At 44.8% G+C, this 288,358-nt stretch overlaps 2 protein-coding genes and 1 long non-coding RNA gene across 6 annotated transcripts; 1 reads left to right on the top strand and 2 right to left on the bottom strand.

Annotated features, from left to right (window-relative positions):
• Positions 1-60,190: 60,190 nt before the first annotated feature.
• On the bottom strand, positions 60,191-210,559 carry HDAC10 (histone deacetylase 10). 4 transcript variants are annotated; one of them, XM_073573436.1, is made up of 21 exons: positions 210,382-210,559; positions 187,194-187,260; positions 186,889-187,023; positions 178,429-178,525; positions 176,499-176,596; positions 175,941-176,045; positions 165,953-166,021; positions 154,423-154,549; positions 136,554-136,619; positions 136,319-136,378; positions 136,138-136,227; positions 134,448-134,554; positions 133,942-134,009; positions 131,929-132,163; positions 123,313-123,385; positions 106,978-107,063; positions 104,198-104,254; positions 101,752-101,836; positions 90,720-90,908; positions 90,081-90,240; positions 60,191-60,618 (listed from the first exon to the last, which is right to left on the bottom strand). In XM_073573436.1, exons 1-21 carry the CDS (start codon positions 210,557-210,559, stop codon positions 60,611-60,613), a joined length of 2,160 nt encoding a protein of 719 aa, XP_073429537.1. In that variant the 3' UTR covers positions 60,191-60,610. The 4 variants fall into 4 exon arrangements, with proteins under 4 accessions (XP_073429537.1, XP_073429538.1, XP_073429539.1 ...); XM_073573437.1 differs by having other exon boundaries at positions 210,378-210,513; XM_073573438.1 differs by lacking the exon at positions 90,720-90,908.
• Positions 210,482-278,005, top strand: LOC141087711 (uncharacterized). Its single transcript, XR_012231714.1, has 3 exons — positions 210,482-210,607; positions 274,212-274,265; positions 277,849-278,005. It is a non-coding gene; the product is annotated as an uncharacterized lncRNA (long non-coding RNA).
• LOC141087710 (secreted frizzled-related protein 5-like) lies at positions 274,253-277,001 on the bottom strand. The gene is made up of 4 exons (XM_073573440.1): positions 276,497-277,001; positions 275,768-275,937; positions 275,526-275,618; positions 274,253-274,787 (listed from the first exon to the last, which is right to left on the bottom strand). Exons 1-4 carry the CDS (start codon positions 276,778-276,780, stop codon positions 274,480-274,482), a joined length of 855 nt encoding a protein of 284 aa, XP_073429541.1. The 5' UTR covers positions 276,781-277,001; the 3' UTR covers positions 274,253-274,479.
• Positions 278,006-288,358: the final 10,353 nt, after the last annotated feature.

Below are 288,358 nucleotides of genomic sequence, written 5' to 3'. Positions count from 1 at the left end.
AAACTGCACAGACCCAGTCAGTCCCACCATTCAACATCAGAGACGCTCTCACAAATCACTTAACCATCTGCTCACTCTTTCTATCCTCCTTCTCCTAGTCGCAGGAGACATTGCTTCCAACCCTGGTCCCCCATGTTATAGAAAGTCAAACCCCCCCACTGCTACACTCAGAAACCCCTCTAATCTTATTAATATTCCCTGCATGCCATCTGTCTCTCTTAATTGTGCACTTTGGAATTCTCGCTCAGTGTGTAACAAAGTCTCCTTCATTCATGACTTTTTCCTTTCTAATTCTCTTAACCTCCTGGCTCTTACTGAAACCTGGATCCAGCAGTCAGACACTACCGCTGCTGCTGCTCTTTCATACGGGGGGCTTCACTTCTCTCATACCCCAAAATCAGACAATAGAGCTGGTGGAGGCGTTGGTCTGCTCCTATCACCAAAATGTACCTTTCAGGTTATCCCTCAAGTACCCTCACTTGTCTTCCCTTCTTTTGAGGTCCATGCCGTCAGACTCTACACCCCCTTCTCCATGTGAGTGGCGGTGGTGTATCGTCCTCCCGGCCCCTCCCATCAGTTCCTGGATCATTTTGCCACTTGGCTTCCACATTTTCTCTCCTGTGACATCCCTACCCTCATCATGGGTGATTTCAACATCCCCATTGCTCTTCCCCTCTCACCATCTGCTACTCACCTTTTATCTCTAACCTCCTCATTTGGCCTTTTGCAGCTTACTAATTCTCCAACGCATGAAGACGGAAACTCCCTCGACTTGGTCTTCTCTCGGCTTTGTGCAGTGGATGATTTTGCAAACTCCCCTCTCCCGCTCTCTGACCACAATCTTCTTTCATTCTCTATCAAGAACTGCCAGGCTGCTCAGGTCACCCCCACTGTCCATACTTATAGAAACATACAGGCCATTAACACCCAGAAACTTATGAAGAACTTGCAGTCTTCATTGGCCCCTATCTCCTCCCTCTCCTGTCCTGATTCTGCATTGAAGCATTACAATGAAACACTTCAAAGTGCCCTGGATGAATTTGCACCCCCTATAAATAGAACACCACAACGCAGACGGCGACAACCCTGGCACACGGTGCAAACACGTTTCCTGCAGCGGTGCTCCAGGTGCGCCGAACGTCTGTGGAGAAAATCCAATCTACCCGAAGATTTCATCCATTTTAAGTTTATGCTTAGAACATACAACACTGCCCTTCACCTCTCCAAACAAACCTATTTCAACACCCTCATCACCTCACTGTCCAATAACCCGAAACGTCTCTTTGACACTTTTCATTCTCTACTCAATCCAAGAGTACAGGCCCCAACCACGGAGCTCCGAGCTGACGATCTGGCCAATTACTTCAAAGAAAAAATTGACCAGATCCGACAGGAAATTATCTCCCAATCATCTCATACCATGCACTGTCCTCCCTCCCCCACTGCATCGAACTCACTCTCTGATTTTGAACCAGTCACAGAAGAAGAAGTAAGCAGGCTCCTTGCATCTCCTCGCCCAACTACTTGCACCAGTGACCCATTTCCGTCACAGCTCCTTCAGTCCCTTTCCCCTGCTGTCACCCCTCACCTAACTAAAATATTTAACCTCTCTCTCTCTTCTGGTATTTTTCCCTTCTCATTTAAGCATGCCATCATACATCCACTACTTAAAAAACCATTCCTCGACCAAAACTGTGCCGCTAACTATAGACCTGTCTCTAATCTTCCCTTCATTTCTAAACTCCTGGAATGCCTGGTCCACTCCCGTCTTATCCGCTATCTCTCAGAAAACTCCCTTCTCGACCCTCTCCAATCCGGTTTCCGCTCTTTACACTCCACTGAAACTGCCCTCACTAAAGTCTCTAATGATCTGCTAACAGCTAAATCAAATGGTCACTACTCCATGCTAATTCTCTTGGATCTCTCTGCAGCATTCGACACTGTGGATCATCAGCTCCTCCTCACTATGCTCCGTTCCATTGGCCTCAAGGATACCGTTCTCTCCTGGTTCTCCTCCTATCTCTCCGACCGCTCCTTTACTGTATCTTTTGCCAGTTCCTCCTCCTCTCATCTTCCCCTTACTGTTGGGGTCCCCCAAGGATCGGTTCTAGGTCCCCTCCTCTTCTCCTTGTACACTGCCCCTATTGGTCAAACAATCAGTAGATTTGATTTCCAGTACCATCTCTATGCTGATGACACCCAATTATACGCTTCTTCTCCTGACATCACGCCAGCCTTTCTAGAAAACACTGGCGATTGTCTAAACGCTGTGTCTAATATCATGTCCTCACTATATCTGAAACTGAACCTGTCAAAGACTGAACTCCTGGTGTTTCCTCCCTCTACTAATGTACCTATACCCGACATTGCCATTTCTGTGTGTGGTTCCACTATTACTCCCCAGCAACAGGCCCGCTGTCTTGGGGTCATACTTGATTCCGAGCTTTCCTTTGCCCCCCACATTCGATCACTGGCTCGCTCTTGTCATCTGCACCTCAAAAACATTTCTAGAATTCGACCTTTTCTTACCTTTGACTCTGCAAAAACTCTTACTGTTTCTCTTATTCATTCTCGTCTCGACTATGGTAACTCTCTTCTAATCGGTCTCCCTCTTACCAAACTCTCCCCCCTCCAATCTGTCTTGAATGCTGCAGCCAGGATCATATTCCTCACCAATCGTTACACCGATGCCTCTACCTTGTGCCAGTCATTACACTGGCTACCCATCCACTCCAGAATTCAGTATAAACTTATTACCCTCACTCACAAAGCCCTCCATGGCTCAGCACCACCCTACATCTCCTCCCTTGTTTCAGTATACCACCCTACCCGCGCCCTCCGTTCTGCTGATGACCTGAGATTAGCATCCTCAATAGTCAGAACCTCCCACTCCCGTCTCCAAGACTTTACACGTGCCGCGCCAATTCTTTGGAATGCACTTCCCAGGTCAATACGATTAGTCCCCAATCCCCACAATTTTAAGCGTGTCCTGAAAACGCATTTATTCAGACTGGCCTACCACCCCAACACATTAACCTAATCTATCCCTGTGTGGCAGAGCCAAAAGTTTTACCATAACCAGGTTCCCAGCATCATGTTCCCACATGCTTTATGCCTCCATTAGCCCTCTGTGTCTGTACTGTTACACACTTAACATTATGACTGGTCCATACAATCAGGGCAACTGTTACCACCCACCTTTCGTGTCTCCCTCTTTCCTCATAGACTGTAAGCTTGCGAGCAGGGCCCTCTTTCCTCTTGGTATTTGTTATAATCTACTGTATGTGATTATTGTTATGCTGTAATGTCTATTGTCTGTACAAATCCCCTCTGAAATGTAAAGTGCTGCGGAATATGTCGGCGCTATAAAAATAAAATTTATTATTATTATTATTATTATTATAAATAAATGGTACCACAAAGCAAGCTTTCAAGACTTTTTAGGTCTCTTCCTTAGGCATGGTATGTTAAAGTTTCTGAAGAAACACAAATATATACACTAAAAGAGCAAAGACAATGCATAATAAATGGACATCTAAAAAAACAAAGAAACTGAGCTCAGAGAGTGAATCTTTAATTAATTAGATTTGTGGTCTGACATTTTCTATAGTCCCAATATCCATGTAAGATCAGAGACCTGGTGCCCTTACTGTGTCTGGAGCAGATTCATCAGATTTTGTATGGAGTCATAAATGCTCTTGACAAATTTAGTCCTGTCTGGAAAGAATCAAAGACTCTAATAAGCTTGTATTTCCAGAACCTTCAATGTTTTTGTGATTTGAAGTTGCCTTTTAACCCCTTAGTGACCGAGCCAATTTTGACCTTAACCCCTTCACCCCCAAGGGTGGTTTGCATGTTCATGACCGGGCCAATTTTTACAATTCTGACCACTGTACCTTTATGAGGTCATAACTCTGGAACGCTTCCATGGATCCCGGTGATTCTGACATTGTTTTCTCGTGACATATTGTACTTCATGTTAGTGGTAAAATTTCATTCAAATAACTTGCGTTTATTTGTGAGAAAAACGTAAATTTGGCGAACATTTTGAAAATTTCGCAATTTTCCAACTTTGAATTTTTATGCCCTTAAATCACAGAGATACGGCACACAAAAAACTTGATATCTAATATTTCCCACATGTTTACTTTACATCAGCACAATTTTGGAACCAAAATTTTTTTTTGTTAGGAAGTTATAAGGGTTAAAAGTTGACCAGCGATTTCTCATTTTTACAACACCATTTTATTTTTAGGACCACATCACATTTGAAGCCACTTTGAGGGGTCTATATGATAGAAAATACCCAAAAGTGACACCATTCTAAAAACTGCACCCCTTAAAGTGCTCAAAACCACATTCAAGAAGTTTATTAACCCTTTAGGTGCATCACAGGAATTCTTTTGAATATTTAAAAAAAAATGAACATCTAACTTTTTTTCATAAAAAAAATACTTCAGGTTCAATTTTTTTTATTTTACCAAGGGTAACAGGAGAAATTGGACTGCAAAAGTTATTGTGCAATTTGTCCTGAGTACGCAGATACCTGATATGTGGGGGGGAACCACTGTTTCGGTGCATGGCAGAGCTCAGAATGGAAGGAGCGCCGTTTGACTTTTTCAATGTAAAATTGTCTGGAATTCAGATTGGACGCCATGTCACGTTTGGAGAGTCCCTGATGTACCTAAACAGTGGAAACCCCCTACAAGTGACCCCATTTTGGAAACTAGACCCCCCAAGGAACTTATCTAGATATGTGGTGAGAACTTTGAACCCACAAGGGCTTTACAGAAGTTTATAACGTACAGCGGTACAATTAAAAAATCATATTTTTTCCACAAAAATGATCTTTTCACTACAATTTTTATTTTCCCAAGGGTAACAGGACCCTAAAAGTTATTGTGCAATTTGTCCTGAGTACGCTGATACCCCACATGTGGGGGTAAACCACTATTTGGGCGCATGGCAGCGCTCGGAAGGGAAGCAGCGCCATTTGACGTTTTGGGCTGGAATTGAGATCGGACACCATGTCGCGTTTGGAAAACTCCTGATGTACCAAAACAGTGGAAACCCCTCACAAATGACACCATTTTGGAAACTAGACCCCCTAAGGAACTTATCTAGATGTGTGGTGAGAACTTTGAACCCCCAAGTGCTTCACAGAAGTTTATAATGCCCGGGCGTGAAAATAAATAATTCATATTTTTTCCACAAACATGATCTTTTAGTCACCATTTTTTTATTTTCCCAAGGGTAACAGGAGAAATTGGACCCCAAAAGTTGTTGTCCAATTTGTCCTGAGTATGCTGATACCCCATATGTGGGAGAAAACTACTGTATGTGGACACGTCGGGGCTCGGAAGGGAAGTAGTGACGTTTTGGAATGCAGACTTTGATGGAATGGTCTGCGGGTGTCATGTTGCCTTTGGAGAGCCCCTAATGTACCTAAACAGTGGAAACCCCCCACAAATGACACCATTTTGTAAACTAGACCCCCCAAGGAACTTATCTAGATGTGTGGTGAGCACTTTGAACCCCCCAGTGCTTCACAGAAGTTTATAACGCCCGGGCGTGAAAATAAAAAATTCGTATTTTTTCCACAAACATGATCTTTTAGTCACCATTTTTTTATTTTCCCAAGGGTACCAGGAGAAATTGGACCCCAAAATTTGTTGTCCAATTTGTCCTGAGTACGCTGACACCCCATATGTGGGAGAAAACTACTGTATGGACACACGTCGGGGCTCGGAAGGGAAGCAGTGACGTTTTGGAATGCAGACTTTGATGGAATGGTCTGCGGGTGTCATGTGCATTTGGAGAGCCCCTGATGTACCTAAACTATTGAAACTCCCCACAAGTGACCCCATTTTGGACACTAGACCCCCCACGGAACTTATCTAGATGTGTGGTGAGCACTTTGAACCCCCAAGTGCTTCACAGAAGTTTATAACACTCGGACGTGAAAATAAAAAAATCATTTTTTTCCACAAAAATGATATTTTTGCCCCCAATTTTTTATTTTCCTAAGGGTAACAGGAGAAATTGGACCCCAAAAATTGTTTTGCAATTTGTCCTGAGTAGGCTGATACCCTACATGTGGGGGTAAAACACTGTTTGGGCGCATGGCAGAGCTTGGAAGGGAAGGAGCACCATTTGACTTTTTCAACTCAGAATTGGCTGAAATTGAGATCAGACGCCATGTTGCATTTGGAGAGCCCCTGATGTGCCCAAACAGTGGAAACCCCCAATTATAACTCCAACCCTAACCCCAACACACCCCTAACCCTAATCTGAGCCCTAACCCTAGCCCTAACCCTAGCCCTAACCCTAGCCCTAGCCCTAGCCCTAACCCTAAGGCTGTGTGCACACGCTGCGGATTTTGCTGCGGTTCCGCAGCGGTTTTGGCTGCTGCGGACCCGCAGCAGTTTCTGCTGCGGTGTACAGTACCATGATTCCCTATGGGAATCAAAAACCGGAGTGCAGATGGTGCGGAATCATCCGCGTGGATTATCTGCGGTTTTCAATCCGCAGAAAGAATTGACATGTCAATTCTTTCTGCGGATTCTCCTGCGGTTTGCCATCTCCTCTATTGAGGAGATGAAAAACCGCAGGACAAAACCGCAGAGCAATCCGCAGGTAAAACCGCAGGTCTTTTGACCTGCGGTTTCACCTGCGGATTTGACAAAATCCGTGCGGATGAATCCGCACATAATCCGCAGCGTGTGCACACAGCCTTACCCTAACGGGAAAATGGAGATAAATACTTTTTTTTTAATTTTATTATTTTTCCCTACCTAAGGGGGTGATATCGGGGGGTTTGATTTACTATTTATGGCGGTTTTTATATTTGGGAGCTGTCATACGCTAAAAGACGCTTTTTATTGTAAAATAGTTTTTGCATCACCACATTTTGAGAGCTATAATTTTTCCGTATTTTGACCCACTGAGTCATGTGAGGTCTTATTTTTTGCGGGACGAGTTAACGTTTTTATTGGTACCATTTTCGGGCACGTGACATTTTTTGATCGCTTTTTATTCCTATTTTTGGGACGCAGAATGAACAAAAACCAGCGTTTCATGAATTTCTTTTGGGGGGTGCGATTACACCAATCCGCATGCGGTAAAATTAATAAAGCGGTTTTATTCTTCGGGTCAGTACGGTTACAGCGATACCTCATTCAGGTCTTTTTTTATGTTTTGTCGGTTTTATGCAATGAAAACTATTTTATATAAAAAATAATTATTTTTGCATCGCTTTATTCTGTGAGCTATAACTTTTTTATTTTTTCGCTGATGATGCTGTGTGGTGGCTCGTTTTTTGCGGGACAAGATGACGTTCTCAGCGGTACCATGTATATTTATATGCGTCTTTTTGATCGCACGTTATTACACTTTTTGTTTGGCGGTATGATAATAAATCATTATTTTTTGCTTGGTTTTTTATTTTTATTTTTTAAGGGGTTCGATAAAGAGGTTAACTAATGGGTCAGTTTTATAGGGCGGGTCATTACGGACGCGGCGATACCTAATATGTGTACTTTTATTGTTTGTTTTTTTTATTATTTCCAAAAAATGGATTTATTGGGGGAATATTTTTTTTTTTTTCTAATTTATTTGGCGATTTTTTTTTTAATTATTTTAACACTTTTTTTTATTTTTTTTTTTTTACTTTATTAAATAGTCCCAGGTGGGACATCACTGTCCTGTGACAGATCGCTGATCTGTCACATCACAGATCACTGTGACAGATCAGCGATCTGACACAGGCACTGCAAAAGGCTTCCTCATGCCTGCGCTTTGCAGGCACTGAGGAAGCCAGCTTCCTCAGGCCCCCGTCGCCATCTTGGATTCGGGGGCCTGGAGGAAAGGAGCCCCCCGCAGCAGCGCTGCACATTACGCTGCCGTGGGGGGCTCAGGGAAGCACGGAGGGAGCCCCCTCCCTGCCGATGCTTCCTTTTAACCCCGGTACACCGCGATCATGTTTGTTCGCGGTGTGCAAGGGGTTAACGTGTCGGGGGCGGTCCGTGACCGCCCCTGACACATTGTGCCGGGTGTCAGCTGTGATAATCAGCTGACACCCGGCCGCGATCAGCGGCGCTCACCACGTGGGCGCCGCTGATAGCGGTAGACGTACTATCCCGTCCACGGTCATACGGGCCCGGGTACCGTGGACGGGATAGTACGTCGGATGTCAGGAAGGGGTTAATGACCAAGCCAATTTTTACAATTCTGACCACTGTCACTTTATGACGCTACAGCTCTGGAACGCTTCAATGGAACCCACTGATTCTGAGAATTTTTATTGTGATATATCGTACTTCATGTTAGTGGTAAAATTTCTTCAATATGACTTGCATTTATTTATGAAAAAAAAACAGAAATTTAGCAAAAATGTAGAAAACTTTGCAATTTTCAAACTTTGAATTTTTGTGCCCTTAAATCAGAGAGTTATGTCACACAAAATAGTTAATAAATAGCATTTCCCATATTTCTACTTTACATCAGCACAATTTTGGAAACATACATTTTTATTAGGAAGTTATAAGGGTAAATTTCACCAGCAATTTCTCATATTTCCACCAAAATTTACAAAACCATATTTTTAGGTACCGCATCACATTTGAAGTGACTTTGAGGGGTAGCTGAGACCCTGGAGATTTTTCGGGGCTGGGGGGCGTTATAACCTTATTTCTCAGCGCCGTCAAAAAGCAGCGCTGAGGTATAAGTACCCTTAACTGCCACCGTTAAAAGACGTATCAGCGGTCATTAAGTGGTTAATATGACAACTTTCTTATTGATTATGTTGTGTCCTGGACCACAGAAATGTTTGGCCACCGGTAAATGTTTTTTTGTCTGTAAACATGAGACATCATCCTGGCTCTCGGTTTCTGTCTTGTTTCTCCAACATAGAGACCACCAATAGGACCTATAGTGCACAGAATTAAATACACCACATTGCATACTGCGATATTATTACACGTAGACCATCAGTTCATGTGTAAAAATGTTCACGTTAACAACCTCATAGACTTGAATTGTTCCTTGTGCTGTCTGTATGCTATTGATTTTGCATACGGGCATTTAATATGTTTTTCTGAATGAGCCCCAAGGCTAAGTTCACACAAGAGAATAAAAAAAATATAATCCTATTTTCTTCCAGAAAAACTGATGCTTTTTATCTCAATTTTCATCCGTATGGCATCTATTTTTATACTTCAGCAGTTATGAAAATTTTCAAGACCAAATACAATTTCCTATGTTAAAGAATTATTCATATCCATAAAAGTCTTACGCTATATGGATGATCCGCATGATCCCTCTGGGATCCAATGTTTTTGCACCGCCATAGACTTGAATAGGTGCATCTCATTCGACCTATGGTAGAAACTAATGCATGCTGAGATGTTTTTCAACCAAAGAAACAAAAAATCAACAAAATGAATCACATTGGTCCTCGTGCTGTTTGTGCAATGTCAGTTTTTTCTTGGACACCACTCAGACGGAAAATAAAATTGTGTGAACTTGGCCTTATGCTCAGAGGCGGTGCCTGTGTTGTCAGAGTGTTCTGCTATTTTGCTGTGAAAATGGTAGAAACTATGCAGATCTGAACAAATCCTTAATATCAGTAAGAAAAGTGGAATTTTTCCAAATCCCACCACAATTGATGAGGAATTTGGTCCAGATATGTAATAACACATAAACTGCAGTGGGGGCAAATACAAAGAGAGGATTATCCGATTTTGCTATTAATAAAAATGTTTGTAACAGAAACCACACGAGTTGAGTTCTATTAGACCTGTTATGAGAAAACAGATAAATTACTAATAATGTTTTTTTTTCTCATTGGAACAGTTGAGATACTATGGATTGTGGATCACCGAATACTACGTAAGCGATATGAGCAGATTATATCATTGAAGTATATTCCAACTGTACGGCAGAGATATAAGTGCATGGGGAAAATGTATCAAAATTAGTGGTTTATACACCGGTCGTGACCCAATGCTGGAGTAAGATGTACCAAATTCATCTTTCAGCTGCCTATGTGTTAGAGTAAGAAATATACTGCGGTGAAGTTGGAACATTTCGGTACAGCTATGCATTGTGCAAAATTGTGACTTTTCTACCCCAGTTTTCTGATAAATAGTGCTTAGTGAATTGGCCCCATAATATCATCTGTCACTTATAAGGATCCATTGTAAAAACAGTACATCATGTTGTATACATTTATTGCAGGATGTCTTTGTATACAATGTAATAGGATAAGCTCCTGTGTATAATAAAAAAAGTATGAAAGAGCTACTTCCCAAAAATGTGCCGCATGGACAGAAGCGCTGCAGGCTTTCCTGGCTCATGTGCCGCAAGGGCAATGCGGATAACATCCTTACACAGACAGATATTTATCTGATGAACAGGAATGAGTGACTTTACATCTGTTCTATGTACGACCAAGAAAAAGAATAAATTACCACAATCACTTTATATTTTGCAGATATTTACGCTCAAACCTCAAACCTTTAAAAGCCCCTGTATACATATGACTAAAATCAGACAAATCTGCCAATATTGTTCCTGTGTATATGGGGCGTCCAACTCTCTCCTGATAGATGAGGTTGGAGGATAGAAGAATCTGGCCTGTTGGATTTCCAACCACCAATCCTTCTATTGCTTGGGAGATAAGCTGTCACCACAGAAGTTTTGGTACATGAAGCATAAAACAACTGCATCAAAACTAGAATATAAAATAACATGAATACACAGAGAAACACACCAATAATATCATGGTGCAGATCTGAGAGCGCCCAAACATTTCCCCAATACAATTTCTATTTTTCCTCTTTTCTTCTATAAGGATCAGGATGCGGACGGCTGTGATGAAGATGACGGGGTAAGAGCTTCATTGGCACCATAGTCTATATAAGTGCTCCCTTACCTACGGCCCTGCCGGCATCACTAAATTACAACTCCTAGTATGCAATAATATAAGTCATTAATAAAATAACTGAAATTAAAAGGGTTGTTCAGCCCTGGTGTAATTTTCGGCAGAATGTAGAATGTGAACAGTATCCAACGCTCTACTGAGCTGATCACTTGTATGCAAATCACTGACTTTTGGTCACATGACAACTGCTGGACCCAGAACATGCAGCTGAATCCTGACAGTGTGTTAGGATACAACGACTTATGAAAATCCCACCGAGGCGACTCCGCCATTTTATAGAATTAAAAAAACAGATACAAACTAAATCTTACCTGTTGTATTGCAGCCAATCTACATGAAGTTGGATGACGGCGTTAGGATCCCAGAGGAGGACGTAAGTGATGATCCATCGTGTATCTTCATACTGAACTGACAGGACATGATTTACATTAGCATCATGTAGAGAAAAAAGTGGAAATGTCTTTCTGTTTGGTTCTAGTAGTTCTATACAGATCCCCATCACTACGCAGCATTTCTACCTACACACAGTTATGTGTCAGTATCACCCCATCTCTCAGCTGATGCTTCTGAGCCTCTCGCATTATTACACAAAGGGATTGGCTCCAGGTCACTGGGCCTGATTCATCACTGCTTTTGCAACTTTTTTGTCTAGTTTTCTGTGTTTAGCGCCTTTTCTGTTTGCAAATAATTCATTATTTAATGTGTGCCAAAAGTCACAAAAAACAGTTCAAGGCAGAGGGAATGCCCATTTTTTTTAACTTTATGCCAAATTTGTGAATCTCCTGCGCCATTTTGATGCATGCGGCACCAAAAAAAGCAAATAATACCACAAGACAAAACATGAAAGTGACATAACAAAAATCCATATGATGAATCCGAGTCACAATATTTAATTTTACTTCATTGCATCTATAGGAACCAGAGACAGAGAATAGTCCAGAAGAAGACATCATTACTATAGTGGAGGAAGAAGCTGTCTCGGAAGAAGGCAGCGCAAGCACAGAGGAGGAGGAGGAAACCACCTGCTGCGCCTGGACCTGCATTCCCGCAAGATGGATGATGAGAAGAGCGAGAGCCAGGATTGCCTCCTTCATACATACTCTGTTCAGATAAGTATAGGTAATAAAGGAAAAGTATAGGTAGGAAAGGATAAGTATAGGTAAAAAGGATAAGAATAGGTAACAAAAGAATAAATATAGATAGGAAATTATGAGTATTTATGAATATAGGTAGAGGAGTGTAAGTAGTGGTAAAAATGATAAATGTATTTGACGTATAATTTAAAAAAAAGGCTAATCATAGGCAAGTAAGGATAACTATAGTTAATAAGGATAAACATAGGTAGGAGTAGATAAGTATAGGTAAGTATAGGTAAGAAAGGAAAAGTATATTTAAAATTCAATAAAAAAATAAGTATAGGTCAGTAAGGAAAGTGTAAGGAAAAGTATAGGTCAGAAAGGATAGATATAGGTAAGTATTGGTGAGAAAAAATAAATATAAGTAAATATAGGTAAGAAAGGCTAAGGATGGGTAGCAAAAGGATAAATATAGATGGGAAATTATGAGTATATGTAAGAGTGTAAGTAGTGGTAAAAAAGGATAAATATATTTAACATACAATTAAAAAAAGGCTAAGCATAGGTAAGTAAGGATAACTATAGTTAAAAAAGGATAAGCATAGGTAGGAATGGATAAGTATAGGTAAATATAGGTAAGAAAGGAAAATTATATTTAAGATTAAAAAATGAATAAAAAGGATAAGTGTACGTAAATATAGGTAAGAAAGGAAAAGTATATTTAAAATTCAATACAATTTAAAAAAAAAATAAGTATAGGTCATTAAGGAAAAAGTAAGGAAAGTACAGGTCAGAAAGGATAGATATAGGTTAATATAAGTGAGAAAAAAAAGTATAGGTAAATATAGGTAAGAAAGGATAAGGATAGGTAAGTAACGATAAGTAGATATATATCATCCAAAAAATACATTATTCAGAAAATAGCCATCAAGCAACTGCAGATAAACTGCTCAAAGCAACTTCAAAGACATATCAGCAACAGAGAGAACACACGGAGTTAATGCTTAATTTGAAAACGTTATTCAGTACTATAGATCAAACAAGTGAGAAGTGTAAAAAACTATTTAAAAACAGCGGAAAGGTAGTATAGAGAGGTAGATCATGTCCACTGGCAAATGAGCAATCATATATATGTATATGGTTACAAAGGTCAATCCAAGTATATATATACACTCACTGGCCACTTTATTAGGTACACCTGTCCAACTGTGTGTTAAGACTTAATTTCTAATCAGCCAATCACATGGCGGCAACTCAGTGCATTTAGGCATGTAGACATGGTCAAGACAATCTCCTGCAGTTCAAACCGAGCATCAGTATGGGGAAGAAAGGTGATTTGAGTGCCTTTGAACGTGGCATGATTGTTGGTGCCAGAAGGGCTGGTCTGAGAATTTCAGAAACTGCTGATCTACTGGGATTTTCACGCACAACCATCTCTAGGGTTTACAAAGAATGGTCCGAAAAAGAAAAAAAATCCAGTGAGCGGCAGTTCTGTGGCCGGAAATGCCATGTTGATGCCAGAGGTCAGAGGAGAATGGGCAGACTGGTTCGAGCTGATAGAAAGGCAACAGTGACTCAAATTGCCACCCGTTACAACCAAGGTAGGCAGAAGAGCATCTCTGAACGCACAGTGCGTCGAACTTTGAGGCAGATGGGCTACAGCAGCAGAAGACCACACTGGGTACCACTCCTCTCAGCTAAGAACAGGAAACTGAGGCTACAATTTGCACAAGCTCATCGAAATTGGACAGTAGAAGATTGGAAAAACGTTGCCTGGTCTGATGAGTCTCGATTTCTGCTGCGACATTCGGATGGTAGGGTCAGAATTTGGCGTAAACAACATGAAAGCATGGATCCATCCTGCCTTGTATCAACGGTTCAGGCTGGTGGTGGTGGTGTCATGGTGTGGGGAATTTTTTCTGGGCACTCTTTGGGCCCCTTGGTACCAATTGAGCATCGTTGCAACGCCACAGCCTACCTGAGTATTGTTGCTGACCATGTCCATCCCTTTATGACCACAATGTACCCAACATCTGATGGCTACTTTCAGCAGGATAATGCGCCATGTCATAAAGCTCGAATCATCTCAGATTGGTTTCTTGAACATGACAATGAGTTCACTGTACTCAAATGGCCTCCTCAGTCACCAGATCTCAATCCAATAGAGCATCTTTGGGATGTGGTGGAACGGGAGATTCGCATCAGGGATGTGCAGCCGACAAATCTGCGCCAACTGTGTGATGCCATCATGTCAATATGGTCCAAAATCTCTGAGGAAGGCTTCCAGCACCTTGTTGAATCTCTGCCACGAAGAATTGAGGCAGTTCTGAAGGCAAAAGGGGGTCCAACCCCTTACTAGCATGGTGTACCTAATAAAGTGGCCAGTGAGTGTATATATATATATCTCAATACTGCAATAGGCAAGCACCAATATGGTGTGTTCTCTTCTAAACAACATACATAACTTCTATAGAAATGCTATTTAAATTGCCATTAGTGCTTCAGCTACTAAGGAAAGACCAGCTTATATACCATAGGTTCATACCCATAGTGTTAGCTCATATGAATGCCAGTGGTCAGATCCACCACAAAGACATCCCAAACACGCGTTTTACAATCTTTCAGGTATGATGCTTCATCAGAGGGAGGTCCAGTGTCTCTCAACCCAAACTATCCATTTATATGCCTAATATTAACAAAAATCCCATGTAGAATGCTGAAGTGCCTATGGATGATACCAAAACAATTTGTTCACCCTAGGAACAAGCCACATCTGCTCCTGTAATCAATTGGTACACCGGAGAAGAAAGGGAGCAAAACGATGATTGCAAAAATATCAATAATTTTTATTAAATATTATATAAAAAGTGCACAAAGTCATGATGAAGTGCCAATATAAAGCAGATGAACACACACCCGACCAGCCCCTCGTCCATCCAAGATGGAAATAGTATCCTCATATATATACTCTAAGCATCATGCCTGTGAAGTGGAAGCTCAAAATATAATGCTACCCTACCAAAAATCAATGGCCATATGGCCCAAATTGCTCCAGGTAAACTCCCCAAGCTTAGCTCAAAGTAAGGGAGAAAGACTATAGTGTCAAGGAGATAAAGCGGCCTTTCTGCGCCACAAAACGCACGTCGGGGGTCACTGCCAGACGCTCCCCCTCCTCCTCCTGTACCCTCTGTTAAGATTTTGAACTGATATTGAATTTTGCTTTTTATTGGTGGACGCCCTTGTTTGCGCTTAGATCTATTGCACCCTAAGGACACTATATGTCTTTCTCCCTTACTTTGAGCTAAGCTCGGGGAGTTTTCCTGGAGCAATTTGGGCCATATAGCCATTGATTTTTGGTAGGGTAGCATTATATTTTGGGCTTCCACTTCACAGGCATGATGCTTAAAGTATATATGAGGATACTATTTCCATCTTGGATGGACGAGGGGCTGGTCGGGTGTGTGTTCATCTGCTTTATATTGGCACTTCATCATGACTTTGTGCACTTTTTGAATAATATTTAATAAAAATTATTGATATTTTTGCAATCATCGTTTTGCTCCCTTCTCCGGTGTTCCCATTTATATACCTTCAGCATTCCTCACATAATTGGCGTTCAGCCAATGGAGCCGAACAGCGCATGTACACTCAAACCCACCTGCCCCTCTCAGCACCATGCATGGTGTCATAGAAACACCACGCGGGAGTGAGGACACGTCACCATGGCTCCCACGCATACACAGACACTACAGATGACGCTTGACGACACCAGGGGGCAGAGAGCAGAGCGCACACGCGTGTGCATCAGGTACAATGGCCGTCACTTATAGCATACCACAGCAGGAATCCAGAATGGAATATTGCAGATCATTTAGAGGCACAGAACATTAATAATAATTTTTATCCAATATGATATAATCCAAATATACATATAATGTTCTCATATAATATAGATGTCTGTTCCCAAATCATTCATTGCATTTTGTCTGAAGAATATCCCAGACAAAGGGGAAAGGCTGTAATCACTGGTTTATTAACACAGTGCAAATATAAAAAAACAGAGACATTTACCCTGAGGCCATGCTAGAAAATATTCAGCAATGAGGAGAGAGACTGGTTAAAGATATAAAACTATATGAAGAAAAATATAAAAACAATTAAAAAATAATTGTAAATATACAAAGAAAAAGAACAGAGAATTGTTAGAGGACTACCCACAGAAAGGATGAGAAGCTGAGTGTCTTGCTTACCCCAATGGGGCCATAGTGCCTAGGGTAATGATCCTAGCCTCAGACTGAGCCAACAATTTTTTAATGCTGCTACCTCTAATTCCCCCTGGATGACATCAATTCCCCTCATTTTTAATGACCTGGGGTCACATCCGTGATGTTCTTTAAAGTGACGTGGCAACATTTTCAAAAGTTAATTCACTTTTGAAAAGTTTGCCACATCGCTTTAATGAACACCTCAGTGTGAGGCTAGGTGGATCGTTACCCTAGGCACTATGGCCCCAATGGGGTAAACGAGACACTCAGCTTCTCTTCCTTTCTGTAGGCAGTCCACTCAGAATTCTCTGTTGTTTTCCTTTGTAGATTTACAATTATTTTTTAATTGTTTTTCTGTTTTTCTTTATATGGTTTTGAATCTTTAACCAGTCTGCCCTCATTGCTGAATATTTTTTAACATGGCCTCCGCGTAAATGTCTCTATTTTTCATATTTGCACAGTGTTAAATCAGCAGTGATTACATTTCCCCTTCATATGGGATATTCTTCAAACAACATGCAATGAATGAATTTGGAACAGACATTTATATTATATCAGATCACAATATGGATATTTGGATTATATTATATTGGATAGAGATTACTATTATAATTACTGTTCTTTAAATAATCTACAATATTACATTCTGGCTTCCTGTTGTGGCATGCTGTAAGTGACTGTCATTGTAACTGTTGCACAACTTCTGTCTAGTTGATATAATTGTAATAGCCGAGCTGCATGTGTGTGCTCTACTCTCCGTATCATGATGTCGTCAGGCATCATCTGAGGTATCTACGCCTGCGCGGCAGCCTTGATGATGCGTCCCCGCTCCCACGTGGTGTTACCCTGACACTATATATGACGCTGAGAGGGGCGGATAGGTTCGAGTGCGCATGTGCTACTCCGCTCAGCTCCATTGGCTGAGCGCGAATTATGTGAGTAATGCTGAAGGTATATAAATGGATAGTTTGAGTTGGGGGACACTGCACCTCCCTCTGATGAAGAATCATACCTGAAAGATGGCGAAACGCGTGTTGGGGATGTCTTTGTGGTGGCCACTGGCATTTATATGAGCTAGCACTATGGGTATGAACCTATGATGAAGCACTAATGGCAATTTAAATAACACTTTCTATAGAAGTTATGTATGTTGTTTAGAATAAAAGACCACACCATTTTGGTGCTTGCCTATTGCAGTACTGAGATTGTGATATATATATTGTTGGATTGACCTTTGTAGCTTTATACATGCACATGATTGTTCATTTGCCAGTGGAGATGATCTACCTCTCTATATACCTTTCTGCTGTTTTTAAATTGTTTTTTTTTTAATTTTTCACTTGGTTAATCTATAATACTGAATAGAGTTTTCAAATTAATAATTTCACTTTGATGGTAACCCAGGATTCTAACAGAGACCAGGTGCCACACAATGGTACATCTAAATTACAATTTTATTAAATACACACAATGACACATGATTAAAAAGAAGGTACCAGACCAATTAAAGGGACCCAAAATTATGGAAACACAACACTGAGGGTATCTTGCAAAAAGCATTTCAATATGGTACATACATGAGAAGTAACCGATGTAAAAATAGGGAAAAATTGCCTGCTGTTAAATAATAGATTACCACAAAGCATATACAATGGAAGGGCTATCTAGCCCATTGTCCTAGTGGCATTCCCTCCCCTATGATGTCAATATTCCCATGAAAAAAGGAACAAAAATTAACCAAAATGGTTAAATTGGGTGAGAAAGTGAGGGTGGGGCAATCACCAGTAAATAAAACTGTCCTCAGACATACTAATAAGCACGGTGACCCCACTACCCAATAAATATTCCCTACCAATGTCCTTAGTCACGTATGAAAAATGCTGGCAAGAACATAATTGTTGCTAAAATGACATACCGCAAAGTCAATGGTGCTTCCCTGGCGTCTCCTATCCCCCGACGCGTGTTTCGCACTGCTTCATCATTGAGGCTTGTCAGAGTAGGGGGATGGGCCCTTTTTGTATAAGAAGCCCCCATACATGATTGGCTGATAATGCGATGTAACACCCGATTAAAATAACATTCACCCTGTGTCTGATTGTTGCGCTTGCATATAATATGTCGCTCACATCAAAATATCCCACGGCGCATGTCAAGAGTCATCCCCATCTTCTTCCTGCGCCTGCATTGTAAAGGTCCTGTGCCATCAGAACAAAACTTACATCGGCGCATGCCAGAGTCACATGATCTCAGCCAGCCAATGGGAGGAGTAAACCGCGGTCACGTGGTCCCGGTAATGCCAGGTCCTACAGGACACCGGGATAACGTGGAAACACTACAGACCGCTAAATACTCCTCAAGGCGATTCAAAATCCTGGCATGCGCACTGTTTCTAAATGGCATCTGAGTAAAATTCAGAAAATGGAGGGGATATTTGGGAATCCAATCTGAGAATTATATAACAATATAGCTGCTGGAGCAACCACTGACATGTTACATCATAAATATATTAAACATTTTACTTGGACAAATAGCCCTATATAGTTCCAATAAATATGAATAAATAAATAACATATTTAAACAGTTATACTATCCCCAGTTTTAAATCATATAGAATGACTCATCCGTGGGAGAAGAACCACCCCTATTGAGAACATTATATAATAGAAACTCCCCACATGTAGAATAAACATGAAACAATGCTTATCAAAATAGCATATTCAATGACATCACACCAAAAACAGAATTAACAAAAGATGTGAAAAAAGGGAGAAAAAATTCCAAAGTTAGAATTCTTGCCCTCCTATCAACCATCTTCACACCACCACCAAAAACGGGGGGGGAGAGGAGGAGGAGGGAGAAAAAACGACACGTGTTGCAATGGTTCTAGGCGGGAGCAGATCTTCATCCAAAACGATCCAACCAGATCAGAATGAGTCCTTCAGTAGAGGTAGACAAATAGATCCAAAACAACCAGTCACAGGTTGATAATGAACTGAAATAAAAAAAACAATTAAAACCAAAATACCAAAAACCAGTAACTAAAACAAAAATAACATAAAAATAACATAAATACCCCCAAATTTGAATTTCCTGGCTAATTAAAGATATGCGCTAAATCCGAAACTCTCATTTAGATCCTGTGGTGCCAATGTCCCCAATCGAAAAATCCATTGACATTCCTTTTTGGAAAGTCTATTAAACAGATCCCCCCCCTCTAGGCCCCAAATGCACTAAATCAATTCCTTTCACAATTAACTGGCTAGAGTTACAATTGTGGTATTTCTTGAAGTGCCTCGGAAGTGTTTTCAAAGAGGTTTCATCTGTTGTGGTCTTTGCTTTGTCAATGTTCAAACGGTGTTCCCGCACCCTTACTTTGAGTTTGCGGGTTGTCATACCTATGTAGATCTTACCACAGGAACATTCTGCATGGTATATGACTCCCCTGGATGCACAGGTAATATGTGCCGTTCTATCAAATTTCCTTGAATGATCAAAATTAAAAAAGGAAAATCCTTTTTTCATGTTGGCACAACCTTTGCAAAGACCACATGGAAAGAATTCTTCACGTTTGAAATTCCTTTTTGATCTCTCCCTCCCCTTTGGATCATACGCACTATGGACCAAAATATCTCTCAAATTTGGAGCCCTCTTGGCCACTAGAGATGGAGATACTGGCAAACATTTTCTAAGGATGGGGTCCGTGAAGAGAATTTCCCAATGCCTCTCAATGATTTTCCTGAGATCAGCCCATCTATTATAATTCGTGATAAATCTTACCTGATTATCCATCCCATTCTGAATTTCAATGGGCAAATTTTTATGTAGCAGCTGGTCTCTTGTCATATTTTTGGCTCTTTTATACCCTCTCTGTATGGCTCGATGGCCATAACCACGGTCTCGAAATCGCTCTTTTAAACTGTTCGATTGTTCCTCAAACTGAAATTCTTCCGAACAAATCCGTTTGGCACGCAAAAACTGGCCAATAGGTATTCCGGATATTGTCGATTTGGGATGGGCCGATGAGGCATGCAGAAAGGAATTAGTTGATGTGGGCTTCCGATAAATGGTAATGGATATGTGGCCACTTGGGAGTACTGAAATTGACAAATCAAGAAAATTTATTTTGCACCCAAAATTATAGGTAAATTTAATGTTCTGGTCATTAGTATTGAGCCTGCTCATAAATAATTCCAAATCCCCAAATGACCCCTCACAAATGAAGAGGATGTCATCGATGTAGCGGATCCAGTTGTGGACCCGATCTACACCGACAACAACCTCCCCCTGGAAAATGGACCACTCCCACGCTCCCATAAAGAGGGTAGAGTAAGAGGGGGCACAGGAAGCCCCCATCGCGGTGCCCCTCGGTTGCAAGAATATCTTGCCATCAAAGGTAAAAACATTATGGGTCAAAATAAACCTCAAGAGTGTCAAAATGAATGATGCCATTTCCACATCAATATTACTTTGCCCCAAATATTTCTTAACGGCATTTAGCCCATTGATGTGTTCAATGGAAGAATACAAGGCTTCCACATCTGCTGTAACTAGTATCATTTCTTCAGTCAATTGGAGATTTTCAAGATGTCCTAATGCAGCAGTTGTGTCCTTAATAAAGGACGGTAGTTGTGTAACCAACGGTTTTAAAAAGTATTCAACCATGTCACAAATCATCTCACACAAGCCTTCATTGGCCGAAATTATTGGCCTGCCAGAAGGGTTCTGTGGATCCTTGTGCACCTTCGGGATGAGATAAAAAAAATGCCAATCATGGTGTGAATTTTTCGTATATCTCTAGAAGTTTTTTTGGGATGATGCCATCTTCAAAATGGCTGACAAAGGCGGGAATATAGTAGTCTGGCCGAATACTATGTACAAAGCTCAAGCATACAAACTTCTCAATAATTCCGCTGAGTACAAACTGCTTACATTTAACCCCTTAGTAAATTCAAAGGGGAGTTGATAGAGATTCTAAGAAAAGCCTATGAAGATGGCATCATCCCAAAAAAACATCTAGAGATATACGGAAAATTCACATCAAGATTGGCATCTTTTTATCTCATCCCGAAGGTGCACAAGGATCCACAGAACCCTCCTGGTAGGCCAATAATTTCGGCCAATGAAGGCTTGTGTGAGATGATCATGTGACTCTGGCATGCGCCGATGTAAGTTTTGTTCTGATGGCACAGGACCTTTACAATGCAGGCACAGGAGGAAGATGGGGATGACTCTTGACATGCGCCGTGGGATATTTTGATGTGAGCGACATATTATACGCAAGCGCAACAATCAGACACAGGGTGGATGTTATTTTAATCAGGTGTTACATTGCATTATCGGCGAATCATGTATGCGGGCTTCATATACAAAAAGGGCCCAGCCCCCTTCTCTGACAAGCCTCCATGATGAAGCAGTGCGAAACACGCGTTGGGGGATAGGAGATGCCAGGGAAGCACCACTGACTTTGCGGTATATCATTTTAGCAACAATTATATTCTTGCCAGCATTTTTCATATGTGACTATGGACATTGGTAGGGTATATTTATTGGGTAGTGGGGTCACCGTGCTTATTAGTATGTCTGAGGACAGTTTTATTTACTGGTGATTGCCCCCCCCCCTCACTTTCTCACCCAATATAACCATTTTGGTTAATTTTTGTTCCTTTTTTCATGGGAATATTGACATCATAGGGGAGGGAATGCCACTAGGACAATGGGCTAGATAGCCCTTCCATTGTATATGCATTGTGGCGATCTATTATTTAACAGCAGGCAATTTTTCCCTATTTTTACATCGGTTACTTCTCATGTATGTACCATATTGAAATGCTTTTTGCAAGATACCCTCAGTGTTGTGTTTCCATAATTTTGGGTCCCTTTAATTGGTCTGGTACCTTCTTTTTAATCGTGTCATTGTGCGTATTTAATAAAATTGTAATTTAGATGTACCATTGTGTGGCACCTGGTCTCTGTTAGAATCCTGGGTTACCATCAAAGTGAAATTATTATTGTTCTATGGTGCATCATCCTCCTGAGGGGGATTAATGCTAAGTGGGCATTTCTTGTGAGGTTCAGTTTTCAAATTAAGCATTAACTATGTATGTTCTCACTGTTATTAAAGTAACGATGTGTAGGTAAGAGAGGATAAGTATAGGTAAGTAAGGATAAGAGTAGGTAAGTGGATAAGTACAGGAAAAAATGATAGGTATAGGTAAAAAAGCATATGCATAGGTAAGAAAGAAAAAGTATAGATAAATAAAGATAAGTCAAGGTAAAAAGGATAAGTATATGTAAATATAGTTAAGATTGGACAAGTCTATTTCAAACTCAATAAAAATAAGAAAAAAAGATAAGTATAGGTAGGAAAGAATAAATGTAGGTAAATATAGCTAACAAAAGGATAAGTATAGGTAAGAAAGGATATATATATTTAAAATACATTAAAAATCCTTAATAGTCTAGATATAAAGATAGAAATATATGTATAAATGTATAAAATATCTCATGTAAAGGTGTGACAGGGCCAATCCAGAGCCGACACTGCAGTGACCCAGGGATTAGCCGATCGCCAGCACTTGGGGTCAGGAAGGAATTTTTCCCCACACATGGGGTTGTTTCGCCTTCCTCTGGGTCACATCCTTTTTATGCAGTAAATCCTATAAATTGCACTGGATGATTAAATTATACTAAATTTGCTAGGAGATAAGAATAAAAATGAATAAACCCTATTCATTGTGTCTGTGTCTTCTTTATATTCTGTTCATGCTGCTGGGACTATTATTTTAATATTGGTCTGCAGTAGTGAATGTTACAAATGGCAAGGAATTAAAGGGAACCTGTCACCCTTTTGAGCTTTTTGAGTTATGAATATGGGCATACAGGTTGTGAAATTAGTCGTACCTGTATGAACCCTGGATATGGCCTTGTTACGGTAAATAAAAATCATCTTTTATACCTTCGATCTTCCAGCCTATGGGGCCTGGGCTGCCTGGAAGATAATATTGCCTCTGGGCTTCATTATACAAGTTTTCTCCTCCCCATCTCTTCAGACGTCCCTTTCACGTAATGTGCACGGCTGGAAATCTGCGCATGCGTATTCTGCCTGCCATCTCTCCTCTGTAATGGGAATTCACCTTCACTTTTTGCTGGAGATCACTGGGACTGGAATTTACAGTGACTCTCTGGCACCTGCGCATATCAAAATTTAAGACAATGCCCATAGAAGGGCAGGAGAGTGCAGAGGAGCGATGGCAGGCAGAATGCACATGATCTTCGGCCGCGCACATGACATGAAAGGGACGTATGATGAGAAGGGGAGGAGAAAACTTGTATAATGAAGACTGAAGGCAGTCTTATCTTCTGGGCAGCCTACACCCCATAGCTTGGAAGATTGAATGTATAAAAGATGATTATCCACATCAAAGAGGCATACAGGTATGACTTATTTCACCTGTATACAACCTGTATGCCCATATTCATAACTCAAAAAGCTCAAAAGGGTGACAGATTCCCAAAGAGTTAATCCTATTTTTTCTTTTGCCAGGAGTTGGGTCAAATGGTCCTGATGCCAATTCTTTCTCATCGTGACAATGATGTTATGGCTATTTGTCATATGGCTTTCCCAGACTAATGTCACTGCCCCAATATTCACCACATCATTACTCACATGTAGTACATGGGATAGGACCGACACCATCAGCGACTGCTCTGTACCCCAAGTGTAGTCTCCTCCACTAAAGTCTTTGCACATCACAAATCATGTAGTGGACATCATATTCCATAGTCACCAGGGACGGACTGGGACTGAAATTCAGCCCTGGTATTTTAAATTGCACAGGCTCATGCTGTCCTCGTTCCCGAGCACGAAATGGAGATATATTACTAATTTCACCCTGCCTGGAGGAAACCAAGATTTATTACAAGACCAATATTTGTAATAATACCAATAATACCGCTATATAAGATGAAATAATTATAAGATCAACATGACAACATTGCAATATGACAGAGAAATACCAACAAACCATAGCCAAATATTACCAGCATACACAGCTATAATAATACCACCATGCTGATCGATAACAGGGTTGAGGTTAAAGTGCATGTAACTTCAGACTTCTGAATCCTCATAGCGCACATTGTGAGGATTCTCCAGTGCCTCAGCATTGGGAGCGATCATCACGTGAGCACAAGTACACAATTTACACACCTCCCATTACATTCCGACTAATTGTACTGGGCTTGACTAGTTTCACTTGTATTGAGACGTGCAAGTCTAGTTAGCAGGTGATCGCATTTATGCAAATTGTATACTTGCACTCACATGATCAGGGGCATAATTTCTGTAGGTGCAAGGGTTGCAATCGCATCAGTGGTCTGGAGCCTAGGGGGCCCCAAAGTCCCTTTGGCCTTTATGAAAATACCAATGCTATTAAAGACTAGCAATAATTGGGGTCCATGCTGTTCAAGTTACACCACTGCATATCATCGCCAACTACCAGCGCCAGCACTGTAGAATCACAGCGAGCGAGATCTGTGAGGATTCAGAAGTATTTGGTTGGGCTAATTAGATAGGTGGGACTAGAGTTCTTAATTGTTTTGTCACTTGGATTTGACTAATCGATGCAGGTACACCTTGTATTTTTTATATGCTGTTTGTCTCTTTTGTGTTATACATTTGATCTTTTATCTTTGGTCTATTTAAAGTTATAAATTAAGCACCCCACCACTTGCTTTATCATACAATATCAGAGAGTCAAATGAATAAATAATCACTGGAGTTATCTAAAGCTCATCACACACAGCAGATTTCTTCCCTACAGAGTTGAGATCTTTCTGTAGATTCTCACTTGACCTTCGTCCTACACAGAGATATGATATTAATATACGTAAAATATGTTATTTTCCAGGTTACGTTCGGGTGCTGATATGTTTAATATGCTTGGTTCTCTGTTCTATTGTGACAAAACAAGCGAATTGCAGCACACAGTATTTCCCGAATACATAATGTTTGTATGAATTACAGGAAGTCAGTAAAACTGTGCATGAGATCTTGGCAGACATTTGGGAAATGGAAAGTTCATGGTCCTTTTACTAAGTCATTAATTCAAGAAAGGCTCAATTACAAAAAATACAAACAAAATTACGAAACCTTCCCACCCTAAGGCCTGTTTCACACATCAGTTTTCACAATCAGTCAAGATTTGTGAAAAAAACGGATCCGCCAATTTTCCTTAAGGATCCGTTTTTTTCCCCATTGACTTTCATTATCGGCAGATATTGACTCATGACTGTCCGTTGCATCCGTATTTCTGCGGATCCACCAAAATTTTGGCGTCCGCAGAGATCACCGAACGGACCATGCAACATTTTTTTGCAGTCCGGATCCACATTTTTGCCTTTTAACCCTGAATCAAGTGTCGCTGCTGGTTGAAAATTCTCTCTCTCTCTCCTTACCCGCAACCTCCATTCCTCGCGCGCAATCTCCAGCCCCACATCTCTCATCGCGCGATCTTCCACATCTCTCATCGTGCGATCTCCAGGCCCATCCCTCGAGATGACCGGTATTAATTTTTTTATTTTTTTTTATATTTTACTGCCGCGGTTCCTTTAAATTTTTACCATCGGCTGATCCGTACTTCTGCCGATCCGCTGTCCCTCGTTTCTGTCAGTCCGCCTGCAGATCCGTTTTCCGCTATATTGGCGGATTTAGACTGACAGAAAAAACTGAAGTGTGAAACAGGCCTAAGCCCTATAAATATGTTTTATTCTATGATTTTATTATTTTTATTATAGCACTAATTCTTAAAACATTCAGTATATTGTGTGAAAAAGAATAAATGATGCAAATATTCTCCCAAACAGGTACAAAATTACACCAGATTCACTTTCTAAAATAATGAAGCATTGTACTTCTGAGTGCAAATGGATTTTTTTTATTAGTGGTTTCTCTAGCAGGTCATTCCTACTTTAATTGATTAAAGAACGTGTCCGGCCTTAGGCTGCAAGTCTGCAATCACTCTATGTCACTGAAGACTTGTGAATCCTCACATTGTGCACGTTGGGCGCTGTGAGGATTTTCCTCTGCCGGGAGCATCAGGCGTGTGACAGCAAGTATGCAATTTGCAGGCATGTGGTTATGTGCCAACTACGCATACGCAGTCTCACTCAATGCAAGTGCATTGAGCAATTGCATTGAGCGAAGTCGGACATGTCTAGTTGGAATGTTGCAGGAAGTATGCAAATCGCATACCTGTGGTCATATAACGGCCCACTTCCAGAGAATCCTCACTGCGTTGAATGTGTGCTCTGTGAGGTTTCAAAAGTCTGAAGTCAAATAGAGTGTGTAAGGCTGGTGGATGTGGACCCACTGCACCACAGGCCAAGCATAACTAAGAGACTACCTGGTATTCATTACAGCCTCTGATAGTGAATATGGGCTTGGCCGCAGGTTGTCACTAGGTACCACTCCAGTGCAGTTCCTGGGTCTGCAGCAGCTGACTAGAAGGTCGGATATACCAGCACGATGTACAACAGGACGAAGATGTAGTCAGACAATCTGGGGTCAGGGCACGCTACACATGATAAGAGTATAAAGCTGAGGTCGGGAGCAAAGAGGTCAGACAGGACAGGTATACAAGCCGGGTCGATAACAGAAGAGACAGAACAAACGTGCACCCATAGGAGCCTAAGACAAGCAACTGGGAAACAACAGTCGGGCAAGTAGAGGTGAGAAAAGCTGCCTAATAAACCCACTGCTGCCTAGGGATAGACTGGGGAAGGCAAACACTGTAGGACACAGCAGAGTTAAATTCTTGCAGGATCTGGCAGCGCATCCCTATAGACAGGTGAAGCCTGTACTGCGCCAGGTCCAGAACTGTCGAGGCTGCATCCCAGGTTGTCCAGGGGAAAGTTAGGACACCGGACAGACCTTGTCACCCGGAAGCAGGGGGCATGGCAAATGGAAAAAGTGCATGCAGCAACAGGCAGTTTCCCGCCGGCGGTGACTGAGCAGAAGTGTGCGCCGAGTGCTCTGTTGGTTGTGCAGCAGTCCCACAACTTGCTGCGGTCGGCTCTACTCGAGCATGCCTCTGAGCCCAGCAGCAGAGGAAGAGCCGTGGGCTCCATTAAGTCCAGTGCCGTGCGCGAGCATAGGAACGGGGTCCGTGTTCAGAACTGTTCATGGTGGCCCTCTTTGCCGCACAGCACACCGCAGACCTCCCTTGCAAATACTCATCCTACATATAAACAGAAGACTTTGCCACATATACTAAAGAATCAATTTTATTGAGAACAAATTCTTTAAAAAAACTTTCAAAAGATAAGCAGGTCATATTATCTGCCCTACACCATTTCTGCAGAATACCCAACCTTTCCGCCCACTCACACCCAAGCAAGGTGGAGGCTAAATAAGAAACCAAAGAGGCGGCATTACCTGGCTCTCACTCAGGCTGCTGACTGCTATGTAATATCTCTCTGCTATGGTAAAAACGTCAACCTTTACATGCAGTGCATTTGTCATGAGTCTTCCATAAAGTAAAATGCAATTTAAGTGAATGAATTTGTACAAAACCAGCGTCTCAAAGGTGAGACAACACTTCTGAAAATTTTAGGATTTTTCAAATTAGATATTTATATCCTTATATCTAAGATCCCCCATACCACTTCTCAGTTTGCTTTTCTCCTTGTTCCTTTATCAAATAAAAAGGAAACCATCATTTTATTTTATTGTTTTCATAAATCAATAGTACACATGAAAATATCTTATTAATGAAATCATCTTCTAACTCCTCTTGGACTGATCTTTCTTTGCCAGAATTCTCAATATGCTCATTAAAATCTGTCTTCAGTGAATGCAGACTTTCTCAATACTGAGATAGGAGACATCAGTTGTTATTCAGAAATTTCTATGGAGACCTGTCATTCCAGAAGGACTTGCAGTAGAATGTCTGTGACTTCCTCTCTCTTCTCCCATCTCCATAGAATTTTAGAAGCACCAACAGTCACCATCTACATGAGTAATTTGAACATTTGTGTTCACTGAATACAGATTTTAACCATTAAAACAGAATTAGAATCAGATTTCTCTGATTACATACAGTATATTATAAATTACTGATTTTCATATGTATTACTGATTTATTATATAAAAAATTAAAATGACGATTATTCTTTAACCCCTTCATGACATGGCCATTTTCTGCTTTTTTGTGTGTTTTTTTTTGCCATTTTTGTTTTTTCCTCCTGTTCTTCCAAGGGTCATAACTTTTTTTTCCATAAATATAGCTGTTTGAGGGCTTGTTTTTTGCAAGACGAGTTATACTTCTGAATGACACCATTCCACAAAAAAATTGCAATTTCACAACTGTTTTATTGCTTTTTTAAATTTACCATGTTCATTATATGGTAAAACTGATCTGGTAACAATTCAACGAGTTCACACATACCAAAGAAGTATATATATATTTTTTTTAAGTAGTGAAAAAAAAAGGAAATTTGTAAAAAAAAAAAAAAAAAAGTGTTTGCTTCTGTCTCCATATTCTGAGACCCATAAAGTTTTCATTTTTCGGGATACCGCTCTAAGTGAGGGCTTTTTTCTTGTGCACTGAGCTCATGTTTTCACTGATACCATTTTGGGATAGATACGATGTTTTGATGTTGCAGTTTAATGAGGCAAAACGGGGTGATTTGAACTTTTATGTGATCATCCAATTGCTTGTGCTATACAGTGGGGAAAATAAGTATTTCATACACTGCCAATTTTGCAAGTTTTGCCACCTACAAAGAATGGAGAGGTCTGTAATTTTCATCAGAGGTGCACTTCAACTGTGAGAACCAAAAATTTTGTTCATGAAAATGCTGCCTTAACCTCAAATATTTCAGTTTCACAAGGGGTAACAGGAGAGCATAAACCCTATAATTTGTTGTACCCTTTCTCCTACACTCACTGGCCACTTTATTAGGTACACCATGCTAGTAACGGGTTGGACCCCCTTTTGCCTTCAGAACTGCCTCAATTCTTCGTGGCAGAGATTCAACAAGGTGCTGGAAGCATTCCTCAGAGATGTTGGACCATATTGACATGATGGCATCACACAGTTGGCGCAGATTTGTCGGCTGCACATCCCTGATGCGAATCTCCCGTTCCACCACATCCCAAAGATGCTCTATTGGATTGAGATCTGGTGACTGAGGAGGCCATTTGAGTACAGTGAACTCATTGTCATGTTCAAGAAACCAATCTGAGATGATTCGAGCTTTATGACATGGCGCATTATCCTGCTGAAAGTAGCCATCAGATGTTGGGTACATTGTGGTCATAAAGGGATGGACATGGTCAGCAACAATACTCAGGTAGGCTGTGGCGTTGCAACGATGCTCAATTGGTACCAAGGGGCCCAAAGAGTGCCAAGAAAAAATTCCCCACACCATGACACCACCACCACCAGCCTGAACCGTTGATACAAGGCAGGATGGATCCATGCTTTCATGTTGTTTACGCCAAATTCTGACCCTACCATCCGAATGTCGCAGCAGAAATCGAGACTCATCAGACCAGGCAACGTTTTTCCAATCTTCTACTGTCCAATTTCGATGAGCTTGTGCAAATTGTAGCCTCAGTTTCCTGTTCTTAGCTGAGAGGAGTGGTACCCGGTGTGGTCTTCTGCTGCTGTAGCCCATCTGCCTCAAAGTTCGACGCACTGTGCGTTCAGAGATGCTCTTCTGCCTACCTTGGTTGTAACGGGTGGCAATTTGAGTCACTGTTGCCTTTCTATCAGCTCGAACCAGTCTGCCCATTCTCCTCTGACCTCTGGCATCAACAAGGCATTTCCGGCCACAGAACTGCCGCTCACTGGATTTTTTTTCTTTTTCGGACCATTCTCTGTAAACCCTAGAGATGGTTGTGCGTGAAAATCCCAGTAGATCAGCAGTTTCTGAAATACTCAGACCAGCCCTTCTGGCACCAACAATCATGCCACGTTCAAAGGCACTCAAATCACCTTTCTTCCCCATACTGATGCTCGGTTTGAACTGCAGGAGATTGTCTTGACCATGTCTACATGCCTAAATGCACTGAGTTGCCGCCATGTGATTGGCAGATTAGAAATTAAGTCTTAACACACAGTTGGACAGGTGTACCTAATAAAGTGGCCAGTGAGTGTATATGTGGCAATACCTCAAATGTTATAAAAAAAACCCTACTGTTTGGAAAGAGAAAGCGCGCTATTTTTGCTTTGGAAGTACAAATTTGTCTGGAATAGATTGTGCATGCCATGTTCCATTTACAGAGCCTCAAGAAGCGATAACCTTTTGGACTTCCAGCTGTTTCACAAATGTTTATAACGTTTGGACGTGAACATGAAAAATTACATTTTTTACATGAAATTGATGGTTTAGCCTCAATTTTTTTCAAAGGATAATATAAGAAAATGTAATCTACGATTTGTAATGCAATTCTTTTAGAAAGTGCCAATATCCCATATGTGGTCAAAAACTATTGTGGCAGGGCTTAGAAGGGAAAGCTGTTTGGTTTTTGGAGCGTAAATTTGACTAGAATAGTTTGCAGGTGCTACCTGCAGAGGCCTCAAGGAATCACAACAGCAGAAAACCACCCCAATGACCTCCTGTTGGAAACTACACCCCTCAGGGAATTCAACACTTAGAGCGTAAGGACGAGGTCATACTTGCAACTGCAATGCGAGAAACTGGCTCTCGCATCAACACCCGCAATACCCGACACTGCCGCCGACACTCAAGACCGGAGCGTTCAGCTGCATAGAAATATATGCAGCTGTGGCGACCCTGAGGGTTCAGTCGCCACAGAGGTACTGCACCTCCTCCTGAGGCGTGGTACCCCACCATCCAGGTAAGGTGGAGACGACCTGACCACGCTCCAACACCTGCACCCCACACCACAAAGTAGTGTAGCAAAGCACCTTCGGTGGCTCCCTGCTTGGAGTATAGCATAGCACCCCTTGGTGGCTCCCTGCTTGGAACACGAAACCTGCTGGGAGGTGGGTGGAGTTTAGTTCACCTAAAAGAGCGGGAAGAGTTGAGTTCAGTCAGTCCTTGCACTCAGTCAGAGAGTGAGGATGTAGACGGACGGAGTGTGAGAAAGAGAAGATCCCCGGGAGAGGGATGGAAGGAGGAAGTGCTGCAGCAGGCCACAGCGATCTGGGTCTGCCGGCACAGGAAAGAGACAGAGAAAGGAAGCTTGATTCTCCATTGGAAAGAAGGATTAGCACGGAATGTGAGGAGAATAAGAGAACAAGGACCAGGGTTAGAGGAGAACCCTTTTCAAGTTCTAAGCACAAGGCCGGGGTCCGGTCCCCGAGGTTGTACAGATAGTAATGGTCCTGCAGCAGACACCGGAGGAATAGAAGTAGTGACCACTTTATTCCCACACAAGACTTGGGGGCACAACAGCAACATATTAGTGAGCCGGGACTTAGTAGCAAGGAGTCCCCGAAGCAGGCTACAGCTGTCTGCCGTACAAGTAGAGTTCATAGGAACATCTGACAGTGTCTAAGTAGTTCATTCTTAGGCGCTATAAGGGTATGTGCACACGTTGCAGAAAATTTCTGCACAAAAACCTGAATCCCTTCCCAGAAACCGCACCTATTTTTCTGCGGCGGTTTTTGTGCGTTTTTTGCTTGGTTTTGATGCGTTTTTTACCGCAGTGGTTTCTAAAAGCATGGGAGAAGCCTAAACCGCGGAAAAAAACGCAAAATTAATGTGCATGCTGCGGTTTTTACCGCGATGCGGTTTTTTCGCGGTAAAAAAACGCATCAATGTGCACACAAAGTGCAAAATGCATAGAAATGACTGTGCAGCTTATTTTTAGCGGTTTTATAGCGGTTTTATAGTGAAAACCGCGGTAAAAACCGCTAAAAAAACGCTGTGTGTGAAGACAGCCTAAGAGGAGACGTTCAGAAAAGGCACATATGTTGGCGGAGTGTTGGAAAGGAGTACTTCATCTTGCCTGGAAGTTGGCTGAGCTCTTGACCTGGAGGACACTGCACGGATACGGGCACCTGTACCTGCAACAGACTGTGAGTAAAGCTTTGGAACTACATGCCCTGGTGTCCTCCGCTTATTCCGGCGACAACCTGCCCAGCACAGCTACATCCCTTGCGCCTGACACTACACCATCTAAGTGTTACTTCACCTACACTGCCCTGGTACTACAGCCCTTCCTGTGGAGGGCTATAACATCACTGCTGCACCACACCATCTGTCCCAGAGGATCTGTCTGCAGCGTCGGCTTACATCTCTATTGCCGAACATCACAGGTGGCATCACGAACCACTTATAAACTTTCACCACCATCAGCACACTGAAACAACAACCCCCTTTGCAATGGAACCCCAGGGCCACAGACCGGGTCAATGTTGTCGTGACGACTCCCCGTTGAGAAGATCAACCGGCCCGGTACCGAGTACCCCATGGCCCTGGTGAGTGAGGGGCTCTCCACAGCCACACACTCTGGTCATGCTGGCCAGTGGCAGTGCCGGGTATTGAGGCACGAGTTTCTCGCATTGCAGTTGCAAGTGTGACTCCGGCCTACTGTTGTTTTAATTATTTTCATAAATCAATAGCACACATGAAAATAAGAAACTTTGTAATATATCTTGTTGGAGAGTTCTGATCCTTGCAACTCCTGGACTGATCATTCCTGCTCAAAAATCTGAATTCACTGGTAAAACTTTCCCATAACTGAGATAGAAGATGACAGCTGCTACTGTTTCACACTTCCGTTTTTGACCATCGTTTTTGAGGATCCGTTTTTTTCCCCATTGACTTACATTACCGGCGGATCTTGACGGATGGCCATCCGTTGGATCCGTTTTTTTGCGGATCCATCAATTTTTTTGCGTCCCTCGAGATGCCTGGACGGACCATGTAACGTTTTTTGTGCTGCAGGATCCGCATTTTTATAGAGCGCATGCCTGGAGGAATGAAGTCAGGAGGAAATTTAACCCTGAAATCATTTCTGGCGGACACAGGAAAAAAAAAAATTCTCTCTCTCTCTCCCCCCCCCTTCCCGTGCAGCGGTTCCTTTAACCCCGTTCTGCCATTAGACGTACTATCCCGTCTATGTGCCCTGGGACTTAATTCCCAGGGATGGGATAGTACGTCTAATGCGATCAGCGGCGCCCACATGGTGAGTGCCGCTGATCGCGGCCGGGTGTCAGCTGATTATCACAGCTGACACCCGGCACAATGTGTCAGGGGCGGTCACGGATCACCCCCAACACGTTAACCCCTTGTACACCGCGATCAAACACGATCGCGGTGTACCGGGAGTTAAAGGGAAGCATCGGCAGGGAGGGGGCTCCCTCCATGCTTCCCTGAGCCCCCCACAGCAGCGCAATGTGCAGCGCTGCTGCGGGGGGCTCTTTCCCTACAGGCCCCCGGATCCAAGATGGCGACGGGGGCCTTCAGGGGCCTGTAGGGAGCTGACTTCCTCACTGCCTGCAAAGCGCAGGCATGAGGAAGTCTGCAGAACTGCCTGTGACAGATTGCTGATCTGTCACAGTGATCTGTGATGTGACAGATCAGCGATCTGTCACAGGACAGTGATGTCCCACCTGGAACTATGTAATAAAGTGAAAAAAAAAAAAAAAGTGTAAAAATAATTTTAAAAAAATCGCTAAATAAATTAGTAAAAAAAAAAAAAATATTCCCCAATAAATTCATTTTTTGAAAATAAAAAAAAAACAAAACAATAAAAGTACACATATTTGGTATCGCCGCGTCCGTAGCGACCCACCCTATAAAACTGTCCCATTAGTTAACCCCTTTAGTGAACCCCTTAAAAAATAAAAATAAAAAACTAAGCAAAAAATAATTTATTATCATAGCACCGAACAAAAAGTGCAATAACACGCGATCAAAAAGACGCATATAAATATCCATGGTACAGCTGAAAACATCATCTTGTCCCGCAAAAAACGAGCCACCATGCAGCATCATCTGCAAAAAAATAAAAAAGTTATAGCTCGCAGAATAAAGCGATGCAAAAATAATGATTTTTTATATAAAATTGTTTTCATTGCAAAAAACCGACAAAACATAAAAAAAACCTAAATGAGGTATCGATGTAACCGTACCGACGCGAAGAATAAAACCGCTTTATCAATTTTACCGCACGCGGAACGGTGTAAACGCACCCCCCCAAAAGAAATTCATGAAACGCTGGTTTTTGTTCATTCTGCGTCCCAAAAATCGGAATAAAAAGCGATCAAAAAATGTCACGTGCCCAAAAATGGTACCGATAAAAACGTCAACTCGTCCCGCAAAAAATAAGACCTCACATGACTAGGTGGGTCAAAATACGGAAAAATTATAGCTCTCAATATGTGGTGATGCAAAAACTATTTTTACAATAAAAAGCGTCTTTTAGCGTGCGACAGCCGCCAAACATAAAAACCGCCATAAATAGTAAATCAAACCCCCCGTTATCACCCTCTTAGTTAGGGAAAAATAATAAAATAAAAAAAAAGTATTTATTTCCATTTTCCCATTAGGGTTAGGGTTAGGGCTAGGGTTAGGGTTAGGGCTAGGGTTAGTGCTAGGGTTAGGGCTAGGGTTAGGGCTCGGGTTAGGGGTGTCTTGTGGTTAGGGTTGAGGTATAATTGGGGGGTTTCCACTGTTTGGGCACATCAGGGGCTCTCCAAATGCAACATGGTGTCTGATCTCAATTCCAGCCAATTCTGCGTTGAAAAAGTCAAATGGTGCTCCTTCCCTTCCAAGCTCTGCCATGCGCCCAAACAGTGTTTTACCCCCACATATAGGGTATCAGCATACTCAGGACAAATTGCAAAACAACTTTTGGTGTCCAATTTCTCCGGTTACCCTTAGGAAAATAAAAAATTGGGGGCAAAAATATCATTTTTGTGGAAAAAAATGATTTTTTTATTTTCACGCCCAGGCGTTATAAACTTCTGTGAAGCACTTGGGGGTTCAAAGTGCTCACCACACATCTAGATAAGTTCCGTGGGGGGGTCTAGTTTCCAAAATGGGGTCACTTGTGGGGAGTTTCAATAGTTTAGGTACATCAGGGGCTCTCCAAACGCACATGACACCCGCAGACCAATCCATCAAAGTCTGCATTCCAAAACGTCACTACTTCCCTTCCGAGCCCCGACATGTGCCCATACAGTAGTTTTCTCCCACATATGAGGTATCAGCATACTCAGGACAAATTGGACAACAACTTTTGGGGTCCAATTTCTCCTGTTACCCTTGGGAAAATAAAAAAATTGGAGACTAAAAGATCATGTTTGTGGAAAAAATACGATTTTTGTATTTTCATGCCTGGGCATTATATACTTCTGTGAAGCCCTTGGGGGTTCAAAGTTCTCACCACACATCTAGTTAAGTTCCTTAGGGGGTCCAGTTTCCAAAATGGGGTCATTTGTGGGGGGTTTCCACTGTTTAGGTACATTAGGGGCTCTCCAAAGGCAACATGACACCCGCAGACCATTCCATCAAAGTCTGCATTCCAAAACGTCACTACTTCCCTTCCGAGCCCCGACGTGTGTCCATACAGTAGTTTTCTCCCACATATGAGGTATCAGCGTACTCAGGACAAATTGGACAACAACTTTTGGAGTCCAATTTCTCCTTGTACCCTTGGGAAAATGAAAAAATTGGTGACTAAAAGATCATGTTTGTGGAAAAAATACGATTTTTGTATTTTCACGCACGGGCGTTATAAACTTCTGTGAAGCACTGGGGGGTTCAAAGTGCTCACCACACATCTAGATAAGTTCCTTGGGGGGTCTAGTTTCCAAAATGGTGTCATTTATGGGGGGTTTCTACTGTTTTGTTACATCAGGGGCTTTCCAAACGCGACATGGTGTCCGATCTCAATTCCAGCCAAAAACGTCAAATGGCGCTGCTTTTCTTCCAAGCTCTGCCATGTGCCCAAATAGTGGTTTACCCCCACATGAGGGGTATCAGCGCACTCAGGACAAATTGCACATTATCTTTTAGGGTCCTGTTACCCTTGGAAAAATAAGAATTGAGGGTGAAAAGATCATTTTTGTGGAAAAAATATGATTTTTAAATTGTACGGCTGTATGTTATAAACTTCTGTGAAGCCCTTGTGGGTTCAAAGTTCTCACCACACATCTAGATAAGTTCCTTGTGGGGTCTAGTTTCCAAAATGGTGTCATTTGTGGGGGGTTTCTACTGTTTTGGTACATCAGGGGATTTCCAAACGCGACATGGTGTCCGATCTCAATTCCAGCCAAAAACGTCAAATGGCGCTGCTTCCCTTCCGAGTTCTTCCATGTGCCCAAATAGTCATTTACATCCACATATGGGGTATCAGTGTACTCAGGACAAATTGCACAATAACTTTTAGGGACCTATTACCCTTGGAAAAACAAAAATTGGGGGTGAAAAGATCATTTTTTGGAAAAAATATGATTTTTTAATTGTACCGCTGTACATTATAAACTTCTGTGAAGTCACAGAAGTTTGGGGGGGTTTCCACTGTTTAGGTACATCAGGGGCTCTCCAAACACGACATGACGTCCGATCTGAATTCCAGCCAATTTTGCATTGAAAAAGTCAAATGGCGCTCTTTCCCTGCTGAGGTCTGCAATGCGCCGAAACAGTGGTTCCCCCCCACTTATCAGGTATCGGCGTACTCAGGACAAATTGCACAATAACTTTTGCAGTCCAATTTCTCCTGTTACCCTTGGTAATTTAAAAAAAATTGAACCTGAAGTATTTTTTTTGTGAAAAAGTTAAATGTTCATTTTTTTTAAATATTCAAAAATTTCCTGTGACGCACCGAAAGGGTTAATAAACTTCTTGAATGTGGTTTTGAGCACCTTAAGGGGTGCAGTTTTTAGAATGGTGTCACTTTTGGGTATTTTCTATCATATAGACCCCTCAAAGTGGCTTCAAATGTGATGTGGTCTGTAAAAATAAAATGGTGTTGCAAAAATGAGAAATCGCTGGTCAACTTTTAACCCTTATAACTGCCTAACAAAAAAAAATTTTGGTTTCAAAATTGTGCTGATGTAAAGTAAACATGTGGGAAATGTTACTTATTCAGTTTTTTGTGTGCTATATCTCTGTGATTTAAGGGCATAAAAATTCAAAGTTGGAAAATTGCGAAATTTTCAAAATTTTTGCCAAATTTCCGTTTTTTTCACAAATAAACGCAAGTTATTTGAATGAAATTTTACCACTAACATGAAGTACAATATGTCACGAGAAAACAATGTCAGAATCACCGGGATCCATGAAAGCGTTTCAGAGTTATTACCTCATAAAGGGTCAGTGGTCAGAATTGTAAAAATTGGCCTGGTCATTAACGTGCAAACCACCCTTGGGGCTTAAGGGGTTAAAATTCTTCATTCGGCGGATCCGTCAAAAAAACGGATCCGGTGGCATCCGTTCACATCATTTAGGAATGGATCCGTTTTCCGCCATTTTGGCGGATTTTAACTGACACAAAAAAGTGAAATGTGAAACAGGCCTAAGATTGTAGGCCTCTCCCCTACCCCCAAACATATAGTTATTGATAGTAACTGTCATCTCCTATATCAGTAATGTAACATCTGCATTCACCAAATATAGAGTTTATCTATGAATTGAGTATGCAAATTGTCTCTTCAGAGAGGAAGAGGACAGTTTATTCCCATGAATTGAGAATTTTGAGAATAAATGATCAGTCCAGGAGAAAGAAGCAGATATCTCAGATAAGAGATATTACAAAGTTGCTTACTTTCATGTGTACTATTAATTTATGAAATAAAAAATTAAAATTACTGTTATTTGGGTTATCAATAGGATAGTTTTATAGCACAGTTTGTTCCAGTCGCGGAAATAACAATGTGCACGTTTTATTTTCTTTTGTTTCACATGAAAATAGTTTTTCCATATTTTGTTTTATATTTTTTATTATATTTTTAGAATGCTATTAGGACTTTTTTTCTTTGTTTTTGTCATGCCGTTCTGTTTGTATTTGGTTGTCGGCGTGACAATGCATGTTTTCTGCTTTAACCCCTTACTCCTTTCCCCCTAATTGAGCTGGGATACTGCTGGCTTTTACCTGTATGGAGCCTGCTCAGTTCCCTGTTCTGCTGCGTTGCTGCACATGTGGTGTTAGGTCTTTGCTCTGCTGCTGGACCATTCACATGTGCGGTCTCTGGTCGCTGCTGTGGAAGCTGTCCGCGGGTTGTGAGGTCATTTGCAGCTGGTGCATGACTTTTCACGTGTGTCTTGGCTGGCAGCCATGGCCAGGTGCTCTAAGCTGCAGTTCCTGGACTGATTGTGCTGCAGTGGTTTCTGTGTGTGCTTAGGGCATGCGCAGCCACACCTCCCCTGCTTTTATCAGGGTTAGTGTGTGTACTTGAAATGCTGTCCTGAGCCAATGGCTGAGGGGCAGCTCCTTTATAAACTGACTCTGCCCTATGGGCGGGCCCAGAGCTACTCACAAAGCTCCTGGACTTTGCTATGTGTGTGTCGTGTCTGTGGACCTCATCTGTCTCTGTTATGGTACCAAATTCCCTGCCTTGATTCCTGCTTTGTCCCGTTCCCTCGCCCTGCCCCGAAGGCGGTATGTCTGGGCCTGACTCCCTGATCCTGTACCTGTCCTGTACCTGACCCTGTTTAAATTCGCCCTGGCCTAGAGGTGGTGTATCCAGGCTTGAATCCTTGATCCTGTACCTCCCCTGTACCTGACTATGTCTGAACTGTCTGCTATGTTGTGTTCCTGGAATCCATCTGTGTTTGGAGCCCTGGACCCAGTGAGTCTGAGACTCTGGTAACCGATGTTCCTGCTGAGCATCTACTATGCTGTGCTCTGACTACCATGCAGTGCTAGCTCCATGCAGGCCCAGCAATCCTGCAGTGTTAGTACCATCACGCTTGATTTCCTTCCTAGGTCCGATGCCCAGAGCCTGACGACAGCAGTCTGGAACCTGATGACCGCTGCCTGGAGCCGGATGACTGCAGTGGTGCCTGTAGGTCGTGTTGGATGTCCGGAACGAAACGACTCCCGTCTGATGTCTGCCGGTGACTCTGATGTCCTGTGGGTGACCCTGATGTCCTGATGACCTTGTGTGTCCTGATGTCCTGATGACCTTGTGTGTCCTGGTTTTGTCTATGTACTGTGACGTTACTTAAGTAAACTTTACTTGATTTATACCTGAAGTTGTGTGGTGTCATCAAGTCCTACGTGTCCTTGTCCACATGCTCAGCTGCCACAGAATCCTTGTCGCTGCCCTTCCCTAGTTCGGGTAGGCCCGGGTCCCCCTCTGTGGTATAGAGGGTCCATATTGCGCCCCCGGGGGATGCCCGCCGATCGCCATCGGCGTGGAGGCGCCTGCTGGGCCGCGTCTGCGGCTGCAGTCGTGACAGTTTTATCACTTAGGCCAGACAAGTGAAAGTTGAAGTCCCGTACTGTGACTTACATCCTGCAATACATATTTTTTTTAGTAAAAATCAAAGAGACAAACAATATTTGAATATCATGCAGTAAATAAATAGCATAGTGCATGAAAATAATATACGGTACTTAGGCTAGTTTCACGTTTGCGCTTTATAGCGCAGCGACGGCCTGTGCACAGCCTCTGCTAAGCCCCGCCACCTGCCGGCTCCCTGCCTGCCCCTTCCGGTCATCGTTGCCTTCTAGCGCACATGGGCGCTTGCGATCTGCGCACCCTATCTTTAGCATAGGGTGCACAGATCGTGCGCTGGCCGTGCGCTAGCAGGATTTTGCCGTGCGCTGTGTACTTTTGAAGGTGCGCCCGTGTGCGCTGAATGCAGCATGTTGCATTTCGGCGCGCGCGGCGCACGACAAAATCCTGCTAGCGCACGGCCAGCGCACGATCTGCGCACCCTATGCTAAAGATAGGGTGCGCAGATCGCAAGCTCCCGTGTGCGCTAGAAGGTGGCGATGACCGGAAGAGGCGGGCAGGGAGTCGGCAGGGGGCGGGGCTTAGCGGCGGCCATGCGCAGGCCGTCGCTGCGCTATAAAGCGAAAATGTGAAACTAGCCTTAGCTAGCTTGTTTTTTGATAAAAAAAATACAAAAGCCATCCCACCACTTCACAGTGACCATAATTGAGACAGTCCTAACTCTAATATTAAAAAGCTTACCGTTTGTCCAGTGACATGCATGTGGAGACCACATCAATATAATGCCCAGTTCAAAGCAAAGGCAGGCCATACCTTTATATTGATTGCAGGGTACTAGACCTGTAAGATAGAGACTGACAGGAGGCGAAATAGAGCTTGCTTATGCCAGGAATAAAAGTCCACCTTGGTTTGCTTAACCCGAGGCCATTACTTCGCAACCACAGAGTTCCAATGGGGTCAATGAGGGGCCCCCTCCCTCAAATAACCAACCAGATGGAGGTAGTATTGACAGCGACATCTAAGGGATTAAACAAGCGCGACTGGTGCTAGGACTGATCGCAGCAGCTACAGTAGGGTGTCAAATATATTATACACCTGGCGCCAGGTGATGATGAAGTTGAATCTGCTTAATATCATCACACCGCACAAATATGGCAGTTTGCGGGTATGCAGTGCCCGCTGTGTCATACATGCACATTGGGTGTTAGGAATGGGTTAAATAGCTACTGTCAAATGGTAAATGGTCATGAACGGCAAATGCTAAAATCTTCATGGAGTTTGTCTGCTTTCTATTTGCTTGCATGTGTTACTTCTGGGTACTATGGTTTCCTCCAACACTCAAAAGAAATATTTAAGTAACTTAGACTGTGGGTGTTGACAATGTCTGTGAAGCGAATATCTTGGCGCTATATGGTGCAACATAAATAAATAAGTACTTGACTTTCACAAGTAGAAATCATTTTCTCCTAAAATGAAGTTTTTAGGCTGAATCACTCTGAAATGCCGACCACGTCTTGCCGAATCTGTGTCAAGATGGATTTGACAAGAGTACAGCCAGCAGATAGCAAGTTGGGATCAAGTGAAGTCCCTAGTGGCAAGTGAGAAGCCAGGAAACTTGTATGTTAGACACAACACGTCTTTCTATACTGTATCTACAGTAATAAATACATAGGCCTTGGTTTATCAAGATTGGTAATTTTCTCACCGGGAGGAGACATGGTGAACTCAGATGTCCCTGATTCATGAAAAAGAACACTCCTCTTCATGAATCAGAAGCGTCTGATAAATGGTGTGCACCTCCGTGCCCAATGTCAGAAATCTTACACCAGTCGCAAACAAGAGTAAGATATCTGGGGTAGGGAACGCCACAGCTCATCATGAATTAGAGAAACTATGCCCCAGTCCTGCTCCTGCTCAATTTGGCAAATGCCAAAAGATGCAACATTTTCTAGAAACCTGAATTTGCATCAGAATGTTACGACATTTCAAAGCAATTTACATCAGAATTCTGGCAGAATTGCTTTGATAAATTTGGACCATAAAGTTTCCTACTAATGGCTTAGCAATTTTTGAGGCAATTTTATTTTCAATTGTGTGTTTGAATTGAAAAGCTCAAAAAGATTTTTAAAAAATCCCAGTTTAGCCCCTCTCCCTCTGGTAGAAAATAAAATCGCTTAAAGGGGTTGTCCAGTACATTTGTATAGATGACCTGTCCTTAGGATAGGTCATTTATATAAGAATAGGAGCTGTTCTGTGCCAGGCAGCAAATTCGGAACAGTTGTGTATAGCTCCATACATTGTTTACAGCCAGCCACTTTCACAGCTGAATGGAGAAGATTAGGAGGTGCCAGCCACTGCTGATTTTATATTGATAAGCTTCCCTGACCGTTGGTCAAACAAAAGTTTAAAAAAAATGCAAAATTCCACTGACATAGAAATAAATTGAAAAAGAAGGCATAAAGTACATAAACACATATGTCATAAACTTTACATTATATCCATACCAGGGCCATTTTCCTTGAGACTTCTTCATCTAGACTTTCCCCACTAGCCATCAAATTTAGGAAATAATCTGAGTAAGGCCAGGATCACATAAGCGAGAAACACGGCTGAATCTCGCATGTTAATACCCGACACTGCCATCGGTACTCGGGAGCAGAGCGTACGGCTCCATGTATTGCTATGCGGCCGCACACTCCGATCCAAGTGCCAGCGGCAGTGCCTGGTATTAACATGCGAGACTCAGCCATGTTTCTCACATGTGTGATCCCGGCCTAATACAACCCTACTTGCTGAATGCAACTTCCTTACTTACTTCCTTACTTGCTTTGGTTAGCTTTCTGGAAGCCATTCCCAAGGTGTGAAAACATAGCCCTAATAATTTTCTAACTTTGCACTCATTCCACATTTCAAATATGACAGGCAGATGTTAATAAAGATGCTTATTTGTGCCTTTCTCAGAGTATTTTTTTTACAAAACCTGGGAACTCAGAAACTCTTAGCTAATACAAATAAATGGAAATGAAAAGGAAGCTGTATTAGATTGTGTGCAGAATGGTTAGTACTTCATTTTACATCGGTGAACCTAGACAGGAGAGGACCCCTGGTGAGAATAGTATATGGGGGGCCTTTGCAGTCCAGTACGTTATCATAATACATCCGTGTATGTGTCTGTGACAGAAGGTGCTGGAGGTGAAAGTGCCCCCTAACCTCTTGGATCCCTGTGCGGCTTCACATGTAGGTAGCACCAATGGTATGCCCACCCATGATTATACATATCTATATGGGTGTTAAGTAAAATAATAACTTGTATTTCTCTGTTTAAACTCATTTCATTAAGAGCCTGCTTTTCACTAATATTCCTGGAAGGTTTGTGCATTGGATATATTCTTCACATAGGAGATCAATAAAAATTCTATCTCTTCATATAGGACACTTTGATTTCAGCATTTGGTTGCAAGACCACTACATTGAATGAAATTTTATAAGCATTATCAGTGTTTAAGTCAGTGAAACCTAACTCACTGCAAAGTATCAAGCCTCGCTTGTCCTCTCTACAACCTCTAATTCTTCTTGTCTCCGCCATGACTTTTTTCTTTCAATTCCAGAAATATTTAATCAGTTAATCAGGACTATCAGCTGTGTCTCCACCAGACTTCTGCACAACACAACTGATGGTCCCAACCCCATTTATAAGGCAAGAAATCCCACTTATTAAACCTGACAGGGCACACCTGTGAAGTGAAAACCATTTCCGGTGACTACCTCTTGAAGCTCATCAAGAGAATGCCAAGAGTGTGCAAAGCGGTAATCAAAGCAAAAGGTGGCTACTTTGAAGAACCTAGAATATAAGACATACTGTATTTTCAGTTGTTTCACACTTTTTTGTTAATTATATAATTCCACATGTGTTAATTCATAGTTTTGATGCCTTCAGAGTGAATCTACAATTTTCATAGTCATGAAAATAAAGAAAACTCTTTGAATGAGAAGGTGTGTCCAAACTTTTGATCTGTACTGTATATAATATTATTATTATATATTATTATTATTCTGTTGTTTGATACTCTGCACTCTAACTATACGGTAATACTTGTCGTTATTGACTATTTTTTTCTGTACATACAATCACATTTTTTCATATTTGATTGCTGGTATTTTGATCATGTTGATATTTTGTTTTTTTGCATGATATACCCTCTGTATATTAAGAATCCCTTTTACTCATATTGGATATATCTTGGGAGTACTACTATATTAAACACCACTTATTTACTTGATTGGCGGGACATCTCATTTGAGATCTCATTTGTATATACCTGTATACACAATAATAAATATTGGGACTATTATGTCTTCCCCTGCTTATTGTCACCTTGTCTTTGTTTTTTTTTAATTGTTTTAAATCATTCAGCACTTTGGTTTCAATAAAGACATTTCTATTGCCTTCATGTTTGGGTGTGCACCATTATTCTGTGTAGCTGCTTCTCTTACTATTTGACTATTTCCCTTGTGCAGTCAGTTGTAGCACCCCTTATCTTTATTGTTTCATATACATCTTTTGTGGTGCCCATTATTTTCCATGTAATGACACACAAAAGGTTGATACATAAAATGAGAACAATGGGGATAGGGGAAAATATGTGTAGGTGGGTTAAGAGCTGGCTCAGGGATAGGAAACAAAGGGTGGTTATTAATGGAGCACACTCGGACTGGGTCACGGTTAGCAGTGGGGTACCACAGGGGTCAGTTTTGGGTCCGCTTCTTTTTAACATATTTATTAATGACCTTGTAGGGGGCATAGAGAGTAGAATTTCAATATTTGCAGATGACACTATACTCTTCAGGGTAATCAATACAGAGGAGGACAATTTTATATTACAGGAGGATTTATGTAAACTAGAAGCTTGGGCTGATAAACGGCAAATGCGCTTTAATGGGGATAAATGTAAGGTCATGCACTTGGGTATAGAATCATAGAATCGTAGAGTTGGAAGGGACTTCCTGGGCCATCTGGTCCAACCCCCTGCTCAAAGCAGGATTCGCTAAATCATCCCAGTCAGTTGTCTGTCCAGCCTCTGTTTGAAGACTTCCATTGAAGGAGAACTCACCACTTCTCGTGGCAGCTTGTTCCACTCATTGATCACTCTAACTGTGAAAAAGTTTTTTCTAATATCTAATCTGTGTCTCCTCCCATTCAGTTTCATCCCATTGCTTCTAGTCTTTCCTTGTGCAAATGAGAATAAAGTTGATCCTTCTACAATGTGACAGCCCTTTAGATATTTGTAGACAGCTATTAAGTCTCCTCTCAGTCTTCTCTTTTGCAAACTAAACATTCCCAAATCCTGCAACCTTTCCTCATAAGACAGGGTTTGCAGACTGGTCACTCTTTTCTGAACTTGCTCCAGTTTGTTGATGTCTTTTTTAAAATGTGGTGCCCAAAACTGGACACAATATTCCAGATGAGGTCTGACCAAAGAGGAGTAGAGGGAAATAATGACTTCACGTGATCTAGACTGTATGCTTCTATTAATACATCCTAGAATTGCATTTGCCTTTTTTGCTGCTGCATCACACTGTTGACTCATATTCAGTCTGTGATCTATTAGTATACCCAAGTCTTTTTCATATGTGCTGTTGCTTAGCCCTATTCCTCACATTCTGTATATGCTTTTTTCATTTTTATTGCCCAGATGTAGTACTTTGCATTTTTCCCTGTTAAAAACCATTCTGTTAGTTGCTGCCCAGTTCTCCAGTTTATTTATATCTTTTTTGAATCCTCTCTCTCTCTTCTCTAGTATTAGCTATCCCTCCTAGCTTTGTGTCATCAGGAAATTTAATCAGTTTACCCTCAATTCCTTCATCTAAATCATTGATAAAGATGTTGAACAATACAAGGCCCAGGACAGAGCCCTGTAGTACCCCACTTGAGACATTCTTCCAACTGGATGTGCAGCCATTTACGACCACTCTTTGGGTCCGATCACTAAGCCAGTTATGAATCCACCTAACAGTTGCCTTGTCCATTCCATACTTAGTCATTTTTTTCAATAAGGATTGTATGAGATACTTTGTCAAATGCTTTGCTGAAGTCAAGATATACTATATCTACAGCATTTCCTTGATCCACCCAATCAGTGATTCCGTCATAGAAGGAAATTAAGTTAGTCTGACATGACTTATTAGTTACAAACCCATGCTGACTCTGTTTAATCACTTCATTCTTATCCAGGTACTGACATACATGTTGTTTAATAATTTGTTCAAAGATCTTTCCTGGTATAGAAGTCAGACTCACCGGCCTATAGTTGCCTGGGTCCACCTTCTTCCCCTTTTTGAAGATAGGAACAACATTTGCTCTTCTTCAGTCTTCTGGGACTTCTCCTGTTCTCCAAGAATTTTCAAAGATTATGGAGAGGGGTTCAAAAATTTCTTCTGCTATCGCCTTCAGTACTCTGGGGTGTAATTCATCTGGACCTGGAGACTTGAGTTAATTTAGGTTAGCTAAGTGTTTCCTCACTATCTTTCTGTTTATAGATATCCTAGATTCTTCTATTCCCTTAATAGGACAGTGAAGAACAGTTGATGTTACATTTCCTTTCTGAGAGAAAACAGATGCAAAATAGGAATTTAAAAGTTTGTCCTTCTCAACATCCTGTCTTACCAATTCATCATTTTCATCCTGTAAAAATCCTATAGCATCTTTGACTTTTCTTTTACTTTTGACATATCCCCAAAATCCTTTATTATTGCTTTTGACATCTCTTGCAAGCCTCAATTCATTGTCAGCTTTACTAATCTGATTTGTGCCCTGCAGGTTCTGCAGACAGCATTATATTCTTCTTTAGATATGCCTCCCTCTTTCCATTTTATAAACATTTTTTTCTTCCTTTTTAGCATGTGCTTAAGTTCTGTGTTCATCCATCCTGGCTTCCTTAAATGCTTCCTATTCTTCCCTCTTTTCGGAATTGTTAACAACTGTGCTTTGAGAATTTCATTTTTCAAGATTTCCCATCCTTCCTGGACATTTTTGTCTTTAAGGATATCCAGCCATTGGATCCCTCCAATTCTCTTTCTGAATCCCTTAAAATCTGCCTTTCTGAAATCTAACCTTGACGTCTGAGTCTTCACAGGTCTTCCGCCTCTAGTTATCCAAAATTCTAAAATAGCATGGTCGCTACCTCCTAGGGTCCCAGCCACTTTTACCTCCTCAACCATTTCCTCCCTGTTTATAAGGATTAGATCCAAGGTAGCAGTTCCCCTTGTTTTCTCCCCTACCTTTTGGAAGATAAAGTTGTCTGCAAGAGAGGATAAGAATTTCCTTGACCTGTTAGTTTTGCCTGAGATTCCCAACAAATTTCTGGATAGTTGAAATCTCCCATGACAACTATGTCATATTTTTTGGAGAACTTGGCTATTTGATGCATAAAGAGTTCATCCATATCTTCAGCTTGCACAGGCGGCCTGTAGTAAATGCCTACAATGGTGTCCTTTCCATTGTTGTGTCATGTATTCTTACCCAAACAATTTCCACAGGACTCCTAGTTTCTGAAGCTTCAATCTCTGTGCAGATATAGGCATTTCTAACATACAATGCGACACCTCCTCCTCGTTTATCAAGTCTGTGTCTTGCAAATAAGTTGTATCATTCCAGTCTTGTATTCCAATCATGTGTATTGTCCCACCAAGTTTCAGTGATTCCAATGACATCATATTTCTTTTCCTGTGTTAGTAGTTCCAATTCTCCTTGTTTGTTGCCCATACTTTGTGCATTAGTATAGAAACATTTTAGTTTGATTGGTTTCTCTTTCTCCAATATTTTTATTAATTAGATTCTTTTGTCTTTGTTCTTCCTTTCCACTTCTAATAGCAGAGTTCTCAATAGCATTTGTCAGGTGTATGGCTTTTTCTGGTCTTTTGCTTCCCTTCCCATGTTGTTCTAGTTTAAAGCTCTCCTTACAAGTGTAGCAAGGCGACTTCCAAATACATGTTTTCCAGTCTTCGTAAGGTGCACCCCATCTCTAGCAAGTAGTCCATCGTAAAGGTAATTCACTCCGTGATCCATAAATCCAAATCGTTGCTGACGACACCATCGACGTAGCCAGTTGTTCACCTGCAGAATCTTATTCCACCTCCTTGTTCCATGGCCATCCACTGGGAGGATGGAAGAGAAGACCACCTGCGCTCCCAATTCTTTCACTTTCTTGCCTAAGTCTTCAAAGTCTCTGCAGATGGTTTCCAGGTCGTTTCTTGTGGTGTCATTTGTCCCCACATGTAGTAGCAGGAATGGGTAGTCATCTGTAGGTCTGAAGAGTCCTGATATCCTGTCAGACACATCTTTAATTTTTGCACCTGGAAGACAGCACATTTCTCTTGAAGTTATATCCGGTCTGCAGATAGCGGCCTCTGTATCTCTCAACAGGGAATCCCCCATGACCACCACTCTCCGTTTCTTCTTCACAACATTTTTCTTTCTCCATCCAGGAGGACTCTGAGGGCGTACAAGGTTGCTGTTTGTGGGCAAAGTCTTATCCTGATGTATTTCCTCATCGTTTTCCTGCATGAGAGCCTGGTACTGGTTCCTGAGAAGTATGGGTGCTGACTGCCTCCTGCTTCTCTGGGTCACATGTCTCCATTCCTCTGTTTCTTCAGGTGCACTTCGAATTTCTTCTTTCTGTAACATGAAGAGATAATTCTGCTCTGTCTAAGAACTCTTCACCTTCCTTAATGATCTTCAACGTAGCTAACCTCTCTTCGAGATTTTGCAACTTTTCCTCCAACAGGGACACAAGCTTGCATTTGTGGCATGTGAAGTTTGGCTTTTCCACTGGTAAGTCTGTGAACATGTAGCAAGAAATGCAGCTCACCAAATGGCTCCTGGCCTCTTCCATATTGAGATTTCTTAAAAACGATGAAAGATGAGCCAAAATTCGGCACGCGGTTTTCCGATTTCCCCTTTTCAGCTGCAACGGCCAAAACCCAGTGATTGTTGAGCTCGCGGAGACTCTTCACTTATCCCAGAAGGCACTGGGAATATGCAAATGATCTCCTCAAGACTCTTCCCCTGGTTTTCCGATTTCCTCTTTTCAGCTGCAACGGCCAAAACCCAGTGATTGTTGAGCTCGCGGAGACTCTTCACTTATCCCAGAAGGCACTGGGAATATGCAAATTATCTCCTCAAGACTCTTCCCCTGGTAGAACGAACAAGATGTATAATTATGTGCTTAATTGTAAAACACTGGGCAAAACTGTCACTGAAAAAGACCTGGGTGTGTTTAGTGGCCAGTGTCAGGCAGCTGCTGCGAAGGCAAATAAAATAATGGGATGCATTAAAAGAGGCATAGATGCTCATGAGGAGAACATAATTTTACCTCTATATAAGTCACTAGTGCGACCACACTTAGAATACTGTGTACAGTTCTCGTCTCCAGTGTATAAGAAAGACATAGCTGAACTGGAGCGGGTGCAGAGAAGAGCGACCAAGGTTATTAGGGAACTAGGGGGTCGGCAATACCAAGACAGGTTATTACACCTGGGGTTATTTAGTTTGGAAAAACGAAGGCTAGGGGTGATCTTATTACAATGTATAAATATATGCGGGGACAATACAAAGACCTTTCTAATGATCTTTTTACTCTTAGACCTGTGACGTGGACAAGGGGGCATCCTCTACGTCTGGAGGAAAGAAGGTTTAAGCATACTCACAGACGCGGATTCTTTACTGTAAGAGCAGTGAGACTATGGAACTCTCTGCCATATGATGTTGTAATGAGTGATTCCCTGCTAAAATTTAAGAAGGGACTGGATGCCTTTCTTGAAAAGTATAATATTACAGGGTATATACACTAGTTTCCTTAATATTGCGTTGATCCAGGGAGCTTGTCTGATTGCCGTATGTGGAGTCGGGAAGGAATTTTTTTCCTCAATGTGAAGCTTACTGTTTGCCACATAGGTTTTTTTTGCCTTCCTCTGGATCAACATGTTAGGGCAAGTTAGGATAGGATATGGGTTGAACTAGATGGACTTAAAGTCTTCCTTCAACCTTAATAACTATGTTACTATGTTCCATAGCGCATTTGTCTTCCTCTTGCATTTGTGGTGTCAGTAATTGCCAACAATGAGATCTGAGTAAACTGGTTAGACACATCAGTCTTACCATAGCACACAGAGAAAACTGGTGCTGACCTTCTCTGTGCCTGTTGTCGTTTTTGTTTTTTCCCCTGCATAACGCCTTCTGCTTTTGATTGGGTAACTTCATACACTGGGAAAAGTAAGCACCAAGGAGAAGAATCTCTGCTAACACCACCTTGGCTGAAGAAAAATTGTCATAGAAATTTGACAAGCTAATATCTCAGCAATGAAGATCCGAATTAAATAATTTTTTTTAATTCAGATCTTCAACTTTATCATGCTGTTTCCAACTTTTGCCCGTACAAAGTGGGGAAAGTTGCAGCTTAACATCTAGTTTCTCCTTAAATTCAGCAAAATTGGGAAATTAACCCCTTTAAGAAATGTATCCAAATTGGTTTTGATACATAAAAATAAAAAGTTTGTGATATACTGTACAACTGTGGCATGTAAAAATTTGGACACCCTTTGTCAAAATTACTGTTATTGTGAACAATAAAGCAAGTTGAAGATGAAATAATCTCTAAAAGGCCTTAAGTTAAAGATTACACATTTCCTTTGTATTGTAGGCAAAAAAATGTATTTATTGTTTAAATTTTAAAAATTCTGAAAAGGAAAGTGGTTTGATTCAAAAGTTTGGACACCCAGCAGAGATAGTATCTAGTAGCACCCCCTTTTGAAAGTATCGTAGCTTGTAAATGCTTTTTGCAGCCAAGAGTCTTTCAATTGTTGTTTGAATGATTTCCCTCCATTCTTCCTTGAAAAATTCTTCCACTTGTCTGAGATTTCTGGGTCGCCTTTCATGCACTGCTATTTTGAGTTCTAGCCACAGATTTTCAATGATGATCAGATCAGGGGACTGTGAGGGCCATTCTAAACCCTTCAGCTTGTGCCTTTTTGAGGTAGTCTATTGTGGATTTTGACGTGTGTTTAAGATCATTATCCATTTGTAGAAACCATCCTCTTTTCAACTTCAGCTTTTTTTTTTACAGATGGTGTTATGTTTGTAGGAATTTCTTTGAACCCATTCTTACCTCTACAAGTGAAATGTTCCCTGTGCCATTGGCTGCAACACAACCCCAAAGCATGATTGATCCTCCCCATGTTTAATGGTTGGCGAGATGTTCTTTTCCTGAAATTGTGTGCACTTTTTTCTCCACCCATAGCTTTGATCATTGTGGTCAAAGAGTTCTATTTTGACCTAATTGGTTCACAAGACTTGTTTTCAAATTTCATGAGGCTTGTTTAGATTTCTTTTTTTTGCATACTTCTGATGCTAAATTTTATGGTGAGGACGCAGGAGATGTTTTCTTCTGATGAAGGCCATTTTTGTGCAGGTGTCTCTGGACAGTAGAACAATGTACCACAAATCTAGAATCTGCTAATTCTTTCTGAAGGTCTTTTGCAGTCAAGCTTGGGTTCTGATTTGCCTCTCTAGCAATCCTATGAGCAGATCTCACTGAAATTTTTCTTGGTCTTCCAGACCTTCTCTTGACCTCCACTGTTCATGTTATCTGCCATTTATAAATTACATTTCAAACTGAGGAAAGGGTAACTTGAAAATGATTTGATATCTTCTTACAGCTTTCTTCTGCTTTGTAAGCCTCCACCATTTTTCATGTTTAGAGTGCTAGGCAGCTATTTAGAAGAACCCATGGCTGCTGTTTTTTGGCACAATGTTAAAGGAGGCAGGGTTTTTATAAAGCGGCAAAATTTGCATCACCTGGCTTTTCCTAATGATGATGATGAGCAAGCCATAACCCTAACAGGCTAATTAAGGTCTGAAACCTTGGTCAAAGATCTGAGCACACAAATCTCCAAGGGTGCCTAAACTTTTGCATTAACCCCTTTTTTCTGATGTTGCCTAAAATACAAAGTATATGTGTCATCTTTAATTTCAAGCCTTTTAGAGATCATTTCACCTTCAACTTACCTGTTCACAGTAACAGTAATCTTAACCAGGGGTGCCCAATCTTTTACATGCCACTGTATATAGAGTATATAGGATCTTCTGTATACTGTGCTGAGGTTTCACTTTTTCTTTTTCTCTCTTGCAGATGTTCGCAGTTAATTAGTCCTTGAGCCATATTCAAAAAACATAACTCTTCTTACTATGGAGCCAGTAAAAAGAAGGGGATAGCAATGTTTGGCAGTCCTGAGAGAGCAGCAGGTGGTGCATTTATGCTGGGCTGTCCAGTTACTGAAAAAGAAGGTAATGACACTTCATTTTGTGGAGTCTTTCACTAAAACATATGCAGTCAGGTTTCCAGTGTGTGTAGCAGTCTTTGGTGGACGTGGACTGCAGTGTATTGGCTTATTTATTTAATTGGTCTGTAAATGCTTTGTTTCAAATGATTACTAATTGGCTGAAGGAGCTGAGAAGAGTTACTATTCCCACCAATAGAGTTGTACAAGTCAATTCGTAGGACCCAGTCTAATGACCAGCTCAGTGTTCTCTGGACAGGAGTCCTGGGAAATGCCTATATCAGTGGTCTCCAACCTTTCTCACCTTGAGAGCCACATCCAGCTCTGAGAGAGGGTCACGAGCCATGTTCAGCTTTGAGATGATGTCTACCAATAGCTACACTTAATAATTGGTTTGTCTAGGAGGATGAGGAGCTTGTGGCCTAAACCCAAATTATGGCTGTGTGAATCCACGTGTCACATGCAAATCTAATGGCATCATGAGGAAAAAAGTACAAGCACAGGAAGGGGGGGTGCTGATTCTATATTCCTTTTTTGTTGTGCGCTAAGGTTACTCATGTTTTGGCTTGTACTTACGAATTTTATGCTGCTCCTCACGTGGCCGATCACCAAAGTCATGGTACATCTGGCGACAGATGCGCCTCCATGACGCCTCCTTTCTTGCCCGGTTGGAATAATGGGCATCACGTTGGTCCCAGAGTTCGGGACGCTCCTGCACCAGGACTATTAACATTTTCACATTAATGTAAGTGGACGCCATGATGCTGCTGTACTCTGTGGAGGCGTACTTCCTGGATGTCTGGAGCGCTTTTTGTGCTCATTTGCATGTCTAGGCTTCCTGATGATGGATTGGCCCATTTCCTGTCACCAGCCAAAAGACCTGAGTATTGCTCTCAGGTCACACGTCTGGTCCGTGTGTAATCTGTATTTTTTGCGCACCCATAGACTTGCATTGGCATACTACGGCCGTAGTACGCTGACAATCGCAGCATGCTGCGATTGGCACGGACCGTCAGAAATATACGGCTGGTGCGAGGGACCCCATAGAGAATCATTGGTCCGTGTCTAATGCGTGCTTTTTGCGCCTCTCACTCAGCCGTATTCCTCGCCAGTGTGACACCGGCCTAAGAGTCTGACTTGGATGTGGATCAGACTTCTGGGACGCTGGACATGGTAGGTAACCTTATTTCGGCTATTGTTCAAACCCTTGAAATAAAAGAGGAGCATGCGGCTGCTCAGGATGTCTGTTTCATTCAGATGGGTGAAATGTACCTCCAGCATTTTTTCCCCAAAGCGTTTGAGGCTACCACCTCTAGACACTGGGAATATCCCAGCAAACGCTTCCTGGGAAGAAAAGGTCTGGTCATTGTATACCCTTTTAGTTCAGACCTTGTCAGCATGTGGTCCGATTCCCCGAAGGTGGATCCGCCTTTTTTCATGCTTCGCCTCTCAAACAGTTCTGTCCAGTCCTGATGCGGCATCTCTCAAGGACGCTACGGACAGATTGTGGCTTTAACTGTATCGGCCTTAGAGGCGTCATGCACTTCTCTCTGACCTAATTTCACCTCCACTTGAGTGCTGAAAGCCATATCGGCCTTGGCCAAGATACTTTGCCAGGGCATTATGGCGGCGGCTCCTACAGAGGAGCTAGCAGATCTAGCACTGGCTTGCAGTTCCAGGAATCCAGGCTCTTTGGGACCAAGCTGGTCCAGATGACTTCCGACGCCACCAGAGGTAAAAGCACCTCTTTGCCTTTACTCTGGCAGTTCCTTCCAGCAGGACCGTTCTTCTGCACAAGGGGAAAGGAAACCTTCCTTCAAGCTATTCCATGGGAATCTTTCCAGGGTGGAAGGCAGGTTTCTTTTCACGGAGACTTGGTTGTCGGCGATCGACGACGCCTGGGTCAGGGAGATCGTTACACCCGGCTACAAGATGGAATTTTCTTTGCCCCCAGGAAGACTTTTCTCCCTCCCGCCAATTCAACCCTCTCATGGGTTCTCCAAGCCGTCTCTTCCCTGCCTAAGCTCAGGTGTCATTTTACCCGTTCCTTGGCACGAACGGTTTTCTGGGTTCTACTCGAACCTCTTCGTACTCCCCCAAAAAAAAGACGTTTCTCCCCGCCCGATCTTAGACCTCGAGTAGTTGAATTGCCACCTTCGGATTCGCCTCTTCAGAACGGAGTTCTTGCGCTCAGTGATCCCCTTCATGGAGCAGGGGGATTAACTTTGCTCTGTGGACATTCAAGATGCTTACCTGCACGTTTCTGTTTGTGTACAACATCGGAGGTTCCCTCGGTTTGCGATACAGTAGCACCATTACCAGTTCATGGCACTCCAGTTCGGCCTGGCGTCCGCAACCAGGGTCTTCACGAAGGTCATGGCGGCGGTCATGGAAGCTGTGCCTTATGCCCAGTTTCACACCCGCCCTCCGGTCTACCTGGGACAGAACTGTTTCCCTGGATCGGCTTTTACCCCTCAATGTGAAGCAGGCCCTCTCGGTGGACACTATCTGCCCTGCGCTGGAGGTCATTTCTCCCACTCCGTTGGCAGATAATCAACATCAATGCCAGTCTTCAGGGTTGGGGAGCCGTCTTCCTCATTCTCACAGCACAGGGTCGCTGGAACTTTTAGGAGACCCTCCTCCCCATCAGTCTCTTGGAGATCAGGGCAATTCTTTTTGCCCTTCTCTGCTGGCAGTCTCTCCTCGCAGGCAAACCAGTCCGCATTCAGTCACACTGTTACAGCTGTGGCTTGCATAAACCACCAAGGTGGGACTCAACATACAGATCAGGGTAGAGGTAGCAAAGATCCTGCATTGGGCGGAAGGCCATGTCCCCGCCATATCAGCCGTCCACATTCCAGGGGTACACAACTGGGAAGCCGATTTTTATTTTTTTTTTGAATCGTCGGGGGTTCGCGTCAGGCGAGTAGTCTCTTAACACCGCCGTCTTCGGCAAAATTTGTCGGAGGTGGGGCATTCCAGATGCCCACATAATGACTTCTCAAACTAACCAAAAGGTTCCCCAGTACGTTACCAGGTTCCAGGATCCGATGGCTGTCTGTTGCGATGCACTTGTGATTCCATGGTCCCAGTTTCAGATGCCTTTTCTGTCCCCGCCTCTTTCCTTTTAATCACAAGAGTCAAAAAAAAAAAATCAGTCAGAAGGGTTTCCAATAGTCCTAACAACTACAAGCTGATAAATCAGACATGGTACCCGGAGCTGGCGTACATACTCATGGACGCCTCCTGGAGCTTTCCAGACCGTCCGGATATTCTTCCGCAAGGCCCCTCTTCCGCCACAGTTCAGTCGTTTAAGTTTAACGCCATGGCCATTGAGGCCTACTTCTGAGAGGGCCTGGGTTTTTTCCCATCAGGTCATTCTAACCATGCTTTGGGTGAGAAAAACCTGCATCAAGTTTCTACGACAGTTACTGGGAGATCTTATTCCGGTGGTGCAAGTACAACTATTTGGTTCCGTTAGCCTTATTGGCTACCAAGAAGAGAAATCGGGGGAGTTCTGAGTTGGCAGCATTATCCTATCGTCCTCCGTTCCTTTTTCATTCCACATTATTGCAGACGTTGTCCCTTCTTCTCTAGGTCCCTCTTTCCCCTCTCCAGTCCATACTCTGGATAACTCCTGGGTAGTTCCTCGCTAGGCCTCGGCTTTACAGGTTGCAGGGCCGCGATCTAGTCATCTTCGCACATTCTTGCAAAGTTTTACGAAGTTCATACTTACGTCTTGTCTGACGCAGGCTTAGGAAGGAAAGGTGCTGCAGGCGGCGGTTACGCACCGGCCGGCCTCAGTCCTTTTTTCTCTGCATTCCTTCTGTTCTCACCCTTGGGGACTGCTTTAGGACATCCCATGGTTACCTGTGTCCCCCACTGAAGCAATAAAGGATTTTTGGTACTCACCGTAAAATCTTTCTTGGAGCCTTCATTGGGAGACACAGCACCATCCCTATTTGTTTGTACTGGTTTTGGCCCTACATGCCTTGGATATTGAGCCAGTACATATGTGGAGTTTGTTGGTTGCTTCTCCTACTGCTTTAACACTTAACTGAGGTACTTCATGCCTGTCAGTGGGTGTATGCTACAGCGGAGCCAGTTTTGCTTTATTTGCATAGTGTCAGCCTCCTAGCAACAGCAGCATACACCCATGGTTACCTGTGTCCCCCAATGAAGGCTCCAAGAAAGAGATTTTATGGTGAGTACCAAAAATCCTTCTTTTAGCTTCCCAAGTCTGGTATTAAACCACTCTAAGGGACCCGGTCCTTTAACTCACTGGAATTTAGATTTTCACAGTGAGCAGACTAAAACCAAGTGGCCAGAGGGACCTGGTTCTTCTGCCCACTTGGAAATAGCCGGTTCACACTGAGAAAGCTAAATCCAAGTGGTTTAAAGGACCAGGTCCCCTGGAGTTATTTAATACCAGACTTAGTGGGCAAAAGGACCAGGTCCTTCTGCCCACTTGGATTTAGCTTGCTCACTGTTGTGGGCCGGCTATTTACAAGTGGGCAGAAGGACCAGGTCCGACTGGCCATTTGGATTTAGCTACAACCCTATAGTGACAGTTGTCACCTGGTCACTCGCCCTTGATCGCTAATAATCCAGCTGGATGACTCTAGAATCATACTACACGCTGACATTTCAGCCATGCGTCCATTTCCATACATGGATGGAGTCGTAACAAGGGGCTTACATAGAAATCATAGAGCCCCATAGCAGAAGTAACTGCACCCTCCTCCCACACACCCCAAAAAAAATATATTTGCCAGAGCGTATCTCACAACTAGTGATGAGCGAGCATGCTCGTGTGTTATCGCAGTATCTTGGGCGAGCTGGGATATTACGTTCGAGGCCCTGCGGCTGCATGTTTTGTGGCTGTTAAGCAATCTCCGCATGTGTTCAGCCTAATAGCTGCAAATCATGCAACTGCAAGGACTCAAACATATACGCCAAAGATACTCGGATAACACCAGAGCGTATTCGCTTATCGCTACTCCCAACCTTCCAGCCCTTATAAAGTAGTTTTCCTCCTATTAAAGCCCCTTCTCATGCATGAGGATACCACTTTCATGCCCCCCCAAAACCAAAAAAAATTATACCAACGAAAATATCCCCCAAACAGTATACCACCACAGTGAATTCCTCCACAGGCACAGTATGATGAACCCTACATTACCCTCACCCCATAAAGTAGGATACCCCCACAGGGACCCCAACACCGTATGATAGCCCCAACACAGCCCATCACATAGTATAGTGACACGCACACAGTATAATAGACCCCACAAGCCCTACCAACAGTATAATGGCCCCCAAATAGTCCTTAAAATAGTATAATTGTTCCCACAAAATGGCCTATAAACAGTATAATGTTCTACACAGGGTCAGGACAAGGGGTAGGCACCTGCCTAGTGTACTACCTCCTGCTTCACCAAGGGGGCGCACTTTGGGGAAAAACATTGAGATTGCTGAATGTCTGCAGCCACCCGACACTTTCCTCCGGACATAGTTTTTCAGCATGATGGCCGGGACGCAGGCAGTGTCAGTCACTGATACCGCTCACCCCTATCTCTCCTGCGCCCCCACTGTTGCTCCCTCTGTGCACCCAATTGCATTTGCATCATCATGCGTAATGACAGTTGCTGTGAGCCGCACCGCCAGCAGAGGAAGTGTAATCAGCTCCGACGGTAACTCCAGCAGAACGTAGGCCAATTCTGGCCTGTGGACGGAATGAGATGGTGCACACAGGAGACATCAGATGGCGCGATGCAGTGAAGTCATTGCGTTGAGCGCCCACTGCTGTGCCGAAAAGAAACGGAGGCCTTGCCGGATGAGGAGTCGGGATTAGGTGAGTGTAATTTTTTATCACTTTTTTCTTGTATTATTTTCTTAATGAATGTAGGCTATGAAAAAAGGGGAGGGGGGACATCATATTAATACTAATGGGGGTTGTGAGGGAAAGTATATTACGAAAAAAAAATTGACTATTATAAAAAATTGATACAGTATATCTACACAATATTATAAGGAGAACAGGAGTCAGACTGGATAAGTCTGAAGGCTATATGGAGAAAAATAAAGTGTGTAAACCAGATATTACTACAAGGTACAGTGGGGGAAAAAAGTATTTAGTCACCACCAATTGTGCAAGTTTCCCCACTTAACCCCTTTTCCCCCAAGGGTGGTTTGCACGTTATGACCAGGCCAATTTTTACAATTCTGACCACTGTCCCTTTTATGAGATAATGACTCTGGAACGCTTCCATGGATCCCGGTGATTCTGACATTTTCTCGTGACATATTGTACTTCATGTTAGTGGTAAGATTTCATTCATATAACTTGCGTTTATTTGTGAAAAAAACGGAAATTTGGCGAAAAGCTTAAATTTCGCAATTTTCCAATTTTTGAAAATCACAGAGATATGGCACACAAAAAAACTTAACATGTTTACTTTACATCAGCACAATTTTGGAACCAAAATTTTTTTTTATTAGGAAGTTATAAGCAGGGCTGTGGAGTCGGTAAGCCAAACCTGCGACTCCGACTCCTCAATTTCCCTTAGACCAACTCCACGACTCCAACTCCCACATATATTGCTTATATTTAAGTGAAAAATTTATTGTAGTACAATGTGAACATCGGACATTTAATAATTTTTATGATACAATATTCAAGATCTTTAGAACATAATATTTATTGGAATACAACTTTAGAACACAAAAAACTAATAAATTGTAAATATGTAATACACTATGTAATATCGATTACATATATATATCACGATGTAATATACTATGTAAGTGGCAAAAACCAGTTTTCAAGAAAAACATACTAAACATTTGTGCAGTCTAGGAATTTGGTCTAAGAAATAGAATTGCCTCCATCAGATCCTCCTTCATAGATGACCTCAAATCTGACCTAATAATTTTAAGGCTAGAGAACAACCTCCAACTTGGGTTGGAGGCAAAGCCGTAACCACATGGGCAACATCTCTAACAATTTCCGGGTATAAAGGAATTGCTTCATGCAGTCAGTTTTGATGAATGGTTGAATTTTTCTATTTCTTTGAGAGCAAGTGAAACATTTTGCTGAAATATGGTCAAACTGCTTGCTATAGGAGATGGAGTGAAATCTTTTTTCCTTGCAGCACCGCTTTGCCTGCTCCATGTCATCCAAATACTTGTCAAACTCCTCATCTGATGAGGATAAAGATATGGCAGCAGTAGCACTGTAAGGACCCAAGCCCACTTGCGCCTGGTGGCAATTCTCCTGTAGGCCACTCATCCTAACTGCTACCTCAGTCAGAGCTTTTCCTTTAGTAAGCTGTTGATCCTCAAGCAGTATACGATGACTTGGGTCCACATAAACAGCTGCCAGAAAAATTTTATTTTCCAATAGCTGTGTCTCTCTCCGTTTCATTGAAGCAGAAATGCCATCTGCGATTAAACCTCCTCTTTGGGACAGGCAAAATAGCAAGTTCTTCCACTCCCTTATGAAAATGCCAGGAGTTAAATCCTCAGCTTGTAATTTTTTAGTCAGGGTAAATGGGTGATTAAGTAATTCCTTCAATTCAGCCACCTGTGTCCATTGACCTTCATTTATCTATAAGAAACTCTTTTAGTTCAAGCAATCGCTCAATTATTAAATAAGTGCAGCCCCACCGAGTGGCTTGTTCGACAATTGCCCCTTTCCCAGCACGTCCAGGAGCAGTTTGGAAAGAGTGGTCTCAAATTCCAGTTAAGAAGTGTAAGAAGCTTGTTGGTGGTTATAGGAAGCGATTGATTGCAGTTATTTATTCCAAAGGGTGTGCAAACAAATATTAATTTGAGGGTGCCAACAGTTTTGTCAGGCCCATTTTTGGAGTTTTGTGTGAAATTATGTCTTTATTATGAAAAAACTTGCCTTTTTTGTTTTTTTTTTCTGTTGTTCCAATACACACAAAGGAAATAAATGTGAGTAACAAACCATGTGTAATTGCAATAATTTTATGGGAGAATTGCTTCATTTTCTGGATCAATTTAAAGGGTACCAACACTTTTGGCCATAACAGTATAACAGGTGAGTAAAGCTTAATTTATATTATCTTGGAAAACACTTTTAAAAGGTTCTATACTAATAACAGGTTGAGTTAGTGAATGTAAGCAACTGTAAGCAGAAGTTAAAATTAAAAATCACTAAAACAAGTTTTTACAGTCCTTTAATGATTGTTTTGATGTGGTCCAAACCTCAGGAGCCTAGCCAATTCTCAGAATGAAGAGGTCAGGGCACTGCACCAAGAGCTACATCCCACTTGGCAGCACCCAATGTTATAAGAAAATTGATGACCAGATAAATCTTTAATATTTCATTTCTGAATACAAGACATGGAGTCTGCAGTATTAATTTAGGGTTATGGTTATTACATTGGCATGAAACAGTAAAATTACTATATTTCAAAACTCTTTATACCATTTCATCTGAAGTATTTGCATAGTTGCTTTTTTTATTTAAAATTATTGCATATTAATTTTGTATCCATTTCCACATAGCTGTAGGCAAATGTCTTCACTAGAACATCTTAATAGTTGTCTTCTGTGAGTCTTGGCTCATTTGTTCCTCTTCTACTTTGCTATTAAATAAGAAAAAAAATGTCATAATGTACTCTTTACTTCCTTGTGCTACAAGCTATTAATAAATCAGCAATATATAGTTTTAATTATTAGAGCTTTGTAGGCCGAAAGAAATCTGAAGTAAACAAAAACAATTGTATTATCTTCCTTCTGCAAAATATCATCCCTTTCAGTAAAAGTTGAAAGTCAAAATCCAGTCCAAATGATGTCAGAGATACATGTGAGGAGCACTACTGATCTCCAGGGAACTCAACACTGCTCTTCTACTAGAAATCTTTTCCAGTGTTCTAAGGGTTTGCTCACATCATGCTTATGGCCGCGAGCGAAAAAACAAGTACATAAAAACTCAGAATTTATACATTAAGGCTCATTCAAACGATAGTTTTCATGTACATGTTTTATCACTAATTTTCAAGCATAGAACTGCTATTAGTCATTGGGCTTGTTCACAGGTTTGTATCTTTGTAGACCAGAGTCTACACGAAATTACAGAGACATTTTTAATTTTGATCCGTGTCTTGAATCAATCTCACCAATGCAAGTCTATGAGTCTGAAAACATCAGCACAAAGATGGCATTCAAGTGCTGTCTGAAGTCTAAGGGGTAAGGTTTCTCCTTGTGGAGCGTGACATGCCAGGTCTAGCTTGTCAAGGTAAGGAGGCTTATTCGCCGGGCAATGCTCCTCTGGGAAAATAATATGCAAATTGCCTCTTCAGAGAAAAAGAGGACTTGAACTCTATAGCGCCACCTGCTGGTAGCAGCGATCCTACAAGTCACAATCAACCCTTTAACGAGTCTTGTAATATGACAGGATAAAAGCCAAATCAGAATCTCCATTTCACTCTCCACAAGGAGAAACCTTACCTCTTAGACCTCAGTCCAGAGCCTCTCACCTAGCCAAATCAGTTCTCATACTTTGCACTGATGAGAGCCAATAGCTGACTGGTGTCTGGTTGTGTTAAATGGTTGCATGTGTCAGTGTGATATCCCCCCCAAAGAAGGCTAACCATCAAAACGTGCGTTGGGTCTTATGATGTGTGCCATATCCCACATTACAGGTATTGATTTACTTACTACATTTGCAAGTGGTCTTTGGATGGGCATGGTATTTTTTGTTTCTTTTTGGAGTGGGTTTGCTTTAGTGATAGCCACACTAGGTCTTTGGTGACTAACCAAATTTTTTTACCCCAAAGTTCCATATACCACCCCATCTCATTCATTGTTCACTTTATCTCCATTCATGATATACCAATTTCTTTGTAAGCTCTGTGTGGGGGGTTGTTAGCATTATGGAACCACCTTGTGGTTTCCCACTCTTTTAATATGTTTAATTTAAGGTATGTTTATTTTTTGATATTTAATAAAATGTATGTTTGTACTTCTTGATTCTTGCGTACATTGTTTTGCTATATGATGGTATTTTTCCTACTGGGTAGAATAGCTTAGCAGATCATGTAAAGAAGGCAATACTGACAGATGACACAACATCTCAATGACACTAAATGGTTTCTGTACACTTTGCCATGACACTGACAGAACAGAAAAGCCTATGTAAGCTGCTTTCCAAATACAAACTCACAGAGCATTCACACTCCGTCTTTTTCTGCTGTTTGTGACTGGAAAAAAAAGCTAAAAAGAATGAACATATTCATTTGTATGCAAAAAAATACTTGCTGTCTATACATCCAGGCTTTTGAGATTCTATTAAACGGTCAATCTTTCAAAAGACACCAAGCTTTTAAAAGAAGTAATATGTCGATTATTCAGGCATTATCCATTAGGACGATGATATACACTTACAATCAAAATCAACAGGAAGGCTGGAAAGATGCTCGGAAGATGGCCAAATAGTTTGAGCTTTTCTTTAGCATTCTCGAAGTTAAAAAAAAAAATGCTAACGTTTTCTTCATTGCGTAACAAAGTTAAAAAAAAAAATGTCTGGAGAATGCTGAGAAAAACATTAAAAAAATAGTGGTAGCAAAAAACGCTGCATAAACGCTGAAGCATCTAAGACGACAAATTGCTTCAGGTTTGCAATGCTCCAGACAAAAGGAGCGTTTCCTTAACCCTTTTCCAATATTAGACATATACAGTAGGTACGTCTTATGGTAACTTACCCTGTTTGCTGCGGGCTCAGGCAATGAGCCTGCAACTTTTCCGGCACATCAGATGATTTCATTAGCTGACATGTGTCCCTAAAAGCTGCGGGTAATATTGCAATCCACCCACAGCTGCTAAACATGTTAATTGCCGCTGTCAATCTCTGACAGCGGCATTTAACATGCTAGAGCCGAAAGGACCGCACGTCGCCAATGGATTGGCAAGACAACCCGAGGTCTCCAGGAGACCCCTGTTTGACATTGCCAGATCGCTATGAGCGTTTGACACTCGTAGCAAGTGAGACTATTGAAGCAAGTGTAAAGTTAAAAAAAAAAGTATTTAAAAATTTTCCTAAAAAATAAGTTTAAATCACCTCTCATTTGCTCCGTTTAAAATAAAACAATAAAAAAATACATTTTTGGTATTGCTGCATTTTGAAACGCCCACTATATCAATATACAGAAAGAACAAATCCTATCGGTAAATGGCGTAAAAAAAAAATAATTAAAAACACAAAATAAGCCGCCATATTGACAGAAAAATAAAGTTATGACTCTGGGACGAAGAGAAGCAAAAAAACAATCTCAAAAATGGAAAAACCAATGGGGTGAAGGGGATTTCCCACAAACAAACCCCTCTAAGAGTTTTCTGCTTGAAATAAACACAGCCTTAAAATGTTTTCATGTTCAGTTTTCAGTAATAGAAATTTCCAAGAATCAGCAAAACAGTATGCAGTCTATATAGGTGGTGACCCCAAGATTACAAATCCTATCAATTTAATCTTCCCACAAGACCTGGCTAGTCATTGCTTGCGTTGAGAAACATGTGATGGTGTCTCCGCGGCTTGTGTTTTGCATGTTTTTACATATTTCCCATAAGGGATGGGGGCATTGCTCTAGAATCATTGCGTTGAGAAACGTGATGGTGTCTCCGCAGTGTTGGATGTTGATCTCCATGACTTCATTCATCCTCATTTTTGACAGTCTTCTACTAGGCATTTCTCCTACTGGCCAGTTTCCTACTCCACATTGATGAGGGGCAATACCCCGAAACAGCTGTCTGTGGATGGATACCATGTTTTGGCATAGGTGGTTTCCTTCATTGGAGACTGCCCTTCCCGTGGTTGTTCCTTCTCGGGGAAAGACCTGGCTAGTCATTGCTTGCGTTGAGAAACGTGATGGTGTCTCCGCGGCTTGTGTTTTGTAAGAGTTATATTCAAGTGAAATTGCTGTCCCATTTTTGGGACATTGGCAGAATGCACTATCTATTTTTGATGTTTTTTTTACATGGAAATTTTTGTTTGATTCACTAGTTTTTATACATAACCCTAAATCATTTACAACTGATATGGCAGGCAGAGGTCTTTTAGTTTCATTTCTTCCTTCTTACCAGATAGTCTGGAAATCCCTCACCCCTCCACCCCCCTTCCCCAGTAGCTTTCTGACTATATATGCTTTGTGAATCCTGATATCTCAGCTGTACTGGAGACACTCAGGAGAACAGACCCTGTAACTTCCTGGCTTGTCAGACATTGTTTACGATCACATCACAGTATATAAGGTTGGTATTTTCTGTTTTTCTTCATCACAATTGTTTATTTAGCTTGCTTTATGAATGGATAGCGAAATGTGAAATATTTATATATATATATTTAAAATAATAACATTTTTATCTATAGTTTTCTAAATGTTACTATACTAATTTTTGTTTTTATGTAATAACTATTTGCGCTAGCAGGGTAAACCAGAGACAAAAGATGCAAATAAGAGTGTTTATCAATCAATCAATCAAATTTATTATCGCCAAGTACATATTACATATATACAAGGAATTCTTTGTGGCAAAGAGGCAACATAATATATAACAACAGATACAACAAGTAACATCTAACAAGACAGATACAGTATATAGTCTACACATGACGATTTAATTGTTGAACAGAGAGTGGATTCAATATGTTAAATACACCCTCCCCTCCTTATAAGAAGAAAAGTGCCATCCAGCAGTGGTTGAAAAAAGCAGCAATAAAATTAGTCACAAAACATACAGAGCGGTACCTGCATTCCAATAATGTCCTAATGCAGAAGCAACAGTTCAGACGGCAACGGTTGTAAGGAAGCCGGATTCCAAATCCTCGGAGCACAGTTACCCGTGTATAGGCAACAGTTCGGACGGAGGGAAAACGATGAAAATGCCGACTTTCAAGTCCTGGAGGCGCAGGTCAGAACCGTGGGTACTGGACGCTGTCCCGGCCGGTGATAGACGTCCACCTAACCGCGTGGCGGCCGCTGGTGAACGGCAAAAAGAGCGACGCGTGTAGGTATAAAGCCAGCAAGGTAACAGAGCCCGCAGGACCTTGCGTGACGTCACGGTCACGTGGGAAACCACGTGACTGGCTAATAAGCGCGGATTAGACCAAGAAGCTATCTTACGCGTTTCTGAATCATCGGATTCCTTCCTCAGAGATGGTCCACAGGAATTAGATGAGCGCTTATATACCCACGGTGTCCTGCCTCTATATTCATACATTGAAAGCAAACAATTCAATCTCACTATTTAGGCCATTGGGGACCAGTGTATTAATTTCAAATATCAATCTACTTTCTTCCCTCGACATTTGTTGAAGAAAGTTCCCTTTCCTCCAACTTTTTTTAACCACTCTAATGCCGGTTATTTTAATGTTCTTAATAGAGCCACCATGATACGTAATAAAATGATGTGAAAGTGGGTGACCAATAAATCTGTTCCCAATGTTACGCAAATGTTCAGCTATCCGAACATGCATCGGGCGTATAGTGCGCCCGATATACAATTTCCCACAGGGACATGTAATACCATATATGACCCCTGTAGTATCGCATGTTATAAAATCTTTAATTTGTACCTCCGCAAATTTATTTGTAATCACTAATTGCTTTTTAGGAACCAATTTTTTTTTACATGGGCCACACTTTCCTCAAGGAAAAAAGCCAACTGGTAGTTTTTCTGAGTTTGATGTAGCATTGCTCAGAGGCTTGGAGATAGGGGGGCTATCAAATTGCCCAGATTTTGTGCCTTCCTAAAAATAAACCTAGGGTGTAGTGGTAGAGATTCCCCTATAACTTTATCATTCCTCAGAATATTCCAATGTCTCTTAAAATTTTTTTTGAGGATTATACTATTAGCATTATATTGTGTGATTATGGGGATTTCTTCCATAATGGAATCATCATTTCTTATCTTCCGTTGTTCCAGTAATTGTTCCCTTGGTATCTTCTCCACTAACTCTTTTGTTTTTTGCAAAGAAGTTGGATCATAACCTTTATTAGAGAACATTCTCATCATTGTCTCTGTCTCTCTATTAAAATCCTCCCTTCTAGAACAATTGCGATAAGCTCTGATGAATTGGCTTTTTGGAACATTCAACAGCCAGCTAGGTAGATGACAGCTGTCAAGTGAAATAAAATTATTAGAATCAGTGGGCTTATGGTATAATTGTGTGCCAATAATATCATTTTCTACAAAAATTTTTAAGTCTAAAAAATTAATTTCTTTTGAACTAGTGGTCATAGAAAAATTTAAAAAATAGGAATATTTATTTAATGAATTAAAAAATTGTTCCAATAAAAGAGGACCACCAGACCATATAAAAATAATATAATCTATGAATCGATGCCATAGCACCAGATTCGCCCGTAGCCTGCCGTCAGGATAGATGGTTTCTTGTTCCCATCTCCCAACGTACAGATTAGCATGACTGGGCGCGAACCTGGTGCCCATGGCTGTACCCCACTGCTGGGAGTAGTAGTTCATCCCGTACCGGAAAAAATTATGAGTTAAAATAAAATTGATACACTCAAGAAGGTACTCAATTTGATCACTAGGTAATCTGCCATCCGTCGTCAGGAAGTATTTCACTGCTTCACAGCCCTTTTGGTGCTGGATAACAGTGTACAAAGAAGTGATATCGAATGTACCCATAATGTAATGGTCACGCCATTTTATATTCTTTAAAATGTCTAAAATATGGGTGCTATCCTTAAGATACGCCGGGAGCTCAGGTATTAGTCTTTGTAGATGACAATCCACAAATTTGGATAAATTTGATGTTAAACCTCCAATCGCAGATATGATAGGTCTCCCGGGTGGATTGTTAATGTCTTTATGCACCTTTGGTAGATAATAAAAGTAGGGCACTCTGGGATGGGGTGTACTAATAAAATCCATTTCTTTTTTATTCAGAAAGCTTTTTTCAAAACCCTTCTTAACCAAATCCCGCATCTCAACTGAATATTCATTAGAAGGATCATGTCTTAATAGCTTATAAGTTTGCTTATCATCCAGAATCCGGAGTGCTTCTCTGTCATAAGCTGATGTATTCAATATAACTATCCCCCCACCTTTATCCGCCGGTCTGATAGTAATCTCCCGGTTTTCCTGAAGTTGTCTAATAGCTTTTCTTTCCTTATATGACAGATTATGTTTAAATTTATTACATCTCCTATGGGATACTTTTCTGATTTCATGTATAACATTATTCTGGAATGCTTCAAATGCTTCCGAGAATTCTTGTAACGGATTAAAATTAGATTTTTTCCTTAAATCAGTATGCTGGTATGGGTCAAAGAGTATGCTGGTATGGGTCAAAGATACAGTCATATGTAAAAGTTTGGGCACCCCTATTAATGTTAACCTTTTTTCTTTATAACAATTTTGGTTTTTGCAACAGCTATTTCAGTTTCTTATATCTAATAACTGATGGACTCAGTTATATTTCTGGATTCAAATGAGGTTTATTGTACTAACAGAAAATGTGCAATCTGCATTTAAACAAAATTTGACCGGTGCAAAAGTATGGGCACCCTTATCATTTTCTTGATTTGAACACTCCTAACTACTTTTTACTGACTTCCTGAAGCACTAAATTGGTTTTGTAACCTCATTGAGCTTTGAACTTCATAACCAGGTGTATCAAATCATGAGAAAAGGTATTTCAAGTGGCCACTTGCAAGTAGTTCTCCTAGTTGATTCTCCTATGAAGAGTGGCATCATGGGCTCCTCAAAACAACTCTCAAATGATCTGAAAACAACATAGCTTTTCAGGGGAAGGATACAAAAAGTTGTCTCAGAGATTTAACCTGTCAGTTTCCACTGTGAGGAACATAGTAAGGAAATGGAAGAACACAGGTACAGTTCTTGTTAAGCCCAGAAGTGGCAGGCCAAGAAAAATATCAGAAAGACAGAGAAGAAGAATGGTGGGAACAGTCAAGGACAATCCACAGACCACCTCCAAAGACCTGCAGCATCATCTTGCTGCAGATGGAGTCACTGTGCATCGGTCAACAATACAGCGCACTTTGCACAAGGAGAAGCTGTATGGGAGAGTGATGCGAAAGAAGCCGTTTCTGCAAGCACGCCACAGAGTCGCCTGAGGTATGCAAAAGCACATTTGGACAAGCCAGTTACATTTTGGAAGAAGGTCCTGTGGACTGATGAAACAAAGATTGAGTTGTTTGGTCATACAAAAAGGCGTTATGCATGCGCTGTATTGTTGACCGATGCACAGTGACACCATCTGCAGCAAGATGATGCTGCAGGTCTTTGGAGGTGGTCTGTGGATTGTCCTTGACTGTTCCCACCATTCTTCTTCTCTGCCTTTCTGATATTTTTCTTGGCCTGCCACTTCTGGGCTTAACAAGAACTGTACCTGTGTTCTTCCATTTCCTTACTATGTTCCTCACAGTGGAAACTGACAGGTTTAATCTCTGAGACAACTTTTTGTATCCTTCCCCTGAAAAGCTATGTTGAATAATCTTTGTTTTCAGATCATTTGAGAGTTGTTTTGAGGAGCCCATGATGCCACTCTTCATAGGAGAATCAAATAGGAGAACTACTTGCAAGTGGCCACTTGAAATACCTTTTCTCATGATTTGATACACCTGGCTATGAAGTTCAAAGCTCAATGAGGTTACAAAACCAATTTAGTGCTTCAGGAAGTCAGTAAAAAATAGTTGGGAGTGTTCAAATCAAGAAAATGATAAGGGTGCCCATACTTTTGCACTGGTCAAATTTTGTTTAAATGCAGATTGCACATTTTCTGTTAGTACAATAAACCTCATTTGAATCCAGAAATATAACTGAGTCCATCAGTTATTAGATATATGAAACTGAAATAGCTGTTGCAAAAACCAAAATTGTTATAAAGAAAAAAGGTTAACATTAATAGGGGTGCCCAAACTTTTACATATGACTGTACTCATAGAGCCATCAGAATTACTACTAATTTTCTTTTTCATATAATGTTTCTTCAAAGCTAATTTCCTCATAAATAACTTAATGCCAACAAATGCTTGAAATTTATCGAATTTGGCACTGGGAGCATATTTCAGACCTTTATTTAGTAAACGGGATTCATTTTCTTGTAGGGGGTATCGACTGAGGTTAAATATTTTCTGTTCAGGAACAATTAATTGATCTTTCTGTGATGAGGATTGTTGCTTGTTCTTTTTTTTGGTAAATTCCCCGCCCCTACAACCCCTTTTACGTTTCTTTTTTGACCTACCTGAAAAAATGGAAGGTGGCTCTGTTTCGTTTTCAATTGTTGTTTCCTCTGTAGAAAGTATGGCCCATGTAAAAAATTGGTTCCTAAGAAGCAATTAGTGATTACAAATAAATTTGCGGAGGTACAAATGAAAGATTTTATAACATGCGATACTACAGGGGTCATATATGGTATTACATGTCCCTGTGGGAAATTGTATATCGGGCGCACTATACGCCCGATGCATGTTCGGATGGCTGAACATTTGCGTAACATTGGGAACAGATTTATTGGTCACCCACTTTCACATCATTTTATTAAGTATCATGGTGGCTCTATTAAGAACATTAAAATAACCGGCATTAGAGTGGTTAAAAAAAGTTGGAGGAAAGGGAACTTTATTCAAAAAATGTCGAGGGAAGAAAGTAGATTGATATTTGAAATTAATACACTGGTCCCCAATGGCCTAAATAGTGAGATTGAATTGTTTGCTTTCAATGTATGAATATAGAGGCAGGACACCGTGGGTATATAAGCGCTCATCTAATTCCTGTGGACCATCTCTGAGGAAGGAATCCGATGATTCCGAAACGCGTAAGATAGCTTTTTGGTCTAATCCGCGCTTATTAGCTAGTCACGTGGTTTCCCACGTGACCGTGACGTCACGCAAGGTCCTGCGGGCTCTGTTACCTTGCTGGCTTTATACCTACATGCGTCGCTCTTTTTGCCGTTCACCAGCGGCCGCCACGCGTTTAGGTGGACGTCTGTCACCGGCCGGGACAGCGTCCAGTACCCACGGTTCTGACCTGCGCCTCCAGGACTTGAAAGTCGGCATTTTCATCGTTTTTCCTCCGTCCGAACTGTTGCCTATACAATGGGAACTGTGCTCCGAGGATTTGGAATCCGGCTTCCTTACAACCGTTGCCGTCTGAACTGTTGCTTTTGCAATAGGACATTATTGGAAGGCAGGTACCGCTCTGTATGTTTTGTGACTAATTTTATTGTTGCTTTTTTCAACCACTGCTGGATGGCACTTTTCTTCTTATAAGGAGGGGAGGGTGTATTTAGCATATAAACATACTCTTATTTGCATCTTTTTTCACTGGTTTACCCTGCTAGCGCAAATAATTATTACATATTAATTGATCTTTATTTTAGGACAAAGGAGGTGGTTTTGTCCATATCTGCAGCTGAAGGTATCCTGATTTACCGCTTTGCGCCTCTGTATATGTTTTCATAATTTTTGTTTTTGTTGTATCAGCAGTAAGAACATGGCATATCGATATAAAAAAGGACTTACTGTTGATGAAATACTAGGTTATCTTGAGGAATTAGATGACCAAGAAGAGGAAGTTTCTGATGTTGAAGTAGTGATTGTGCCCCCTGACCCTGATGAGGCAACTGATGAGGAAGATTTTCAGGAAAATGAGCTTCTAGCTCATGAATTGAATGATGTAGCAGGAACTTTGGAGGTATTGCACACTTCAACAGAAATTGAAGAGGCTCCTGAGGTGGCATCAACTGAGAATTTACCACCCACCTCAGCAGGAACTTCAAGTACCAGTAGCAGAAACCGACCAAGGAATCAAACTTCAAAACCAGTTGTGAGCAAGAAAAAAAAAATGCAACAGAAATATTACAACGTGCAGCAACTCCAAAATGGAAAAAATGTCAACCAACATATGAAAGCAGTGCGGACCAGGATACATCCGAAATAAGCAACATTTGTGACCTTTTAGAAAATAAAAATGAAGTTGAAGTTTTTTTCCCCATGATGTTATGGATATTATTTTGATCCAAAGCATGCTATATGCAAACCAAAAAAATAAACCCTCCTTTTCCATCAGTGAGGAAGAATTACAAGTTTTCTTAGGCATATTATTACTGTCTGGATATCATTCTCTCCCCTAAGAGGACATGTACTGGGAACAAGCTCAAGATGTGGGAGTTCCCTTTGGTATACAAAGCAATGTCAAAGAACCGTTTTAGGGAAATTAAAAAATATATACACCTAAATGACAATTCTAAAATTGACAAGTCTGACAAGATGTACAAAGTTAGTTTATTCTTTGAAGTACTGGGGAAAGAATTCCTAAAATTTGGTGTATTCCACCAGGAACTTTCCTTAGATGAAATGATGGTCCGCTACTATGGCAAACGCCCTACAAAAACGTACATGCGAGGTAAACCAATAAAATTCAGCTACAAAATTTGGTGTCTGTGCAGTTCCAACGGCTACCTCTACAAATTTTTGCCATACTGTGGTAAGTCTGACAAAGAGGAAGGACCGTTAGGCTTCAGAGTAATTTCACAACTTACAAATGTAATTCCTAATTCCCAGTCATTCAGTTACAAGTTATTTTTTGACAATTTATTTACAAGTATTGATGCTCTAGTGATGCTGAAAAACAAAAACATCCAAGCTACTGTCATGTCGGACGCTGTTCACACCACAGTGTCCGGCAGGCAGAGGTAGTTCCACCTCCAGCCACTATAGCCTCAGTGGCGCCGGCCTGATCTTCAGGCTCTCGGGGGTTAATCCTGCTGGAGACCAGGTTGGATGGTTAGTCACGCCCACGGTCTTTAAATGGTCATGCTGGTGGGCGTCGCCGATTATAGCTTGTGTTTCATACCAAGTGGTTCCGGTCTGGAGTGGAGGTGTTGCAGAGAGAGAGATTCGTATCTGGTGTCGTATGATCCGTTGTTATCCTTTCTCCTTCCCATATTTGTGTTTAGTTGTGCCCTGTTCACATTACTGTATATTCCTGTGTGTGTGCGGCGCAGTGCAGTTTAAGTTCTCCCTGTCTGTCTTTATTTGTGTGGGGGCTTTGGTGGTGTGTCTCCTCACTGGGTGGAGGGTTAAGTGCAGGGCTGAGCAGGAGACAAGGAAAGGTTGGAGGCTCAGGCATTTGCACCATCAGCAAAAACCCTGGGTTGAGGGTCAGACAGGGTTTCCCCTAGTTATAGGGACATCACAGGGCCCCCGGGTATTACAGCCTTAGTGGGACTAAGCCCCACGTGACATTATAATCGGCCCACATTTTTTCAGGAGTCCATGGATCCATTAGATTCCATAACCCGCCAGTTGGCGGTGCTGTCCTTACAGGTCTCCGAGTTGAAAGGGGCAGTTCAGCAGCAGGGCCTGGTAGTGGCAAAGGTGCAAACGACATCTGCAGGTATCGGTGCAGAGCCGAAGTTTCCGCTGCCAGAACGTTTTTCAGGGGATCGCAGCAAATTTGTCGTATTTCGGGAGGCCTGCAAGTTATACTTCCGCATGCGGCCAATCTCCTCAGGTAATGAGGCCCAGCGGGTAGCGCTGGTGTTGTCATTACTGAGTGGTGACCCCCAAGCATGGGCATTTTCCTTACCAGCTGACTCTGCTACATTTCTTTCTGTTGATAATGTTTTTTCTGCCCTCGGACTCATTTACGATGATCCTGACCGACTGGCTCTAGCGGAATCTAAAATCCGCGCCCTCCGCCAGGGGGAGCGCTTGGCAGAGGACTATTGTTCGGAATTTCGCCGCTGGGCCATAGACACACAGTGGAATGACCCAGCGCTGCGGAGCCAGTTTATGCATGGGGTGTCAGGGAGGGTTAAACAAGCCCTCCTGATGTATGAGTCTCCGGCATCGTTGGAGTCTGCCATGAGTTTGGTGATACGTATTGATCGCCGTTTTTGTCAGGGGGCACAGGAGACGCTACCTCTGGGGGAAAGCAGAGGTGCAAGTGTGGTTGAAGTAGATGAGTCCCCTGAACTTATGCAGATTGCTGGCGTGGCACAGGTTAAGCGTCGCGCTCCGGGATTCCGGAAGCCCGGAGCATGTTTCTACTGTGGTAAAAGAGGTCATTATATTAACGTTTGCCCGGTACTACCTAAGAGGGTCACATCGGCGGAAAACTGTTAAGCTCAGAGGGTATGGAGGAGACCCAACTGAGCGTATGCATATCCTCCATGATGGTATCTCAATGTATGCTCCCTGCCAAGGTTATTATCGCGGGCAGAGAGCTACCAATATCAGTGTTTGTGGATAGCGGTTCCGCCACCAATCTCATAGATGAGGAGTTTGCACACACCGCCGGGTTTAAGATTGAAAAACTTCCTCACCGCATACAGGTGGTGACCATTAATGCTGTTCCCCTCCCTCAAGGGGAGATTACGGAGTTTGTGGCAGAGGTGAAACTCCACATTGGGGTCCTACATTCTGAGTCGGTTACATGTAGGGTCCTCCGTAATCTCCCAGCACAAATGGTCCTGGGTTTTCCATGGTTGTCCAGACACAACCCAGTAATTGATTGGAAAACTCAGGACATAGTACAATGGAGTGGTTTTTGCCAAGACAATTGCTTGGCCACATGTGTGTCCGCCGTGTCGCCCAGCCTGCCGGAGGCTTTGCAGGATTTCGCAGATGTTTTCTCTGAGAAGGGTTGCTCAGAACTGCCTCCACATAGAGCCTATGACTGTGCGATCAGGTTAAAACCCGGGGCCAAATTACCTAAGGCCAGGATGTTTAATATTTCTGGTCCTGAGAGACAAGCTCTGAAAGACTACATCGCGGAGAGTCTGAGCAAAGGACACATCCGGCCTTCGTCCTCGCCCGTAGCCGCAGGGTTTTTCTTCATTAAGAAGAAAGATGGGGGGTTACGCCCGTGTCTGGATTTCCGAGAGTTAAACCAGATTACTATCCGTGATCCTTACCCTATGCCGTTAATCCCAGATTTGTTCAACCAGGTAGCGGGGGCGAAATGGTTTTCCAAGCTGGACCTCAGGGGGGCGTATAACCTCATAAGGGTCCGTCAGGGGGATGAGTGGAAGATGGCGTTTAACACTCCTGAGGGTCATTTTGAGAGTCTGGTTATGCCGTTTGGGTTGACCACCGCGCCTGCCGTTTTCCAACATTTTATTAATGATGTATTTGCTCATGTCCTGGGGAGATTTGTGATTGTATACCTGGATGATATCCTCATTTATTCTAGTGATCGGGACACTCATTTGGAGCATGTCAGGCAGGTGTTACAGTTGCTCCGGGAGAACCAGCTCTATGCTAAGCTGGAAAAATGTTTATTTTTTGTCCAGGAGTTGCCCTTTTTGGGATATATCGTGTCCGCAGCCGGGTTTAAAATGGACACCGCTAAGGTGCAAGCGGTGCTGCAGTGGGAGAGGCCGGAGAGTCTGAAAGCACTCCAGCGGTTCCTTGGGTTTGCGAATTATTATAGGAAGTTTATAAAACACTTTTCGACTATCGCCAAACCGCTCACGGACATGACAAAAAAGGGTGCCGATCTGGCGAACTGGCCTGAGGTGGCTATACGTGCCTTTGAGCGTCTGAAGAATAGTTTTGCTTCAGCCCCCATTCTGGTGCAACCAGACGTGTCTAAACCTTTTGTGGTGGAGGTTGATGCGTCGGAGGTGGGAGTGGGGGCAGTACTGTCTCAAGGCTCGTCCTTGAGCGAGATGCATCCATGCGCCTACTTCTCCAAGAAGCTGTCGCCGGCCGAACGGAATTATGATATCGGCAACAGGGAGTTGTTGGCCATCAAACTGGCTTTTGAGGAATGGCGACACTTCTTGGAGGGGGCGGCTCACCAGGTCACAGTCATCACCGACCATAAGAATCTGCTCTATCTGGAGTCGGCCAAGCGTCTGTCTCCTAGGCAGGCTCGCTGGGCATTGTTTTTTACTAGTTTCAATTTTCTGGTGACTTAGGCCTCTTTCACACTTCAGTTTTTTGCATCAGTTATAATCCGCCAAAAAGGCGGACAAGCGGATCCGTTCTCAAGTGATGTGAACGGATGGCACAGGATCCGTTTTCAGACGGATCCTGAAAATGAAGAAATTTAAAGGAATCGAGAGAGAGAGAGAGAGAGAGAGAGAATTTTTTTGTCCGGCACCCAGAAAGAATTTCGGGTTAAATGAGTGTCTGGAGGATCCGCCAGAGGAAAAAACGTTACAAGCTCCGTTTTGAAATCTTTGAGGATGGTGACGGACAGCAACTTTTGGCGGATCCTCACAAAAAACGGATGCAACGGACAGCAATCCGTCACAATCCGCCATTAATGCAAGTCAATGGGAAAAAAACGGATCCTCAAAAAAAAATTGAGGATCCGTTTTTTTTCAAAACCTGGCGGATTGTGACTGATTGTAAAAAACGGAAGTGTGAAAGAGGCCTTACCGTCCCGGGGCTAAAAACACCAAGGCGGAAGCTTTGTCTAGTTGTTATCAGGGGGGAGAACCTCGGGAAGAGCCGGTACCCATCCTCCAGAAAGGGGTAGTGGTCTCGGCTCTCACGACGGAGGTAGAGGCGGAGATTGCTGAGGCCCAAGAGGAGGTACCACCAGGACTTCCCGCCAACAAATCATTTGTACCCCTGCATCTTCGGCTTAAGGTGTTGAAGGAACACCACGACTCGGTACTGGCTGGTCATCCAGGGGTGAGGGGCACCTTAGAGCTGGTATCGTGTCGTTTCTGGTGGCCCAAAATCCGGCAGGACGTGGTCTCATACGTGGCAGCTTGCATCACGTGCGCTAGGGATAAGTCACCCCGTACCCGTCCTGCTGGCACGCTACAGCCTCTGGGGGTACCCAATAGGCCATGGACAGAAATCTCCATGGATTTCATCACTGACTTGCCAGCCTCGGCGGGGAACACGGTCATCCAGGTGGTGGTTGACCGTTTTTCAAAGATGGCGCATTTTGTGGCGTTGTCTTCTTTGCCCAATGCTAAGACGTTGGCTCAGGTATTTGTGAAGGAGGTGGTCAGACTCCACGGAGTACCGTCGGACATAGTATCTGATAGGGGTAGGCAATTTGTGGCGAGGTTTTGTAAAGCTTTTTGCTCACGTTTGGGGATCAAGTTGTCACATTCATCGGCGTTTCATCCACAGTCTAATGGACAAACTGAGCGCATGAACCAAAATCTAGAACAATATTTACGATGCTTTGTGTCCGACAACCAGGAGGAGTGGTCTACTTTCCTTCCTCTGGCCGAATTCGCGTTAAATAATCACCGCCAAGAGTCATCGGGAGAGTCTCCATTCTTTTGTGTGTACGGTCAACATCCTCAGTTTTGTACCTTACATCAGGGTGACTCGGGGGGTGTCCCGGAGGAGGATCAGCTAGGAGCCCAATTGTCATCAGTCTGGAGGCAGGTGAAACAGCGTTTGTTGAGCATGAGTGCCAGGTACAAACGGGTGGCTGACAGTAGACGTGTGCCAGGTCCGGACCTGTGTGTGGGTGAATGGGTGTGGTTAGCTACGAAGAACATAAGACTCAAAATTCCATCTTTAAAACTGGGTCCAAGGTTTATTGGGCCTTTTAGGATTTCTGCCATCATTAACCCAGTGGCGTATCGGTTGGAACTTCCTGCGGTGTACAAGATACACAACGTGTTTCACAGAGCTTTATTGAAAAAGGTGGTAGGCTCTGTGGACGTGACGCCGATGCCACCTCCAGTCATGGTGGATGGCGATTTAGAATTTGAGGTCGCCAAGGTAGTGGACTCTCGAGTAGTACGCCGTACTCTTCAGTATTTGGTGCACTGGCGGGGGTATGGTCCGGAGGAGAGGTCTTGGGTTCCAGCCTCAGACATACATGCGGATCGGCTGGTCAGTTCTTTTCACCGTCGTCATCCGGACAAGCCGGGTCCTATGAGTCTTGAGGGTCCGGAGGTCCCTCGTAGAAGACGGGGTAATGTCATGTTGGACGCTGTTCACACCACAGCGTCCGGCAGGCAGAGGTAGTTCCACCTCCAGCCACTATAGCCTCAGTGGCGCCGACCTGATCTTCAGGCTCTCGGGGGTTAATCCTGCTGGAGACCAGGTTGGATGGTTAGTCACGCCCACGGTCTTTAAATGGTCATGCTGGCCTATGGGCGTCGCCGATTATAGCTTGTGTTTCATACCAAGTGGTTCCGGTGTGGAGTGGAGGTGTTGCAGAGAGAGAGATTCGTATCTGGTGTCGTATGATCCGTTGTTATCCTTTCTCCTTCCCATATTTGTGTTTAGTTGTGCCCTGTTCACATTACTGTATATTCCTGTGTGTGTGGCGCAGTGCAGTTTAAGTTCTCCCTGTCTGTCTTTATTTGTGTGGGGGCTTTGGTGGTGTGTCTCCTCACTGGGTGGAGGGTTAAGTGCAGGGCTGAGCAGGAGACAAGGAAAGGTTGGAGGCTCAGGCATTTGCACCATCAGCAAAAACCCTGGGTTGAGGGTCAGACAGGGTTTCCCCTAGTTATAGGGACATCACAGGGCCCCCGGGTATTACAGCCTTAGTGGGACTAAGCCCCACGTGACAGCTACTGGCACTATGAGAGAAAATCGCACAAAACAGAGCCCTCTTATGCCAAGCAAGGAGATTGAAAAACAAAAGGAAAGAGGATTTTGTGATTACCGGTTTGATAAAGCAAATAACATTCTTGTGGTGAAATGGAAGGATAATAAGGTTGTCACGTTTGGCACGAACTTCAGCACAAGAGAGCCTTTGTCAACAGCTCGTAGGTATTCTCAAAAACAGAAAAAACATGTCCAAATCTCAATGCCGCTGATGGTTCAGGAATATAATTCCCACATGGGGGGAGTTGATTTATTGGACAAACAAATCTCCCTGTACCGTGTCAGAATCCGCTCCAAAAAGTGGTGGTGGCCCCTTTTCACTCAAATGATAGACATTGCCATTGTCAACACCTGGAGGGCATATCAAAAGGCAAATCCAGAAGAAAGTGTGCCACTGCTAAGTGTAAGGAGGAGGATTGCATTGGCCTATCTAAGCAAAAGAACACAATCAACCCCAAAGCAATGTGGACCTCAACGGAGTAAACTATTAGGTGGCCGAGTTAGTGATGATGTCAGATTTGATCCTGGTAATCATTTGATAGAGCCAATTGCTATACAAATAAGGTGTGCTTTATGTAAGAAAAAAACAACCAGAATTTGCAAACGGTGTGATGTTCCCCTTCATGCTAAGTGTTTTACTGTATTCCATTCCCGAGTTATTTGGAGAATATTGTAATATAATATTTTGAAAAAAAGTGCATAAACATATTGTTTGCATAATTGTTTGTAAGCAGAAAAATGCAAAAAAATAAAGTTGAATAAGGTCTATCTCTTCTGAGTTTTTGCTATCACTTTCTGTCAATGCCCAAAATTGGGACGCCCTTTTCTGAAAAATCCGTACTTGTAAAAATTTGGCTAATTATTAGTGTTGAGCGATACCTTCTGACATCGGGAAATATCGTATCGGGTCGGACCGATACCCCAAATATCGGGTATCGCCGATTCCGATACGGAAACCAATGCAAGTCAATGGGACACAAATATCGGAATGAAAATAAACCCTCTCTTTCCTTGCACATCTAGTTCGAGAGGGGGGAAGAGTGTGGGCGGAGACTGTGCGTGTTTGTGTGTGCGGGCGGGGTGTGTGCGGGCGGGATCTGCCACCTGATGAGAAGGATAAAGATTGGATCTCTGGAGTATCAGACTGGATATAAGACAGACGACGCCCTATCCTGCTGCTGGTGATTCAGTCTGCTTCTCAGGTCTTGGACTTCAGCTCTATTCCAGTCTTCTTAAGTTTGTTTTTTGCTAATGTTCACACTAGTGCTTGTTGGTCAATTCAGTTTCTTGTGTGGTCAGCTTGCCCCTGCTGGGGCTATGCTGAACTTCCACTCCTATTTATCTGTATTTGCCAATTTGCCTTTTTGTCCCTTATTAGATTGGCCTCTTTTTGCTCTGTTTCAGAATATTTCAGAGTGCTAATATAGTGGGAGAAGTCTAGTGACTTCAGGGTTAATTTTGCTATCAGACGTGTTGGACATTATTTTTGGTAGGGTTTTTTGACAGACTGCAGACAGTGGCTTTCCTTTCCTGTCCTTTCTAGTTAGTCGGGCCCCATCGTTTGCTCAGCCTATGTATGTGTTTTCATCTTGCTTCACCGTCAATACATGTGTGGGGGCTGTCTTTTCCTTTGGGGTTTGCTTTGGGGCAGTTAGTTTTCCCTTTTCTTGCTTTAGGTTTATGAAGTCCTCCGGCGGTGACGAGGCGTCTAGGAACAACGTAGGAACGCTCCACTGCTACTGTTAGTTGTGTGGTTAAGATCAGGGATCTGCAATCTGCATAGTGACCAACCTCTCTGGTTTTCTGGGACTTAGCTTTTTTGTTGTTCCTCCTCGGTGACCCATTCATAACAGGACAGTAGTAGTCCCATCATCCGGCTAATGTGTTTAATGTAAAAAAACAAAACAAAAAAAACCCCACAAACATATACATACATACTACATGCATACTACATACAATACATTCATACAATACATACTGTACATATAGACATACAGTACATATAACAGAGTACATACTCACCATCACTTGTCACATTGATCCCCGAAGCTAGTGTCATCTGTAAAAAATATTAAAATAACAAACAATATACTCCCTGATCCGCAAAAATCCACGAGTGTCCCACGACGATGTCCCGTGGAGAACAGCAGCATCAGCTGATGCGACCACTCTTTAGGGGCTCCAGGAATACAATGACGGGAGGAAGGTATCCTTCCACACTGTATTCCTCCGCCACTGTAAAAAAATAGTCCCTAGTCTCACTTTTGGCATTGCTGTGTGAGAAAGTTCCCACACAGCTTTTTCCATAAAGTGAGACCAGTGAACTATAGTAACCTCTCAGTGATGCACTGCAGGAGCCATTGTCTCCTGTCAGTGTGTCACTGAAGGTCCTATAGATGTCACTGTTCTATAGGGGAGATCGTCGTGGGACACTCGTGGATTTCTGCGGATCAGGGAGTATATTGGTTGTTTGTTATTTTAATATTTTTTTTACAGATGACACTGGCTTCGGGGATCCAAGTGACAAGTGATGGTGAGTATGTACCCTGTTATATGTACTGTATGTCTATATGTATGTATTGTATGAATGTATTGTATGTAGTATGTATGTTGTATGTATGTAGTATGTATGTTTGTGGTTTGTTTTTTTTTAAATTCAACACATTAGCCGGATGATGGGACTACTACTGTCCCATCATTGGCTAATGTGACAATCACTGTCATTGTAGCAGGCATAGCCCGATGGGACTTGTAGTCCCATCGGAAGATGCCTGCACACAGACACAAAGACCCCCGGCAGGCCCGCCCAGACCCCCGGCAGGCCCGAACAGACCCCTCCCGCGCACACAGACACGCAGTCTCCGTCCATGCACCGCCCACACTCCATTATAACGCATCATGATGACATCATTTCAGCATGCCTAACAGGATGTGCCCACACTTCTTATGATCCTCAACTGGCTCATTGCATTATGGAAACTTCCGATTCCGGTATTCGATATTGTAAAAATGAAATGCTCAACACTACTAATTATGTTTCTGATTCATTAGGACCCAAATCATTATCCCCTTAAGCCCCAAGGGTGGTTTTCACGTTAATGACCGGGCCATTTTTTACAATTCTGACCACTGTCCCTTTATGAGGTCATAACTCTGGAACGCTTTAACGGATCTAGGTGATTCTGAGACTATTTTCTCGTGACATATTGTACTTCTTGTTAGTGGTAAAATTTCAATCATATAATTTGCGTTTAATTGTGAAAAAAACGGAAATATGGAAAAAATTTTGAAAATATTGCAATTTTCAAACTTTGAATTTTTATGCCCTTAAAATAGAGAAATATGTGACACAAAGTAATTACTAAATAACATTTGCCACATGTCTACTTTACATCAGAACAATTTTGGAAACAAATTTTCTTTTTATTAGGAAGTTATAAGGGTTAAAAGTTGACCAGCGATTTCTCATTTTTACAACAAAATTTACAAAACCATTTTTTTTAAGGACCACCTCACATTCAAAGTCAGTTTGAGGGGTCTATGTGGCAGAAAATACCCAAAAGTGACACCATTCTAAAAACTGCACCCCTTAAGCTACTCAAAACTACATTCAAGAAGATTATTAACCCTTCAGGTGTTTCACAGGAGCAGAAGCAACGTGGAAGGAAAAAATTAAAATTTAACTTTTTAGTCACAAAAATTATATTTTAGCAACATTTTTTTTATTTTCCCAAGGGTAACAGGAGAAATTGGACCCCAAAAGTTGTTGTCCAATTTGTCCTGAGTACGCTGATACCCAATATGTGGGGAGGAACCACTGTTTTAGCGCATAGCATGGCTCAGAAGGGAAGGAGTGTCGTTTGACTTTTTCAACCTAAAATTGGCTGAAATTGAAATCGGACGCCATGTTCCGTTTGGAGAGCCCATGATATGCCTAAACAGTGGAAACCCCCAACAAGTGACCCCATTTTGGAAACTAGACCCCCTAAGGAACTCATCTAGATGTGTGGTGAGCACTTTGAACCCCCAAGGGCTTCACAAAAGTTTATAACGCCCGGGCGTAAAAATAAAAAATCATATTTTTTCCACAAACATGATGGTTTAGTCCCCAATTTGTTATTTTCCCAAGGGATCAGGAGAAATTGGACACCAAAAGTTGTTGTCCAATTTGTCCTGAGTGCGCTGATACCCCATATGTGGGGGAGAAACACTGTTTGGGCACATGGCAGGGCTCGGAAGCAAAAGAGCGCCGTTTGACATTTTCAACCTAAAATTGGCTGAAACTGAAATCTGATTCCATGTTCCGTTTGGAGAGCCCATGATATGCCTAAACAGTGGAAACCCCCAACAAGTGACCCCATTTTGGAAACTAGACCCCCTAAGGAACTCATCTAGATGTGTGGTGAGCACTTTGAACCCCCAAGGGCTTCACAGAAGTTTATAACACCCGGGCGTAAAAATAAAAAAAATCATATTTTTTCCACAAACATGATGGCTTAGTCCCCAATTTGTTATTTTTCCAAGGGTATCAGGAGAAATTGGACCCCAAAAGTTGTTGTCCAATTTGTCCTGAGTGCGCTAATACCCCATATGTGGGGGAGAAACACTGTTTGGGCACACGGCAGGGCCCGAGAGGGAAGTAATGACGTTTTGGAATGCAGACTTTGATGGAATGGTCTGCGGTGTCATGTTCTTTTGCAGAGCCCCTGATGTACCAAAACAGTGGAAACCCTCCACAAGTGACCCCATTTTGGAAACTAGACCCCTTAAGGAACTTATCTAGATGTGTTGTAAGCACTTTGAACCCCCCAAGTGTTTCGCTAAAGCTTATAATGCACGGGCGTGAAAAAAAAAATATTAATTTTTTTTTCCACAAAAATGATCTCTTAGTCCCCAATTTGTTATTTTCCCAAGAGTATCTGGAGAAATTGGACCCCAAAAGTTGTTATCCAGTTTGTCCTGAGTGCGCTAATACCCCATATGTGGGGGAGAAACACTGTTTGGGCACACGGCAGGGCTCGAAAGGGAAGTAATGACGTTTTGGAATGCAGACTTTGATGGAATGGTCTGCGGTGTCATGTTCTTTTGCAGAGCCCCTGATGTACCAAAACAGTGGAAACCCCCCACAAGTGACCCCATTTTGGAAACTAGACCCCCTAAGGAACTTATCTAGATGTGTGGTGAGCACTTTGAACCCCCAAGTGTTTCGCTAAAGTTTATAATGCCCGGGCGTGAAAATATAAAATCCTATTTTGTTTCCACATAAATTATTTTCAGTCCCCAATTTTTAATTTTCCCAAGAGTAACAGGAGAAATTGGACCCCCAAAGACGTTGTCCAATTTGACCTGAGTACGCTGGTACCCCACATGTGGGAAAAAACTGTTTAGGCACATGTCAGGGCTCGAAAGGGAAGTAGTGACGTTTTGGAATGCAGAATTTGATGGGTCTGCTGGCGTCATGTTCCGTTTGCAGAGCCCCTGATGTGCCTAAACAGGAAAAAACCCACATGAGACATCATTTTGTATACTGGACCCCCAAAGAACAAATCTAGATGTGCACCCAACTATACTAATGTAAATTAGTAGTGCATGGAGGTGTGGTACAATTTGAAGCAATCCTTCATACACAGGCCAGGTTTTTCGGGGCAGGTGTCGCACTGGTAAATGGTGTCCTTGCGTATTCCCTTTTTGTAACACACTCGGCACCTTTTTTGCGGCTTTACCTTTTCTACCAGTTGGCGGGACCACCCCCGGAAAATGCTGACCTGGTACGATACGAGCACCTTCAGTTCCGGAAGTACTGGGACCCGCTCCTTCCTGAGCGCCAAACATCAGGGCCTTAGCCACTACCTCCTGGAAATGAAGGTACGACGTATCGGTGGGGTGTGCACATTGTGACAGCAGGAATGCGTTGAGCATTGCCATTTGTACGATGTGCACGGCCAGCTTTTTGTACCACGCCCTTGCCTTTCTGAGAGCATTGTACGGTTGGAGGTATTGATCGGAGAAATCAACGCCCCCCATGTTTTTGTTGTACCCCACTACACAGGTTGGTTTTCTGACCTGTGTGGAGGTACCCCGTACAGTGCAGAGGGTGCTGCCATCACCGTGTATGGTGGTCAAGAGATGGACATCCCTCTTGTCCTTGTACTTGACCACCAGCAGGTGGTCGCTACATTGGGCTCTGCTCTCACCTTTTCTGAGCATCTGCCCAAGTAGCGTCTTCGGAAGGCCTCTCTGATTTTTGCGGACAGTACTGCAGGCTGCGGTACCTCGCGCAGAGAGGGATTTGTAGAGTGGGATGCTGGTATAAAAGTTATCAGTGTAGAGGTGATAACCTTTATCCAGCAGTGGGTGAATCAAATCCCACACAATTTTCCCAGGACAGGGGGACACTCAGGGGGTTCAATCCTGGTGTCCTTTCCTTCGTAGACTCTAAACCTGTGAGTTTGATTCCGTACCTGGCCCTCTTACTGGGCAGGTATTGACGGAATCCGAGCCTTCCCTTGAAATGGACCAAGGACTCATCCACGCTGATGTTCCTTTGGGGCACGTACACTTCAGCAAACTTTTTGTTGAAGTGTTCGATGACCGGCCAAACTTTGAACAGACGGTCAAAGTTGGGGTCATCTCGTGCGGGACACAGTGCATTATCGGTATAATGCAGAAACTTGTGGATGGCCTCAAAACGCGTCCGGACCATGACCATTCGGAACACTGGAGTGTTGTATAAAATATCAACACTCCAATATTGCCGAATTTCCGGCTTCTTCAGTATCCCCATGTGGAGGACCAGGCCCCAAAACTGCCTCATTTCAACTGCGTCCACAGGAGACCAGTTGGAATATGTTGAAATCGGGTTTTCCGCCAAAAATTGACGAGAAATACAATTTAGTTTGCTCCACCATGAGGTTAACAAAATCCTCAGAGAAAAAGACTTTGAAAAAGTCTATTTCTGTGAGGCCGGTGGTGTCAAACTTGATTCCTGATTCTGCCACAAAATCAGGAATCAGTGGCTCGTAATTTTCGGGGGGCGAAGTCCATACAGGGTCTACTGAATCAGCTTCGGGCATGGTGGGCGCTGCCTCATCTTCTGTCCTGGAGCGTCTGCGTGGTGGTTCCGCAGGACCTGAGGAGGAAGATGAGGAGGGGGAAGAGGATGAAGAATCCGAAAAATAAAGAAAAGTCGGATCGTCATCCTCGCTATCAGTGTCGGAGGCAAGGTAAGAATATGCCTCCTCCATTGAATAGCGCTGTTGGGACGAATGCGATGGGCGGGACATTTTTTGTGAAAGTGGTGCTTGGGTGTACTTTATTTACAACTATGTGTAGGTGTGGGGGGGCTAGTGATTGGTGCACACTATCCTGTAAAGAAAAAGCTAAAAGAAAAAACGAAATGGGGAGAAAAATACATGTGAAAAGAAAAGTCTAAAACAGCAGGCCCTAGCTCTGATAAGTGAACGGCGTCACTTATCGAAGTTCAGTGGCGGCTGCTGGGTGTGCGTACAGGTGTGGTGCAAGGGGGGGTGAAAAAAAGGAAATCAGCAGGCACAAGCTCTGATAAGTGAACTATGTCACTTATCACAGTTTGGCGGCTGTGCGACGCGAATAAGGAGTTGGCGTTAAGGGGGCTGCTAAATGTGCGCACAGAGGCGGCGCAAAGGGGGATGGAGGGGGTAAAAAGTGGGGGAAGGGGGGATGAAGAGAGATCGGACAGGGATCAGGGATTAGCACTTACACTTGTAGTTAGGTGGCGCAAAGAGGGGGTGAAAAAAAAGGAAATCAGCAGGCACAAGCTATGATAAGTGAACTAAGTCACTTATCACAGTTTGGCGGCTGTGGGATGCGAATACGGAGTGGCGCAAAGGGGGCTGCTAAATGTGGGCACAGAGGCGACGCAAAGGGGGATTGAGGAGGTAAAAAGAGGGGGAAGGGGGAAGGGTGGGGATGAAGAGAGATCGGACAGGGATTAGCACTTACGCTTGTAGTCAGGTGGCGCAAAGAGGGGGTGAAAAAAAAAGGAAATCAGCAAGCACAAGCTATGATAAGTGAACTATGTGAACTTATCAAAGTTTGGCGGCTGTAGGATGCGAATACGGAGCTGGCGCAAAGGGGGCTTAGGGACAAAAAGCAAGCACGAGTGTTGATTGGTGAACTAGGGCTAAGTGACAGCACATGTGAAAAAGACTTGGGTATACTAATAGATCACAGACTGAATATGAGTCAACAGTGTGATGCAGCAGCAAAAAAGGCAAATGCAATTCTAGGATGTATTAATAGAAGCATACAGTCTAGATCACGTGAAGTCATTATTTCCCTCTACTCCTCTTTGGTCAGACCTCATCTGGAATATTGTGTCCAGTTTTGGGCACCACATTTTAAAAAAGACATCAACAAACTGGAGCAAGTTCAGAAAAGAGCGACCAGAATGGTGACCGGTCTGCAAACCCTGTCTTATGAGGAAAGGTTGCAGGATTTGGGAATGTTTAGTTTGCAAAAGAGAAGACTGAGAGGAGACTTAATAGCTGTCTACAAATATCTAAAGGGCTGTCACATTGTAGAAGGATCAACTTTATTCTCATTTGCACAAGGAAAGACTAGAAGCAATGGGATGAAACTGAATGGGAAGAGACACAGATTAGATATTAGAAAAAACTTTTTGACAGTTAGAGTGATCAATGAGTGGAACAGGCTGCCACGAGAAGTGGTGAGTTCTCCTTCAATGGAAGTCTTCAAACAGAGGCTGGACAGACATCTGACTGGGATGATTTAGCGAATCCTGCTTTGAGCAGGGGGTTGGACCAGATGGCCCAGGAGGTCCCTTCCAACTCGACGATTCTATGATTCTATGAACTGCGTCACCAATCAACGCTCGGCGGCTGCTAAATGTGCGCACGGAGGTGGCGCAAAGGGGGGGTGGAGGGGGGTAAAAAGAGGGCGTAGGGGGATTGTGGGGGATGAAGCTAGATTGGGGGGATGAAGCTAGATTGGGGGGAAGCTAGATTGGGCAGGGATCGGGGATCAGGCAATACTTACAGTTGTAGGGTTTTCTTTCTTCTTTCTTTAGCAGGTATTGTGATGCTACAAGCTGCTGTGGCACCACAATACCCAGCACACCAGGAGATCCAGATGTATGACCGCTCTCTAGGGAATCCTCAGTTAGTGTGAGGACCCACTGCAGAGCTGTCATACAGGTCACAGGCAGGTCAGGGGCAGGTCACAGAGCGGTCACATCGCCGCTGTGACCTGCCATTGGTGGGATCGAATGATAATATCGATCCACCAATCCCTGCACTGCCTGGTGACCATGTCAACCACCTAGGATCGGAGCTCACAGCTCCGATTCAAAGGCAGGTCATGCCCAGGTCATCAGGAGGGCACAGAGCGGTCACAGAGTGACAGCTGCTGTGCCCTGTGGTTGGCGCGATCGCCGATCTAATCGATCGCGCCAATCAGCTCTTGCAGGCCCTACTGGGCCTGTATCAGGTCCCTGCCTAGGATTGGTGCTAACACAGCACCGATCCGGACCGATACTGGCAGGGAACAGCGGCGCTATAGCGCCGCTGTGCCCTGCGATTGGCGCGATCGATGCGATCGGGCCAATCCGGGGGGGTTTTGCCGATGCCTGGCATTGCCAGGCATCGGATCCAGGATCGAGTACATCGGTACTCGATCCCAACCTAGCACACCATTGTTTTAGCCTTGTCGATTGGCTGAAACAATGAGAAGTGCTGTGATTGGCTGTTTCGATTTCAACAGCCCATCACAGCGATCGGGAGGAAGGGAGGGCGGCGACAGACCCCTGGATGCCGAGGCCATCTACCATAAGGTAGGATGGCGTCGGAATTTTAATGCGATCATCGCGACTGAAGTCGCGATGTCGCATTAAATGCCATGACGTACTATCCCGTCCCTGGGAATTAAGTCCCAGGGCACATCTACGGGATAGTACGTCTCATGGCAGAAAGGGGTTAAAAATCTGTAATTTAAAAAAAAAAAAAAAAAAATTGCTAATTTGGCAAGTAAAGGGTTAAAATCATACTCTACATAAATACATATTAGCCATTTGCTAACATGCAAAACAATGATGTCCAGCGATAATGACACATCGTCCAAGGGGGTGTTTTCTTGTTACCTTCAGTATAATTATATGATCCGGTCCGTCCCTATAGGCAAATTTCTCCGCCTTTGCCGTATCTGCTCCACCGATGTGGACTTTGAAAAGCAGGCGGATGACCTAAAAATACGTTTTTATGAACATGGCTACAGCTGCCACATGATCAAAAAGGCCTACAATCGTGCCAAATACTCACTTACAAATACTCTATAATACCAACACCATGAGCAATAAATCTGAACAGGTCAGATTCATTACCAATTTCAACTCTCAATCTGAACATATGCGTGCGGCACTCTGGAAATTTTGGCCCATTTTAAAAATCGACCCCACAATTTCAAAACTTACACCCGACAGACCAGCAATAACTTTTCGACGGGCTAAGAACCTGCACGACCATTTGGTGCGTAGTCACTATGTGGGTGAATCTCTGAGGACCTTTTTGGAAAGCGCCAGTGCTAGGTGTGGATGTATCCCCTGTGTGGCATGTTGTAACATAGATCGTTCTGACTCTTGTCAACTTAAGTGGCTCTCGAAATTACAAAATAAAGAAATTTATCACATGTACAACTAAAAATGTGATTTACTATGCCACATGCCCATGCGACTTGATATATGTTGGGCTCACATCACGCCAACTCAAAGCTCGCATGAGAGAACATGTGACTGGAATCCAGGCAGCAGTGAACCACGAGGACACATCCACACTTAAGAAAATACCCCACCATTTTAAGCTAACATACAGCTGTGGCAAAAATTAAGAGACCACTGCACAGTTTTATAACAATCAGCTTCTCTACATGTCTGACAGCCATTCAATTCCAGTGTCAGTTGAATTCCAACCAGAGTACACCTCATTCTACTTAATGTGCTTCTGATTAGGTGATCGCCTGAACCAAATCTTATTTAACGAAGGAAAGTATAAAAAAACCCTGCTGTGGTGTTCACAATCCTCTTGCAATAGGACAAGCTGGATGGCAAAACAAGTGCTAGTAATATCCCAAAAGTAATAGGAATGAAAAAATAACTTTTAACCATGCCAAAGGAGTTGAAAAGAAAAGTATAGAGTAAGGAAAAGAAGGGGCTCAATTCTGCCTTTACTAGCAGAGGGATACAGTGAGCGTCATGTTGCTTCCATCCCTAAAATTTTTAAGACATCAACCCATTACAACAAAGTCAAGCAGCAGACATTGTGGACAACAAAGCTACAGACCGGCAGAGGGCGAAAACGACTCTCCAATGACTGTCATCTTATTGGAATGTCACTCAGCAAAGGCAGGATGACATCAAGTGACCTACAAAGAATGGCAAATGACAGCTGGGGTGAAGTGCATGGCAAGAACAGTTCGTAACAGGCTCCTAGAGGTAGGGCACAAGTCATGTAAAGCTGAAAAAAAAACTTTCATCAATGAGAGTCAAAGGAGAGCAAGGCTGAAGTTTGACAAAGACCATAAGGATTGGACCATAGAGGACTGGAGTACGGTAATCTTCTCTGATTAGTCTAATTTTCAGCTTTGCCCAACACCTGGTCGTCTAATGGTTAGACGGGTACCTGGAGAGGCGTACAAGCCACAATGTCTTACACCCAGTGTGAAATTTGGTGGAGGACTGGTGATGATCTAGGGATGCTTCAGCAAGGCTGGAATTTGGCAGGTTAATCTTTGTGAAGGACGTATGATTCAAGCAGCATAGAAGGTTATCCTGGATAAAACAGTTGATTCCATCTGCTCAAGCAATGTTCCCCAACTCTGAAGACTGTTTTTTTCCAGCAGAACAATGCGCCATGCCACACAGCTAGGTCAATCAATGTTTGAATGAAGGACCACCACATCAAATCCCTGTCATGGCAAGCCCAATCTCCAGACCTGAACCCCAATGAAAACCTCCTGAATGTAATAAAGAGGAAGATGGATAGTCACAAGTCATCAAACTAAGAAGAACTGCTTAAATTTTTGTACCAGGAGTAGCTTAAGGTCACCCAAAAGCAGTATGAGAGACTGGTGGAAAGCATGCCAAGACGCATGAAAGTTCTGATTAACAATCATGGTTATTCCACAAAATATTGATTTCTGAACTCTTCCTGAGTTAAAACATTAGTATTGTTGTTTCTAAAGGATTATGAACTTGTTTTCTTGGCATTATTTGAGGTCTGCAAGCACTGCATTTTTTGTTATTTTACCATTTCTCATTTTCTGAAAATAAATACAAAATTTATTGCTTGGAAATTCATGTTGTCAGTAATTTATAGAATTAAAGCGCAATTTAGAATTCTATGTTATAATCTAGGTATACAAATACACATTAATACTCCTAATATGTTTCAACTTTTCATAAGTCCCTATCACACCTACAGTATAAGTACACATTGACTGACATGGATAGTGATACAGAGACATACCAATACATTGCAGTATTCTCCATGTTGTCTGCATGACAGTCAGCTCTTGCGTTAAGCTTTGAGCACAGTCTTTAGCAGGAGCTTTGTACGGTCCAAAGTACATTGAGGCACACTTCACCAAGATATTACACAAGGCTTCTATGATTTCTTTTTCTGCTTCCTGTTAAAAGAAAAATTACGACAAAAGAAGAGAAATACAAAACAAAATTAAAAGTCATTTTCAAGTAAATAAACTTGCATTTTTACTGAACAGGTCATTCACAGATCGAAGTAGGATGCAGAAAATCTACAGTGTAATATCAGGGTGATCGTACAATAGTGGTAGACAACTATCACACCCATCATCCATAAGTGGGTGGATGCTTTGTAATCTAAAAGCCCTCAGATATCACTTTTATAAAGTGATCATCAAAAGGGTTACGTGTAAAGAACCATGCTGACAAATAGCCTGTTGGTCACTTACTATTAAATCAGGGAAAGATTTTAATGTAACTAGCAAGACAATGAGGACCCTTGATGCAGATTATGAGCTGCTGGAGTATTCTAGTCTAATTTATTTTTTTTAATTTATAGAGCGCCATTAATTCCACAGCGCTTTACAGACATTATTGGCACTGTCCCCGATGGGTCTAATCTTACCGATACAACAGCGAGCACAGCACCATCTGCGAGAGCCTGCAGCAGACTGCTAAGCAGGGCAATATCCTTTATACCAATACTCCTGTTGCTTCCAACAGTTAATATAACCAGGTCTGGCTGGTAGGAATAAGCCAGGGGAAGTAGAAATCGGAACAGTGAATAGAAAAAGCTGCTCCCTTCATGTGGACTCTGCCGGAAGAAAGCCAGAACAATACTTTACTTCTTATACATTTTCAAGGTTGGACATTTTTCTCAATAAGTTTTTACTGTATACTGTACTTCGTATTTATTATACAAATGGAACAACCATTTTAAAACTATATAAAATATTATGCATATCATACACAATGAACTTTAACATCAAAAAAATTTTGAAGGTTCGGTGAACTCCCTCCCTATGAACGCTCAGCTTTATTTCCTTCCATACATTTTCTATTGGATTTAGGTCAGGTGATTGGCTGGGCCATTCTAGCAGCTTTATTTTCTTTTTCTGAAACAATTGAGAGTTTCCTTGCCTGTGTGTTTGGAATCATTGTCTTGCTGATATGTGAAATGTACACCATCCTTTAATCTTCACCATCATGGTAGATAACATCAGATTTTTATTAAGAATGTATTTTTACATTTGTCCATTCATTTTTCCTTCAATCATATGAAGTTTGTCAGTGCTGTATGCTGAAAAACAGCCCCAAACCAAGATGTTCCTACTTCAAAACCTCACTCACTGTTGCTATGGCCTTTTAGACTTCAAATATGGGGGGTGTATAAAGCATCCGAAAAGTACAATTTTAGTCTCATCTGACCAGACTTTATTCTTCTAGTATTTGTTAGGTTTGTCTAAATGGTGTTGAGCAAACTATAAACGAGCTTGAACATGCATTTTGTGCAGCAATGGAGTCTTCCGTCATGAGTGTGTATACAAGCCATGGAGGTTGAGTGCATGACTTATTGTTTTCTTTCAAACAATTGTTCCTGCGGATTCCAGGTTTTCTGTAGCTCTCCATGGGTGGTCCTTGGCTTTTGCACAACTCTTCTGATAATTCTTTACCCTCCTCTGTCTGAAATCTTGTGGGACCCCTGATTATGGCTGGTTTATGGTGACATTATGTTCTGCCCGCTTCTGGACTATGGCCCCAACAGTGCCCACTGAAACCTTTAGTAGTTTAGAAATTCTTCTGTAACCAATGCCATCAGTATGCTTTGCTACAATAAAGTTGAGAAGGTCTTGAGCTCACTGGTTTTATCCATCAAGAGATGTTTCTTGTGTGGCACTTTGGTAATGAGACACATTTTATAGGCCATCATTTGAACCAGCTGATATTTTTCAATAAGTGTCAGGATTGCTTTCCAACTACTGATGGGTTTCAGCTGGTGTCATACAAGTTGTGGCCAAAAGTATTGACACCCCTGCAATTCTGTCAGATAATACTCAGTTTCTTCCTGAAAATGATTGCAAACACAAATTCTTTGGTATTATTATCTTCATTTAATTTGTCTTAAAAGAAAAAAACACAAAAAGAATTGTCCTAAAGCCAAATTGGATATAATTCCACACCAAACATAAAAAGAGGGTGGACAAAAGTATTGGCACTGTTCGAAAAATCACGTGATGCTTCTCTAATTTGTGTAATTAACAGCACCTATAACTTACCTGTGGCACCCAACAGGTGTTGGCAATAACTAAATCACACTTGCAGCCAGTTGATATGGATTAAAGTTGACTCAACCTCTGTCCTGTGTCCTTGTGTGTACCACATTGAGCATGGAGAAAAGAAAGAAGACCAAAGAACTGTCTGAGGACTTGAGAAACCAACTTGTGAGGAAGCATGAGCAATCTCAAGGCTACAAGTCCATCTCCAAAGACCTGAATGTTCCTGTGTCTACCGTGCGCAGTGTCATCAAAAAGTTTAAAGCCCATGGCACTGTGGCTAACCTCCCTAGATGTGGACGGAAAAGAAAAATTGACAACAGATTTCAACGCAAGATTGTGCGGATGATGGATAAAGAACCTCGACTAACATCCAAACAAGTTCAAGCTGCCCTGCAGTCCGAGGGTACAACAGTGTCAACCCGTACTATCCGTCGGCGTCTGAATGAAAAGGGACTGTATGGTAGGAGACCCAGGAAGACCCCACTTCTTACCCCGAGACATAAAAAAAGCCAGACTGGAGTTTGCCAAAACTTACCTGAAAAAGTCTAAAACGTTTTGTAAGAATGTTCTCTGGTCAGATGAGACAAAAGTAGAGCTTTTTGGGCAAAGGCATCAACATAGAGTTTACAGGAGAAAAAAAGAGGCATTCAAAGAAAAGAACACGGTCCCTACAGTCAAACATGGCGGAGGTTCCCTGATGTTTTGGGGTTGCTTTGCTGCCTCTGGCACTGGACTGCTTGACCGTGTGCATGGCATTATGAAGTCTGAAGACTACCAACAAATTTTGCAGCATAATGTAGGGCCCAGTGTGAGAAAGCTGGGTCTCCCTCAGAGGTCATGGGTCTTCCAGCAGGACAATGACCCAAAACACACTTCAAAAAGCACTAGAAAATGGTTTGAGAGAAAGCACTGGAGACTTCTAAGGTGGCCAGCAATGAGTCCAGACCTGAATCCCATAGAACACCTGTGGAGTGATCTAAAAATGGCAGTTTGGAGAAGGCACCCTTCAAATATCAGGGACCTGGAGCAGTTTGCCAAAGAAGAATGGTTTAAAATTCCAGCAGAGCATTGTAAGAAACTCATTGATGGTTACCGGAAGAGGTTGGTCGCAGTTATTTTGGCTAAAGGTTGTGCAACCAAGTATTAGGCTGAGGGTGCCAATACTTTTGTCTGGCCCATTTTTGGAGTTTTGTGTGAAATGATCAATGTTTTGCTTTTTGCTTCATTCTCTTTTGTATTTTTTCATTTAAGACAAATTAAATGAAGATAATAATACCAAAGAATTTGTGTTTGCAATCATTTTCAGGAAGAAACTGAGTATTATCTGACAGAATTGCAGGGGTGTCAATACTTTTGGCCACAACTGTAGATGTCAGATACCTAGTAACAATCGTCTCCTCCCTAGCAGACTATACCCTGCCTGCTGGAGCAGGCTTCCTCAGTGTAGTGTCAATACAGTCGGAGGTAAAGACTATCTCAGACCTGACTTAGGTTAGGCGCTAACCACTTTGTTTTTTTGTTTTTCAGATGGATGTCTCTGGGTAACAGAGTGTTATTGTGTACTCTGTTTCACCCACCTAGCAGTGGAGACTATAGGCTGTAATTATTCAGTCCGTGTCCCCTCACGTTGGTGTAACCGATGCAGGTACTGGGATGGAGGTCCATAAGCTAACTAGCTCTTGCCCGCCGCCCCACAAAGCCACATGCATAGAGAAGATAACGGGATCTAGAGCTTCAGGACAGGTAAGTATATCCCTGTCGTAAGCCTGTCCCCCCCCCAATAAGGTATTAGGGTCATGGTTACCAGGAGCTGTGCAGGTAGCAGCTGCTGCTGCTGGGGTTCCTACTCGTACAGATGGTCTTTTGACCTTGGTAGGTCAGAGTTAGACTGGTGGTGGGCAGCTGTGTGCAATCACAGCTGCAGCGTCTGGATTACGGTAGCTTGCCGGGGTGCATAGGCATGATTGGGGATAAGGGGTGCAAGGAAGCGAAACCGGACAAGTTTTGATTGACTACTGCATTCTTAAACACGGTCAGGATGGGGTGAGAGCCAGAAAAGTGGCGCTTTAAAGTTGCTGTATGGTTTGAACCATCAGTTGATTAATTATTTGGCATTTGTGAAGGTTTAGCTCTGAACCCTTCAGAAGGCAGGTGCATCTTATAAGTGAGTATAAAAACACAATTTAATGTCATTTAATGTCGTCCGGTTTCACCTCCTTGCAACCCTTATCCCCAACGATGCCTATTGCCTAGGCATAATGTAGTGTTGCCATATCTATTTTAATCATGAAATAAAGGATTTGTTTTTATGGATCGAAGCTGGACTCCCTTCCTTCACAAGCAAAAACAACGTCTGGTAGAGACGAAACTCCAGGCTTCGCCACTCCAGAAACTTACGTGGTTTCCATCAAAGATGAGCTGATTTTTTTCGCTGCCAGAGTCAACTAGTACTTCACCTATAGTTTTTTCCTTGCCAGTATGGCTCTCCTTCTTACAGTCCGGACTGGAAGCATCGCTTGCGCTTACCTCCAGATGCAATTCTGGGCAGGAAGGTACTACAGGTGGCAGTAGCCCAGACTTTCGCTTAAGTTTGGGCAGAAGACCAGGTGGTAATGGTATGAGGTTTAATACTATCCCTCCCTATGCTACTGTCCCCCCCCAATAAAACAAATGAGGAAAAAAGATTTTTTTACTCACCGTAAAATGTGTTACTTGTAGCCTTCATTGGGGAACAGCGCTCCCTCCCTTGATTGCCCGGTTAGGCATACAGTTATGTTTCTTCTTTATTTCTTTTCTCCTACTGCTTTCTCACAAAACTGAGGAAGCCTGCTCCAGCAGGAGGGTATAGTCTACTGGGGAGGAGACAATTTTATTTAATCACAATAATAGTGTCAGCCTCCCGGTGGTAGCAGACTATCCCGTGGTCCTGTGTCTCCCAATGAATACTATGAGAAACACATTTTACGGTGAGTAAAAAATCTACTTATATGATAGGGCAGCAGAGTGGCACAGTGGATAGCACTGCAGCCTTGCAGCGCTGGAGTCCTGGGTGCTCCCCGTGTTTGCATGGGTTTCCTCCGGGTACTCCGGTTTCCTCCCACATTCCAAAGACACACTGATAGGGAATTTAGAATGTGAGTCCCATCGGGGACAGTGATGATAATGTGTGTAAAGCGCTGCGGAATATGTTACCGCTATATAAAAATAAAGATTATTATTATATGATCTCAAAACAGTAATTAAAATGGCCACTAGATGGCACCCAAATACAAAAGAACACCAAATACTCTGTTGCCCGTACGAAACACACGTCGGGGCCACTGACACAGGCTGGCACAGAGCACTTCATAGGTAAGTACTTGACACTTTATACATGATGTTTCTGCTGTTTGACAATAGGTATTATTTGATCTCCTCTGTTATTGTGTGACTGGACCCTATACATACTATGCATTTGGTGTTCCTATGCATTTGGGTGCCATCTAGTGGACATCTTAGATTACTATTTTGAGATCATATAAATGGATTCTTTTTCCTGTGAATTGTTACTGGGTATCAGCCATCTATGGCACTAATGTGTAAAAACATTTACGTGTCTACCATGTTGTCACACTTTTTTTAGGTCTCTGTCTGACCTGCTACTATTTCATTTTATGATCATTTAATGTAATGTTGCCTATTTACAATTAATTTTTTTACTTCACAATAAAATCCGATTTTTCGTTAAATAGGCCTCCACATTGTTCCTCTATTTACCTTAGGGTTCATATACTCTATTTTCTGTATTCGTGTTCTCCATACTACTTTTGGGATTATGGTCCCTAGTATAGTGCATACTTCTGGTACTTTTGCAGGTTTTCCTCCTGTGCGTCTTGGGACAGCCTTCCTCACAGACTGCACAGCTCTCCTATCTCTTGTCCACAAAATGGCTGCTGATAGAGGGATCTGTGACCAGATTTTTTTTGTTTGTTTTATTGGAGGGTAACAAAATAGCTTTCCCATGTGAAGCATTTTTCAGTTGGTACAGGCTGACGGACAGTTCTGGTCACACACTCCTTTCCTAGCAGCTGGCTTGTGTCCAGGAGAGCAGCGTGGTCTGTGTGGAAGGCTGCAGTAAGGAGGACGAGAACCTGTCATACCTACACTACCGTTCAAAAGTTTGGGGTCAACCAGACAATTTTGTGTTTTCCATGAAAACTCATACTTTTATTAGTCAAATTTGTTGCCAAATGAATTTAAAATCTGGTCCAGACATTGACAAGGTTCGAAAAAAGATTTTTATTTGAAATAATTTTCTCCTTCAAACTTTGCTTTCTGCAAAGAATGCTCCCTTTGCAGCATTGCAGACCTTTGGCATTCTAGCAGTTAATTTGCTAAGGGAATCTGGAGAAATTTCGTCCCATGCTTCCAGAAGCCCCTCCCACAAGTTGGTTTGGCTTGCTGGGCACTTTCTGCATACCATACGGTCAAGCTACTCCCACAACAGCTCAATGGGGTTGAGATCTGGTGACTGCACTGGCCACTCCATTACAGACAGAATACCAGCTGCCTGCTTCTTCCCTAAATAGTTCTTGCATAATTTGGAGGTGTGCTTTGGGTCATTATCCTGTTGTAGGATGAAATTGGCTCCAATCAAGCGCTGTCCACAAGGTATGGCATGGCGGTGCAAAATGGAGTGATGGCCTTCCTTATTCAAAATCCCGTTTACCTTGTACAAATCTCCCACTTTACCAGCACCAAAGTATCCCCAGACCATCACATTACCTCCACCATGCTTGACAGATGGCGTCAGGCACTCTTCCAGCCTCTTTTCAGTTGTTCTGCGTCTCACAAATGTTCTTCTGTGTGATCCAAACACCTCAAACTTGGATTCGTCTGTCCATAACACTTTTTTCCAATCTTCCTCTGTCCAATGTCTGTGTTCTTTTGCCCATATTAATCTTTTCCTTTTATCAGTCTCAGATATGGCTTTTTCTTTGCCACTCTGCCCTGAAGGCCAGCATCCCGGAGTCACCTCTTTACTGTAGACGTTGACATTGGCGTTTTGCGTGTACTATTTAATGAAGCTGCCAGTTGAGGACCTGTGAGGCGTTGTTTTCTCAAACTACAGACTCTAATGTACTTGTCTTGCAGCTCAGTTGTGCGGCGGGGCCTCCTACTTCTCTTTCTACTCTGGTTACAGACTGTCTGTGCTCTCCTCTGAAGGGAATAGTACACACCGTTGTAGGAAATCTTCAGATTCTTGGCAATTTCTCGCATGGAATAGCCTTCATTTCTAAGAACAAGAATAGACTGTCGAGTTTCACATTAAAGTTCTTTTTTTCTGGCCATTTTTAGAGTTTAATGGAACCAACATATGTAATGCTCCAGATTCTCAACTAGCTCAAAGAAATGTCAGGTTTATAGCTTCTCTAAACTGTTTTCAGCTGCGCTAACATACACAAGGGTTTTCAAGGGTATTCTAAACATCCATTAGCCTTCTTACACAGTTACCAAACACAAAGTACAATAAGAACACTGGAGTGACGGTTGCTGGAAATGGGCCTCTATACACCTATGAAGATATTGCATTACAAACCAGACGTTTGCAGCTAGAATAGTCATTTACCACATTAACAATGTATAGAGTGTATTTCTGAATCATTTAATGTTAGCTTCATTGGAAAAAAAACTGTGCTTTACTTTCAAAAATAAGATCATTTCTAAGTGACCCAAAACTTTTGAATGGTAGTGTATCAAGGTGATGGTGCTGGATAAAGTGCTCAGGATACATGGGAGATATTGCGGCTAATGTCAGATTGTTACTATCTGATATATGCTGCGAGATGCGCTTCTTAAGCTTGCAGGGATAGTACAGCCAGGCCCGGATTGGTAATATGCCCAACCAGGCATTTTCCCGCTGGGCCGCTGTCATGTGGGCCGCGGGCCAGCTGATGTGGCCACTGGCCTGGCTGTTGTTCCTGCCGCCGGCCCTCTGCGGGCACAGCGGTTATAGTTTCCAACCTTCCCGGGATTAAATTTCTATCCCGCACTGCAGGGAGATAAGCCGCCACGCCCCCCCCCCCACGCACCCCATCCTCGCCCTAGCATGAGACCCCCCGCAGCCACTCACAGCGTCGCTTGCCTGCTCTCTTCTCTGTACACAGGACCTGTGATGAGGTCACAGGAGGGGAGGAGTCAGGGGTCACATGATCAGGAGCCTTTGTCCAGACCCCTGATCATGTGACCCCTGACTCCGCCCCTCCTGTGACCTCATCACAGGTCCTGTGCGCACAGCCCTGCCTCTTGGTGTCTGCAGGACTCTGCTGTGCTGGTTGTCATGGTGCTGGATGAGGGAAGTATGTGTGGGGTTAGGAGGGGTTTACAGGGTAGATGTAGCAGAGCTGTGTGTGCATGAGGTGTACGGAACGGAGTCGTGTATGTACGAGGTGTATGGAGAGGAGCCGTGTGTGTACGAGGTGTACGGAGCGGAGCCGGATGTGTACGAGGTGTACGGAGAGGAGCCGTGTGTGTACAAGGTGTACGGAGCAGAGCCATGTGTGTACGAGGTGTACGGAGCAGAGCCGTGTGTGTACGAGGTGAGCGGAGCCGCGCGTGTATGAGGTGTACGGAGCGGAGCAGAGCCGCGTGTGTACGGACCGGAGCCGTGCGTGTACGAGGTGTACGGAGCGGAGCCGCGTGTGTATGGGGTATACGGAGCGGAAGTGATGTGCTGGAAGCTGACCGGAAATTACATAATTTCATAAGGAGATTGTGACGGAACTAGGAATGCTTTAGATCCATCACCATGTCCTCCTCCGACAGCGCAGACAGCAGGATCGCCTTGGAATTAGGGATGCCGGCCATGTGAGCGGATCATGATATGTCCTGCATCGGGAGGCTCAGGTGGGCACTACAATGGGAGACGGGCTGCTATAGTATCTTTATAGAATCTTTATTTCTTTCTCTCTTTTTCTTTCTTTCTCTGTTCTTTCTTTCTCATTCTCTGTTCTGTCTTTCCCTCATTTTCTTTCTCTCTCTCTCTGTTCTTTCTTTCTCTCTCTAATTTTTCTTTTTTCTTTCTCTCTCTGTTCTTTCTTTCCCCTCTTTCTTTTTCTTTCCTCTCTTTCTCTCTGTTCTTTCTTTCTTTCTTTGTCTCTCTCTATTCTTTCTTTCCCCTCTTTCTCTCTCTGTTCTTTCTTCTTTCTCGCTCTCCTTTCTTTCGCTCTGTTTTCTTTTTTCTCTCTCTCTCGGTTTTCTCTCTTCCTTAGTGCCAGTCAGTGTGCCCATAATGCCAGCCACTGTGCCCTCAGTACCAGTCAGTGTGATCAGCAGTGCTAAATGGGTGCGGTTGGGTGTGGACATGGGTGTGACTAGTTGCGAAATGGATGTGGCCGGGGCGTATGATAGGGGCGGCTATGACCAGGCGAACTGGTTGCCCACTGGATAGTAGTTCTGCCAGGAATTCTGTCACCGTGCGTACAAAAGGGGACAGAGCTTTGGGAGGAGTACTGCAACTAAAAGCAATAAATAGGCCTGAGCTGAAATACTGGGCACAGCTGTGACTACATGTTATATAGTCGTGTTAATCTCCTCTCATTTCTTGTAACCTACAAGTGTACAAAGATATTATATAGTCACCATGTGACTAGTGGGCCTGTGTAATTTCAAATGCCAGGGCTGAATTTTAGTCCCAGTCCGGCCCTGAGTACAGCCTACATAAAGACCTTCACAATTCAGTCAGATATATCTTTGTTCCATTGAATTATGCATCCTAGGAGATGAAATGTCTGGGCTTTTTTAGCAACTACTAGATAACCTGGGCTTAAAATGTTGGAAATGATCGCATCTTCATACAAGATCAGTAGATATTTCAGAACCGTTTTTATTTTATAGAATTGAGGACTGAATTATAATGAGAGTAATGATTTATTCCTTTTGAACGGGGAAGATTTAATTAGATCCATTGTATTTTTATGCTTCACAAAATTGGAGGCTCTGTTCACAGGCCACGAAGGATAACCTCTGCTGAGCAGATATATATATATATATATATATATATATATATATATATAATTTTGTGGGGAAAAAAGTCTCAGTATAACCTGTGTTTTAACCATTTAGACCTCAGATCTTTCTGGGATTTTCAGCCCAGCGGGCGATCATATCAGTGACTGACAGCTATCACTGCATGCACACCTCTACAAAGAAAGCAGTCAGTCACTGATCGGACCGCCTACTGGACCAACAATCCCAGAAAATGCAGAGGATTAAATTATGAAAGCACAGGTTATACTAAGACTTTTCTCACAAAACTATATATCAATCTGCTCACCTCCCCCTGCTCTATAACTTGGTGCCTGCAGATTGGATGGCATTTTTATGTCAACAGGCTCCCTTTAAGGCTATGTGCACACGTAGCGTTTTAAAACGCTCACTAAAAACCGGACTCCTTCCCAGAAATCGCGCGTTTTTTTCCGCGCGATTTTACCGCGATTATGATCGCGATTTTGCCGCGATTTTCACGTGCGTTATTCAAGCACTTTCCAAGCGATTTGAAGCATCGCTTGGAAAGTGATTGACAGGTTGATCACACTCGTCAAACATAGTGTTTGACAAGTGTGACCAAGTTTTTACTATTGAGGCCGCCTATGCGGCATCAATAGTAAAAGATAGGATGTTAAAATGCTAAAAAAAATAAAAAATCGGGGTATATTTACCTTCCGGCGTCCCGCGCTGCATTCCCGGGCCTCAGCGTTCCCAGTAATGCCTTGCGAGACCTGTGATGACGTAGTCTCGCGTTGCTATAGCGATCATGCAAGACTACGTCATTACAGGGCCTTGCCGCAAGGCATTACTGGGAACGCTAGGCCGGGAATGCAGCGCGGGACACCGGAAGGTAAATATACCCCGATTTTTTATTTTTTATTCTTTTTTTTACAGGGGTATGGTACCCAGGGCCTGGAGGACAGTCTCCTCTCCTCCACACCGTGGGTACCAACCGCACATGAGACGCTTAACTTCCCGCATGGTGGGCATAGCCACATGCGGGAAGTAAGCGATTCTCATGCATTCCTACGGGTGCGGAATCGCGGCAATTCTTTGCGATTCCGCACAAAAGAATGAGCATGCTGCGATTTTTTCCGCGATGCGATTCCGCCGCGGAAAAAAGCGCAGCATTAGCACAGCATGTGCGGAATGCCATAGGAATGCATGGGGGGCGTTCTGTACACGATTTTTAAGCGTTTTCGCGCCGAAAATCGCGGCAAAAACGCTTAAAAATCGCTATGTGTGCACACAGCCTAAAACAAAGACAAAGTGGCCAACCCCTTTAACATTCCGAAAATGCACAAGCATTGGTAATAAATACTGTTGATCATTTGCCTCTTGTACTTCACTTACTTCCTTCCACTGGAGGAAAGTTTGATACGGTGAGTGAGTCTTCTCAGGCATTTTGTCTCCAGAAATTGTTAGACACAGAGTTTTCCTGCAAGATGTAAAGTCAATTAGCAAATCTAATTCAGCTTTCCTGCATTCCCAAGCATTCTTTATTATTATCATCATATAACATTATTAACCCCTTTACACTGCGGCCAATTTCTGTTTTTGCGTTTTCATTTTTTCCTCCCCTCCTTCACAGAGCCGTAACTCTTATTTTTCCGTCCACATAGCCACATGAGAGCTTGTTTTCTGCGGGATGAGTTGCACTTTTGAATGATACCTTTCATTTTACCACACAGTATACTCGAAAAAAAAAAATCACAATGCTGACTTTTTTTTGGGCATTGTTTTTACAGTGTACATTTTGTGGTCAAAATTTCCATGCAATATGATTTTCCTCATCAATACAATTACGGAGATACCAAATATGGCTAGTGTTTTATTATTTTAGTGGTGAAAAAAATTTAGAAGTCTGTAAAAAAATGAGAGGATTCTGTCGCCATTTTCTGAGACCCGTAACATTTTTACTTTTCAGCCGTTGTAGCTGTATTATAGCTTATTTTTTGTGGGGCGAGACAACGTTTTTATTAGTACCGTTTTGGATTAGATGCGACTTTTTGATCGCTTGTTACAGCATTTTTTTGTGGAATTGTGGAGACCAACTAACTGAAAAAAACCGTATTAAAATATAACTTTTATTAAGTACAAAAATAACAATCTAAAATTGCACAGATGTCCCCTATTATAGAGCCTAGTAAAAAACGGGCTATTGTATTGCTGGAAAGAGATAAGGTCAAACCAAATCTAACCAGCTGAATCTGCCAATCCAGTCATGTGGTCAGAAAAACCTGAATCATAGCAGTTAAAAACTGCACAATACTATTATAGCCCAAAAACCTCAAAAAACGGAAAAAAAAGGGGAAATGGACATAAAGAAGATGTATAAAAATTGATAATACGTGCTACCATCTGATAACAATCTCACTCAGCCGATGTGAAGAAAAGAGTGACCTGGCCCTATACAAAATGACTGAACACCTACCTAGGTGCGGAGGTTGGCACCCTAAGAAATACGAGAATGGCGCCCCCGCTCGTGCGATGGCTATCCCTAATCTCCTATATCATCCTATAAGAAGACAGATTAGAAACAGAGGGCCAGATGGCCTGTATCCATTTGATTAGAATATCTTAATGAATGCAATAAATGCAGTTATTTTTTGTGGGGCGAGACAACATTTTTATTAGTACCATTTTGGATTAGATGTGACTTTTTGATCGCTTGTTACAGCATTTTTTTGTGGAATTGTGGAGACCAAAAAAAATTAAGTTCTTGAATTTATTCTGTTTACGGTGTTTACCAATCTGGTTACTTTGTTTTTATATTTTGATAGATCGGAGTCGGACTATTCTGAATGCGGCGATATCGCATGTCTATATTTTTTTTTTGTTTTAAATTATATCTTTATCTTCAATGGGGGGGGGTAGGGGGGTAATTTGAACATTTAGGTTTTTTTTCCTATTTTTTAAAACAATTTTTTACTGTTCTTGTGAGTCCCCTTAGGGGACTTGAAGATGCCAAAAATCACGGTCTCCATTGAAGCCGGGACACCAGCAGGTTTCAAATAAACTCTGTAATGACAGGTATAGGGATCATCACCTGATCTCCGACTGTTATGACAACCAGTCGGCGCCAATGAGCGGAGTTAATCACCCACGCACACGTCAGCGTGTGTTAAAGGCTGCAGTTAAGGGCCCGTTACACGAAGCGATATCGCTAGCAATATCGATATAATGTCACTAGTTTTGTGACGCTGCAGCAATATTGCTAGCGATATCGCTATGTATGATACTTACCTCCGACCGGCTCCCCCGCTGATTATCGTTGATCGCGTGAGAACGTCCTGGGCCGTTTCTCGTCGGCCACTTCCTGCTGGGCTTCCTGCTGTGGAGACGAGCGACGCGTGGACGCGGGCGGGAGGACGTCTTCATCGCCTCGTCTGACAGGTAAGTAGCGACCCCCGACCGCTGCTATGTTGCTGGTGAGATCTGCCTGTTTGGCAGCTCATTAGTGACTACTTAGCGATGCACCAGCGATCCTGACCGCTTCATATCGTGGTCGGGATCGCTGGTGCATCGCTAAGTGTAACGGTACCCTTAGGGATTGACCGCGGCATTTAACAAGTTAATAATCGCAGGCGAAGCACTGCTCCAACTGCAATTGTTAAGGGCAGGTCCTGGCTGTCATACACAACCATCACCTGCATGGTATGGAGAGTGAGCCTGCTGTATACATCAGGTTCCCACAGTTTTTAAATCATGTGTATCAATTAATCAGTTGCATATAACAATAACAAATATTTATGACATAAAAAAGGAAAAGCTTAATGACTCTTTAAAGACCACTTACCCATCATTTGATATTTCAGGTTTCGTCTCCACATCCCCAATAAGGACACAAAATACCCTGGACATAATAAGAAATAAACAATACAAATAAATCATTGATCTAGTCCTACCTTTCTTCAGTACAGAACCTAGGTTGCTTACTGTATATACTCGTGTATAAGCAGACCTGAGTATAAGCTGACCCCCCCTAATTTTGCCACAAAAAAATGGGAAAACTTATTGACTCGTGTATAAGCCTAGGGTGGAAAATGCAGCAGCTACTGGTAGATTTCAAAAATAAAAATAGATACCAATAAAAGTAAAACTAATTGAGACATTAGTAGGTTAAATGTTTCTGAATATCCATATTGAATCAGGAGCCCCATATAATGCTCCATACAGTTCATGATGGGCCCAATAAGATGCTCCATACAAAATACGCCCCATATAATGCTGCACAAAGGTTAATGATGGCCCCATAACATGCTCCATAGAATAATATGCCTCATATAATGCTCAATAAAGGTTATGGCCCCATAAGATGCTCCATAGAATATGCCCCCATAAGATGCTCCATAAAATGCTCCATAGATTATGCCCTATAAGATGCTCCATAGATTATGCCCCCATATGCTGCTCCATTGAATATGCCCCTATATGCTGCCCCATAAAATATGCCCCCATATGCTGCCCCATAGAATATGCCCCCATATGCTGCCCCATAGAATATGCCCCTATATGCTGCTCCATAGAATATGCCCACATATGCTGCTCCATAAAATATGCCTCATATGCTTCTCCATACAATATGCCCCCATATACTGCCTCATAGAATAGAATATGCCCCCATATGCTGGCCCATAGAATATGCCCCCATATGCTGCCCTCATATGCTGCTCCATAGAATATGCCCTCATATGCCGCTCCATAAAATATGCCCCCATATGCTTCCCCATAGAATATGCCCCCATATGCTGCTCCATAGAATATGCCCCTATATGCTGCCCCATAGACTATGCCCCCATATGCTGCTCCCATACAATGCTCCATATATTATGCCCCCATATGCTGCTGCAAAAAAAAATGCCATACTCACCTCTCCTTGCTGGGGGCCAGGTGCCGATGTCGCCCCTCACTGAGGACCTGGCACCTGAGATATTTACCTATCCTGGGTCCATCGCTGCTCACCGCTGTCTGCTGCGTTCTGTGTCAGTGACTGTTCAGCCAGCAGAGGGCGCAGTGCGCACTAACCATGTCATCGCGCCCTCTGCTGGCTAAACGTCACTAACACAGGACGCAGCAGACAGCGGTGAGTAACGATGGACCCGGGACAGGTGAATATCTAATATACTTACCCCCTCCTGGCACGGTCTCTGCAGCCCAGCTGCTCCTACGGTCTTCCTTCCTTCGGCGGTCACGTGGTACCACTCATTAAACTCATAAATATGCGGATATTCATGAGTTTAATGAGCGGTACCACGTGACCACTGAAGAAAGGGAGACCGTAAGAGAAGGGGGGCTGCAGAGACGCGTCAGGGGGGGGATAGTATGATCTCTGACACCCCTGCTCCCCTTCCCCCGCCGACCCCCAGGTATATGACTCGTGTATAAGCCGAGAGGGGGACTTTCAGCCCAAAAAAATGGGCTGAAAATCTCGGCTTATACAAGAGTATATACGGTATTTACATCCAAAGAGTAACCATAATTTTAATTTCATAAATCAATAGTACATGTGAAAATAGGAAACTTTGTAATGTATCTTATCAGAGAAATCTGCTTCTTTATCCTCCTGGACTGATAATTCATTCTAAAAATTCTTAATTCTGGGGTAAAATCTGTATTCAGTGAAGACAGATAGTTACGCACATTACTGAGGTAGCAGATAGAATCCTACCAGTAGTAACTGCTATGTAGAAAGGAAGAGGTGAGGGGTAAGAGGAGCTAGAATCAGAGCCCCTTCCTACTTCTCACTCCCTAATACATACAGTACATTCTCATCAATAATAGCTCCCTCCTATCTCACTAATGGGAAGTCTGTCATCTCTGAATGATCAGTTCAGGAGGAGAAAGAAACAGATTTATCTAATAAGATTACGAAGTTGCATATTTCCATATATATATATTGATTTATTAAATAAAAATTAGAACGATGGTTCCTCATTTAAAGGACTGTCCGCTACTCGGACAACCTCTTCCCATTTGCCATATTCCCCCTTATAATATAAAAAACAGCCTTCACTCAGCTCTGATGTCGCCACCATTCCAGTAATTATGGCAAAAGCTCTCCCGCGGCTCATGTGAAATAACATTACGGGAGATGTTCAGCACTAAAACAAGTGCATAAGAAATATTCTACTTAAGAATCTATAGGATAGTCCCTCAATATCAGATCAGTGGAAATTTAACTCCCCATCGATCAGCTGAGAGATAGAGCCACGGTGCCCGAGAAAAAGAAAGGAGAACAGGTACTAGTTTTTAAGTAAATGATAAAACTTATAGCTATTGTAATTTGCTCCATGTAGTATTGATATTTACTGCACAAGGTTTCAATGTAGTCGTCATCTCACTGCACATAGATACTGCTGAAGAAGGTCCAGAAGGACAAAAATATCTATCACCATTAAAATACATACATATTATACATCAACACAAAAGAGTGCTCTATATTTCTTCTGAGTTGATCACGTGGTGATATCTACTTACAACCTAACGAAAGCCTTTCCTATACTCATATATCAGAAGCCAACAAATATATGGCTGCCACTGAAAGTCATAACGTAGCTATATGAAATGTACAACTACCTTTCTGAGCCCAAATGTAACGCTTGCTGTATTGCAGCTGCAGCAGAAAGAGATGCATGTGGACACACGGTAATGCAATTCCTTGTCTAAGAAAATAAAGAGCACAAATATTAAACAAGCCTTCATTAACAAATATGGCTCAAGTTATTTTACTGCAGAGTTAAGTAAAACCTTTTATTGAATAAAAGAAAATATTAACCCCTTGAGAGTGCTGCCTTGCTTCATTGCATTGCTTTTGTTTGAATAGAAAAACAAGAAGTCAGCTCACCCATCAGTTGTTACTGGACTCCGAGCACAAAAACTGTAGTGCAACAGTGTATGGTATGCAAAGACTAAGAACTCTTGTTCGAAACGCGTCTGCCAACACTACTATTCCCACAAGGAGGTTGTGATTTTTTTTTTTTAAATTCGCTTATTGAACCTCAGGACACAAAGAATGTACAACATACATATAATGGCTTATGATAACAAGCATTATACATAGCACACGTTTCCGTCCATTGTAAAATACAATGCAAAGAGATTGCACACTCTTATAGATAAACAAGGTAATACAGTCATATGTAAAAGGTTGGGCACCCCTATTAATGTTAACCTTTTTTCTTTATAACAATTTTGGTTTTTGCAACAGCTATTTCAGTTTCATATATCTAATAACTGATGGACTCAGTTATATTTCTGGATTCAAATGAGGTTTATTGTACTAACAGAAAATGTGCAATCTGCATTTAAACAAAATTTGACCGGTGCAAAAGTATGGGCACCCTTATCATTTTCTTGATTTGAACACTCTTAACTATTTTTTACTGACTTTCTGAAGCACTAAATTAGTTTTGTAACCTCATTGAGCTTTGAACTTCATAGCCAAGTGTATCAAATCATGAGAAAAGGTATTTAAGGTGGCCACTTGCAAGTAGTTCTCCTATTTGATTCTCCTATGAAGAGTGGCATCATGGGCTCCTCGAAACAACTCTCAAATGATCTGAAAACAAAGATTATTCAACATAGCTTTTCAGGGGAAGGATACAAAAAGTTGTCTCAGAGATTTAACCTGTCAGTTTCCACTGTGAGGAACATAGTAAGGAAATGGAAGAAAACAGGTACAGTTCTTGTTAAGCCCAGAAGTGGCAGGCCAAGAAAAATATCAGAAAGGCAGAGAAGAAGAATGGTGAGAACAGTTAAGGACAATCCACAGACCACCTCCAAAGACCTGCAGCATCATCTTGCTGCAGATGGGTCACTGTGCATCGGTCAACAATACAGCGCACTTTGCACAAGGAGAAGCTGTATGGGAGAGTGATGCGAAAGAAGCCGTTTCTGCAAGCACGCCACAAACCGAGTCGCCTGAGGTATGCAAAAGCACATTTGGACAAGCCAGTTACATTTTGGAAGAAGGTCCTGTGGACTGATGAAACAAAGATTGAGTTGTTTGGTCATACAAAAAGGCGCTATGCATGGAGGCTAAAAAACACAGCATTCCAAGAAAAACACTTGCTACCCACAGTAAAATTTGGTGGAGGTTCCATCATGCTTTGGGGCTGTGTGGCCAATGCCGGCACCGGGAATCTTGTTAAAGTTGAGGGTCGCATGGATTCAACTCAGTATCAGCAGATTCTTGACAATAATGTGCAAGAATCAGTGACGAAGTTGAAGTTACGCAGGGGATGGATATTTCAGCAAGACAATGATCCAAAACGCCGCTCTAAATCTTCTCAGGCATTAATGCAGAGGAACAATTACAATGTTCTGGAATGGCCATCCCAGTCCCCAGACCTGAATATCATTGAACATCTGTGGGATGATTTTAAGCGGGCTGTCCATGCTCGGCGACCATCAAACTTAACAGAACAGGAACTGTTTTGTAAACAGGAATGGTCACAAATACCTTCATCCAGGATCAAGGAACTCATTAATAGCTACAGGAAGCGACTAGAGGCTGTTATTTTTGCAAAAGGAGGATCTACGAAATATTAATGTCACTTTTATGTTGAGGTGCTCATACTTTTGCACCGGTCAAATTTTGTTTAAATGCAGATTGCACCTTTTCTGTTAGTACAATAAACCTCATTTGAATCCAGAAATATAACTGAGTCCATCAGTTATTAGATATATGAAACTGAAATAGCTGTTGCAAAAACCAAAATTGTTATAAAGAAAAAAGGTTAACATTAATAGGGGTGCCCAAACTTTAACATATGACTGTATGTACATATCCTTCCAAACATACATAAAGGATAATTGGCTATACATTTTCCAGCATGTATATCAATCCAATTTCACAAGCCTTGTCGTATCATTCAGAAATAAAGTCTAACTAAAATTCCTAAACTACAACTACCACTACATCAACTAGTATCTACTATTTCCGCAGCCTGGTCTCCTACATCGTATTATGTCGCATGTGATGTCTCAGCCTTGCAGAGTAAGATGAGAGGAGTTCCACCTCTCCCAAATCTTTTCAAATTTACCTGGGCATCTCCTATTTTGGTATAACGTACGCTCATATGGAACAATCGAATTTACCAACTCGATCCAAAATCTAAGGGAAGGACATGAACCCCCCATCCACCGCAATGCCAGCACCTTCCGTGCCATAAACAGCGTTTCACGCGGGAAGACCCCAGTATAGCGATCCCAAGTCCCCTCCCCCCATACTCCAAACAAGCAGACCAATGACTCTAAAGGGACAGGGATCTGCACCAGGGATATCAGTAGTGTAGTCACCTCTTTCCAGTAATGTAGGATAGTGGGACATTGCTACACCAAATGAATAAAATCCGCATCTGGCAAGTGACATCGCAAACATTCTGATGATTGAAGCCGACCCATCCTAAAAACTTGCATCGGAGTCAAATATGATTGATTTATTATATATAATTGTATAATTCTATCATTAATAGATGGTGATACTCCAATCGGAGATTCCAGAATCTCCTCCCACTCCTCTCTTTGCGTATTAGTTATGAGTCGTTCCCACTTCCTCTTAATAGAGCTTATGGCCGATTCTGCCCCTACTGACAGCATGTATGTTTATAAAGAGGAGATGAGACCCTGGGGACCCTGCAAATTAAGGATTCCTATCAGAGGTAAAGATGAAGTAATACGGCCCACACCCCTACCCCTCATATGTGATTGAAGAGCCGATCTCAGCTGCAGATAGCGAAAAAATTGAGATCTCGGAATATCATGTGTGACCTGTAATTGTTCAAAAAACTTTAAGATCCCTTGGTCACACAAGTCTCCCATTGAAGAGACGCCACACTGAATCCAAAAAACGGTGGATGGGCGATTCAGTAACTCCGGAAAATAGTTATTATTCCACAGGGGCATTTCAGTTATAAAATCCTTAAACCCAATTACGTTCTTGATTTGTCTCCATATTAATCGTGCCAGCCGGAGCAGGGGTAGCAGACATGGAGCATTAGTTTTCTCCAATTCAAGGAAACCTAATGGGCAATCCGCTTGTGCAGCGTGAAGCAGGTGATTTTCAGAATTGGGGAGGCAATTACCCGGCATCTATTTACTTAAAGCTTTAGCCTGCCCAGCTAAGTAGTATAGGAAAAAATCTGGCAACGCCGCCCCACCTCCCTTCTTTGGTCTTTGTAAAGTGGACAATTTAAGCTTGGGCCTAGTTTTCCCCCATATAAAGGACGTGACCAGGGAATTGAGATTTACAAAAAAGGACCTGGGCACCGCTACCGCACTGTGCTGAAGGAAGTAATCAGGTTAATGTGTCCAGCCACAGATAATGGGAGCCTACTCCAGGATGCAAATTTAATTTTAACTAGTTCCAGCAATGGGTGGACATTAAGTTGTTGATCAAGCGTACCATTGTGAGATATGTGGATGCCCAAATATTTAAAACTAGATACAGTAGACAGCGAGGAGAGAGCCTCCAGCTGGGGCATCGGGACATGGGAAAGGGGTAACAGGGCAGACTTTTCCAATTTATATGTAAACCTGAATATTTACTGAATCTATCGATAAGGGATATCACCTGTGGCAAAGTTTCTTCCACATCATTCAAGAATATCACCATGTCATCGGCATATAAGCCTATGGTATCCACCCGACCTGCTATATCTATATCTTGGATGTTAGGGGAGGACCTTATACATATTGCTAGTGCCTCAATCGCAAGGGCGAAGAGGGCCAAGGAAAGAGGGCAACCCTGACAGGTTCCCCTATGTAATGAGAAAGACTCAGATATAGAGTTATTTACTATAATACGGGCCTTGGGTTTCATATATTATATTTTGATCCATGTTATAAATTTATTGCCAAAGCCATACCTTTGCAAACATGCAGAGAGGAAAGGCCATTCAAGAGAGTCAAAAGCCTTGGCAGCATCCAGGCATAAAGCCCGTTTGATCAGGATGTATAAGGTTCAATATAATTGAATTCAGTCTGGTAGCTAGGATCTTGGTGAAAATTTTATAGTCCACATTTACTAACGAAATGGGACGATAGGATCCACATTCCAAAGGGTCCTTCCCCTCCTTCCGAAGCACTATGATGTTAGCCTCATAAAAGCACTCAGGCATAGAATTCCCTTCCCAAATTCCCTGAAATACCTTCACCAAAAGTGGCGTCAATATATCCCGGTACTTCCTATATAATTAAATAGGGAACCCATCAGGTCCTGGGGCCTTCCCAGAAACTATGTCTGTCATAGCATTGTCTATCTAATCTGCGGTGAACACAGCGTCCATAAGGGCTCGCTGCTCAGGATCTAATGTGGGGAATGATACATCTGACAAATAGTCTAAACACCCCAAAGTGTCAAAGTCACTTTTAGATTCATATAGTGACCTGTAGTAGTCCTGAAAACAGCCAAGAATCTCCTCAGTCGAAGACATCAATATACCATCCGCCCTACGTATCTGAAATATTGTGTTAGAGGTGCTATGTTGGCGCACCAGATAGGCCAAGAATTTGCCCGTCTAGTTCCCCAATTCAAAATAAGATAGACGGGTAAAGAATAGTTTACGCTTAGATTTAGTGTCCACATGCTGAGTATATAACCTCTGGGCAGCCAACCACTCAATCCTGTTCCACCTGGTTTGGTTAGATATATATGTAGCCTCTGAGTCCTTCAGTCGTTGCTCCACCTCATCATCCTTTCTTGAGGTTACCCGCTTAAAATAAGAGATCGTGGAGGACAAACAGACCCTCAGGTATGCCTTAAGGGCATCCCAAAATATATTAATATCTTGAGGTTCCGGGTGGGATGCGATGAAGCAATGCAACTGATCAATCGTTCTGTCAGGCGGTCCCATCAATTTTAACCAGAAAGGATTCAACTTCCAAGCTATCCCATTGTTTACTTGCCCATATTTGAGTTTAAGGATGACCGGGCTATGGTCTGAGATCCCCCTACTTCCATCCTCTATATCAGTCACCCACATTGCCAGACCGCTAGAACCAAATATGTAGTCTATGCGTGATAGAGAGCATTTAGTGGATGAGTGGCAAGTATATTCTCTTAACTCAGGATGACGCACCCTCCACAAATCCAACCACCCGCCAACCCCCCATAAATAATGACAACGGGGTTGTAGTCGGTGGAGAGGACCCCCCAGTCACTCCATCATCCAACCTCAATTTATCAAGGCAGTTGTTCATGACCATGTTAAAGTCTCCCATACAAATAACATCAGCGTCTGGGTAATTAAGGGCAAAACTCATTGCCTTCTGCAGAATGGATATACGAGCCGGGGGGGGGGGGATATAAATATATAAGACCACATATTTCCTGGTGTTTATCAATGCATGGACAAAAATAAAACGACCCTCAGGGTCCCTCCGAGTCTCCCTAGCTTCCCATCTGACGTCTTTATGTACCAACAGTGAGACCCCTCTCGAGTAGCTGGTGTGGAATGTATGGACAGACCATTGTACCCAAGGCTTCTGTACGCACCGCGCTGTATCCCTAGTCAGGTGCGTCTCCACCAAGGCCACAATGTGAGGGCGATAATGTTTGACCTGTGAGAAAACCTTGATCTTTTTTCGAGGAGTTTTTATACCCCTCACATTGCATGTCATACATATCAACTCAGACCCCATGTTTTACTCCGCTGAATATGGTGCATAATATTACCCGGGCAAAATTTAGAGACATCACCTAGAGACTGAAATTGTTGTCGACTGCGATTACTATCTAAAAGATACAAAAAACCACAACGGAAAAAAAAAAAGTGAATAAACAACAAACAACGCGGGAGCAGAGTCCTGTACTCCCATCACGAAGCAAACAAGGGGATACCATCACTGAGCCCAGTGTCCGGTATTGTTGGTATCATGGATGCTTTCAAGTAAAGCTCCAATCAGCCGATTAATAGAAAAATACCAACTAGCAATAGATACGTTAGGATTCCTTTGCAGCAGACCCTTTGTGAGACAGTAGCCACTCCGCTGCCTCCGCTGGATCTGTAAAAAACAAAGTAGAACCCTCGTGGACCACCCGGAGCCGGGCGGGGTAAATCATCGAGTACATAACATTCCTCTCCCGTAGATGTCTTTTGACCTCCGTAAACTGTGCCCGTTGTTTCTGGAGTTCCATAGAGAAGTCTGGGAAAATCGAGATCGTGGCATTGTTGAACTTGATAGGACTCTTGCCGCGCCAGACGCAGAGCCACGTCTCTATCCCTGCAGCTGAGGAGACGCCCCAGAAAAGGTCTAGGTGGGGCTTCAGGAGGAAGAGGCCTAGTAGGGACCCCGTGAGCCCTTTCCACCGCAAAGATTGGAGAGAATTCGTCTCCCAAAGTGGTTTTAAGCCAATCTTCTAGGAAGTGCTCCGGGTGTTGTCCTTCCGAGCGGTCCGGCAGACCAATAATTCGGATATTATTCCGACGCATTCTATTCTCCAGGTCATCTGCTTTTTGCCTCCACGCGTTCATCGTTAGTTTGGCTTCCATGGGTGTGATGGTGTCTTCTACCTGGGATACCCGCGTCTCCACCTCCGTAATGCGGCCCTTCATGGCTTGCATATCTTGTCGGAGGCGTCCCACCTCGGTGGGCACATCCTCTATCTTCCCAGACAGAGACGTCCTGGTTAAGGAGATGGCCTGCATAAGTTGTTCAGACACCTGCTTAAGGGTTAATTCCTCTTGCTCACTCTCCTCCCCACCCTCAGAGGGGCGGTTCTTACGCTTAGCCCGTGAAGGGATTATTTTTAAGAGATCTTGAGCTTTCAGCATGGTCTATTCTGGCATATTCCTTCAGCTTTTCAGCCCCAAGCCCCAGACCCCTTGAAACAACACATTTCAATAGCAATAGGGCACAGCCGCATATCAGAGACAGTACCCTGAATCAAGGTTATAGACGGAGTATTCTTCCAAAGTATTCTTCCAAATATATAAATTTTCCCACAGTGCTCGTGCCGACGTAACATAGTTCATTGGCCGTGAACTCGAAGGACCCGTCTGATGGCACCTTGAGCAGGAGAATTTTCTCACACTCGCGGTGCCCTCAGACAGGGAATAGGAGTACACAGGCAGACAATAAGCACACAGTGCTCAGTGTCTACTGGATGACAGGCTGCATGGTCACATCATGCATCCATGTAGCCTGCCATCTAGATGTAGCAGAGCTAGTCCCGTTGTGGGACACATGGATTAAAAGCATCTCTGCGGAAAGGTGAGGAATATTGTTGTTTGTTTGTTTTACCACTTTTGCAGACGATGAGGGCATCGGGGGAATGGGTGAGGTTGTAAGTATGGTTCAGTTAAGAATATTCAAGTAGTCTGTGTCATTATTTCAATTAAAGGACTTTTTTCTGGGTGTCTGTGTTTTCTTACAATGTGACTATGGGGTTAGTAATGGGGGCATCTTATTGACGCCTCTCCATAACTAACCTCAAGGCTTGATGTCACCTGACAATACAAAGGTGACATTACAGTACACGGCAGATGAATTGCCGGCTTTTCTTCTATCTATGTAATATATATACATATATACATACAGTTGTAGCCAAAAGTATTGACACCCCTGCAATTCTGTCAGATAATACTCAGTTTCTTACTGAAAATGATTGCAAACACAAATTCTTTGGTATTATTATCTTCATTTAATTTGTCTTAAATGAAAAAACACAAAAAGAATTGTCCTAAAATTGTCCCAAATTGGATATAATTCCACACCAAACATAAAAAAGAGGGTGGACAAAAAGGAGATTTTTGTGTACTCACCGTAAAATCTCTTTCTCTTAGCCTTTAATTGGGGGACACAGAACCGTGGGTGTTATGCTGCTGTCCACTAGGAGGCGACACTATGCATAATCTGAAAAAGATTAACTTTGGCTCCTCCTCTGCAGTATACACCCCTGGACGGCGTCAGCCTTCTCCAGTTTTGTGCAAAAGCATTAGGAGGAATATACCAGAAACATAACCATGCCTGTAAAAAAAAGGCTACTATAAACAGGCTCAAACAACAATATGAGAACCCAACCGTAACAACGGCCCGCAAGGGCTACAGGGTGGGAGCTGTGTCCCCCAATTAAAGGCTAAGAGAAAGAGATTTTACGATGAGTACATAAAAATCTCCTTTACTCTGTCGCCTTATTGGGGGACACAGAACCGTGGGACGTCCTAAAGCAGTCCCTGGGTGGGAAGCAGTGGACGAATATTGTGCCGACAGTCCCCTAGACTTTGAGTACTGCCGCCTGCAGGACCCGTCTACCCAGGCTCGCATCCGCTGAGGACTGGGTATGCACTCTGTAGTGTTTTGTAAATGTGTGCAGGTTAGTCCAAGTGGCTGCCTTACACACTTGATGTGCTGAGGATTGATGCCGAATGGCCCAAGAGGCCCCTACCGCCCGCGTAGAGTGTGCCGTGATACCGGCCGGAAGAGGAGAATTGTTGAGGCGGTAAGCCTCTTGAATGGTGGACTTGATCCACCTAGCAAGGGTGGCTTTGGAAGCCGGTAGGCCCTTGCGAACGCCTTCTGGAAGAAGGAAAAGTGAATCAGACTTCCGGAAAGGAGCAGTCCTAGACACGTAAACACGCAATGCCCTGACAAGGTCAAGCGTATGCAGAGCCTTCTCTACCCTATGAACGGGAGCCGGGCAAAGAGACGGTAGTGATATTTCCTCATTGAGGTGGAAGCTGGACCCGACCTTCGGAAGGAAGGATGGTACTGTACGGAGAACCACCTTGTCCTGATGAAAAACCAGGAAGGGTTGTCTGCAGGAAAGAGCTGAAAGTTCAGACACCCTGCGTAGCGAGGTGATTGCCACCAGGAAAACCACTTTCTGCGATAGAAAGCGGAGTGAGACCACCCTAAGGGGTTCAAAAGGAGGTGACTGTAGTGCTGTCAAGACCAGGTTGAGGTCCCACGTCTCCAACGGACGTTTGTAGGGGGGAACCAATCGGGAAACCCCTTGGAGAAAAGTCTACACTTGCGGCTTGTTAGCAATACGCCTCTGAAAGAGCACTGAAAGCGCTGAGACCTGGCTCTTCAGCGAGCCCAGGGATAGCCCGGCGTCCAGGCCTGACTGAAGGAACCCGAGGGCCTTTGGAAGAGAATAGGGAAGTGGAATCTGCCCACGAGAGTCGCACCATGTGAAGAAAAACCTTCCAGGTACGATAGTAAATCCTGGCTGAAGTTGGCTTTCGAGCCCTGATCATGGTTTTAACAACGTCCGGTGAAAAACCTGCTTGGGTCAAAACCCAGGTCTCAATGGCCACTCCGTCAAATTGAGAGCCCCTGAGTTCTGGTGGAAGAACGGGCCTTGTGACAGGAGGTCGGGACGTGTGGGGAGACGCCAGGGAGCGTCTGCTGTGAGTTGCACGACGTCGGCGTACCATGTACGCCTGGGCCAGTCTGGAGCGATCAGAATGGTGGGAACACCCTCTTGTTTGATCTTCCTCAGGACTCTGGAGATCAGGGGGAGGGGTGGAAAAATGTACAGAAGCTGGAACTGGGTCCAGTCCTGAACCAGGGCATCTGCTCCGAGCGATCGCGAATCGCGCGTCCTGGCCATGAAATTGGGAACCTTGGCATTGAGATGGGATGCCATCAGATCCACGTCCGGGGTCCCCCAACGATGACAGATCTGACCGAAGACTTCGGGATGGAGAGACCATTCCCCCGAGTCCATTCCTTGTCGGCTGAGATAGTCGGCTTCCCAGTTGTCCACGCCCGGAATGTGGACCGCGGAGAGTACCGACCTTGCATCCTCCGCCCACTGTAGGATACGCTTTACTTCGGTCATCGCCTGGATGCTGCGGGTGCCGCCTTGATGGTTCACGTATGCCACTGCCGTGGCATTGTCCGACTGTACTCTGATATGAAAGTCTGCCAGCAAGTGATGGAAGGCTTGCAACGCCAGGAAGATGGCCCGAATTTCCAGGATGTTGATGGGCATGGTCGATTCCCTTGGTGACCACCTGCCTTGCGCTCTGTGATGTAGGTGCACCGCGCCCCAACCCATAAGGCTTGCGTCGGTGGTCAAAACCTTCCATTGACCGGAAAGGATTTTCCCCTTGCAAGCGAGGTTGGCTTGAGCCACCAGTGCAGGGACCTCCTGGTGTTTGCTGATAACCGGATCTCCCTGTCGAGGGAGAACGGATTCCTGTCCCAGGACTTGAGGATGGCCAGTTGAAGGGGTCTGAGGTGAAACTGGGCAAATGGTACCGCCTCCATTGCTGCTGCCATCCTGCCAAGTACTCTCATGGTATACCGGAGAGATCTGGGGGACTTGCGGAGGAGTGTGTGAACTCCCAGACGGAGAGCCAGTGCCTTGTCCCTGGGGAGGATCACCAGACCCTTAGAGGTGTCGAATAGCATCCCCAGGAAGGTCAGAGACTGACTCGGGGTAGTCGAGGACTTCTGTAAATTGACTAACCATCCCAGGCGCGTCAGAGTGTCGATCGTGATCGAGACGTTGACCTCGCAGTCCTTGAGGGTGGAGGCCTTGATGAGAAGGTCGTCCAGGTATGGAACGACTACTATGCCTCTGGAGTGCAGAACATCCATGGTAGCTGCCATGACCTTTGTAAATGTTCTGGGGGCCGTGGCCAGACCGAACGGGAGGGCCACAAACTGATAATGGTATTGGTTGATTGCGAATCTGAGAAACCTCTGATGGGAGGGAGCAATTGGTATATGCAGGTATGCGTCCTGTATGTCTATGGAGGCAAGATATTCTCCTTTTTCCATAGACGCAACGATTGACCGGAGGGATTCCATGCGGAAGTGACGAACTCGAACGTACTTGTTGAGTTGCTTGAGGTCTAGTATGGGTCGGACGCTGCCTCCCTTCTTGGGCACCACGAACAGGTTGGAGTAGAACCCTCGGAAGCGCTCTTCTGCTGGGACTGGCACTATGACTCCTGCTCGCAGGAGGGAAGAAACCGCTTGACGGAAGGCCTGAGCTTTGAGCGGGGATTTTGGAGGGACAGATGGAAAAAACCTGTGCGGTGGGCTGGTAGTAAACTCGATTTTGTATCCTGAGGACACTATTTCCTTGACCCACTTGTCTTCTGTAATAGGCAGCCAGACCTGCTGAAAGAGTAGCAGTCGTCCGCCAACAAGTGGGGTGTCTTCGAGAGGGCATGAGTCAGGATGAGGGAAAAGTCTGAGGTTTTCCTCCTTTAGGTTTTGCCTGGCTTGCCTTTGATTGCCAGTTCCTGTCCGGCCTCTGAGCCGCCGTGTGTTGTCCCTGCGGGGGGAACGATTACGGTTTTGTGCTGGGCGTGAGACGGACCAGCCCGAAGAATTCCGAAAGGATCGGAAACGAGATTGATTACGCCTTTTAAACGTGCGTTTTGGTCTTAGTTGAGGGAGGGAAGTACTTTTGCCCCCGGTAGCATTGGATATCATTGTATCCAGCTTTTCACCGAAAAGACGGCCACTGAAGTACGGGAGATTTGTTAGGGACTTTTTTGAGGCCGCATCCGCTTTCCATTCTCTTAGCCAGAGAATACGCCGGATTGTAATGGCGTTTGATGCTATTCCCGCTATTCCTCTTGCAGAGTCCAACGCTGCAAGGACCATGTAATCTGCCACCACTGCAATTTGCACCGCCTGGTCCGCCATTTGAGGATTTGAAGCTTGAAGGCCCTTTTGCAATAGAGCAGCCCAAGCCATGATGGCCTTGGCTGCCCAGACTAAAGCAAATGCGGGAGCCAAAGAGGCACCTGCCGCTTCAAAGATTGAACGAGCCATGCGTTCGACTTGTCTGTCTGCCGTGTCCTTGAGGGTTGATCTGTCCGGCAGCGAGAGAAGCGTTTGTGCTGCCAGCCCAGAGACTGGAGGGTCCACTTCAGGCGGATCTGTCCAATCCTTGGTGTCTTTCTGTGGAAAGGGGTATTTTGCTTCCAAATACTTGCGATTGGCGAATTTTTTCTCAGGCTGCGAAAAATGCTTAGAAAGGATTTTTTGGAATTCCGGGTGATTAGGGAAGACCTTCGATGGTTTCTGAACACTTTCAAAGGAAATGTTGTGTTCTGGTGCTTCCGGGGTTGGATCTGAAATGTCCAGCACCCGAAGGATGGAAGAGACGATATCCTCAACTATCGCAGTATTGCTAGGGGGACTAGGGAGCAAAGCGTTCTCTGTTTCGTTATCTGAATTGGAGTCACATATGCCCTCTGAGTCCTGCGCATCGCTAAGGAGCTCCCTAGCGGGCGAACTAGAGCGGAGGTTTCCCGTAGTCTGGGATCATTGTGGAGATCCGCATTGTCCTTCTCTATCAGGGGACGGCCTCGGTGACCTGAGGCCACTGTGTCTTTCCCTGGAGGGGGAAGACCTATTGCTATGTGAGGACACAGCTGAACGCGACCTGTGGGTCCGCTTACGCCTCGAACTGTCGGAAGCGCCCTGATCATGAGACCGGACGTCCCTTTGCTGGGTAACGTTCATAGCCGAGACACGACCCTGCAGAGCCTGCAGTAATGTGGAGGTCAGGTTATCTATAGACTGTGTCATAGACTGCGACATCTGAGTTGCCCATTCCAGCGCAGTAGCGGTCGCAGAAGCGTTGGTAGGGACTTCTTGGGGTTCTGCTCCGTTTTTTTGGGTACAGTCCCGGCAGTGCGGATACGTGCTGCCGCTGGGGAGAGTGGCCTTGCAGGCTGTGCAGACTGCATAAAAGCAGTCTTGCCTGGTTCTTTTCTTTGAGCCTGACATAGTACCTAGGCTGATTAATAGAGACCCTACAGGGGTATCTACGCAGAGGAAAAAGGAGTAGGAGAGCGCTATAGGTTATAGGAATTCACAGCTGAGTACCAAGGACCCAGCTGTGATCTTACCCCACCGGTGCTCCCCTTAGGTCCAGCGCTGATAAGCCCCATGTCCTGTGCCCCCCGGAGACTCTGTGCTGCCTTCCTCCAGGTGCAGCAAGATGGCCACCGGATTCTGAGGTGGAGAGGGAAGGGGGCGGAGAGCTGGAAAAGGGCGCGCTGGGCCATGTAAAAGCGCGCCCTTCCTGCCTCGATCCGCCCCTTCTATGACACTGCAGTGTCATTTTCGTCATCCGGGGGGGCGTGCCAGGGGCGGGGCGGGGAAAAGGCGGCGGCTTCGGCTAGGCCGAAGCCGCGGTCTAAATTAGAGGACTGATGCCCAGGAGGGCTCCAGAGCGGCGCGGTAGTCCGGGAGGGGGTCGGATTTGCACCGGACCCCCCCAGAATGGGCGACTGGCTAGCGGTGGGGGCAGCAGTGCTAGCGGTTCCTGTGTGGGGGGTCCCTGGAGCGCCATGGAGCCACTGCTGCTGCAGAGGCAGGGGCGCAGAAAGCCCTGTCTCTGCTGTGCCACATCTGCCTGCACCCTCCCCCGGCCCCTGGGCTGGGGTCCCTGGTGCAGAATGCTGTCTGTACTCCGACCCTACCTGCGGCGTCTCAACCTAATGCCCCCTGCGGGGGATTAGGGAGGGTGCGTCTGTCACCGTCAGGGGGTCTTCAGCCTTGCCTCAACCTCAACCCAGACCCTGAAGGGGGTTGGGGAAGGAGGGGGGGGGTCTCAACTTCGGACCAGTACCCGAGGGACTGGGGAAGGAGCGACATGGGGGACCGCCATCTCTACTTCAACTGGGCACCCCTAAAAAGGGGGCCAAGGAAGGAGCCATGCCGGGAGTCTCGCTGGAGACCCACTTTTCTTCATCTGTTCCGACGAAAGGAAAAAAAGAAAAAAAGGTGTGCCTCCTTGCGACACTAAGCAAAAACTGGAGAAGGCTGACGCCGTCCAGGGGTGTATACTGCAGAGGAGGAGCCAAAGTTAATCTTTTTCAGATTATGCATAGTGTCGCCTCCTAGTGGACAGCAGCATAACACCCACGGTTCTGTGTCCCCCAATAAGGCGACAGAGTAAGTATTGGCACTGTTCGAAAAATCATGTGATGCTTCTCTAATTTGTGTAATTAACAGCACCTGTAACTTACCTGTGGCACCTAACAGGTGTTGGCAATAACTAAATCACACTTGCAGCCAGTTGACATGGATTAAAGTTGACTCAACCTCTGCCCCTGTGTCCTTGTGTGTACCACATTGAGCATGGAGAACAGAAAGAAGACCAAATAACTGTCTGAGGACTTGAGAAACCAAATTGTGAGGAAGCATGAGCAATCTCAAGGCTACAAGTCCATCTCCAAAGACCTGAATGTTCCTGTGTCTACCGTGCGCAGTGTCATCAAGAAGTTTAAAGCCCATGGCACTGTGGCTAACCTCCCTAGATGTGGACAGAAAAGAAAAATTGACAAGAGATTTCAACGCAAGATTGTGCGGATGTTGGATAAAGAACCTCGACTAACATCCAAACAAGTTCAAGCTGCCCTGCAGTCCGAGGGTACAACAGTGTCAACCCGTACTATCCGTCGGCATCTGAATGAAAAGGGACTGTATGGAAGGAGACCCAGGAAGACCCCACTTCTTACCCCGAGACATAAAAAAGCCAGGCTGGAGTTTGCCAAAACTTACCTGAAAAAGCCTAAAACGTTTTGGAAGAATGGTCAGATGAGACAAAAGTAGAGCTTTTTGGGCAAAGGCATCAACATAGAGTTTACAGGAGAAAAAAAGAGGCATTCAAAGAAAAGAACACAGTCCCTACAGTCAAACATGGCGGAGGTTCCCTGATGTTTTGGGGTTGCTTTGCTGCCTCTGGCACTGGACTGCTTGACCGTGTGCATGGCATTATGAAGTCTGAAGACTACCAACAAATTTTGCAGCATAATGTAGGGCCCAGTGTGAGAAAGCTGGGTCTCCCTCAGAGGTCATGGGTCTTCCAGCAGGACAATGACCCAAAACACACTTCAAAAAGCACTAGAAAATGGTTTGAGAGAAAGCACTGGAGACTGGCCAGCAATGTGTCCAGACCTGAATCCCATAGAACACCTGTGGAGAGATCTAAAAATGGCAGTTTGGAGAAGGCACCCTTCAAATATCAGGGACCTGGAGCAGTTTGCCAAAGAAGAATGGTCTAAAATTCCAGCAGAGCATTGTAAGAAACTCATTGATAGTTACCGGAAGCGGTTGGTCGCAGTTATTTTGGCTAAAGGTTGTGAAACCAAGTATTAGGCTGAGGGTGCCAATACTTTTGTCTGGCCCATTTTTGGAGTTTTGTGTGAATTGATCAATGTTTTGCTTTTTGCTTCATTCTCTTTTGTGTTTTTTGGCCACAACTGTAAGTGTGTGTGTCACTGACATCTATATAATTATGTATTCTATGTATATCTATTGATTCTATTCTAACCTGTCAGTGTGATTTTACTATACGCGGCAGATGAATTGCCGGCTTTTCACAGGACACTGGTGCGTAAAAATCGGACAGCACTCGCATGCTGCGATTTTTTTTCTCAATCCCACTTCAGTGCAAACCGATTTTTCATTGGATTGCACTCGTCCGTTTTTCTCGCAAATGAGTATGAGCCCTTATACACACTATACACAAAAGAGTTAAGATTTGTAATTTCCCTATATTATTCCCCCTAGAGGATTGGAACTGGAGCTGGATTACAATGCACTACAATAATGTAGCATTACAGCCTATTGTAAAACTAACAATCTCTCATGAAATACAGTGCCAGTCTGGCCTTCACTAGAGTACAAGAAAGATATAACAAGGGCTGTCAGTAGGCCCCTGGCCCCATCAGATGATGCTGGGGGAGATAAGCAATCAGTGGACAGTACAATATAATACAATTTATACATCAAGTGCAGACATCTGCTGTACATGTAGGTAGGATGCTGACAAGAGGTTACAACAAAAACTATCAAGACAACCCAAGACCCTTTGCACACCATACAAGGCATTCCTTCTAATACTAATTAACATGTTATAACACTTTATTAGAACAAAGTTTCTTTAACTGCTGAACCCTATGATATTTACTAGAAACTCACCTTTCTGTTCACCAACTTTTCTACAGCGGATAACATTTTAGAGTTTAATACATTTTCATTCAATTCATCTTGACTGAAAGCACAGACAATAAAAATAAACAAATTAGAAAAAACATTAGTGGAATCATAGGAAGAAAATGTTAACAAAATAAAAAAGCAAAGAAAACGAAATACAGTACAGGACTGTCACCATGCAGACTCCCGTTCATGGGCATGAGGCTTGGGTGTCATTCAGATGTCTGTTTTTCTTGTAGGAGTTCTGTGTATTTCACGGAGAGAACACATACCGACTCATTAGAGCATATGAGGCTGATAATACGTCCATGATTTTTTTGTAGAACTGAGATTTCACAAAAATTCCGTGGAGACATGCATTTGTGACCCAAGTTACAGGTCATAATCACCCATACAAGTCTATTGGTCTATGACATTCATGGACAACAGACCATATTGTAGTGGGTTACAGAAGCTTTGCAATTTTTTTTTCACATACAAGAATATCACTGGTGGGGAAATGGACACACTGATTAAACACTGATGAATATCGGCTTTAGCACATTGATGAAAACTGGTCCATGTCTTTCACATACAAGAATAAGACAGACGTCTGAATGAAGCTTTAAAGTGAACCTTAGCTTAGCACTCATTCTATATGGGACTGAACTCTGCGCTCAGCAGACTCATAGAAATTACTTGAGCAATGGTTGACCATGAGCACTGCTGCTCCATTCTAAAGGGGGTAAAAGTGCTTAGTTGTGGCAATCAGGCAGGGTCGTAGCAGTTGGATCTATAAGTTCACAAACATACTGTCAATATGCGATTACTTCATTAAGAAAACAACTGCTTTGGTCTTAAACTACAAGTCTGCAGTCACTCTCATATTGTGCGAGCTGGTAGGATTTCCAGCGCCGGCACTGAGAATGGAGGTCATGTGACCGCAAGTATGTGATATGCATACTCTCAGCCACATTTAGACTCAATGGGCCTCGCTCTATGCAAGTGTATTGACCGAGGCCGGAAACAGTCTAGTCGGAATGTGGACGGGTGTATACATATCACATTCTTGCACTTACATAACCTGCGTTCCCATATCAGGCACTGGAGAATCCTCACAGTGTGCAGTGTGTGCAATGTGAGGATTCACAAGTCTATAGTCCCAAAGAGTAACTGCAGACTTGTAGTCTATGACAGGACAACACCTTTAGGTTCTCCCTACCTGACATGGTAACTGATATACTGTATTTTTCGGACTATAAGACGCACCGGACCATAAGACGCACCCCAAATTTTCAGAAGGAAAATAGGGAAAAAAATAATAATGTGTCAAATGGGGTCTGTCTTACAGTCCGAATTCAGCTTACCTAGGAAAGGGATCCGGAACATGTGGAGGAGTGATCACAGGGGTCATTCAGTGGTCCAGGCTGGTGCGGTGGCGGCAGCTCTGTGCTGGGACAGGTGGGCTGTGCTGGGGCAGGTTGGTTGTGCTGGGGCAGCTGTGCTGAGCTGTGCTGGGGCAGCTGGGCTGGGCTGTGCTGGGGCAGCTGGGCTAGGTGGGCTGGGCTGTGCTGGGGCAGGTGGGCTGTGCTGGGGCAGCTGGGCTGTGCTGGGGCAGCTGGGCTGTGCTGGGGCAGCTGGGCTTGGCTGGGGCAGCTGTGCTGGGCTGGGGCAGGTGGGCTGTGCTGGGCTGGGGCAGGTGGGCTCTGTGGTGTGGTGGTGGCGGCGGGCTGTGCTCCGGTGCAGGGGCGGCAGCTCCGATGCAGGAGCAGCGGCTCCGCTGGCATTTCATCGAAGCCCGGAGGCCCCCGCACATCCGTTGCTGGCTGCCGCCATGTTGCGGCGGCCTCCGGGAACATGGCCGCTGCTCTGGGGACGGCGCATGCTCAGGTTCATATCTCGTCCCGAAATCTCGGGAGACGAGATTCAAATCTCAGCAACGAGATCTCGTCCCGAGATCTGAACCTGAGCATGCGCAGTCTCCAGACCAGCGGCCATCTTCCCGGTGTCCATGTTCCCGGAGGCCACCGCAACATGGCGGCAGCCAGCAACGGATGTGCGGGGGCCTCCCGGCTTCGACGAAATGCGGGCGGAGCTCCCCACGGAGCACAGAGAGCCGCTACCCCTGCACCAGAGCACAGACCACTGCCACCACCGCACCAGCCACCAGCCATGGTCGCAAGTAAGTATATTGGGACCATAAGACACACCCCCCTCTTTCCCCCAAAATTTTGGGGGAAAAAAGTGTGTCTTATGGTCCGAAAAAAGGAGATTTTTGTGTACTCACCGTAAAATCTCTTTCTCTTAGCCTCTAATTGGGGGACACAAGACCTTGGGTGTTATGCTTTCTGTCCACTAGGAGGCGACACTATGCTTAATCTGAAAAAGATTTGGCTCTGGCTCCTCCTCCACAGTATACACCCCTGGGCGGCATCCGCCTTACCTCAGTTTTTGTACCCAAGCAGTAGGAGGAGATAACAAATCCAACATAACCAAGCCTATAAACAAAGGCTACTATGTACAGCTCAAGGAACAATATGAGTACCCAACATAATAACAGCCCACAAGGGCAACAGGGTGGGAGCTGTGTCCCCCAATTAGAGGCTAAGAGAAAGAGATTTTACGGTGAGTACACAAAAATCTCTTTTACTCTGTCGACTCATTGGGGGACACAAGACCTTGGGACGTCTCAAAGCAGTCCCTGGGTGGGAAGCAATGGACGAATATTGTGCTGACAGGTCCCTAGACTTGGGACACTGCCGCCTGCAGTACCCGTCTACCCAGACTCGCTTCCACTGAGGACTGAGTATGCACACTGTATTGTTTTGTAAACGTGTGTAAGCTAGTCCAAGTGGCCGCTTTACACACGTGTTGTGCTGAAGCCTGGCGTCGAATGGCCCAGGAGGCTCCTACCGCCCGTGTGGAATGTGCCGTGATACCGGCCGGAATAGGAGAATTGTTTAGGCAGTAGGCGTCATGGATGGTGGACCTGATCCACCTGGCAAGGGTAGCTTTTGAAGCCGGTAAACCCCTGCGAATGCCTTCTGGAATAAGGAAAAAAAGGAATCAGACTTCCGGAAGGGTGGAGTCCTAGACACACACATACGCAATGCCCTGGCAAGGTCCAGAGTATGCAGGGCCCTCTCCACTCTATGAACCGGAGCCGGGCAAAGGGTCGGTAATGAGATGCCCTCATTGAGGTGGAAATCAGACACAACCTTTGGAAGGAAGGATGGAACTGTACGGAGAACCACCTTGTCCTGGTGGAAGAATAGGAAAAGCTGTTTGCAGGAGAGCGCTGACAGCTCAGACACCCTGCGTAGCGAGGTGATTGCCACGAGGAAGACCACCTTTTGTGATAAAACTCGAAGTGGAACTTCCTTAAGAGGTTGAAAAGGAGGTGCCTGTAGAGCAGTTAGGATCAAATTAAGGTCCCACGTATCCAGTGGACGTCTGTAAGGAGGGACCAATCTGGAGACTCCCTGAAGAAACGTCCTGACTTGTGGTTTGTTAGCAATACGCTTCTGAAAGAGCACTGAAAGCGCTGACACCTGACCCTTAAGCGATCCTAAGGATAGGCCGGCGTCCAGACCTGATTGAAGGAAACCACGAACTTTCAGAAGAGAGAAAGGGAACGGAATTCGCCCGCGAGAGTCGCACCAAGTAAAGTACGTTTTCCAGGTACGATAATAAACCTTGGCGGAAGCTGGTTTCCGTGCCCTGATCATGGTTCTAATGACGTCTGGAGCAAACCCTGCCTGGGTTAAAACCCAGGTTTCAAGGACCACGCCGTCAAATTGAGAGTCCCTAAATTCTGGTGGTAGAACAGGCCGTGAGACAGGGGATCGGGACGGTCTGGAAGACGCCAAGGGGTGTCTGCTGTAAGTTGAAGGATGTCGGCGTACCATGTACGTCTGGGCCAGCCCGGCGCAATTAGGATGGTCGGAACTCCTTCCTGTTTGATCTTCCTCATGACTCTGGCCATCAGGGGAAGAGGTGGGAAAATGTACAGAAGCTGGAACTGAGTCCAGTCCTGAAGCAGGGCATCTGCCCTGAGCAACCTTGGACCGCGTGTCCTTGCCATGAAAATGAAGACCTTGGCATTGAGATGAGATGCGATTAGGTCCACGTCCGGAGTCCCCCAGCGATAACAGATCCGACGAAAGATTTTGGGATGGAGACCACTCCCCCGAGTCCATTTCCTGTCTGATGAGGTAGTCGGCTTCCCAGTTGTCCACACCCGGACTGTGGACCACTGAGAGTACTGATTTCTTGTGTTCTGCCCAGCGAAGGAGACGCGCCACTTCTCTCATTGCCTGGGCACTGCGAGTCCCACCTTGGTGGTTCACATATGCCACTGCCGTGGCATTGTCCGACTGCACTCTGATGTGAGAGGCCTTCAGCAGATGGCAAAAAACTTTTAGCGCCAGGAAGATAGCTCGTATCTCCAGAATGTTGATGGGCATGGTCGCTTCAATTGGAGACCACGTGCCCTGTGAAGTAGGTGCACTGCACCCCATCTTGTTAGACTCGCATCGGTGGTCAGGACTTTCCATCGACTGGGAAGAATTTTCCTTTGGCCAGTACGGGTGGTTTGAGCCACCAGTACAGTTATTTCCTGGTTGACTCCGTCAGTCGGAACTCCATTTCGAGGGAGAAAGGGTTCCTGTCCCAGGATCTGAGAATGGCTAGTTGAAGAGGTCTGAGGTGGAACTGGGCAAATGGTACCACCTCCATTGCTGCTGCCATCCTGCTAAGGAGTCTCCTGGCAAACCGAAGAGATCGGCAAGGTATGTGGATTAACATGCGAACTGCACAGCGGATAGCTTGTACCTTGTCCTTGGGAAGGTGTACCAGACCCCTGGAGGTATCGAATAGGATCCCTAGGAAGATCAGTGACTGACTCGGGAGTAGTTGACGACTTCTTAAAGTTGACTAGCCAGCCTAGACGAGTTAGTGTGTTGATCGTGATCGAGATGCTTTCTTCGCAGTCCTTGACAGTAGGTGCCTTGATGAGTAGATCATCCAGACATGGGACGACCACTATGCCTCTGGAGTGTAGGACATCCATGGTGGCTGCCATAACCTTGGTGAATGTTCTGGGAGCAGTGGCTAATCCGAAAGACAAAGTCACGAACTGGTACTGATTCTGCCCTATTGTGAACCTGAGAGATCTTTGATGAGCAGGCGCAATAGGGATGTGCAGGTATGACTCTTGTATGTCTATGGAGGCGAGATATTTTCCCTGTTCCATAGCCGCAATGATGGATCGAAGGGACTCCATGCGAAACTGCCGAACTCTTACAAACTTTTTGAGTTGCGTTAGGTCCAGGAATTGGCCGAACGCTGCCTCCCTTTTTGGGAACCACGAATAGGTTGTAGTAGAGTCCTCGGAATCTCTCGTTTTCGGGAACCCGTATTATGACTCCTGCTTGAAGGAGAGAGAGACACTATTTCCTTGACCCACCTGTCCTCTGTAATAGGCAGCCAGACTTGCTGAAAGATTAAAAGTCGACCGCCTACAGGTGGGGTGTCTTCCGTATTTCGTGAGTCATGACGAGGAGAAATTCTGGAATTTCCCTCCTTTGGGCTTTGCCTGGCCTGATGTTGACCGCCAATTCTTGTCCGTCCTCTGTGCTGTCCTTTGGTTGTCCCTGTGAGGGGGAACGGTTGTAATTCTGTGAAGGACGTGAAGCGGCCTAGCCTGAGGAGTTCCAAAAAGACCAGAACCTAGCCTGGTTACATCGCTTAAACGTACGTTTACGTTGCGGTTGGGGAAGAAAGGTACTCTTACCCCCCGTGGCATTGGAAATCATCTTGTCTAATTTTTTCCCCGAAAAAAATCTCCCACTGACGTACGGGAGATCCGTAAGAGGCTTGTTTGAAGACGCATCCGCTTCCCATTCTCACAGCCAGAGGATACGTCTGATTGTAATTACATTCGCTGCTATACCTGCTACGCCTCTTGCAGAATCAAAAGCTGCAAGGCGTATGTAATCTGCCACCACTGCTATCTGAACTAGTTGATCGAACATCTGAGGAGCAGACTTTTGGAGGTTCTCCTGCAATCTTTTGGCCCATTCCAGAATGGCCGTGGCTGCCCACGTTGAGGTGAACACGGGAGCCAGGGAGGCTCCTGCAGCCTCAAAAATTGAACGAGCCATGCGCTCAACCTGCCGATCTGCTGTATCCTTCAGGGTTGAGCTATCTGGCAGTGAGAGGAGAGACTGTGCTGCAAGCTTAGAGATAGGGGGATCGATTTCCGGTGGATCTGTCCACTTCTTGGTCTTTTTGAGAAAAAAAGAGTATCTAGCCCTTTTTTACGGTTTTATTTACGGTTGGCGAATTTTTTTTTTTTTTTGGCAGGCTGCGAAAAATGCTTATCAAGGATGTCCTGAAAGCTTGGGTGATCAGAAAAAAACTTTAGGGACTTCAGGGGCCCCTCAAAACAGATCTTATGTTTTGGGGGTTCTTGGGGAGCATCGGATAAAACCAGCACCCGATGAATAGAAGTGATAATGTCCTCAACTAGCGCTGTATTGCTAGGAGGACAAGGAGCCTGAGACTCCTATATTTCCTTTTCTGATTCGGAGTCACAGATGCCCTCTGAATCCTGCGCATCGCTGAGGCATTGCCTGGAGGGAGATCTGGACCGCCGCTTTTCCATGCCCGAAGATCTCTGTGGAGATCTGCTGCGCCCGTCTCTGGAACGAGACGGTCTAGGAGACCTAGAATTACGGTGTCTCTGCCTAGAGCGGGACGACCGTGAGCCATGGGAGGACGTAGCTGAATGTGACCTATGGGGCCGTTCACTACTAGCATTGCCAGGGGCTGCCTGTCCGCTTATAGCTGGGATATGACCCTGCATAGCCTGAAGCAATGTGGAAGTCAGCGTATCTATGGACTGTGACATAGATGTGGCCCATACCGGCATGTCAGTGGAGTTGAAACAGTGACAGGAGCCTCTTGGGGCACTGACCCAGCATTTTGGGAACAACTCTAGCAGTACGGGTGCATGTTGCTGCTGGGAAGATTGGCTTTGCAGGCTGAACAGACTGCGTAACGGCAGATAAACCTGTTTTTTTTGTTTTTTGTTTTTTTTTCTTTCTTTCTTTTCTTCTTCTTTCGGACCTGGAGACCGACATAGTGCACTGAGTGCCGGCAGGTTATTCTGACCAAAAACCTTACAGGGGTGGCTATGCAGAGGAGCGCTATAGGGAACCTATAGGGAGTCTGCGTCCACAGCAGGATAATATCCTGCTGTGCCTTACCCCACCGGTGTGCTCCTAGATCCGGCACCAGCAGAAAAACTTCGGTTCTGCGCCCCCTGAAGACTGTGCAGCGTTCTTGAGTAATATAGCAGCGCTGCTGTCTTCCCTGAGGTAAAGAGGTGGGAGGGAGGAGGGGCGGAGAGCAGAAAAAGGGCGCGCAGCCAGGCAAAACCGCGCCTTCCTGGCTCGATCCGGCCCCTGTATGACGCTGTGCAGCGTCATTATCATCATCCAGGGGGGCAGGCCGGGGGCGGTAACAAGGGCGGCGGCTTCGGCTTAGGCCGAAGCCGCGGACTAAAGAACAAAATCCTGCCCGGGAAGGGCTCCAGAGCAGCGCGGTAGTCCGGAGGGGGGCGGAAAACGAACCAAAACTCCCCCCCGGATGAGTGCCATATCGCCCGGACGCCCCTATATATGCAGCGCAGCCCTGTGAAGGGTCTTTTTGACCCCTTTAGAGGGCTGACGCTGCCGCAGGGACAGGAATCCCTGCATACTGTGGCCCAAATATGACAGCCCCCGGCCCCATAGCAGACCACAGCAGTGCTGGGGCTACAATAAAGTTAGCGCTGCGAACGCAGCTCCTACCTGTGGCGTCTCAACCTAACATCCCTAGAGGGGGTTAGGGAGGGCGCTTCACCGCCATCAGGAGGAATTCTTCCTCACCTCAGCCTCAACCCAAAAAGCCCAGGGCCTGGGGAAGGAGGGGGGTTCTCGACCTCGAACCATGCACCCGAAGGGCTGGGGAGGGAGCGACATGGGGAAGAGCCATCTCTACCTCAACCGGGTACCGCTAAAAAGAGGACCGAGGAGGGAGCCATGTCGGGAGTCTCAGAGAGACCCTCTTTTCTTCATCTGTGTCAAGAAGAATCTTCTTATGGTGTGCCTCCTTGCGACACTAAGCAAAAACTGAGGTAAGGCGGATGCCGCCCAGGGGTGTATACTGTGGAGGAGGAGCCAGAGCCAAATCTTTTTCAGATTAAGCATAGTGTCGCCTCCTAGTGGACAGAAAGCATAACACCCAAGGTCTTGTGTCCCCCAATGAGGCGACAGAGTAATACGATAATTGATAGACACAACTCTCTTCAAACCACAGTGGTTTGTTTACCCTTTAGTAGTTGTTTGTCTACATTTAGAAGTGAGTACTTTAGAAATTGTACTTAAAATTATTACAAATTGCTTGTCTTTTTATTAGAATAATGCTAAAATACTGACTTACATTCAGTTAATTTAGGATTGGGGGGCAGAGGTGAACGGTGCATCTTTCTGCAGCTTTTATTTTAATATAGAAATGTATGGAATTGTTATTTGGCCACTGTATTTTCAGGAATACAGGGTACAATCAGACAATTACCTTGTTACATTAGTTGCTTGCTCTGTAGTTACGGCACCTTCTTCTACTTGCATGTCTTCCAGAAAGTGAAATATGTTTCCTACAGGAGCTACCACAAGGGTTGTAATTGGAGGTGTCGGGTGCAGGATCCTTTTCATGTGATTTTCCAGCAACTCATCCATAGCAGATGCACCTGTCTGCAAAGGTTCAGGTGGGAGCATGCCCTCAGTGCTCATCTCTTCTACTAACCTGGTTTCTTTCAGCAAGAGAAAAATAGTTTTTTCACCAACTTAATAAACACAAATATTATCATATATTTGTAAAAACAATAAACTTAAAGGGGTATTCCCATCACCAAGCTCCTACCACAATATGTAGTAGGTGTAATAATAATATTATTAGCAAATACCCCCAATTAGAAATGTAGTATAGTTCTTGTTTTTCGCTGTGTCTCTTTCCTCATGTGCAGGCATTGCAGGACCTTAGGTATCCATGGTTACAACCATTGATGTAGTGACAGCTACCTGCTAGTGGTTGTAACCAGGGATACCTAAGGCCCTGCAATGCCTGCACATGAGGAAAGAGACACAGCGAATTAGGAAAACTATACTACGTTTTTAATCGGAGGTATTTGATTACATTATTTCACCTAATACATATTGGGATAGGAGCTTGAAGATGGGAATACCCCTTTAACTGTTCAATATCATTACACTTAGGGGAAAAAAGTGAGCAACTAAAACTGAAGATAGCATAAAAGTTCATATATAAAGAGGTAAGAATGAATGTGTATGGAAATGAGTGTATGGAAAAAAAATGCTTTACTGTGGAATCAATCTTAACCTCTTAGTGACGGAGCTAATTTGCAGCTTAATGACCGGGCCAATTTTTACAATTCTGACCACTGTCACTTTATGAGGTTATAACTCTGGAACGCTTTATCGGATCCCGCTGATTCTGAGATTGCTTTTTCGTGACATATTTTACTTCATGTTCATGTTTCTTCGATATGACTTATGTTTATTTATAAAAAAAAACAAAAAACGGAAATATGGCGAAAATTTTTTAAATTTTGCAATTTTAAAACTTTTAGTTTTTATGCCTTAAATCACAGAGATATGACACAAAAAATGCTTAATAAATAACATTTCCCACATGTCTACTTTACATTAGCACAATTTTGCAACCAAAATTTTTTCTTTGTTAGGAAGTTATGAGGGTTAAAAGTTGACCAGCGATTTCTCATTTTTACAACAAAATTTACAAAACCATTTTTTTTAGGGACCACCTCACATTTGAAGTCACTTTCAGAGGTCAATATGACAGAAAATACCCAAAAGTGACACCATTCTTAATTAACGGCGCTGTGGTTTAAGTACCCTTAACTACTGCCGTTAAAACGATTGCCCTAAAGTTTCAAGTTCTGGAGGGCACCCCTGATTGATGGGCATGGTGCTCCTGAAGACTAACAGATTGGACCATCGGCATGTTTGCACTAATGGTCTGCACTGTTTTCCGATGCTGCTGCAGTAATAGAGGAGCATAAAGACACTAAAGCTTGCCAGATCTTACACTCCAGTGATCTGGATCAGCTTTAGAATGGTGCTTATAAACGCTATAAATAAAAACTTTTAAGCACTGTCCATACTCTGCCAAGCTGCTGGACGGCAGCGGTGGCTGGTAATCTAGACAACAAGTATTTAACCATAACATTAAAAATCCCTAAATTCTTGAGAATGTATAGGTTTTCTAATAACATTAAAATTGCAAAGTTGTATTTGCAAGCACTTTACAAGCAACCATTTGAACTATTAGTGATGAGAACATAAGCCCTTTATTTTTTTTGTTCTATTTGGTCTCAAATTAGACTTACACCTCTTCATCAGGTAAAATAAGAGAGCAGATACAGTAGTAACCACCATCCCTGGTAGTTAACAAAATGAGCAGTCTAAGTAAATGTAGGTTTTTTGAGGGACATTTTTATAGAATATGTGTGAATAGAATAGAAGTATAACAAAACCAAACCATAATTACCATCATGCAATAAACACTTCCAGTATGGGGAATGTGCATGCCTTGCATTCTGAATGGATTCTAATGCACTAGAAAAATAAGACACATTAATGTTCCCTTGTATGTGTGAAAAATAAATAGCAAGATATGTACTACAATTACACCACAACAAACCTACAAAAAAGGGAGTCCAGCTGCAGAAACGGAAGCTGTAGCAGGATATACATTTCCCCTAAAGTGGTAGTAACGCTGCGTGTCAGCCATGTAAAGGGGTATTCTCAAGTTTGTACACTGTGTCCTATATATACACTGGAGGATACCCCTATAATGTAATACATATAATAAATAAGGGGTATAACAGGGATTGTAGACAGGTGCTGTTGTGAAATGACAACTCGTTTATTAAATTGGTCATTTACACACAAGCTGTGTGTACCTACTGTAAGAAGAGTACAGAAGGGAAAAAACCTGCATTTAGAGAGAACAGACAGAAAACACCATGCATAAGAAACAATGACAAATTATACCTGTAACACAGAGTCATTTCTCCAGACAACCTGGGTACGGGATCTCCGAGTAACGTTCTTACAGTCATGGAGACAGATTCTGACAGACAGCGTAGGTGGTAGCCACCCTGTTAGGAGAATGATTGTAACTGCATGCTCTACTAACATCAGATAAAGTCTGAAGCTATGTCACATCAGTAACTATTCCTTACATCGCACAATAACCAGTGAGATATGAATTGGGGTCTATCAAGCAGAGTAGTGATTTCAGGTCCTTTTTTGAGGCACCTGTATGAATGTATCGGGATGTGAAGCCATTACATGGGCACATTAGGTTAGCCGTTAGGGTTTTAAAAGGTGCGTCAGAGTCAATCGACGAGAAGCGGGAGAACCTATTGCACATATAGGGTGCCAAACTCCATGGCAATGCAGGGTTAGGATTAGGGATGCAATAGGGCATTTGTATATTGATAGATACACTCCCTGTTGATAGCAATACCTGTTCCAGATTTTGATATAATACGCTATCAAACCTGATGGGTTACACAAATTCCGATACCTCAATACAAATTGGATAGTTTTCCTCTTTTGAATTTTGGAGACAATTTTGTTCTTTTTCTTTTGTGATTGTATTTATCACGGATGTGGTTTAATACTTAATAATAAAAGTTACATTTTTAATGGTATACAGTTCTGTGAGCCCCTTGTAAAATGTATATGTATAACCTGGATAATATATTCAGTGATTTGAGATATGAACCTACACATCCACCTGACAATAATACAAGTGCCTAAATAACCACTACGTGTGTAAAATGTGCAGACAGTAGCTTAAATCAGTAGAATAAGGTAGAATATACTTCGAAAGATAAATGATAAGAAAATACTACCACATAAGGACAGGATCGGCTACCATTACAGCACGAGTGGCACAAATGGGTTTAATAAAACCTTATTTGTAAAGTTGGCTCGTGATGGAAAAAAAAAAAACATAATTCAGTTTGCCCCAACTGGTTCTCTTCTCATAACACAGAACTTTATGTCACGGAGCAAAGCTCAATCTATAGTCTACAGCTTGTAAAAGAGTAGCTAACAAAAGGAGCTGCTCATGGGAATATGTTAGTACATTTGGAGTCAGAGATAGCTCAAAAGCAATGATCAAGAAATTAAAAAAAATAAATAAGCTGCTTGTCAGTAAAAATGTCATAATAAATGAGGCTAATCAGAGAATTTTACTAAATAACGTTACCAAAAACGCTGCCAAGTGTCCCTAATGGTCCCCTAAAGGACCTGACTTTCTAGAAAGTGTGTCCAAACTTCAAGGTTGTTGAGTCCAGCATGCAGAGCAGGACCCACATCCCTCCCCGGCCCCCTGGCAGTGACAGAACAAGGTCTTGCGTGTTATAGTGAGGCCTCACTCTAAAGAGGTTACCGCTCAGTGACTGCTTAGGAAAGGATGTAGCAGCATCGGATTAGCTTAGATTGTGCAATAACACGCAAGAGCTTGAGCTTTCACCATGAGGAGACCCGGGGAAGGTTGTGGTATCCTGCTCCAAATGCCGGGATACAAAAATCTTTTTGCTAGAAAGTTAGGTCCTTAACAGGGGGCATTAAGGACACTTGCCAGCATTTTTGGTAATAGGTGTTATTTAGTAAAATCATCAGACCGTGGCAGCAAGAAGATTCTCCTATAAACAACACAAGAATTTACCTCAAGAATCATGCATATTTTGCCACCAGCAAGATGCATTAACATGTGTGTGAGATGGGCGTAACACTCTGGAGTAGCGCTCATAAGTCCCTGCAAACATACAACAGTATTAAAATATTACTCTACACAAAGGATGCTCGGTAAAAACAAGCAGAAAAAATATGAGAATATTATGTAGTACCTCAGGGTCTCCAATTCCCGAGTCATAGCCGGCGGAGACCAAAACTAATTCAGGATTAAACTGAAAACAGAAGAAATCTGATTATGGTATTTTTTCGTTGAAGTACGGTAGAAATACATAGACATGACATTATTGTGCCACCATCTGACCAACTGCAGCTCAAGAATCAATAATTGGCTATAAAACCTGCTCTATCATTGAACTTTATTTTCTTATAGCAACACAAAATAGTTACCTCAAATGCCAATGGCAGAAGTACATGGAAGAACGCTGCCATATAATCTGCATTACCCATGCCGATCTAAAAGAAAAATAAAGAAAGACAAAAGAAATGCATGTGATTAAATGCCCTATATTTTATGCTAATTAAGAATTTACTTATTTGACATTGACTGAATCATTTACTATGGCAAATTGTGTTTTTTTCTTTACAACTAATTTACACTTAAGATGGATATCAATTAGCCACTAAGGGCAATTATTACACACTTGGCCAAAAGTGCAAAAAAAAATCAAACTGGTCAAGGGAATGAGGTGGTACCCAAAGCTTGGTTGACTACCACCGCTCACTTCTGCATCTAGAGATGAGCAACGCTGATGACGTCATATCTGCTAGCACAATACCGACCAATTTTACACATGTCCTGTCAGGTATGTGCAGCTGTGACATCATCAGGGCTGATCACCTTCTGATGTGAAAGTTAAGGGGGTTTTACACATAGCGATATCGCTAGCAATATCGCTAAAGCATCACCGATTTGGTGACGCAGCAACGATATCGCTATGTGTGATACTTACCTCCGACCGGCTCCCCCGCTGTCTGTCGTTGATCGCGCAGCTCCATTTCTCGTCGGGCGTTTCCTGCTGGGCTTCCTGCTGGCGCTGACGAGCGACGCGTGGACGCGGACGGGAGGACGTCAGGATCGCCGCGTCTGAAAGGTAAGTAACGACCGCTGTATCGCTGCTGAATCGCTGTGAGATCTGCCTGTGTGGCAGCTCACTAGCGACCATTTAGCGATGCACCAGCGATCCTGACCAGGTCGTATCGTTGTCGGGATCGCTGGTGCATCACTAAATGTAAAGGGGCCTTTAGTGGCAACATACAACACTAAATCACCAATCATGTGGATAGTAGATAAATGTCAATTGAGGTGAAATCCCCTTTAGGCTGTGTGCCCACAATGCGATTTTTAAGCGTTTTTTCCGCGATTTTCAGCGCGAAAACGTTTAAAAATCGTGTACAGAACGCCCCCCATGCATTCCTATGGCATTCCGCACATGCTGTGCTAATGCTGCGCTTTTTTCCGCGGCGGAATTGCGTCGCGGAAAAAAATCGCAGCATGCTCATTCTTTTGTGCGGAATCGCAAAGAATTGCCCCGATTCCGCACCCATAGAAATGCATGAGAATCGCTTACTTCCCGCATGTGGCTATGCCCACCATGCGCGAAGTTAAGCGTCTCATGTGCGGTTGGTACCCACGGTGTGGAGGAGAGGAGACTGTCCTCCAGGCCCTGGGTACCATACCCCTGTAAAAAAGAATAAAAAATCGGGGTATATTTACCTTCCGACGTCCCCAGCTGCATTCCCGGCCTCAGCGTTCCCAGTAATGCCTTGCAGGAAGGTCCTGTGATGACGTAGTCTCGCGTGACTCTAGCGGTCTCGTGAGATCGCTATAGCAACGCGAGACCAACGTCATCACTGGTCTCGCAAGGCATCGCTGGGAACGGGAGCGCCGCTGAGACTGCACGGGACTTCGGTAGGTAAATATACCCCAATTTTTTATTTTTTTATCATTTTTAACATCCTATCTTTTACTATTGAGGCCGCATAGGTGGCCTCAATAGTAAAAATCCGGTCACACTTGTCAAACACTATGTTTGACGAGTGTGACCAACCTGTCAATCACTTTCCAAGCGATGCTTCAAATCGCTTGGAAAGTGCTTGAATATCGCACGCGAAAATCGCGGCAAAATTGCGAACATAATCGCGGTGAAATCGCACGGAAAAAAACGCGCGATTTCTGGGAAGGAGTCAGGTTTTTAGTGTCCGGAAAAAAACGCTACGTGGGCACATAGCCTTAAAGAGGATTTCTTACCAGTTTGAGCATGAATGGCCACATCATGGAATAGTGGCTGCAGAACTAAGTAAAACATCTTTATTATTGTTTAGTTTCTACTCTCGATTGCACAGGTATTAGCTTGTAAAGTTTAGATTAATATACTCCAAATGGGTGTGTACTTCTTCCGATATATGAAGTTGACCAATCATAAGCAGGCAGCAACATAGAAGAGAAAAGAATAAACACATCTACAATAGCTTAGATTTCAACTGTGTGAGACATGCAATGACAGACAGCCTACTCTTTTCACTGCTGATCTCACTGCAGAGCCATGAATGATTATTAAGTGCTGGGAGTTAAGCAAAGATAACTAACATTATATAGTCATTACAAACAGTGATCTATTTCAAGTGTTTATTTCTGTTAATGTTGAGGATTATGGCTTAAAGCCAATGAAAATCCAAAAGTCATTATCTCAGTAAATTAGAATACTTAATAACACCAGCTTCAAAAAAATTATTTTAAAATCCTAAATGTTGGCCTACTGAAATGTATGATCAGTAAATGCACTCAGTACTTGGTTGGGGCTCCTTTTGCATCAATTACTGCATCAATGTGGCATGGCATGGAGGCGATCAGCCTGTGGCACTGCTGAGGTGTTATGGAAGCCCAGGTTGCTTTGATAGCAGCCTTCAGATTGTCTGCACTGTTGGGTCTGGTGTCTCTCATCTTCCTCTTGACAATATCCTATAGATTCTCTATGGGGTTAAGGTCAGGTGACTTTGCTGGCCAATCAAGCACAGTGATACTGTTGTTTTTAAACCAGGTATTGGTTTTGTTTGTCAGTGTGGACAGATGCCAAGTCCTGTTGGACAATGAAATTTCCATCTGCAAAAAGCTTATTGGCAGAGGGAAGCATGAAGTTCTCTAACATTTCCTGGTAGACAGCTGCGCTGACTTTGGTCATGATAAAACACATTGGACCTACACCAGCAGATGACATGGCTCCCCAAACCATCACGGATTGTGGAAACTTCACACTAGACCTCAAGCAGCTTGGATTGTGTGCCCCTCCACTCTTCCTGCAGACTCTGGGACCTTGATTTCCATGCAGTCATGTGACTAAAATTAGGTACAGTGTGATTGGCCAGTCAAGGTTTTTAAGGAGCATGTTGAGGCCATGATGCCACTCCCCCTGACGAAGGCACGCCACCGAAATGTGCGTAGGGGAAGTGGCACCATCGCATGGTGAGGTAAGATATGTTTATTACATTTATTACATCAATGTAGGATACTATGGTCTTCACATCTATGCTCCAGCGTTCTATCTAATATGTATTGCAGGCACTTTAGCTGTAATTTTGATGGTTATGGAGATATAGTCAATACAGTATATGATTTTTTTCTAGTCTCCAGATGCAAGTTTTATTTATGTTGGAACTTATTTGTGCATTTTCAATCTTTGACTATGTTGTGAATTAGTATTACATCTTGCTCTTGCCTGCCATCTGGTGGTGCCATTTACTTTCTTTGGCTCATCACCTTGCACTTTAATGGCACTTTTTTAACATTGTTTGTCTTTTATATTATTTCTAATAAAATATTGTAATTTTATTGTTCATCTTACGCCTCTTCTTATATGCTCTGTTTGTTGTAACGTAGAACAGCTTTTTATACAGTCCTATTTGGATGCTAAAAAACTTTTTTTCCCACTGGACCATATAATTTTTTTTGATTATTATTAGCATCATTGCTAGAGATTCAATCTCTGCTTTTCCATTTATGATTGTACAAAGTCATTTCGGGGAAGAAATCTCTGGTAACACTCAGATTAACTATAACATACAGTTAGGTCCATATATATTTGGACAGAGAACATTTTTCTAATTTTGGTTCTAGACATTACCACAATGAATTTTAAACAAAACAATTCAGATGCTGTTGAAGTTCACACTTTCAGCTTTCATTTGAGGGTATCCACATTAAAATTGGATGAAGGGTTTAGGAGTTTCAGTTCCTTAACATGTGCCACCCTGTTTTTAAAGGGACAAAAAGTAATTGGACAGATTAAATAATTGTAAATAAAATGTTCATTGGTTGAAAACCCTTTGTTGGCAATGACTGCCTGAAGTCTTGAACTCATGGACATCACCAGACGCTGTGTTTCCTCCTTTTTGATGCTCTGCCAGGCCTTCACTCCGGTGGTTTTCAGTTGCGGTTTGTTTGTGGGCCTTTCTGTCTGAAGTTTAGTCTTTAACCCCTTCACCCCCAAGGGTGGTTTGCACGTTCATGACCGGGCCAATTTTTACAATTCTGACCACTGCACCTTTATGAGGTCATAACTCTGGAACGCTTCCATGGATCCCGGTGATTCTGACATTGTTTTCTCGTGACATATTGTACTTCATGTTAGTGGTAAAATTTCATTCAAATAACTTGCATTTGTGAGAAAAACGGAAATTTGGGGAAAATTTTACCACATTCAAGAAGTTTATTAACCCTTTAGGTGCGTCACAGGAATTTTTTTGAATATTTAAAAAAAAATGAACATCTAACTTTTTTTCACAAAAAAAAAATACTTCAGGTTCAATTTTTTTTATTTTACCGAGGGTAACAGGAGAAATTGGACTGCAAAAGTTATTGTGCAATTTGTCCTGAGTACGCTGATACCTGATATTTGGGGGGGAACGACTGTTTCGGCGTATGGCAGAGCTCAGAATGGAAGGAACGCCGTTTGATTTTTTCAATTCAAAATTGGCTGGAATTCAGATCGGACGCCATGTCACGTTTGGAGAGTCCCTGATGTACCTAAACAGTGGAAACCCCCTACAAGTGACCCCATTTTGGAAACTAGACCCCCCAAGGAACTTATCTAGATATGTGGTGAGAACTTTGAACCCACAAGGGCTTTACAGAAGTTTATAACGTACAGCGGTACAATTAAAAAATCATATTTTTTCCACAAAAATGATCTTTTCACCCTCAATTCTTATTTTTCCAAGGGTAACAGGACCCTAAAAGTTATTGTGCAATTTGTCCGGAGCACGCTGATACCCCACATGTGGGGGTAAACAATTATTTGGGCGCATGGGAGAGCTCGGAAGGGAAGCAGCGCCATTTGACGTTTTTGGCTGGAATTGAGATCGGACACCATGCCGCGATTGGAAAACCCCTGATGTACCTAAACAGTGGAAACTCCCCACAAATGACACCATTTTGTAAACTAGACCCCCCAAGGAACTTATCTAGATGTGTGGTGATAACTTTGAACCCCCCAGTGCTTCACAGAAGTTTATAACGCCCGGGCGTGAAAATAAAAAATTCGTATTTTTTCCACAAACATGATCTTTTAGTCACCATTTTTTTATTTTCCCAAGGGTACCAGGAGAAATTGGACCCCAAAAGTAGTTGTCCAATTTGTCCTGAGTATGCTGATACCCCATATGTGGGAGAAAACTACTGTATGGGCACACGTCGGCGCTCGGAAGGGAAGTAGTGACGTTTTGGAATGCAGACTTTGAGGGAATGTTCTGCGGGTGTCAGGTTGCCTTTGGAGAGCCCCTAATGTACCTAAACAGTGGAAACCCCCACAAATGACCCCATTTTGAAAACTAGACCCCCTAAGGAACTTATCTAGATGTGAGGTGAGCACTTTGAACCCCCAAGGGCTTCCCAGAAGTTTATAATGCCAGGGCATGAAAATAAAAAAATCGTATTTTTTCCACAAACATGATCGATTAGTCACCAATTTTTTTATTTTCCCAAGGGTAACAGGAGAAATTGAACCCCAAAAGTTGTTGTCCAATTTGTCCTGAGTACGCTGACGCCCCATATGTGGGAGAAAACCACTGTATGGACACACGTCGGGGCTCGGAAGGGAAGTATTGACGTTTTGGAATGCAGACTTTGAGGGAATGTTCTGCGGGTGTCATGTTGCCTTTGGAGAGCCCCTAATGTACCTAAACAGTGGAAATCCCCCACAAATGACCCCATTTTGGAAACGAGACCCCCTAAGGAACTTATCTAGATATGTGGTGAGCACTTTGAACCCCCAAGGGCTTCACAGAAGTTTATAATGCCCGAGTATGAAAATAAAAAAATAGTATTTTTTCCACAAACATGATCAATTAGTCCCCAATTTTTTCATTTTCCCAAGGGTAACAGGAGAAATTGAACCCCAAAAGTTGTTGTCCAATTTTTCCTGAGTACGCTGACACCCATATGTGGGAGAAAACTACTGTATGGGCACACGTCAGGGCTCGGAAGGGAAGTAGTGACGTTTTGGAATGCAGACTTTGATGGAATGGTCTGCGGGTGTCATGTTGCCTTTGGAGAGCCCCTAATGTACCTAAATAGTGGAAACCCCCACAAATGACCCCATTTTGGAAACGAGACCCCCTAAGGAACTTAATCTAGATGTGTGGTGAGCACTTTGAACCCCCAAGGGCTTCACAGAAGTGTATAATGCCCGGGCATGAAAATAAAAAAATCGTATTTTTTCCACAAACATGATAAATTAGTCCCCAATTTTTTTATTTTCCCAAGGGTAACAGGAGAAATTGAACACCAAAAGTTGTTGTCCAATTTGTCCTGAGTACGCTGATGCCCCATATGTGGGAGAAAACTACTGTATGGACACACGTCGGGGCTCGGAAGGGAAGTAGTGACGTTTGGAATGCAGACTTTGATGGAATTGTCTGCGGGTGTCATGTTGCCTTTGGAGAGCCCCTAATGTACCTAAACAGTGGAAACCCCCACAAATGACCCCATTTGGAAACGAGACCCCCTAAGGAACTTAATCTAAATGTGTGGTGAGCACTTTGAACCCCCAAGGGCTTCACAGAAGTTTATAATGCCCGGGCATGAAAATAAAAAAACAGGATTTTTGGGTTGCTTACCGTAAAATCTTTTTCTCGGAGCCTTCATTGGGGACACAGAGACCTTGGGTGTATGCTGCTGCCACTAGGAGGCTGACACTATGCACAAAAAAAGTTAGCTCCTCCTCCGCAGTGTACACCCCACCGACCGGCAGAGAATTCCTCAGTTAGTGAGAAAGCAGTAGGAGAAGTAACAGAATAGGTTGACAACATAAACAACTCAACTGTAACCATTCAACCAAAGTAAGAACAGGAGCTGTAAAACATGGGAGGGTGCTGTGTCCCCCAATGAAGGCTCCGAGAAACAGATTTTACGGTAAGCAACCCAAAAATCCTGTTTTCTTTTTCGCCTTATTGGGGGACACAGAGACCTTGGGACGTCCCAAAGCAGTCCCTGGGGTGGGAAACAAACTTCCATCAGGCCAGCGGACTCACCACCGCTGCCTGCAGAATCCGTCTACCTAGGCTGGCGTCCGCCGAAGCGTAGGTGTGGACTCTGTAGAATTTCACAAACGTGTGAACCGATGACCATGTTGCAGCTTTGCAAAGCTGCAGTGCGGAAGCTCTGTGGCGCACCGCCCAGGAGGCACCCACTGCTCGAGTAGAGTGGGCCCTGATACTCGGAGGGGCTCCGCGACGCTCAACACGGTAGGCTTCCAGGATAGCCGATCTGATCCAGCGAGCAACGGTGGCTTTTGACGCCGGGTGACCTTTCCGCGCTCCATCAGGGATAATGAAAAGAGACTCTGTCTTTCGCAGGGAAGTCGTCCTAGACAGATAGACTCTTACCGCCCTAACCAGGTCCAGCTTGTTCAAGGACCGCTCTCGGGGATGAGTTGGATTCGGACAAAGGGACGGTAGCACGATATCCTCGTTGAGGTGAAACGAGGACACCACCTTTGGAAGAAACGAGGGCGGAGGCCGCAGAACTACCTTATCCTGGTGGAGAACCAGAAAGGGAGAGCGGCACGAAAGAGCTGCCAATTCCGACACGCGCCGGACGGAGGTGATGGCCACCAGAAAGGCTACCTTCCAAGAAAGGAGAGAAAGGGAAATATCCCTGAGGGGTTCAAAGGGCGGACCTTGCAGAACCTCAAGAACCAGATTAAGATCCCATGGATCCACGGGCGCCCGGTACGGCGGGACCGTGTGAGCCACGCCCTGAAGAAAGGTCTTAACCTGAGGACGGGAAGCCAACGTTTTCTGAAACAGAATGGACAGCGCCGAAACTTGACCCTTCAGGGAACTGAGGGCAAGCCCCGCATCCAATCCTGCCTGAAGAAACGCTAGGACTGAAGGGAGCGAAAAGGACATGGGCGCGACGTCATTGTTCTCACACCAAGTGAAATAGGCCTACCAAGTACGTTAGTAAATCTTGGAAGATGATGGCTTTCTGGCTCGGATCATGGTCTGAATTACGTGGTCGGAAAATCCTGCTCGTTTCAGAACCTCGGTCTCAACAGCCACGCCGTTAAATTGAGCGGCCGAGAATTGGGGTGGCAAATCGGACCCTGAGACAGCAGATCTGTTCTGTCTGGAAGCTTCCAGGGGGCGTCCGCGAGAAGGTTGACAATGTCCGCGAACCAAGACCTTCTGGGCCAATTCGGGGCGATGAGAATGACCGGAAGTCCTTCTGCCTTGATCTTCTTCAACAGCTTGGGAAGAAGAGGCAGAGGAGGGAACAGGTAGGGAAGTTCGAACTGGGACCAAGGAACGGCCAGGGCGTCGGCGCCCACTGCCAGAGGGTCCCGAGACCTGGACACGAATTGTGGGACTTTCCTGTTGAGGCGAGACGCCATGAGGTCTACATCCGGGGTTCCCCACCGAAGGCAGAGCAGATGAAACACTTCCGGATGTAGGGACCATTCTCCCGCCGCGAGACCCTCGCGGCTGAGAAAATCGGCGGCCCAGTTGTCTACGCCGGGAATGTGAACCGCGGAAATTGTCGGAACGGAAATCTCCGCCCAACGAAGAATCTTGGACACCTCCGCCAGGGCTGAAACACTCCGTGTTCCCCCTTGGCGGTTGACATATGCCACCGCTGTGGCGTTGTCTGTCTGAATCCGTACCGGCAGTCCCTTGATGAGCCTTTCCCAGTGGACCAGAGCAAGATGGATCGCTCGAATCTCCAGAACGTTGATTGGTAGCGCTGATTCCCGATCCGACCATCGACCCTGAACAGTGTGGTTGCGGAACACAGCACCCCAACCGAGGAGACTGGCATCTGTGGTTACTATCTGCCAGTGAATGGGAAAGAAGGATCGACCCGATAGAATGAGAGGTGACGACAACCACCAGTTGAGAGACCGCTTGATCCGGTAAGAAAGATGGACAGGGCGATCCAGGGACCGAGGCGACCTGTTCCACTTCGACAGAATGGCCTGCTGGAGAGGCCTGGCGTGAAATTGGGCAAAGGGAACTGCCTCTATCGCCGCGACCATCCTTCCCAGGACCCTCATGGCTGTACGGAGGGATGGGAATCGCGAGGTCTGCAGCGATCGTACTTCCTGCTGCAGAGAGAGAATCTTTTCTTGTGGGAGAAAGACCCTTGACCGACGAGTGTCGAACAGAAGACCTAGAAAGACCAGGCGTTGGGTAGGAACCAGACAGGACTTTTTCCTGTTGACGATCCACCCGAAATTGGAAAGAGTGTCCAGGACGATTGACAAACTTTGGTGAGCCTGTTGGAATGAGGGAGCCTTGATCAGAATATCGTCTAGGTACGGGAAAAGAACGAGGCCTCTGACTCTCAACAAAGCCATCAACGCAGCCATGATCTTCGTGAAGACTCTGGGAGCGGTGGCAAGACCGAAGGGCAGTGCGACAAACTGGTAGTGGTGCTGTCGAATCGCAAAGCGCAGGAACTTTTGATGTCCGGAGAAAATTGGAACATGTAAATAGGCATCTTGGATGTCTATTGAGCACATGAACTCCTGCTCCTCCATGGAGGCGATGACCGAGCGAAGCGACTCCATGCGGAAGTGGCGAAGGCGGACCCTCTTGTTGAGCAGCTTGAGATCCAAGATGGGTCGAACTGCGCCGTCGTTTTTCGGCACTACAAACAGGTTCGAGTAGAACCCCGTGAAGCGCTCCGATTCGGGAACGGGCACAATCACCCCGGAACTGAGAAGAGCAGCGATAGCTGTAGAGAACCCCGGGATCAAGGCTGGATCCTTTGGAGGCCGGGATTCGAAGAAACGATCCCGTGGGAGAGAGACGAACTCTATCTTGTATCCTGAGGATACGACCTCCCTGACCCAGGCGTCCTCCACGGCGGCCAGCCAAACGTCCCTGAAGGAAAGAAGTCGACCTCCCAATTGGAAAGGCCCCTCGCGTGCCCGATGATAGTCATGCTGAAGTAGACCGTCCAGATCTAGATCTGAACGGTCTGCCCTGGGAGGAGTGGGGTCGCCAGGAAGGAGTGGGTCTGAAGGAAACTTTCTTTCTCTCCTGGCGAGCCTGCGGTCTCTGTTGGCTGGAGGAGTTGTCCGCCGTATTGAAACGGCGGAAAGTCCGAAAGGGTCGAAACTGACGCCTTAGTGGGGGTCTGCGAGGCTTAGACTGAGGGAGGAGTGAACTCGTGCCTCCGGTGGCGTCCTTAATAATCTGGTCCAATTGGGACCCAAAGAGGCGCACCCCCTGAAAGGGCAGGTTAGTGAGGGACTTTTTTGAAGACAAGTCCGCTTGCCATGCCTTTAGCCAAATTGTACGTCGAATTGCAATAACGTTGCTTGACGCCTGAACTGCACAGGATGCAGCATCCAAGGAAGCGGAGAGAAGATAGTCCCCAGCATGGGAGATCTGATTGGCGAGATTGGCCAAATACTCCGGTTGCGCCTTATCTAAGATGCCCTGCCGAAGGTCGTCTGCCCACGTGGTTATGGTCTTTGCTGTCCAGGATGAAGCAAAGATTGGACACACCGCCGCTGAAGCCGCTTCAAAGGCAGACTTCGCCAGGGATTCTACAATCCTGTCATTAGAATCCTTTAGGGACGCCACGCCTGAAAGCGGGAGAACCGTGTTATTGGATAGCCTGGACACGGGCGGATCGACCGAGGGAGAGGCCGACCAGTTGTCCGTGAGCTCTTTAGCAAATGGGTAGAGTATGCCGAGACGTTTTCCTGTTTGAAAGCGTCTGGTCGGATCCTCTCTTTCCTTGGTAAAAATTTTCCCAAACTGGGAATGGAAAGGAAAAACCCTGGAGGGAGTTTCTGCCCGTCTGAACGAAACCTCCTGATCTGAGGATTTCGCAGGGGAGTCAGCAATATCGAAGGTATGATGGATCGCAGCAATGAGGTCCTGCACTGTGACCTTCATGCTTGCATCCTGGTCTGAATCCAGCTCTAAAATCCCCTCAGATGACCTGTCCGAAAGCGCTTCCCCTGACTCGGGAGAGGAGGCCCGAGAGGGAGGCTGGTGAGAAGGGCTATGCGGTGAGATGGGACTAGGAGAGGATTCCGGCTGGGAATCTTGCCTGGGTCTTTTGCGACTACCGCTGGCTGATTCAGATGGAACAATTTGGGACCTGCTTGGCCCTGCTGAAGAGTCCAGGGGCAACTTATCAAGAACGGCCACCAGGGACTGAGACACCCTGGTGAGGTCTGCCACTGATTGAGATAGCGAGGAGGCCCAGCCAGGCATGGGGGGCTCACTCTCACCTGGGGCCGAAGATGGCTCCTGGACGACGTCAGGCTGAATTGGATTGCTACAATCCAGGCAGAGGGGAGTGGACTGGCCTGAGGGAAGTTTGCGATTGCACGAAGAACATGCAAAGTACTTGATTAAAGTGCAGGGGGGGGCGGTAGAGCGGGTACGATCAGACTTAGACATAGTGAAAAGCTGAGGTAATGCCGGAAGGTTGGGGGACAGAGGGCGGAGAAGGGTCAGTCTGCAGTGCAGAGCTACTCACGGTCCGGTGTCCCCAGAAGCGATGCTCTGCGACCTGTCAGTGGATGCAGGTCAGAGCGAAATCCGGCCGACAGCCCTCCTGACAAAAAACCAGCTGGAGAAGATGATGTCCAGTGAGGAGTTGGTGCCCGGCTAACAGGCTGGGAAAATGGCGCCGTCCTGAGAAAAAGCGCGCCTTAGGAGAGGAGGAAGGGCGGAGCACCACGCAGGGTTAATGATTCACCGCCCTCTAGCCAATGACAGGCTGGGCAGGTGAAGGACAGGCGGTGGGAGGGCCTGGGAAGAGCGGGAGAGAAGCCCGCTTAGAAGAAAGGGGCGGGGGGCGTGGCCGCGACGCAGCGGTAGGCCCGAACTGAAGCCGGGGCCTAAATTAGTTGCGGCGGCCGCCTGTCAGCAGGGGGTCGGCGCGGAGGTCCGAAAAAGAGGGACGCCGCAGACGCAAGTCGCTCCCAATAGGGAAAAAAACCCTGTGCTCCCTGTCCCCAGAAAGGGGGGGCATGCCCGGCAACATTGAGCTGCCTATAGCCTTGTGGCGACTGCGAGCGACCGCAGCGCCTACAACCGGGGTCCCCTGTGCCATTGAAGAGGTGACCGTCGGGAATGGGCAGCCAGGAAAATAAATATGAAGCCGGGGCCTAATACTCACCCATCCACGATCCATTACCTGTCTGAAGAAGTCTTTGCGTCTCATCCAACCGACAGGCTCTGGTAGGTGAGTGGGAGGGAGACTGGCGACAAGGACCCCTGGAGTCGCTGGCACGTCTTGGTGTCGGCGTCCGTCTGGCTGGTCCTGCCGCGGAGAACTGCAAGGATACGGGGTGGCAGTACACGCCGTACTTGCAGACTCCATGTGGGAGTACAGATGTGACTTTTCACTCTGTATCCCTCCGTAGAACCTGAAAAGGAACGACGCATGACGAGGTAGATATGGGTCTAATAAAAGACCCGTGTCCACCTCCTACTGACACTAAGCTAAACTGAGGAATTCTCTGCCGGTCGGTGGGGTGTACACTGCGGAGGAGGAGCTAACTTTTTTTGTGCATAGTGTCAGCCTCCTAGTGGCAGCAGCATACACCCAAGGTCTCTGTGTCCCCCAATAAGGCGAACGAGAAAAATCGTATTTTTTCCACAAACATGATCAATTAGTCCCCAATTTTTTTATTTTCCCAAGGGTAACAGGAGAAATTGAACCCCAAAAGTTGTTGTCCAATTTGTCCTGAGTACGCTGATGCCCCATATGTGGGAGAAAACCACTGTATGGACACACGTCGGGGCTCGGAAGGGAAGTAGTGACGTTTTGGAATGCAGACTTTGAGGGAATGTTCTGCGGGTGTCATGTTGCCTTTGGAGAGCCCCTAATGTACCTAAACAGTGGAAACCCCCCACAGTGGAAATGACCCCATTTTGGAAACGAGACCCCTAAGGAACTTATCTAGATGTGTGTTGAGCACTTTGAACCCCTAAGTGCTTCACAAAAGTTTATAACGCTCGGACGTGAAAATAAAAAAATCATTTTTTTCCACAAAAATGATATTTTTGCCCCCAATTTTTTATTTTCCTAAGGGTAACAGGAAAAATTGGACCCCAAAAATTGTTTTGCAATTTGACCTGAGTAGGCTGATACCCTACATGTGGGGGTAAAACACTGTTTGGGCGCATGGCAGAGCTTGGAAGGGAAGGAGCACCATTTGACTTTTTCAACTCAGAATTGGCTGGAATTGAGATCAGACGCCATGTTGCATTTGGAGAGCCCCTGATGTGCCCAAACAGTGGAAACCCCCAATTCTAACTCCAACCCGAACCCCAACACACCCCCTAACCCTAATCTCAGCCCTAACCCTAACCCTTGCCCTAACCCTACCCTAACCCTAACGGAAAAATGGAAATAAATACATTTTTTTTATTTTATTATTTTTCCCTAACTAAGGGGGTGATAACGGGGGGTTTGATTTACTATTTATGGCGGTTTTTATATTTGGCAGCTGTCGCACGCTAAGACGCTTTTTATTGTAAAAATAGTTTTTGCATCATCACATATTGAGAGCTATAATTTTTCCGTATTTTGACCCACCGAGTCATGTGAGGTCTTATTTTTTGCGGGACGAGTTGACGTTTTTATTGATACCATTTTCGGGCACGTAACATTTTTTGATCGCTTTTTATTCCGATTTTTGGGACGCAGAATGAACAAAAACCAGCGTTTCATGAATTTCTTTTGGGGGGGTGCATTTACACCGTTCCGCGTGCGATAAAACAGATAAAGCGGTTTTATTCTTCGGGTCAGTACGGTTACAGCGATACCTCATTTAGGTCTTTTTTTATGTTTTGTCGGTTTTATGCAATGAAAACTTTTTTATATAAAAAATAATTATTTTTGCATTGCTTTATTCTGCGAGCTATAACTTTTTTATTTTTTCGCTGTGTGGCGGCTCGTTTTTTGCGGGACAAGATGACGTTTTCAGCGGTACCATGGATATTTATATGCTTCTTTTTGATCGCGCGTTATTACACTTTTTGTTCTGCGGCATGATAATAAATCGTTATTTTTTGCTTCGTTTTTATTTTTATTTTTTAAGGGGTTCGCTAAAGGGGTTAACTAATGGGACAGTTTTATAGGGCGGGTCGTTACGGACGCTGCGATACCTAATATGTGTACTTTTATTGTTTTTTTTGTTTTTTTTTCCAAAAAATGGATTTATTTGGGGGAAATTTTTTTTTTTTTTTCTAATTTATTTGGCGATTTTTTTTAATTTATTTTAACACTTTTTTTTATTTTTTTTTTAACTTTATTAAATAGTCCCAGGTGGGACATCACTGTCCTGTGACAGATCAGCGATCTGTCACAGGCAGTGCAGAAGGCTTCCTCATGCCTGCGCTTTGCAGGCACTGAGGAAGCCAGCTTCCTGCAGGCCCCGAAGGCCCCCGTCGCCATCTTGGATTCGGGGGCCTGCAGGAAAGGAGCCCCCCGCAGCAGCGCTGCACATTGCGCTGCCGTGGGGGGCTCAGGGAAGCACAGAGGGAGCCCCCTCCCTGCCGATGCTTCCCTTTAACCCCCGGTACACCGCGATCGTTTGATCACGGTGTGCAAGGGGTTAACGTGTCGGGGGCGCCGCTGATCACGGTAGACGTACTATCCCGTCCATGGGCATAGGGGCCCGGGACCCATGGACGGGATAGTACGTCGGATGTCAGGAAGGGGTTAACAAGTGAAATGCATGCTCAATTGAGTTGAGATCAGGTGACTGACTTGGCCATTCAAGAATATTTCACTTCTTTGCGTTAATAAACTCCTGGGTTGCTTTGGCTTTATGTTTTGGGTCATTGTCCATCTGTAGTATGAAACGACGACCAATCAGTTTGGCTGCATTTGGCTGGATCTGAGCACACAGTATGGCTCTGAATACCTCAGAATTCATTCGGCTGCTTCTGTCCTGTGTCACATCATCAATAAACACTAGTGACCCAGTGCCACTGGCAGCCATGCATGCCCAAGCCATCACACTGCCTCCGCCGTGTTTTACAGATGATGTGGTATGCTTTGGATCATGAGCTGTACCACGCCTTCACCATACTTTTCTCTTTCCATAATTCTGGTAGAGATTGATCTTGGTTTCATCTGTCCAAAGAATGTTCTTCCAGAACTGTGCTGGCTTTTTTAGATGTTTTTTTTAGCAAAGTCCAGTCTAGCCTTTTGATTCTTGATGCTTATGAGTGGCTTGCACCGTGCAGTGAACCCTCTGTATTTACTTTCATGCAGTCTTCTCTTTATGGTAGATTTGGATATTGATACGCCTACCTCCTGGAGAGTGTTGTTCACTTGGTTGGCTGTTGTGAAGGGGTTTCTCTTCACCATGGAGATTATTCTGCGATCATCCACCACTGTTGTCTTCTGTGGGCGCCCAGGTCTTTTTGTATTGATGAGTTCACCAGTGTTTTCTTTCTTTCTCAGGATGTACCAAACTGTAGATTTTGCCACTCCTAATGTTGTAGCAATTTCTCGGATGGGTTTTTTCTGTTTTTGCAGCTTAAGGATGGCTTGAGTAGATGAATAAATGAAGGGCACAGCAAAAATAATAAAGAGTACTAGCGGGTTCACCAATGATATACTCAAACGTATATGGAGAAACAAAAGAGGAAAGCAGTATATCTTAATCTGGGAACTCCACAATATCTAAAAAGATAAATTTTATTAGTTTATGACACAAACAACACAGCAAATCATTAAATCATTTAAAAAATGCAAAAAATGCAGTCATGTCAAAATCATGGAATGATGATATATAATGACTCTCCCACAACAAAAACCCCATATGGCGGTAATCACAATGAGTGGATAACAGGCAGATCAACTCAACAATATGAATGATCACACATTGTATACAAAAGACAATGTCTTAAATAAATGAAGGCCTAATAATGGCAATACAAAAACCGCTATTCACAGCACCATGTGAGCCAATGGAGGGAGTGATTGAGAATATAATAAGCCTCAAGATCACAGCCTTCAGGTAAGGTGTTCAAAGGAAAACGCACGATGTAAAATACCTAACCATGGGAATGAAGACTGTCAGCCCCTAGACCAATGAATGCACAGAGGGCACAGTTGTGTCCAGCATTACAGATAAATGGAGTGCCGGATGGATGTTGGGAATGACCCGTGGGGTAAAGAAGTGGGGAGAGCAAGGCCCCACGCGTATCGCCACACTCTAAGTGGCTTCTTCAAGGGAGAATAAAGAGCTGAAGGAGTACATGTGTCGCAACTATATATAGCACAGTCACATCTGATAAATAATTAATAGGTACTAACCCACGAGGTGGAGAGCGTTGCATGGCCGCGGCCATCTTGTCGGCGTTGTTAGTAGATGAATAAAGTTATTCAAACGTCAGTGACATCACCAGGAACACTAGCGCCTGCGCAGTAGATGCCAGAAAACAAGGAAACTATGGCGCATGCGTCAGAAACACGTCGGTCAGTTGTAATCATGGCCGACATAGAAACATGTATAAATGTCAATACCGAGTACAGGGCGCCTGCGCAACCATCCGGCATTATTAGTGCACATAGCCACAGATGTTAATTCATTAATGAGTAACAGGCGCTACTGTTCCTGGTGATGTCACTGACGTTTGAATAACTTTATTCATCTACTAACAGAGTGTGGCGAAACGCGTGGGACCTTGCTCTCCCCACTTCTTTACCACACAGGTCATTTCCAGCATCCATCCGGCACTCCATTTATCTGTAATGCTGGACACAACTGTGCCCTCTGTGCATTCACTGGTCTAGGGGCTGACAGTCTTCATTCCCATGGTTAGGTATTTTACATTGTGGGTTTTGCTTTGAACACCTTACCTGAAGGCTGTGATCTTGAGACTTATTATATTCTCAATCACTCCTTCCATTGGCACACATGGTGCTGTGAATAGCATTTTTTCTATTGCAATTATTAGGCCTTCATTTATTTAAGACATTGTCTTTTGTATACAATGTGTGATCATTCATATTGTTGAGTTGGTCTGCCTGTTATCCACTCATTGTGATTACCGCCATATGGGGTTTTTGTTGTGGGAGAGTCATTATATCATCATTCCATGATTTTGACATGACTGCATTTTTTAAATGTTTTTAATGTTTTGCTGTGTTGTTTATGTGTCATAAACTAATAAAATTTATCTTTTTATATATTGTGGAGTTCCCAGATTAAGATATACTGCTTTCCTCTTTTGTTTCAGCTTAAGGATGGCTTGTTTCATCTGCATGGGGAGCTCCTTTGACAGCCATGTTTCCTTCACAGCAAAACCTTCCAAATGAAAGCACCACACCTCAAATAAACTCCAGGCCTTTTATCTGCTTAATTGAGAATGAGATAACGAAGGGATTGCCCACACCTGTCCATGAAATAGCCTTGGAGTCAATTCTCCAATTACTTTTGGTCCCTTTAAAAACAGGGTGGCACATGTTAAGGAGCTGAATGTCCTAAACCCTTCATCCAATTTTAATGTGGATACCCTCATATGAAAGCTGAAAGTCTGAACTTCAATTGCATCTGAATTGTTTTGATGTTGTCTCTGTCCAAATATATATGGACCTAACTGTAAATGATAACCTTTAAAAGCTAATGTCTCCACAATGGAGAGGAGGAATTTAAAAATAAAAAAGGTGTTTTTGCAGCTGTGCAGCCACTGTTTCGTGATGTGGCCAGTTTAACATGCTATTACTGGTGAAAGGTCCTCTTTAATTAGGTATGGCACTGTGTACCTGGTTCCATGGTAGATTTATATTAAAGCCAGTTCCTTTGCCCTTTCCAACAGAATCAAAGTCCGATTCACGCAGCATTGGCCAGAATGATCCATGTTCATAGCGATGCCAAGAGAAATAGAGGACACTAACATACAAAGAAAAAAAACACACAAAAGAAATTCACTTCACATTCCTGCATAAGAAAATATACCGTATATATTTACTTATATGATCATTTCCATCTTCATTTATGTTGTGAAAGCCATACTTGCTTAATTCAATTTATTTCTATAAAATATGGTTAATACAGAAAGAGACAGACAAATGACTAGCAAATCACCTATTTTGTCTTGTGCCAAAGACCAGAGTTATCTATAATATAGTCATATGTAAAAGTTTGGGCACCCCTATTAATGTTAACCTTTTTTCTTTATAACAATTTTGGTTTTTGCAGCAGCTATTTCAGTTTCATATATCTAATAACTGATGGACTCAGTTATATTTCTGGATTCAAATGAGGTTTATTGTACTAACAGAAAATGTGCAATCTGCATTTAAACAAAATTTGACCGGTGTAAAAGTATGGGCACCCTTATCATTTTCTTGATTTGAACACTCCTAACTACTTTTTACTGACTTCCTGAAGCACTAAATTGGTTTTGTAACCTCATTGAGCTTTGAACTTCATAGCCAGGTGTATCAAATCATGAGAAAAGGTATTTAAGGTGGCCACTTGCAAGTAGTTCTCCTATTTGATTCTCCTATGAAGAGTGGCATCATGGGCTCCTCAAAACAACTCTCAAATGATCTGAAAACAAAGATTATTCAACATAGCTTTTCAGGGGAAGGATACAAAAAGTTGTCTCAGAGATTTAACCTGTCAGTTTCCACTGTGAGGAACATAGTAAGGAAATGGAAGAACACAGGTACAGTTCTTGTTAAGCCCAGAAGTGGCAGGCCAAGAAAAATATCAGAAAGGCAGAGAAGAACAATGCTGAGAACAGTCAAGGACAATCCACAGACCACCTCCAAAGACCTGCAGCCTCATCTTGCTGCAGATGGTGTCACTGTGCATCGGTCAACAATACAGTGCATGCATAACGCCTTTTTGTATGACCAAACAACTCAATCTTTGTTTCATCAGTCCACAGGACCTTCTTCCAAAATGTAACTGGCTTGTTCTAATGTGCTTTTGCATACCTCAGGTGACTGTTTGTGGCGTGCTTGCAGAAACGGCTTCTTTCACATCACTCTTCCATACAGCTTCTCCTTGTGCAAAGTGCGCTGTATTGTTGACCGATGCACAGTGACACCATCTGCAGTAAGATGATGCTGCAGGTCTTTGGAGGTGGTCTGTGGATTGTCCTTGACTGTTCTCAGCATTCTTCTTCTCTGCCTTTCTGATATTTTTCTTGGCCTGCCACTTCTGGGCTTAACAAGAACTGTACCTGTGTTCTTCCATTTCCTTACTATGTTCCTCACAGTGGAAACTGACAGGTTAAATCTCTGAGACAACTTTTTGTATCCTTCCCCTGAAAAGCTATGTTTGAATAATCTTTGTTTTCAGATCATTTGAGAGTTGTTTTGAGGAGCCCATGATGCCACTTTTCATAGGAGAATCAAATAGGAGAACTACTTGCAAGTGGCCACTTTAAATACCTTTTCTCATGATTTGATACACCTGGCTATGAAGTTCAAAGCTCAATGAGGTTACAAAACCAATTTACTGCTTCAGGAAGTCAGTAAAAAGTAGTTAGGAGTGTTCAAATCAAGAAAATGATAAGGGTGCCCATACTTTTGCACCGGTCAAATTTTGTTTAAATGCAGACTGCACATTTTCTGTTAGTACAATAAACCTCATTTGAATCCAGAAATATAACTGAGTCCATCAGTTATTAGATATATGAAACTGAAATACCTGTTGCAAAAACCAAAATTGCTATTAAGAAAAAAGGTTAACATTAATAGGGGTGCCCAAACTTTTACATATGACTGTAGATTGGTTATAATGCACATTTTCCCTGAAACAACTGTTATGTTGGCATTGCATTTTTCAAGCAGACTGTCAGTCATGACTAAGCTGATGTGCTCAATCCTGGACTGGCATTATGACGAGAGCATAGAACCTAAGAATCAGCATACAATAAAGGCCCTGTTACACATAACGATGTCCCAGCGCTCCCACCAACGATCCGACATGGATGGGATCGCTGGGATATTGGTAGGCTGATCGCTGGTGAGCTGTCACATAGACAGCCTCACCAGCAATCAGGACCAGCGAGCAAGCTGGTCTCTAATGTAAACATCGGATACCAGGAGCCACGCGGCTCTTGGATACCCGCTGTTTACCTTGGAAACCGGTGTACACTCTGGTTTCCAAGGTAAACATCGGTGGCAAGATCGCTGTGGCGTCGCAAGATCGCTGTGTGTGACGGGGCTTTAAGTCATGACATCACATTCTCCTTATTGCAAAGCTTGCATTAAGTCGTGACATCCCATTCTTCATATTGCACAGCTTGTACTAAGTCATGACATCCCATTCTCCACATGGCACAGCTGGCAGTAAGTCATGACATCCCATTCTCCATATGGCACAGCTTGTAATAAATCATGACATCACATTCTCCATATTGCACAGCTTGCATTAAGTCGTGACATCCCATTCTTCATATTGCACAGCTTGTACTAAGTCATGACATCCCATTCTCCACATGGCACAGCTGGCAGTAAGTCATGACATCCCATTCTCCATATGGCACAGCTTGTAATAATTCATGACATCACATTCTCCATATTGCACAGCTTGCATTAAGTCGTGACATCCCATTCTTCATATTGCACAGCTTGTACTAAGTCATGACATCCCATTCTCCACATGGCACAGCTGGCAGTAAGTAATGACATCCCATTCTCCATATGGCACAGCTTGTAATAATTCATGACATCACATTCTCCATATTGCACAGCTTGCATTAAGTCGTGACATCCCATTCTTCATATTGCACAGCTTGTACTAAGTCATGACATCCCATTCTAGATATGGCACAGTTGGCAATAGTCATGACATCCCATTCTCCATATGGCACAGCTTGCAATAATTCATGACATCACAATCTCCATTGCAAAGTGCGGAATTCATCAGATGATTTTATTAAAAAAATAAATACATTATCTGGGCACCAATGTAGACGTGCAAAAAAAAGACAGGTCTGCATCTCGTCAAAGGAAACACAATCTGGGCTACATATCAATGAACAGATTTTCAATTTGTTGTCTTAACCTGTAGCATTATTATCCAAAATCGCAACCTTTGCAGAACAACAAAACTGAAGTTCAGAAAACAGCCATGTGAAAAAAACACCAGCCTTCACAATGTGTGAATCATGGTAATCACGCCAAGAGGTGATGTCTTATGTGCCATGGGGATGTAAGACCAGAACTCACTTTAAAATTGCAAAGTCTTATATTTTTTCCCTATTAATGTAAAAGAGATGCCTGGATATATTTTGGTTTATAAAGAAGAAGACTTTGCTATTTAAATTGACTAATGAAACAAGAGAACAAGGGTTTAGTTCTTGGTGCAGATGACCATGTGATATTATTATATCTTATTAGTATTAACATTATCTCTGCCACCAAGACACTGGACCAAAATATACACTGTGAACAGTTGGAAAAATTGCAAGTCCCAATGCATCAAGATAGGTGACACATAATTATTTTATTAAATCAGGTAACAACAAACATGATCACAAAACAATGACATAGACATATATTAAAACGTATTAAAAATAGGCGCGCACACCCAGAAATTAAGAAGATCAATGCCAAGAGGAAAAACAGGATTTTTTGGGTTGCTTACCGTAAAATCTGTTTCTCGGAGCCTTCATTGGGGGACACAGAGACCATGGGTGTATGCTGCTGCCACTAGGAGGCTGACACTATGCACAAAAAAAGGTTAGCTCCTTCTCCGCAGTGTACACCCCACCGACCGGCAGGAAGTTCCTCAGTTAGTGAGAAAGCAGTAGGAGAAGTAACAGAATAGATTGAAAGCAGAACAAACAACTCAACTGTAACAAACCGACAAACATAAGAACAGGAGTTGTAGAACATGGGAGGGTGCTGTGTCCCCCAATGAAGGCTCCGAGAAACAGATTTTACGGTAAGCAACCCAAAAAATCCTGTTTTCTCGTTCGCCTTATTGGGGGACACAGAGACCATGGGACGTCCCAAAGCAGTCCCTGGGGTGGGAAACAAACTTCCATCAGGCCAGTGGACTCGCCACCGCAGCCTGCAGAATCCTAGAATCCTTCTACATAGGCTGGCGTCCGCCGAAGCGTAGGTGTGGACCCTGTAGAATTTCACAAAGGTGTGAACCGATGACCACGTTGCAGCATTGCAAAGCTGCAGCGCGGAAGCTCTGTGGCGCACCGCCCAGGAGGCACCCACCGCCCGGGTAGAGTGCGCTCTGATCCCTGGAGGGGCCACTCGATGCTTGACCCGGTATGCCTCCAAAATTGCCGATCTGATCCAGCGCGCAATAGTGGCCTTTGAGGCTGGGTGATGAACAGAGAGTCTGACTTCCGCAAGGAAGTCGTCCGGGCTAGATAGACTCTCAATGCCCTGACTAGGTCCAGCTTGTCCAAAGACCGCTCCCGAGGGTGAGCTGGGCTCGGGCAGAAGGATGGCAGAACAATGTCCTCATTGAGGTGAAACGAAGATACCACCTTCGGAAGAAAAGAGGGCGGAGGCCGCAGAACTACCTTGTCCTGATGAAGGACCAAAAAAGGAGAGCGGCAAGAAAGTACCGCTATTCCGACACGCGCCGGATGGAGGTAATGGCCACCAGAAAGGCCACTTTCCAAGAAAGGAGGGAAAGGGAAACGTCCCTGAGAGGTTCAAAAGGAGGACCCTGCAGAACCTGAAGAACCAAATTAAGATCCCAAGGATCCACGGGAGCTCGGTACGGAGGAACCGTGTGAGCCACACCCTGGAGGAAGGTTTTGACCTGGGGCCGGGAGGCCAGCGTTTTCTGAAATAAAATGGACAGTGCCGAAACTTGACCCTTCAAGGAACTGAGAGCAAGCCCCGCATCCAGCCCTGCCTGAAGAAACGCCAGAATAGAAGGGAGCGAAAAAACCAAGGGCGCGATGTCATTGGCCTCACACCAGGAGAAATAGGCTTTCCAAGTACGGTAATAGATCTTCGAAGAAGAAGGCTTTCTGGCGCGGATCATGGTATGAATTACCCGATCAGAGAATCCTGCCCATCTCAAAACCTCGGTCTCAACAGCCACGCCGTTAAATTGAGCGACCGAGAATTGGGGTGGCAAATCGGGCCTTGAGACAGCAGATCTGCCCGTCGGGAAGCTTCCAGGGGGCGTCCGCGAGAAGGTTGACAATGTCTGCGAATCAAGACCTTCTGGGCCAATTCGGGGCGATGAGGATGACTGGAATCCCCTCTGCTTTGATTTTCTTCAACAACTTGGGAAGAAGAGGCAGAGGAGGGAACAGGTAGGGGAGCACGAACTGTGACCAAGGGACGGCCAGAGCGTCGGCGCCCACTGCCAGAGGGTCCCGAGACCTGGACACGAATTGTGGTACTTTCCTGTTGAGGCGAGATGCCATGAGGTCTACATCCGGGGTTCCCCACCGACGGCAGAGCAGATGAAACACCTCCGGATGTAGGGACCATTACCCTGCCGCGAGACCCTCGCGGCTGAGGAGATCGGCGGCCCAGTTGTCCACGCCGGGAATGTGAACCGCGGAAATCGTTGGAACAAAGGTCTCTGCCCATTGAAGAATTCTGGACACTTCCGCCAGGGCTGAGACACTCCGTGTCCCCCCTTGGCGGTTGATATACGCCACCGCTGTGGCATTGTCTGTCTGAATCCTGACAGGCAGGCCCTTGAGGCGCCTTTCCCAGTGGACGAGAGCTAGATGGATCGCCCGTATCTCTAGGACATTGATCTGCAGAGCTGATTCCTGAGTCGACCATCGACCCTGAACAGTGTGATTGCGGAACACTGCACCCCAGCCGATGAGGCTGGCGTCCGTAGTGACAATCTGCCAGTGAACGGGAAAAGACCGCCCCAAGAGAATGAGGGGAGACGTCAACCACCAGTTGAGAGACCGCCTGATCCGGCAGGAAAGGCGAACCGGACGATCCAGAGACAGAGCCGACCTGTTCCACCTGGACAAAATGGCCTGCTGGAGTGGCCTGGCGTGAAATTGGGCAAAGGGAACTGCCTCTATCGCCGCCACCATCTTCCCCAGGACCCTCATGGCTGACCTGAGGGATGGAAATCGTGTGATCTGTAATGATCGCACGCCCTGCTGCAGGGAAAGAATCTTGTCTTGTGGAAGAAATACCCTTGACCGACGAGTGTCGAACAGAAGGCCCAGAAACACAAGGCGTTGAGTAGGGACCAGACAGGACTTTTCCCGGTTGACGATCCACCCAAAACTGGACAGGGTGTCTAGAACGATCGCCACACTTAGGCGGGCCTGTTGAAAGGAGGGGGCCTTGATCAGGATATCGTCGAGGTACGGAAAAAGAACGAGACCTCTGATCCTCAAGAAGGCCATCAACGCCGCCATAATCTTCGTGAAGACTCTGGGAGCGGTGGCGAGCCCGAAAGGAAGCGCGACGAACTGGTAATGTTCGTGAAGAATCGCAAACCGCAGGAACTTCTGATGTCCGGGAAATATGGGCACATGTAGATAGGCATCTTGGATGTCTATGGAACCCATGAATTCCTGCTCCTCCATGGAAGCAATTACCGAGCGAACTGACTCCATCCGGAAGTGGCGAAGGCGAACTCTCTTGTTGAGTAACTTGAGATCCAAGATGGGTCGAACTGTCCCGTCCTTTTTCGGCACCACAAACAGGTTTGAATAAAACCCTGTGAAGCGTTCCGATTCGGGAACGGGCACAATCATCCCGGAACTGAGAAGAGAGGCGATGGCCGAACCGAACCCCGGGACCAAGGCCGGATCCCTCGGCGGACGGGATTGTAAGAAACGATCCCGTGGAAGAGAAATGAACTCTATTTTGTATCCTGTTGATACAACCTCTCTGACCCAAGCGTCCTCTACTGAGGCGAGCCAGACTTCGCTGAAGAAGAGAAGTCGACCTCCCAATTGGAAGGGACCCACGGGAGACCGATGGTAGTCATGCGGACGTAGACCGTCCAGATCTAGATCTGGACGTTCTTCCCTGGGAAGAGTGGGACCGCCAGGACGGAGTGGGCCTGAAGGAAACCTTCTTTCTTTCCTGACGTGCCTGTGGCCTTTGCTGGTTGGAAGGGTTTTCCGCCGTATTGAAACGGCGGAAAGTCCGACAGGGACGAAACTGACGCCTTGGAGGAGGTCTGCGAGGCTTGGAGGGGAGAAGAGAACTCGTACCTCCAGTAGCGTCCTTAATAATCTGATCCAATTGTGATCCGAAGAGACGCACTCCCTGAAAAGGCAGATTGGTCAGAGACTTTTTAGAGGACAAGTCCGCCTGCCAGGCCTTGAGCCAAATTGTACGTCGGATTGCCACGATATTACTTGACGCCTGAACTGCGCAAGATGCGGCATCCAAGGAGGCAGAAAGCAGATAATCCCCCGCATGGGAAATCTGATTGGCGAGATCGGCCAAATGCTCTGGTCGTGCCTTAACCAGAATGCCCTGCCGAAGGTCATCTGCCCAAGTGGATATGGCCTTTGCTGCCCAAGAAGAAACAAAGACTGGACATACCGCTGCTGATGCCGCTTCGAAGGCAGATTTTGCTAGAGATTCTATGATCCTATCATTAGAATCTTTTAGCGATGCCACACCTGACAGCGGAAGGACCGTATTATTAGAAAGTCTGGACACGGGAGGGTCCACCGAGGGAGAAGCGGCCCAGTTGTCCGTGAGCTCTTTAGCAAACGGGTACAGCACGCTGAGACGCTTTCCTCTTTGAAAGCGTCTGGTCGGATCTTCTCTCTCCTTTGTAAAAATCTTTCCAAACTCAGAATGGAAGGGAAACACCCTGGATGGTGTTTCCGCCCGTCTGGACGAAACCTCCTGATCTGAGGATTTCGCAGGGGCGTCAGCGATGTCAAAGGTATGGTGAATCGCGGCAATGAGGTTTTGCACCGTAACCTTCATGTTCGCATCCTGGTCCGAATCCAGCTCTAAGACCCCTTCCGATTCCGAAAGCGCTTCGCCTGACTCGGGGGAGGAGGCCCGAGAGGGAGACTGCTGGGGACTATGGGGTGAGGTAGGACGAGGGGAGGACTCCGCCTGGAGGTCCTGCCTGGGCCTCTTGCGACTGCCGCTGGCTGGGTCAGATGGGACGTCCTGAGACGTGCTGGGTCCCGCCGAAGCTCCCAAGGGCAACTTGTTCAGAACGGCTACTAGGGACTGAGACACCTTGATGAGGTCTGCCACTGACTGTGATTAAGAGGAGGCCCAACCCGGCATGGGGGGCTCACTCGCCCCTGGGGCTATGGATGGCTCCTGAGCGGCGTCGGGCTGGACGCAGAGCAGGTACGATCAGACTTAGCGTTGGACATAGTGAAAAGAGAGGCAGTGCCAGCCGGTTGGGGGACAGAAGGCAGAGAAGGGTGTCAGTCTGCAGGTGCAGAGCTACTCACGGTCCGGTGTCCCCAAGGGCGACGCTCTCTGATCTGGCTGCAGGATGAGGCCAGGCCAATCCGGCTGAAAAAAGGCCCAGCGACCGAAATCCGGCAGGGAATGAGGTCCGGCTGGCAGGCTGAGAAGATGGCGACCACCAGGGAAAGGGCGCGCTGCCAGAGGGAGAAGGGCGGAGCTCGCCGCAGAGATCCCCTTAGCACCGCCCGCTGTCCAATAGCAGGCTGGTGTGAGGCAAGGGGGCTGGGAAGGCCTAGGACGGGCGGGAGTGAAGCCCGCTTAGAAGAAAGGGGCAGGGGGCGTGGCCGCGACGCAGCGGTAGGCCCGAGATGAAGCCGGGGCCTAAATTAATAGCGCCGGCCGTCTGTCAGCAGGGGGTCGGTGCGGAAGATGCGCCGCAACACCGGGCCGCAACCCCGGGCCGCGTCCCTGCTTCCCACAGCCCGACCCCTGTATACCCCTGCCGGAATGAAGAAGAAACGGGGGGGGGGCGCAGAACAAGGCCCGAAAGAAAAGGGGCCTTCATGGATGCGGCGACCGTGAGGAGAAGCGGGCGCGCAGGCCCTACCGTGGTCCCCTGGCGACCGCCTTAGGATGAAAACGCCGGGGGACCGCTAGACCGCATACTCACCCAGGCCGGGGGCCACAATAAAGGTACCTGAGAATCCCACGCTGTCTGTCGTCTTTATGGAATCCACGCCTCGTCCAACCGTCAGGCTCTGGTAGGCGAGATGGTGGGAGGCGGGGGGCAAGGACCGTCCGTATAGCTGGCACGCACCTGTGTGAGGCTCCTGGTCCTGCCGCGGAGACCTATGAGGATACAGGGTGGCAGTACACGCCGTACTCATAGTCTCTTTGTGGGAGTACGGATGTGACTGTTCACTCCGTATCCCTCCGAAACCTGTAAAGGAACGACGCACGGCGAGGTAGATAGGGGTCTAATAAAAGACCCGTGTCCACCTCCTACTGACACTAAGCTAAACTGAGGAACTTCCTGCCGGTCGGTGGGGTGTACACTGCGGAGGAGCTAACCTTTTTTTGTGCATAGTGTCAGCCTCCTAGTGGCAGCAGCATACACCCATGGTCTCTGTGTCCCCCAATAAGGCGAACGAGAAATAGGAATTGTGTATAGTAATTAATGGTAGGTCTATGTGGATAAAATTGTAGAAATGCCACAATACATGTCTCATAAGAATGGTATGTATATACTAGCATCAGAAGAGACAATATAAATGTATGTAAGGAGATCCCCTTCCCTTCAATTTAAATTGACTGCGTGTCTTTCTTCTTCAGTTCAGGAAACGGGCTGCTGAACTCTGTAATGTATTATCAAGTTACGAGCCATTGCAGGCTTCAGCAACAGGGTCCCTGAATGAGAGCAATGTTTGGTGTATCTAACACACTTTACCCTTTATTTTCATTGTCCATGATTTATGCTACAAACATTTATATTGTCTCTTATGATACTACTAGATGGAGGCCCGATGCCATCACATCAGGAGGGCGGTAATGTCACGATGGGGGCAGGCTTTGCAGCGATGAGAATCCCTCCCCCCATGTGCTCACCCACTTATCCACTCTCTTTCCCCATGTGCTGACTTCTCCCGTCTGTGCTCTCTTCTTTGACCTGTCTACCCCATGTGCTATCCTCCTTGTCTGCTGTCTCTCTCCTTCCTGTGCTGTATCGTTTGAGCTGTCTCCCCCCTGTGCTCTGTCTCTCTACCCCATATGCTGTCTTCTCCTTTCATGTCATCTCTTCTTTGACCTGCTGCCGGGATGGGATCAGCCTAATGATTCACTGCGCCTGCCATCTTTGTGCAGACAGATAGCGGCGATCACATTAAAACTGCGCATGCTCTCCTCCTGTACAAAAGATGGCAGCGGTCAGTGAATCATTTGGCTGATCCCGGCGGCGGCGTGTTCGCGACGGTGTTCCACTGGTGGTACCGCACAAGAGGCTGCGTACAGCGTATACAGTATGTGTGTGTGGTGCATAGGGAGTATACAGTGTGTGTGTTTGTGTGTGCTGTGCATATGGCGTATACAGTGTGTGTGCGTGTGGTGCATATGGCGTATACAGTGTGTGTGTGTGTGGTGCATACGGCGTATACAGTGTTTGTGTGTTGTGCGTATGGCGTATACAGTGTTTGTGTGGTGCGTATGGCGTATACAGTGTGGGTGGGTGTGTTGCGTACGGCGTATATAGTGTGTGTGGTGAGTACGGCGTATACAGTGTGTGTGTATGTGGTGCGACGGTGTTCCGCTGGTGGTACCGCCAGCAATTTCCATATTGAGACACCCATCACTTGGGTGTCCCAATATGGCGGTCGGTGAACTTCCGCAGCTTAGAATTCTGGGATCCAGACACATCTGGATGAAACAGGATTTGAAGACAATACAAGGTAAGTATATATTAAGATTATATACATACCATTCTTATGAGACATGTATTGTGGCATTTCTACAATTTTATCCACATAGACCTACCATTAATTACATACACAATTCCTCGCTTTCTCTTGGCATTGGTCTTCTCTATTTCTGGGTGTGCACCCCTGTTTTTAATATGTTTTAATTATGTCTATGTCACTGTTTTGTTATCATGTTTGTTGTTACCTGATTTAATAAAATAATTATGTGTCACCTATCTTGATGAATTTGGACTGGTCGGTTCTTGTCTCCTCTTCAATTTAAATTGACTGCGTGTCTTTCTTCTTCAGTTCAGGAAACGGGCTCCTGAACTCTGTAATGTATTATCAGGTTACAAGCCATTGCAGGCTTCAGCAACAGGGTCCCTAAATGAGAGCAATGTTTGGTGTATCTAACAATCTTTACCCTTTCATTTCATTGTACATGATTTATACTAAATAAATATTATGCATATAATTAGCATACACACGCGCACGCACACATGCATGCAAACCTTGGGTCATCTTCAAAGATGTACTGGATTCCTTGTCCATGGTGAACATCCCAGTCAACAATTAGAATTCTGTACAAAAAGTTCAAAAGAAAAAAGCATTTATAAATTATATAGAAATATTAGTTGACAGCTTGTCCCAGGATGCGGACTGTAACAGAAAATACATCTACTTAAAGGGGTTGTCCACTACTCAGACAACCCCTCCTCAATCTGAGAGTTTGCCCCTTTTAGAACACTTAGGCTAAGTGCACACGTACCGGAACTCTCGCGGAAATTACCGCGAGAATTCCGGAATTCCAGTCCGCGGGAAAATCGCATTTTAAATTCCCGCGATTTTCCCGCGGAAAAACTAGCATTTTGCAAGCGTATTTAGCTTGCAAAATGCCAGCGTTTTCCAAGCGATCTGTAGCATCGCTTGGAGAACTGATTGACAGGTTGGTCACACTCGTCAAACATAGTGTTTGACGAGTGTGACCAACTTTTTACTACTGAGGCCGCCTATGCAGCATCAGTAGTAAAAGATAGAATGTAAAAAAAAATAAAAAAGGGTGTTATTCTTACCTTCCGACGTCCCGCGCAGCCGTTCCCAGTAATCCTTTGCGAAAATGCCCGCGATGGCGTCCGTTCTCGCGGGATCGCGATGTCTCGCGGTCATTCGCGATGACGTCGCGCGAATGACCGCGAGACTTCGCGATCCCGCGAGAATGGACGCCATCGTGGGCATTTTCGCAAAGGACTACTGGGAACGAGAGCGTGGAGAGAAGCGGGAAGGCTGCGCGGGACGTCGGAAGGTGAGAATAACAATATTTTTTATTTTTAAATTCTATTTTTTACAGGGATATGGTACCCAAAGCCCGGAGGACAGTCTCCTCTCCTCCGGACCGTGTGTACCATCCGCAAATGTTCTGCTTACTTTTCGCATGGTGTGCACAGCCACATGCGGGAAGTAAGCGGAACAATGCATTCCTATGGGTGCGGGATCGCCGCGATTCCGCAAATTAATGAGCATGCTGCGGTTTTTACCGCGAAGCGATTCCGCCGCGGTAAAAACCGCAGCATTAGCACAGTATTGCGGAATCCCATAGGAATGCATGGGATGCTTATTTTTCGCGTTTTCGCGGCAAAATCGCGCGGTTAAAACCGCCGCGGAAACGCGGAAAAAACGCCAGGTGTGAACTCAGCCTCATACTTCCTTCCCGTGTCGGCACTCGCATTCCTGGGGCTCACGTGAGAGGTTGTTAGTTGCGTCATGTGAGCCCTGTGCCCAATCAGCGCTGGTCACTGTCCCCCCGCCTTGGGCTGTGTCGAACATCAACAGGAAGTCAGACAGCAGCAGGCATGGAAGATGAATGTCTTAACAGGGCAAACTCTCAGATTTAGAAGGGGATGTCAGTAGTGGACAATCCCTTTAAAGGGCAGAGCTCTTGTCCCAGGACAATGACTGCACTCTATATAAATAAATATCCAGACTCGTAGAAATTACATTGTGGAATTATGAATAGTTGTAATGCAGAAGTATTATCTATTTCGAATACACAAAATATCCAAGTCAAACCAACATGGCGGTACCTTTGCTTGTTGTCCCACTGGCCTATTTAGTCAAAGGGCAGTTCAGTGCAACAGGAACCGCTCTGTACTACATCGCTGAGGGCAGGTGATAGGATGATGCTACCTTCTTCTCTTCCCTTTCACCCCAGCACTTCGAAGTATGAGCTTCATGCAGCAGGACCTGCTGGGCACAGGAGCCAGTGATCCAAGAGGCATGCACCCACCGCCATCATGCCCGTGATTGGCCAGCAGAACCAACAGCACAGGAGCTAGGCATGGACCCCCTTGTGCTTGCTAGCACCTATGCCATGTTGTACATTTCTGTATTGGACTTTGATGTGGGTGCTGAATGCTTCAGCAACATGTCCAAACAGAAAATGGTGAGCACCATTTTCCTGGCTTGGTATCATCCACATGTCACTGCACATTCCTGCACAGCACTTCGATGTAGACAGTGAATGAGGCAGGAATGGCTGTCCTCAGGTTAGTGAAGTAGGAGTAGCTGAGCAAAAAGCACAGGTTAGTGCAGCAAGAGCTGCTTTCCCGGTACACTGCCAAGTGCAGGGCACAGTGGAGCGAGCATGGATGAGACGGCTTCCTCCTCCGTCCGCTCCCCACTGTAAACTCTAGTATAGCACACAGGACCTGCTATGGTATGTATGTTCTCATAAACAAAGGGGCTGATTCATCAAGGCTGGAATAGTGAATATTCACACTACGCCAGTCTTGCTGGAGAAGAAGGTGCATGCCATTATGTCAGAAATGTCAATGTACAAAACGCCTTCACTTTTAATGACTTTGAATGGCAGATGTGACCATGTCAACATCCCACCCTGCCTCCTCACCAGCTCCACCTATTTCGGTGGAGCTGTTTCAAACTGATGTGAAAATCAAAATTTTTAATAATTGTTGCTGTATAAAAAGGAATTGCATATGGATGACAATGAGAAAAAAAAATCAAGTTTTCTGGCTGAAACGCGGACCATATTGTATATGCCCGTATGAATCTAGCTTTTTAATGTACCCTAGAGTTGTTCATAGCTGTAACCTCTGGACAGGCAGATCTGTCAGTGAAGAATATTAAATCGAGGCATCTAAACACTTAGTTTCATCATCAGCAGTACTGTCCAATCTGCGCTGGCTGCCTCCCAGGATGAAAATCTGGAGGTACCCTTTAAAATTCTTCTGAAGAGCACCATTCGCAGAGCTAACCTGTATTTGAGAGAATTGTAATCAGATCTCACTTATCAGAGACCTTACACAAAATGGCCCTGATTCATCTGGCGTTCATGCCAGTCTTGATGAGCAGGTGTGTGGTACTACGAAGAGCCTGAATCTTACTCTATGAATTAAACAAGTTGTAGCGTCCTGCTCCAACCACCCCCGATTTTTGGCAGAGTTGAGCAAAAGTTGCTTGAAAATGCCAGCTCCACATTGTGCATACATTTTGTGACTTTTTCTAGATTTTTATGTCCGTGATTTTCACTTGACCTATGTTCTGAGGTTATGATAGAAACATATTATCATGGAACATTGTGTAGCAACTGCCTGGATAACCAGTTAGGGTGCTTTCACATTGCGTTTTGGCACCTGTTCAGTGGCCCTTTAGGGCTTACATCCGGACCCTTCACAAAACGTAATATGGACGTATGTACCAACGTAGCCATAGACTATAGGCATCATTTTTGGGCATATACACCTGCTGGAGGTGGACATTCAGACACAGTAGACTGAATCTGAGTGTCCGCCATCAGTAGGGGTACACTCCCGAAAATGATGTACGAAAGAGAACACATTTGCTCTGTCAGCACCAGTACAGTCTATGGCCGCTTTGGCGCATATGCCCAAATTCCGCTTTGCAGGGCATGCGAACATAAGCCCCAAAGAGGGCACTGAACTGATGCCACAACACAACGTGAAAGCACCCTTAGGCTACTTTCACACATCAGGTTTTCGGCGTCAGGCGTGATCCGGCGTCGTGCCGGAACGCCGGATCCGGCAAATGTTTTGTAAAACCTGATGTGCCGGATCCGTTTTTCTGCCGGATCCGTCTTGTTCTTGCCAGACAAAACCGGATCCGTCTCATCCGGTTCATCCGTTTTTCGACGGATTACGCCGGATCCGGTTTTTAAAATTGACCCTTGTGGCCTTCCGAACGGGATTGGCTACTGGAAAACTATATATAGCGTGTTCCTACAGCCCTTCTTTGACAGGTTGTAGAGGAGAAAGTGCAGGTTGGAGAGAAGAGCAAGTTACTGGCGAAGATGGATGTTGTGATTGGAAATATTTTGAAGAATTTGGCGGATTTTATAGCGGAGGCGAATCGTTTGAGGGTGATTGTTCTGGAGAGGGAGAGAGCGAGACAGCAGCGCATCAGGCATCGTAGACGACGTTTGTGGATCCACCCCATCACAGCCAAGAGAATGACGCGTGGGGTCTATTCTACACTCTGCATGGACCTTCGACGAAACCCGGATAAATTTTTTGGATATGTTCGGATGAAAATGGAGAATTTTGATTACTTGGTGGAGCGCAATGCACACCTCATAAGAAAAGCGGACACCTATTGCCGCTTCTCTGTTTCACCCGCAGAGCGTCTGATGGTGACTTTAAGGTAAGCCACATTTATTGGATGTGATCGCATCAGAGCACACTTTCACTGCAATCTTGTTGGTGGTAGTTTGTATCTCCAAGTGTTATAGCTCAGTTTTGGTATGTAATGCTGTGATTTAAAACTAATTGATTGTTTTTTAATTCCCCACAGATTTCTTGCAACTGGAGAATCCTTTTCGTCACTGCATTTCCAGTACAGACTCGGGATTTCCACCATATCTGGAATAGTGAAGTACACATGCCGTGCACTATGGGACTCCTTAGGCCTGTTTCACACTTCCGTTTTTGTGTCCGCCAAACGGATCCGTTTCCGTTTTTTTGACGGAAACTGATGCAAACGGATCCGTTTTTTTAAAAACGGATCCGTTTTTTTGACGGATCCGCGGTAACCGTAATGGAAGTCTATGGGACAAAAAAAACGGATCCTGCAAAAAATGGCGGATCCGTTTTTTTACGGAAAACAACGGATTTTGACGGATTTGAAAAAACGGAAGTGTGAAACAGGCCTTAGCTGAAGAGTTTTTACCAGAGCCCACAACAGAGAGGTGGATTGAAATTGCTGACAAGTTTCAACAGATATGTCAGTTTCCCAACTGCTTGGGCGCTGTGGACGGGAAACATATCCGCATTGTAAAGCCAGCCGGATCGGGATCGGAATATTTCAATTACAAGAAATATTTTTCAATTGTCCTCATGGCCATCGCTGACGCGGAATACAAATTTATTGCTGTTGATATTGGGGCCTATGGCCGCTCCAATGACTCTCAAGTTTTCAAACTGTCTGCCATGGGGCATAAACTGTATGGAAACACCTTCCAGTTCCCACCACCTAGACCGCTGCCGCAAACATCTGGTCCACCTATGCCATTTGTCTGTGTAGGGGATGAAGCCTTCCAGCTGTCAGAACACCTTTTGAAACCGTACTCTAGCAGAGGATTGACAAGACCAAAACGCATTTTTAATTACCGCCTCATAAGAGCAAGAAGAATGGTTGAATGTACCTTTGGTATTCTGACAGCCAAATGGCGGGTCCTATTGACTGCGATCAACCTCAAGACAGAAACTGTTGACGAGGTGATCAAAGCTTGCGTGGTACTCCACAATTTTGTTATCTGCAAGGAACCCATTTCCATTGAGGACACCTCTGAAGAAACCACCTTGCAAGATTACCATGACATTACCACTAGAAGTTCTGTGACGGTTTCAGTAATGAGGGACAATTTTGCACTATACTTTATGTCACCTCAAGGCAGAGTACACTGGCAGGATGACAGAGTGTGAAAGATTTGTGCCCAACCAAACTTGTGTACCTTCTGTACCAACAGTATATACCTTTGCCAACCAAAGTTGGCTATCTTGTCATGGTCTCTATTTTTACCTTTAGGCCACAGGTGTGTACCTGGTTGTGTTTTATGCAAAGTATTTCACCTTTTAACAAAAGTTGTGTACATTGTTAGGAAATCACCAACAATAAACACAACTTTTTAGGTGAAATACTTTGCTTCAAACACAACCAGGAACACAACTGTGGCAAAAAGCAAAAATTTACCCACAGTTATATACCTGGTTTTGAATACCTTTTTACCTTTTAAATACCCTGTATTTAACCTTTTTTTTAAACATATTTCGCCGCAGAAAGAAATGACAGACAACCAGTGTAAACAATAATTTAACTTTTATTTAAAATATTTTTTTTTTGTAAACTGTTTTTAAAGTTAAAAAAACTTTTTTAATAAAGGTTTGAAAAAAAACTGGGCATTTTTATTACAAAACACACATTACAAATCTGTGTAGTGTGGGGTGGAAATACTGCTGGAGGGGCTGCGGGACACTTCGACAATGGGAGTGTGGAGAGAGGACTGGGATCGTGGTGGGGAAGGAACAGTTAGAGGTGATGGTGTGGAAAAAGCTACAGAATGGGTGGACATGTGGGAGGCAGAAGATGTGGTGGGCGGTGGAGTGGAGGGTTGGGCAGGGACTGTAGGAGCAGATGATGTTGATGGAAAGTTGTATGGGGAAGGAGTTTGGTACGGGGAAGGAGTTTGGTACGGGGCAGGTTGCTGGAAGTGGGGAGATGTCTGGTACTGGGGAGGTTGCTGGTACTGGGGAGGTTGCTGGTACTGGCCAGGTTGCTGGTATGTAATAGGAGGGGGAGGATGGAAAGTGGCTGGAGGGGGTGCAGATGTAATAGGAGGGGGAGGATGGAAAGTGGCTGGAGGGGGTGCAGGTGGAGGAACTACATTGGTGGGAGGTGGAGGTTGGGAGGTAACCTGCTGTAGAGCACCGTGGCACGAATGCATTACATGCATCTGCTGGGTAGGAGATAGTGTTGCCATGCGCTCCACAACAGACCTGAAAAAGGTGTGGTTTGGCGAAGATCTTGCTTCTGAATGCATGGTTTGCAGAAGTGTCTTCACCTCCAGAATGCTGGAGTTGATCTGCTGAAAGCCTGCGGAAATTTGCTCTGACAAGACTTTTAGACAGTTCTGGAAAGATGCATTCAGATGCAAGAACTCTGGCGCATAAGTCTTTTCCTGACCCCTCTGCCGCTGCCGCCCAGTACCCGCAGGTGTACTAGAGGTGGCAGGGGCAGAAGGGTGGGGTAATGGGAAAGCGATCTCCTCACCAGCAGCTTCATGTAATATAGGTGGCCACGATGCTCCTGTGCTGGTGGATGGGACAGATGGGTCGAATGTGTGGGAAGGCTGGGAAGGTGCAGATGTACCGGGGCGGTCGAAGTGTCCCTCGGTGCCGGTCTCCTCAGGGATCGCCTCAGAAGGGTCCAATCGTGCAGGCTCCCGAGTGCTGCTCACCGTGCTGTGGAATAAAAAGAAAAAAAAACAATTAAAATAGTGACATGGTATGGCCCTGGCTGAAAAAAAAAAAGTTACATCTAAACATTTTTTTGTCACATGTGGTGTGTAATATTTACCTTCTGGTGAGCATTGTCTCCCGGAGGAACGACAGGGCTCGTGCGTACTTGTACTTGCTCCTGCGTCCTCCAGATCCACTCGGGGCCCGCATCTCTTTATTGAACTCCTTCTTGAAACGATCCCTCACAGACCGCCACCGCTTCACAATTCTCTCCCCTGAAACGAGAAAGGACAAAGTGGTTAGTATACAACATCAGTGTTTCCCAAACTCCAGTCCTCATGGTCCCCAGGGGTCATGTTTTCAGGATTTCCAAAGTAAATAGAAATCCTGAACACATGATCCGTGGGGACCACGAGGACTGGAGTTCGGGAAACACTGGTTTAAATCAAGCAACCGGTACTGTATATACTTACGCTCTTTAATCTGGGCCCAAGCTTCGAGGTCCTCCCAGCGGTCCACAAGGAGCGAACAGATTTCCTCCCAGAGTCGTCGGGTAACGATAAGGTCAGCGTGGCGGCGGTCAGCCATATTCCAGAGCGGCTCCCTTTCTCTGACGAGATCGATGAGGCGGTCCACATCAATCCCTCCATCCTCACCGTCAGAGTCGGGAGCACGCTGTGAAGGCTGTTAAAGAAAAAGACAAAAATAACATAATTAGCCTCCACAAAAGAAATGAAATAAAAAGTGCAAAAAAAACAAAGCAAAAATATTCATACTTACACGCTGGTGACCGCCGCGTTGCTGTCGCCGACGACCCCGGGAGGCACTGCGAGGACCTCTTGGCCGAGCACCAGATTGGGAAGACTAGAGAAGAAAACAAAAAATGTTATGTCTTTGGATGTAGGCATTTGTTTGCTGTGTGTGGTCTGCAGAACATTGTTTTCTATGTGTTGTGTGTAGTGTGATGTTGTGTTTCTGCGTTTGATGCAAAAAACTTACCAATTGTGAGCCCACTCCAAGTGTCTGTCCACCCCTTCCTTCTTCTTCTGGGAGCTCCTCTTCATCTTGTGATTCCTGTTTTGAAATAAAAGGCAATGAATAGACATATATTACAGAGATGATGGATTTTGGAAATAAAAACTTACCATCAAACTCTGACGATGCGAGGGAGGGCTCCCAGAAGAAGATGTGCTGTCTTCCTCATGGCCAGACTCCATGGCTGTGGGTGGTGTTCCTGCTGCTGCCATTGCTGCTGCTGCTGCTGCTGCATCTATTGGGCGGCTGTTGAATAAAGAGAAACAAAGGGCCAATGAATATCTTGATATTCCATAGCCCTAGTTTGGAGGAATGGGGGATTTGATAATTACCGTCTCTCATCTGCTGCTGGACTCCCCTCCCGTTGTTCAGCATGCTGCTCCATTTGGGGTGGTGCTGATGGTGCTGCTGCAGATGTCTGCTGCCTTCTCCTGCTCCTGGTTCTTGGCTTGGGTGTCATGTTGGGTGTGGCTGAGGGTCCCACTGTCTTGCTTTTATATATGTCTTGTGGGCAGAGCTACTGAGCATGCTCAGACCAAAAAAACCGGATCCGGCCACCGGATCCGGCTGTCGCCGGATCAGGCGCATTGCGGCGCATTGCGGCGCTCATAGGCTTTCATTGTATGAAAAAGCCGGACACGCCGGATCCGGCGTGTCCGGCTTTTTCGCCGGAGACAAAAAACGTTACAGTAGCCGTTTTTTCCAGACGCCGGATCGCGTCACATTGCCGGATCCAGCGAAAATCGGATGAAACGCATGGCCATCCGGCTCAATCCGGCTCTAATGCAAGTCAATGGGGGGGAAACCGGATCCGGCATTGCATTTCGCCGGATCCGGTTTTTGTCAAAAGCGCCGGATCGCGCCTGACGGCGAAAACCTGATGTGTGAAAGAGGCCTTAGAGGTGGACTACTGCTGGCAGTATACATACAATAGCCATCGGCCACTATCTCTTCTGACTCCCTCACACCCATCTATGTTCGGCTCAGTCAAATTTAATTATATGTATGTGTTTTATTGGGGACATCTGAAAAAGCTGATGCCAGACAGCTCTAAAGGCAGCTTATCTCCGGGAGATCAAAAGGGGAGAGCATTTAATATCAAACTTTCTGACCTTTCTCTCCTACAACAACATCTGTCAGGGGAAAGTAGGGAGGCCCCCATACACATCAGATGGTTGGGCGGGCTTGACCATCTTTTATATAATGTGTATTGGGGCCTTAAAGGTAACTCGACAGTTGATTAATGCTGCTCAAACCACAAGCAAGAATCAGACACTGGCCGAGTTAGTGCAGACAGGTAGGTCTTACAATGAAGTGTTGCAGTGTTTCAGAGAAAACATAATATAAAAGGTGACATGGGAGTCTAGGGGAGAAGGCAGGGCGGAGAGAATCTAATCGGGACTAGTCTCAGACTAGTCATCCAAGACCAACATTTACTGATCAGATTCTCAAAGCATGTCTTCTCTGAAAATGTTGCAGCATTTTACAGTATAACTTACCAGGCTGCAATAATGCAGCCAATGTCTGATTCATGTTGCCCGTGATTCAGGGAATATTAATCTGCTGTCAGGTTCCCTTTAACACCTACTTGAGATTTTTATTTCTTATTGTGTAAAACCATGAGACGCAAAGGTACGCCTGCTGATGGGTCTAATCAACATAGCTCTGAATGTGAACCTTATTATTAGAGTAATGTGTCATTTTATTATTCATGTGCAAAAATCTTTTAAAAGTACAAAAAATACCCTTGTCATTATAGGGGCTGTAGCGTGTATAAGTATTCACAAGATAATAGGAACAGCTTTACATTAGTACTTGTCACCTACATGCAGAGAGTAAAGAAGCACACATTTGCACACATTTTTCATTACAGTACAATAAAAGGGTCCCACTAATATTAGTCACATGAAGCGTAATAGTCCTGGAATAATGTAGGCTTATCGTAATTTGCCATCTTATGTAACACATTGTGACTCACCTCTGAACGTTGTACTTGCTTTTCGCATATTCTGCAGCGACAGCAACATTATTAAAGACACAAAATCCATTGCTTTCACTTCGCTGACTGTGATGCCCTGGAGGTCTGAAATATTATAAAAGAAATAAAAACACAATAGATTTAGCCAACTACAATTCATAAAGAACAGAACAAACGTTTAATTCTTTCTTGGCAAAATATCTTTTAAAATGGTTTTTCAATTGGAAATGCAAAACTTTCCCTCTAAAAATTATGAAGACCAGAATTTAGATGGGGGCTATAGGTGAACTAAAAATATTAAAAAATGGCATTATTGCAGCTATTTTACAATAGAAATCAATAAAATAAAATGTCAACTTTACACGTTTGCCAATGTGGAAACCACGCGGCATAGAAGCTAGGTGAGTTTCCTAGGCACATAGTACATCTCGTTTGTATATAGTTGTGTGTTGTATGGGGACAAGGAGATAAGCCACTGACAGACATGTATGGCGTTAACACTCCAAGGAGAAGTAATACATTCAATCACTCTACAGTATTACTGGTATCCATCATTACCTTATAAGAGCCATTCCATTCAGAGCCTCTCCGGACATCACCGCATCAACAAGCTGCAGCGTGCCACCAAGTGACAGCTTAGCACAGCGGTATGAATTCTGCAGAAAATTACAGGCTTACAATGTAGTAATGACAAGCAAAATGTGTAAGCTTAAAGAAGCCCTCCCACAAAGCTTTTTCTTCATTACATGTGTGTATGTGCATGTAATGTAGAGTGAGCGTACTGATCTACTCGCCTACAGCTGCTTTCTCCGATGTCCAGCATTGTTCTGGTCCTCTTCTCAGTGATGTCACCGCTCTACAGACTCTCTGGGTCACAGTGCGCTCCGCATAACCCAGAAGTGATTTTTACAATGTAAGTCTATGGAGTGTCAGAAGGAGACTCCATAGGTTTTCACTGTAAAATAAACTTCTGACTCACGCATAGAGTATTGAGTGAGCGGGATAGTCTGACGTACGGTGACGCCACTGAGAAGAGGAGCAGAACAGAGCTGCGTACCGGGGAAGACTGCAGTAGGTGTCTATATATATATATCATATACACACTACTTTACATACATAGATTTAGTAATAAAAAAATCTTCATGGGAGGGCTTCTTTAAATAATCATTTACACGAAGAACCTTAAAAATCCTATTATATAGTTCTCTGCTCTCCACTTTAAGGAAGCAATATGCAACCATACATTTTCATAACATAACAAATTATCAACATTGCTTCTTTTTAACCAACAGTTAGCTTGTCATAGACACAGGTGACACTAAATCATTGGAAACTGACCAACATCAATGTGAGAGGTTGGCAAGTAAAGCATATCCACCTGAATGTATGTGTGTGTCTGTACACATATATGTAGAGCAAGTCGGACTATGTTTGCATATGATGGGTTCATATCATCTTCAGCATTATTTTTCAATTTCCTATAATCACTGACATAAAGATTGAATAATATTGAGCAAGTACACATTAAAAACTATAATTAAAAAGGCAGCAAAATTATAATTTTTGTATTTTGTGCTGAATATCTGACAAACAATTGACATGACGCTTTTTCTGACACGTGTTAAAAAAAAGCACGGAAAAAAGTGACGTGCACTATTGGCACAATTTCTCAGTCAAATGAATGAGAAGTTTGTTGCAAGCAGAAACTTCAAAACTTCAATACAGCATACGCTAAGGGTATGTGCACATGGCGTGTTATAACGCTGGCGTACTCACTGTGCTTTAGCTATAGAAACACGCTTTAGGAAATCACCAGCAGTGTTTTTCCTGGAGCATTTTTATTTGCATTTTCTTTGGTGTTTTAGCGGAGGCCTCACTGGCGGGGGCAGCCTTTTTTTTGGCAACTATGCATAAAGCAAAATAAAGTAGTAAGCAGCTTCGAAATGAAAGACTCCAGAAGCAAGGACGGATCAATTGTTTTAGCCTGTTCACAGCTTTCAAGGCCTGAAGTAGTTAAAAGAAGCTGAAAAAGACGGAACAAAGTACAGCAAGTCGTCATTCTTTTCAATATTTATTGAGCGCTTTTTCAGAGAGATTCTAGCCAGAATCAGCCAGAAAAAACATCATATCCTAAGGGGGAAACTCGGTTGCTTAAAATTTCCACTGCAAAAAATTTCTCCCACAAAAAAAAAGCTGCAAATCCTACATGAAATATTTCTCCACATTGTTTGAGCACATCATCTCTTTAGTGTACTGTATGGCTGGACTCTTTTTGCAGAATTTCTTCATACACGTCAATGATATTTCAAATTCTGCCCTGAAATCTTTAAAACAAAGGTGTTTAAAAAGTGCCATAAAACTTTTAAAGGTCACTTTGTAGCTAAAAATGCAGAAAAGTCTGAATGTCATCCAAGGAAAAGACTGATTAGAATACAAAATCTACCCCAAAAGTCAAACAACCTCATTATAGCAGCATTATAGATCCTACCTGATGAAAGTATGCAGCAATATACTTCTTTGACGTTTCCCTCAATTCATCTACATCCATAGTCTGTGTACCTTTAACTACATCAAGATATTCGGGACTGAAAACAAGTAGGGAAGACATCAGTAAGGTCAGTGCATACAAATTAATATCCTAATGCAGACTTTAGAAAGTAAAGATTACCTGTCTCTGATCAATTTTTTGCTCCGATTATAACTGCTATTCGGCTCCAGTGGCGTGGGTCTTTTTATTTAGTGCGTCCATTATGCTTATTTTTAAGATGTTTACCAAGGGGACAGTTCTCACAGGCTTCTCTTAGGATGTACCTTTATGCTACTCTGCATTATTACCTTATGGGCAACACCCACTTGATATAACATTAAAATTTAGCATATTAGGCACTAAATAAACAGATCCAGAAGCTATATGGTGGAACAAATTAAATAGACATCCTCTTTAAAGTATACTTGTCATTTCAGGTAACTTTCCAGAAACAGCGACCATGTGCATGCAAGTTTTTTCATATATTCTAAAAGGCAGCAAAGTGGAGCCAATCGGTGTGAATCTGGGTCCTGACACCCCCACTGATCACTCAAAATGCTGGTAAAATGCACAGATTTGCAAAACATGAGAGTGTAGAGTGGTGTACAGGCTTAACTGTACACCACTATGACAGTATGCACTCCTGCAGGAGCTGTGCACTTTAGAACAGTGTTCTTAACGATTGGTGGGGTTCTCAGGACCCGGAACACCTTTGCAGTATCTAGAAGACATTTTAAAAAAATATATAATTACACCTTAAAAAGAGCAGATGCAAAGAAAGTAAGGCTACGGTATTCTGTATTTTTTTTATTTTTCACAACCATACGCTGATCTAATTGGCTACTGAATGCCTCAGGACTATCTTTGAAGTTGCTCTACATTGAAAATGAATGAAAGAACCTAAATCTTCTATCAAAAAAATGAAACCGCAGTTCCTCTTTCAACACACACGATAAGGAATGAATTACTGCGGTATTATTATACAGTGGCATGCAAAAGTTTAGGCACCCCTGGTCAAAATTACTTTTATTGTGAACAGTTAAGCAAGTTGAAGATAAAATGATCTCTAAAAGGCCTAAAGTTAAAGATGACACATTTGTTTTGTATTTTAGGCTAAAAAGTAATACACATTGTAATTTTTTCACATTTTAAAAATTACAAAAAGAAAAATGGTCCGATGCTAAAGTTTGGGCACCTTTGGAGATTTGTGTGCTCAGATAACTTTGACCAAGGTTTCAGACCTTAATTAGCCTGTAAGGGATATGGCTTGTTCACCCTCAATGTTAGGAAAGGCCAGCTGATGCAGATTCCACAGGTTTAGAAACACATAGCCTCCTCTAACCTTGTGCGAAAAAACAGCCACCATGGGTTCTTTTAAGCAGCTGCCTAGCACTCTGAAAATGAAAATGGTGCAGGCCTACAAAGCAGGAGAAGGCTATAAGAAGATAGCAAAGCGTTTTCAAGGTGTCCTTTCCTCAGTTCAATATGTAATTCAGAAATAGCAGTTTACAGGAACAGTGGAGGTCAAGATAAGGTCTGGAAGGCCAAGCAATATTTCAGAGAGAGCTGCTTGTAGGATTGCTAGAAAGGCATATCAGAACCCCCCACTTGACTGCAAAAGACCTTCAGAAAGATTTAGCAGATTCTGGAGTTGTGGTAATTGTTCTACTGTTCAGAGACACCTTATCAAATATGGCCTTCATGGAAGAGTCATCAGAAGAAAACCTCTCCTGCACCCTCACCATAAAATTTAGCATCAGAGGTATGCAAAAGAACATCTAAACAAGCCCAATGCATTTTAGAAACAAGTCCTGTGAATCGTTGAAGTTAAAATAAAACTCTTTGGTCGCAATGATCAAAGGTATGTGCAGAGAAAAAATTGCATAGAATTTCAGGAAAAGAACATCTCTCCAACCATTAAGCATGGGGATGGATCAATCATGCTTTGGAGTTGTGTTGCAGACAATGGCACAGGGAACATTTCACAGGTAGAGGGAAGAATGGAGTCAATGAAATTTCAACAAATTCTTGATGCAAACATAACACCATGTGTAAAAAAGCTGAATTTGAAAACAGGATGGCTTCTACAAATGGATAATGATCACACACATCAAAATCCACAATAGACTACCTCAAAAGGCGATAGCTAGAGGTTTTTCAATGGCCCTCACAGTCTACCGATTCGATCATCATTGAAAATCTGTGGCTAGTTCTCAAAATAGCAGTGCATGCAAGACGACCCAGGAATCTCACAGAAATGGAAGAATTTTCCAAGGAAGAATGGATGAAAATCCATCAAACAAGAACTGAAAGACTATTGGCTGGCTACTAAAAGCGTTTACAAGCTGTGATATTTTAAAAGGGAGTACTACTAGGTACTAACTATGCAGGGTGTCCAAACTTTTGCATTGGCCTATTTTCCTTATTGTAATTTTTAAAATGTAAAAAATGACAATATATAATTTTTTTGGCCTAAAATACAGAGAAAATGTGTCATCTTTAACTTTAGCCCTTTTAGAGATCATTCCATCTTCAACTTGCTTAACTGGTCACAATAACAGTAATTTTGACCAGGGGTGCCCAAACTTTTAAATGCCACTGTATGTGTGCATGAATGTTAACATATTTACATAGGACTAATGTGTATGAGGTCTGCTTGTAACAAACTTCCTTTCCTACACAACTACTTTCTGAACAACTTTCTTAATCTGTTGGCCCTCACTGAAACCTGGATTTAGGATTCTGACACTGTCTCTCCTGCTACCATTTCGTACGGTGGCTTACAATTCTCTCACTCCCCGAGACCCACAAACAGACATGGTGGTGGAGTTGGCATACTCCTGTCCCCAAAATGCACTTTCCAGGTCATCCCCCCAGTTCCAACACTCTTATTCCCTTCTTTTGAGGTCCACACCATCAGGCTCTTCCGTCCCCTCTCCCTCAGAGTAGCGGTCATATACCGGCCCCACGGCTCACCCACCCACTTCCTTGACCACTTTTCAGCCTGGCTGCCGCACTTCATGTCCTCAGAACTTCCAACCCTTATCCTGGGAGTCTTCAACATCCCCATTAACAGCCCTACTTCCACATCAGTATCCCAGCTTCTATCACTAACCACCTCTCTAGGCCTCTCACAGCTTTCAACCTCTGAGACACACAAGGACGGTAACACCCTTGATCTGGTCTTCGGCCGGCTCTGTTCAATCTCCCACCTAAATACAGTCATATGTAAAAGTTTGGGCACCCCTATTAATGTTAACCATTTTTCTTTATAACAATTTTGGTTTTTGCAACAGCTATTTCAGTTTCATATATCTAATAACTGATGGACTCAGTTATAATTCTGGATTCAAATGAGGTTTATTGTACTAACAGAAAATGTGCAATCTGCATTTAAACAAAATTTGACCGGTGCAAATGTATGGGCACCCTTATCATTTTCTTGATTTGAACACTCCTAACTACTTTTTACTGACTTCCTGAAGCACTAAATTGGTTTTGTAACCTCATTGAGCTTTGAACTTCATAGCCAGGTGTATCAAATCATGAGAAAAGGTATTTAAAGTGGCCACTTGCAAGTAGTTCTCCTATTTGATTCTCCTATGAAGAGTGGCATCATGGGCTCCTCAAAACAACTCTCAAATGATCTGAAAACAAAGATTATTCAACATAGCTTTTCAGGGGAAGGATACAAAAAGTTGTCTCAGAGATTTAACCTGTCAGTTTCCACTGTGAGGAACATAGTAAGGAAATGGAAGAACACAGGTACAGTTCTTGTTAAGCCCAGAAGTGGCAGGCCAAGAAAAATATCAGAAAGGCAGAAAAGAAGAATGGTGAGAACAGTCAAGGACAATCCACAGACCACCTCCAAAGACCTGCAGCATCATCTTGCTGCAGATGGTGTCACTGTGCATCGGTCAACAATACAGCGCATGCATAACGCCTTTTTGTATGACCAAACAACTCAATCTTTGTTTCATCAGTCCACAGGACCTTCTTCCAAAATGTAACTGGCTTGTTCTAATGTGCTTTTGCATACCTCAGGTGACTCTGTTTGTGGCGTGCTTGCAGAAATGGCTTCTTTCGCATCACTCTCCCATACAGCTTCTCCTTGTCCAAAGTGCGCTGTATTGTTGACCGATGCACAGTGACACCATCTGCAGCAAGATGATGCTGCAGGTCTTTGGAGGTGGTCTGTGGATTGTCCTTGACTGTTCTCAGCATTCTTCTTCTCTGCCTTTCTGATATTTTTCTTGTTCTGCCACTTCTGGGCTTATTTCCTTACTATGTTCCTCACAGTGGAAACTGACAGGTTAAATCTCTGAGACAACTTTTTGTATCCTTCCCCTGAAAAGCTATGTTGAATAATCTTTGTTTTCAGATCATTTGAGAGTTGTTTTGAGGAGCCCATGATGCCACTCTTCATAGGAGAATCAAATAGGAGAACTACTTGCAAGTGGCCACTTTAAATACCTTTTCTCATGATTTGATACACCTGGCTATGAAGTTCAAAGCTCAATGAGGTTACAAAACCAATTTAGTGCTTCAGGAAGTCAGTAAAAAGTAGTTAGGAGTGTTCAAATCAAGAAAATGATAAGGGTGCCCATACTTTTGCACCGGTCAAATTTTGTTTAAATGCAGATTGCACATTTTCTGTTAGTACAATAAACCTCATTTGAATCCAGAAATATAACTGAGTCCATCAGTTATTAGATATATGATACTGAAATACCTGTTGCAAAAACCAAAATTGCTATTAAGAAAAAAGGTTAACATTAATAGGGGTGCCCAAACTTTTACATATGACTGTAACTCACCGCCTCCACTCTCTGACCACAACATTTTCTCCTTCATGCTCACAAATCCTCGCCCACCCCAGCTCACTCCTACCTACCACACAGTCAGAAATCTACAAGCCATTAACCCACAGACACTTTCAGACTCCCTACACTCATCACTGTCCCCAATCTCCTCTTTTTCCTGTCCTAATCTGGCTGTTCATCACTACAATGACACTCTTAGAAGCACCCTTGACCAAGTAGCTCCCCTCACCCTCAGAACCTCCAAGCACAGAGTAAAACAGCCCTGGCTCACATCGCAAACTCAACTTCTCCAGCGATGCTCTAGGAGTGCTGAACGCCTATGGAGAAAAACCTGCACACCAGAAGACTTCATCCACTTCAAATTTATGTTAAGAACCTATAACGCTGCCCTTCACCTCGCCAAACAGACCTACTTCACCACCCTGATCTCCTCACTAGCCAACAACCCCAAGAAACTCTTTGACACTTTTCACTCCCTCCTCAGGCCAAAAGCACAAGCCCCTATCACAGACATTTGTGTTGATGACCTGGCCTCCCACTTTACAGAAAAAATAGATAATATCCGTCAAGAAATCTGCTCCCAACCACCAAGTGCTGTGACTCCCATCCCTTCCTGCATCTCCCCTGGCTCACTTTCCATATTTGATCCCATCACAGAAGAAGAAGTCTCCAGACTCCTCTCTTCTTCTCGTCCGACTACATGCACTACCGACCCCATTCCCTCACATCTCCTCCAGTCTCTCCCTCCAGTCGTCACAACCCACCTAACTACAATCTTTAATCTCTCCCTCTCCTCGGGCATTTTCCCATCCTCCTTCAAACACGCCATCGTTACTACATTACTAAAGAAACCCGCTCTCGACCCATCCTGCACAAACAACTACAGACCAGTCTCCAATCTCCCCATCATCTCTAAACTTTTGGAGCGCCTAGTTTACTCCCGCCTTACCCGTTACCTCTCCACTCACTCCCTTCTAGACCCTTCACAGTCCGGCTTCCGACCCCCTACATTTGACTGAAACTGCACTCATCAAAGTGACCAATGACCTTCTGACAGCAAAACCTAACGGTGACCACTCTTTGCTCATTCTTCTTAACCTATCTGCAGCTTTCGATAGTGTTGACCACCATCTCCTACTCTCTAGGCTCCAGTCACTAGGCATAAAGGACACTGCTCTCTCCTGGTTCTCTTCCTATCTCTCTGACCGCTCCTTCAGTGTTTTGTTCTCTGGCTCCACTTCATCTCCTTTTCCTCTTGCTGTCGGGGTACCTCAAGGCTCAGTCCTTGGCCCCCTTCTCTTCTCTCTCTACACAGCCCCAATTTGACAGACCATCAGCAGATTTGGCGTTTGGTACCATCTTTATGCTGATGACACACAACTATATACGTCTTCCCCTGACCTTACCCCCTCTGTACTACAGGACGCCAGTGACTGTCTGTCCGCAGTCTCCAATATCATGTCCACTCTCAATCTGAAACTCAACCTCTCCAAAACTGAACTTCTTCTGCTCCCGCCGTCTACTAACCTCCCTAAATCTGACATTTCCCTCTCTGTGGGTGGTACCATAATAACTCCCCTGCAGCAGGCGCGCTGTCTGGGTGTTATGTTTGACACCAATCTCTCCTTCACATCCCATATACAATCTCTTGCCCATTCTTGCCGCTTACACCTAAAGAACATCTCTAGAATCCGCCCTTTTCTCACCATGGAAACAACAAAAACCCTCACTGTAGCATTGATCCACTCCCGCCTGGATTACTGCAACGCTCTATTAATTGGCCTCCCCGTCACGCGACTATCCCCTCTCCAGTCCATACTTAATGCAGCAGCCAGGGTCGTCCATCTGTCTAATCGGTACTCGGACGTGTCCGCTCTTCGTCAGTCATTACACTGGCTGCCCATTCACTATAGGATCCAATTCAAAGTATTTTTTCTCACCCACAAAGCTCTCCACGGTGCGGCACCCCCCTACATCTCCTCCCTCATTTCTGTCTATCGGCCTAGCCGATCGCTGCGCTCTGCAAACGACTTTCGACTAACCTCTGCACTAATCCGTACCTCCCATTCCCGACTCCAAGACTTCTCCCGTGCTGCTCCTATCCTCTGGAATGCTCTACCCCAAGAAATTAGGACTAACCACAATTTGCATAGTTTTAGGCGCTCCCTCAAAACACATTTGTTCAGAGCGGCTTATCACGTTCACTAATCAAAGTCATTCTATGTGTAAGTGTGCGTGTATAGCCCATTCACTATCTCCATCCATCCTTCACTCCCTCAAGATGGCTGGACCTTCATTGTAAATATACAATTGTAAATACACACCTGTACTTTGTATCTCCCTCACCTCATGGTAGATTGTAAGCTCTCACTAGCAGGGTCGTCTTATTTCGCTTTAATTATTGTATTGTTAACGTTGTTACTTATGACTTGTGTTTTGAAACTGTTAAACTGTAAAGCGCTGCGGAATATGTTGGCGCTATATAAATAAAGATTATTATTATTATGAGTGCAATATGACATGCATATTAGACAGCGATCAGACCAATGATCGTTTGTCCAACAGCCCTCTCTTTCATAACTCCTCCATACACAGGATCTCCTGTGCCCTCCAAGCAAAAGCCACTGCCAGACCCTTCTGGCGGCAGATTAACTCACTGAGTACAAATTGGATTGTAATTCTGAAATCAGGACATGCTGGATCCTTACCAACCCCAACATGATCGGTTGAAGGAGTGTTGTGAGGTCCCACACCCACTGGCGGCTTCAGCTGACATCATTCTGATATATATGGGTGCCTTCAGGCAGGACGACCAATCATGTCCACAAGACTGGTGTGATTGGTGGATGTGACTGGCTCTGTGTGCTCATCCACAGAATGGATGGGTGCAGAAATTACTCACTATTTACAGACACTAGTCTGATACAGGCTAGTGCAGGCTACAATTTTCTTTATACCTCAGATCCGTGTGGAAAATCACCCATGTGCACTAGCACATGGGCTAACGTTGATGCACGTGAGGTCTGTTGTACACATATAGACTGAAAATGCATTTATGAGAACTAAGCCTAAGGGCGCATTTAGATGTCTGTACAAAACAGAGATTAGACCACAATGTACGGACTGACCTCGGGTCTCCTGATCACAGAGTGACAGGTTCATTTAGTTTGAAGAAGCGGTCACGCTCAGGTCGGGAGAACTGCGGCCAGTCCTTGAATAATACAGACGTCTAAATGCTCCCATACAGTGATTAAACCTTATCGAACAGAGGGCAGGTGAGCATTTTTTTGTTCAATGGAACACCCCATTCATTTCTTAACTTGCTTTGGAGAAAGAAAACTGAACTCTAATTGCTCCATATGGCTAAGACGACCAGTTTATCTCTTAGCCAGTCTTGATATTTTTTGCATCAATATTACAAAAACACATTGTGGCACAAGGGAATTGTGTCTTACTAGACAAGTGCCAGGGGCTATAAAGAACTTGAATGGCCAATCATTAGCATAGGCACCATATAATAAAACCTAACTCTTAGAGATGGATAACCCTTTATTATGTAAAGCCCCAATCAGGTAGACAAGCCCCGGACTGCACAGACCTGTGAACCAGAGTGATCTCTTCCTCCGTAGCCTCTCTGACTGGTAACTGGAGACATCTGCGTACAAGATCATAATCCTGAAGTCTCTTGAAGGAAGAAGACAATCTCTCTGGCACCTCAATAGCACACTCTGGACTAAAAGATGAGGCAAACGGCAACATCAGCCAAGTCTACATATGTGACAAGCATAAAGAAATCAATTTAGGCCAAATTCATTTTACAATAAAATGCCAGGTGGCTACTACATTATGTCCTATTGCTGATATGGCACCAACATATGCCAAAGCATTGTAAAGAATACTTACTCATCCCAAAGCAGGCGATAGTTCATCATTTCTTCATCATAAACTAGTGCTGTGCCAGACACCATCGCTGAAAAACATAGTTTACATATAGTATCAAGCCATAATTCATGTGATATACAGTGGGGCAAAAAAGTATTTAGTCAGTCAGCAATAGTGCAAGTTCCACCACTTAAAAAGATGAGAGGTGTCTGTAATTTACATTATAGGTAGACCTCAACTATGGGAGACAAACTGAGAAAAAAAAATCCAGAAAATCACATTGTCTGTTTTTTTTCATTTTATTTGCATATTATGGTGGAAAATAAGTATTTGGTCAGAAACAAGCAATCAAGATTTCTGGCTCTCACAGACCCGTAACTTCTTCTTTAAGAGTCTCCTCTTTCCTCCACTCATTACCTGTAGTAATGGCACCTGTTTAAACTTGTTATCAGTATAAAAAGACACCTGTGCACACCCTCAAACAGTCTGACTCCAAACTCCACTATGGTGAAGACCAAAGAGCTGTCAAAGGACACCAGAAACAAAATTGTAGCCCTGCACCAGGCTGGGAAGACTGAATCTGCAATAGCCAACCAGCTTGGAGTGAAGAAATCAACTGTGGGAGCAATAATTAGAAAATGGAAGACATACAAGACCACTGATAATCTCCCTCGATCTGGTGTTCCACGCAAAATCCCACCCCGTGGGGTCAGAATGATCACAAGAACGGTGAGCAAAAATCCCAGAACCATGCGGGGGGACCTAGTGAATGAACTGCAGAGAGCTGGGACCAATGTAACAAGGCCTACCATAAGTAACACACTACGCCACCATGGACTCAGATCCTGCAGTGCCAGACGTGTCCCACTGCTTAAGCCTGTACATGTCCGGGCCCGTCTGAAGTTTGCTAGAGAGCATTTGGATGATCCAGAGGAGTTTTGGGAGAATGTCCTATGGTCTGATGAAACCAAACTGGAACTGTTTGGTAGAAACACAACTTGTCGTGTTTGGAGGAAAAAGAATACTGAGTTGCATCCATCAAACACCATACCTACTGTAAAGCATGGTGGTGGAAACATCATGCTTTGGGGCTGTTTCTCTGCAAAGGGGCCAGGACGACTGATCCGGGTACATGAAAGAATGAATGGGGCCATGTATCGTGAGATTTTGAGTGCAAACCTCCTTCCATCAGCAAGGGCATTGAAGATGAAACGTGGCTGGGTCTTTCAACATGACAATGATCCAAAGCACACCGCCAGGGCAACGAAGGAGTGGCTTCGTAAGAAGCATTTCAAGGTCCTGGAGTGGCCTAGCCAGTCTCCAGATCTCAACCCTATAGAAAACCTTTGGAGGGAGTTGAAAGTCCGTGTTGCCAAGCGAAAAGCCAAAAACATCACTGCTCTAGAGGAGATCTGCATGGAGGAATGGGCCAACATACCAACAACAGTGTGTGGCAACCTTGTGAAGACTTACAGAAAACGTTTGACCTCTGTCATTGCCAACAAAGGATATATCACAAAGTATTGAGATGAAATTTTGTTTCTGACCAAATACTTATTTTCCACCATAATATGCAAATAAAATGAAAAAAAAACAGACAATGTTATTTTCTGGATTTTTTTTTCTCAGTTTGTCTCCCATAGTTGAGGTCTACCTATGATGTAAATTACAGACGCCTCTCATCTTTTTAAGTGGTGGAACTTGCACTATTGCTGACTGACTAAATACTTTTTTGCCCCACTGTATGTGTACTTATATGCAGTTCGGAAATATTAAATACAGCAATTACTAATAGACAGCGCTCACTGGCCGGAGGTATGTATAACTCATTCATACCCTCCTGTTCCTGGGTCTACAAACAAGTGAAACTTATCGGTTTTGATTGGACAACTCCTTTAACCCCTTCACTACCAAGGGTGGTTTGTACGTTAACTCCCGGGCCAATTTTTACAATTCTGACCACTGTCCCTTTATGAGGTAATAACTCTGAAACGCTTCCATGGATCTCGGTGATTCTGACACTGTTTTCTCGTGACATATTGTACTTCATGTTAGTGGTAAAATTTCATTCATATAACTTGTGTTTATTTGTGAAAAAAACAGAAATTTGGCGAAAATTTTGAAAATTCCAACTTTGAATTTTTCTGCCCTTAAATCAGAGATACGGCACACAAAAAACTTAATAAGGCTACTTTCAGACTCTCGGCTTTGGAATCCGGCGGCCTGCGGTGAAAAGCCGTAGTACCGGATGCGGCTGAAAACGCAGACACCGGATGCTTCATTTGGCCGGATACGGTGGAGGTGAAATTTAAAGGAACAGATCAGCAAATGTGAGTGAATATGAGAGAGCGAGTGAGAGAGAGGGAGATTTTATTTTTTGCCGCCGCTTGCAGGGTTAAGTAAAGAGATCCGCTTGCAGGGTTAATTGACGCGGAGAGATATTATTTTTGCCGCCGCTTGCAGGGTTAATTGACGCCCGAGGAAATATGCCGGGCATGTGCAGTAGAGAAAAGCGGTCCGGCAGAGGGAAAAAACGTTGCATGCAACGTTTTTTCACAGCGCCGCATCGTCACTTTTCGCCGGATCGGGAAAAGCCGGACACGTCGGGTGTTAATACGGCGTCATTCGGCAACAATGTATCCCAATGGTGTAAAAGCCGGATCCGGCACCACATATCGCTGGATCCAGTTTGGGAAATTTTCGCCGCAGGGTGCCGGAATCAAAAAGCCGGAAGTCTGAAAGTAGCCTAAGTAACATTTCCCACATGTTTACTTTACATCAGCACCATTTTGGAACCCAAATTTTTTTTTTTGTTAGGACGTTATAAGGGTCAAAAGTTGACCAGCGATTTCTCATTTTTGCAATACCATTTTATTTTTACGGACCACATCACATTTGAAGCCACTTTGAGGGGTCTATATGATAGAAAATACCCAAAAGTGACACCATTCTAAAAACTGCACCCCTTATGGTGCTCAAAACCACATTCAAGAAGTTTATTAACCCTTCAGGTGCTTCACAGGAATTTTTTGAATATTTTAAAAAAATGAACATTTCACTTTTTTTCACAAAAAAAATACTTCAGGTTCAATTTTTTTTATTTTACCAAGGGTAACAGGAGAAATTGGACTGCAAAAGTTATTGTGCAATTTGTCCTGAGTACGCTGATACCTGATTTGTGGGGGGGAACCACTGTTTCGGTGCATGGCAGAGCTCAGAAGGGAAGGAGCGCCGTTTGACTTTTTCAATGCAAAATTGGCTGGAATTCAGATCGGACGCCACGTCACGTTTGGAGAGCCCCTAATGTACTTAAACAGTGGAAACCCCCCACAAGTGACCCCATTTTGGAAACTAGACCCCCCAAGGAACTTATCTAGATATGTGGCGAGAGTTTTGAACCCACAAGGGCACCACAGAAGTTTATAACGTACAGCGGTACAATTACAAAATCATATTTTTTCCACAAAAATGATCTTTTCACCCCAATTTTTATTTTCCTAAAGGTAACAGGACCCTAAAAGTTATTGTGAAATTTATCCTGAGTACGCTGATACCCCATATGTGGGAGTAAACGACTATTTGGGCGCATGGCAGAGCTCGGAAGGGAAGCAGCGCCATTTGACGTTTTTGGCTGGAATTGAGATCGGACACCATGTCGCGATTGGAAAGCCCCTGATGTACCAAAACAGTGGAAACCCCCCCCATAAATGACACCATTTTGGAAACTAGACCCCCCAAGGAACTTATCTAGATGTGTGGTGAGCACTTTGAACCCCCTAGTGCTTCACAGAAGTTTATAATGTCCGGGGGTTTAAAATAAAAAAATCGTATTTTTTCCACAAACATGATCTTTTAGTCCCCAATTTTTTTATTTTCCCAAGGGTACCAGGAGAAATTGGACCCCAAAAGTTGTTGTCCAATTTGTCCTGAGTACGCTGATACCTCATATGTGGGAGAAAACTACTGTATGGGCACACGTCGGGGCTCGGAAGGGAAGTAGTGACGTTTTGGAAAGCAGACTTTGATGGAATGGTCTGCGGGTGTCATGTGCGTTTGGAGAGCCTCTGATGTGCCTAAACTATTCAAACTCCCCAAAAGTGACCCCATTTTGGAAACTAGACCCCCACGGAACTTATCTAGATGTGTGGTGAGCACTCTGAACCCCCAAGTGCTTCACAGAAGTTTATAACGCCCGGGAGTGAAAATAAAAAAATCATATTTTTTTCCACAAAAATGATTTTTTTGCCCCCATTTTTTTATTTTCCTAAGGGTAACAGGAGAAATTGGACCCCAAAAGTTGTTTTGCAATTTGTCCTGAGTAGGCTGATACCCCATATGTGGGGGTAAAACACTGTTTGGGCGCATGGCAGAGCTTGGAAGGGAAGGAGCGCCATTTGACTTTTTCAACGCAGAATTGGCTGGAATTGAGATCAGATGCCATGTTGCATTTGGAGAGCACCTGATGTGCCCAAACAGTGGAAACCTCCCAATTCTAACTCCAGCCCTAACACACCCCTAACCCTAATCTCAGCCCTAACCCTAGCCCTAATGGGAAAATGGAAATAAATACATTTTTTTAATTTTATTATTTTTCCCTAACTAAGGGGGTGATAAAGGGGGGTTTGATTTACTATTTATAGCGGGTTTTTATGTTTGCCAGCTGTCACACGCTAAAAGACGCTTTTTATTGTAAAAATAGTTTTTGCATCACCACATATTGAGAGCTATAATTTTTCCATATTTTGACCCACTGAGTCATGTGAGGTCTTATTTTTTGCGGGACGAGTTGACGTTTTCATTGGTATTGGTATTTTCGGGCACGTGACATCTTTTGATCGCTTTTTATTCCGATTTTTGGGACGCAGAATGAACAAAAACCAGCGTTTCATGAATTTCTTTTGGGGGGTGCGTTTACACCGTTCCGCGTGCGGTAAAATTGATAAAGCGGTTTTATTCTTCGGGTCAGTATGGTTACAGCGATACCTCATTTAGGTCGTTTTTTTATGTTTTGGTGCTTTTATGCAATGAAAACTATTTTATATAAAAAATAATTATTTTGGCATCGCTTTATTCTGCGAGCTATAACTTTTTTATTTTTTCGCTGATGACGCTGTGTGGCCGCTCATTTTTTGCGGGACAAGATTACGTTTTCAGCGGTACCATGGATATTTATATGCATCTTTTTGATCGCGCGTTATTGCACTTTTTGTTCGGCGGTATGATAATAAATCATTATTTTTTGCTTCGTTTTTTATTTTTTTAAGCAGTTCGCTAAATGGGTTAACTAATGGGACAGTTTTATAGGGCAGGTCGTTACGGACGCGGTGATACCAAATATGTGTACTTTTATTGTTTTGTTTTTTTATTTCCAAAAAATGAATTTATTAGGGAAACTTTTTTTTTTTTAATTTATTTAGCGATTTTTTTTTTAAATTATTTTTACACTTTTTTTTTTTAACTTTAATACATTGTCCCAGGTGGGACATCACTGTCCTGTGACAGATCGCTGATCTGTCACATCACAGATCGCTGTGACAGATCAGCACTCTGTCACAGGCTGTCCGGCAGGCTTCTTTCTTGCCTGCGCTTTGCAGGCATGAGGAAGCCAGCTCCCTGCAGGCCCCCGAAGGTCCCCGTCGCCATACTGGATCCGGGGACCTGCAGGGAAGGAGCCCCCAGCAGCAGCGCTGCACATTGCGCTGCTGTGGGGGGCTCAGGGAAGAACGGAATTGCTTCCCTTTAACCCCCGGTACACCGCGATCGTGTTTGATCGCGGATTGCCAGGGGTTAACGTGTCGGGAGCGGTCCGTGACCGCCCCTGACACATTGTGCCGGGTGTCAGCTGTGATAATCAGCTGACACCCGGCCGCGATCAGCTGCGCTCCCTCCGAGAGCGCAGCTGATTGCATTAGATGTAATATTCCGTCCATGGGAACTAGGTCCCAGGTCACATGGACGGAATATTACGTCCATTGTAGGAATGGGGTTAAGGGCGTGGCCTGGACCTCATGTAGGGAGGACGTGGAGTGAGAGAGCTCCTGCCCGGATCCGACAATAAATCCTGATTACCGGCACTGCTGACGAGTCCCACTGACCTGGAGGGCTGCAATATCTCCCTGGGCGTTTAGACAGCGGAGGATCCTTGGGCCATGTCGAACCGCAGCAGTAAAAAAGATAAGGAGACGCCGGGGCGCGCCTCTGCTACATCCAGGATGGCACCAGCAAACAACAAGTCGGCTGGTAGTGGAGCGATGGGAGCTGCTGGCAGGCTGGAACGATATGCAAGGGTGCCTCCTGCTGCTGCTCGATCGCCCAGTGCACAGACTGAGGCAGACGCTGGATGCAGCGTGGAGCTGGAGGATCATCTCTCCAGGGAGGGAACAGTGAGTAAACTGGGCCCCCCTTCAGCCCAACATGTGCAGACACAGGGGCCTGTGCTGGAGGAGGAAGGAGTGGGGGATGGGGAGCAGCCGGAGTCTGTGACTGCTGAGCCCACACTGGGAGAAATCCTCGCAGCAATTAACTCCTGCAATACCACACTGGCCACTCTAAGTAATCAAATGGAGATTGTCACCAAGGACATGGCCTGTATTAAACAAGAGCTGCGAGGGGTGACTGCCAGGGTGGGGGAACTGGAGGAGCGTGTTGGTGCGACGGAGGATAAATTGCCACCAATAACACGGGAGCTGGGAAAAGCCACGCAAAATATTACAATACTGCTGAACAAGGTGGATGATTTAGAGAACCGCTCCCGTAGAAGTAATCTGCGACTGGTGGGGGTTCCGGAGAGGACGGAGGGGACTGACTCACTTGGCTTTTTTGAAAAATGGCTAATGGACACCTTTGGTAAAGATGTTTTGTCCCCATTCTTTACTATTGAGAGAGCACACAGGGTCCCTACGCGTTTCCCCCCGCCGGGAGCACCCCCGCGTCCCATCTTGCTTAAGCTCCTACACTTTAAAGATAGAGATGCTATCCTGCGCAGATCCAGAGACATTAAGGAACTTGCTATTAATGGGAGGAAAGTCTCCATTTTCCCTGATTTTTCCCTGGAGGTGCAGCGTAAAAGGGCGCAATTTATTGAGATTAAAAAACGCCTACGTGACTTACAGGTGACATATTCCATGATGTACCCTGCTAGACTGCGGATTGATGTGAATGGAGAAACGCACTTTTTTGATACGGCGGGAATGGCGCTGTCCTGGCTGGATATTAATGAGAGGTCCATGAGGAGGAAGAATACTTGAAGTTCTCCCTTTTTTCGCCACCAGGTGTTGTTACTCCTTTTTGTCTAGGACGCTATGCTGGTATAATTACTACTGTTCATTCCATTTCGGATTCAGGGCGGGAGCTGACCGGATTGCTGTGGACACTCGTTACAGTGACAAGCTGTGGACCCTTCTCCCTGCATGGACTCTGGGCGAGTTTTCTAGCCCTGATTCTCTCTATTTGAGAGAAATGTGCAAGTTACACTTGTGTTTGGGGGTAGGGGCGCTGTGCACTGGTGTGCAGTGCTCCCTCTCCCTCCTTTGTTTTTTTCGTTTGTTGTTGTATTCCCTAATTGTTCTGTGGGATGTGATGTGCGTCAGCCGTGTCGCCCAATTCATTGTACTGAGGGATGGTGGAGATTGCCTCTCTCCCTCGGGAGTGGAGTATGTTCCGATTTCTCATTTTTTAGTCTGCTCTTATGGCGATATCACTTAATATTGTAGCGTGGAATGTTAGGGGGCTCGGGGATGCAAATAAGAGATGTGCTATATTTACTAATATGCAGAAATTTCTCCCGGCTATCCTGTGTATGTCTGAGACCCACATGGTGAAAGATAATATTCATTGGCTAAGAAAGGGATGGGTTTCACATGAATATCATTCCACGTACTCGACCCATGCGCGGGGTGTCAGTGTGCTGGTGCACAGGTCCATCCCCTTCTCATGTACTAAATCAGTGGTTGACCCCGGGGGCAGATTTGTATGTTTGCTTTGCACGTTATACGGTATACAATTTATTTTGGTTGCCATATACATCCCCCCGCCCTATTCAGTCGAACCAGTAAAAAGAATCTTGTCTATTTTGGGTTCCTTTCCCCCTGCGCCGACTCTTCTAATAGGAGATTTTAATACATATTTGCATCCCTATTTGGATAAGTTGCATTCGGGAAACATATCAGAGGATGCAGCCTCAACCTCATTTGCTAGAACGTTAGTGGAGCTGGGTATGGTAGATCTTTGGCGTGTCCAAAACCCCACAGCCAGACAGTTTTCCTGCTACTCTAGCTCCCACCACGCTATGTCACGGATAGACCTGGCCATTGGGAATACCCTCATGACCCCATATGTACGAGGGGTGGCCTACCTGCCTAGAAGTGTATCTGATCACTCGCCGCTACATGTCACACTTTCATGGGGACACCCCCTCACCCTATCTAGACCTATCTGGAAGCTTAATCCCTTCTGGATCCAGCTTATAGGGGGATCTTTGCATGATGCCATTCTAGAATATTTTCAACTTAATGAGTACTCTGCATCATCACACATAGTCTGGGATTCCATGAAAGCCTATGTCAGGGGCTTATATATTAGAGAAATATGCACACGGAAAAGCCAAAATAGACGCTACACCCAGAGTCTGATCCAGGAGGTGTCTGTTGCGGAGGCTGCGGTGATACTCAACCCGACAGAGGAAACTAAAAAAGCTTTGGAGAAGGCACAGGGGTCGCTCAGGGAAAACCTCATGTCGGCGGCAGCAAATAAACGTTATTTCCTCAAACAAAAATATTTTATAGAGGGGGAGGGAGTAGGACATTTATTGGCCACGGTCATTAGAGCACAGGACGGATCTTCATATATCAATAGGCTAAAAACGGACTCGGGTGGTCCTGTGACAGACAGTGCGGACATAGTGAGTGAGATAAGGAGGTATTATATGCGACTATACACATCAGATTGCAGTCTCACGGAGACTGAGATTGAGCAGTACCTGGATGCTCTCTCTCTCCCTGCATTGGCTGATAGCGATAGGGATTCATTGGATCGGGACATCCTGTTGGAGGAGTTGGAGGAGGCGCTTGGTCAGATGCAAAATGAAAAGGCTCCAGGAATGGATGGCCTGCCTGGCGAGTTTTACAAAACCTATGCACCCTTACTGCTACCTAAGCTACTTAAGGTATTTGAAGAGGCTGAAAGGCAGAGGGTCCTCCCGCCATCTATGAGGGAAGCTTTGATAGTTTTAATATTAAAGCCCGGAAAGGATCCAGAGGTTCCGGATTCATATCGCCCGATTTCCCTATTATCAACAGATGTTAAATTATTGGCCAAGGTACTCGCCAATAGGATGTCCCGAGTTATCTCATCTGTTATACAGAAGGATCAGACGGGATTTATCCCAGGCAGAGCCACATCTATGAACCTTAGGAAACTATACTTGGGGATTCAACATAGTTCTGGGGAGTTGGGGGGAAGAGCAATTTTGTCCTTAGACGCCGCTAAGGCGTTCGATAGTTTGGAGTGGGGTTTTTTGTGGGCGGTACTTCGGAAAATGGGCTTTGGACACAGATTTATAAATTGGGTGAGGCTGTTGTATGGCTCGCCGGTGGCGAAGGTTGGGGCTAATGGCAGGGTCTCTGAGTCTTTTCCTCTTGGGAGAGGTACTAGACAGGGGTGCCCGCTCTCGCCCTTGCTATTTGCTACTGCGGTGGAGCCATTGGCAGTTGCAATTCGGAAGTCCAGAGAAATAATGGGATTCAGATGTGGAACTGTGGAGTTGAGGATATCATTGTACTCGGATGATTTACTTCTATATTTAGATAAGGTACATTCCTCGATTTTGCCGGCAATGGAGGTCATTCGAGAATTTGGGCTGAGGTCTGGTCTTCGGATTAATTGGTCCAAATCAGCTTTAATGCCGATAGACCCTCTCCCGGCGGATTTCTCAGATTTGCAGATACCGGTCCCTGTAGTTCGGAGGTTTAAGTATCTGGGTATAATTGTTAGTCCTGCCCCGAAGGATTTTCGGGCTCTGAATCTGGAGCCCCTGTTGCAGCGATTTAGAGCAAAAGTACATACTTGGTGTCGCCTGCCGTTGTCGAATATTGGTAGATCTAACTTAATCAAAATGGTAATGATGCCACAATTATTATATTTGATACATAATTCTCCGGTGTGGATCTGTAGGGACTTTTTTGCAAAAATAAATACATTATTCCGGGAATTAATTTGGAAGAAAAAACAGGCTAGGATTCGCTTGGAGATACTGCAGCGAGGGAAGGAGGAGGGAGGATTGGCGGTGCCAAACCCATTCATATACTTTATAGCCTCCCAGATGCAACATCTTAAGGGTTGGGGTAGAGACGGGGCGTGTGACAATGGTGGTGATATTGTGAGGGAAGGATCGGTATGGAAATATCCAGGGTGCCGGTTGGAGGTGGGAAGACGGCAGATAAATGGGGCACGATACCCCACGTTGGCTATGATTTTCAAGGTGTGGGATAGGGGTAAGTCTCTTTTGAAGATAAATGGGCCTACGGAATTGTGGCCATTGTGGCGAAATCCGGATTTGCAAGAGATCAAAAAGCTGGTGGGGTTCGGAAGATGGGAAGATAAAGGGATTTATCTGGTGTCACAAATTTTGCAAAATAATACTCTTAAGAGTTTTGAACAATTGAGAACAGAATTTCACCTCCCGCACGTCTTCTTTTATCAGTACTTACAGCTAAGACATGCATTGGAAAAACAGAGAAGGACAAATCCGGTGATAGTGACACATAATCAAACACTACATATGCTACTTACATCTGAGTCTTCTAGGGGACTTATCTCTGAATTATATAAAAGATTATTACCTGCCCATCTGGAGACATATCCACTGACTGCTGCTAAGAATAAGTGGGAACGGGACGTTGGCCCCCTGACGGAGGACCAGTGGTCCGATATTCTAGAACAGGTCCCTAAAATGGCGGTTTCTGAGTGCCAGCGGCTTTCGCAAATATATCTCATTCACAGGGTATATAAAACACCCAGCTTATTATTTAAAATGGGACTTAGGCCCAATACACAATGTGTTAGGTGTGGGCAGGATGATGCCCACTTGATGCATGTTATGTGGGAGTGCGGGCACATTGGGGATTTCTGGAGGCAGACCCTGGGACTCATAGCCCAAGTATACCATATCACAATACGACCGTCACCTCGTCTATGTTTGTTGAATTTGTGGGAGGAGGGGGTTGACCCGGACTCTGCAGTGGCCCTGGGAATAGCACGCATCCTGTATCAGGCAAGAAAGATACTTGCATATCATTGGTTGGATCCTATGCCACCAACATTGTCAGAGCTTAAAAATAAACTAAATAATGTCATCAGATTGGAAAGGGGGACTTATTTAAAAAGAAATGCATTAAGAAAGTTTTACAAAATTTGGCAGCCATGGATGGAGTCACCGGGTCTCCCCTCGGGCGCACTGGTACGGGATGCGATGTTGGACCAGTTGCTGTTGTGCTTGCGATGAGGGGATGCTTGGGGGGTGAAAATAAAGTCTAGTGCCCTTTGTGGCGAAGTAGATTTTGAGTGGCGCGGTGGGAGGGAGCTGGGGTGGATTGGACCTGATATCCGTGGGGGGCGGGGGGGGGCGAAATATGATGCGGAGTGGCGCGGCTGGCGGGGATGGTTTTCCCGCTGAAATGAGGCACTGATGTATAATTTTGATTTTTGTTTATTTGTGGAGCCATGTTGTTTATAGGCTCAATTTTATGCAAATATCTGTGTTTTGAGATTTCTTCTTTTTATTTATTCTTACACAGGAAGAGTTTTACCCTTTAAATAATATTTGCTCTCAATGTAAATTTTACTAGCTATATAAGATGTCATATTCTTTCTGTATTGATTCCTGAATGTTTAATAAAAAAGATCTGATTCAAAAAAGGAATGGGGTTAAGGGACATTGGTCAAAACCCTCTTTAGACAGGAATAAATTATAATATCATGCCATAATACATTGTTACCTAATTTTGACCACTTTTTTGGGATACTTATCTATGATACACAAGAGTCGTCCAATATACAGCTCTGGCAAAAATTAAGAGACCACTGCACAGTTTTATAAAAATCAGCTTCTCTACATGTCTGTCAGCCATTCTATTCCAGTGTCCATTGAATTCCAACCAGAGTACACCTCATTCTACTTAATGTGCTTCTGATTAGGTGATCACCTGAACCAAATCTTATTTAACGAAGGAAAGTATAAAAAACCTGCTGTGGTGTTCACAATCCTCCTCCAATAGGACAAGCTGGATGGCAAAACAAGTGCTAGTAATATCCCAAAAGTAATAGGCATGAAAAAATAACTTGTAACCATGCCAAAGGAAATGAAAAGAAAAGTCTTGAGAGAGGAAAAGAAGGGCTCAATTCTGGCTTTACTAGTAGAGGGATACAGTGAGCATCATGTTGCCTCCATCCTTAACCCCTTCCTGACATCCGACGGTATATCCCGTCCATGGGACCTGGGCCCCTATGCCCATGGACGGGATAGTACGTCGGGCGCGATCAGCGGTGCCCACGTGGTGAGCGCCGCTGATCGCGGCCGGGTGTCAGCTGATTATCACAGCTGACACCCGGCACAATGTGTCAGGGGCGGTCACGGACCGCCCCCGACACGTTAACCCCTTGCACACCGCGATCAAACATGATCGCGGTGTACCGGGAGTTAAAGGGAAGCATCGGCAGGGAGGGGGATCCCTCCGTGCTTCCCTGAGCCCCCCACGGCAGCGCAATGTGCAGCGCTGCTGCCGGGGGCTCCTTTCCTCCAGGCCCCCGAATCCAAGATGGCGACGGGGGCCTTCGGGGGCCTGAGGAAGCTGGCTTCCTCAGTGCCTGCAAAGCGCAGGCATGAGGAAGCCTTCTGCAGTGCCTGTGTCAGATCGCTGATCTGTCACAGTGATCTGTGATGTGACAGATCAGCGATCTGTCACAGGACAGTGATGTCCCACCTGGGACTATTTAATAAAGTAAAAAAAAAAATAAAAAAAAGTGTAAAAATAATTAAAAAAAAATCGCCAAATAAATTAGAAAAAAAAAAAAAAATATTCCCTCAATAAATCCATTTTTTGGAAATAATAAAAAAAAAACAATAAAAGTACACATATTAGGTATCGCAGCGTCCGTAACGACCCGCCCTATAAAACTGTCCCATTAGTTAACCCCTTTAGCGAACCCCTTAAAAAATAAAAATAAAAAACGAAGCAAAAAATAATGATTTATTATCATACTGCCAAACAAAAAGTGTAATAACGCGCGATCAAAAAGACGCATATAAATATCCATGGTACCGCTGAAAACGTCATCTTGTCCCGCAAAGAACGAGCCGCCACACAGCGTCATCAGCGAAATAATAAAAAAGTTATAGCTCGCAGAATAAAGCGATGCCAAAATAATTATTTTTTATATAAAATAGTTTTCATTGCATAAAACCGACAAAAACATAAAAAAAGACCTAAATGAGGTATCGCTGTAACTGTACTGACCCGAAGAATAAAACCGCTTTATCAATTTTACCGCACGCGGAACGGTGTAAACGCACCTCCCCAAAAGAAATTCATGAAACGCTGGTTTTTCTTCATTCTGCGTCCCAAAAATCGGAATAAAAAGCGATCAAAAAATTTCACGTGCCCGAAAATGGTACCAATAAAAACGTCAACTCGTCCCGCAAAAAATAAGACCTCACATGACCCGGTGGGTTAAAATAAGGAAAAATTATAGCTCTCAATATGTGGTGATGCAAAAACTATTTTTACAATAAAAAGCGTCTTTTAGCGTGCGACAGCTGCCAAAAATAAAAACCGAAATAAATAGTAAATCAAACCCCCCGTTATCACCCCCTTAGTTAGGGAAAAATAATAAAATTAAAAAAATGTATTTATTTCCATTTTTCCATTAGGGTTAGGGCTAGGGTTAGGGCTAGGGGTGTGTTGGGGTAGGGTTAGGGCTACGGTTAGGGCTAGGGTTAGGGTTAGGGCTAGGGGCATGTTGGGGTTCGGGTTGGAGTTAGAATTGGGGGTTTCCACTGTTTGGGCACATCAGGGGCTCTCCAAATGCAACATGGCGTCTGATCTCAATTCCAGCCAATTCTGAGTTGAAAAAGTCAAATGGTGCTCCTTCCCTTCCAAGCTCTGCCATGCGCCCAAACAGTGTTTTACCCCCACATGTAGGGTATCAGCCTACTCAGGACAAATTGCAAAACAATTTTTGGGGTCCAATTTCTCCTGTTACCCTTAGGAAAATAAAAAAATTGGGGGCAAAAATATCATTTTTGTGGAAAAAAATGATTTTTTTATTTTCACGTCCGAGCGCTATAAACTTCTGTGAAGCACTTGGGGGTTCAAAGTGCTCACCACACATCTAGATAAGTTCCGTGGGGGGTCTAGTGTCCAAAATGGGGTCACTTGTGGGGAGTTTCAATAGTTTAGGTACATCAGGGGCTCTGCAAACGTACATGACACCCGCAGACCATTCCATCAAAGTCTGCATTCCAAAACGTCACTACTTCCCTTCCGAGCCCCGGCGTGTGCCCATATAGTAGTTTTCTCCCACATATGGGGTATCAGCATACTCAGGACAAATTGGACAACAACTTTTAAGGTCCAATTTCTCCTGGTACCCTTGGGAAAATAAAAAAATGGTGACTAAAAGATCATGTTTGTGGAAAAAATACGAATTTTTTATTTTCACGCCCGGGCGTTATAAACTTCTGTGAAGCACTGGGGGGTTCAAAGTGCTCACCACACATCTAGATAAGTTCCTTGGGGGGTCTAGTTTACAAAATGGTGTCATTTGTGGGGGGTTTCCACTGTTTAGGTACATTAGGGGCTCTCCAAAGGCAACATGACACCCGCAGACCATTCCATCAAAGTCTGCATTCCAAAACGTCACTACTTCCCTTCCGAGCCCCGACGTGTGCCCATACAGTAGTTTTCTCCCACATATGGGGTATCAGCATACTCAGGACAAATTGGACAACAACTTTTGGGGTCCAATTTCTCCTGGTACCCTTGGGAAAATAAAAAAATGGTGACTAAAAGATCATGTTTGTGGAAAAAATACGAATTTTTTATTTTCACGCCCGGGCGTTATAAACTTCTGTGAAGCACTGGGGGGGTCAAAGTGCTCACCACACATCTAGATAAGTTCCTTAGGGGGTCTAGTTTCCAAAATGGTGTCATTTGTGGGGGGTTTCCACTGTTTTGGTACATCAGGAGTTTTCCAAACGCGACATGGTGTCCGATCTCAATTCCAGCCAAAAACGTCAAATGGCGCTGCTTCCCTTCCGAGCTGTCATTCGCCCAAATAGTGGTTTACCCCCATATGTGGGGTATCAGCGTACTCAGGACAAATTGCACAATAATTTTTAGGGTCCTGTTACCCTTGGAAAAATAAGAATTGAGGGTGAAAAGATCATTTTTGTGGAAAAAATATGATTTTTTAATTGTATGGCTTTATGTTATAAACTTCTGTGAAGCCCATGGGGGTTCAAAGTTCTCACCACACATCTAGATAAGTTCCTTAGGGGGTCTAGTTTCCAAAATGGTGTCATTTGTGGGGGGTTTCCACTGTTTTGGTACATCAGGGGTTTTCCAAACGCGACATGGTGTCCGATCTCAATTCCAGCCAAAAACGTCAAATGGCGCTGCTTCCCTTCCGAGCTCTGCCATGCGCCCAAATAGTGGTTTACCCCCACATGTGGGGTATCAGCGTACTCAGGACAAATTGCACAATAACTTTTAGGGTCCTGTTACCCTTGGAAAAATAAGAATTGAGGGTGAAAAGATCATTTTTGTGGAAAAAATATGATTTTTTAATTGTATGGCTTTATGTTATAAACTTCTGTGAAGCCCATGGGGGTTCAAAGTTCTCACCACACATCTAGATAAGTTCCTTAGGGGGTCTAGTTTCCAAAATGGTGTCATTTGTGGGGGGTTTCCACTGTTTAGGTACATCAGGGGTTTTCCAAACGCGACATGGTGTCCGATCTCAATTCCAGCCAAAAACGTCAAATGGCGCTGCTTCCCTTCCGAGCTCTGCCATGCGCCCAAATAGTGGTTTACCCCCACATGTGGGGTATCAGCGTACTCAGGACAAATTGCACAATAACTTTTAGGGTCCTGTTACCCTTGGGAAAATAAAAATTGGGGTGAAAAGATCATTTTTGTGGAAAAAATATGATTTTTTAATTGTACCGCTGTACGTTATAAACTTTTGTAAAGCCCTTGTGGGTTCAAAGTTCTCACCACATATCTAGATAAGTTCCTTGGGGGGTCTAGTTTCCAAAATGGGGTCACTTGTAGGGGGTTTCCACTGTTTAGGTACATCAGGGACTCTCCAAACGTGACATGGCGTCCAATCTGAATTCCAGCCAATTTTGCATTGAAAAAGTCAAACGGCGCTCCTTCCATTCTGAGCTCTGCCATGCGCCGAAACAGTCGTTCCCCCCCACATATCAGGTATCTGCGTACTCAGGACAAATTGCACAATAACTTTTGCAGTCCAATTTCTCCTGTTACCCTTGGTAAAATAAAAAAAATTGAACCTGAATTATTTTTTTTATGAAAAAAAGTTAGATGTTCATTTTTTTTTAAATATTCAAAAAAATTCCTGTGACGCACCTAAAGGGTTAATAAACTTCTTGAATGTGGTTTTGAGCACCTTAAGGGGTGCTGTTTTTAGAATGGTGTCACTTTTGGGTATTTTCTATCATATAGACCCCTCAAAGTGGCTTCAAATGTGATGTGGTCCTAAAAATAAAATGGTGTTGTAAAAATGAGAAATCGCTGGTCAACTTTTAACCCTTATAACTTCCTAACAAAAAAAAATTTTGGTTCCAAAATTGTGCTGATGTAAAGTAAACATGTGGGAAATGTTAGTTATCAAGTTTTATGTGTGCCGTATCTCTGTGATTTAAGGGCATAAAAATTCAAAGTTGGAAAATTGCGAAATTTTCAAAATTTTCGCCAAATTTCCGTTTTTCTCACAAATAAACGCAAGTTATTTGAATGAAATTTTACCACTAACATGAAGTACAATATGTCACGAGAAAACAATGTCAGAATCACTGGGATCCATGGAAGCGTTCCAGAGTTATGACCTCATAAAGGTACAGTGGTCAGAATTGTAAAAATTGGCCCGATCATGAACGTGCAAACCACCCTTGGGGGTGAAGGGGTTAAAATTTCTAAGACAGCAGTCCATTACAACAAGGTCAAGCAACAGACATTGGGGACAACAAAGCTACAGACTGGCAGAGGGCAAAAACGCCTCTCCACTGACCGGGATGACCGCCATCTTATTCGAATGTCACTCAGCTTCTGCAAGATGACATCAAGTTACCCACAAAAGGAATGGCAAATGGTAGCTGTGTTGAAGTGCAAGGCAAGAACAGCTCGTAACAGGCTCCTAGAGGTAGGGCTCAAGTCTTGTAAAGCTAGATAAAAGCATTTCATCAATGAGAAGCAAAGGAGAGCCAGGCTGAAGTTTGCCAAAGACTATAAGGATTGGACCATAGAGGACTAGAGTAAGGTAATCTTCTCTAATCTAATTTTAAGCTTTGCAGAACACCTGGTCATCTAGTGATTAGACGGAGAACTGGAGAGGCGTACAAGCCACAGTGTCTTGCACCCACTGTGAAATTTTGTGGAAGATCGGTGATGATCTGGGGATGCTTCAGCAAGGCTGAAATTGGGCAGGTTAACCTTTGCGAAGGACGTATGAATCAAGCCGCATACAAGGGTATCCTGGAAAAACAGTTGATTCCTTCTGCTCAGGCAATGTTCCCCAACTCTGAGGACTGGTGTTACGCCGCGGGTGACGGGTGCAAGAGTGGACCCATTGGGCCGTGACGCCGAACTCTCCCCGAGCGAGCGCGCCAGGTGGGACCAACCCCTATACAGAGACTGTTAGGGAGCAGGCTCAGGGAGTTCAAGCGCCACGGCAGCCAGGACCAGGGGTCGGCTCAAGATGAGCAGATGATGCAGATAAAATCAGCTGACATGTGCCGAAAAGGATGTGGGCTCAGCGCCCGAGCCCACGTCAAAGAAGGAGACCAGATATGCGCCGTACATGTACGATGCACGTCGTGAAGGGCTTAAAGGGTTTCTGCCATTCCCGCGGTGTTGGCACTTGTTCTGTCGGCAGTTGTTGTGACACGTGATGCCAGAGCCCAATCAGCGATGGCATCACTGCCCCTGCCTTCAGACAAACTGAACATGAACAGGAAGTCAGGGCTGGAGCTGATCTCGAGCTTCCTCTTACTGCTGAATTCGACAGGAGACTAGGACACTGACGCCAGCCTCGATTGAGTGCTGGAGTCACGTGTCAACAACAGCAATGAAGCCCCAGGAGACCGAGCTCCAACATGCCAGGATAAAGGACGTATACACTAGTATGGGCCCAGGATGGGGTACATATATACCAGGAAGCAGCCCAAGATGGGGGACATACTACATAATGGGGGAGGAGGTGCAACTTGCATCTCCTTATAGGATTTAGAATGCTACAGGGGCCCATACAGTTTGAACAGTCATCCTATCCTCTGCCGACAGGGTCCCTTTAAATGCTGCAGATTTATCAATAGACATCATAGCTTAATTTCTGCACAAAATTCTGCATTGTGAGTAACATTTGCTCATATCTCATTCACTTTGCTTCTAATTGTATTTCAGTGCAGATTTTCCATTGAATGGAAGGGGGTGTATTAGTGCACTATTATGTGACCCCCTCATATGGAAGGGGGTGTGTTAGTGCACCATTACACGACTCCCCTTATATGGAAGGGTGTGTATTAGTGCACTATTATGTGACCCCTCATATGGAAGGGGGTGTTAGTGCACCATTACACGACTCCCTCATATGGAAGGTGGTGCATTAGGACACTATTACGTGACCCCCCTCATATGGAAGGGGGGGTTAGTGCACTATTACACGACTCCCTCATATGGAAGGTGGTGCATTAGGACACTATTACGTGACCCCCCTCATATGGAAGGGGGTGTGTTAGTGCACTATTACACGACTCCCTCATATGGAAGGTGGTGTATTAGGACACCATTACGTGACCCCCTTCTCATATGGAAGGGGGTGTATTCGTGCATTATTATGAAACCCCCTAATATGGAAGGGGTGTGTTAGTGCACCATTACACGACTCCCTCATATGGAAGGTGGTGTATTAGGACACCATTACGTGACCCCCTTCTCATATGGAAGGGGGTGTATTCGTGCATTATTATGAAACCCCCTAATATGGAAGGGGTGTGTTAGTGCACCATTACACGACTCCCTCATATGGAAGGTGGTGTATTAGGACACCATTACGTGACCCCCTTCTCATATGGAAGGGGGTGTATTCGTGCATTATTATGAAACCCCCTAATATGGAAGGGGTGTGTTAGTGCACCATTACACGACTCCCTCATATGGAAGGGGGTGTATTAGGACACCATTACGTGACCCCCTTCTCATATGGAAGGGGGTGTATTCGTGCATTATTATGAAACCCCCTAATATGGAAGGGGTGTGTTACTGCACCATTACACAACTCCCTCATATGGAAGGGGGTGTTAGTGCACCATTACACAACTCCCTCATATGGAAGGGGGTGTGTTAGTGCACCATTACACGACTCCCTCATATGGAAGGGGGTGTTAGTGTACTATTACACGACTCCCTCATATGGAAGGTGGTGCATTAGGACACTATTACGTGACCCTCCTCATATGGAAGGGGGTGTGTTAGTGCACTATTACACGACTCCCTCATATGGAAGGTGGTGTATTAGGACACCATTACGTGACCCCCTTCTCATATGGAAGGGGGTGTATTCGTGCATTATTATGAAACCCCCTAATATGGAAGGGGTGTGTTAGTGCACCATTACACGACTCCCTCATAAAGAAGGGGGTGTATTAGGACACCATTACGTGACCCCCTTCTCATATGGAAGGGGGTTTATTCGTGCATTATTATGAAACCCCCTAATATGGAAGGGGTGTGTTACTGCACCATTACACAACTACCTCATATGGAAGGGGGTGTGTTAGTGCACTATTATGTGACCCCTCACATGGAAGGTGTGTTCGTGCACCATTACACGACTCCCTCATATGGAAGGTGGTGTATTAGGACACCATTACGTGACCCCCCTCATATGGAAGGGGGTGTGTTAGTGCACTATAACACGACTCCCTCATATGGAAGGTGGTGCATTAGGACACTATTACGTGACCCCCCTCATATGGAAGGGGGTGTGTTAGTGCACTATTACACGACTCCCTCATATGGAAGGTGGTGTATTAGGACACCATTACGTGACCCCCTTCTCATATGGAAGGGGGTGTATTCGTGCATTATTATGAAACCCCCTAATATGGAAGGGGTGTGTTAGTGCACCATTACACGACTCCCTCATATGGAAGGGGGTGTATTAGGACACCATTACGTGACCCCCTTCTCATATGGAAGGGGGTGTATTCGTGCATTATTATAAAACCCCCTAATATGGAAGGGGTGTGTTACTGCACCATTACACAACTCCCTCATATGGAAGGGGGTGTGTTACTGCACTATTATGTGACCCCTCACATGGAAGGGGTGTGTTAGTGCACCATTACACGACTCCCTCATATGGAAGGTGGTGTATTAGGACACCATTACGTGACCCCCTTCTCATATGGAAGGGGATGTATTCGTGCATTATTATGAAACCCCCTAATATGGAAGGGGTGTGTTAGTGCACCATTACACGACTCCCTCATATGGAAGGTGGTGTATTAGGACATCATTACGTGACCCCCTTCTCATATGGAAGGGGGTGTATTCGTGCATTTTTATGAAACCCCCTAATATGGAAGGGGTGTGTTAGTGCACCATTACACGACTCCCTCATATGGAAGGTGGTGTATTAGGACACCATTACGTGACCCCCTTCTCATATGGAAGGGGGTGTATTCGTGCATTATTATGAAACCCCCTAATATGGAAGGGGTGTGTTACTGCACCATTACACGACTCCCTCATATGGAAGGGGGTGTATTAGGACACCATTACGTGACCCCCTTCTCATATGGAAGGGGGTGTATTCGTGCATTATTATGAAACCCCCTAATATGGAAGGGGTGTGTTACTGCACCATTACACAACTCCCTCATATGGAAGGGGGTGTATTAGGACACCATTACGTGACCCCCTTCTCATATGGAAGGGGGTGTATTCGTGCATTATTATGAAACCCCCTAATATGGAAGGGGTGTGTTAGTGCACCATTACACGACTCCCTCATATGGAAGGTGGTGTATTAGGACACCATTACGTGACCCCCTTCTCATATGGAAGGGGGTGTATTCGTGCATTATTATGAAACCCCCTAATATGGAAGGGGTGTGTTAGTGCACCATTACACGACTCCCTCATATGGAAGGTGGTGTATTAGGACACCATTACGTGACCCCCTTCTCATATGGAAGGGGGTGTATTCGTGCATTATTATGAAACCCCCTAATATGGAAGGGGTGTGTTACTGCACCATTACACAACTCCCTCATATGGAAGGGGGTGTATTAGGACACCATTACGTGACCCCCTTCTCATATGGAAGGGGGTGTATTCGTGCATTATTATAAAACCCCCTAATATGGAAGGGGTGTGTTACTGCACCATTACACAACTCCCTCATATGGAAGGGGGTGTGTTACTGCACTATTATGTGACCCCTCACATGGAAGGGGTGTGTTAGTGCACCATTACACGACTCCCTCATATGGAAGGTGGTGTATTAGGACACCATTACGTGACCCCCTTCTCATATGGAAGGGGATGTATTCGTGCATTATTATGAAACCCCCTAATATGGAAGGGGTGTGTTAGTGCACCATTACACGACTCCCTCATATGGAAGGTGGTGTATTAGGACACCATTACGTGACCCCCTTCTCATATGGAAGGGGGTGTATTCGTGCATTATTATGAAACCCCCTAATATGGAAGGGGTGTGTTAGTGCACCATTACACGACTCCCTCATATGGAAGGTGGTGTATTAGGACACCATTACGTGACCCCCTTCTCATATGGAAGGGGGTGTATTCGTGCATTATTATGAAACCCCCTAATATGGAAGGGGTGTGTTACTGCACCATTACACGACTCCCTCATATGGAAGGGGGTGTATTAGGACACCATTACGTGACCCCCTTCTCATATGGAAGGGGGTGTATTCGTGCATTATTATGAAACCCCCTAATATGGAAGGGGTGTGTTACTGCACCATTACACAACTCCCTCATATGGAAGGGGGTGTATTAGGACACCATTACGTGACCCCCTTCTCATATGGAAGGGGGTGTATTCGTGCATTATTATGAAACCCCCTAATATGGAAGGGGTGTGTTAGTGCACCATTACACGACTCCCTCATATGGAAGGTGGTGTATTAGGACACCATTACGTGACCCCCTTCTCATATGGAAGGGGGTGTATTCGTGCATTATTATGAAACCCCCTAATATGGAAGGGGTGTGTTAGTGCACCATTACACGACTCCCTCATATGGAAGGTGGTGTATTAGGACACCATTACGTGACCCCCTTCTCATATGGAAGGGGGTGTATTCGTGCATTATTATGAAACCCCCTAATATGGAAGGGGTGTGTTACTGCACCATTACACAACTCCCTCATATGGAAGGGGGTGTATTAGGACACCATTACGTGACCCCCTTCTCATATGGAAGGGGGTGTATTCGTGCATTATTATGAAACCCCCTAATATGGAAGGGGTGTGTTACTGCACCATTACACGACTCCCTCATATGGAAGGGGGTGTATTAGGACACCATTACACGACTCCCTCATAAAGAAGGGGGTGTATTAGTGCCCCATTACGTGACCCCTTCATATGTAAGGGGGTGTATTAGGGCGCCATTATGTGACCCCCTCATCTCTGCTATCAGATGTCTGGGAAAGCAGGGTGACAGCCCACACAGTACTGAACACCATACTAGCTGTCACTCTGCTTTTTCTTGCAGAAAATAAAGTGAATTACACAGAAAGTGATGAAAGGTACGTCCTCCGCTAACCCCTATGCTAGAATTCTCCTCATGTACATAGGCCTGTATTAGCGCTCCCGCAAACCCCACGTGCACTGACACAGCGCAGGCAGCAGCTGCAGGCAACACACCTACTTGTGCGGCAGTGGCGCCTGCTCCCCTCACTGTACAGCGGCAGATGCAGTGTGTGCTGCTCACTGTGGAGCCGGCAATGTGTCACAAGCGGTTCCGACTTGTCACTTGTCAGCCAGGCCAGAATCAGCCCCAGCCGCCTCGACAGTGATACATCCTCCGGCGCAAGAGCTATGACCATAGAGCAGGAAACTGTGCCGTCGCCATTTTGTTGAAGACCACAATACAGGTTTGTCACAAGTTGTCTAAAGTCCAGAGCCCAATATTGGCGGCCGTTCTAGTCTAGTGAAGATGTGTCAGGAACCGACTTGCTTAGGTGCATTACTAATGTTACAAGTCGAATTCCTTGGATACAAGGATTTGATAAAAATATTTTGTGTCTTGCCAATGAGGGTCTTGTGTTTAGGGCCAATACAAATTTCAGATTACTAATAATATGGTTTCCAGAGCCTGTCCCTCTGGCTTCCTCCTATGTTATACACAGACACACATTTTCTCCCAGGTTAGTACAGAGTAGGTGAGGAAAACAAATATGGCGTCTTGGAGTGATGAGTGTGAGGGGCTGAAGTGCAGAGCAAAATGGGAACTCATAGCTGTGTCTGGCAGTATTCGCTAACACATAGAGAACTGTGCTAAGGAACCTAATTCAGTGTTCACACTGAAGACTTTATACATCAAGACCAGCATGAACAACGGGGCGTTGGACACTCCTGATTTATTAACAGGCGCACACCTCTTAATGAATTAAGTACCTCGGAAAAGTGACGTGCGACTCGCCACAAATCTTACTCCAGTCAGTGAACTAAGCATGTTTGTTGGCTGTGTCACATTTTGTCAGAGTTGGGTAAAACTGGTGTGAAAATACCAAAAGTACCAAAAATATTGAGTAACCTCGAGTTCCACAAAGACTTTGGGTCTTACCAAAGTGTTTTACACCAGAACGTAGGCGTAGCTTGGGTTTTAGGTCTCCTAACTAGGTAACCATGATTACAACTATGATGGTGCACCCTAATAGTTGATGTAGGCGTATAATGCATTTCTCATGCAGCATAATGCACTCCCCGTAGGCCTCTGTATTGTATAGTGCACTTCCCATAGGCCTACATATGATATAATGCACTCCCCATAGGCCTCCATATGATATAATGCACTCCCCATAGGCCTCCATATAGTATAATGTACTCCCCATAGGCCTCTGTATGGTATAATGCACTCCCCGTAAGCCTCTGTATGGTATAATGCACTCCCCATAAGCCTCTATGTGGTATAATACACTCCCCACAGGCCTCCATACAGTATAGTGCACTCCCCATAGACCTCAGGGGCGTATCCAGGGGGGGCAGCCGGTGCATTTGCCCCGGGCGCAGCCCACAGAGGGGTGCCATCGGGCCATCTGATGCGGCGGTCCAGAAGGAGGCTCCCCGTCGGCGGCATTCTGCCGCCCCCCACACTTACATTCTCCCATTCTCTAAGCCGGCTGTCAAACTGACAGCCGGCTCAGAGAAAGTGCTGCACATCGGTTCCCAAGGATTGTACTAGCGTCTTCAGACGCTAGTACACTCACTTGTTGTTCTCTAAGCCCTGATGTCGCAGGCACGTCCACATCAGTGAAGCGCCAGCAGCGTGATCAGGTCACATGATCACGCTGCTGACGTCACTCGCCGGCTCTTCAGAGGCGAAGACACGGAAGGCAGTGAGGCACCGTTGTGGTTGATGGTAAGTGCTCCAGCTCCATACGGGGCAGTGGAGCTGAAGAAATATGAGGAACATATGGTGGGCGAGGGGGGAGAAATATGAGGAACATATGGGGGAGCAAGGAGGAAGAACTATGAGGAACATATGGGGGCGAGGGGGGAGGAACATATTGGGAGCGAGGGGGAAGATATATGAGGAACATATGGGGGTGAGGGGGAGAAATATGAGGAACATATGGGCGAGCAAGGAGGGAGAACTATGAGGAACATATGGGGGAGCAAGGAGGAAGAACTATGAGGAACATATGGGGGAGCAAGGAGGGAGAACTTAGGGTTCACTTGCGAGAGACTCGCACAATTCTCGTGCAAGTCTCTCGCATGAAACCTGGGACTGCCGCCCGCACTCAGACCAGAGTGAGCGGCTACATGTATTTCTGTGTAGCCGCACGCTCCGGTCCCAGTGCCGGTGGTAGTGCCGGGTTTTCATGCGAGAGAATCGTGCGAGTCTCTCGCAAGTGAGCCCTATGTGTGCTCCACTGGGGAGCTGAAGAAACCACTGGAGATGGGGGGCGGGATTTGGAGTGGGGGGGTACATAATTTGTGGGGAGATTTGGAGTGGGGGGATATATAATGTGTTTGAGGGATTTGGAGTGGGGATGGGGGGTTATTTAATGTGTGGGAAGATTTGGAGTGGGGATTGGGGGGATTTCATGTCTGGGGGGATTTGGAGTGGGGATGAGAGGTACTTAATGTGTGTGGGGGATTTGGCATGGGGATGGGGGGATTTAGCATAGGGATGGGGGGATTTGGATTGGGGATGGGAGGATTTAATGTGTGGTGGTATTTGCAGTGGGGATGGGGGGATTTGAGGACACAAAATGAAGAGTATGTTTGAGGGCATGTATGAGGATACAGTATGGGGGATGGGTGCAGACAGTATGGGGAGCAAACGGGTAAGTGTATGTGGACACAGTATGAGTAGCGATGGGAAAAATGTATGTGGACACAATATGGGGAGTGAGGGTGATGGGATGTGTGCTGACACAGTATGGGAAGTCAGGGGTATGTGTGAGCAGACAGTATAGAGAGTGAGGGGGTAAATATATGAGGAGACAGTATGGTGAACAGGTGGGATGTTAGAGACAGTATGAGGAGGGAGGGGAATAGTGTGAGGTGACAGTATATTGCAGATATTTTTATTTAGGAGCATTATAATGACACTTCTATCTTTAAGGGCATCACGTGGAGAGTTGAAGCAGAAGACCGGAGAAGATGGAAGTCTGCAGAGATGAGATGTGGATGAGAAAACTCATCATGGGTTCTGGACAAGAAGAAGAAAAGAAGGAGAACGACTCCAGAGACGACGTCATCTATGAGGTACCTGGATGTAAATGTTATTTGTGATACTGACTTATTCTCATGCTTTTATTTATGTTAGGAATATTAAGGGGGTTGTCCAGGTTTGTGCTGAGTCTGCAGTCATTCTATGTGACTGCAGACTTCTGAATTCTCACAGTGCTCATTGAACGCTGTTAGGATTCTCTCATGCCGGTAATTTACATACATGTGGTCACATGCTGACTAGACATGTGTGGCCTCACTCAATGAAAATGAAAGGAGCAAGGCTGGGCACGTCTAGTCGGAATTTGGCCAGAAGTATACAAATCACATGCTTGTGCTGACATGACCGTGTACGCTTACCACCGGTACGGGAGAATCCTAAAAGTGTGCAATGCATTAATTGTGAGAATTCAGAAGCTGCACTGTCAGGATTCAGCTATGCAGGTTCCAGTAGTCATCACATGGACACTTCACTCATGTGCGATTTTAATACTTATGGTCCTGTGACAATGAGCTTCTCTCCCTGCTTTTTTCAGTTTTTCACTGAACATTGAGAGCATTAGGGAGAGCATGGCAAAGTGTGGAAATCGCATGTGTGCGGGGGAGGAGCCGAACTGAATTCTTGCCACCGGGTGCCAGAAATCCTAGATACACCTCTGATAGACCTCTATAGTATAATGCACTCCCCATAGGCCTCCATTCAGCATAATTCAGTAGCCATAGGCCTCTATAAAAAAAAATACAATATTCACCTCTCCTTTTTCCCCCACTGCTCCGGTCTCTACGTCCGGTTCTGAGCGCCTGCACATCTCAGCACAACGGACGTCATGTAGTGATGTCATTGTACCCACTGTGCTGAGATCTCAGACGCACAAGACCTCTATTGTATAATGCACTCCCCATAGGCCTCCATTCAGCATAATGCAGTAGCCATAGGCCTCTATAAAAAAAATACAATATTCACTTCTCCTTTTTCCCCCGCTGCTCCGGTCTCTACAGCAGATGTTCTGAGCGCCTGCACATCTCAGCACAACGGACGTCATGTAGTGATGTCATTGTACCCGCTGTGCTGAGATGTCAGACGCACAGCGGAAATGATGGGAGAGGGAGCATTAGCTGACGCTCCCTCCCTCATAATTGCTTTCAATTGTATCAGCATGGGCCTCCCAGCTCACAGGCCCCATAGTGCGGGGACAGTAGGTGCTCATAAAAAGCACTTTGTGACGCATTATGTATCATAATTAAGTAATCACTTCAGCGTTTTTTTTTTCTTCATCACTGGAGTGGTGTTATTAATGTAAGTTCCCTGCTTGTAGTAACGTACTCACCATCCCCTGTCTTCATCTGTTATTGGCGCTGCTCTGGTTGTGTTCTACAGCTTGTGATCTGCAAGATCGCTCCAGTGCTTGCTGGGCAATTCAGAAATCACTACTTAAGTCTATGAGAGCCAAAACGAGGATATCATAGACTTACAGAGAGAATATAACCGCTGACTTCCGGTCAGTTAGAAGCTGCGGTCAAAAAATATTGGAGCAGGACTAGAGCTGGGAATAGCAGAAGATGGCAACTGGTTACAATATTACTAGGGGCAGAGATCATGGAATAGTAGCACCACTCCAGCACTGAAATTTAAAACAACAACAACGCTGGAGTGGTGCTTTAACCCCTTCACCCCCCAAGTTTGTTTTCGCCTTCATTATCAGACAAAATTTTACAGTTTTGACCAGTGCCACTTTATGTGGTAATAACTGGAGCACTTCAATGGATCCCATTGATTCTGAGATTGTTTTTCGTGACATATTGTACTCCATGATAGTGGTAAAAATATTTCGATAAGACTTGTGAAAAAATCAGAAATGTGTTGAAAATTTAGCAATTTTCAAAATTTTAATTTGTATGGCTTTAAATGAAATCTATGTCAGACAAAATAGTTGATATTGCTGTAATCGTAATGACCCAAAGAATAAAACTGCCTTATCAATTTTACCACAAGTGGAACGACATCATAAAAAAAATCCTGAATTACTGTTTTTTGTTCATTCTGCCACGTAGAAATCGGAATACAAACCGATCAAAAAATGTCATGTGTCTGAAAATGGTACCAATAAAAATGTCAAAAAACAAGCCCTCACATGACTCTGAGCGCTGAAATATGGAAAAATTATAGCTCCTAATATATGGTGATGCCATATCTAGTTTTTTCAATAAAAGCGTCTAGTATGTGACAGCAGCATACATAAAAAAAATTTATAAATCTGGTATCGCTGTAATTGCACCGACCTGAAGAATAAAGTCGTCTAATCACTTACACCGCATGAGGAACGACGTAAAAAAATAAAACCAATTCTTCACTTGCTGTTTTGTTCATTCTGCCTCCCAAAGATCGTAGTAAGGCTTCACGCACATTTATCCTGCGCTGAGCGTTTATACCTGAACTATGTGATTCACACGGAACCCCAGCAGAAGATTCCCTATAATGAGGCAGATGGGGGCACTGTGGTCACCATAGGACATGTGATCCTACGGTGTCCATCTTTTTAGGATTGCATAACAGTTTTGTGTACTCCTGAAAAGGACGCCACTGAACAGTGGCCAGATGGAGTCCAAAGTAACTCTGGTGCCTCATAGTGAATGGATCCCTCGGGGGTTTCATCTAAATCATGTCACTCAGAGATTTAGATGGTAACCTCAGAATAAGTGCACAGTGTAGCGTTCCGGATAAATGTGATCCCAAACGATATGTAAAATGTTCCCATAAAAGCTTCACCTCAATCCACAAAAAAGCAAGTCCCACTCAGGTCTGTCATCTTCCATGTTACTGGTATACAATGGCTCAGGAAATGCAAAATGGCTCCTCGTTCCTCAAAAGAAGTTCAGCAAATTCTGCACTCCTAAATCCAAATGCCCCCCCTCCTTTCTGAGCCCCACAGTGTACCTAAACCACATATAGTGTCCAAATGTTTGGCATTTTTGATTTATGAGAGCCTGCATAACTTAGGCCTGTTTCACATTTCCATTTTTTGACGTCAGTCAAAATCTGCCACTTTTAGAAAAAAACAGATCCGACCCTTTTTTGGCGGATCCGGTTTTTTTCCCCCATAGACTAACCTTAGTGGCGGATTTGACTGACGGTCGTCCGTCTCACCCGTTTTTTGACGGATCGTCAGAATTTTAGCGGCTCCCGAGCGGAAGAGACGGACTCTGAAATGTTTTTTTTAGAGCGACGGTCCGCCATTTTGTATTGTGCATGCCCGGCAGATTTGCTCTGGCAGGGATTTTAACCCTGAATAGCGTTCCGGAAAAGCCGTGAATCAATCTCTCTCTCTCTCCAGTTTGGCCCATGACGGAGACAGATCCGTTTTTTAACCGCCTGGCGGATTTTGACTGACCTTGAAAGACGGAAATGTGAAAAAGGCCTTACGGGTGCATGTCTCCAGAAGCATGAGCTGGGCATAACGTACTGGTCACTACAACGGCAGTTTGCAATTTTCACTCTGCAACATTCATTGCTGCTTGTTTCTGGAAAATACCCATGGAGTAAAAATCATCACTACAACTGTAGATAAATTCCCAAAGGGGTATAATTTCCAAAATGGGGTCACTTGAGGGGGGTTTCCATTGTTTAGGCACATCATTGGCACTCCAAATGGGACATGGCTTCTGCTAATGATTCCAGGAAATTTTACTTTCAAAAAGTCGTATGACGCTCCCTCTCTTCCAAGCCCCCACCGTGCGTCCAAACAGTAGTTTTCTCAGGAGAAATTGCACTACAAATTGTATGGTGCAATGTCTCCTGTTACCCTTATCAAAATGCAAAATTTGTGGCTAAAAAAATATTTGTGGGGAAAATAAGATTTTTTTTTATCTTCAGTGAAGCACCTGAGGGTTCAATGTTCTCTGGACATATCTAGATCAGTTCCCTGAGGGGTCTAGTTTCCAAAATGTCACTTGTGGGAGATTTGCACTGTTTAGGCACATCAGGGACTCTTCAAACGTGACATGGTGTCCGCCAATTGTTCCAGCAAATTTTGCATTCAAAAAGTGAAATGGCCCTCCTTTCCTTTCGAGCTCAGTGGTTTTCCCCCCACATATGGGGTGCCTGCGTACTCAGGAGAAATTGCACAACAAATTTTGGGGTTCATTTTACCTGTTATAATTAAAAAAATAAATTTGGGTCAGCATTACATTTTTTTTTTTTAATTTGTTTATTAAACTTCGAAACAAGAAAAGGATGTAATGTACAGCATACATATTTGCTTGTGGTTATGAACATTGTACAGAGCATAAACACTCTTATTAATATACGGGTAATACATACATAATCCCCCAAGCATATACAAAGAACAGCGGCCTATATATTATAAACATGTACATCAATCATATCTCACAGGCCTTTATCATGTCGCTTAGATCAGGGGTCCCCAACCGCCGGTCCGCGGCCCAGCACCGGGCCGCTGCAGTGCCCTTGCCGGTCCGCGGACACAAGGGGAGCCAGGGGCGGTCAGTGGCGTAGCGGGGGCTGGGGCGGCGCGCAGCAATTCTTAAACTGCCCTCATGTGTAGCGGCGGCCAGGGAGCGATCCAAGCAGCTCCGCTGCCTGCAATAGGGAATAGCAGGAGCTGAGCTGCAAGGACCCGTCCAGCTTCCTGCCCGCCGCCCGCGCTTCCTGTCTCTGACTGACACAGAGAGGAGCGCGCCGCTGCTGTGTCAGAGCGAGGAAGCGCGGGCGATGCTGCGACAGGTGAGGAGAGAGGTGGTGTGTGTATGTATGTCTGTCTGTGTGTGTACATGTGTGTGTCATGTCGGACACTGTTCACACCAGGGTGTCCGGCAGACAGCGGTAATACCCTGTTGGGTATTCTGTTCCAGTCGGGATAGGGTTAACCAGGTTGTCATGCTGGCTGAGGGCTGGGCCACGCCCTTGGTCTTTAAATAGTTCATCCTGACTATGGGCGTCGCCGACTATAGCTTTTGCCTAGTGCTAGCAATACCGGTCAGCAGTGGTGGTGTTGGAGCGTCTGATATCTGGTGCAGTATATCCCTCAGTGGTTCTTTCTCCAATCTGTTATATATATATTTGGTTGCCCTTGCACATTATTGTATTCCCTTGTGTATTAACTGTGTGGTGTTTCTTTTACCCCTGTCCATACGTATTTGTGGGGTCTGGTGTCTGGTCCCCTCACTGGGTGGAGGGAGGTGGGTTCAGCTTAGGGCTGGACAGGAGACAGGGACAGGGTGGAGGCTCAGGCAGGCACACCTTCAGTGTAAACCCTGGGTAGAGGGACAGACAGGGTTGCCCTAGTCTGAGGGACATCGCAGGGGTCCCGGGGTTTTTGCCTAAAGTAACCTAGGCATACCATGACAGTGTGTCTGTGTGTGTGTGTGTGTTTGTCTGTGTTTGTGTAGGTGGAGCTTGGCCCTGGAGGAGATGGGGACATGAGGAGAAGACCGTGATGGGGAGATAAGGCCATGATGCCTGGGGTGATGGGAGAAGGCCATGAGGGGGTAATGGGAGAAGGCCATGAAGGAGAGAAGGCATTGATGGGAGTGATGGAGAGACGTCAGTGATGGGGTGAAGGCAATGATGGGGAGAAGGGAGTGATGGGGTGAAGGCAATGATGGAGAGACGGCAGTGATGGGGTGAAGGCAATGATGGAGAGATGGCAGTGATGGGGAGAAGGGAGTGATGGGGTGATGGGGCAGGCAAAAATGGGGTGATGGAGCAGGCAAGGATGGGGGTGATGGAGCACTCATTCAAAACCTATGGTGAGTTGAGTCACATTATAAATGTTATTTACCGTATATACTCGAATATAAGTCGAGATTTTCAGCCCAAAAAATTGGGCTGAAAGTCCCCCTCTCGTCTTATATTCGAGTCATATACAAAGGGGGTCAGAGGGGGGCGGGGGTGTCAGGTCATACTTACCCGTCCTGACGCTGTGTCTTGAGCCCCCAGCTTCTCCCCGTGCTCTCTCTTCCTGCCTTCAGCGGTCACGTGGTGCCGCTCATTAAAACTCATGAATATGCGCATATTAATGAGCGGTATCACAAGACCGCTGAATGCAGGAAGAGAGAGCGCGGAGAAGCTGGGGACTCAAGCGACAGCGTCAGGACCGGTAAGTATAGCGATACTCACCTGTCCTGCGTCCATGGCTGCTTGCTGCTGTCTGTCATCGGTCAGTGACTTCAGACAGCAGAGGGCGCGGTGACGTGGTTAGTGCGCGCCGCGCCCCCTGCAGTCTGAACGTCACTGACTGATGACGTGCAGATAGCGGTGAGCAGCCATGGACGCAGGACAGGTGACAATCTGACACCCAGCGACGGAGAGGTGAGTATGTCATTTTTTTTATTTTTACATGCAGCAGCAGCATGGGGGCAGCATATGAGGGAACAATCTATGGAGCTATTTATGGGGGCAGCATATGAGGGAACAATCTATGGAGCTATTTATGGGGGCAGCATATGAGGGAACAATCTATGGAGCTTCTTCTGAGGATACCATATGGGGGAATAATCTATGGAGCATTTCCCACCCTAGACTTATACTCGAGTCAATAAGTTCTCCCAGTTTTTTGTGGCAAAATTAGGGGGGTCGACTTATACTCGGATCGACTTATACTCGAGTATATACGGTAATTATAAATATGCACTGCTACACTACAACCGCGTCCATAGCCCCGCCCCTTATGACCAAAGCCCCACCCCTGCCACACCTCCATCCCCGCCCTGCCGGGCCATGGAAGAATGGTCTTGCTTGAAACCGGTCCCTGGTGCAAAAAAGGTTGGGGACCACTGGCTTAGATAATGCAGATCGATTATAAATTCCTAAACTAAACTACAACTACGTCAACTATTTACCAATTCGCAGCCTACTGCCTTTCACCATAGTGTCTCACATGCAATGTCTCCATTCTACAATGTAAGATGAGAAGAACTCCACTTCTCCCAGATCTTTTCAAATTTACCCGGGCATCCCCTGTTCTGATATAATGTGCAAGCATATGGAACAATCGTGTTTACTAGGTCAAAGCATTACATTTTTTGGTGAAAAAAAAGTTAAATGTTCATTTTTTTTTAAGCATTCCAAAAATTCCTGAAGGGTTAATAAACTTCTTGAGTGTGGTTTTGAGCACCTTGAGGGGTGCAGTTTTTAGAATGGTGTCACTTTTGGGTATTTTCTATCATATAGACCCCTCAAAGTGACTTCAAATGTGATGTGGTCCGTAAAAATAAAATGGTGTTGTAAAAATTAGAAATTGCTGGTCAACTTTTAACCCTTAACTTCCTGACGAAAAAAAAAATTTGGTTCCAAAATTGTGCTGATGTAAAGTAAACATGTGGGAGATGTTGTTTATTAAGTATTTTGTGTGACATGGCTCTGTGATTTAAGGGCATAAAAATTAAAAGTTGGAAAATTGTGAAATTTTTTACAAATTCGTTTTTTTTTTCACAAATAAACGCAAGTCATAGCAAAGAAATTTTACCACTGTTATGAAGTACAATATGTCACGAGAAAACAGTGTGAGAATCACCGGGATCCATGGAAACGTTCCAGAGTTATTACCTCATAAAGGGGCAGTAGTCAGAATTGTACAAATTGGCCCAGTCATTAACGTGCAAACTACCCTTGGGGGGGAAGGGGTTTAAGGGATGGGTCTCTTTAGCTTCATTTTCACAAATGTGCTGAGAATCTAATTAATAGTCACTAATATACAAGGCCACGTGCACGCGTTCAGTCTTTTACCTCAGTATTTGTAAGCCAAAGCCAAGAGAGGAACAAATCAGAGGAAAAGTATAATAGAAACACGTCACCAGTTCTGGATTTTTCACCTATTCCTGGTTTGGACTTACCAATACTGAGGTAAAAAACTTAACGAATACTCTTTGTGTGCACATGGTCTAAGGATTAGTTTCTCTTTCTTTTGTGAAGCTTCACACACTTATTGGTGAAGTCTTCCTCACAGACTGTTCATCTATCCTGTTCTCAAAATGGCTGCCGATAGAATAGCATGTTACCAAACCTGTCCATCAGCCTCCCCCAGCAGAGTGACAGCTTTCCAGTGTACAGTGTTTTTATCATGTCTGCAACTTATTCAGTAAAATAAAGTTAAAGGCACCAAACGGTTTAATGTGGCATATTTATTATTGCTTTGACCAGATTTTACCATGGCTCCCTGGGTATTAATGAAACCAGTAAATGTGCACCAAAACTCCATTTAAAATGGCAGTGGGTGAGGCTCTTAGAAAAAGAGACCTCTCAAAAGAGTTGGCAAGTCTTCTGGTGCACAGAAATTTTCTGCAAGGCAGCATTCCCCCAACGGTTTCCCTGACTTGACACGGTGTCATAATAATTAAGGTACATTTACGTGGATAGAGCGGCGCCACTTAACCACTGCCATTCAGAGGCCTGCAAAGTGCGCAGAAAATCCCCATCCCAATCCCATCACAGGTTTATGAATTTATCCATTTTTGCACTTTTTACACATATTATTAGTTTGTGTCCCCCACAGATTCTGAGAATAAACAGTTGCAGCAATAACCAAACATTGCAGCTGCTTCAGGGTTTTCCCAGAACTGCGATGCCTCCGCCACTTGCTCTGCATGGGGAACTGCTGCACACCCAAATTTAAGTGAAGACGTTTGCAGTTCCTTGCTTAAGGAGATAGGGAGCCACTATGAAGGGCAAGTCATTGAAATGGAGTCCTACTGCTTGCCCTCATGATCATCAAGTGATGGAATACACCCTAGTGATTTGAGGTTGGAATACCCCTTTAACCAATAAATGTTTTAATCTTTGTGTCTAGTGCTCCGTAGCACTACTTTTAGGCTCACTGTCGGGTGCTTATGCTCAGAAAGTAGGCATGCACAGGGTGCACATTCAGGATGGATACCAAGGCATTCATCCATAGGGCAGCATGGTGGCTCAGTGGTTAGCATTGTTGCTTTGCAGCATCGGAGTCCTGGGTTCAAATGCCACTAAGGACAACATCTACAAGGAGTTTGTGTGTTCTCCCTGTATGGGAAAGAGCTTTAGGGCTCATACTCACATGCGAGAGACTCGCATGAAAACCTGGCACTGCCGCCAGCACTCGGACCGGAGCGTGCGGCTGCATGTATCTCTATGCAGCCGCACGCTCCAGTCTCAGTGCCGGCAGCAGATCCAGGTTTTCATGCAAGAGACTCACACGAGAACCGTGCGAGTCTCTCACAAGTGAGTATGAGCCCTTAGACTGCTCTCTTCTAGACACACCGTCATTGCGAATGGTATGAAGTCGCATACTGGCCAGCCGGAGGTTGAGAGAGCACCCTTTTGGCTCCGTCCAGTGAATGGTTGACTGTTGACATTACAACATGTCAGAAAAAGGCCTCGACATATGCTCGACTTATACATAGTGCACAGATGCAGTCATCTACAAAAAAAATATAAGGTCAGTTTAACATGCAATGTTTTGTGGCTTCTTTGATTTTATTAATTTATTTTTGTACCAAATAGCTATTGTCAGACGGTTGACTGGAATCTCATAGAAATAATGATCAGGCCCACACTCCCAATGCTTCGAAGTTAGTGACATTTTTGGGGTGACAGTGTGGCGGTCTTCTGAGGCATAGTTTCTTAGGGTTATCCATGCAACTTCAAAAAAGCAACGACTGTGCTCACATCCATGCATGCAACTATTTTTCTACTTCTCAGAATGTCTTCCTTATTTCAGGTTCACAAAAGGTTTAGTAGTATATGAAATGAAGTTTTTTGGTTGGTTTTTTGTTTTGCTGTAACAAATAATAGAAATTGTATTTTTCTAGAAAATGGATTAACCTGTGATTATCTCAGACATCCCCTGGTAAGTTTGCAAGGAGCCTTAGCATGTCATTAAGCAGCCACAAGGGGGAGCTGTTGTCCACAATTTCTTTATATCCATGACATCATTTTTATTATAATATAATGCTGAGATCAGAATTAGGCCGTTTCTGTTACCTTTCATGGATCAGAAAGCAGAATAGTAAATTAGAAACACTGGAAAATATTTACTTTTGAAGACTTGTATTGGCAAGGTTTTTGTTATACAGTAAAAAGCCTCTCCCACCTGTATAATGTATACAGTTGCCATATTATCAGGATCTGTTGCTGTATTTGTAGTGTCAGATCTATTATGGTAGCCTGTGCTTGCAAGGCGGGTCACAGGGCTTCATACATTATACAATAATTGGCTTTTCTAGAACGATCGTTTAATTCAGAATATTTGCTAATTATGAACCTTATTATTAATATATTTTCATTTACATCTCTTTTCCCTGAGTGACATAACCCTGCATTAGCAGTATATATAAATAATAAAAGATCATTTAAGCAATATTAAGACATTTACTTAATAGGTGTTCCCCATTTTGTATTTCAATTATGTTTCTTTTTTCCACACATAAAGCTGGGCATGTTTTCTTGTTTGTTGAAAGGATCTGGATTGATCATCCACTTAAGTTACTATAGTTACTGTTGTAGTGTTACCTTTTCTCTCTCGCTCTCCCAGGCCATATGTCTGTTTATAAGGGTTTGTGCACACTGTGCTTAGAGCCTTCCTTTCCAGGTATACAGAGGCGTATGTAGACCACAGTATAATTAAAACATATACTGCTCAGTCTAAATTCTATGGCGGCGGCTCATTGTATAAGATAGAGCAGTCTGCTATGCGTTCCTGTGGCAGTGATGTATGCATTATGCATACTCCCTGGGCAGAAACAGTCTAGTGTGCACAGCCTCACTCCATATACTCGTATAGAGCGAGGCCATCGCCTGTGTAGTGACGTTGCCATCTACTGGGAGCAGCCTCGGTCCATAAAAGTGTATGGAGTTAGGCCGCGTCCGATAGATGGTTTGTTTTTAGGCAATCCTTGTATATGTCTAACAGCCACGAGACATGCAGCTGCAGGGACTCGAACATATTTTTCAAGCAACCCAAAAACACTCAACACACGAGCATGCTCAGATAATGCCTTATCCAAGCATGTTCGCTCATCACTAGTCAGTATCACAAAAATAAATTTATATCCAAGTACCCGATAGATGATATTGTCTCTGATTGGAGTCGTTCTTTCTTTTCTCCATCTTCTCCAGACTCCATGATGAGTTTTCACCTTGACAGCTCATCTCTGCAGACTTCCATCTTCTCCGGTCTTGTGCAGCACATCCCCACATGATACCCTTAATATATTGCAATCATCATACAGTATATGGCACTGTGTACTAACAATTGCTCATTTTTCCCTTCTCAGTTAATTCTTCTGTTTTCCGTTAGGTCTATGAAATCTTGTGATTATAAACTGACTAAGCTCTAAGTAGAAACAGGAGATGAATTTTCTCTTCACAAGTATGAGCAACTGCAAAAGTCTATGGCAGAGAGAGGAGCGGAGCAGCTGGCTCTGAATTTGCAGAGGGGAATTGAGTTATGCAGGGACAAGATGTTCATTTTTTTACATAGAGCTGAGAAAAGAGAATAATAAGCTGGGTAGAATGGCAAAATGAGCAATTGTAAGTACACCATGCCATATAATATGATTATTGCAATATATTAAGAGAATGACAACTTTGATGGGAGGGCTTATTTAATGTTGATAAATGTAGAATAATCGTATTGCTGCATGTACATTAAATGGAAATATACGGAACTACAGAACAGGAGAAGGACTTGGCTATTCTGGTTACAAGTAAGCTGAGTAAGGGTGCCTTCACACTAAACGATGCACCAGCGATCCCGACAACGATACAACCTTGTCAGGATCACTGGTGCCTCGCTACATGATCGCTGGTGAGCTGCCAAACAGACAGACACACCAGCGATCAGGACCAGCGAGGACGCTGGTATCCTAGCTAAATATCGGGTAACTAAGCGAGCGCATCGCTTAGTTACCCGTTGTGTACCTTGGATACCTGCGTGCTTGTGCTGAGACCTGGTATCCAAGGTAAATATTGGGTAACTAAGCGCGCGCGGCACTTAGTTACCCGCTGTTTACCTTGGATACCAGCTCCAGCACGCAGGTATCCAAGGTACACAGCAGGTAACTAATCGACACGCGCGCTTAGTTACCCAATATTTACCTTGGATACCAGCTCCCAGCGTCTGCTTACAGCGCTGGGAGCTGGCCCAGGACATTCGTGCACGATCAGCGATACCTGGCGGGGGGGGGCTGTCGCTGATGCATGTCACACACAGCGAGATCTCTAGCGAGATCGCTGATGCGTCTCAAAATCGGCGATCTCGCTGTGTGTGACGGGGTCTTAACAGCACTCAAGGTCAAGCAGCAGCTTGAAAAGCAAACAAATTTGTTTAACACCTTAGCGTCCAATGAAGGGCATAGCCCTTCATTGGACATCTCCCCTGCTTTGATGTGGACTCCGCTCATAGCAATTCAGTAATTCTACTACATATAGGCGATCTGCTCATCGCCTATATGTAGCAGAGCCAATCAAGTATGGGATGCTTATAGCCTCCCATGGAGGCTATTGAAACATGACAAAATTTAAAAAAAAAACTTTTAAAAAATATGAAAAAAAAAGTTTAAATCACCCCCTTTTCGCCCCATTCAAAAAGAAAGATTAACCCAATCGCTAAACAGCATAGCGAGAAAGAAAATCAAAACGCCAGAATTACGTTTTTTTGGTCGCTGTGACATTGCATCAAAATGCAATAATGAGCGATCAAAAGAACGTATCTGCACAAAAGTGGTATCATTAAAAACGTCCTCTTGGCCCGCAAAAAATAAGCCCTCACCCAACCCCAGGTCACGAAAAATGGAGACACTACAGGTCTCGGAAAATGGTGCATTTTTTTTAACAAACTTTGGAATTTTTTTTCACCACTTAGATATAAATGAACCTAGACATTTTTGGTGTCTATGAACTCATAATGACCTGGAGAATCATAATGGTGGGTCACTTTTAGCATTTAGTAAACCTAGCAAAAAAGCCAAGCAAAAAACAAGTGTGGGGTTGCACTTTTTTTGTAATTTAACCGCACTTGGAATTTTTTTCCTGCTTGTAGTACACGACATGGTAAAACCAATTATGTCGTTCAAAAGTACAACCTGTCCCTCAGAAAAACAAGCCCCCACATGGCCATATTGACTGAAAAATAAAAAAGCTATGGCCCTGGAAAGAAGGGGATGGAAAAATGAAAATGCAAAACCAAAAATACCCCTGGTCATTAAGGGGTTAAGATGAAAAAGAGAGATAAAATTCTGTGTTCTCAATGTATTATTACCCATCTATAAATCACTTGTTATGCCATATATAGAATATGCAACAGGTTTTGGGCTCCACTTTTTAAAAAGGTTATTATTGGAAAGTTAGAGTCAGTTCAAAGGCAGGAAACTAAATTATCACATAGGATTGAAGGCCTCTCCTATAATGAGAGGTTGGGCTTGTTTAGCTTAGGCAATGTTCACATATCCAATAATAATCCGCTAGAATGGATCCAGCAGCAGTCTGTTGACAAAATAGTTGTGCAGACACAAGTTTTTTGTCCTCCTGAAAAAAACTGATTTCAACTAGATCCATTTTTTTTTAATAGTGAAGTCTACGGAAAACAAATCCATTTAATAGCAATTCATTCTTCTCCAGTTAACGATCCATTTTTGCTTACTAGAGGTGGAAAAATAAATATTTAACATATACTACTGGACATGTGAACTTTCAAGTAATCTCTTTGAAACTGACCCAGTGAGCAAAAGAAGGATCCTTTACAAATGGGAGAAAAACTGATGGCTAATTAACGGATCCATTTTCCATAGACTTCATTGTTAAAGATGTTGTACATTACTTGGACAACTTTTTCTCATACCCCTCGCTTGGCCCCCATAAAATAATAAAATTTATTCTCGCCTGCCGTACCAGTGCCGTTCCTGCGATGGCAGCACTTTGCCTCCCGGGGTTCCTGTGCTGTTGTTCTGACAAGTGATGTTGATCCCAAATCAGCGCTGGCTTCACTGTTCCCGCCTCCTGTCAAATTGAGCAGGAAGAGGAAGTCTGCAGCCTGGACTTTTACTTCATGTTGATAGGTTCAAAGACGGGAACAGTGATGCCACTGCTGATTGGCGCCAGCGTCACATATCACATCAACCACATGGGAACCTCAGGAGAGAGTGCCAATACCGCGGGAACAACGCCTGCACGGGAGGTGAATATAGGCTTCATTATTTTATCAGCACCAAACATTTTGATCTAGAAGGGGTTGTCCTAGTAGTGGACAATCCCTTTAAAAAAAACAAATCCAGTTGAAATGAGTTTTTGTCTGCACAACTGTTGTGTCTGCTGCTGGATCCGATCTAAATGATGATTACTAGACGTGTAAACATAGCATTAGAAAGAAGACGCCTTAAGGGGGTTTTACACTAAGCAATATCGCTAGCAATATCGCTAAAACGTCACTGGTTTTGTGACGTTATAGCGATATTGCTAGCGATATCGCTATGTGTGATACTTACCAGCGACCGGCTCCCCCGCTGTCCATCGCTGATCGCGCGAGAATGTCCGGCTCCATTTCTCGTCGGGCGCTTCCTGCTGGGGCTTCCTGCTGTGACGACGAGCGACGCTGGAGGCGGGCGGGAGGACGCAGGATCGCTGTGTGTGAAAGGTGAGTATCGTGCGCTGCGTCGCTGCTGCATCGCTGTGAGATCTTTCTGTATGAAAGCTCACTAGCGATCATTTAGCGATGCACCAGCGATCCTGACCGGGTCGGATCGCTGGTTGGATCTCTGGTGCATCGCTAAATGTAAAAGGGCCTTTAGAGGCAATCTCATTTACATGTATAAATAGGTGTGTGGTCCGTACAAAGGACTGGAGCATGACTTGTTCCTGCAAAAGACCTTAGAAAGAACCAGGGGGTACTCATTACTTGTGGAAGAATGGCTATTCTGACAGCTAAAGAGGAAAGTTTTGTTTTTTTTCTCAGAGTCAGTTTGCATGGAATGACCAACTGCATGATTTAACCACCAATCAATAAAACTGTACCAATAAGCAATCGTTTAATAGCCAGCTTGCAAATGCAGACCAAGGTAAATGATGCGCACTGAGCGATCTTTTGCCATTATTTCATCCAATGAACAAGCATTTTGCTCATTCGTTGGGTGATCATCGGCCTGTTTATACTGCAAGAATCAGTAAACAGCTCTTCATTGTAAATGAGCTTTAGAGCAGTCAGATTGTTGAATGCCCGACCTCAAGAGGTAGTAAAGGCAGATACTATATCAGCATTTACAATGAGCCTAGATTCTTTTCTCACAACAAATGGCATTGTGGGTTATAATCTAGCCATAGTGAATGCCTAACTGTTGGAGAAAGGCTGAACTTTATGGACCTATGTCTTTTATCAACCTATGTAATATGTAACTATATTAAATAAATCTTTCGAAATTAAAATTCACAATCTTTGCAGAATTTTCCACAAAAATTAGTTGTGCAAAAAATAATTTCACTCCAAATCTCAATACTTCAACGCCTTTAATTGTCCAGAAAAGATGTGTACAACCCTTTGAAGTTTCCAAAATGTATTGATCTTCCTTTTTTTGGAATCCTTAATTGGTTTGCAATTGTCACAGTTCTCGCTGTGTTGAAAATGGCTTGAGCTCTTGGCCCACCCAACTAATTGCCTCCTCAAGATTTGCCCGGATTCAGAGTGCTACTACCACTGCCAGTGCCCCTACCACCACGGCTCACAGACCCAGCAACACAGCTTAGCGATGGAGAATAGTGTCCCCGTCTCTTCCAATAAATCAACTGGAAGTAGTTGTTCTGGTGGAGCATCTTCCTTAGTCCCCTGGATGTTGTGAGTTAGGGGACTAAGGAACAGAACAAAAACAGACATCAATAATGGAGCTGAAGGTCTGCTATGTACAACATGTTGTTATGGTGGCGGAGGAGTTGTACTGAATAAAACACGGACTCAAGCTGATGGTGTTGCTGTCAGAATTGACATCTTCCTGCTGTTGTGACAAGTGATGTGACAGGCACTCCATTTACGCCCTCTGCTCCTTCCCTACTTATACATAAAGGAGGCCAAGTGTGGTCTGCATTTGGTACTACTACTTTTGCCAGTAGCGATGGTGGTGCTGCTGTTAGTGGCTTTTTTTCTCTCTCACATTAGCACGTCAGTTGCCAGTACCACTTTTCGTTTAATATGCATTTTAGACCCCGGTATAACAAGATATACAAAAAAATTTAAAATGAGGTAAATGATGGAATCAACCAGAAATGCTAGGTAGGATTCATGTGACAGCCAAAAAGGTTAATGAAACACCAGCCTGCTAGTAATTTCGATGTGGTTTGTATGCTTCTCCACTTCGACAATTGAAACAGGTTTGGCAAACAGACCTACACAGTTAAATGTCTCAATGTAGTGTAAAAATTTGCAGATATTTGCTTTATCAGATCAATTCACCTGCCCAAAAAAGAGGACTGTGACATCGGCGGCCGTGCCCTCCTGGGCACGTCTCTCGACTTCTCCTCAGCGTATCATCCTCAAACCAACGGCCAAGTGGAACGGATTAACCAAATTCTGACCACCTACTTGCGCCACTTTTCTAACGCCCATCAGGATAATTGGGTCTCACTCCTACCTTGGGAGGAATTCGCTCATAATAATCATCCCAGCGAATCTACGTCCAAGACGCCGTTCTTTGTGGTAACTGGGCTAAATCCTGGGGTTCCGTTGCCCTTTTCCGCATCATCTGGAGTCCCTGCAGCAGATACTCTCGCCAAGGAATTTTCGCAAATTTGGAAGGAGACCAGGGAGGCGCTCGAGGTAGCCAGCATCCGAATTAAGAAACACGCAGACAAGAGACGAAGGGATCTACCCCCGTACCATCCCGGGGACAAAGTCTGGCTTTCTACCAAACATATCCGCCTGAAAGTCCCTGCTTACAAATTAAGTCCTCGATACATCGGGCCTTTTGAAGTACTTGGGCGCATTAACGAAGTAGCCTACAAATTGAGGTTGCCGGCATCGCTCCGGGTCCCTAACGCCTTCCATATCTCGCTCCTTAAACCTGTAGTTTTGAATCGGTTCCAACCAACCTCCATGTCCCCTCCCTCGCCAATTTGTTCTAACGATGTCTTTGAAGTAAAGGACATTTTGGCTATGAAAAGGGTCAAGGGTAAAACTCTTTTTCTTATCGACTGGAAGGGGTTTGGTCCAGAGGAGAGGTCCTGGGAGCCCCGAGAGAATGTCGATGCCCCCCTTATCATGAAAAGATTTCTGACCAACCTCAGAAGGGGAGGACATATGGGGGGGGTACTGTGCCCGCCGCAGCTCCCCCTCACCTGCGTCCTCCTGTCCACGCGCACTTCCGCTCTGCTCCCCGCGCTGCTGCGGGTAACCGCGCCGGCCTTAGGCCGCGCACGCGCGTTCCCCCGCTCTCTTCTGCTAGTAGGGGGCGTCGCTGAGGGGAGGGTCTGTAGGACGTACTTCCGGCCTCTGGATATATCAGGCGTCCGCTCTATTCTGAGGGCGCCTGGTGATTGTGTGACTTCTTGCACCCATCGGCCCATACCTATTCTAGTGTACCCTGCCTATCCTTTGCTGTTCTCCCTGTGTGCTCTTTGGCTTGCTCCACTCCCGTCTGCCTGCCTCTGCCCTGTGGTCCCCCTCTGAACCCTTTCCTGTGGGCTCCTGGCCAGTATTTTCCGCTATCCCTTCCCGCTATCCTTGCTCTGCCTGTCTGTCCTTCGAGTCGTCCCTCCTGGCACCGGCTGTCGCGGTTCTGCCCCCTGCGGTCCTGCCCCTAACGATCCCTGTACAGGGGTCGGTCTTCACCAGGTGCGCTCGGCCCAGGGGCTCCTGATCCATGACCCAGAGGGTCCACTCTTGGACGTATTAGCCTAGAGTTGTCACAGTATCACCAGGCCATGGATCCCGCCGGTGCCGCAGCCGCCACACAAAAGGAATTACTTTTCCTTCGTGAAAACCAGACCCGGATAATGTCCTTTATGAAGTCTATGGACACCCGGCTATCCGCCCTGCAGACCTCTGACCCCGGGCACGCTCCCCTCCTAGTCAGCCTCCAGCAGGAGCTCGCGCAGCAGCGCGACGCTCAATCCCACATCTTAGGTTACATGGCATCCGTGGATGATCGATTGCTTGCTCTGCAATCCTCTGCTGCCGCAGCAACTTCCCCCTCTGACGTGGTCTCTGCCCCGGCTCCCCGTCTGGGTAAGCCCCCCAGGTACAGCGGAGACCCTAAGTTATGCCGGGGTTTTCTGAATCAATGCAGGCTACATTTTGAGCTTGCCCCCCTTCAGTATCCTACTGACCGCGCCAAGGTGGCGTTCATTGTGTCCCATCTCGAGGGTGAGGCCCTGTCCTGGGTGAACCCCTTGTGGGAGAGGGATGACCCCGTAGTGTTAAGCATTCAGACCTTCTTGGAAACCTTTCGCAAGGTATTCGATGAACCGGGTCGCTTAGCATCCTCCACGGAGGCCCTTTTTAACCTCCGCCAGGGTTCCCTCACAGTGGGGCAATACGCCATCCGCCTCCGGACCCTCTCTTCAGAGTTGGGGTGGAACAATGAGGCTCTTGTGGGAGCCTTTTGGAGAGGCCTCTCCAGTAAGATCAAGGATGAGCTTGCCGGGCGAGACACCCCCACCACTCTGGAGGACCTTATTTCGCTGGCCGCTCGTATTGATCTACGCTTTCAGGAGCGCGCTCGAGAGGCGGTCGGAGAGAGAAGGTCCTTTAGGCTGTACCAGGCTCCTGTCCCTCGTTTCTCTGCATCTCCTGTTAGTACCGCTCCTGAGCCAATGCAGATTGATCGTGTCAGACTGTCCGAGCAACGGCGCAGGGAGAGGATGACCAAGGGACTCTGCCTGTACTGCGGAGGTGCCAACCATTTTGTGCGTTCTTGTCCGGAGAAGCCAGAGAGGTCGGGAAATGCCTCCACCTAGGTCAGGTAAGAGAGGACCCCCTAGGTGATCAAAATTCCTCTCTCCCCCTTACCCTTTCAGCTTTGATAACTACAGGTCGGGAGCGTGGATCTGTGGAGGCGTATGTGGACTCGGGTGCTGCTGGTAATTTTATCCGCCAGGAGGAGGTTGATAAACTCCGGATCCCGGTGATTGTATTGAGGAACCCTCGCGCTATTTCCTCCGTTGATGGTAAACCTTTACCCGGACTCATCACCACGGTTACCGTCGAAGTAGACCTTCAAATCGGAGCACTCCACCTCGAGAGGATAGCCTTTTATGTCCTGCCACAACTAGCCCATGCTGTTCTTCTAGGGCTACCCTGGCTCAGACGGCACGAGCCGGTGATTGACTGGCGCTCTGGGGAAGTTCTCCGTTGGGGGCACTCCTGCCAGGAGCACTGCCTACGGGCTCTCACTCGTCCCCGTCCATGCTCGAAGCCTGCCGACCTTCCGGGCCTACCCGCACCCTATCACATGTTTGCCGATGTGTTCAGCAAAAAGGAGGCGGACTCCTTACCACCTCATCGCTCCTATGACTGCCCTATCGACCTGGTCCCCGGAGCCAACCCTCCCAGAGGGAGAACTTATCCTCTATCCCCAGCAGAGACCACGGCTATGACGGAATACATACAGGAGAATCTGGCCAAGGGGTTCATCCGGAAATCCGCGTCCCCTGCGGGCGCAGGTTTTTTCTTCGTCCGGAAGAAAGATGGGTCCCTGCGACCCTGTATTGATTACCGGGGCCTGAACAACATCACTGTTAAAAACCGGTACCCGCTCCCGCTGATTCCTGAACTCTTCGACCGGCTGAGGGGGGCCAGAATCTTCACAAAGTTGGATCTGCGGGGAGCTTACAACTTAATCCGAATCCGAGCGGGGGACGAGTGGAAGACGGCCTTCAATACTCGGGACGGCCATTATGAATACTTGGTCATGCCGTTCGGTCTCTGCAATGCTCCGGCGGTGTTTCAGGAATTCGTAAATGAGGTGTTCCGGGACCTACTCTATTCCTGCGTGGTGGTGTACTTGGATGATATCCTCGTTTTCTCGGCCGATCTCTCCTCCCATCGGAGAAGTGTACGCATGGTCCTGCAGCGCCTTCGAGAAAATCGTCTTTACGCCAAGATTGAGAAGTGCTTCTTCGAGCAAACAGCGTTACCTTTCTTGGGATATATCATCACGGATTCCGGCCTTAAGATGGATCCGGAGAAGCTGTCCGCGGTACTCCAGTGGCCTCGTCCAGTTGGCATAAAGGCCATCCAGCGTTTCCTCGGCTTCGCTAACTATTACCGACAGTTTGTACCCCACTTTTCTACAGTCACCAAGCCCATCACGGTCCTGACCCGTAAGGGGACGAAGTCTAACGTCTGGTCTTCCGAAGCCGAGGACGCCTTTCTTGCCCTGAAACGCTCGTTTGCCTCTGCTCCGATCCTACACCGCTCAGTGGCTAGTAGGCCCTTCATCCTGGAAGTTGATGCCTCCTCCACTGGAGCTGGGGCGGTTCTTTCCCAACAGGCTCCATCCGGACGTCTAGTCCCCTGCGGGTTCTTCTCCAAATCCTTTTCTCCTGCGGAGTGCAACTACTCCATTGGGGATCGGGAATTGTTGGCCATTAAGATGGCGCTGGAGGAATGGCGATATCTGCTCGAAGGGGCAGTGCATCCCTTTACTATCTTCACGGACCATAAGAACTTGGCCTACCTGCAATCTGCCCAGAGACTCAACTCCAGACAAGCCAGGTGGGCCCTGTATTTTTCCCGTTTTGAGTTTAAGCTCCACTTCCGGCCCGGCAGTAAGAACATCAAAGCTGATGCGCTTTCCAGGTCTTTGCAGCCACCTGAAAAGGAGGAGGATCCATCATATATTATCGAGCCGGCTAAAGTTATCTCCGTGGCCCCTGTGAGATTCTCTACCCTTCCGCCGGGCAAGACCTTCGTTCCTTCAAACAAACGTCTGGAAGTGCTACGCTGGGGACATTCCTCCAAGGTTGCTGGGCACGTTGGGATTAAGAAGACTCTTTTGCTTCTCTCCCGGTATTACTGGTGGCCCTCTCTCCACCAGGATGCAAAGGACTTTGTAGCCTCTTGCAGGACCTGTGCTCAGAACAAGGTTCCAAGGACTCTGCCCTCCGGTCTCCTTCATCCGTTGCCTGTGCCAGAGGCCCCTTGGCAGCAAATCGCCATGGATTTCGTGACTGATCTGCCTCGCTCTGCTGGATGTACTACCATCTTAGTCGTCGCAGACCGCTTCTCCAAGATGGCCCACTTTATTCCCTTGTTCGGACTGCCATCTGCTCCAAAGTTGGCTGAGATCTTTATCCACCAGGTTTTCAGGCTGCATGGTCTTCCTCTACGAATCGTAACCGATCGAGGGGTCCAGTTTACCTCCCGATTCTGGAGGGCCCTCTGTCGGCTCCTGGGCACGTCTCTCGACTTCTCCTCAGCGTATCATCCTCAAACCAACGGCCAAGTGGAACGGATTAACCAAATTCTGACCACCTACTTGCGCCACTTTTCTAACGCCCATCAGGATAATTGGGTCTCACTCCTACCTTGGGAGGAATTCGCTCATAATAATCATCCCAGCGAATCTACGTCCAAGACGCCGTTCTTTGTGGTAACTGGGCTAAATCCTGGGGTTCCGTTGCCCTTTTCCGCATCATCTGGAGTCCCTGCAGCAGATACTCTCGCCAAGGAATTTTCGCAAATTTGGAAGGAGACCAGGGAGGCGCTCGAGGTAGCCAGCATCCGAATTAAGAAACACGCAGACAAGAGACGAAGGGATCTACCCCCGTACCATCCCGGGGACAAAGTCTGGCTTTCTACCAAACATATCCGCCTGAAAGTCCCTGCTTACAAATTAAGTCCTCGATACATCGGGCCTTTTGAAGTACTTGGGCGCATTAACGAAGTAGCCTACAAATTGAGGTTGCCGGCATCGCTCCGGGTCCCTAACGCCTTCCATATCTCGCTCCTTAAACCTGTAGTTTTGAATTGGTTCCAACCAACCTCCATGTCCCCTCCCTCGCCAATTTGTTCTAACGATGTCTTTGAAGTAAAGGACATTTTGGCTATGAAAAGGGTCAAGGGTAAAACTCTTTTTCTTATCGACTGGAAGGGGTTTGGTCCAGAGGAGAGGTCCTGGGAGCCCCGAGAGAATGTCGATGCCCCCCTTATCATGAAAAGATTTCTGACCAACCTCAGAAGGGGAGGACATATGGGGGGGGTACTGTGCCCGCCGCAGCTCCCCCTCACCTGCGTCCTCCTGTCCACGCGCACTTCCGCTCTGCTCCCCGCGCTGCTGCGGGTAACCGCGCCGGCCTTAGGCCGCGCACGCGCGTTCCCCCGCTCTCTTCTGCTAGTAGGGGGCGTCGCTGAGGGGAGGGTCTGTAGGACGTACTTCCGGCCTCTGGATATATCAGGCGTCCGCTCTATTCTGAGGGCGCCTGGTGATTGTGTGACTTCTTGCACCCATCGGCCCATACCTATTCTAGTGTACCCTGCCTATCCTTTGCTGTTCTCCCTGTGTGCTCTTTGGCTTGCTCCACTCCCGTCTGCCTGCCTCTGCCCTGTGGTCCCCCTCTGAACCCTTTCCTGTGGGCTCCTGGCCAGTATTTTCCGCTATCCCTTCCCGCTATCCTTGCTCTGCCTGTCTGTCCTTCGAGTCGTCCCTCCTGGCACCGGCTGTCGCGGTTCTGCCCCCTGCGGTCCTGCCCCTAACGATCCCTGTACAGGGGTCGGTCTTCACCAGGTGCGCTCGGCCCAGGGCTCCTGATCCACGACCCAGAGGGTCCACTCTTGGACGTATTAGCCTAGAGTTGTCACAAGGACATAGCAACAAATGCCATAAGGTAGGAACATGGCATAAAAATGCTGCAACAGCCCACTGCATAGTTGTGGGATATATGCCTGCCAAATTGGAATATTAATACAGATATGCAAAGGCACACTGTAATATTTTCTAAAATAATTAAAAAAAAAAAAAACAACATTATTATTCTTACCCCACCCCCACTGACAAAAAAAACATAACCATGAATGACATGACAGACATATTGTTGAGGCGTGTATTTTTGTTAAATTACGGTATACTAGCAAAACTGTAATGCAAAAAATGATCCATTTTTTTTCTACCTTTTACATTCTCCCCCATCGTAATCCCTTCATGACATGTTGATTTTCATTTTTTTTTTTTTCGGCCCCCCTCCCCCTTTTTCCAAGAGTCTAGGTTCTTTTTTATCTAATTGGCGAAAAAAATGTCAAACTTTGTTTAAAAAAAAAAAAAATGCGCCATTTTCCAATACCCTTAGCGTCTCCATTTTGCGTGATCTCGGGTTGGGTGAGGGCATATTTGTTGTGTGCCGAGCTGACATTTCTAATGATACCATTTTGGTGCAGATACAAACTTTTGATCGCCCGTTTTTGCATTTTAATGCAGGGTCGCACCGACCAGAAAACGTAATTCTGACTTTTTTTCTCGCTACGCCATTTAGCAATCAGGTTAATCCTTTTTATTGATAGATCGGGCGATTCTGAACGCGGCGATACCAAATATGTGTATGTTTGATTTTTTTTTTTTTTTTTTGTTTTATTTTGAATGGGGCGAAAGGGGGGTGATTTGAACTTTTATATTTTTTTTTATATTTTTAAAAACATTTTTTTTTACTTTTGGCATGCTTCAATAGGCTCCAAGGCAGGCTAGAAGCTGCCACCACCCAATTGGCTCTGCTACATAGAGGCGATGATGAGATTGCTTCTATAGCAGAATTATTCACTTGCTATGATCGCCGACCACCAGGTAGCACTCACAGCAAGCCAGCACCGACAACCATAAAGGTCTCCAGGAGACCTCTGGTTGTCATGCCAACGAACCGGTGACCCACGATCACATGACAGGGGTCACCGGTGGGCGAATTTTCAGCCCGATGGCCGGAAGCGCGAGTTAAATGCCACTTTCAGCATTTGACAGTGACATTTAACTAGTTAATTCAACCCGCGGCTATTCCGGGCACATGTCAGCTGTTCAAAACCGCTAACGTCCCTGGAAAGATGTAGACTCAGCGCCTGACATCGGAAAGGGGTTAATGTATTTAGTAGTCTCCTTCGGGGACTTAAGCTGCGACAATAATTTGATCTCCTGTGCTATACATACTAGTGCTACGCTCCACCCGCTGCTGTTAAAGGCACATTATGCAAGCCCACATCAAAGGAAGGGATACGACATATGACGTGCATGTATGTCATGTATTGTGAAGAGGTTAGGAGAACTTCCACAATCCTAAAAAAAATGTGCCTCTACAAACACATAGTATGTTGTTGTGGCACATACGCTTGCTAACCCCTTGCCGACCTTCCCAAAGTTGGGAATGACTTCCTGACCTTGGACGTACTGGTTACATCATGGCTAAGATGCGGCACCGTGACCACAATCACGGTGGTCGCATTGAAGTACCTGCTGTTTCTAAAAGCAGGTCACCTAGGCTCATCGCCACTGGGTGGGGGGCTTCATGCTTCATCTCCCCCCCCACACGCAACTAAAATTCACTGTGATTGGCTGTCCAATTCTGAATAGCCAATCGCAGTGATCTCAGTGTTTCAAGCAATGAAATTGCCTGAAACACTAATGTCCAGCCTATGATCGATGCTGTAATAGCACCGGTCATAGGCTGGAGCCTAGCAATGCCAACGCCACCAGACCCAGCACTGATTGGTGTGATGGGATGATGACATTGATCATACCAATCAGTGTGCAGAGACGTGATCTGGCCACTCAATGACTGCTCTGCACTTCCTCATTACGGCTTGGGGACGTTGCAGTGCGGTCATTGGGTCGTTCTGTCGTGCTGTGCCTGGTCTTTTGGTGTCACAGACTTTTTCAAGCCTGTGCCATCACTTCTGCTGGGTCTATGAAGAAAACTCGAGGGCACAACAAATAATCAGGGGCTCACTGACCACACACTGTGTTAAACTATTGAGAAACAAGCAAAAAAATAAATGTGTATATACTAGTCAAGATCACCCAAAATAGTTAATAAAATACAATCTTTATTATGCAACACAATTGAACAACACGTAAATAAAAACAATTAAAAAAAGTCAAAAAGTGGCTGAACAAATGACCACTGGAAAGTCCATGTAGGGACTAATCAATAACCTCCTCCAAAGTCCTAGCTGCAGGCAGACTGAATAAAGTTATTCTGCTTAGTAATAATCTAGAGTCTAGCTGTTAACTATGTGCTTATTATGTGCTAGTATATTGATTTTTTAACACACTATACCTGTGTCATTTATTTATTTCTATGCACTATAACATTATGGTACCATGCGCCAGCACTTTTTCTGATTGATATATACTGTAAGGTAGCGCTGTCACACAAGGTTGGGGACAATCGCTTAGCAGCCACAAAAACAGATCCGGCACAGGTTTTCCATAAACAATCATAGTCCATGCGGTTTATTTAGCATCATAAACCCACAGCAGCAACATAAACTTCATAACATCAGCATAACGTCCATGACAGAGTTCAGCTCTGTAATCCCTGTGGTTACACAGGTTATGCATACACAGGCTCTTTAGCCTCAGTTACCTCACCCACGTCAGGGTTTCCTCATAGTTCCTTCATCACGCTGCAGACGTCCATTCCCTCCAGGGAATCATCAGGCACGTGCAGCCATTCAACACAGCATTCCTTGCTGTCAGGAAGACAGCCCCCATTTCTCCCAGACGGGACCTTCCAAAACGGACCAACCAGGTCCCTGCATTCACCTCATGTGACCTACCCTGGCCACCTTATATGGTCCGTAGCCACGCCCACCGGGTCACATGGCTATGAATTCATCACAGGTCCTTGAACCATTCTCACACACTTTACAATAGCGTTCTTAACCACACCCCTGGGTGAATTTGTAGGTAACTGGTCCCGCACGACTCTCCAGCTACCTAGAGACTTCCCAACACATTGAAACAGCACCTCAGCAGTATTACTGCTGATCAACACACACATAAGTCTCCATCTCAAGGCCACCCACCTTGAGACACATAACGGTCATTCAGTATTCTACCATTCATCCCTTCTCCTGGGACATCCATACAGCGCCCCAGTGGTCACTACACCAAATACCTCCCCCCTCTGTTCAAACTTGTGGGGTTGAACACACAACATTACACCAGGATCTCGCAACCGGGCACTCACTACACCTTGCCCCACAGGTCAAGAGAACCGTCTCCATCTGTCATACGGCCTCATTCCTACGTTAGGCCTCCCCCGCCCCCAGTGGTCAGAATATCGGCCCTGATCTTTGGCCCTCCAGTCATAGCCTGTCTGCGTCATCAGACACTGTTTAGTCATCACATTCCTCTCCCTGTTTGTTCCTTTCCCCGACCAGCTCCCCCGGTGAGCTTAGCGTCTCACAGGAACTACAGTCTGTCAACTTCGTCCTGCCAGTCGAACTACCACTTGCTGACATACTTCGGCCATCTGCCATGTCACTTCTTGGAGGAACCCTTTGGGTCCTTACATCTTGGGTTGAAGGCGGCTGGCACCGGGTGTTCCGTACCTCTTTATTGATCCGCCGACGGTCCAGCCTTAACTGCTCAATCTCTTGCAGGTACCCCACTCAATACTCCAAGAGCATCCAAAAGTTTCTCAGGCTTTCCACGGAGCCAACCACCAGTACGGGAATCCTACCCTCTTCACTGGATACCTGGTCTTCATCATCAGGAGGGATCCTCACCCTCACCACACCGGAGATATTTACAAGGTCTTGCATTATCTTCCCGAATCTTCCAATGATTCTCCCAATCAGACCTTTGGGAACCGGAACTACATCTTTCTGCAAACCCAGCCGATCCATAGCCTCCCTTGCTAACTCTAGGCATCGAGCAGCTTTCATATTACTGTCATGTGGACCCGTCCTGTGTGACACAGCTCGCAGGCCGGTAACTAAAACAACAAGACAAGGGGTAGGGAAAAAGTTACAACAGTGGGCCCTGCGATAGAGAAAGGGGACGTGGAGACCTTCTGCACTCCCCTGAGTCAGTGTCCCTAACATTCCCTATGCCGGTTCCGCACCGGGCACCGATCACGAACCTGTCGCCCTAGCACACCATACACCTATCCCTTGCTAGGGAGCTGGGTGGCGCAGGAACTGGCCCCACCGCTGTACTAATACACACTAAGGAGAAAACAAATGGGGAAACACAACTTAGCTTTACTCTGTTGCACTTGCTCCTGGCAACAGAGTCCACCACCAGCATGCAGCTCTCCTCCTGAATCGCTGCCACCAAGCTCTGTCAGAACTAAGGAAATCCCCTATGACTCCTTTCACACCAGGGCTCTGACTGAGCTGCCAGGACCTCTCTCTAGATCCTTCCTCCACCAAGGATGGTTGAAATGAACACTATCACCAACACTGATTGCAACACCTGTGACTCTTTTATAGCAGAGCCAGCAACCACACCTGCATTATAATCATGTGCACTAAACCAAAGAAACTAGGGTGCAATGACGCGCACCACCACCAGGGGGGAACTTAGAACAAACGACACCACAGTGCAATAATCCTAATGGCCACCGGGGGCAGAAACACCTTAAGCACAGCTTAGGAAAAAAAAAAAAGGTTACCTGTGCTTTATATCAGTCATGATCCAGCATGGATCATGACAATTACTCCGCCTAACCAGCTGTTTGGCGTGAAGACATTGCAGATGCATTTCTTTCAGGACAGCTACTTGGTTTGATGTATCTTCTCTGGCTGATATTACCAGCTGCCGAGTCTCAGGCGCCCAGTGCACCTTACACGCTTTGACTGCCTCTTTGAAAGCCTCATGCACACCTTCCTCAGCACAGGCTTCTTGCATGTCTTCTGGTACATCAATTACAAACTTGAAGGTCGTGGCCTTGCTCTCTTCCAGGCCAGGAGGCTTTGGCTTTACCACGGACACTTCCCTCACTACAGTTGACCCGACCGGGTGACCGTCTTCTTCAGCTCTTTGCTCCCGCAGAAAACCTCTTACAGTTTCTTTGAGCTCCAGGACTTCTTTCTCGAGCTCCTCGACCCTGTTCTCGGCTAGTTGTCTCTGGACTCTTTCCCGTTTGACATGTTCTTCCATCTCTTCCCTAAGCGTTTTATTCACGTTTTGCCAGGTGACCTCTGAGCTCAGAGACTTCCTTCTCTAGCCCTTCTATTCTGTGCTCCCTTTCTCTCTCAGAGCCACAGACACTCCCAGAGTCTGAGACACCCCAGCCTGTCGAGTAATCCTTCCAGTTACCCAATAACCGTGTGAATACTTCATCTGTCTTATCAATCAGGTCACCATCAGTCCTGTCACGAAACGTCAGATCCGTCCGTTGGACAGACGTACCCCTTTGTCCGGTCACATCTACCTCTGACCTGTCCACGTCAGGAGCCGTCACCGTCTCAATATCTGTTAGCGCAACAGTAGAAACGTCTCCAACCTCCTGCCACACACCATCAAACATAACAAAGTCCCGGCCCCTCTCTAAGGCATAGACTAAGTCAGGGGGTATCCCTCCCCGGGGATTTGGATGTTTCGCCCCCAGAAGTTCGCCCCCCGGGTACATTTCGCCCCCGCACATTTCATCCCCAGCATTTGGCCCCCAGGAGGTTTCGCCCCCGCACATTTCACCCCCGCACATTTCGCCCCCAGCAGTTCTCCCCCGAATTGCTGGGGATTCTTGTGACTGCCTTTTCAGCAGCTCTATTGGCTGGCCTTAAAGGAGTATTATCACCCTAGAACACAAAAAAACTGACATACTTACCTGTCGCAGCTAAAGCTCTTGGGTCCTGGAGTGCAGTCTAGCGGTTCCCCATGACGTCTTCTCCTGCTTCTGGCTGTCTTTTCATCTTGCCTGGATCACTGATCCATGAAGCATGAAGAATGCTGCGGCAGTGAGGCCGAATGTCTCTTGGCCGCTCACTGACATGACGTCACTCCTGCCCCATTCATCAGTCAATCCAGGGGGCAGGATGCCTCTCCTGTCACCAAAACACTGCTGCGCATGTGCAGTGCCGCGATGAGATCAAGCAGAAGAAGAGGACGCTGGGAAGAAGGAGAGGACTCATGGTGGCCTCCGGATCCAGCATGGTGATCGCCAGCCCACACAGTCAGGAGAAGATCAGGTAAAGATGAGCAGAAGACCTTTAGGTAAGTACCAGGAGGGGAAGATCGGCAGCATGCTTACCACAACATGATTGCTGAAAGCATGCTGCCTTATTTTGCTGTTCGGCATGAGAATACCCCTTTAATGCAGGCTATGTATGGAAGCAGGGGGACTGTTGACTGACTACAGGGTTAATCCCACCAACCATCTCTGCAGAACTGAGATATTGGCTTTGAACTAAAGCGTTGAGTACGCTGGTCGTGCGCTGGTACAACATGTATTGTCCCAGTGGAAAATAATATATTCCTGTTTAAAAATGCTTCCAAGCTACAAAAATGTCACATTTTCAAAGTCGTGAAAGGAATAACGGCAGCAGAAACTAGCAAAATGCAGAATTCCATGATAATAAAAGGTTTACATCAGGAAAAACGAGCAAACGTAAGAAGTATTTGTGAAAAAAAAGCATACTAACTCAACGGTTCATTAGGTCGGGGTCATATGCAGCGTAAATGTCTAAATCTCATCCACATGCTCATGAAAAAATGCACAGTTAAAAAAATGACATGCAGTGCAGCAGTGGCGTACCTACCATGTAGGCAGGGGACGCCACTGCCCCCAGGCCGGCAGGGGCCTGCTGCCAAAGGGTGTAATGCGCCCATGAACAGCGGGCCCCCTGCTCTAGTAGGTGCCTGTCTCCTCCTGGAGCATGGCAAGGATAAATTAATACTCACCGCCTGCTGCTGCGCTGCTTTCCTCACCTTCGATGCAGATCCTGAGACGTGAGTTATCACATGATTGCATACATCATTCCGGGTCCTGTATCAAAGCAGCGTGTGGCAGCAGGTGGTGAATATTAATTAACCCCCTGCCATGCTCCGGTAAGTGACCGGCACCTACTGGGGCATGGTGCACCCTCTTCCCAGCACTAATTCAGCACTGGAACTTCATTTCAGGCTGTTGGCAGGGGGCATGGCTAAAGGGGCAGGGCAGAGGTTAGGAGACATGTTAGTGAATCCTTAAGGTCCATTCACATGCACTAAGTAGTTGCAGCAGACAATCTGCAGCTAATTTATAGCAGAAAATTCTACACTAAAATTGACATCTTGTGATGCGATTTTGATGCGACAACCTTGTCCACTGGCTGTGATAGACAATGGTTGGATACCTGCAAATCATGGTTGGTGGACAAGATTACCACTCTGCTTATCAACATGGCAGGCCGCTGTATCTCAAAGGCAGGACTTTTACTTTGAAGCTGATCAGAGAATCGGACTGCAGCTAAACAAGTGAGACATAGTTGGAATCAGTAGGCCTCACCCTACATTATACTATCCTCAAAGTTTCCCTTTAAGGTAAAATAATCACATAGTATTCTATATCAGCATTTTGTAATAGATAATTTTTCACATTTGTGCAGCATAATCTTTGCAATAATTCTATATAATGGAAATGTTAAATGCTTACCAGAGTCATGCAGAAGGAACTGCTACTGGATACCATCAATATTGATCCCCTGGAACTCCTGGGGAATAACAAGTTGATCAAGGGTTTGGGGCAACCTTTGAATATTGCCAAGTTGCCTTGATAATCGTATTGTTCTCCTGTGTTGTCCTTGCCATGGTGACCGCCTCATTGACAAGTCGGATTGCTTCAGGTCTTGCTGCTTGTGCTGCGTGGTTGTGGGGATTGGTTACTTTCACCACTTCACCAGATGCTTCATTGGTCCAAACACGTCCCTTGCAAGTCAACTGTTTTTCACACATCCAGATGGAATGGACATCGTCAGTCGTTCGTTTGGAAAATACGTAAATGTGATTCTCGTCGACCAACTTCTTCTTCCCACGTTTGGATAGAACTGAATTCATACTTGTAGAAAGTGAATTGCTGTGGAAGCTGACTGATTTTTTGTGCTAGTACATCTCTCTCTTTGTAGAGATTTTAGGGTTATTTTCACTAGAAGGTTGAAACAAAGGCGCAATAGGGTCTTATCCGGGTAAAATGCTCAATTACTAAATGTGTTAAACTCACCTTCTCAAAGATAAAATAAAGCTTGTATAGTGAGTCAGCCTGCTGCACGTCCAACGGTCCACAGCGGAACCGTACCACAATTCAATAAGGAATAAATTCTTGGACTTTGAGTGCGCTGCCAGACGAATTCAATAACCACACAAGGTTAAAAAAGTTAACCCTTTAATCCCTACGCGTTTCGAAGCGTAACGCTTCTTCTTCAGGGGTAGATACCCCTGAAGAAGAAGCGTTACGCTTCGAAACGCGTAGGGATTAAAGGGTTAACTTTTTTAACCTTGTGTGGTTATTGAATTCGTCTGGCAGCGCACTCAAAGTCCAAGAATTTATTCCTTATTGATTTGTAGAGATTTTAGACACTGCTATATTCTGATGTAAAGATGGAATAAAAGCTAGTCTAATGTAACTTGCAGGACACCAGACATGAAAATTGTTACATCTGCAACAAAACTTGCAAAAAAGTGCTGGGTCAGGTAAAAGTTCACAAAATGTTTTGTGTTTAGAGTGGTTTACATTCCCCACCTAAATCAGACCTCATTCACACTGCATTTTTTGAATCTGTTTATTTTTTTCGTGGTATATTTTTGTAACACAAAAACGTTTTAGAAACGTTTTGGAAAATGTCTTGTTAAAATTGCGGGCAAAATGCTCTGACACTATAATGCAGGGCTCTCAAAGTCGCGACCCGCAGGCCAACTGCGGCCCTCGTGACAATAGTTTGTGGCCCTCACCTCATGGGCCCTAGGGACAATAGTTTGCGGCCCTCACCTCGGCCAGGATCACACATGCAAGAAACACGGCCAAGTCTCGCATATGAAATCCCAGTCACACGTAGTACTGCTCATTAAGGTCATAAATATGGGCGACACTCCACTCTCATAGGCGTGGCACCCATATTCATGAGCTTAATGAGCGTTACTACGTGACGTGTGACCGCGCGCTCATGCAGGAAGATGTCGGCGCTGGACCATCGGAGCTGCAGCAGGAGGAGGTGAGTATGACGATGGCTAGACAGTCACAGCAGCCTGCTGTCAGCAGGCAAGGCATATGAGTCACACAACACATGCAGCAGGAGCAGCTGAGCAGGGACCGCACCGCGCCACAGACTCAGGTGTGCCGTGTTCAGAATGAGAGTGTCACGTGCCCCGTCCTGTGTGACACGGCCAGAAGGCCGGTAACTAATACAACAGGACACGGCACGTGTAATTGTCCAGTGTGACGCGGCCCGCAGGCCGGTAACTAATACAACAAGACACGGGATAGGGAAACATTTACAACGGGGGGCCTTGCGATAGGGAACGGGGATGTGGAGACCTCCTGCACTCCCCTGAGTCAGTGTCCCTAACACTCCTAACGTTCCCTATACAGGCTGCTCACCTGTCCCCGATCCGGATACCTGTCACCCTAGCACACCCTACACCTATTCCTTACTAGGGAGCTGGGTGGTGCAGGCACTGGCCCCACCGCTGTACTAACACCAACATGAGGAAAAGTGACAAGCAGGGAAACACTTAGCTTTGCTCTGATGCACTTGCTCCAGGCAACAGAGTCCAACACCTGAGTGCATCTTCCTCCCACCGTGTCTAATACCTGAGTGCAGCTGTCCAGCAACGGAGTCCAGCACCTGAGTGCAGCTGTCCAGCAACAGAGTCCAGCACCTGAGTGCAGCTGTCCAGCAACAGAGTCCAGCACCTGAGTGCAGCTGTCCAGCAACAGAGTCCAGCACCTGAGTGCAGCTGTCCAGCAACAGAGTCCAGCACCTGAGTGCAGCTGTCCAGCAACAGAGTCCAGCACCTGAGTGCAGCTGTCCAGCAACAGAGTCCAGCACCTGAGTGCAGCTGTCCAGCAACAGAGTCCAGCACCTGAGTGCAGCTTCCAGCAAAAAAGACCAGCAACTGAGTGCAGCTTCCAGCAAAAAAGACCAGCAACTGAGTGCAGCTCTACACCATAGCTGCCACTCCACCAAGCTTTGCAAGAATTCTTCACTGACACCATAGCTGCCACTCCACCATGCTTTACACGAACTCCTCGCTGACACCATAGCTGCCACTCCAGGACTCTGAGTTGTCCTGGACTCTCAGTTTCTTCCTTTACCCAGCATGGAGTCCAGCACCTGAGTGCAGCTGTCCAGCAATGGAGTCCAGCATCTGAGTGCAGCTTCCAGCAAAAGAGTCCAGCAACTGAGTGCAGCTCTACACCATAGCTGCCACTCCACCAAGCTTTGCAAGAATTCTTCACTGACACCATAGCTGCCACTTCACCATGCTTTACACGAACTCCTCGCTGACACCATAGCTCTCACTCCAGGACTTTGACTGAGTTGTCCTGGACTCTCCTCAGCTCCTTCCTTCACCCAGCATGGTTGGAAAAGCCAAACAATATCACCAACATGAGTCAGAACAACTGACACACCTTTATTGAGTAAACACACCTGTTAGTGATTCCCGTGCAATTACACTAACCACCACCGGGGGCAAAACTATCTCTAAAAACACCAGTGCGATGACCCTACTGGCCACCGGGGGCAAACAGAACAAAAGACACCACCGTGTAATAATCCTAATGGCCACCGGGGGTAAACCCAACTCTGAGCACACAGCTAAAGGAAAAAAAAAGGGTTACTTTGCATTATATCAGTCATGATCCAGCATGGATTGTGACAGAGAGATGGGGCGGTGCGGTATATTGCTCTCGGAGGTGGGACATCAGCTGGCTTTATTGCGAACTTGCACTATTACCCCGGGCTCAGAAGCGGAGGCGGCCGCCGAAATTGCTGCTCAGCGGGACAGAAAAAAAGCGGAAAAGACACATCGGCTAACACTGAAACAGTGACACCAAGTGGAATTATCTATTACACAGCCCCAAACATGTCTTTTTCAAAGCCTGCAGTGAAGAGAAAGGTTGGTGATGAGCACAGACAATTTCAGGAAAAGTGGGAAGTGCAATATTTCTTTGTTGAGCACAGGGGCATCCCGACGTGTCTTATTTGCACAGAGAAAGTTGCAGTGCACAAAAAATACAATTTGAAACGTCATTACATATCTAGACATGCTGAGGAGTGTGCATCTTCAAGCCCTAATGAGGGTCTCAACTGCTTCCTCCCTTAAGCCAAATGTGGCTTGGCTATGCGAGAGTAAGCGCTACAAGATCTCTAGCAGCAAGAAGTAGGCAGAAGAAGCCATGTTCAAAACAGTTTATGTTCAATGTTCCATTCATGTTCAGAAAGTTAAATGTTAAAGAAATGTTAATACAGACATCTGAATAATAATTACATTTCTCTAGTCAGCAACTATATGTGGTTTCTTCAGTCTTCTATATCTGCTGTATTATCATTTTTATTTTATTTATTACTGATTGATTTATTTTTTTCTTATGATTTTGTTAATTTATTTTTTAACACAAAATAAGATGAAAAAATAAAGACATTTGATAACATTGGAATATTTTTGTAAGAGCTTTTCTTGTGGAAAACCTGACGCGGCCCAGCCTCACCCAGATTCTACCTCCAGCGGCCCCTGGGTAAATTGAATTTGAGCCCCCTGCTATAAATTTCAGTTGTGAGGTTTACAGATCGAAACAGTTGATTTAAAATGTCACAAAAGTGCAGCACTCAGTACAGTACTTTTGTGACATGTGTACTGATGACGGACGGGAACTCATGAACCACAAGGACAAACTGGCGAAACATCCAAACACAAAATTCTGGGGGCAAAACAGGGTACACACATCCGGGGGCAAACTACCGGGGGTGACCGGGGGCGAAACATCCAGGGGCGAACTGCTGGGGCGAAACATCTGGGGGTGAGCTGCCGGGGGTGAAAAATCTGGGGGCGAAAAATCCAGGGGTGAACTGCTGGGGGCGAAACATCCGGGGGTGACCTGCTGGGGGCGAAAAATCCAGGGGCGAACGGCTGGTGGTGAAAAATCCGGGGGCAAACTGCTGGGGGGCAAAATGTGCGGGGGCGAATCCTCCTGGGGCAAAATGATGGGCGAAATCTGCGGGGGTGAAATGTACCTTGGTGCGAACTGCTGGGGGCGAAACTTCCTAAAACCCCCTCCCCCTTGGCACTCACCACTTATGGACCCCTCAAACATTACTCTGTCTACCACATAGTTCACCGTGACCCCATGTTTACAGCGAACCTGGACCATTTTCTCGGTCAGACAGAAAGTGAGAGGAGATCCTGTCAGAGTCACCTGACACTTTGAGTCCAGGTGACAACCTACACGCACATTGCTGTTCCTCTTTTGACACCAGCCCCTTTCTGGACCACCACCCCAATTTGGGTCACCGCCCCCTCTGGGACTCCACCCCCTTTTGGGCTACCACCCCGATTTGGGCCACCGCCCCCTTTCGGAATCTCCCCATGTCCGTTATACCGGTCTTCTCAGACCACAGTTCACACCACACAGTTTATGTCTCTTACGATACCACACAAGTCCTTGTTGGCACCACCACAGCTCCTGCTGTCACCGATCTTCGACACCACCGGCTGCCGTTCACACACAGCTGCTGGTGTCACCTTCGTAACCCCGCCGACTTACCGGAACCTGCTGGTCCCCTTTGTAGCCCCGCCGAGTTACAGGAAGCCGCTTGTCACCTTCTTGACTCCCACTGAGCCACTGCAGGTTGAGTTGAGAAAAGAAAAAAAATACCACACAAAACTCACGTGTCCTGTATGTGTGCTATTCAGGACGTTCCATCTCCACCTGAGACCGTCCAACACACAGGGCGCATCGGGTGCTATTCAGGGAGCTGACCCTCCTCCCAGGGTTTCCCAACACACCGGCCTCACCAGGTCCAGGGGCTCAGCAGGTGCTATTCAGGACCTCCATCTTCTCCTGAGACTGCCCAACACTCATGCCTCACCAGGTCCAAGGTCATACCACATGCTCCAGGGATCCGATTCTTGTCCCAGAACCTCCCAACACTGACCCTCCAGTACCTTGCTCACTGAACCCTCCAGGTACACAGTCTTTCCCACTGACCCAGGTCAGTACTACACGAACACCTGTCCGTTACCTGTGTCGGCCACACAGGTCCTCGGGTACCTCTTATCCGCAGAGGCACCCTAACAATCACCAGTGTCTTTCTCTGACCCCGGTCAGCATATTACATGGTTTTCACGACCGTCACCTGCTGGCCGCGCAGGTTCTCGGACCCCTCTACCACCGAGGTGTCCTATAAGTCTTTTCCACTGACCGGCTCTCCCGGCTCAGCGTTGTCAGCACTGCACCATGTGCCTTTGGAAACCGTTGCCCTTAGCAACCGAAATTTTGCAGTCCTCTATCGTTGCTCCTAACAACAAGGCTACAACACTGCCCATAGCATTCTCCACCAATTGTAGCGCTGTCACTCAAGGTTGGGGACACTCGCTTAGCAGCCACAAAACCAGATCCGGCATAGGTTTTCCATAAATAATCATAGTCCATGCGGTTTATTTAGCATCATAAACCCACAGCAGCAACATAAAGATAAGATAAGATAATCCTTTAATCGTCCCACCATGGGGAAATTCAGAGAATTACAGCAGCAAGGCAGGAACAAGTACAGATACAGATGCATAAAGGCATTACATTGACAGTAGGTAGGTACATATACGGAAAAAAAAAAAGATATAACCAAACTATCACAACTTTGGATCTATCAGTTCACTGTTTGGGTCGCTCTCCGTTTTGGACAGTGCTGGTTATACAGCCTAACTGCAGCAGGAAGGAAGGACTTTTGATAGCGCTCCCTCTCACATTTAGGATGAAGTAGCCGGTCACTGACAGTACTGCACATCTTTGTCACGGTCTCATGCATGGGATGGGAATCATTCTGCACCATGTAGCTCACCTTGGCCAGTATCCTCCTGTCGCCTACTTCCTGAACTGGATCAAGGGGGCATCCCAGGACAGAGCTGGCCCTTCTAATCAGTTTGTCCAGCCTATTCCTGTCCCTGGTTGATATGCCACTACCCCACTACCCCAGCACGCCACACCACAGATGACTGATGCCACAAAGAAGAAGGATGCAAGGAGTGCCCCCCTAACTCTGAAGGCTCTCAGCCTTCTGAGCAGATAAAGCCTACTGTGGCCCTTCCTGTACACTGCATCCAAGTGATGGGCCCAGTCAAGCTTATTATTGACTTCATAACATCAGCAAAACTTCATAACATCAGCATAGCGTCCATGACAGAGCTCAGCTCTGTAATCCCTGTGGTCACAGAGGTTATGCACACACAGGCTCTTCAGCCACAGTTATCTCACCCACATCAGGGTTTCCTCATAGTTCCTTCATCATGCTGCAGACGTCCATTCCCTCCAGGGAATCATCAGGCACGTGCAGCCATTCAACACAGCATTCCTTGCTGTCAGGAAGACAGCCCCCATTTCCCCCAGATGGGGCCTTCCAAAATGGACCAACCAGGTCCCTTCATTCACCTCATGTGACCTACCCTGGCCACCTTATATGGTCTGTAGCCACGCCCACCGGGTCACATGGCTATGACCTCATCACAGGTCCTTGAACCATTCTCACACACTTTACAATAGCGTTCTTAACCACACCCCTGGGTGGATTTGTAGGTAACTGGTTCCACCCAACTCCAGCTACCTAGAGACTTCCCAGCACATTGAAACAGCACCTCAGCAGTATCACTGCTGATCAACACACACATAAGTCTCCATCTCAAGGCCACCCAACTTGAGATACATAACGGTCATTCAGTATTCTGCCATTCATCCCTTCTCCTGGGACATCAAAACAGCTCCCCCTAGTGGCCACAGTGGTCACTACACCACAATACATATCAATCTACATATACTGCAACAATTTTTGCATTTGCACTTTACAAATACTTTTATTATCTCATACAATGCTACTACACATATATATGAAACTAGTTATATGATACTACTACTGTTGCAGTTGTATGCACATAGATTTATCACTAACCACTACACACATAATTCTACTTGCTCTCTCTTGGCAATGGTCTTCTACATTTCTGGGTGTGCGGCCCTGTTTTTAAATGTCGTTTAACCCCTTCATGACCAGAGGTATTTTCAGTTTTGCGTTTTCGTTTTTTGCTCCACTTCTCTGATCTGTTCAAAACAGCTGGCATGTCCCAGGATAGATGTGAGCTAACCGTCGGAGCCCACATCAAAGCGAGGGAATCTGACGTTGGCGTACTATTACGCCTGACGTCGGAAAGGTTAATATTTTATCTATGTCATTGGTTTGTGGTTACTTTGTTGTCTCCTGATTTAATAAAATACAACTATGTTTCACTGAATTTGTTATACAGGACTTTCTGCTCAGAAAGGGTGAGAATAGAGCCCAATGTAGCGACAAAATGCTGGTGGTCGAGTACAAGAACAAGAGGGATATCCTTTTCTTTATCACCATACATGATGGCAGTACCCCCACCACTGTACGATGTTCCTCTCCTTAGTTCCACAAACCAGATTGTGTCTAGGGGTACAAAAAGAATATGGGAGGAATTAATCTCTCTGATCCAGTCTTCCAACCGTACAGTGCCATGAGAAAAGCCAAGGTGTAGTACAAGAAGCTGGCCATGCACATCGTACAGATGGCAATGTATAACGCTTTCTTGCTATTACGATGTGCAGACCAGACCGGTATATATCTTCATTTCCAGAAGATAGTGATCAAAGCCCTAATATTTGTCAGTCAGAAAGGAGCAAGCCCCAGTACTTCCAGAACTGAAGTTGCCCGCATAATACCAGGGCAACATTTCCCTGGTGAGGTCCCTCAAACCTCAAAGATAGGAAGATCCGCATTTGATCAATCGGCTCATCCCAAGTCTCTTAGCAACAACCAGCTGAACAGTTTTAAATGTCAAGGTAAAATCCCTGCAAAAATTGTCAAATTTTTGTAATCGCGCTATATACAATGTCTAGTACAATTGTGTAGCATGACTGTAAAAAATTAGGAAAGTAATATTTGCATTACTGATAGGAAAAACTGCCCTTAAAATAATGTACTACTTTGGTCTATTTAGCAAGGATCTTTTAAGACATTAAATATATAGATTTTTTTTTCCCCATCATCTTGCTCGAGTTAAAAATATTAAAATCATTGTTACTTACCTTTTCTGCTACAGCGATCCCTCTCTGTCATTGCTCCAAAACTTTGTCACGGGCAGCAGTGGTGATATCACGAAAGCAGCACACGTGACCATTGCAGCCAGTTGGCACATCAATTCAGTGAAATACGGTTTTGTTATACAAGTTACATATAGTTTGGGATCTTCAGGGGCTTGACTATAGCTGTAGTTTGTGCTTGTGGCTTTCATACAGTTAATGATGGCCCCATAAGATGCTCCATACAAAATACGCCCCATATAATGCTGCACAAAGGTTAATAATGGCCCCATAAGATGCTCCATAGAATAATATTGTGACGTTCAGGAAGAGATAACGTCCGAGAGTGGACCCTCTGGATCGCGGAGGCGGGTGAGGACGGAGCACCGACAACAGACAACTTTCTTGGCAAGAATAACCCCAGCACAGAATTTCTCCAGAGCGCCAGTCCAGCACCGGTTCATGCAACCTGAGCCAGGGTAATCCTAGTAGAATGGCGTGGGACAAATTGGGTAGGACATAGAAAGCTATTTTCTCCCGATGAAGAGCTCCTACTTGGAATTCTACTTCAGCAGTAACCATGGTGATAAGTTCCGGAAGTGGTCTGCCATCCACAGAGGAAATCGCACTCGGGCTTTCCAAGGTAACCACTGGAATCTGGAACTTGTCCACCTCCTCCAGCCGAATAAAATTACCAGCCGCACCCGAGTCCACATACGCCTCCACAGATCTACGCTCCCGACCTAGCATAATCAAAGCAGAAATGGTAAGGGGCAGAGAGGAATTAGGGTCACCTAGGGAGGCCTCTCTTACCTGGCCTAGGTGGAGGCGTTTCCCGGCCTCACAGGACAGGTCCGCAGAAAATGATTGGCCCCACCACAATACAGACACAGGCCCTCCGTCATCCTCTCCCTGCGCCGTTGCTCAGACAATCTTACACTGTCAATCTGCATGGGCTCAGGGGCGGCACTGGTAGAGGGTGCAGAGGAACGCGGAATAGGGGCTTGATAGAGCCTAAAGGGTCTCCTCTCCCTGGTTGCTTCACGCGAACGCTCTTGGAACCAGAGATCTATGCGGGTGGCCAGGGATATGAGGTCCTCTAGAGTGGTGGGAGTATCCCGACCGGCAAGCTCGTCCTTTATTTTGCTAGAAAGACCCCTCCAGAAAGCTCCCACTAGAGCCTCATTATTCCACCCAAGTTCCGAAGACAACGTCCGGAAACGGATGGCATATTGACCCACGGTGAGCGAACCCTGACGGAGGTTAAACAGAGCCTCAGTAGTAGAAGTCAACCGTCCAGGCTCGTCAAACACCTTGTGGAACGTATCAAGGAAGTTTTGAATACTAGAGACCACGGGATCGTCCCTCTCCCACAAAGGATTCACCCAGGCCAAAGCCTCTCCCTCCAGGTGGGACACGATAAATGCCACCTTGGCACGGTCAGAGGGGTATTGCTGTGGTAACAGCTCAAAGTGCAGTCTGCACTGGTTCAAGAAGCCCCGACATAGCTTGGGATCCCCGCTGTACCTGGGGGGCTTTCCCAGGCGTGGTGGAGGGTGAGATACAAAGTCCCGGGGTTGGATCGGGGCAGCCGCCGCGGACTGTAGGGACAGTAGGCGGTCATCGACGGACGCCATGTAGTTTAAGATGTGGGACTGGGCGTCGCGCTGCTGCGCTAGCTCCTGCTGGAGACCTGCTAACATGGGAGCGTGCCCGGGGTCGGTGGTTTGAAGGGTGGAAAGTCGGGTGTCCATGGACTTCATGAATGACATTATCCGGGTCTGGTTTTCCCGTAAAAAAAGTAATTCTTTTTGCGTAGCGGCCGCGGCTCCAGCGGGGTCCATGGCCTGATTATACTGTGACGTTCAGGAAGAGATAACGTCCGAGAGTGGACCCTCTGGATCGCGGATCCGGAGCCCCTGGGTCGAGCGCACCAGGTGATGACTGACCCCTGTACAGGGATCGTTAGGGGCAGGACCGCAGAGGACAGAACCGCAACTGCTGGAACCGAGAGGGGCGGCTCGAGGGACTGGAGAAGGCAAGCGGCTGGCGAGGCTTACCAAGGACCGGAATTCCGTGCAGGAGGATGGAGGACTGCGGGCAGAATGCTGGGCAAGAACAGAACGGACACTGCAGGACGGAACAGAGACAGGGAACCGGGGAGACAAGGGTGGTGGCACTAGGGGTAGGCAGACAGATGACTGGCAGGAAGACAGGGCAAACACCAGGGGAAGAGACAGCAAGGCTGGAAAACGTAAAGGAAGACAAGAAACCTATAGGAACCTATAGGCGGCCAAATTACAGCAGGAATGGACACAATAATCAGGCATCCTCCCCTTGTGGGAGACGCCTGATATATCCCCTGCCGGTGGGCGATAGGCTGGCCACTAATCGGCCGCCGCCCACCGCAGGGTTAAACTACCCGACGGCCGCGCGCCCGCGCCCTAGTGCGCATGTGCGGGGTCGCTGCCGTTGGGAGACCAGGAAGGCGGGGCGCGCGAGAGCAGGAGGAGGAAGGAGGCGTGCGTGGACCGGAGGAGGGAGGAAGCGGCAGCGCGCGATGGAGCAGGTAAGAACTAGCCGCGGGGGGGCCCGGAGCTAGGGGGACGGCGGCGGTTACGACCGGCGCCGTTACAAATATGCCCCATATGCTGCCCCATAAGATGCTCCATAGATTATGACCCCATAAGATGCTCCATAGATTATGACCCCATAAAATGCTCCATAGATTATGCCCCCATATGCTTCCCCATAAGATGCTACATAGACTATGCCACATATGCTGCCCCATAAAATGCTTCATAGATTATGCCCCCATAAGATGTTCCATAGATTATGCCCCCATATGCTGCCCCATAAGATGCTCCATAAATTATGCCCCGAAAAGATGCTCCATAGATTATGCCCCATAAGATGCTCCATAGATTATGCCCCATTAAGATGCCCATAAAACGCTCCATAGATTTTGCCCCCATATGCTGCCCCATAAAATGCTCCATAGATTATGCCCCATAAGATTCTCCATAGATTATGCCCCATATGCTGCCCCATAAGATGCTCCATAGATTATGCCCCATATGCTGCCCCATAAGATGCTCCATAGATTATGCCCCCATAAGTTGCTCCAAAGACTATGCCTCATATGCTGCCCCATAAAATGCTCCATAGATTATGCCCCCGTAAAATGCTCCATAGATTATGCCCCCATATGCTGCCCCATAAGATGCTCCATAGATTATGCCCCCATAAAATGCTCCATAGATTATGCCCCCAAAAATGCTCCATAGATTATGCCCCCATAAATGCCCCATAAAATGCTCCATAGATTATGCCCCATAAAATGCTCCATAGATTATGCCCCCATATGCTGCCCCATAAAATGCTCCATAGATTATGCCCCATATGCTGCCCCATAACATGCTCCATAGATTATGCCCCATAAAATGCTCCATAGATTTTGCCCCCATAAAATGCCCTATAGATTATGCCCTATAAAATGCTCCATAGATTATGCCCCATATGCTGCCCCATAAGACGCTCCATAGATTATGCCCCCATAAGATGCTCCATAGATTATGCCCCCATATGCTGCCCCATAAGATGCTCCATAGATTATGCCCCATAAAATGCTTCATAGTTTATACCCCATATGCTGCCCTATAAAATGCTCCATAGATTATGCCCCCATATGCCGCCCCATAAGATGCTCCATAGATTATGCCCCGATATGCTTCCCCATAAAATGCTCCATAGATTATGCCCTATATGCTGCCTCTTAAGGCGCTCCATAGATTATACCCCATAAAATGCTCCATAGATTATGCCCCATATGCTGCTGCTGCTTCTGCTGCTGCTGCAAATAAAAAAAATGATACTCACCTCTCTACAATGGGGGCCAGGTGCCGGTGTCCTGAGCAGGCGGGTCCCCTGTCAGTGACTTCAGGCAGAGGGCGCAGCATGCACTAACTACGTCACCGTGCCCTCTGACCTGAAGTCACAGACAGAGGATGCAGAGGACAGAGCGGCACGCAACGTTGGACCGGGGACAGGTGAATATCGCATATGCTTACTCCTTCCTGGCGCGGTCTCTGCAGCCCCTCCTGGAGCGGTCTCCGGCAGCTCTTCCTTCAGCGGTCACATAGCGCATATTCATGACTTAATGAGCGGTACCACGTGACTGCTGAAGGACGGAGCCTGAGACTGTGGGAGAAGCGGGGGGGCTGCAGAGATGCGCCAAGGGTTAAGTATGATCTGACACCCCCGCTCCCCCTCTGACCCCCTGGAGTACATGATTCGCGTATAAGCCGAGAGGGGGACTTTTTGAGCCCCAAAAAATGGGCTGAAAATCTCGGCTTATACGCAAGTATATACGGTATTTAGATTTTTGTTTATTTTTGTACACACGTGGTCAAAATTGTTGGTACCCCTCGTTTAATGACAGGAAAACCCACAATGGTGACAGAAATAATTTGAATCTGACAAAAGTAATAATAAATAAAAAATCTATGAAAATGAACAAATGGAAGTCAGACATTGCTTTTCAACCATGCTTCCACAGAATTTATTAAAAAAATAAAACTCATGAAATAGGCCTGGACAGAAATGATGGTACCCTTAACTTAATATTTTGTTGCACATCCTTTTGAGGCAATCATTGCAATCAAATGATTCCAGTAGCTGTCAGTGAGACTTCTGCACCGCTCGACAGGTATTTTGGCCCACTCCTCAAGAGCAAACTGCTCCAATCGTCACATGTTTGAAGGTTGCCTTTTCCGGACGGCATGATTTAGCTCTTTCCAAAGATGCTCAATAGGATTTAGGTCAGGGCTCATAGAAGGCCACTTCAACTTTGACCTTGTGTGTATATACTGTCTGTCATCCATAAGTTATTGAGAGACTTTAAAGGGGCATTTAACATTGCATTATTTTTTTCTGCTTTCCCTTGTAACTGATCCTAGCAAGATACAAGAATGCCGACTACTGAAATTTCTGCATGATACAGAAAAAAAAAATCCAAGTCAAATTTCTGCAACAAATCTAAAACTCATGAAGCTAAAAAAAAAAAAAAAAAAGGTTGAATTTATGTTAATATATTTAGAGCATGCATGTAAAGAAAATGTAATGACGTTTATCATTTGTAATAATGCCATTAATTTGTAATTAATCCAATTTATTCACTCTCTGATTAGAACAATATAAAGACATCAATGGCATTTCAGCCTACGCTTCCGCCACCATTGCAAAATAATGCAGACACATACTTTAGATGCTGTTTTCTATCTGGCTTCCTTCATTGTTGAAAACATTTATTTATTGCCTGCCAAAAAATAACATCCAGTCAGATGAGTTAAAAAAAGCAACATAAATGTGGCAATATAAATGCAACAAGCACTAATCATAACCATAATTAATCACTGATCGTTATCAAATGATAAGAATATTGGGATTCGCCTCCTACACTTATTTCTTAGGGTCCCATTACATTTAGCGATGCACCAGCGATCCCGACCACGATATGACCCGGTCAGGATCGCTGATGCATCGCTAAATGGTTGCTAGTGAGCTGCCAAACAGGCAGATCTCACCAGCGATGCAACAGCGGTCGGCACTTAACTGTCCTCCCGCCCGCGTCCACGCGTCGCTCGTCGGCGCCAGCAGGGAACCCAGCAGGAAGCCGCCAACAAGAAATGGCCCAGGACGCTCTCGCGCAATCAGCGATAGACAGCGGGGGAGCCGGTCGGAGGTAAGTGTCACATATAGCGATATCGCTAGCAATATCGCTGCTGCGTCACAAAATCGGTGACGCTTAAGCGATATCGCTAGCGATCTCGCTTAGTGTGACGGGGCCTTCAAATGCAAAGATATATAAGAGCAACTGAATGTGGTAGGAAAGTTTGAATAGTTAATCTCCATCATCTAATCATTTGTGTAATACAGTGTATAGCCCTAAAGGGAACCTATTGTGTCCCCAAATGCTACTAACCTGTACATATGGGGTTAATCTGCAGGTTAATTGCATGCTAAAGTCGTCTGGCCGCTAGTCTGAAAGCCCGGCTACTGGGAGGAAATTAACTATTCCTCCCAACAGCCTCAGGCTTTCAGTCATAGAAGCACAGCTGGTTAGTATAGAGTGAGTGGTGACTGTGCGCACACCCCGGTACTTTTACAACCTCTGCACTGGTAAGCAGTCAGGTAATCTGCTAAGGCGTTCTTACAGCCACCATTTACTATGTACTGACTGAAGTAGTGCTGACCGAAGTTGCAGTCACACTTCTATGACTGCTGCCAGGAGGAATAAAGTTCATTTCCTCCTTGTAGCCGGACTTTCAGTATGGCAGGAGCACAGTTTTAGAACACTACTAACCTGCAGATTAACCCTATGTCTGCAAGTTAATAACATTTGGGAACAAGACAGGTTCCCTTTAAGGTCTTGAGCGAAGACCATGACACAGCTCACCGCCTCACCACCTAACTGCCAATACTTTCATTGACATAGAGTTCAGTTACTGTTAAAACTATTTTAGCCTCAGTTGCACAGTTACTTTATGATATGTGAACAATGCATTATTAATGTAGTAGGTGAACTCACCAACAAATTTACAAACATCCATATGATTGCTAGCACTCTCTTGTTTTCTGCTGAACTTGTAGAAAAAAAGACATGAACCGCACTGCCAAAACTTGTCTTGTTTTCTATGTAGGTAATACGGTTACATTGGTAAATATTTCTTGTAAAATATATTTGCGATAATGCCTCATACACATTGTTGGCCAAGCGATTACTTGACCAACAGCTAGCGCTCTCATCTCCCAGATACAAGGATCTCTCAGCCTCTGGCAGCATCTTATCAGCAGGACCAGCCTTTGAAATTGAATCCGTACTTCATGCATGAGTGTTGTCCGTGGTTTTCAGAGATAGCACTCGTACCTGTGATAGTCTGTGGAGCCATTCACATGTCCTTAATTTTTTTGTTTGAGGGTCAGATCAAAATCGCCAGTGCATGTCTACGGGTCCGTGGAAAATTCGGACCACACTCACTCTGATGACATGTGAGTACAGTCTGATTTTCGTTGACTGTCAAAAAGGAGAAGATGAGGAAACCTTTTTTTTTCTCCACATACGAGAAATATTCAATGACACTCAAACCACACCCTGATCAAAGTCTGATCAAAATAATCAGTCCATTTTTTTGAATGATGTCTTATGCTTTTGGGCAATTTTAGCTTTTGTTGCCTCTTTCCTGCTTGGTCCACGTGATGTGCATATAATTTTCTTATTTATTTATTTATTTATTTATATTTTACCTATACCCCATTTTTGACTTGTTACCCTTTGTGAAAAATGAGGATGAATGAACTCATGGAGATCAACATCCAACACTGCGGAGACACCATCACATGTTTCTCAATGCAGTGACTCTAGAGCAATGCCCCCATCCCTTTTGGGAAATATGCCAAAACATGCAAAACACAAGCTGCGGATATTTCCCATAAGGGATGGGGGCATTGCTCTAGAGTCACTGCGTTGAGAAACATGTGATGGTGTCTCCGCAGTGTTGGATGTTGATCTCCATGAGTTCATTCATCCTCATTTCTCACAGTCTTTTACTAGGCATTGCGCCTACTAGCCAGTTTCCTACTCCACACTGATGAGGGGCAATACCCCGAAACAGCTGTCTGTGGATGGATACCATGTTTTGTCATAGGTGGTTTCCTTCATTGGAGACTGCCCTTCCCGTGGTTGTTCCTTCCCAGGGAAAGACCTGGCCAGTCATTGCTTGCGTTGAGAAACGTGATGGTGTCTCCGCGGCTTGTGTTTTGCATGTTGTTACCCTTTGTGACAGGTACTTTAGTATACCCTATCTTGTATATGGAACTTTCTATTTTGGGCATATTTTTTTTACATACCCATAAGAGAGTCCATTTTGTAGACCCATTTTGTCAACACTTGGTTTGCACAGGTACTTTAGAGTATATACTGTATAGGTATCCCTCATTTGTGGTCTTTTATATTCTTGTATTTGCATACTGTCAGGAACACCGCACTGTACTTGCTCATTGAGCCAGTGCGTGTGTCCTGAGTGTCAGGATCCTGTCAGCGCCGGCGTGCAGCCTCTCCTGAGCAGGGACTCACCCGCACTGTAGGGGTACCGGGGTCAGGTACAGCCAGAAAGTACCGATGCACTGGACCTGTGGATGCTGATGTTTAGCAAGCAGACACGGGACCTACGGTCATGTGACTGCAAGGGGGCGGGGCTTAGCATCTTGCTTACTTATACAGAATTACTCAGAGTCAGGCAAAACGGGGTTCATACACAGAGATAGCCATAACGTACCAAGGATGAGACAGCGGATAGTCAGGGCCAAGCAGCAGTCAAAACCAAACAGACATAGAAGGTACCAAGCAGAATCCAAAGCAATACCCAGAGAACAGACCGAGTCATACATAGATTATCAAGCAACCAGAACACACCAAAAACACACTCAGGGGTCACCACACAATGCCAAGGGCAAGAGTATACCTGACAGGGATGGGAGCATCCTGAGGCTATAAGAAACCTCCCAGAACCAGGGAGAGGCCACAATCATAGCCCCAGGTGTGCAGGTAAGCCTGCACCGGGATCACAACCTTTAACCCTAGAAATGCCAGTCATCAGCACTGGTTCCAGACATTAACCCCACGTGTGCGAGTCAAACCCGCACTGAGATCATGACAGTACCCCCCTCTCAACGGGGGGCCTCTGGACCCCCAGGCTTGCCCGGGTACTCAGCATTGAAAGCCCGCACCAGGCGATCAGCATGCATCAACCGGGCCGGTACCCAGGACCTGTCTTCCGGTCCATACCCCTTCCAATGAACCAGGTACTGTACCGACCGCCGTACCAACCTGGAATCTACGATATGACCAACCTCGTACTCCACCTGCCCCTCGACCAAAACAGGAGAGGCAGCAGACTCGGAGTCTCCCCGGACTGCTTCAAAAGGTTTCAGTAGAGATTTATGGAAGACGTTAGGAATCTTGAAAGAAGGTGGAAGGCACAGCCTATACGCCACTGGATTGATTTTTTCCACAATCTTGTATGGGCCAATGAATTTGGGCCCCAACTTGGCTGAAGGAACCTTCAACTTAATGTTTCGAGTGGAGAGCCAAACCTTGTCTCCAACCTGAAACGTGGGCCCTAGTGTTCGTTTCCTGTCCGCGAAAAACTTATACCTGCCCTGAGACCTAGATATACTCCTCTGAACTTCTGCCCACGTATTCTGTAATCGCTGAACAGAGCCCTCAGCCCCTGGACACCCCGAGTCCAGACCAGAAAACTCAACAAAATGAGGACTGAAACCATAATTGATCAAAAAAGGAGTCATACCCGTGGATTGACTCACCCGACTATTGAAGGCAAATTCAGCCAACGGTAGTGCATCGCACCAGTCATTCTGTCTAGCAGAGGTTAGACACCTGAGGATCTGTTCCAGGGACTGGTTAGTGCGCTCTGTCTGACCATTGCTCTCAGGATGGTATGCAGACGAAAAGGACAGAGACATCCCTAATTTTTTGCAGAAAGCACGCCAAAACTTAGCCACAAACTGCACACCACGATCAGACACCACATTCAGGGGTACCCCATGCAACCGGATCACATGCTGCACAAACAACCTGGACAACGTCTCAGCTGACGGTAGTGCGGACAGGGGTACAAAATGAGCCTGCTTAGAAAACCTGTCCACCACTACCCATACCACTGTATTACCCCTAGATGGAGGGAGATTGGTAACAAAATCCATGGATAAGTGAGTCCATGGTCTTTCGGGCACTGTCAAGGGCATCAGCTCCCCTGCCGGCCGGCTATGAGAGCTTTTAGAACGAGCGCAGACCCCACAACCAGCAATGAATTTTTTTATGTCCGAACCAAGGGTAGGCCACCAAAAGATCCTAGCCACCGCCAGACGTGTGGCTGAAATACCAGGGTGAGCACTCAGCTTGGATTCATGGAGCTCCTGCAAGAGTTTCAGGCGAAGTTTGTTGTGAGCTCATCTGTTCATTCATCTTTTGTGTCCGAGGATCTCCCTCTTCTGGTGAAGGAAGGTAGTGAGGCTGTGAGGCTGATTATCAAACACTTGATCAGGTGGATGGTGACTGGGTAACGGGAACTTCTGACTGGATATAAGGCAGCCGACGCCCTTCTGAGTCGCTGGTGATGTCTCTGCTGGATTCTTGGAGACCAGTCTGATTCCTGCTTCCCAAAGATAAGTTTTTGCTCTGCTATTGAACTTATTAGTTTTGGTTTTGTTTACCTTGTTTTTTGGAGTTCAGCCATCCCTGGCCGGGGGTGTGCTGGATTCTTTTTCCTTGATCAGTGTTCTCTTTTGCTCTGCTTCCAGAATATTCTGAGTGCTGATATAGGGGTTGAAGTCTAGTGACTTCAGGGTCCTTTTTGCTTATCAGTTGTGTTGGTAATATTTTTTAGCAGGGTTTTCTCGGAATGCAGACAGCAGCTTTTCTATCCTGTCCTTTTTAGTTAGCTTGGGCCCTATCGTTTGCTCAACCTATCTTTCTATCTGTGTTAGTGTTTTCATCTTTCTTCACCGTCATTATATGTTGGGGGCTGCCTATTGCTTTGGGGTCTGCTCTGGGCAGTCAGTTTTTCCCTTTTCTCTCTTTAGGCTTATGTAGATCTCCGGCTGTGACGAGGTGTCTAGGATCACCGTAGGAACACTCCATGGTTACTGCTAGTTGTGTGATAGGATTAGGGGTCTGCAATCCGCTAGTTTCCAACCTCTCTGTTTTTCTGGGCTGAGCTTGTGTTTTGTTTTTTCCTCCTCGGTGACTCAATCATAACAGAATCACCAGCCATACCGCAGATTCTAGGGTACTCAAAAGGAAAGAATTGTTTAAAAAAAAAGAAAAATGGAAAAAAGGTGTCAGAATTTTTTTTTGTGTGTGTATATTTTTTCCTCTTTTTCTCTGAGGCCGTAGGAGGAATATATATTTTTTTTTATGGAGTTTAAGCAATTGTCTGATCGTGTGGAGCAGCTTGCTGCTGAGGTGCGGGGAATTTCCACCTATCTTGCTCGTTCACACGCTGCTGAACCAAAAATCCCCACTCCTGATGTGTTTTTTGGGGATCGGTCTAAATTTTTGAAGTTTAAGAATAATTGTAAATTATTTCTTGCCTTGAAGCCTAACTCATCGGGGAGCTCTGCGCAGCAGGTTAAGATTGTCATCTCCTTGCTGCGCAGCGGTCCCCAGGATTGGGCGTTTTCTTTAGTACCAGATGATCCTATTCTAACTAATGTGGATGCATTTTTTCAGGCCTTGGGGTTGTTGTATGATGAACCTAATGCGATTGATCAAGCTGAAAAGACCCTGTTGGCATTGAGCCAGGGTCAAGATTCTGCAGAACTGTACTGTCAAAAATTCCGAAAGTGGGCGGTCCTCACCACTTGGAATGATGGTGCCTTGGCAGCTCTCTTTCGGAAGGGTTTGTCAGAAACCGTAAAAGATACTATGGTGGAATTTCCTGTTCCCTCTGGTCTTGACGATTCTATGTCATTAGCTATTCAGGTTGATCGGCGTTTACGTGAACGTAAAATTATACGGGAAATGCCACCTGTTGAACAAATGTCTGAACCTATGCAATGTGATAGAGTTTTGTCTAGGGCGCAACGTCAGGAGTTCAGAAGGCGTAATAAGCTGTGTTTTTTCTGTGGAAATGCCTGTCATATTATTTCTGTCTGCCCTAAACGAGAGAAACGTTTTGCACACACATTTGCTGTAGGTGGTGTACAACCTAAGTTTCTTCTGGCAATTACTCTGATCTGCTCCCTGTCCACATTTTCTGCTAAAGCCTTTGTGGATTCAGGAGCAGCCTTGAACCTAATGGACTTGGATTTTGCTAAACGTTGTGGTTTCCCTATGACACCCCTGCGGACGCCTATTCCTTTGAGGGGTATTGATGCTACTCCTTTGGCGAAGAATAAACCTCAGTTTTGGACCCAGGTGGTAATGCGGGTCACCTCAGACCATCAAGAAAATTGCAGATTTTTGGTGTTGCATAATTTGCATGATACCATTGTGCTTGGGTTCCCCTGGTTGCAAATCCATAATCCAGTTTTGGATTGGAAATCTGTGTCTGTGGTGAGTTGGGGTTGTCGGTGTGCTCTTAGTGACACTTCTGTTTTCTCCACGTCTCCCTAGTCACATGAGGTTCCTGACTATTTGGCTGATTTTTATGATGTGTTTAGTGAGAGTATGTCTGCATCTTTGCCTCCTCATAGGAGTTATGACTGTGCAATTGAGCTGAGTCCGGGGTGTAAATTTCCCAAGGGTCGACTTTTTAATTTATCTGTACCCGAACATGAGGCTATGCATTCTTATATTAAGGAGTCGTTGGAGAAGGGTCATATTAGACCATCCTCTTCACCCTTGGGTGCTGGGTTTTTTTTTGTGGCCAAGAAGGATGGTTCATTAAGGCCCTGTATTGACTATCGCTCCCTTAACAAAATTACTGTTAAATATCAGTATCCGTTACCCCTGATTTCTGATCTATTTTCTAGAGTTGAAGGTGCTTGCTGGTTTACCAAGCTTGACCTCAGGGGGGCGTATAATCTTATTCGCATTAAGCATGGGGATGAATGGAAGACAGCGTTTAATACTCCGGAGGGACATTTTGAGTACCTGGTGATGCCTTTTGGGCTCACTAACGTCCCTTCTGTCTTCAAGTGCTTCATGAATGATATTTTCCAGGACTTTGTGGATAAGCTTCTGATCATCTATTTGGATGATATTTTGATCTTTTCCAGGGATTGGGACTCTCATGTGGAACATGTTCGGACTATGTTCCGGATTTTGAGGGAAAGCTCCCTGTATGTTAAGGGATCGAAATGTCTTTTTGGTGTACAGAGGATTTCATTTTTGGGATTTATTTTGTCTCCGTCAACTATTGAAATGGACCCGGCCAAGGATCAGGCCATTTATGATTGGGTGCAGCCCACTTCTTTGAAGTCTCTCCAGAAGTTTTTGGGTTTTGCTAATTTTTATCGTAAGTTTATAGCCAATTTTTCTGTTATTGCCAAACCATTGACTGATTTGACTAAGAAGGGCGCTGATTTGCTGAATTGGTCTCCAGAGGCTGTTTCTTCTTTTCAGGAGCTGAAGCGGAGGTTCACTTCTCCGGTTTTGCGACAACCCGATGTCTCACTTCCATTTCAGGTGGAGGTGGATGCTTCAGAGACTGGTGCAGGAGCTGTTTTGTCCCAAAAAGATCCTGTAACATCTAAAATGAACCCCTGTGCCTTCTTTTCCCGAAAGTTCTCTCCTTCGGAACGCAACTATGATGTGGGGAATCGAGAACTGTTGGCCATGAAGTGGGCATTTGAGGAGTGGAGACATTGGTTGGAGGGAGCTAGACATCAAGTTGTGGTCCTCACTGACCACAAGAATTTGATCTACCTTGAGTCGGCTAAACGCGTGAATCCGAGACAGGCCAGGTGGGCCTTGTTTTTCACACGTTTTTATTTTGTGGTCTCCTTTCTCCTGGGCACTAAGAACGTTAAGGCTGATGCCCTCTCTAGGAGTTTTTTGGCCGATTCTCCTATTGTGACCAAGCCTGCTACCATCTTAGGTGAGGGGGTGGTTCTTTCTGCCATCTCGCCCGATTTGAGACGTGCTCTGGAAGAGTTTCAGGAGGACAAACCTGAGCGTTGTCCCATTGGAAAATTGTATGTTCCTGACCAGTGGAGGAAGAGAGTAATGTCTGAAGTTCATTGCTCCGCATTGGCTGGTCATCCAGGTATTTTGGGTACTAGAGATTTGGTGAGTCGAACTGGATCAGGAAAGAACCACCTTCTAGGAGAGAGTTTGTGAAACAGGTGTCTTGTATCATCCGGCTGGAGGAAAGGATATATGCTAAAAGAGGCAATTCTAAAACCTATGAGAGGTTGTGGAATCCCTGGTTACAATACGGTACAGTTTACTGATGGGAATGTGCTATATTTTACAATGCTGGTGTTGTGGATAAACCATTAATACCCGGACATAGGAACATTTCTGTTTTGTATGGTTTGATTTACAATATGTTTCAGGAGGATAAGCCTGAGCGTTGTCCCAGTGGTAGGTTGTATGTTCCTGACCAGTGGAGGAGGAAAGTGATGTCTGAGGTTCATTGCTCCACATTGGCTGGTCATCCAGGTATTTTTGGTACTAGAGATTTGGTGAGTTGGTCTTTTTGGTGGCCTGCCTTGTCTTGTGATGTCAGAAATTTTGTGCAGTCCTGTGGGACTTGCTCCCAATCTAAGCCTTGTTCTAGTGGGTTGTTGATGCCTTTGCCGGTGCCCAGGAGGCCATAGACCCATATTTCAATGGATTTTATTTCTGATCTGCCTGTCTCTCAGAGGATGACTGTTATCTGGGTGATTTGTGATAGATTCTCTAAGATGGTCCATCTTGTACCACTCCCTAAGTTGCCATCTTCCTCAGAGTTGGTGCCCTTGTTTTGCAACAGGTGGTTCGCTTGCACGGGATTCCTGAGAACATTGTATCTGACAGAGGAGTTCAGTTTGTCTCTAGATTCGGGAGGACCTTTTGTTCCAAGTTGGGAATTCAGTTGTCCTTCTCCTCTGCATTTCACCCTCAGACCAATGGGCAGACGGAGAGAACAAACCAGACTTTGGAGGCTTATTTGAGATGTTTTATATCTGCTGATCAGGATGATTGGGTCTCATTTTTACCCTTGGCCGAATTTGCTTTAAATAATAGAGCTAGTTCTGCCACTTTGATGTCACCCTTTTTCTGTAACTTTGGGTTTCATCCTCGTTTTTCTTCAGGGCAGGTGGAGTCTTCTGCCTGTCCATGGGTTGACACTGTGGTGGAAAGAATGCAGCAGATTTGGGAACAAGTGGTGGATAAGTTGTCTCTTTCCCAGGAAAAAGCCCAGCGGTTTTCTAACCGGCATAGGACCATTGGTCCCCGGTTTAAGGTGGGTGATATGGTCTGGTTGTCATCAAAGAATATCTCTATGAAAGTGGCTTCTCCAAAGTTTAAACCTAGATTTATTGGACCTTACAAGATTTTGGAGATTATTAATCCGGTCTCTTTTCGGTTGACTCTTCCTGTCACATTTAAGATTCATAATGTGTTTCATAAGTCCTTGTTGAAGAGGTTTGTCGAACCAGTGGTTCCTATGGCGGCACCCCCTAACCCTGTGTTGGTTGAAAGTAACATGGAATATGAGGTAGAGAAGATACTGGATTCCCGTGTGGCTAGACGGAGACTCCAGTATTTGGTTAAGTGGAAGGGTTATGGTCAGGAGGATAATTCCTGGGTCTCTGCCTCGGATATTCATGCCGAAAGATTGGTGCGTGCTTTTCATCGAGCTCATCCTGATCGGCCTAGTGGCTTGGATGAGGGTTCGGTGACCCCTCCTCAAGGGGGAGGTACTGTTGTGAGCTCATCTGTTCATTCATCTTTTGTGTCCGAGGATCTCCCTCTTCTGGTGAAGGAAGGTAGTGAGGCTGATTACCAAACACCTGATCAGGTGGATGGTGACTGGGTAACGGGAACTTCTGACTGGATATAAGGCAGCCAATGCCCTTCTGAGTCGCTGGTGATTTCTCTGCTGGATTCTTGGAGACCAGTCTGATTCCTGCTTCCCAAAGATAAGTTTTTGCTCTGCTATTGAACTTATTAGTTTTGGTTTTGTTTACCTTGTTTTTTGGAGTTCAGCCATCCCCGGCCAGGGGTGTGCTGGATTCTTTTTCCTTGATCAGTGTTCTCTTTTGCTCTGCTTCCAGAATATCTTGAGTGCTGATATAGGGGTTGAAGTCTAGTGACTTCAGGGTCCTTTTTGCTTATCAGTTGTGTTGGTAATATTTTTTAGCAGGGTTTTCTCGGAATGTAGACAGCAGCTTTTCTATCCTGTCCTTTTTAGTTAGCTTGGGCCCTATCGTTTGCTCAACCTATCTTTCTATCTGTGTTAGTGTTTTCATCTTGCTTCACCGTCATTATATGTTGGGGGCTGCCTATTGCTTTGGGGTCTGCTCTGGGCAGTCAGTTTTTCCCTTTTCTCTCTTTAGGCTTATGTAGATCTCCGGCTGTGACGAGGTGTCTAGGATCACCGTAGGAACACTCCACGGCTACTGCTAGTTTTGTGATAGGATTAGGGGTCTGCAATCCGCTAGTTTCCAACCTCTCTGTTTTTCTGGGCTGAGCTTGTGTTTTGTTTTTTCCTCCTCGGTGACTCAATCATGACAGAAGTTGCTCTGGGACAAACAACTTCCCCTCCGGCTTGGCCGCCGGGGCCCACAACTGGGCCCCCTGACTCTCCCGTTCCAATTCAGATGAGACCTCCGCTATCACAACCCCAGGGTGAAGAATGGAGGACTGTGGCTCAGGGGGCGACACCAGCTGAAAACTGCGCGATAAGCCTTGACATTCTTAGACCCTGGACGAAATGTAATCGTAAACTGAAAACGGGAAAAAAAAAGTGACCAACAGGCCTGTCTGGGCGTTAGTCTTTTAGCAGACTCAATGTATGACAAATTTTTGTGATCCGTGATCACCGTAACCGGGTGACTGGCCCCCTCCAAAAAGTGCCTCCATTCTTCAAACGCCAATTTGACCGCAAGAAGCTCTCTATTGCCTACGTCGTAATTTCTTTCCGCAGCAGAGAACTTCTTGGAAAAGAAAGCACATGGCCTGAGGTTGGTTAGAGTGGCAGGCCCTTGGGACAACACCGCCCCCACCCCCACCTCAGAGTCGTCCACTTCCACGACGAATGGTTTGGACGGATCTGGCTGTACTAACACAGGAGCAGACATAAATCTTCTTTTCAGGGTTGCAAAGGCCTCTTTTGTGAGCGAGAACCAGTTTCTCACATCCGCACCTTTACAAGTGAGATCTGTGAGTGGTTTGACCACCTGTGAAAACCCCCGAATAAATTTGCAGTAATAATTGGCGAACCCCTAGAAGCGCGGAAGACGCTTAAGGTCTCGGGGTTGCACCCAATCCGCAATGGCCTGCACCTTCTTGGGGTCCATGCGAAAACCCTCACAGGACACAATCCCAAAAAAGACAATTCTTGAACAAAAAACACACATTTCTCCAATTTGGCATACAGATGATTTTTCCTCAGTCTTTGGAGAACAGTTCGTACATGATTCAGATGAGATTGACTGTCGTGTGAGTATATCAGAATATCGTCTAAGTAAATAACAAAACGACCAATGAGATCTGAGAATACCACGTTGATGAAATTCTGAAATATGGCTGGGGCATTGGTATGACCAAACGGCATGACTAAATTTTCAAACAGTCCCTCGGTCGTGAGGAACGCGGTTTTCCATTCATCCCCCTCCCGCACCCATATCAAATTATATGCCCCCCGAAGATCCAGTTTGGAGAACCATTTTGCCCCTGAAAGTTGGTTACACAAATCGGGAATCAACGGAAGGGGGTACGTATTTCATACAGTAATCTTGTTCAGCTCACGAAAATCGAGGCAGGGACGTAAACCACCATCTTTTTTCTTAACAAAAAACCCTGCCGCCACAGGAGAGACTGAGGGACATATGTGTCCTTTGCGAAGACTCTCAGCAATGTAATCTTTCATGGCCAAGCTCTCAGGGCCAGATAAATTAAACAGACGGGCTTTAGGCACTTTAGCCCCCGGGACTAACTCGATAGCGCAGTCAAAGGATCTATGTGGTGGCAACGTCTCGGCCTCGCTTTCAGAGAACACATCTTCGAATTCTTTCAGATACTCCGGAATACCTTCCAGCTCGACAGATGACACAGATACAGATTTAACAGGTTCAACCAATAGTGCAGACTTATCACATAACATCGAATCATTAAACCCCCACTGAACAATCTCTCCCGTTTTCCAGTTAATGACTGGGTTATGGCGTTGTAACCAGGGCATGCCCAACACCAATCCTGCTGGTAAAATGTCCAGAACCAAACAACTTAATTTTTCCACATGGGTAGCGCCCACTTTGAGTGAAAACAAGTCAGACATAAAGAGAATTCCCTCTTTAGTGAGGGCGGAGGAGTCAATGGCCACCACTTTGATCGGAACCTTAAGTCTAACTGTCCCTATCTTACAGCGTGTGACCAATTGGGAGTCAATGAGATTGATGGATGATCCGCAGTCCACGAAAGCTGTAGAGGGAAAACAACAATCGTCCACTAACAGTTCCACATGAAGCATCACCTTAGAAAACGAGGAAAAGGGTACCTGAGGGTCTGAGTAGTCTCCCCGCTGACTACCCAGAATTAGTCGTTTCCCGTCGAGCGGGTTGCGGATGGACAATCAGGACACTCCCTTTTCCAATGTCCCGTTTTACCACAGTAGAAGCATAACTGCTTTTCTCTCCGGCGTTGTCTCTCCTTTTCCTTCAGGGAGAGAGCCCCTATGTCCATGGGTACAGAAACAGGCTTTTCCACTAGGGAACAATGGAGTCTCCGCCTGCATCACCCCCTGGCCCACAGCCTGCGGTCCATCCGGACGGCCTGGGTCATGGCGTCCTCGAGAGAGTTAGGTCGGGGATGTAATGCCAAGGCATCCTGTAACCACTCGGACAAGCCTCTGCGAAAGAGTCCTCGGAGTGCGGCGTCGTCCCAAGAGACCTCTGCGGCCCAGCAGCGGAATTCTGTGCAAAACCACACAGCCGAGTGTTTCCCCTGACAGACACTCATCACCATGTCCTCTGCCAATCGCACTCGGTCCGGCTCATCATATATGTGCCCGTGGGCCTCAAAAAACGCATTCACAGACACTCTCTCAGGGGCAGTGGAAGGAAGGGAGAAAGCCCAAGCTTGTGGGGACCCTCTTAACAGAGACATAATGACCCCTACCTTCTGACTTTTGTCCCCAGAGGAACGTGGCCTCAAACTAAAGAAGAGTTTGCACCCCTCCATGAAGACCCTGAACTCCTTTTTGTTCCCAGAAAAAAAATCAGACAGTTTAACAGGTGGTTCTGGGGACACCAAAACAACATCACTCGCCCCAGCCCCCAGAGACCCAGCAGTTAAAAGTCCCCCGCATTGTCTCAGAAACCTGCTGCTGAGAACGAGCCAGAGCTTGCTGCTCCAGAGATAAACCCCGAAACATCTGACTCAGATTTTTCATTTGCTCAGCAAGAGAGTGTGTGGGATCCATATTTCTCAGCAGAGAAAAAAAAAAAAAAACAACTTAATGGTCAGTTATAATGTCAGGAACACCGCACTGTACTTGCTCACTGAGCCAGTGCGTGTGTCCTGAGTGTCGGGATCCTGTCAGCGCCAGCGTGCAACCTCCGCTGAGCAGGGACTTACCCGCACTGTAGGGGTACCGGGGTCAGGTACAGCCAGAAAGTACCGATGCACAGGACCTGTGGATGCTGAAGTTTAGCAAGCAGACACGGGACCTACGGTCATGTGACTGCAAGGGGGCGGAGCTTAGCATCCTGCTTAGTGAGCTGGAAAGACACTATACAGAATTACTCAGAGTCAGGCAAAACGGGGTTCATACACAGAGATAGCCGTAACGTACCAAGGATGAGACAGAGGGGATAGTCAAGGCCAAGCAGCAGTCAAAACCAAACAGACATAGAAGGTACCAAGCAGAATCCAAAGCAATATCCAGAGAACAGGCCGAGTCATACACAGATTATCAAGCAACCAGAACACAGCAAAAACACACTCAGGGGTCACCACACTATGCCAAGGACAAGAGTATAACTGACAGGGATGGGAGCGTCCTGAGGCTATAAGAAGCCTCTCCCAGAACCAGGGAGTGGCCACAATCATAGCCCCAGGTGTGCAGGTAAGCCTGCACCGGGATCACAACCTTTAACCCCAGAAATGCCAGTCATCAGCACTGGTTCCAGACATTAACCCCACGTGTGCGAGTCAAACCCGCACTGAGATCATGACACATACTATTTGTAATTTATTGTATCATGGATTTTTATTGATTATTATCTTCATGGAGGTTATATATTAAGGCTTTTTTTCATTGTGTGAAATTATTTATTCATCAGCAAAGCACACAATTTGAAAAAATTTTCTGAAATATCTTAATAGGCATAGTCCAATAAAAAAGGTGCAGAAACAGAAAAGTGAAGTGTGTGTCCCCGAAACGTTGCATCAAGTTGTTATGTTACACATTGAAAACAGTTCCGGCTACCTCCATCTCAATTTTTCACCAATGTATAATGTTCGGAAGGGATGAGCATCTTTTGTAGGACTTTTTTGCCTAATAGTGGTGAATATTTTGTTTTCTGTTTCTGCACTTCACAGAATGGTTTTAATTGGAATATGGTTATAAAAAATATTGAAGAAAAGTTTTCTGCATTGGGCAGTTTGCTCTTCTTGATGTTATAACAAAGGATTTGGAGATATATCCTTGTTGATACCCAGTATATCCTTGTTGATACCAGTGATTTACCCTAGAGTGCAGTGAGGGGTTCTAGTACCTAGGACCATCTAGGATTTACAAGGGTAAGAGCACTGTGAGCGTGGGTGCCATAAATTTGCATGCTTTACTAGGGTGCGGAGCTCCACGTTTAGGTAGCTAGTCCTATGTATAAACATTAGGGCACATATAAAAACCAAGGTTTAAAGGTAGGTGGGGGGGGGTTGAACTTCCAATACTGCCCACGATCAGGAATAGTAGTAGCATTTTGGACACAACAGTGTTTTCGCTGCATCCAAAACGCTGCGTTCTACATTACAAGCACAGTGGATGGGATTTATAGAATTCCAATGCCCACTGTGCTACTTTTTAAAGCTGTATAAACTGACCTGTGGTGTGGGATTTTGAGCTGCAGCACGTTAATTTCAGTAGCGGAGACTATAATCTGTAAACTACAGGCCACCGACTAAATGAGGCCTAATGTGTGTGACCTGCATAAAGGCCCCGTCTCACTAAGCGACTTACCAGCGATCCCGACACAGATATCAAGGTGTCAGGATCGCTGGTAAGTCGCTATGTGATCGCTGGTGAGCTGTCACACAGACAGCTTACCAGGGATCAGCACAGCGATGCCGAGCACCCGGCATCGCTTGCCATCCCTGTAAAAAATAGAATCAAAATAAAAAATATAGTTATTCTCACCTTCAGACGTCCCGTTCAGCCATCCTGCCTCTCTCCACGCTCCGGTCCCAGTGATCCTTTGCGAGAATGACCGCGAGATGTCGCGGTCTCGAGGGATAACAAAGTCTCGCGGTCATTCGTGCAAAGGATCACTGGGACCGGAGCGTGGAGAGAGGCGGGATGGCTGAACGGGACGTCGGAAGGTGAGAATTTTTTATTTTTTTTACACCTGATCGCTGGTCTCCAGCCTGTCACACGCAGCGATGCGTGCTGGCCAGCGGGAGACCAGCGACCAAAGAAATGTCCAGAGGTTTCTTCCAGCGATACCGTCAGGGGGGCCGCTCGCTGATCGCAGTCACACACAGCGATCTCGCTGGTGAGATCGCTGTTACGTCACAAAAGTTGTGACTCCGCAGCGATCTCGCTACCGAGATCACTTAGTGAGACGGGGCCTTTAGGGTCATGCCAATTTATTTTTATTTTTTACAAGTAACACAACTGTCATATATCAAAGCTAAAACCATTATCTGTTCCCAACAGATAGTAAATCTGCATTAGAAGATAGAGAGACTACACAAAGATTGGTTAGAAGAGGTAAGTTTATCTCAATATATTTACAAGTATTTACGCATTAGATATATTCTTTACATTTCCACATCGTCGTGTTGAAATACATAACTGCCAATTACCTACATAAGTCCTTATAAAGAATATATATATATACATATATATATGTATATCTTCTTTATTTACAACTATTTACATCTGATAGTGCCTTCAATTTTTACAGAGAAAAGATAAAACGACATTAACATTTATGGTGCCTCCATTTCCGGGTGGCCAGGGTCAGCTGAGAGTCCTTCTTCTGCCAGTGAAATACTCTGGTGAGCACAACTTTTCCATGCTGGATATTTCCAGTTAAAATGTAAACCATGGACCTGGAGTGACGGATCATTCTATGTGCACAGTTATCATTGATCCTCAGCCATTGTTCAATCAGATTGCGCGTGTCATATGGAAGCAGCAGTCCCTGTTTAATAAATTCAACTGGTCCCTCAGTCACGTATTCATGATGTCCTGAAGCAAACTTTCTCTTTGCCAACTTTACTTTCACAGCTGTAAAAAGAGTGACTTGATTAGTACTAATCTCTGAAGTGCCCATCATATGCCATAAATAAACTACCTTCTATTGTTATAGTAGAACCTCAGAACGGTAAGTCTAGAACAAGGGCATCGAGTCATTTTCTAGTGGTAATTAGTTTTTTTTCCTTTGCGTGTTAAAGTACAGCAGTTGGGATCTTAATGATATACTTTGCTTAACTGTGTCAGTGGGTTGGCAACAAATGCATGCAAAGACATTAACACCATCAGCTAATTAGTGTTATCTCAGCCTCCCACTATTTCAGAACACCTAGGGAATGGCAGTGTATATTTACTTTTACAGTATAGGAATAATTTTGTACAAAATGGAGCAAATTGCTTAAAATAAGACAATGAACTTTAATACAATTGCATGAATCTATCCATCTATCTATATCCATCTATATCTATCCAGACTATCTATCCATCAGTCTGTCTGTTAATCTATCCATGTATAAAATATATGCATCTCTGTCTGATCTATTCATTTGTCTATCTGTTTATCTATCCATTCGTCCATCCATCAGTGTATCCATCCATCAATCTTATCTATATCTATCTATCTATTCTATTTATCTAGCCATCTATGTTTAAAAAAAAGTAGCTTTTGGCATACTAATTGTCACATTTCTGCCAGCATCATGGGTGCTAAAGAACACACCCAGAACGACAAACTACAGCATTCACTCCATTAAAGAAAAATGGAAAACTTACCAATGTCGTTGTCACAAAAAGCATCTAAGACACGCCAGTATGAAAAAGCTTCTTCAATCAGTGGGCAGCCTTGGCATGTTGGTTTGGGCAATTCTGAAAAACAAAAATAAAATTTAAAAAGAGCTTTTTAAGATTGAAATATACAAGTGTTACCTATTAGGAAAACATTACATTCATTTCAGTTACTATTTGTGTTTCTTTATTTTTTGTTTTTTTCTTAAATTCCAGGAAATCAAAATTACCTTTGTAGATATACTGGAATTCTTTACTTAAGTTGTCAAGGCACATATTGTCACCGGCTGGAAAACGGTCGCAATTCAGGCTTTCAGGCCAGGATTGATCATGACATTCTAATACAGGGGCACAGCCATCTCTCACAGCCTCACACATACTACGACATGGCTGGATAAACCTGCAAAAAAAAAAAAAGAAATGTTATTTATTTTCATTAATTTAAAATTATTTGTAAACTGTAGAAGGAAAGATGGGATGGTAAATCTGTGACGCTGAGCATGCTTATTAATTTTCATGAATGTTAAAGCAATGGAAGTTTAGTATAAAGCAGAAATATTTCTAGACCAGTTTGTGAATGTATGCTCACCCAGCCCATCACAGATTATAAATGCATATGTTGCAACACCCCAGGAGTTAGCAAATTGCGTAGGAATGGTCAAACCACTAAATGGGCTTTATTGTACAGCATTAGAGGGTATAATCCCTTTTTAGCAGAGCTGAATTGTACAGTAAAGAATATTAAGCAGTTTATAGCAGGCACTTAGCGGTAGGTGTAAAATCTCCCATCGGTAACCGCTCAATAATGAGAGATTTTGTTTCAGGAGGTTTAGTTTCTTTTAAAAAGATCATATAGATTTAACGCTTACTATGGAACATGAGCGGTAGTTAGGTTACATTCCCAAATGATAGGTTACAATCCATACCTAAATAGGAGACATAGTGAAACTTGCACTTACGTATCAAGGCAGACTGGAGCAAACAGGGAACACAGGAACATTTGGGCATATGGATGGCAGCCAGTTTGGAGAAGTTTGTGCCACTGTGCTGTCTTGGATACAACTTCAGGGATAGTGGTGTGCCCCATAAGGTTAGGAAGCCGCATCTCTGTGTAGCTGATGTCATGACACATACCTAGCTCTTTAGGTATAGAGACACATCTTGTGGATAATCCAAAATCAAATGCCTTGCATAATCCAGCAAGTAAACCAGTAAGGAGCATGAAGGCAAAGGAAGCGGTCATTTTGTATATATGCTGTCAAGCCTTGCTCAACTGCTTAGATACTGGCACTGTGGTGGTCTCAGCTGCTTATATACACATTGAGATGCTCCAGCCTATTCATTATCCATGGCTTATCAAAACACACAAACGCAACTTGGACTCATTGCCCACTCAGGTGATTGTAGTGATAACGAAAGAGGTGGAGACACCCGACATGGCAGACTTTCCTTCAATGTTATATTTACATAATAGATTTCATTACTTTGAAAGTGCCAAGACTACGCTGCATCCTACAGACTGGGATATTAAAATGAGACAAATTGAGGTTTTCTTATGTACATGTCAAGTGGCAAAGTTAGAGAACCTGGACAGACTGTCTGTCTCCTGGGCATGGCCAGGGTGCATTATACTGTACAGTGCTAACCTGACATATCCTAAGGATAGACTTACCCACACTGTATGTTTTACTAATTGCTCCATGTCTCCCAGAGCATTTTTACAGTCTATTAGGATACTTTCTCCATGTAACCAGGTGTTAGCAAGTCTTTTTTTCATTTCTGGCATTAGGACAGTTTTCAGAGTCTGGAGCCTACCATAGATAACAGACTGTTCTAATTATCTGGTGGATTCTCTGATATTGTAGGCAGATGATATTCAAATCGCTTATTCCATTTGGGTGGCCTATATTTATCTAAAAACTCGAATGTAATATATGAGCATCTGAAAAAAAAATTATAAGAACATAATACTAGAACTTTATAGGTGAATGCTTTGATCTCAGAATCACTATCTGACCATAGCCACCTGTTTATTTCACGACTTACTAGAAGACCATAAAGTATGAAGTTAAAATCCGCTGTTATACTACACATACAATAACAAGACTGCTTGGTATAGAGGTTAGGCTATGATTTAATCTGCGATAGAGGCTCTGTCACTAGCCTAGTTATGGATTTTATCTTTTGTTCCCACAAATGGTTGGAAACCTCAGCAGAACCCAATGAACCTTATTATTTAGTCAATAAAGTCCACCGGGTACCATTAATGTCTGCTTCATGAGCATTTCTATTATTTATTTATCTCATATAGCGCCATTAATTCCACAAGACTTTACTGACATTTTCGGCACTGGGGATCACAATCTAAATTCCCTATCAGTATGTCTTTGGAGTGCAGGAAGAAACTGAAGAATCCGGAGGAGACCAACACTAGCGCGAGGAGAACATACAAACTCCTGCCAGATGTTGTCCTTGGTGAGTATGAAACCCAAGACAAAAGCACTGCTTGGCTATAGTGCTAACCACTGAGCCACTGACACTTTTATAACCACTGGGACTATTATAACTTGAAACAAATACCCAGATGTGAATGCAGCCTATGATCTTGAACTATAGCCTAAGGCTACTTTCACACTTTCGGCTTTCTGAATCCGGCGCTTTGCGGCGAAAATTTGCAAAACCGGAGCGGGCGATATGTGGCGCTGGTTCCGTTTTTTTCTCCATTGACATACATTGTTGCCGCATTGCGCCGCTTAGATAGGCGGCGCGTCTTGCTTTTATCGGATACGGCAAAGAGTGACGGTGCGGCGTCAGGAAAAACCTTGATATGTAACGTTTTTTTTTCTGTGCCGGACCACTTTTTTAAACAGCGCATGCCCGAAAGTTTTCCTCTGGCATGCATGTTAACCCTTGAGGCGGCAAATCTCTCTCTCTAAATTTCTAGTGCGTCGGTTGCATCAGGTTGTTGCAAAAAGGAAACAGATCCGTTTTTTCTTACTCTGCCGGTTTGCAACTGACGGCAAAAACATGAAGTATGAAAGTAGCCTAAGACAACCTTACCTTAATAAATGTATTCCCTGTGTTTACGAAGCATCTTTCTTTGAAAAATACATGACTCAATAGCCACGATGACACATGTATACATCTTTGAAATACTCTGGATCAGGTGGGATTCTACAGTACAATAATACAGAGAGGCACAGCATTAGTTATCATACAACGTTAAGGATTCACGACTGCTCTGATTCAGGAGAGAGTGAAATGTCACTGCCTCCCTAGAAATACTTTTATATTTAATACCAGACATAGAATTACTGTACAAACCGGGCATAAACAAAGCTGTTCCCACTGCCTACACCGTTATACACATGGCGCTACATTATTTAACTGCGCATTCAATACTGTACGGCTATTTTTCAGACACATCATTTGGAATGGAAATTGAAAATAAAACTCTTGGATCCATAGAAGTAAAAAAAAATCTCCCTGGAGCTATGCAGACACCTGTCCTGAACACAGACAGAGAGATGCCTGTCTCCCCGGCCTCATTAGGAGGAGACAAGACCAGAGCGATTACCTGCCCAGGTAAACACCTAGCCATTAACACTTCATTGTCAAGTTCATCAAGCAGTAACTGATTCCACACTCCCATCTCTACTGCATAAATTCTGTCCTGCATTGTAAAAGAAATTGGATTATACATCAAAGTCGTCTTCTGGAAACATTTAATACAGGAAACAACTGCCCTAAAATTCACAGATTTTGTGCTGATCAATATTAGCACGTATTAGTAACGCTTGTTCCTAATTAATGGCTCATTTAATTCTTCCTTAAAGGGGTTATCTAATCTTTCTTCAAGAGCACATCTCCCTTCTGGAGAAAGATGAAATGCAAAAGGTGGACAGTGTGTTACAGGCTCCTATTATACCAATGCATGGTAATATGAGGTGGGCTTAATTCTGATTTGTTCCTATTGTATTGATGATCCCAGCAAGAAGAAAGCTAAAAAAATATATATATTTACCTCTAGATTGTTCTGTGCAAAAGTTTTAGGCAGGCTTGGAAAAAATATGCTGCCAAGTAATAATTCCTTCAAACTGGAACTGTTAATAGTGTTTGTGTAAGGGTGTGTATATATAATATATGTATATATACATATACAAAACATATAAAAAGCCTACACAGCCCTGTTAAAGTACCATGCTCTTGACATGCTGAGAAGAATCATTTCAGAAGCCTGAGTACCCTTAGGCTATGTGCCCACGTTAGCGTTTTTAAACGCTCAGGAAACTGGTCTCCTTTCCTTTTTGCGCAAAAAACGCGCGTTTTTGATGCGTTTTTTTCCGCGCGTATTTTGGACTATAGGAAATAGCCAAAAACGCGGACCTAAGCGGAAATTAATGAACATGCTGCGTTTTTTACCGCTAAGCGTTTCCTTAGCGGTAAAAAACGCATCCATTGGCACAAAAAGGCCAAAATGCATTAAAATGAATGGGATGCTTCTTTTAAGCATTTTTGATGCAGTTTGACACCAAAAAACACATCAAAAAGGCTTAAAAAAATGCAACGTGGGCACACAGCCTAAATGTCACCACCCATAATCTGTACAATTCCAGGTCTGAACAAAGCTACATCTCAAATTATAAGGCTATGTGCACACACTGCAGAATCACCTGCAGGTTTTTCCCCGCAGAACCGCAGGTAAAGTGACCTGCGGTTTTCCTGTGGTTTGGTCTGCGGTTTCACACCTCTACTATGTTAAAGGTATGAAACCGCAGCGGAATCCGCAGAAAAAATTGACATGCTGCGGTTTATAAACCGCAGCAAAACCGCGCGGAAAAAAACGCAGCGTGAGCACTCCGGTTTTGAAAACCCATAGGGTTACATGGTACTGTACCATGTCTGCGGAACTGCTGCGGTTCCGCAGGGCCAAAACTGCAGCGGAACCGCAGCAAAAAGCGCAGCGTGTGCACATAGCCTAAGAGTGTGTTCACACTTATGCAGTCACATAATTTTAGTTTTGTTATTTTTATTATTTCCACCCTCAAAACGATTTTATTTTGTTTCTCGATGAATTTGTACAGACTACGCGTGGCATTAAGGCAAGGGTCAATCGAGAAATCCGGTAAACTTATGCTGATCACACTCTGATCAGAGTGTGATCCGATTTACTTGTATGGAAAAAAAGTCTCTATCTTCTGCATTCTGTCAGTGCGTGAAAACCAGACCGCTCTCAGATATCTTCCAAGTGTGGTCTAATTTTTTGTGCTGGGCCCACTGACTTGTATGGTTGAGTGCAATCTGATTTACGGATGCAGATCGTGCATGCTGCAATTTATTTTCCTCGACAGACTCAGTCCAAGGAATAAATCGGACATGTGCACAACCCCATAGAATAAAATTGATTCAAGTGCAATCCGATGTTTTGTTGGATCACACTTGGACCTAAAATCCCATCTTCTGAATGAGCTCTAAAAGTGGGAAAAGTTCGGAAATGATTTTTCTTGGTATGATTTTATTACTTGAGAAAAACTTGGCATTTTGAAAGGATTGTGTAGACTTTTTATTTATACTGTGTATATATATAAAGTACATATTTTTGTATATATATATATATTATATATAACCGTGCTTACATATGTATGATTGGTTGATTTTAATGTTGTTGTTGCTATGGTAAAATATTCCTTTAGCATATGTTGATGTTAAAAGGGAACAGAGTGAAGAAGTGATTCGATCAGTAAAAAGTGCTGTTCTGATTTCAAAGATGTCAGTTTGTGAATTAATGTGACAATATGGTGTTGAATGTGAAAAGAACAAATTCGAGTTCCTTATTATTAACACATCTGATGGAACAAGAGTTGGTTATGAAAGATTTTCATTCAGAACACTGAACAATAAGGTCGTGTTCACATGTAGCGTAGAATGCAGCGCTTTTTTCTGCTGCGCTATTTTGTCCAGAAAATTTGTGATAACTATCCAAGTAAAGTGGATGTGATTCCATGAAAACTCAAGCCCGGTGTGCGTCTAAAGATGCTGTCGAGCTGTGATTTTTTTGTGTGTTTTTTCTCTACAGGGAGACAGAAAAAGCACATTTACAGACCACATGTAAAATGACTGTTACTTTTTTATGTGCACTAAAAAAAAATTATACTGTAAAATGCTGCTTGATATCTGCACCAAAAATGCATCAAATAAAGGGGTAAACGCAAGAAAGGGAAACGATTGTTATTGCATATTATAGTGCGCCACACGCAGAAAATAAGCAGATAAAAAGATGCAGCATTAGCACTACGTGTGAACACTGCCTAAAGTTTTGGCTTCAGCACTACCACGTAGGGATATTTCCTTACGTCGGCCAACATAGCTTCAGGAATACAATAGAAATCAGCAGTGGCGTAACTGCAAACTTTCAAATGGGCCCCCCCATGCTAAAATACATGCACATCTCCGCTCCGCACACCTCGCACATGCACAGCTCTGCTCCGTACACCTCGTACATGCGTGGCTCCGCTCCGTACACCTCGCACACGCACGGCTCCGCTCCGTACACTTCATACACACATGGCTCCGCTCCGTACACCTTGTACACAAACGACTCTGCTACATCCACCTTGTAAACCCCTCCTGACCCCACACATAAACTTATCCTCATCCAGCACCATGACAACCAGCACAGCAGAGTCCTGCATACACGGAGGCTCCTCCCCTCCTGTGACCTCATCACAGGTCCTCTGCGCACAGAGCAGCCATCGCGTCAGGCCAATTGCAGCCTGGCAGCCAATCAAAGCACGGAGCTGCACAGCCAATGAGCAGCTGTAGCTCCGCGATCGGGCCCCTAAGCACTCCGGGCCCCTTCGCAGTTGCGACCGCTACGACCGCAGTAGTCACGCCCCTGGAAATCAGTGTTTTTTCTACATGTTTTTTCCATAGCGTGTGTGATATTCTGCAACATGTCCAAAGCAGATGAAGTCTTATGTAATTTGGTAAGTTTTCACCTTCTTCCTATATCTTTATGTTGTAATTTACTAAATCTCCCCGCTTTGTTTTTCAGCATCCTGCCTGTTTACCCAACACAGCTCTCATTTCTGTTTTGAACTCCTATACTTTGACTGTAATTAGCTTTTAAATCAATTTATAAACATGTAACCAGTCTTTAAATATTCAATTTTTCTCCATAAAATTGATTGCCTGGTACTTTCACAACAATCTTGATACTAAAGGATTGATGGGATAATGAGGCAGAATGATGTCAATGGCAAGTGACATCCGGCTGCTGCTATTTTAATCAATTTTATCTGGTTGCTACAAAGCCTACAATATTACTCATGCAGAAAATATCAGCAAGCATACTTTCCAGTAGAACACAGATATTTAGGGATTATTCGCAATTAGAAAGTAAGAATTATCTAGAAATTCCCAATGTAGTTACAAATTCTTCACCCAAACAATACATATTATTTTATAACATACTGTTGTCATCACTTGTCATTAATGCCCATCCCCACCGATAAACCTTCTCTCATAGAGAAGAGATGCAGTCATACTTTCCTGTGTCGTTGGCTCACTGGCACAGCAGGGGCTCCGAAAACGTCATTGACAGTCAGTGATACATCTGACCATATTTGATTTTCTAAATGTTTTAGTAGTTAATTAACAGTTCTACATGTATGAGAAAAGGTGACCATGCACATTTGATGAGTGTTGACTGAAGCCTCTAATTTTGGCTAGACCTGTCGAGTGTTTTGACTCTGACCACAATTTTTAACAAGCTGGATTCTTTTGTTTTGATGAGTGTTGAGGTCCATTTACACGGACTGAACGGAAACACGATATGATCTCCGATTGGTAAACTTTTAGGCTACGTTCCCACGATGCGCTTTTGGTGAGTTTTTGATTTTGCAGAATTTCTGCACCGTGTTTCTCCTATTAAGTAAATTAGGTTTCATTGTTTGTAAGTGATTTCTTGTTACATGCGTTTTCATCCTGTTTTTCCTGGCTGTGTTTTTTTGTCTCTTGTTGGTGTGTTAAGTTTTAAACATAGCTGCTTTGTTTTTGATACATACTGATATTTGGCTTTGAAAATACTTTCTTGATATAGTCATTACATTAGTTTCTTTAAGTGTTTCGGCTGAAAACACATGCGTTTTTCACATGCGGATTTTTCGCATTAATGCAAGATTATGGGGAAAATGTGCACATAAACCCGCAAGAGAAACATGTGGATTTGAAACACGCAATCACAGTGGGCAGTAGATTTCTATATATCCTATCCACTTTGTTGGAAATGGTAAGATGCTGCATTTCTGATGCAGTGAAAATATGCAGCGTCAAAAACTCAACAAAAACTGATCGCTGACTCACAGTTTTACCGTTCTGTTTGTTTGACAGCCTTCTTACACAGGTACACCTTGGATATTTTACTAGATCACCACCGAGAACGAGATAGGACGGTATTTTACCCAATGAATGTGTTACCCAAGTCTGTGAAAGAAATCATTGATCTGTGTCATGGCTGTTTCTTATAACTATCATTCAACCACATCACGCTCCACTATAAGCATGACTGATCAAATAACAATTGTGTGGACAAGAAACATCAGTGGAAATATTGGTTGTCTCAGAAGCTGTTTAATTATGTTGAATAAATCCATGCTATATTTATAAAAACTATTTTCCAAATACCTCACTTAAGGCCCCGTCACACTAAGCGATGCACCAGCGATCCCGACAACAATATGACCCGGTCAGGATCGCTGGTGCATCGCTAAGTGGTTACTAGTGAGCTGCCAAACAGGCAGATCTCGCTAGCGATGTAGCGACGCAGCAGCGGTCGTTACTTACCTGTCAAACGCGGCGATGAAGACGTCTTCCCGCCCGCGTCGCTCGTCGGCGCCAGCAGGAAGCCCAGCAGGTAGCGGCCGGCTAGAAACGGCCCAGGACGTTCTCGCGCGATCAGCGATAACCAGCGGGGGAGCCGGTCGGAGGTAAGTATCACACATAGCAATATCGCTAGCAATATTGCTGCTGCGTCACAAAATCGGTGACGCTTTAGCGATATTGCTAGCGATATCGCTTAGTGTGACGGGGCCTTAAGATAGTGGGTATTGTTTGGCCCAGGAAGCACAACTCACAGTGCAGTGTGTGTTTCTCCACATCTTCATCTCGGTCTCCTCCTTAACATAGTTTAATGCTTTCATTTGTAAAAGATAAGTGTTTTATAAACAAAGATGTCTTCTTCTAAATGGTAGAGACTTAAGGCCCTTTTACATTTAGCGATGCACCAGCGATCCGACCAGCGATACGACCCGGTCAGGATCGCTGGTGCATCGCTAAATGATCGCTAGTGAGCTTCCACACAGGAAGATCTCACAGCGATGCAGCAGCACGATACTCGCCTTTCATACACAGCGATCCAGACGTCCTCCCGCCCGCGTCCAGCGTCGCTCGTCTCACACAGCAGGAAGTCCAGCAGGAAGCTGACGACGAGAAATGGAGCCGCCCGATCTCGCGCGATCAGCGACAGACAGCGGGGGAGCCGGTCGGAGGTAAGTATCACACAGCGATATCGCTAGCAATATCGCTATAACGTCACAAAATCAGTGACGTTTTAGCGATATTGCTAGCGATATCGCTATATGTAAAACCCCCTTTAAATAAATGATATCTAGAAGTCTACTAGAACCTGCTGAGTTGAATGTAAGAGGCAGTTGACTAAGTGTTATGGCCCCGTCACACATAGCGACTCACCAGCGATCCCGACAACGATATCAACTTGTCAGGATCGCTGGTGAGTCGCTACATGATCGCTGGTGAGCTGTCAAACAGACAGCTTCACCAGCGATCAGCACCAGCGACGCCGAGCGCCTGGCGTCGCTGTGCATGTTAGTTACCAGCGCCTAATGCAGGGAGCTGGTAACTAAGGTACACATCGGGTCTCTAAGCAGCGTGCGTCACTTAGAAACCCGATGTGTACCTTGGTTACCAGCTCCCTGCATCAGCGCGCTGGCAACTAAGGTGCACATCGGGTTTCTAAGTGACGCGCGCTGCTTAGAAACCCGATGTTTACCTTAGTTACCAGCGCGCTGATCGCTGGTCTCCCGCCTGTCACACGCAGCGATGCGTGCTGGCCAGCGGGAGACCAGCGATCAAAGAAATGTCCAGGGCATTCCAACAACGATCAGCGATACCGGCAGGGGGGGCGGTCGCTGGTCAGTGTCACACACAGCGATCTCGCTGGTGAGATCGCTATTGCATCACAAAAATTGTGACTCCGCAGCGATCTCGCTAGCGAGATCGCTATGTGTGACGGGGGCTTTAAGGTCCCGTTACACATAGCGACGCACCAGCGATCCCGACAATGATATGACCTGGTCAGGATCGCTGGTGTGTCGCTACATGATCGCTGGTGAGCTGTCAAACAGGCAGACTCACCAGAGTTCAGGACCAGCGAGGACGTGGGTAACTAAGCGTGCTCGTCGCTTAGTTACCCACTGTGTACCCTGGATACCAGCGTACTCGCGAGCTGGTATCGATTGTAAACAGCGGGTAACTGTACTTGTGGTATTTTGTCTAACTTTTTTTTATCCATGTTTTATATGAAATATACAATAAACTTACGGCATATATCTTTTAATTTTTTCCGTGGCCGTGTGGAAGCGTTTTTCTGGATATTTATCAGTTTACCATTGGAAAGGTGATAAATGTCAAAAGTATTAGGACTCCCAGAAATCACTAGACTGCAGGCCCAGAGACCCCCTTCCTCCTATATGAGTTGAGTGTTCGTCACACATGCTCACTGCTGTCAGCAATCAATGTCTATGACGCCGTCAGACACAGCCGTTTTCGTCAGCCCTATAGACATTGAAAAAAGCATCAGGAGGCATCTATAACCACTTCTGCTTTCAGTTTCCTCACTGTGTTATTGCAGCGAGAAGGAACAAAATATTCAGAGCTCTCATTTGTCATGGGTTGGGTTCAAAACTGAGGGGCCCAAACGATCAAACATATATCATCTTTCCTATAGACTGGTGATAAATGTCCTCAACTTTCTAATTCTGAAATCAGTAGAGAGTATGAGAACTAACGTTTTACTCTTATTTTTCTGTGATATCATGTCTAACATAACAGTAAAAAAAAATAAAGAAGCCCATGACATCATGCAGTGTTTTATAATGGGAAATTACAGTCTATAATTTCCAGAAGACCTCATTCTAAAAACTTGCGGTAGCCTATTAGAGGCAAAGCATTGTGTATCTTCTGCATACAATTGGTATTTTTGTATTATTTTTTTTTCCTGTGGATCTGTCATCAGATTTTACAATTCAAACTGCATACATTAGTAAATAAACTTGTTGGACCTGACAAGGCTGATGTACTTTCTTTGAATATCAATGTCTGAATAGTTGTATAACCCTCCTTTATAGGGAATGTCAGTAGGATCAACCCTTCTACGCCGTCTATATGGGCATGCCAGTCATAGAAAGTTGAATAAAATTACACCTTGATATATGCGATCCGTTATCTTATTCATGATAAATCCACATTTTTCATATACACTACCGTTCAAAAGTTTGGGGTCACCTAGACAATTTTGTGCTTTCCATGAAAACTCATACTTTGATTAATCAAATGAGTTGCCAAATGAATTTAAAATCTAGTCCACACATTGACAAGGTTCGAAAGAAAGAGTTTTATTTGAAATAATAATTTTCTCCTTCAAACTTTGCTTTCTGCAAAGAATGCTCCCTTTGCAGCAATTACAGTATTGCAGATTTTTGGCATTCTAGCAGTTAATTTGCTGAGGTGATCTCTAGAAATTTCACTCCATGCTTCCAGAAGCTCCTCCCACAAGTTGGTTTGGCTTGATGGGCACTTTTTGCGTACCATACGGTCAAGCTGCTCCCACAACAGCTCAATGGGGTTGAGATCTGGTGACTGCGCTGGCCACTCCATTACAGACAGAATACCAGCTGCCTGCTTCTTCCCTAAATAGTTCTTGCATAATTTGGAGGTGTGCTTTGGGTCATTGTCCTGTTGTAGGATGAAATTGGCTCCAATCAAGCGCGTCCACAGGGTATGGCATGGCGTTGCAAATTGGAGTGATAGCCTTCCTTATTCAAAATCCCTTTTACCTTGTACAAATCTCCCACTTTACCAGCATCAAAGCAACCCCAGACCATCACATTACCTCCACCATGCTTGACAGATGGCATCAGGCACTCTTCCAACATCTTTTCAGTTGTTCTACGTCTCACAAATGTTCTTCTGTGTGATCCAAACACCTCAAACTTGGATTCGTCTGTCCATAACACTTTTTACCAATCTTCCTCTGTCCAATGTCTGTGTTCTTTTGCCCATATTAATCTTTTCCTTTTATTAGCCAGTCTCAGATATGGCTTTTTCTTTGCCACTCTGCCCTGAAGGCCAGCATCCCAGAGTCGCCTCTTCACTGTAGACGTTGACACTGGGGTTTTGCGTGTACTGTTTAATGAAGTTGCCAGTTGAGGACCTGTGAGGTGTCGATTTCTCAAACTACAGACTCTAATCTACTTTTCTTGTTACTCAATTGTGCAGCGGGGCCTCCCACTTCTCTTTCTACTCTGGTTAGAGCCTGTTTGTGCTCTCCTCTAAAGGGAGTAGTACACACCGTTGTAGGAAATCTTCAGTTTCTTGGCAATTTATCGCATCGAATAACCTTCATTTCTAAAAGCAAGAATAGACTGTCGAGTTTCACATGAAAGTTCTTTTTTTCTGGCAATTTTGAGAGTTTTAATGGAACCAACAAATGTAATGCTCCAGATTCTCAACTAGCTCAAAGG

This window comes from Dendrobates tinctorius, unplaced genomic scaffold (assembly GCF_039654945.1).
Source record: "Dendrobates tinctorius isolate UK_male_01 unplaced genomic scaffold, ASM3965494v1 ptg000035l, whole genome shotgun sequence".
Lineage (NCBI taxonomy): Eukaryota > Metazoa > Chordata > Amphibia > Anura > Dendrobatidae > Dendrobates > Dendrobates tinctorius.
This window is presented reverse-complemented; position numbering and strand designations above follow the sequence as displayed.

Bases quoted from the DNA above. Each gene is read 5' to 3' on its own strand.
- HDAC10 (XM_073573436.1), bottom strand. From the start codon at position 210,559: ATGGTCATAGCTCTTGCGCCGGAGGATGTATCACTGTCGAGGCGGCTG. The intron at 176,597-178,428 runs GTAGGATCTATA...AATTTTCTGCAG, and splicing joins TTGCTGCATACTTTCATCAG to AATTCATACCGCTGTGCTAA. The intron at 90,241-90,719 runs GTAAGATTAGAC...TTCTTTTAACAG, and splicing joins CTGTGCTCGCTGTTGTATCG to GAAGCAGAAAAAGAAATCAT.
- LOC141087710 (XM_073573440.1), bottom strand. From the start codon at position 276,780: ATGACCGCTTCCTTTGCCTTCATGCTCCTTACTGGTTTACTTGCTGGA. The intron at 275,619-275,767 runs GTAATTTTGATT...TTTGTTTTTCAG, and splicing joins ATTCCAGTATATCTACAAAG to AATTGCCCAAACCAACATGC. The intron at 274,788-275,525 runs GTAAGTTTTCCA...CTCTTTTTACAG, and splicing joins TTTTTGTGACAACGACATTG to CTGTGAAAGTAAAGTTGGCA.